Below are 288,358 nucleotides of genomic sequence, written 5' to 3' on the forward strand. Positions count from 1 at the left end.
TAAAGTTTATTTTGGTTGTATATTTTTCTTAGGAGGCCCATTTTAGACCTCAAAATTCTCCTAATGTATATTGTAAAATGAAAAAAAAAATATTATTTTTATTTTTGTAGCATGGGTTTCATGCTCAAGGTCATTTTATTTTAGGTCAAAGCACCCATTGAGGGATTCTAGGTTTTTGTTATTGAGTCAAGAAATCAAAGAGTCATTGTCACATGTAGAAGATCCCATTAGGCATTTTGTTACATTTCAAAAGAATGATTTTTGAGTCAAAGTGTCAAAAATGCCCCTCCAAAACCAAGTCAGCTTGACATAGTAGAAGTCGACCTAATTAGGGCATGTCGTCCTCCTTGGAAGCCTATATATAAGAGAGCATTCGACCTCCTATGGACTCACTCACTCATTCACTCATCATTCAAGCGAAGGACAAGAAGAAGGCAAGCGAAGGAAGAAGGAAGAAGGAAGACAAAGTTTTTGGGTTTTTGCACTCTCTCTCACACGTGCGAAGGTAAGCTAGGGTTTCTGCAACATCAAGGCCGAAGTTCTCAAGGAGCAAGGAAAGGGTCGAAGTTGGAAGAAGATTAGACAATTTGATCTCTCATAAGGCATAAAAGAAGAAGCAGTCCAAGCGAAGGAAGGAGGAAGCTCTAGAAGCCCTAATTCTCCCACATGTGCAAAGCTGTAGCTGGTTGCAGGGGGGCGAAAATTTCAGACCTGCAATGGGGGCCGAAAATCTGAAGCTAGGGGTCGAAGTTGTGTTGCTGGAAGAGATTTGACTTGGTTTGACTTGGATAGAAGAAGCACATCATCAAGAAGGTCTGACTTGGTCTTGGAAGGGTATTAGTCTTGACTTAGAGGTCTTGGAATTCGTCATTTGAAGAATCTATAAGAAGAGGAAATTTGTGGATTTTCCTTTTAAGAGGAGAGGTTTTGGCCTTGGCTAGCAACCTACATCTTGTGTCCTTGTGTACTATTGATCTTCATGTTTTGGTAGCTGTTTGATGATAAGAACAACATAATAATAAGAAAAGAAGAAGCTAATAATCAAGAAAAGTAAAAGAACATCACAAGTAGTTATCAAGTCTAAGAGAAATCACCTCTTTTGTAGCCCTATTGATTTCTCAACACCGGGCACCCTAATATTAACCCTAGGGCTCTACGAATGCTATGTAATTAATGGTAATGTTAAATGACATTCTCCTTTATCTTTCATTTTCATATTTTTACTTAAATTTTTAACATTACCATTAATTGTGAATTTTTGAGTGGTTCCAACCTCACTTGAATTCATATGGAGAAAGTATAATTTTAGATCTCCCTCGAATTCCAATAGATTTAACAATTTTTAGGATTTAAGAATTGGGGGCTTTGTAACATTTCCATTAGATCTTGTCATGTATGAGGATCTAGAACTAGCATTTAATCAAAAGCACCAAGACCTCTATGTACCTTGATGTTAGTGACATTGATTGTTAAACTCCTATATCGTGACCCTAGTAAAAATGCACCATCTCTCAAACAAAATGTCAATTTGACATGTTAAAATTTTTCTATCTTATTTTAATGCTTAGATGATGACATTGATGATGAGGATCCCAATATAGGCGACGATTTTGATGATATGTAGGGTTTTTTTTATAGCATTTTTTATTTATTTTTATGCTAGAGGCCATCTAGAGCCTCTTTATTGATGTATTTTTGGTTCAAAGATACATTGTATTTAGTGCTATTTTGGTTATATGCACTCTTGCTTGCTATATAAATGAGAATTTTTGCATATTTGTGTATATATGGTTTGGATTCAGATGGATGCACATGAATATATATGTTTTTCTTTAAAATTAGAATATTTTATGTATTTTTTGGTCGATCATTTTTTTGGTCTAGTTATTTTCTGATTCAGGTCTGGTTCTAACTGGTCCCTATTTCGGTTGGAGGAAGGGGGAGGACGGGTTGAATAGTTTAGTCATCAGTTCAGCTCTAATAACATTGATCCACTGTCATGAATGACACTCTTTCCTTTTGTCTAATAGTGAACCAATCAAGTGCAATCCACAAATACCTTCAAGTTTGACTCACTGGGAATAGATGAGCTAAAGATAATCTCCATATGAATTTCTCATTATAAGTTGATAACTGCATTTAAATGCCTCGAAAATTTCTCCAAAATTATTATATGAAATGACCTTCTAAATAGTCTGGTAGACTAGCTCAACTAGTTGAAAGCTTTTAGCTTCATGCAAGAGGTCTTGGGGTTAATCCCCTGGGCTAGCTGCCTCTGTTGTGTACCTCACTCGTTATCCCTACCAGGTCAAGGGTCATAATTAGAACCAATGCATTTACACTGCGTATAATCCATAAAATGTGGAAAAGTGCCCAAAGTTTACCATGAAGTTTTCCTTGGAAGAGAAAATGAAATGGCCTTCTAAAATGGTTCAATATTTTCTACCACATTTACAAGATATGAGAGGTACAAGGACCAAAAACGTAGTAAAAAGTATACCCCACATTTTGAGTAAGAGAAATTTAAGAAAGTAAACCTAAATAGGTTTTAAATGAAGAACATACAAAGAAAAAATTAATTCCAAAACCATCATAGGTTCTCAAGTGGACGGAGTACAAGACAAAATGAAATGTAAAATATGCTTTTAAACATCTATTTGAGTCTTGTCATTTAGATAAAAGTAAATTTTATATGGTACGCTGTCAACGGCTTGAGTGGCTTTACAAAATTTGGGCATTTTAATCTGCTTTTCTACCTGGACGATGTGCAAATATTCACAAAATACCTTTTAAAAAGTCTACCTCTGGTCACTAACCTTGAAGCAAATTTAGCAGTTGTAATCCCACTGTTTACGTCTCAAACACTAATTCCACTCAAATATTTAGTATGAAAAGATACATATCATTGTCAATCTCAATGAAAAAAAAGATATTGCTGAAGCCGGGTTCACTGTTGACAGAGATAAGTAGCACAAATTATGATTCATAATGCTAGCAAAATGGTACAACCACTAAAATAAAGTATAGTTTGACCATTAATTGCTGAGAATCTTTGGGGTTCCGCTTTCACATTTTTTGAAGATCAGTGCTCATATAAATTGAAGGCCCAATGATGCTGGGTGATTATATTCTTGCTGATTAAAAAATATCAAATGGCACACATATTTCTCTCTTGAATCAGAATCAGGGCACTAGAAGTTACTTCAATCCATTGAAAATATTACAATTTTTTGTGTGTAAATGAGACCACAAACAAGATGGATTCTCAGGCAATCTTGTGGTCCAAGACTACTGATTGTACTACCAAATATATTCCAGCAGAAGCAGCAAACGGACTATGCAGAATCTGTTGCAAGAAAGTATTCTTCTGCGAGTATGATCTCCCTTGGAGCCTGTTCCATAAGCATGCATCTCCTAGAATAAACTCAAGCAAGAGAAATTCTCTTGATGAGTTACTGTTCAACTTTCAGAGGTGGTGCTACTGCCTGTTCTGATGATGAAGTTGCCCTTTCCTCAAGAACTGTACTTCCTATTCTAGTTAGAGGCCAGTAACGCAGTACAGATCTCCCTAATATGTTCTGGGCAGGCAGTGGTCCCCTGGAAAAGAAAAGAAAAAAGAAAAATTTCAGGTAGTTGCAGCAAGGCGTTGCGAAATGAGACAAAGGCAATGCGAACAAACTTAATTGGAAAAGTGAAAATATCACTTTTGTTTTTAGCGATGAACTAGAGATCAAGACCAATAGACGTTACTTGTTCTGCTTTTCAGCCACGTCTTTTATAAAGAGGAGTTTCAGAGATGACAATTCAAAAATAGAAAAAAAGGCCCAAATACAAAATTTTGTCCTGTTTTATACTGGAATAGATAAAGATAGATAATTATATCAAAACGAGAAAATTATCTATGCATTAAGGAATCTGCAGAAATAATTTTTGAAATTCCATCAGGCAAGGTAGAAAAATGGTTCTTTTAATGTTTCTACAGTATCCTACTTTGAAATTAGAGTGACCGTGGACCAAAGGCACTATTACCGAGTGTACAGATCCTAAACATTCATGTCAATATGCAGAGGAGGATGCAGTGTTGAGAGGGTTTCACATAATGAAAAATTGCAATCAGGCTTTACTTCAGACAGCTCTTGGACTTGCACATTCTATATGCTTCACAGAATGATCCTAAAATTTTATATGAGTGGTCAGACCTCAACCAATACAGCAGAAGAGAGACATGGAACAACTATAATGTAACCAAATCACGTTAGTTTTAGAATATTCTAAATGTAAAACAGAAGATCAATTTATTTATGATGAATATGGCAAATGGCTGATACATAACAAGATATTTTAACAGTAAAGACAGTTTTCAGACCAAACTAAAAATGCCGATGGCTACTAATATATCTGATCTCCAATAAATCAGTCTGCAGTGCCACATTTCAATCATTGAATAAGCATGGGACAAAATCGTGTGGAAACATTCTAACTAGAAATTGCTTCTTTCCGAAGCATAAATGCAAGATAAAAAAATACAGGACCTCAAGTCTCTAGGTGGCTCCTAAAAGATTAGATGGAAACATGAAATTGGGATTGAAATCAATGTTTGAAAGAAATGGTTCTTAAAAGGTCATAATACAAGCCAAAACATAATGCTAACAACAATAGAAAATAATTTCGCTTAAACGAAAATCAAGTCACTTTCTGCCCCCAAGGTCGATCTGCCAAGCAACAGATATTTGTCAACATGATTCTCATTGTTGTCCACGGACAAGGCTACCATCAATAAGAGACTAGAAAAGCTATATCCAGATTTAGAATATTTGAGCTGTAACTCTTACAAATGGGTTTGTCTTAAAAACAGCACCATTTGTTCTTTCTCTGTCCAGATGGGGGGTGAGTTAAGGATTGGATTTTAGAGAAGCATACCAAATGTGAGAATCATAACTGTTGTTGCGATTGTCTCCCATTACGAATACATAGTTTTCGGGCACATACTGCACACATGAACACAGGAACCTTGTTAACATAGAAACTTTAATCATTGCTACACATGATATTGGCTAGTGCTATTTAGTATTAACAAGCTGTTCAAAATTTTTAATTTATTAGATTACTGCATGGAAAGAATCTGAGGAAATCTGGGAAGGATCAAGATTGCATAGCCTCTAACTGGCCCATGACCTTGTGCCAAGTCTCTCTCTCTCTCTCTCTCTCTCTCTCTATATATATATATATATATATTATTAACAAAAAAATTATTAAAGATTTTGATTTCGAGCTGGAGAAGCTTAGGGATCAAGCAACTATGTGCTTATTAGGTACCCACATTGTCACTCTGACTTGGGAAGTCTGCACTGTTGAAGTTGAGCTAGAAGTTTTGGGAGGTCTGCACTGCTGAAGTTGAGCTAGAAGTTAAGCATTGTGACAAGAACATATCTACCCCCTTTCAAGCATACAGGAATCGGCCAGAAGTTCAACAGAATTGCATTAGTCCATTCACTTATCATTTCACACTACTAATGGTTGTCTATGTGATTGTAAACTAGTCATTCTGTTGGATTTCAGTCATAGGAATGTTCAACAGGGTTGCATTAGTGCATTTACTTACCATGTTCTCTAATAATGGTTATCTACGTCATTTACATTACGTTGGATTTCAATCATAAGAGTGACAGCTAAGCACCAACCATTCGACTGGGAGTCAATGAACTGAAGGAAAGACAATATTTATAAATTCCACAATAGGATTAACTTGGGGAAAGCTCCTTGGCAATTTATTGGATATTGATCCAAACATATACTCTAGTAATAGATTAGGTTGGGCATGCTTTTTTTTAATCCATATGTTTGTTGAGATCACAGGAGAGAGAGAAAGATTGAATGGAACCACCTATAAAGTCTAAATCAACATCCATAAGCACATCATAAAGAGGAGAAGACGTGTGAAAATTTTAATCTATTGCAGTAACTGGAAATTATTCTTCTAACTGATTAAAAATTAAGTGCAATTTATTTGCTACAACAAATAATGAATAAAATCACAACTACAATTTTCACCATAAAAATGTTGGGGAAAATAAAACGCAGGAAATTGAGAAAATGCTAGCGCACAATAAAATTGACAAAATGATTTTTGGACAATTGTCCTTGGAAAAACCCAATGCGGGAAAACCGGTGCAGCAGATGAGGGATTTATTATTATGTAGCGGTGGATAATCTGAGTAGAATCTATGGATGCCCCACTGGCTATCCAATCAAGAAATATGTGGCAAAAATATTAGAGAGAAAATTCTCTCTTTCCAAAAGCAATCTCGACACTGCTTGCCTAAGAGAATCTGGCCGTCCAAACCCTTGTGCAGGCCCTTTGCAGAGTCATTGTGCTGCCCCTTGCACGTGTGGCTTATCTCAGCCTCTGATCAAGCCATCCTACCTATCTCTGCTGTTGGAAGTGACTCTTCGACCCTCTAGAAAATTATCTCGGCCTTTGGAAGCTGAATTGACCTCCCTCTTAGCTAAATCAAACTGTTAGACTGAAGCCCCTATGCAATCCTTGCGCAGATTCTCTGTGGAATAGTTCTACATCTTGTTGTTGCCTCTCCGGAACTGGAAAACTTCCTCCAGATTCACTTTTGTTGCTCCCTCTCAGCCTCTGCATCCCTTCTAGCTCAAACTTCTCTCCCTGCTAAATCACTACAATTGGGTAGCTTGATTTGCCAAGGAAACAAGCTCACTAAGTGTGTGTGTCTCCAACCCCATCAACCTCCTCTTATAATCTCTCGTTGGCGAAATAACAACAATGATTAGATCCCCATCAACGACTAAGATCATCTCTGGGTTGATCCATGTGAGTTTCTAGAGAAATCTCACCTTTCTCAATTAATTCCTGTTAATTAATCACTTTTCCTAAGTTAGACTTGGGAAATATTTAATTACTGATTAATTAACTTAACTAAGCCATCTCTAGGTGTTTTCTCCTACAAAATTTTCTAGGTTTTGGAGATCTTGTGTTTCTTAGCCTCTCTAACCAAAGTCTAGACTAGAGCACCTGTCCAATGCTACAAAAACTAACACGCCCTCTTAGCGAGGAAGGTGTTCTCTCACTCTCTCTCCATAACATCCTCCATACACGTTGTTAATGTCTGACCATTGTGACAATCCATCACTACCCACCAAGCCACTGTGTAACTCCGATTCATTTGCCACACTGTAGCTGAACCATCCTGCATCTTCAATGTTGTTGACATTGCACTGTACTACCTTCTACTGCTGCCAACACTGCTCTGTGTTGCAACTAATCCCATGCTACTGCAACTGAGAACAAAATTCTGAATCAACTGTGTACCTGTACTGGCTTTGCAACTGTCTCTTAAGTCTTTGACTGCAACTAGCCTCTGCATTGTCTACTGAGTATCTGTCTACGCTGCAACTGCTTTGTGCCTCTCAACATTTGATTGTAACTAGCACTACAACTGCCCCTCAAGATCTGTCTGCGTCATCTTGAACATTGATCCATCTGCCACTGAATACTATGAGGCCCTGTAGCAAGGGTAATGATCTAAGAAGAAACACTTGTCTGATGTAGTCTTCCTTGGACCTTGCCCAAATCTCTACAACTCTGGGAACTAAAGCTCGATGTCTCCCCACCTTTCTCCTGGAGGTATAGTTGCATATAGAGCGAATTCATCCTCCAACCTGGTGTTGATTTTGGGTAGCATCGGATGTGCTCTAGCCTTGAAAATTGGTGGAGAGGCTAAGGCACATGAGATCTCCAAGACTCATAAATCGTTTGGAGAAATTCCACTAGGATGAGGAGTTATTAAAATAATTAATATTTTTAATGGGTTCCTAAGTCTAAACTTAGGAAAATAAAAATATTAATGTGTATTCATAAAATATGGGTGAGAAAGTTCTAAGTGGCGAGGATCAAGTTAGTTTTAATCTTAGTCGTTGATTAGGGACTTAATCTTGACTGTTGATTCATCAGAAAAAGTATAAGAGGAGGCTTGAGGGTCAGTTGGAGATACACCAAGTGATCAAAGAATTCGATTTTCTGGGGCAAGGTTTGCTGAGGAAATCGAGTTAGTGATTAGAGTTGCAGTGAGGGGCAGTTCAGCAAGGGATTTTCATCCGAGGTTGAAGAATACATAGCAGAGAGGCAACACAGTGCCAGGAGAGACAACACAGGTCCTAGAAGGGCTGACGCAGAGGCTATAAAGTTGACGCAGAGGACGCAGAGGGTCGCTGTAGTGAGACGTAGAAGCCGCAAAGGTTGACGCTGGGCCTCAGAGGCAGCGCTAGGGAGATTCTGTGGGGCAGACTAGGAGCAGATCAACAGATTCTGAGCCGGGAGAGGGTGACGCAGCTCCTGGAGGAGTGACGCAGTTCCAGAGCAGTGCTTGGAGCAGCGTTCGCTATCCAGCATAGGGAACAACTAGAGTCGCTGTGGGGTTTGATCATCTAGTTACTGATTTGCCGGAATATTTTTCTTCGGATATAGGTACTACTGCCGAGGATATTCTTTGTTGGGTGAGCCATTTTTGGCTAGTTGTATTCATGAAATCTGCTTAATAATACAAACCCTCTATATGCTGCACCAATTGTCCTGAATTGGGTTTCTCTAGGGACGATTGTCCAAAAATAATGGTGTCCCTTGTGTTAATGTCTCTGTTTATTTCAGTGCATGATCTGTATATTTGTGAAGGTTGCAATAGTGTTTACTTCGATGTTTATGCAATTAAATAACTTGTTAATGTAAAGAACAAGTAGGAGATTGTAAACCAATAATTGTAGTAGGGGTTTCTGATGTGTTAGATTCAGGAATTTTCACATGGTATCAGAGCGATTGCAGATCATAGATGACTGAAGACACCAGCTGAGAAATCTGAGAATTTGCAGCAGAGAAGCAGTTGTCCCAAGAGACAATGCTGTTCCAGAGCCGAAGAGGCAGAAGGAGGAGTGACGCAGTGCATAAGAGGTGACGCAAAGGCTCATGCAGTGCCTGCGTCAGCATTCTGAGCCGGGAGAGGAAGACACAATAGCTGGGAGGATCCCACGCAGTAGTTGCATCAGCCATCAGGGTCAACGTAGAGGCAGAGGAGGGCAGATCAGGGTCACGTAGAGCCACGTCATCCTTCTGAGCCAAGAAGGATTGACGTAGTTGGCCGAGAGGAGCAGATTTAGCCCACGCAGAGATTGCGCAGAGCTTGAAGGTCTCAGATTCTTCGAGTTGCCGGGGCTAAGGGAGCTGTGCAGATTTTGATTTGAGGAGCTAGTGGGACACTGTTTCTGTTGGTGCAGAACAGTGTCTAAGGAGACTAAACGAAGGTAGAGGGAAGCACTAACTCGACAGATTTCTAGCCAAGAAATCTAAATCTAGGTTGCAGCGGCGAAGGAGGCTTGAAGAGAAGTGATTCGACAGTTGGCCGGAGGATTTTTGAGAGGGAAATCAGGACTCAAAAGGAGTCTAGAGAAGAGTAGCAAAGATGGCAGTGAATAGATTGAGGGATCAGGAAAAATTGGACAGGGCTTCCAATTTTGTCATCTGGAAGGCCAGGATCCTGGCAATCTTGGATAAACATTGCATCAAGGACTATGCCTTAAGAGTAGTAGCTGTCCCGGTTGACGCTGATGCAGCCAAGAAGTATGAGGAGGCCTCGGCAATGGCAAAATGCATGATCTTAGACGGGGTCAAGGATCATGTAATGCCACATATTGCTGAGAATAACATAGCAAGGGAGATGTGGCAGATGCTGACCAACTTATACCAGGGCTCTTCTGTGTAGCGAAAGATGTTATTGGAGAATTAGCTGAGGCAATATCAGATGCAGAAAGGAGAGGAGATAGATCCATTCCTTCTCAAGTTGCAAGGGATTCGCGACCAGCTTACTTCTGTGGGGTCTACACAGGATCCAGAGTTCATGGTTAGGATTGCCCTGAATGTAGTCACCGAGGACTGGGAGATGTTTTTCCAAAGCATTTTGGGCAGAGCAACTCTCCCCAGTTGGGAGGAGGTGTGGGCAACTCTTCGACAAGAAGAGATCAAGAGATTGACCAAGGCAAGGAGTAGCAGTAAGGGAGCCCGAATCAAGAAGGAGGAGGAGGGTGCAACTCTCGTATCAGTGGGGCAGCAAAGGCTACAAAAGAGGAAGAAGAAAGACATCTCCAAGGTCAAGTGCTTCAACTGTGGGGAGCTGGGACATTATGCCTCTCAGTGCCCCAGGAAGAAAGGTAAGGGAGAAGCTTCCGACTCAAAGGTTGCTCCAGCAAAGGCGGAGAAGGATGTTGAGACTAATGACGATTGTGCCATGAGTGCTCACGCGCCTCTAGAGAAGAGGTGGGGAGACATGGAGCTGTAGTCAAGAGGACTACAGAATGGGGCAGGATCCTTGAGGTGCCCAAACTCTTGGTTCACATACAGCTACGTGAGCCCTTAACGACAGTAGCATGATGATAGGTGTTGGGTGGAGCAAGGTGTGATGGAGCAATAGTGGCAGAGCTAGAGTGCCGAAATCTGAGGTAGCACAATGGAGGTTGCAGCAGTGCGAGAGGCACAGAGGTGTTTGCAGCAACATAGTGGCAACAAAGGGAGCACAGGATAGCAACTGAGGTAGCTTCAACATCATGAGGCTTCCAGACTGACCAGGTTGTCAGTGATTGGGTGAATTCAGTTACTTACTTCTCGGTAACTGAGTTGCAGTGCAGTAGTTAGCAGTGCAAGTGCTATGGGCAGCATGATGCAACATGTTGAGAGGGAGTTGCAGTATAGATGTAGCAGTGGCAGTGGTAGTGTCATGGGCAGCAGTACAGGAAGCAACAGTGCAATGGATGTGGGGCAGCAGGCCAAGCATCAACACAGAGGACCGATGCAGAGGATCAATGTGATGCTTCTATGGTGAAGCATTGCTAGAGCACATTCCTCACTAAGAGGGAGTGTTGATTTTGGGTAGCATCGGATATGCTCTAGCCTTGAAAATTGGTGGAGAGACTAATTCATATGAGATCTCCAAGACCCAAAAATCGTTTGGAGAAATTCCACCCAGATGAGGAGTTATTAAAATAATTAATATTTTTAATGGGTTCCTAAGTCTAAACTTAGGGAAATAAAAATATTAATGTGTATTAATAAAATATGGGTGAGAAAGTTTTAAGTGACAAGGATCAAGCCAGTTCTAATCTTAGTCGTTGATTAGGGACTTAATCTCGACCATTGATTCACCAACATGAAAAGTATAAGAGGAGGCTTGAGGGTCAATTGGAGATACACCAAGTGATCAAAGAATTCGATTTTCTGGGGCAAGGTTTGTTGAGGAAATCGAGTTAGTGATCAAAGTTACAGTGGGGTAGTTCAGCAAGGGATTTTCATCCGATGTTGAAGAATACATAGTAGAGAGGCAGCGCAGTGCCGACAGAGACAACGTAGGTCCTAGAAGGGCTGACGTAGAGGTCATAAAGTTGATGCAGTGAGACGCAAAAGCTGCAGAGGCTGACGCTGGGCCTCAGAGGCAGCGCTGTGGAGATTCAGTGGGGCAGACTAGGAGCAGATTCTAAGCCAGGAGAGGGTGACGCAGCTCCTGGAGGAATGACGCAGTTCCAGAGCAGTGCTTGGAGTAGCTTTCACTGTCCAGCATAGGGAACAACCGGAGTCGCTGTGGGGTTTGATCATTCGGTTGCTGATTTGCCGGAATATTTGTCTCCGGATAGAGGTACTACTGTTGAGGATATTCTCTGTTGGGTGAGCCATTTCTGGCACCCTAGTTGTATTCATGAAATCTGCTTAATAATACAAACCCTCTATATGTTGCACCGATTTTCCTGAATTGGGTTTTTCTGGGGATGATTGTCCAAAAATAACGGTGTCCCTTGTGTTATTGTCTGTTTATTTCAGTGCATGATTTGTATATTGTGAAGGCTGCAATAGTGTTTACTTCGATGTTTATGCAATTAAATAACTTGTTAATGTAAAGAACAAGTAGGAGATTGTAAACCAGTAATCGCAGTAGGGTTTTCTGATGTGTTAGATTCAGGAATTTTCACACCTGGAAGATAAATTGTATATCTCCTTCGAAGTTGTTGCTTGCTCCTGCTTCTCCTTCTTGTCCTTCTTTCTCTTCAGACACTGGGTACTGTAGTGACCAAATTCACCACACCTGAAGCACTTGATCTTTGACAAATCCTTCTTCTTCTTTTCTCCTCCCTGTGAGCCTTGTCCCTGATTGGGACCTTTCTTTGCCTTCCCCTTTGATGCAAGGGCAACGCTCTCCTCTTCTTGCACACACTTCAGTCCTTTGCTGTTGCTGCCACTAATATTTCTCTTAACTAGAGTGAGCCTCATTTCCTCTTGCATAAAATCTGCCCACAATCGATCCCAACCAGGTAGCTGATCTTGTCCAGTGATACCTTGGATGAAAGTGGCCTACTCCGGTGTGAAACCATTGAGAGTTGTACACACCAACTCACTCTCTTGAGGTGCTTCTCCTACTGCGGAAAACTCATCATGGACATCCTGAATCCTGGTGAGATAAGGAGTAACTCCTTCACCCTTATTCATCCTGGTCAACCTCAATTTCTCCTTCAAGAACATCTTCCGATTCTCGGAAGGATTCTGGAAAAGCGTAGCAATTGCATCCCACATTTATTTGGCCGTATTCTTGGCTGCTAAGTGTGAGACTATATGATCCCGAACGCCATCAAGGATCAACCGCTTTGCCTTGGCCATCTCCTTATTGTAGTTCTCTAGTTGTTGCGGGTCTGTTGGTATGGCTACAACTCTCTGTGCATACATCTTCAGACCATGCTCATTTAGTAGGGAAGACATTCTGGATTTCCAGATACAATAATTTGAGGCTCCATCTAGCCAATCCTGATCTCGAAGTCCTGCTGAGGCCATTTTCTGCAAAACTCACAGCTTGGAAATAAACAGGAATCACCTTCTTTTCCTGTTTGGCTGCTTGCTTTGCTACTCGTACTCCCTCCTGGAATGCATAGTTCTAGTAGCTGCTACTGCCACCTGCAACTGGAAATCATGTATTTCCTCCAGAAAATTGAATTTGGAAACGCTCAAAGAAAAATCCCCCAGTGTGTGATATTTCTCTTCCACCTGGTGCTGATTCTGCTACTGCAAAACTGCTGCCCAGATCTGCTCACCGAAATTGCTTCCTGACTTCACTAATGCTTGCCGGAACCGCTACTAGACAATTTCGAACTTTTTTGCCAGTTGCAACTGAAAATCGAACTCTCTACCTAGCAATTCGAATTGTCTGGCTAGCCCTCTGCGCAAACCTAGAAATTTTGCTCAAAGAATCCCTCTGAAGTTGCAAAATTTCTTCTCATCACTGAGCCACCAATCTGTCTCAAACCTGGCTTTGATACCATGTGAAATTTTTAATCTATTGCAGTAACTGTAAATTATTCTTCTGATTGATTAAAAATTAAGTGCAGTTTATTTGCTACGACAAACAACGAATAAAATCACAACTGTGATTTTCACCTTAAAAATGTTGTGGACAATAAAATGCTGGAAACTGAGAAAATGCTAGCACACAATAAAATTGACACCGTTATTTTTGGACAATTGTCCCCGGGAAAACCCAAGTAGGAAAACTGGTGCAACAGATGAGGGTTTGACGCCCAATTAGCAAACATCTGGCAAAAATATTAGATAGAAAATTATCTCCCCACAAGCAATCTCGACGTTGCTTGCCTCAAAAAATGTGGCCGCCCAAACCCTTGCGCAGGCCCTCTGCACAGTCACTGTGCTGCCCCTCGCACGTGTGGCTTATCTCAGCCTCTGATCAAGCCGTCTTGCCTGTCTCGACTACTGGAAGTGACTCTCAGGCCCTTTGAAAACTTATCCCAGCCTCCAGAAGTGGAATTGACCTCCCTCTCAGCTAAATCAAATTGCTAGACCAAAGCCCCTGTGCAACTTCTCTATGGAAAAGTTTTGCATCTTGTTGCTGCCTCTCTGGATTTGGAAAATTTCCTTTGGATTCACTTATGTTGCTCCCTCTCAGCCTCTATGTCCCTTTTGGCTTGAACTTCTCTCCCTACTGAATCACTACAACTGGTAGCTCGATCTACCAAGGAAACTCGCTCACCAAGTGTGTGTTTCTCCAACCCCATTGACCTCCTCTTATAACCTCTCGTTGGTGAACTAACGACCATGATTAGATGCACATCAATGACTAAGATCATCTCTGAGTTGATCCATGTGAGTTTCTAGAGAAATCTCACATTTCTCAATTAATTCCTGTTAATTAATCACTTTTCCTAAGTTAGACGTAGGAAATATTTAATTATTGATTAATTAACTTAACTGAGCCATCTCTAGGTGTTTTCTATTGAAACTTTTTCTCGGTTCTAGAGATCTTGTGTTTCTTAGCCTCTCTGACCAAAGTCGAGATTAGAACACCTGTCCAATGCTACAAAAACTAACAAGATGAACCCGTGAACAAGAGAAACACAAGATATGGTGCTCATTGGCTAAACAATCAATCACTTAAATCAAGATGATGAAATGATACAAATGAGGGCTTGAGTTGTGTACTTATACACAACTCAAAGCTCCATCAGGGTCAGGATGTTCATAGAGAGTTCCTTTTACTTTGATAGGCGTGATATGCATAGATACTCATAGGGACGAGCAACTATATAAGAAGGGGTAGAGCTCAAGCTATAATTTGACCTTTCTTGCTTTACATCCCTTGTCATTCTTTTGCATTTTGATATTTGGTTCATGTTCTTTCTTTTTTACAGTTGCATCAACCTTAGCTATATACAACCCCTTCTTCTCATAGGACAAGGTCAATAGTGAACTAGCACGAGTGACAGACAACAACCAATCAAAAGATGGGACAACAGAGCAAGGGAACGATGACAAATGTTAAGTATCGATAACATGTAATGCTACCATCATCACAACATCCTATTTGTGCCCCTCCTCAATAGTGGAAGAAAGGCCCTAAGGAAGGTCACATTAGACTAGGGGGAAGTGATAACCACCAAGGTGAAGCAAGGGAACAAGTATACAACCAATAGCAGTGCATCATCAAATTCAACGTATGATCCATACTAGAATGCCTTTGAACATGAATACAAAAATGGTTAATATACCCAACAATCATTTATGATAAGATAAGACAATTTTATTAATATCCAACAAATAACCACAAAAGTAAGTCAAGGGGATTAAAAAATACAACCAGTAGGAATACAATGTCAGAGTGCCAATGCAAATCCTACAAAATGCCAACAATAATGCGAAGAAAGAAACCTACATATATGTATAAAATTGTGATGAAGGTACAGTGATACAAAACACTAAGTGAGTTTGTCAAAGACTAGAAAGGTGGACAACCCAACACAAGAAACTATCAAGAGCGAGAGAGAGAGAGGGATATTAGATGATGGGGTTGATGATGTTAAGGTCTCGTGCGTCTGATGGTTGAGGTTGAGGGGACTGTTACCCATCACCTGTGGGTAGTGTATATGGGAAATTTTTTTTCCTAGATGGTCCTCAACTGGTAGCCAGCAACCCCTTGCAGCCCCCAGATAGCTCGATGTGCCATTTTCTCCGCCACTTGAGCCAGCCATTGGCCCCTCGCCCATTTGTTATAAATATATGTTTGAAGGTGGGCCTCCCAAGCCCAAAGGTATGAATTTTCATTGGTATAGTTGAGTAATTTCCTTACTTGTCATGGGCACTTTGAAGCATTAATTGGTGGGGGGATTTGGCGGAAAGAGTGGGTTAGGTTTGTATTCTTGTCTCCATTGCTTGATTTTGTGGTTACCCTCGTATTGTAGTCCTGTGGGATCTCCTTTACTGGCCATTAGCTTTAGGGTTGGCACTACATGGGGAATCCCAATTTTGGTTGCGTGGTCTTGCTTCCTGATACCACCTACATTATTCCTTTACTACTCATTTGAGCCTCGTCCATCTCTTTTCCCATCCAGGTCCACATGTGTTCACTATGTCCACATAGGATTAGCCTCCCCCTCCCCTTGTCCACACCTTGGGTCGGGCCTGGAACGATGCCTCGGGGGTTGATGTAGCTAAAAAGGAAGTTAAAAAGCATAATTTGGCCACTCTTAATAGGAAATGTACCATAAAATGAAAAAGATGGCCGAGATATACAAATTTAGCACGTGGGCAACAACCAAACATGAGCTCTACCCCTTATGCATGGCCATCACCCTGTTTCCTATGGGCCCAAGATGAGCCCCTCCATCATTAAGGAACCCATGATTGTCCCAACCCCTAGTGGGCGATGAACTGCCCTACCTCAAGGGGGTATCCACTGTCACATATTACACATCATGTTCTCTTTCCCTTGAGCCCCGAGCAGTTAACCAAAGAGAAATCCTAAAAGGCAAAAGGCATATGAAGAAGGGTGGAAAAATCAAGGCCAGGGTAACGCATGTACCACGATTGCTCCCTCCTACACATTCATATACCCAGGTGTGGGCTTCCCTTGTTACAGCTACCCAATGTACCTTGACATGTGGTCTGGATGTTACCCCTCACCCCCATTCCATTTCATCATTATATCATTTGCCACCTATCTCTTAAAGGATGTACTATGGACATGCTATCCCCTTTAGAGATTGAAACCACCAAATAGGGTCCTCGGTTAACCCCCTTTTGAGCTTGGAGACTTGTACTTGCCAAAGTCCACTATGGAAGGGCATGCCACTATGAAGTGCTCCATTGATCCCATAACTTAACTTGCAAGCATTATTACTTGATTATTCTAATGTTTGTTGTATTGGAGGGCAAGGGGACGCGTTGGATCTTATGCAGGATTGCAGGTGGGTCTTCATTTAGGGCTTGGTTTCCCTATATGGGTTTCTAGCTCTCTAGAGTGCCACATTGGCACTTGTAGGGTGAGAGTTGAGAGCCATGGGTCTCCACCATAACAGATATTACTTCATGGATCCCCAACAATGTTCATTGATTGCTCATGTTCCACCTTTTGGATGAGGATGATGCACCTGGTCCACCATGCCCAGCCGGCTCCATAGTTGCACCATACACTTGGCAGATGTTCCAGGATGCCTCCCACTGCAAATGGAGGGTTTATGTCATCACTCTGACCCTTACATATGGTTTACAGGCATATTTGATCCATTTGGAGACCCATGAGGTTGTCCTTGTGCCCCCACACCCACTTGGGAGCACCACAGGTTATTGATTAGATAACAAGGGGCCAACCCCTTGTCCACTATGTTTGGAGTCCTTTTCTTCATCATGGCACCCCTTGGACTTCATCAAGCCTCCTCAAAGGCCCAACGACATCACTTTGTTGATCATTTGACCCTCTTAAGAGGCTTACCTTTACATTATTGAGCTAATTGGTGGGTTTGTCACCAAAAGTATTGTTATTATGCACATTATTTTATTTTAGGTGCTAAATTAGGCCTAATTAGCTAAATCAAATTCATTAGGAAGTGTATAAATAGATGAGAGGTGATTCATTTCTCTCATCATCACTTGGATGGATCATACTCTCTTGTGAGATTTTTGCTATTCTCTTTGGAGGACGAAATTGGATGGATGGATGAATTTTGATGTTTGGATATCTTCATTTTTGTCTTGGAGCTTCTATATTGGCATATGATGATAACTGGATATAGTTTTTCTCACATGTAAGTGCTCTTTTAATGATACTTTGTCATTCTTTTCTATGTCAGATAAATGATGCTGGGATTTTCGCTATACTAGGCTGAAATTTTGCTACTTTTCTTGGGTAAATGGGTATAAATTTGTCTTTTATTAGCATTGCATCATGTTATGGGCCATGTTTGAATAAGTGAATGTTCCTAGAGATATTTCATTGAAATTTATCTTGACAATTCATCACATATTGCACATTGAAGTATAAATACCTTGAAGCAGTTTTTCTCATGCCCTAATTGACATGCAAAATTGTTCTAGAGGCCTCCTTGACTGAATGAAACCATCCTAAGCATTGGAATCATCTTGACTCCATTTCTCCCAAAGGATTAGGCACTAGTCCTCCATAGATGATCACTTAAAAACATATTTTTCTCACCTTTAGGTCTAGCCTACATAGGTCACCTAGGGCATCGATTATCTCACAATCCAGCATCCAAATACTTCAATTTTTGGTCCACAATTGAACTGGATTTTGCTCTAGAGGCCCTCCAAATTTGAAGCAATTATGACGGTGGGATCTCCAGATATTGCAAGCCTTAGCTTAGGGACCGTTTCTTGCCTTAGGTTTCCCTTGGCTAGTGACCTCATCTGGATCATTGCATTCCATTCCAAGAAGATTTGTCCATTGATCCTCTTCTCTTCCACAATTAGGTCAAGCCCCTCCTTGAGTGATCAATTCCTCTTACTTGACTTAATTTTGGGTCCACTTGGTCCCGGGTGGTCCCACAACCTTTTGAAGATAATCTCACAAAGACCATTTTGGAACCAAGTTTTCACAAAGGTTTCTAGGACTAGGTCCCTCCTTCATAAGTCTTATTTGCAAACCCTAGCCCTTGAAATCCCCTTGGCCCTTCTTAGAGAGCCTTACACCTTGCTTCTCAAGCAAGTAAACCATACATTTGAGTCTCTCTTGTGAATAGGCCTAAGGAATCACTCCTTACCTCTTCATTGACCCATTCATCTAGTGATTCCCTTCATACCAGGTCTCCTCCCATCAATGAAAGTCCGTAAAGAGTAGGGAGCTTTAGTTGAGGTGACAGTGGGCTATTGCTCCATTGTTGCCCTTGACTTAGCAATTGCCATCCTAGGATCCCCTTCTAGGACCCCTGCTAGTTTGAATGGTAACAAGGACCAAATTGGGCACTAGCTCACGATCAGAGTCTTCTAGAAAAATAGATGATCCACCTTCATTGGATGAGCAAACTAGATGAATGAATGCACTGATCGGAGAGTGGATGAGGTTCATTTGAAGCTAGCTATCTATGAATCATGGTAGGGTTGTTAGTAATCAAGTTGTATCATAGGATAAGAATTTTCTCCTAGCATTACCCATACATGTGGTTAGGTAATAGTGCCAAGTCATCTTCCATGTAAATTAAATTTGACCCAACGTTTTGTTTAAAAACAGAAAAGGCTTCGATCAAAATATACAGAACTTTTTGCAATACCTTTGATTGCCTATTTGAAATGAAGCTCAAATATAAATGAGCACCTCTTCAGTTAACATTGGTATATTTTAATTAAATATGGTTACTCGTATAAATCAAGATGAACCATATCTATGGTTATCAACTTATCTCTACATACAAAATAACACTAATTATGTTTCTGTATAAATCAAGAATAAACAAAACTATAATTCCCCATACAAACAAGGATCAACCATGCTGCTAATAAATATATATGGTTATTTGTATAAACCATCAATGACGGCACTATGAATAGTGAAGCATGGGTACATAATTGACTAAGGTCAACATGCTTACTAAAGTGAATGCATATTTGATCATAATAATAATGATCTAATTTTAAGGTCATGACCAACATAGACACCAAGTTGGTGTATGAGACCCTCTTGATTGTCAGACAAGGGACTTGACTCTAGGCAATGATTTAATTGCTAGAGTCTATAGAGGTGTACATACTCATCCCCTTCTGGATTTGAACCTATGACCTATTAGGAGGAAACACATGTTCTTCACCATTAGGCTTGTTACCCACCAAAAGTGGGTGACCCATAGTAGAAAATTTTCTCCCATTCTGCACATCTAGCCAACCAATCAGCAGCCCCTGATAGCCACCACTAGCTAATGACAATATGCCATTTTATCTTTGCCACCTGCATCAGTCATATTATCTTCTCACCCATCTGGCAAGAGCACATGGAAGAAGGTGGGCTTCCTATCAAAAAAGTACTTTATTCATTTTGCAATCAGGTGCTTATGCTTGTTTGTATTCAGGATTTTGATATGGATTATGGGGTGACTAGGAAGGAGGGGTTTTGAACATGATCTTGTTCCCTCACCTTAAATCGTAAATGTGGTGAAAGAAATGTAACTAGGTTCGATCTTCATAAATTTACTTTTGATATTTGTATTTATTCAAGAAAAGAAATATTATTTTTATTATATTTGTCAATAAGTTTCTTGCTCATTGAAATAGGTCTAACACATGTTAAAGTGCTATAGGTGAGTCAAAGAGTCAAAAGAAATTATGGAAGACCTTAAGGGCATGTTACACTATGTATACTTATGTATTAGAGTCAAAGAATACACCTCCAAGCAAAGTCAAGTCTCCTCCAAGCAATGGCACCATCAAAAGAAGCCATCTGAAGCAAAGAAGTCAAGTCGGCCTAAAGGAGGGACAATCCTCTATATATAGAGGTTGTCCACTCCCTCATAACATCATGAACTCATCTCTGAAATCAGTGAAGTAAAGGAAGCCGAGAAAAGGGTGAACGAAGGACGAAGAAGGAGCCTCTAGTGCAACAAAGAAGGAGAGACACAAACTGAAGTAAACAAGGACTGTTTCTAGGGCAAGCTGCAGTCACACGTGCGAGAAAAAGGAGGGCTGCCTGCGGTCATAACAGCAGAATCTCACAGTTAACACATCTCAACAATTGGGCTAGTAAACTAGGCCTATAAGGCCTCCTACTCAAGCGAAGAAGAAGGGCACTCAAGCGAAGGACAAAAGAGCCTATAACATCAAGTAAACCTCCCACACGTGTGAGAATTTAGGGCTGCGGGACAATAATATCAAGTCTGCACCTACACCTCGAAGAAGGAGCTCATTTGGTCAAGAAGAAGGAGGGGATCATCACAAGGAAAGGAACTCATCAAAAGGTGTCTTTTCTAGAGAAAGTGCAACAAGGTCTATCAACAGTTGAAAGGAGGACGAAGTGTCGGGTAACGAAGTGCTAGAAGGAGAAGGACAAAGTGTCGGGAAGACAGCGTAGAAAGGAGGAAGGACTTGACTTGTGCTTGGAGGATACTCTGGTCAAGGGTCTAGGGTTTGGCATTGATCAATAGAAACTTCAATAAGAGAAATTCACGAAAGGGTTTTCCTCTCTAAGTGAGAGAGGTTTTTCCCTGGCAGAGAGCCAACATCTTGTGTTCTTGTTTCTTGTGTTTTGGTAGCAGTTTGATGAAGTAAACACACACACTAATAATAAGAGGAAGAAGATCAAGCTAACAAAGATAAATTGTAAAAGTGCTTCACAAATTGTTATAAAGTCTAGAAGAATCCTACTATACATCATTCCCCTTGATTTTTCAACATGGTATCAGAGCTAAGGTGACTCATCAAGAAAGGACATCTACAAAAGTTGAAGCATCAAGCCAAGAAGTCTCAATCTCATCAAGACAAGAAAGGACTACAAGAAGACTACAAAGCAAAAGGAGAAGCCTTTTGTATAAAGGCACCTACAAGAAGAGAAAATTAAGGAGGGACCTACATCAAGCAACACCATCTTCAAAAGGAAAACACTACAAGCACAAGTCATCAATCAAGACCATTTGAAGAAAGCAACTTGAAGAACATCAAGATCCAAGGAAGGCAAGCCATCAAGTCTTCAAGAAGAAAGCAAGTCCACTACACCTCAAACGTTAACAAGTATATGTCCCCTTCTGATTATACATCAATGTCTTTTTGCAAAGAAAGTAATAAATTGGATGGGACCACTAACTTCCTTGCATGGAAGAAGAGGACCGATTTACTTCTCAAGGAGAATGAGCTTCTAGAACACATCAAAGGGAATATCACTATCCCTGCTAAGGAACAAACTCAAGCCTTAGCCAAGTACAATAAGGATGAGACAAGAGCTCAAAGGATTCTAATAGAATCCATCAAAGACTCTCTCATTCCTTATGTCTCCAAACTTGAAACATCAAAAGAAATCTATGACAAGCTAATAGAGCTATTCTCGGTAAGCACAACTGGAGAAGTGATATCTCTTCGAAATGATTTGTATAAGATGAAGATATCAAAGGAAGGAATAGCTCCATACTTCATGAAGATCTCTGAGATGAGGGATCAACTTCAAGAGCTAGGAGAAGTCATGTCTGACAGAGAAATGACAATCGTAGTACTCAATGCTCTACCTGAGGATTGGGGCAACTTCACATCAAGCATATATGCAAAGAAGGAAGCTACCCCACTAAGTGAATTATGGTCTCTATGCAAGATAGAGGAAACTAGACTCAAAGCAAAAGAGGATGTGGGATCAAAGGAGCAAGCATTTGCAACCATGGCCAAGAAAAAGGGAAAATTTGGCAAATTTGGTCCACGAAGAACAAACAATAGAGATATGTCCAAAATCCAATGCTTTGGATGCCAAGAATATGGACACTACAAAAGGAATTGTCCAAAACTTAAGAAGGACAACAACAACAAAAGAAAAAGGGAAGAAGCTCACATGACTCAAGAGGTGAAAGAAGAAGAAAAGAAGCAAAAGAAGGAATATCCTCCGGATCTCTACTATGACTAAGTCTACTTCTTTACTTAAAGTCTTCTTTCAAAGTTTTGAGTAATATAGGAGCATGTAGGAATAGAATAAAAATGCATGGCTAGAAACATCTTCTAGAATCTAGAAGCATGATGTACATAGAGTTCAAATTACTCGTGTAGAAGGAACATTTAGAAATAGAACAAAATGCATGGTTAGAAATATCTTCTAGAATATAGGAGCATAGTGTACATATAGCTCAAGATATTCACATAGAAGGAGCATTCCCATTATAAGACCTCATCCATGATAAAAGAATAAGTGATCATGATTGTAAATCCTAGAAGGCCACCATCATCAAAAGAAAGAAACATTTGCAGGATGAGGATCTACAAGATCCTATGACAAGAATCTTCAAAAGAAGGTTCATAAATAAGAGCAGATGTGTCAACAAGAATTCCATTCATGGAATACAAGGAAGAATGATGTGCAGGCAAGAATGGATGAAGCAAAGAAGGGCTACATCAATCAAGAAGGACCATCAAATGAAGCCGAGATGATCAAAGCAGAATCAAGATGAGGTATGTATGCACTAAAAGGTAAAGTCATGTCATCTTATATATTATTAAAGTCATGGGAATAGATCTAAGACATGATCTAGTACAAAAAGATCTCTTTCACCAAAGACATACTCAAGAACATGTACAAGTCAACAAGAGAAGTGCTCACAAAAGGATCATAAGGTTGTTGACTACTCCATGAAGCAAGTGAAGAAGAAAATACTCTCCTAAGGAGTCTAAGATTGCTAACTAAAAGACATGTGAAGAGGAACTGCTGACTAGTTCAAGTAAGCAGGAAAAAGAAGAAATTGCTCTCATGGGAAAGTATAAGGTTGTTATCTAAACAACTCAAGAAGAAGTAAATGAAGAAAGAGATCAAGCATGTGAAGAACACCATGGTCATAAGGAATCACTATCCGACAAGATCCATTAAAGGCATCCCCCAAAAGAAGGCATGACAACTATGACAAAGGAAGAAAAAGATTGAAGGACCCTTGACACTTATGAAGGCCTAGAAGATAGTAAGGTATAGATATATGATTCAACTCTACAAAGATGTCATGATGAAGAGGCCATCCGACAAAAGCGCTATCTAATGTTGAAGCAAGTCAGGATGAAGTCATGAAGGGCTACCAAATCGAAGCATGGAAACAAGCAAGAACAACTAAAGCGTCTATATGATAAGTATGCTAAAACATAGACAAATGACAAAGGAGTAGCCAAATGATGAAAGAACCTGGCACATATCTAGAAGGACACTTTCCATGAAGAAGCAATGACATGACAAAACAAGAAGGAAAGTGATCAATGGCCGGTGCCCTACCAAGAAGAAGTTAGAACAAAGAATTCATGACATCAAAGAAGGAGATCAAGCAGCTAAAGGACCCACGAAGAAGAAGTTGCTAATGAATGGACAAGTCCCTAGCTAAGAGGGAGTTATAACAAGTTCCCACTTACAAAGAAACTTGGACAAGTACCTTGTCAGAGGATACTTGGGCATGTCATCCTCAATTGAGAGGAAGAGATAGACACAACATTCTTGTCTTCACTTGGGAAAAAATAATGGAAGGATTGGGTAATCATTTGGCATCCGATACTCTTTGAGGATGTGTAGGGCATCCAAGACGAGTAGGCAAGAGGATCAATATTCTTTGAGCGATGGGAACCCAAGATAAGAATAGTCCTAGAAGGTCATACTCAATGAACACCCGGGTGGGTATGTACCTTGAAAGACAATGACTAAGGTGTGTATAAGTCATTGGTATCGCCAACATTGTGCTCTGATCTATTGAGATATAGAGTTGTCAGTCAAGGCCTTGCTGTGGAAATAATGTTGGTTACTATGATGCTATAATAGAGGGATTGCCAATTCGGTTTCTCTTATGTGAATTCTTCAAGATTGAAAAATAGCCAAACACCTTGTAATGTTGTATGAATACCTCCCTAGTTAAGAGGGAATGTTGAAGGAAATGTAACTAGGCTCAGTCTTCATAAATGTACTTTTGATATTTGTATTTATTCAAGAAAAGAAATATTATTTTTATTATATTTGTCAATGAGTTTCTTGCTCATTGAAATAGGTCTAGCATATGTTAAAATGCTATAGGTGAGTCAAAGAGTCAAAAGAAATTATGGAAGACCTTAAGAGCATGTTACACTATGTATACTTATGTATTAGAGTCAAAGAATACACCTCCAAGCAAAGTCAAGTCTCCTCCAAGCAATGGCACCATCAAAAGAAGCCATCCGAAGCAAAGAAGTCAAGTCGGCCTAAAGGAGGGAAAATCCTCTATATATAGAGGCTGTCCACTCCCTCATCTCTGAAATCAGCGAAGTAAAGGAAGTCGAGGAAAGGGTGAACGAAGGACGAAGAAGGAGCCTCTAGTGCAGCAAAGAAGGAGAGACACAAACCAAAGTAAACAAGGATTGTTTCTAGGGCAAGCTGCAGTCACACGTGCGAGAAAAAGGAGGGCTACCTGCGGTCATAACAATAGAAACTCACAGTTAACATATCTCACCATTTGGGCTAGTAAACTAGGCCTATAAGGCCTCCTACTCAAGCGAAGAAGAAGGGCACTCAAGCGAAGGAGAAAAGAGCCTATAACATCAAGTAAACCTCCCACACGTGCGAGAATTTAGGGCTGCAGGACAGTCATATCAAGTTTGCACCTACACCTTGAAGAAGGAGCTCATTTGGTCAAGAAGAAGGAAGGGATCATCACAAGGAAAGGAACTCATCAAAAGGTGTCTCTTCTAGAGCAAGTGCAACAAGGTCTATCAATAGTTGAAAGAAGGACGAAGTGCTAGGTAATGAAGTGCTGGAAGGAGAAGGACAAAGTGTTGGGAAGACAAAGCGCAGAAAGGAGGAAGGGCTTGACTTGTGCTTGGAGGATACTCTGGTCAAGGGTCTAGGGTTTGGCATTGATCAATAGAAGCTTCAATAAGAGAAATTCACGAAAGGGTTTTCCTCTCTAAGAGAGAGAGGTTTTGCCCTGACAGAGAGCCAACATCTTGTGTTCTTGTTTCTTGTGTTTTGGTAGCAGTTTGATGAAGTAAACACACACACTAATAATAAGAAGAAGAAGATCAAGCTAACAAAGATAAATTGTAAAAGTGCTTCACAAATTGTTATCAAGTCTAGAAGAATCCTACTATACATCATTGCCCTTGATTCTTCAACAAAATGGGGGGCTAATCTTCGATCCTAGTCCAATGGGACCTCCCCTATTGGCCCAATGGGTATAGGAAGGGCACTACTTGGGAAGCCTTGATTGAGATAGTGTGTTCCATCTATCCCTATTCCATACATACCACTTCCCATCTTACATTAAAAGCCCACGTTCCACATCCATTCCTCGGGTTCATCTGACCATTGGTTCTCTGGGATTTGGTACCCATACATCCACATACCTGTGTAGGGCTCGAAACATTGCCCTAGGAGGTTGATGTAGCTAAAAGAAAAAGAAAGAGCATATAATGGCTACAAGCAAAATAAAAGAAAGAACATCAAAATTCAAACGATGGTGGGGACATACACATTAGCATGTGGGTAAAAGCCTAGCATGAGCTCTACCTTACTCATTATGGCCATTTAGTTGCTCCTATACATCATGAAAGGAACACTTGCATGTCCCAAACCTGATGGGCAATGAGCTGCCTCATCATTAAGGGGTTATACAACTGCTATACATCATACAAAGCAAGCTCTATCCCTTTGAGCTACAAGCAGTAATACAAAGAAAAATTAGGCAAAAGCAAAAGGCACACAAGAGGGGTGGAAAAATGAAAGCCGAGTTTGTAACTCATGCATCTACAAATGCTTCCTCCTCACATCTATATACTCAAGATGTGGTTCCTGTCATGTTGGTCTCTTTGAGCATGGCACTTGGCCATAAAGTCTTCTCCCCTCTATACCATCATTATTCACTAACACCTATCTATTGAAGAGTGGACTAAAGAAATGTTACTTCCCCTTATGGGCTGAAAACATCTAATAGGGTTGCCCTTTAACCACTCCTACCTAGGGAGGAAACACCATTGCAAGTTCATGGTCCTAATTTTGGAAGGGAAGTCTCATTTCAAGTGTTAAATAGCCCTTTACATTCAAGATTGGTTCACTTAGATGAAAAAATGATTATTGTACCTAATGACTGGTTATTTTCACTAGAATTTATGTTGTAATTGTCAGGTGGTTCAACAACCCAGACTTTGGGCACCTTACCCACAGGTACCTAAACCATTTGAGAAGTATATTGGCACCCACAAGTGAAGTGTTCAAATCCTTGGGGCTCCAAGTAGTAGCGACACATCACATCTTCTGCACCCAAAACGTTCTGCCACTTTGCACTATATTTGATGATTCTTCAGAATGATGCACCTGGACCAGCATGCCCCCAGGCTGACCTTTGGTGCCCCAAACTGGATTTTTAGGTCTATAGAGGGATTTTGATAGAGATTTGAGGGACAACCCTCACATCATGCTTTTTAGAGGCTTCCACATCACTCAAGACACCTTAGAGCCTCAACGCATGCCACATGGAGCTCTATGCATGGATGACGTTAGCCTTTCTAGGCCTTATGGCGCACACGTGTGGGCTAGTCACTTGATTTATGTCTAAGCTAGTGGGTTGGATTGTAACCCAATGCATCATTATGATTTTACTGGTTTTCCTAGGGGATTTTAGGCTAATTAAAATCTATTCCTCATATAAATAAAGGAGACAACTATTATGTTTCTCATCATCAGTACTTGTGAATTGTACCTTCTCTTCTTGAGCATTTTGATCTCTTTTCCTATTGGAGAAATGTGATCTATGGAGCAAAATTTGTCTTGGAAATATTGTCTTGCCTTTGGAGAAGTTAACTTGGATTGAAGATCAGATTGTTCATGCTTATTATCTTGTAAGTGCTCTTTTGTTGAAATTTTCTGATTTCATGTCTAATGTATGGAATAAATTGATGATCTAGGTTAAATTTTGACCCCTTATTTCATTGAAGATCAATTTTATGGAAGCTAGGTCATATTATTGCATGCATCATTCATAGTATGTGAATGGAAATCCCCTTGGTGATCTTACATTAGCTTTCCCAAGCGAATTTCAATCCCTCATGTTGCACACATTTTGTCAAAGTTCCAAGGAAGTAGTTGTACCATATCTTTCAAAGGATTAAGATAATCAACCATCAACTTCTTGAGTCATTGTAAACCCATTCTACAAAATTTGTAATCTAAATGATGCTAGTAAGACCATGTATGTATGTAACAACCTAGGTAAGCCTATTATTTTGGCGACGAATTTCATCCTAGGAGGTTTTTCGTCTCACTGATTTATTTGTGTTTCTAAACACGGATGATCGGCAAAGTTTTTCCCTTCAACCTCACCCCAAAGCTAGGGTGAAATTTATCATCAAAATCTTAGGTGAGTCCTAGTGTTCTGGTCGAGACTTTTGTAAAAGTGATTTGGGAATAATTTAAGCTAATTGGCTAAATTATTTTATTACAAGTTACTTGGTCTACTAGATCATATTGTGTCGCAAAATTTGGTAAGTTATTTGAGGGTCTATAACGAACAGGTATTCCACCTTTGAGGGTTGAATTTGTAAAATCTTATGTAAAAAAAAATATTTTAGTGCATGGTCCCTCATACTTGGACACCATGGTTAAAATATTTGAGGGTTGAAAAATAATTAATCCCCTCACGTGTCAATTAATTATTTTTTCTGGAAAAAATAAAATTAAATCCTAAACTAAAAAATTAATTAATTAAAGTCAAAAATTTAAATGTTAGAGAAATTAAATTCTCCAAGTAGTAAAATTCGTGGGTCTTAAAAAGAATAATTTTTGGAGGTCCCCCACCCAGTGTTTTAAAAAACAACTGAGCCGGCTTGGATTTGGCTGAGTTGACCGAGCCATACCCCTAGCCGGTCCAGCTCAACAGAAAAACCGGTCCCATGGCCAGTTTGTTATCGAATCGGCTGAGCCGGTCACTGACTCAGCCAGACCCGAGTTAAACCGGCCAGCGATGCCCATCAATGTCTTTTGAAGGGAAAAACGGACCACAAACTTAATTCTAATTTGGTTTTAGGTTATCTTTAACTCCCAAGCCTATAAAAGCTACCCAACCACCTCACATTTCCTCACAGCTATCTCATTGCATTTGTGTGAGAAACTGTGAGGAGTTTGTGAAGAGTTGCGGAGTTTGTTTTTGGAGCAGCAGTGAGGAGTCTTGGGCAATCATTGGAGCAGCAGTGAGAAGCTTCTTGGGTAGCCATTGGAGCAACATTGAGGAGTTCGTTTGTTGGAGCAACATTGAGGAGGCGGTTTGTGCCTAGAGGTATTTTTTTTCACTTCTAAAATCTGTTTTTGCTTGTTTTTTTGTGCAAATCTAGAAATTGAAAACAATAATTTTTCTAAAAGAAATGAACATTGAAGCATTATTTTTATGTTTTGTTTTCAATTTCAGATTTTTTCCTTTCATTTCCAAGTCCAAATATCAGAAAATGGCTCCTAGAATGAAAGATGTTGCTTGGGCATATGCTGAAATGATTGATAATCAAATGCATTGCAAATTTTGTCATAGAAAAATTAAGGGCAGTGGAGAGGGCATTCATAGGCTGAAGCAACACTTGGTTGGTGTTAGAGGGCAAATTACTCCATGTGAAGCACTATCAACACAAACTGGGGAGATTAGGAAGGAGTTGCTAGATAAATTTGAGAAGTCTGAGCAAGAAAATGCTAGGCAAAAAGAAATAGATGATAAAATTGGGAGGAAGAGGAGTATAAAACAAATGATGGCTGCCAACCCCAATTTTGATTATGAGGGCTCTTCATCTATCCCTTGCACTGATGCATCCAACCCCTTTCGCTATGTTCCTCCCTCTTTGGAGTCTATTCAAGAAAAGGGTAAGGGTAAAATGAAAAAGAAGGGTGATATCAAAAGTTATTTCACACCCTCCTCTCCCTCTGATAGTGCACATGGTCCTCAAGCTAATAGAGGTCATATGCAACCCACTTTAGATGACCATTGGAAGAAAGAATTGAGAGAGACTGCCTGTGATTACATAGCTAGATGGTGGTATGATGTTGATATCCCCTTCAATGCTTCTCGTTCACCATATTATGAACCTATGTTTGATGCCATATTTGTTGCTGGAAAGGGCTTCAAAGGCCCTACTATGCATGAGTTAATGGGATCCCTTTTGCAAAAAGAATCTTCCACCATTGATGAATATTTGAAAGATTTCAAAAGCTCATAGTCAAAAAGAAGGTGTACCATCATGTCAGATGGATGGACTGATCAAAGAAACTGTACCATCATAAACTTTCTTATCTTTTGCCCACAAGGAACCATGTTTCTAAAATCAGTTGATGCATATGATAGGGTGAAAGATGCACAATTGTTGTTTTAGCTTTTATATGAAGTTGTTGAAGAGATGGGGGTGGCTAATGTTGTTCAAATTGTGAAAATTCCTGAATCTAACACACCAGAAACCCCTACTGCAATTACTGGTTTACAATTTCTTACTTGTTCTTTACATTAACAAGTTATTTAATTGCATAAACGTCGAAGTAAACACTATTGCAGCCTTCACAAATATACAGATCATGCATTGAAATAAACAGAGACAATAACATAAGGGACACCATTATTTTTGGACAATCGTCCCCGGGAAAACCCAATTCGGGAAAACCGGTGCAACATATAGAGGGTTTGTATTATTAAGCAGATTTTGTGAATACAACTAGGGTGCCAAAAATGGCTCACCCAACAAATAATATCCTTGGCAATAGTACCTCTATCTGGAGACAGATATTTTGGCAAATCAGCAAACGGATGATCAAACCCCATAGTGACTCCAACTGTTCCCTATGCTGGACAGCGAAAGCTGCTCCAAGCACTGCTCTGGAACTGCATCACTCCTCCAGGAGCTACGTCACCCTCTCCCGGCTCAGAATCTGCTGATCTGCTCCCAATCTGCCCCACAAAATCTCCCCAGTGCTGCCTCTGAGGCCCAGCGTCAGCCTCTACGTCCTCTGTGTCAGCCCTCTGCGTTCTCTGCGTCAGCCCTTCTAGGGCCTGCGCTGTCTCTCTTGGCACTACACTACTATGTATTCTTCAACCTCAGATGAAAATCCCTTGCTGAACTACCCCTCGCCGCTACTCTGATCACTAACTCGATTTCCTCAGCAAACCTTGCCCAGAAAATCAAATTCTTTGATCACTTGGTGTATCTCCAATTGACCCTCAGGCCTCTTCTTATACTTCTCCTGTTGACGAATCAACGACCGAGAATAAGTCCCTAATCAACGACTAAGATTAGAACTAGCTTGATCCTCGTCACTTAGAACTTTCTCACCCATATTTTATTAATACACATTAATATTTTTAGTTTCCTAAGTTTAGACTTAAGAACTCATTAAAAATATTAATTATTTTAATAACTCCTCATCTGGGTGGAATTTGTCCAAATGATTTCTGGGTCTTGGAGATCTCATGTGCCTTAGCGTTTCCACTAAATTTCATGGCTAGAGCAGATCCAATGCTACCCAAAATCAACACTCCCTCTTAGCGAGGAATGTGCTCTAGCAATGCTTCACCATAGAAGCATCACATCGATCCTCTGCATCGGTCCTCTGCGCTGATGCTTGGCCTGCTGCCCTACATCCATAGCACTGCTACCCATGACACTGCCACTGCCACTGCTACATCTATACTGCACCTCCCTCTCAACATGTTGCCCATAGCATTGCCACTGCTAACTGCTGCATTGCAACTCAATTACCGAGAAGTAAGTAACTGAATTCACCCAATTGCTGACAACCTAGTCAGTCTGGAAGCCTCGTGATGATGAAGCTACCTCTGCTGCTATCCTGTGCTCCCTTTGCTGCCACTGCGCTACTACAAAATTCTACACTCTAGCACTGCCTTGTCGCTCCATCACACCTTTCTCCACCCGATCCCTGTCATTGTGCTACTGTCTTTAAGGGCTCCCGTAGCCGTATGTGATCCAAGAGTTTGGGCACCTCAAGGATCCTGTCCCATTTTTGTAGTCCTTTCGACTACAGCTCCATGTCTCCCCACCTCTTCTTTAGAGGCGCATGAGCACTCATGGCACAATTGTCATCAATCTCGAAATCCTTCTTCGGCTTTGCTGGAGCAGCCTTTCAGTCAGAAGCTTCTCCCTTGCCTTTCTTCCTGGGGCATTGAGAGGCATAATTTCCCAGCTCCCCACAGCTAAAGCACTTGACCTTGGAGATGTCTTTCTTCTTCCTCTGCTGTAGTCCCTATTGTCCCGCTGATGCGAGAGCTACATCCTCCTCCTCCTCCTCCTTCTTGATTCGAACTCCCTTATCGCTACTCCCTGCCTTGGTCAATCTCCTAAGCTCTTCCTGTCGAAGAGCTGCTCACATCTCCTCCCAACTGGGGAGAGTTGCTCTACCCAAAATACTTTGGACAAACGTCTCCTAGTGTTAGGGTCCCACCCTAACCCCCTTATTTATGTAATGGGATCACGTCATAGTCAAGAGTCAATGAAGCCCATATTAATAATTGTAAGTGGTTAACCCGCAATCAATGACGGGACCATAGTTAGTTGCAAATGGGCCGTAGTATTAGATAGATGGTATTAATAAAATCCACGGTATTGATCCGTGGTATTGCATGTATGAGTCATATATAAAGGATAGAGACTCCCTGCGAGGAGCATCGTGTCTTATTTGGTAATCGAGCTCTGCTCTATCGGAGGTTGCCCCCTCAAAGAGGCAAGTGAACATTACTCTCTGAATAATAAAATCATTGCTGTTCTGTGTTCCGGGTATCTTCTCTTCGCATATTCTGTATTTGGGTATCGTTTTGCAGGTTAAGAGCATAACACCTAGTCCTTGGTGACTGCATTTAGGGCAGTCCTGACCATGAACTCTAGATTCGGTGTAGACCCCATGGAAGTAAGCTGGTCACAAATCCCTTGCAACCTGAGAAGGAATGGATCTATCTCCTCTCCTTTCTACATCTGATATTGCCTCAGCTGATTCTCCAATAACATCTTCCACTGCACGGAAGAGCCCTGGTATAAGGTGGCCAGCGTCTGCCACATCTCCCTTGCTGTGTTTTTATCAGCAATATGTGGTATTACATGATCCTTGACCCCGTCTAGGATCATGCATTTTGCATTGCCTGGGCCTCCTCATACTTCTTGGTTGCTTCAGCGTCAGTCGGGACAGCTACTACTCTCAAGGCATAGTCGTTGATGCAACGATTATCCAGGATTGCCAAGATCCTGGCCTTCCAGATGACAAAATTGGAAGCCTTGTACAATCTATCCTGATCCCTCAATCCGTTCACTGCCATCTCTGCTCCTCTTCTCTTGACTCCCTCTGAATCCTGATTTCCCTCTCAGAAATCCTCTGGCCAACCATCAAATCACTCCTCTCCAATCCTCCAATGCCGCTGCAACCCAATCTAGATTTCTGCTTCCCTCTACCTTGGTTCAATCTCCTTAGACACTGTTCTGCGCCGACAGAAACAATGTCCCACCATATCCTCAAATCAAAATCTGCACAACTCCCTTAGCCCCGGCAACTCGAAGAATCTGAGCCCTTCAGGCTCTGCGCAATCTTTGTGTGGGCTGAATCTGCTCCTCCCGGCCAACTGCGTCAATCCTTCCTAGCTTAGAAAGATGACATGGCTTTGCGTGAGTCTGATTTACCCTCCTCTGCCTCTGCACTAGCCCTGATGGCTAACGCAGCTACTGCGTGGGTTCCTCCCAGTTACTACGTCTTCCTCTCCCGGCTTAGAATGTTGACGCAGGCACTGCATGAGCCTCTACGTCACTCCTCCTTCTGCCTCTCTAGCTCTGGAACAACGCTCTCTCGGGACAGTTGCTTCTCTACTGCAAACTCTCAGATTCTCAGTTGGTGTCTTCAGTCACCTATGATCTGCAATCACTCCGTTACCCTGTGAAAATTCTTGAATCTATCAGATCAGAAACCCCTACTGCAATTACCGGTTTACAATCTCCTACTTGTTCTTTACATTAACAAGTTATTTAATTGCATAAACATTGAAGTAAACACTACTGAAGCCTTCACAAATATACAGATCATGCACTGAAATAAATAGAGACAATAACACAAGGGACACCGTTATTTTTGGACAATCGTCCCAAAAAACCCAATTTGGTAAAACCGGTGCAGCATATAGAGGGTTTGTATTATTAAGCAGATTTTGTGAATACAAATAGGGTGCCAGAAATGGCTCACCCAACAGAGAATATCCTTGGCAGTAGTACCTCTATTCGAAGACAGATATTCCGGCAAATTAGCAAATGGATGATCAAACCCCACAGCGACTCTAGTTGTTCCCTATGCTGGACAACGAAAGTTGCTCCAAGCACTGCTCTGGAACTGCGTCACTCCTCCAGGAGCTACGTCACCCTCTCCCGGCTCAGAATCTGCTGATCTGCTCCCATTTTGCCCCACAAAATCTCCCCAGTTTTGCCTCTAAGGCCTAGAGTCAGCCTTTGCGGCTTCTGCGTCTCACTGTGTCAGCCCTCTGCATCCTCTGTGTCAACTTTACGACCTCTGTGTCAGCCATTCTAAGGCCTGCACTGTCTCTTCCGACACTGCGTTGCCTTTCTACTATGTATTCTTCAGCCTCTGATGAAAATCCCTTGTTGAACTACCCCTCGCTGCAACTTTGATCACTAACTCGATTTCCTTAGCAAACCTCGCCCCAAAAAATCGAATTCTTTGATCACTTGGTGTATCTCCAACTGACCCTCAAGCCTCCTCTTATACTTGTTGATTTTTGGTAGCATCGGATGTGCTCTAGCCTTGAAATTTGAAGGAGAGGCTAAGGCACATGAGATCTCCAAGACCAAGAAATCGTTTTCAGAAATTCCATCCGGATGAGGAGTTATTAAAATAATTAATATTTTTTAATGGGTTCCTAAATCTAAACTTGGAAAAATAAAAATATTAATGGGTATTAATAAAGATAAGGGTGAGAAACTTCTACGAGACGAGGATCAATTCTGTTTTAATCTTAGCTGTTGATTAGGGACTTAATCTCGGCTGTTGATTCATCAACCAGAAAAGTATAAGAGAAGACTTAAGTGTCATTTGGAGATACACCGGGAGATACTCAGTATCTCAAGGAAATTCAATTCTCAAGGAAGAGGAGATAGATTTCAGAGGGAGTTGCAGGGTGGAGGAAGAGGAGGCCTTCAGTAACAGGCCGTGATCAAGGAGGAGGTGACGCAGCGGCAGTGGAAGACAGCGCAAAAAGAGAGACGCAGTCTAGAGGAGAGATGCACGCTGACGCAGAGGGACGTAGAGCCACTCAGAGCCACGCTGGTTCAATCAGAGTGACGTAGAAGTGGGAGCAGGGTCTCCAAAGTGTCAGATGGTCTGATAGGGAAAGTCTCAGGTGTTTTCTTTCAGTTTCACTGTAAAATCATTCCTTGTAAAAGCAATTGCCGTTGAAGATTAATAAAGCCCTCATCTGCTGCACCAGTTTTCCTGCATTGGGTTTTTCCGGAGACAGTTGTCCAAAAATAACTGTGTTGATGTGATTGATTCTTGTGCATGTATTTTTCTCTGGGTAATTGTGTGATAACTGCAGTAGAATTTATTTTAATATTTGCTGAAGGAATTTCGTAAATAATTTATTGAGAATAATAAGGAGGTGAAATAAATCAGTCCCTGTAGTGATAGAATTTCAGTTTAGAAATTTTCACATGGTATCAGAGGAGAGATCTGACAACAGGAACGGAAAATCGATTATGGGTCAAGAGCATTGTGCAGAGTCATCCACTCAAGGGGACTCGCGTAGATTTCCAGAAAAATGCACAAGGGACGAATATTCTTGCAAGCTCTGCCTCCTCGGAGGTTTGGTATATAGACAGTGGAGCTTCTTGGCATATGACAGGAATCCGAGAATGTTTTTCAGATTATCAGGAAGAAAGAATGAATTTTTAGATCACCATGGGGAATAAGGCAAACTGTACTCCAGTAGGAAGAGGTACCATAGTTTTTCAAACCGAAGCAAAAGAGCGACTTCGGGCAACCAATGTGTTGCATGTGCCGGGATTGGAGATGAACTTACTTTCCGTATCTCAACTTCAAAACAAGGGCTATAACGTTTTCTTCATTAAGGAGAAAGCATATGTCAAACACCCAAGTTGGAAAAAGAAGGCTCAGATTGGAATAAGAAGTAACAAGTTGTACAGGTTACAACTAGAATCACCAATGGCATTGATAGGCAGTAATGGAGACAAAGACTTGAATGAGCTATGGCATAGGAAGATGGGACACTTACACCATGGGGCTATGAGAATTCTCAAGAAAACAGTATCAGGAGTTCTAGAACTAAGTATTGAACAGGATGATGTATGCAGAGGGTGCGCTCTGGGCAAGTATGCCAAAACTGCGTTTTCCAGAAGTAACAATAGGGCGAAGAGTGTGCTAGGATTGATACACTCAGACATCTGCGGACCGATGTCCACAAAAGCTCTTAGTGGTGCCGAATACTTCGTCACCTTCATCGATGACCATTCCAAGAAGACTTGGATCTACTTTCTGAAAACCAAGGATGAGGTTTTCGGTCGATTCAAAGAGTTCAAGGCTCTAGTGGAGAATCTGACAGGAAAGAAGATAAAAGTGTTGCGCTCGAACAATGGTGGAGAGCATGTTGATAAGGACTTCACTGATTTTTGCGCTAAAGAAGGCATCAGAAGAGAGTGGACAACTCCCTACAATCCGAAGCAGAATGGAGTAGCAGAAAGGAAAAACAAGACTATTGTGGAAGCAACTAGGGCAATGCTGTATGATCAGGATATGCCTAAATTCCTGTGGGCAGAAGCATGCAGCACAATAGTTTATGTCCAGAACAGGACTCCTCACAGGGCATTGGGCAAAATCACTCCGGAGAAGGTCTTCACTGGGAAGACACCTGAAGTCCGTCATTTCAGGATATTTGGGAGTTTAGCTTATTGCCATATACCCAAAGAGAAAAGAAAGAAATTAGGTCAAACCGCTGAGAAAGGATATCTTGTCGGATATAGCGAGAATGCTAAGGCATATAGAATCTATCTTCTAGGGAGTAGGAAAGTAGTAGTTCAGTGGGATGTAAAGTTAATGGAGGATAGAGCTTTCAGAAAATCCCGAGAAATGTCTTCCGAGGAGTAGTTGAAAGACGAGTCATTGGTCAGACCACTTCAACCAGTGGAAATTGGTATCAAAAATCCTCCTGAAGACAAAGCTTCAGAACAAGAGGAATCTCAGGAAGAAGAGGAGTTGATAGATGTACCTACTACCAGTGGAAGAACGAGCCGGGAACTCCGACAGATTCTACGGGATGCAGAAGACTTCATTGGTGCACCCAGGAAAGGGAGCGAAGACAGCCAGACAGATACCAGGGCTTAGTACCTCAGGTTGGGGAACCTTCTAGTTTTCAGGAGGTCGTTCAGCATGAAGTATGGGTGGACGCTATGGTGGAGGAATACAACTCTATAATGGTCAATGATGTCTGGGAAGTGGTACCTAGGCCTTATACATATCAGTGGTAGGTTCGAGATGGGTCTACAAGGTCAAATACGCTGCAAACGGCAATGTGGAGAAATACAAAGCTAGGTTCGTGGCTAAGGGGTATGCTCAGAAGGAAGGAATAGACTATGGAGAAACCTTTGCCCCAGTAGCCATGTATACTTCTATTAGGACCGTGATATCTCTTGCAGCGTAGATGGGGTGGGAAATTCATCAGATGGATCTCAAGATGACATTCTTGAACGGGGTAATAGAAGAGGAAGTATACATTGAACAACCAAAAGGTTATGAGACACATGAGAAGAAATATCATGTACGTAGATTAAAGAAAGCCTTGTATGGGTTGAAACAGGCACCTAGGGCATGGTACAGTCGAATTGATGGCTACTTGCAGAAGATGGGGTTCGTCAAAAGTGATGTAGACCCTAATCTCTACTATCTGGTTGTAGAGAATGAACCTCTAATCCTAGTGTTATATGTGGATGATTTCTTCCTAACAGGATCATCCAGGCTCATCAAAGACTGCAAGAAGAACCTAGCCACAGAATTCAACATGAAGGATTTGGGACAGATGCATTATTTTCTGGGGTTGGAAGTTTGGCAGCAGAAGGGTGTGATCATCCTAGGACAAGGGAGATATGCTACAAAAATCTTGAAGAGATTCAGGATGCAGGACTGTAGACCTATGGCTACTCCAATGATCACCAACTAGAAGAAGATTGATGCATTAGAAGATAAAGATGTTGATCCCACCTTGTACAAGCAACTTATAGGGCCCATGATGTATCTGGTCAATACCAGGCCAAACATTTGTTACGATGTCAACACCCTCAGTCAGTTCATGGTAGAACCTAAAAGGGCGCACTAAGTAGCAGTCAAACATGTTCTCAGGTATATACAAGGAACAATCGAACATGGACTATTGTACACCAGAGGCAATGACATCAGGCCAAGTGGGTTCACCGACGCAGATTGGGCTGGAAGTTCAGTAGATCGGAAAAGTACAACTGGGTACTGCTTCAACGTTGGATCAGGAATGACCTCCCGATGCAGTAGGAAACAAAAATCTGTGGCTCTGAGCTCAGTTGAAGAAGAATATATGGCAGCTAGCACAGCTTCGTGCAAAGCCATATGGCTTAGGAAATTGCTTGTGAATCTATTTAGGAGAAGGATGGAAGTGATTATGATCGTGTGTGATAATCAGAGTTGCATCAAGCTCTTTGAGAATCCAGTATTTCATGATCGGTCGAAGCACAATGATATCAGGTGTCACTTTGTCAAGACTGTGTCCAGCGAGGGGCAGTACAGTTGAGGTACACTCCTACAGGAGAACATGTGGCAAACATCCTCACCAAGGCTATAGGAAGAACAACATTTGTTCATTTCAAGGAGAAGATGTGGATGGTAAAGAATCCATTTCAATAATGGATAAGTATCAGAAGTTGCAGTGCAGTAGTTAGCAGTGGCAGTGCTATGGGTAGCATGATGCAGCAGGTTGAGAGGGAGCTGCAATACAGGAGCAGCAGTGGCAGTGGCAGTGTCATGGGCAGTGGTACAGGAAGCAACAATGCAAGGGATGTGAGGTAGCAAGCCAAGCATCAGCACAAGTATCGATGCAGAAGATCAATGTGATGTTTCTATAGTGAAACATTACTAGAGCACATTTCTCGCTAAGAGGGAGTGTGATTTTTGGTAGCATCGGATGTGCTCTAACCTTGAAATTTGGACGAGAGGCTAAGGCACATGAGATCTCCAAGACCCAAAAATCGTTTTGAGAAATTCCATCTAGATGAAGAGTTATTAAAATAATTAATATATTTTAATGGGTTCCTAAGTCTAAACTTAGGAAATAAAAATATTAATGGGTATTAATAAAGATAAGGATGAGAAGCTTCTAAGAGACGAGTATCAAGTCTGTTTTAATCTTAGCCGTTGATTAGGGACTTAATCTTAGTCGTTGATTCATCATCAAGAAAAGTATAAGAGAAGACTTGAGGGTCATTTGGAGATACACCGACAGATACTCAATATCTCAAAGAAATTCAATTCTCAAGGAAGAGGGGATCGATTTCAGAGGGAGTTGTAGGGTGGAGGAAGAGGAGGGCTTCAGCAACAGGTAGTGATCAAGGAGGAGGTGACACAGGGGCAGTGGAAGATAGCACAAAAAGAGAGATGCAATCCAGAGGGGAGACACAGAGCCTATGCAGTCTAACCCAGAGGGACACAAAGCCACTCAGAGCCACGTTGGGTCAATCAGAGTGACACAGAAGTGGGCACAGGGTCTCCAAAGTGTCAGATGGTCTCAGAGGGAAAGTCTCAAGTGCTTTCTTTCAGTTTCTCTGTAAAATCATTCCTTGTAAAAGCAATTGCTGCTAAAGATTAATAAAGCCCTCATTTGCTGCACCGATTTTCCCGCATTGGGTTTTTCCGGGGACAATTGTCCAAAAATAACTGTGTCGATGTGATTGATTCTTGTGCATGTATTTTTCTCTGGGTAATTGTGTGATAACTGCAGTGGAATTTATTTTAATATTTGCTGAAGGAATTTCGTAAATAACTTATTGAGAATAATAAGTAGGCGAAATAAATCAATTATTACAGTGATAAAATTTCAGTTTATAATTTCTCACAATACTTTTCCTGTTGACGAATCAACGGCTAAGATTAAGTCCCTAATTGTTAAAATTGGAAACTAGGGCCAAACTCCATGGGGGTCTACTTATTCATGGCAACTGATATTTTTCTTGGATTCCTCTCGTCGAGAGGTGTAGGATTGATCTAAACATCATCCGATTCCGACATGTATTCATGGAGATATAAATTTATTTGTGTTATGGGACAATTCGTCATGGTTGGCCAGCAACTAAATTGCCCCCACTTATACTCAACGTTTTAGTATAAAAAGAGGTGGCTTGTTAGTCATTTGGACACTCACACTCTTGTGATCTCTCTTCATTCTATTTTGGGTTTGATGAAGATGAGATCTAGAGAGAGTGCCCTAGGTGATACGCTGCCCTATGGAGAAGCCCTAACAACCTAATGGAGAAGTCTAATACGCAGCAAGAAGAGGCACTAAGGAAAAGCCTTAACGCTGATATAGTAGAAGCCTAACGTTGTCATGGAGGACAGCTCTTATGGCGGAATCTACACAAGGTTCCACGCTGTCCTAAATGGGACCTTTTTACACAGCAATAAGAAGCCTAAGTATGCTACCCTAAATGCTGTCATGGAGCAAGGGTTCTAACACTGTCATGCTCTAAATGTAGAGATCCTAAGAAGCTGCCTAAACTCTGTCCTAGAAGTATCATGGCTGCGGATCAATAAAGGTCTAACGTTTCTAAATGCTGGCCTTATTCCACGGTAAAAGAAGGGCTCCAACCGCAGCCCTCCTAGGAGATATAATCCACAGTCATTGAGGGTCTCTAAGCAGTAAGAGATGGATTCATGTATGCTGGAAATACCACAGCTATATGATGCCTCTAGACTGCTGTTCTAAGCTTGGATGAGGTTTAGTTGGGAGCAGCTGTCATTAGATTAGAGGGCTAAGAAGCTAACTATAGCCTAGCTGCTTTGCTAGGCTGAAAGCCATAGCAAGCAGCTAAGGCTTGTATGCATTTGCAGCAAGAGCATAAGTATTACAACAGCATGATGTATTGCAATTTGCAGCATATGTGACAGTGAGGATGGGTGCAACATTGGTACAACATGGTGATGATGAGCATGGATGTATAGCAGCAGCACGATGCATTGCAGCAGCTTGTTGATGATGGGTACAACATGATGATGAGGTACTACTCAATAATGGGAGCAACATAGTGATGAGAGCAGCTCAGTGATTGGGTTCAGCGCTGTGTCAAGTGAAGCATGATGATGAGGTGCAACCAATGTTACCAGACACGGAATCGGCAATAAATTGGCGAGCCAAAAGAGCGAAAGTTTTAATCGGATCGGGAAAAAATCGGGAAAAAATCGGCAAATTCATTAAATAAAAATATACACATATATTGAATTAAAAAAACCATTTTTCATTAATATTGGGTAAAGGTATGTCCAAACAATGCATAATATCAATAGATGTCCAAAATATCATGAATAAATAAGTATCTCATATATGTTATGAGTCCACACATGATCCAAAGCACTGAGTCTTGAGTCCTTAGAAGCATATGCTTCTAAAAGTTTACAAAAAAGTTAAAAACTGCATACTAATCAGAAAAAAATCAGCAACTAAGAGTCTAAGACTCTTAAGAGTGAGAACTAGAAGCAATTCCTCCCGCTCCTTCGCTTGCTTGACTCTCAAAGTTCTCCAAGTCATGAAGGCTGAAAAGAGGAGGCTCATCTAATTGAACCCATTCTGCCGCATTTGTAGCTTGCAAATCTAACTCTTCAAGGTCAATTGGTGAATGATCAATACCTGTCATTATCATGAGACATTGAAATGTGAATTAAAATTTCACTTTGAAGTTTGAACTTTAAACTTTTAAACTTAAAGTACGAACTAGATTATGAAACCTTCAAATTCAAGCTCTCGAATCTCACCTTGTATTTGTTTGTTGCGAAGTCGTAGATTGTAATGGACAAATACAAGGTCATTCAAGCGCTTTTGTGTCAATCGGTTGCGCTTCTTAGAATGTATTTTCTCAAACATGCTCCAGTTGCGTTCACAACCTGAAGCACTGCATGCTTGGTTTAAGATTCGAATGGCAAATCTCTTCAAATCTGGCGTATCACTACCAAAGTTTTGCCACCAAAGACCTAGCAAGTGGTAAGGGTTTGTGAGTAGAAGACTAGAAGTACCAAATTAGTAAATAGTAAAAACTTAAAAAGAAAAGAAAATTTAATAAAACATTTAACATACAAAATAAAGTTTAAACAAATTTAATGAATTGATGAAGCCTTCAAGCTGGGTACCTGGCGACATCTTTGACCTTTGTCTTATAGCACTGGTATAGGCAAACAATTTAGATGGTGTCCTATAATCTTGTAGTTGGGAAAAGACACGACTTTGTTGTTCTGGATCAGGGAAGCACCTTTCCAAGCATGTCATAAGTCCTCTGCCAACCTCCCCATCCTCATTAAATTTGCTCTTATCATAAAAATATTGTGGGTTTAAGAAGTACCCAGCAGCATGTAAGGGGGAATGCAATTGCCTATCCCAACGTGCATCTATAATGTCCCAAAGAGGCATATACTTTGTCTCATCATCCCCATATCTTCTTTTGATGGCCTCCTTTGCGAGATCCATCGCCTCATAAATGTAACCCATAGCGGGTTTGTCACCATCAACCATCCTGAAAGTTCAAGCATTCAAATTTAAAGAAATATGAAACATTGTAAATAAAAAGAAGCTTGAAATGAAATTTAAAAAATGAAAAAGTTAAAAGACTAAAAGTACCTGAGAACTCTAACAAGGGACTCCGTCACAGCAATAATCTCTTCAGCATCTTTCCAGAAGCCATCATTAAACACAAGTGCAACAATTTCGATGCCTTCAGGGGTCTTGGAATGTTTAGATCCCATCCACTCAGGTCCCAAGAACATCCTCTTCAGATTTATCTTTTGCTCAACCATAGATTGCAAAGATATGAAATTTGTTGCAAATCTAGTCACTGCAGGTCGAACAATTTCTTTACCTTCAGTGTATATTCTCATAGTGTTTAGGACAATAGTGTGGTTGTATAGGTATTTGGTTATGGATTTTGCCTTCTCCACAACCTCATGTATCCAATGAAGCTTACCAATGTCCTCAAGCATTAAATCTATGCAATGGGCAGCACAAGAGGTCCAAAAAATAGTGGGGTGCCTCATCTCAAAAAGTCTACCAGCAGCCATATAATTCGCTGCATTATCGGTGACAATTTGTACAACATTTTCTTCTCCCACTTCTTGAACAACTTCCTCCATCATTTCACAGATAAGTTGGGCAGTCTTAACCTTATCTGAAGCATCCACTGACTTGAGAAACATTGTGCCTGCGGGACAAGATACAAGGAAATTTATTAAAGTTTTATTCCTCTGATCTGTCCATCCATCACTCATGATGGTGCACCCTGTTTCTACCCATGATGAACGAAACTCAGCTAGCACAAGCATGACATCTTCAACACTCTCTAACAACATATCTGTCCTAAGGCTCTCTGATGTAGGGGCTTTGAACCCTGGACCTGCATTAGCAATTGCATCAATCATAGCTTGCCAATAAGGACTTCTGGCACAGTGGAAAGGTATGTCAGAATAGTACCAAAAGTTAGCAATGGCCTTCCTTGCCTGACTATGGATATTTTTTTTCCAACCAGTGCCATCCAAGGTAGGTTGGGAACTGGGTTTTGTGCGGGGAGCAAAAAAGGCGTTTATGTTTCCACCTCCAGTGTTCAAGGAAGGAGTTGAAGGACTGGCATGGCTTTGAGTTTGACTTGGCCTTGGAGGCATGTGTGGAAAACTTGGGAACGGCATTGAGGATTCAACAGATTGAGGTGACATGGGGCTAGTGACAGAAAAATTATCAACTCCAACATTTCCTATTTCAGCAGTTTGCTTTGCTTTCTTGGCTTTATGCTGCTCTAACATTTCAAGGGCCAAGGCTGCTTGGTATTGGACATTCTCGTCAACCTTGGTGCAAATACCTATATCATGGCCAGGTATTTTTGCAAGGTGGAACTTGAATCTATAAATGCCTCCACTGCATTCCTTTTTGCAAAATTTACAAAGGAGCAAGGCTTTTCCAGGAATCTTGTCACAATAAGCCCAAGCAAAGTCCTTCTCTCTCGGCATTGTTGTTGCTTTGAACTTGTGTTTAATTTGTGGCTTCTGTTAAGATTTGGAGTCCGGCTTCTATTTAATTTGTGGCTCCTGTGAAAGACAACAAAAAATCAAATTTAAAAATCATCCAAAAATTTAAAATATGCTAGAAATTTAAAAAAGTAAATGAAGACAGATGGACAAAACACTCATATCTGTAACTCTGACTGGGTAGTATGGGTAGAGCATTGGTCATCTGTATATGGATCAAATTCTCATACATTTCACTCCTCTGGTGTGAACCAAGATAGTCATGAAAGAAGCCTTGTAGGCTTGTACAGTATTCAGGTTTTGCTGGTAGAAATATGGTCTCTGTTGAAACTTGAATCAGCAGTGTATGGAATCATGGATCTGGTGTTAGGGAGTGTATTTCAATGACAGAGCATTCCTCTCAACTTACATACCTCGGACCTGTTTTGTGAAAGCATCCTATTGCAGATTCCAGAGTGGACAGTCATCAAACTTTGGAGATACGAGATAGCTCATAGCTCGGAATTACCTGTGATCATTGTTGCAGACTTAATTAAATTACATTCACCTGTAGCTGCTTCAAGCTCAGACTTGGTGCTACTTGGAACAGTCACCTAGGAACAGAATTGTGGCTCAGATTTGTTGGAGGGCTCAGTCCTTGAGGCACAGTTACTGTTACAGTGTTATGAATACAGTGCAGACCAACATTGTGAATTTCATTTTCTCGTTTAATAACCAACAATGAATCACTGAATAACTGAGGCTGCTTGAATCATTTTATGCATATCAAGTTTTAATAGGGTCCCTAAAACCATCATCTCTGCAAGGTTATTGGTACCCCTTCTCCAGCCAGCTTTAAATTTAAAGTAATTAGTATCTGAAAAAAATAATACTGGCCTAGGGGGATCTTGATTCCATGCATCTAGTGCTGGCATGTAAGGGGGCTATCTTTGAGCATCAGGAAGTTCTCTGCATAAAAGGTTGGATCCAAAACCTTGAAGGGGGCGATCCTAGTGACCTGGATATAATATATATTCCGTGTAAATATTCTTCATGATAATCTCATTCATCTCCTGTTTATGAGGCAAGGGACTCGGAACATCCAAAGAGGTACTTGAACAGGGGTAGGTGGTCTACTTGATATATTGACTTGATCCCTCTTAACTTGCTGTAAATATCAAATTTAATCTGATATCGGTGGTCTATTTGATACCAAAGCCAACTGTCACAGTCATATAACGTATATCAAATGCGATATGGAATCTGGCAATCTGCAATAGGATGCTTTCACAAAACAGGTCCGAGGTATGCGGGTCACACCAAGTATACATATTACAAAGTATATCAAATGTACAGTCGAATAGATGCAAGCTATCGGTGAAGCAATGTACAGTCGAAGAGAAGCAATGTACAGTCGAATAGATGCAATGCTTCTTATTATTGATGCATACCTCACACTAATGAAGTTGCAAACTGTGACGGTGACCTGAGTTTCACAAGACTCGACAGGGACTGTGCTTCGAATGCGGCTTCGTCGTTCGAATGCGCTTCGACAGGCTTCGTCGTTCGACAGGGAATGTGCTTCGTCGTTCGAATGCGGCAATGACAAATGTTATAAACGCAAACGCGGCAATGTTATCACCGTTAAACTGTTAAACAATTCACCGATGCGGGAACGCAAACGCGGCAAACCGGAACCGGCGAAAACCCTATTGAATTTGGCGGGACTCGTTAAAATCGGCAGAAATCGCAGAAATCGCATAAATCGCGAGTCGAACTCGCGTTGACCACGAGTTAAACTCGGTCAACGCGAGTTGACACGCCCAGATTCGAAACGGAACTTTTTGCCACCGATCCGACTTGCACTCGCGATTAATCGCCGGAATCGGCGATTCCTGTTTCACTGGGTGCAACACAGTGATGATGGACATGGTGTGATGGTGCAGCATGGTGCAACACAGTGATGATGGACATGGTGTGATGGTGCAGCATGGTGTAGCACAGTGATAGGTACAGTATGGTGATGGAATCACCTGAGTTCAGATCTGCTACCTCATGTGTCATCTTCTTAGAGAAGATCTCTACTCTTATTTTGACAAGTCAAAGTGTTGACTTTTGATGTATATGTACTATCTCTCTCTCTGCTAAACTATTGAAGAACATAAGAAGAATTGATCAAGGGTTTCCCCACATTGGGGTTTGTCCCTGGCTAGCGCCACATCTTGTGTCCTCTTGTCTTGGCTTGTTTTTTGCGATTTATGTTTATGTTCTATCTGCATTTTACTATCATGCTAAATGTGATTGCTAATCTGGAATTGATATTGAGCTAATATGGAAAATTGAAGTAAATTTGCTCTCAGCATAGAACATACCTAAAATTAACATGGTATCAGAGGTGAGGTGAAGACAAAGCCCAAGCAAGAGTGAAAGAGCAATCACCGAAAGGCTCAATGGGTTCCTCATCCCACTTCAAATTCACCAAGGGTGAAGTCGAAGCAGAGAATATTATCTGAGTGGTGCAGCGGAAGCATCTGATGGCCTACCTAAAGATCACTTCAATGGGAAGTCCGGATCTAAGGGTGGAAGGAAAGGCAGATGCCTTGCTTGCAATAAGTTTGGCCATTATGCGAGGGAGTGTCCGAATAGAAGGGACACATCACTTGATGATGATAACAATCATTCCAGGGGCATCTTCAATGATCGAAGGAATGACAGGTACCATGGCAAAGGAAAAAGGAATGCAGGTCATCAAGGAAATGGCCGACTCTTCAAAGAAAGCAAGGAACTCCAGGTATGAAGAATCAAATGTTGTTTCTGATAAGCTAAAGGAGTATTATCTTATATTGGCCCTCTCCACTACTTCTCCTCCAGACTCTTTGGGAATCTGGCTTATTGATTGTAGTGCTTCAAGGCACTTCATCGGATAGAAGGAAGCTCTCTCTAATTTGGTAGAGATGGAAACAATCGTGGGGATTATACTTGGAGTCAATGCCACCTATCCCGGAAAGGGTGTAGGGAATGTTACCCCTCAATTGAATGAGGGTAACACGATTCATTTACAAGAAGTTCTTTATGTACCTAATCTCAAGAAGAACCTGGTGTCCATTTCGGCAATGGAAGTCAAAGGTTTCAAGGTGGCATTCATCGATGGAAAGGTACGTGTTTGAAAATGGAATTTTCAAAGATGCTTTTACTCATGGGTTCAGGGTTGGCAATTTGTATCAAGTTGCAGGAAGTCCATTGGGGACCATGTCGTGCGACACATGTCTTCAATGGCACCGGAGGTTTGCCCATCTTCATTATAAGGCCATACCCAATGTGAGTCAAATGGTGAAAGGGATGCTTGAATTCAAGAAGTGCATGAAGGTACATGTCCGAGATGTACCTGTTGACCACTACCGGTCAACTACCCATGCAGTACACCCCCTTTTTTCTTTGCAAAAAGGGGTAGCACCTGATCGACATGTCCGTGCCATCCTGCAGTCATCAGCAGCTTGATCATTTTAATTGTAAACCCAGTCTGCATGTATCAATTGTAAATAATCTTAGCAGATATGAGTCGTTTATGTAAAATTGCCTAGGTGGACCTAACTTTCTAATGATAATCTACGTCCCGGAAGGTTTTTCGTCTCACCGATCTATGATCGGCAGAGTTTTCCTTCAGCCTGACCCCAAAGCCGGGATGGATTTTGTTATTAGAACTTTAGGAGAATCCTAGTGTATTAATCTGCTAGATTATAGTTGTGTCGCAACACTGGATGGTTTATGAGGGTCTATGATAAAGGGGATTTCCCCCTTAAGATGTAAATTGTAAAAGTCATGATGTAATGTGTCTTGAGGGTTGGAAAATGTTTTAAATCCCCTCATGAGTCCTATGTCCTAGGTCCTAGGTGATGTTTCCAAAGGCTTAGTTCGATGATCCATTTAAGAAAATAAATAAAATAATAAAATAAATAAAAATTAAAAAATTAAAAAATAATAAAAAATTATAAAATAAAGCAAAAAACCTAAATAATAAAATAATAATATTTTGAGTAAATGCATGCAAAATATTATTTTTAATAATAAGTTAACAATTTCGACGGATGAGATTAAGAGATGTCTTGATCCTCATCGACGGTCGAGATCATTTCGACATGGATCACTCGAACTAGCCGTTGGAATTATTTCCTTTAAATAGGGTGCTAGGGGTCATTTCAGAAAATTGGATCTGTGAGTCTGGTACTGAAGAAGCTCTCTTGTAATCTGTTTTCTGGTTAATAAAAGAAGACTTTGGGGTCCAAATCTAGCTGGTGTTACTCTCTGGAAATGCTGTGAGATTGTTTAATTTTCTGCATATTTTATTTTTCAGCCATTAATAATAGCTTATTGTAGAGTATTGTGAGCACAGGTATCTTGTTCACTTGCTAGGGTTTGAGTGGTGTTACAGTTTCTGAAGTAATGGCAGGTATCTCCATTACTTTTTGAGATCTAGCAGCATTTTTGCCCTCTTTACTGATGGTTGAAGTGAGCTGTGCAGGAAAACTCTTACTGAAGAAGATTGCTGGGCGTTAGGGGAAGTTCTCGGCTGAACCAGCCAACTCCCGCAAGCATTTTTTGCTTAGCCCAGTTGGATTTGATCCTGGGTCTATCATTCAGTTTATTTTTTTAATTTGCATGAGAGATTTTCTGAAGTTCTTCACAGTGAAAACCTGAAATTTTTATTCTTTAAAATATTTCTGTGCTTATTGCTGAATCTGGCTGTTAAGGGGCCAAAATCTGTAAATTAGTCAAGTTGATCTAGGGTTTCAAATTTTTTATACAGTTTTCATTAGGGTTTTGTTTTCGTGTACAAGGTTTTCATCAAGATCAGATTTTCAGGAGTTCGCGGCTGCCCAGATTATAGCAATCCTCTGCGTAAAATCGTGGCCATCTTTCACTGCTTTTCTCCCCACCATCGTATCTGCATTTTCACCACTTCCATACCGCGGCTTCAACGTGGGCAAAATCCATCGATTCACACACTGCATCGAGTTTTACGTTTTTTCATCGATTCACATTCACGCACGGCCTCAGATTTCCAGTCCATCAATCAGACGGTGTAACTGCATGCGATCGACGGATAGCAAACGCGTGGTGAACGAATCATTTTTTTTTGGACGGAGAACGAGATATATGCAGGCTCATACACGCCGGAGCATTCCGAAATAAACCTCAAATCGTCTCTGCTCATTCACCATTGACTGCGTAAGCTCAGGTACGCGTTTATCCTTTCACCTTTTGCTTGAAAATTTGGTCACGATTTAGGCTTGTGCATCTACGTTTATCATATCCGTGGCTCAACTCCTCATCGATTTTCCTCTCAGGGCTATGATTCTATCGTTGTAAGCATATCGTCTAACGCTCCTTCGATTTATGCCATTGAAGCATCCTGTTAGTGCCATTACGCTCAGCGAATAGTCATTTTCGTTTTAGTTCCTTAGATTAGGGTTTTGATTTATAACTATAGTTTCGATTTTATTTCCTTTAGATTTTTTAAATTGTATTTTAAATAAAATAAAATAAAAAAAAGGGTTAAGCGTAGGTTAGCGTTAGTTTTTAGTTAGAAGTTCGATTTTGTTTTTTTTTTTTTTTGTTTTAATTAGATTTTGATTTGTTTTTTATTAGATTTGTTTTATAAATTTTTTATTTTGTTTTAAAATATGATATAAAAAATAAAAAGTCGATTTTCATTTAGTTGTTTTATGTTTAGATTCAAAGTTAGAATTTAGCTTTTATTTCTTTTGTTTATTTTAATAGTTATGTTATAGTTTTGGAGTTAAATTTTATTTTAGCTTAGTTTAATAAATTTAAATTTTAGTTTGTTTTAGTTTAATTTTTAAATTAAATTTTGGTTTTGTTTTTTTTTTTTTTTAAATAAATTATTTTCCGGAAATTATCATGTGGAATAAATGTTTATCATGAATATTTGTTGCATTTGCGTGGTTGTTTAAAGCTTTGATCAAAATTTTCCTAATTACTGGATATTGTTATTGAGCTTTGCCCATTTTAAGAGCGTCGTTGTTTCAATTGATATCTTGCGTCGTTCTAGCTTTCATGATAAATGCTTGCTCTACATGGTTATTGTTGCAGCATCTGACAATTAAGCGATTAAATATTTACTCCACAAGGCACTGGTCTTTTAAATTTCTAAATCCATCTAGTGCTTATCATATCGTGTTTCGTGTCTCCCAGCCCAACTGTTTGGCAGTTGGTCTTCATCTTCTCATAGGGTCTACCCCCCTTAGCCGCGGGAGACAGGCTTAAACGGAGGGATCGGGGATCAGAGTGACAGCCCCCGGTCTGAGCGTTGTCGTGTCAATCTGCGCGACAACAGTACCGAAGGAAAATCTTACAAGGGGACCATCCCCTCATGTAGCAAGTCCACAGGTTTGGAACAACTCGAGGGGTTTGAGATTCATGATCATGAATCTCATGTATGCAGGTTGAAGAAATCTCTCTATGATTTAGAGCTAACACCCTGAGCTTAGTATGAGAGGATTTACAGCTATCTAATGAAGCTAAGATTCACTAGGAGTGAAGCCGATCCAAACCATTGCTTTAAGGCTGTGGATGATAGACCTCTCATACTGGTACCTTATGAGGACGACCTCTTTCTGACAGGTGAAAACCCTCTCATTTGCAAAAGTAAGAGGGAGTTGGATTCCGGATTTGGAATGGTGAACTGCAAGCCCGTGACTACCTCGATGAAGCCTAACTTTAAGAAGTTATGCGGTAGTGATGCCGGACCTGATTTGGGAAATGCCTCTGAGTTTCATAAACTCATACTAGCATTGATGTTCTTGGTGAACTCCCATCCGGATATATGTTTTGCAGTTAGCATGCTGAGCTCATATATGGTTGAGCCTCACTGGATTGGTGCCAAGAATCATTTGAGATATCTTCAGGGCACAATCTCTCATGGATTGAGATACACTGCCGGAAATGTGAAGCTGCATGATTATTCTGATGTTGATTAGGCAGGCAGTGTGGAGGATCGCAAGAGCACTTCTGGGTGCTGGTTCTCTTTGGGTTCTGCTTCGATATCCTAGATGAGCAGGAAGCAGAAGTCGGTTGCTTTGAGCACTGATGAGGCCAGATACATAGCAATGAGTATGGCCTCCTGTGAAGCTGTTTGGTTGTGGAAGCTCTTCAGTGAGCTGTTTGGACACATGCTGGATGCCATCGCGATCTTCTGTGACAACCAGAGGGGGATTCAATTGTTTAGGAATCCCGTGTTCTATGATTGCTCCAAGCATATAGACATCAGGTACCACTTTATCTGGGATATGGTACATCGAGGAGCAAGAAGGCTCCAATGCATTGGGACTGATGTGCAGGCGCCGATATTCTGTCAAAGCCCCTGGGAAAGGTCAAATTTTTAACCTTTCGAGAACAACTAGGAGTCGTGGAGAGACTCTCTCCTAAGGGTCCTGTATGATATGGAGATTAAGCTCTGAGAGCTCCGGGGGGGCTTGGGGGTACATCATGGAGCGATGAGCAACCATAGGGTGAGTGGTTCAACCTTCCCCTAGTGGTCTCCTATGTAGGCAGGATGAGTGGTTCATCCTTCTCCCGCTGAGACACAATCATAGGGTGAGTGGTTCAGCCTTCCCCTGGGATACCCGTGGCAACATGTAGGCAAGATGAGTGATTCATCCCTCTCCTGCTGAGACATCCTACCCATGCAGTCTGAGACTCATGGGAAGTACCTCTCATCTGGCCAATGAGTAGGGAAATGAGGATAGGGACCATTGTAGTACCGATGGACGCATCGTGTATCTACCATACTCCCTATGTTAGGATGATATTGATCTGGGATCAATTGGAACTGACTTCGGGTCAGTAAGAGTGATATAACTCACTCTCTTTTGGAACTGATTTCAGATCAGTAAGAGTGGTATGACACACTCTCTTTATTGGAACTGACTTCAGGTCAGTAAGAGTGGTATGAGACATTCTCTTTTATATGGGACTAACTTCGGGTCAGTAGAGGATGGTATGATACATTCTCGATCACTTCTTGTTCTTCATAGTTCAGCATAGCAGAGCAGAGCAGGGCACTGATGGCAGAGATAGTACAGTGTGGCAGATGGATTAGCAAATGGAGTTCTCCCTAGTTGAGAGGGAGTGTTAAAATTGGCAACTACGGCCAAACTCCATGTGGGTCTACTTATTCATGGCAGCTGATATTTTTCTTGGATTCCTCTCGTCGAGAGGTGTAGGATTGATCTAAAGATCATCTGATTCCGACATGTATTCATGGAGATATGAAATTATTTGTGTTATGGGACAATTCATCATGGTCGGCCAACAACCAAATTGCCCCCACTTGTGCTCAACGTTTTAGTATAAAAAGAGGTGGTTTGTTAGTCATTTGGACATTCACACTCTTGTGATCTCTCTTCATTCTATTTTGGGTTTGATGAAGATGAGATCTAGAGAGAGTGTCCTAGGTGATATGTTGCCCTATGGAGAAGCCCTAACAGCGTAATGGAGAAGTCTAATACGCAGCAAGAAGAGGCACTAAGGAAAAGCCTTAATGCTGATATAGTAGAAGCCTAACACTGTCATGGAGGACAACTCTTATGGTGGAGTCTACACAAGGTTCCATGGTGTCCTGAATGGGACCTTTCTACACAGCAATAAGAAGCCTAAGTACGCTGCCCTAAATGCTATCATGGAGCAAGGGTTCTTCTGTCATGCTCTAAACATAGAGATCCTAAGATGCTGCCTAAACTCTGTCCTAGAGGTATCATGGTTGCGGATCAATAAAGGTCTAACGTTTCTAAATGCTGGCTTTATTCCACGGTAAAAGAAGGGCTCCAACCGCAACCCTCCTAGGAGATATAATTTGTAGTCATTAAGGGTTTCTAAGCAATAAGAGATAGATTCATGTACGTTGGAAATACCACAGCTATATGATGCCTCTAGACTATTGTTCTAAGCTTGGATGAGGTTTAGTTGGGAGCAGTTGTCATTAGATTAGAGGGCTAAGCAGCTAACTATAGCCTAGTTGCTTTGCTAGGCTGAAAGCCATAACAAGCAGCTAAGGCTGGTATGCATTTGCAGCAAGAGGATAAGTATTACAACAACATGATGTATTGCAGTTTGCAACATATGTGACAGTGAGGATGGGTGCAACATGGTGCAGTATGGTGCAACACTATGGTACAACATGGTGATGATGGGCATGGATGTATAGCAGCAACACGATGCATTGCAGTAACTTGTTGATGATGGGTACAACATGATGATGAGGTACTGCTCAATAATGGGAGCAACATAGTGATGAGAGCAACTCAGTGATTGGGTTCAACACTATGTTAAGTGCAGCATGATGATGAGGTGCAAGACAACGATGGTGCAGCATGGTGCAACATAGTGATGATGGACATGTTGTGATGGTGCAACATAGTGGTGATGGTGCAACATGGTTCAACATAGTGGTGATGGTGCAACATGGTTCAACATAGTGGTGATGGACATGGTGTGATGGTGCAGCACAGTGATAGGTACAGTATGGTGATGGAATCACCTGAGTTCAAATCTGCTACCTCGTGTGTCATCTTCTTAGAGAAGATCTCTACTCTTATTTTGACAAGTCAAAGTGTTGACTTCTAATGTATATGTACTATCTCTCTCTCTGCTGAACTATTGAAGAACATAAGAAGAATTGATCAAGGGTTTCCCCACATTGGGGTTTGTCCCTGGCTAGCGCTACATCTTGTGTCCTCTTGTCTTGGCTTGTTTTCTGCGATTTATGTTTGTGTTCTATCTGCATCTTACTATTATGCTAAATGTGATTGCTAATCTGGAATTGATATTGAGCTAATATGGAAAATTGAAGTAAATTTAATCTTGGCATAGAACATACCTAAAATTAACACTAATCAACGACTAAGATTAGAACTAGTTTGATCCTCGTCACTTAGAACTTTCTCACCCATATTTTATTAATACACATTAATATTTTTATTTTCCCAAATTTAGACTTAGGAACTCGTTAAAAATATTAATTATTTTAATAGCTCCTCATCCGGGTGGAATTTGTCCAAATGATTTCTGGGTCTTGGAGATCTCATGTGCCTTAGCCTCTCCACCAAATTTCATGGCCAGAGCACATCCGATGCTACCCAAAATCAACACTCCCTCTTAGCGAGGAATGTGCTCTAGCAATACTTCACCATAGAAGCATCACACTGATCCTCCGCATCGGTCCTCTACGCTGATGCTTGGCTTGCTGCCCTACATCCATTGCACTGCTGCTTCCCGTACTGCAGCCCATGACACTACCACTGCCACTGCTACATCTGCACTCCAGCCCATGACACTACCACTGCCACTGCTACATCTGTACTGCAGCTCCCTGTCAACATGCTGCATCATGCTGCCCATAGGACTACCACTGCTAACTGTTGCATTGCAACTCAGTTACCGATAAGTAAGTAACTGAATTCAACCAATCACTGACAACTTGGTAAGTCTATAAGCCTCGTGATGCTGAAGCTACCGCTGCTGCTACCCTGTGCTCCCTCTGCTACAAACTTCTACACTCTAGCACTGGCTTGTCGCTCCATCACACCTTGCTCCACCCGATACCTGTCATCATGCTACTGTCTTTAAGGGCTCTCGTAGCCGCATGTGATCCAAGAGTTTGGGCACCTCAAGGATCCTGCACCATTTCTGTAGTCCTTTCGACTACAGCTCCATGTCTCCCCACCTCTTCTCTAGAGCCGCATGAGCACTCATGGCACAATCATCATCAATCTTGACATCCTTCTCCGCCTTTGCTGGAGCAGCCTTTGAGTCAGAAGCTTCTCCCTTGCCTTTCTTCCTGGGGCACCGAGAGGCATAATGTCCCAGCTTCCCACAGTTGAAGCACTTGACCTTGGAGATGTCTTTCTTCTTCCTCTTTTGTAGCTCCTATTGTCCCGTTGATGCGAGAGCTACATCCTCCTCCTCCTTCTTGATTCGAACTCCCTTACCACTACTCCTCGCCTTGGTCAATCTCTTAAGATCTTCTGATCGAAGAGCTGCCCACATCTCCTCCCAATTGGTGAGAGTCGCTCTGCCCAAAATGCTTTGGACAAACGTCTCCCAGTGCTTGGTGACTGCATTCAGGGCAGTCTTGACCATTAACTCTGGATCCTATGTAGACCCCACGGAAGTAAGCTGGTCGCGAATCCCTTGCAACCTGAGAAGGAATGGATCTATCTCCTCTCCTTTCTACATCTGATATTGCCTCAGCTGATTCTCCAATAACATCTTCCACTGCACGGAAGAGCCCTGGTATAAGGTGGCCAGCGTCTACCACATCTCCCTTGCTGTGTTTTTATCAGCAATATGTGGTATTACATGATCCTTGACCCCGTCTAGGATCATGCATTTTGCATTGCTTGGGCCTCCTCATACTTCTTGGCTGCTTCAGCGTCAACCGAGACAACTACTACTCTCAAGGCATAGTCCTTGATGCAATGTTTATCCAGGATTGCCAGGATCCTGGCCTTCTAGGTGACAAAATTGGAAGCCCCGTCCAATCTATCCTGATCCCTCAATCCGTTATCTTCCATCTCTACTCCTCTTCTCTAGACTCTCTCTGAGTCCTAATTTCCCTCTCGGAAATCCTCCGACCAACCGTCAAATCACTCCTCTCCAATCCTCCTTTGCCGCTGCAACTCGGATCTAGATTTCTTGGCTAGAAATCTGTCGAGGTAGTGCTTCCCTCTACCTTGGTTCAGTCTCCTTAGACACTATTCTGCATCGACAGAAACAACGTCCCACCAGCTCCTCAAATCAAAATCTGCATAGCTCCCTTAGCCCCGGCAACTCGAAGAATCTGAGCCCTTCAGGCTCTGCACAATCTCTGCGTGGGCTGAATCTGCTCCTCCCGGCCAACTGCATCAATCCTTCCTAGCTCAGAAAGATGACGTGGCTCTGCGTGAGCCTGATCTGCCCTCCTTTGCCTCTGCGCTGGCCCTGATGGCTGACGCAGCTACTGCGTGGGCTCCTCCCAACTACTGCGTCTTCCTCTCCCGACTCAGAATGCTGATGCAGGCATTGCGTGAGCCTCTGCGTCACTCCTCCTTCTGCCTCTGGAACAACGCTGTCTCTCGGGACAACTGCTTCTCTGCTGCAAACTCTCAGATTTCTTGGTTGGTGTCTTCAATCGCTTATGATCTGCAATCCTTCCGATACCATGTGAAAATTCCTGAATCTAACACATTAGAAAACCCCACTGCAATTACTGGTTTACAATCTCCTACTTGTTCTTTACATTAACAAGTTATTTAATTGCATAAACATCGAAGTAAACACTATTGAATCCTTCAGAAATATACAGATCATGCACTGAAATAAACAGAGACAATAACACAAGGGACACCGTTATTTTTGGACAATCGTCCCCGAAAAAACCCAATTCGGGAAAACCGATGCAACATATAGAGGGTTTGTATTATTAAGTAGATTTCGTGAATACAACTAAGGTGCCAGAAATGGCTCACCCAACAGAGAATATCCTTGGCAGTAGTACCTTTATCCGAAGATAGATATTCCGACAAATCGGCTTGTTGACCTCTACTGGTCAACTACCCATGCAGTGCACCCCGTTTTTCTTGACAGAAAGAAGCAGCACCTGATCAGCATGTCCGTGCCATCCTGCCATCATCAGCAGCTTGATCATTTCAGTTGTAAACCCAGTCTGCATGTATGAATTGTAAATAAACTAAGCAGATCAGAGTCATGTATGTAAAATTGCCTAGGTTGACCTAACTTTCTGATGGTAATCAACGTCCCGAAAGGTTTTTCGTCTCACCGATCCATGGATCGACAGAGTTTTCCTTCAAACCTGACCCCAAAGCCGGGATGGATTTTGTCATTAGAACTTTAGGAGAATCCTAGTGTGTTAATCTGCTAGATTATCGTTGTGTCGCAGAGCTGGGTGTTTTGTGAGGGTCTGTATTAAGTGGGTTTGTCCCCTTGAGATGTAAATTGTAAAAGTCATGATGTAATGCGTCCTGAGGGTCGAAAAATGTTTTAAATCCCCTCATGAGTCCTAAGTCCTAGGTCCTAGGGGATGTTTCTGAAGGCTTAGTTCGATGATCCATTTTAAAATGAATTAAAAAATTAAAAAATGAATAAAAATAATAAAATAATAATAAAATGAATAAAAATTTAAAAATGAAAAAAAAATAAAATAAATAATAATAATAATAATAATAAAAATTAAAAAATAATAAAACCCTAACTAATAAAATAATAATATTTTAAGTGAATAAATCGACGGATGAGATCAAGAGATGTCTTGATCCTCATCAACGGTCGAGATCATTTCTACATGGATCACTCGAACTAGCCGTTAGGATCATTTCCTTTATATAGGGTCTTAGGGGGTCATTTCAAATCATCTGATCTGTGAGTCTGTACTGAAAAAGCTCTCTTGTAATCTGATTTTCTGGTTAATAAAGAAGACTTTGGGGTCCAAATCTGGCCGGTGTTACTCTCTGGAATTGCTGTGAGATGTTTATTTTTCTGCATATTTCAGTTTTCAGCCGTTAATAATAGCTTGTTTTCAGAGTATTGTGAGTACAGGTATCTTGCTCACTTGCTAGGGTTTGAATGTTGTAGGGTTTCTGGAAATAATGGCAGGTATCTCCATTATTTCCTGAGATCTAGCAGCATTCTCTCTCTCTTTGCTGATGGTTGCTTGAGATGTGCAGGAAAACCTTTCTGAAGGAAATTGTGGGCGTTTGGGGAAGTTCTAGGCTGAACCAGCCGACTCCCACAGGCTTTTCTTTGCAGAGCCCAGCTGATTTTGGCCCTGGGTTAATCATTTAAAATTTATTTCCTGTTTTGCATGAGAGATTTTCTTTCTGTTCACAGCAGAATTCAAGTTTTCTAATATTTCGAAAGTATTACTGCTGTTATTGCTAAATCTGGCATTTCAGGGGCCACAAATCTGTAAATTTATTAGCTGTCTTAGAGTTTCAATTTTTTTTTTTATTTAGGGTTTTAGATTTTGCTTTATGCAGTTTTTATTAGGGTTTCATTTATTTTTATTGTTTCTAGGTCCTGGTTGCCTGTTTCATTGTTTTCAGGTCACAGTTCGAATTACCCATGGTCTACTTGCCCTTTAAAAAAAAAAAAAAACTGCAAATTGATTCTGCCGTAACCAAAGCCATCTTAAATCTGAGCTGCCAGAAGACAAGAAAACTCGAAAGTCTGCGCAGTTGTTACAACTCGGATGAACCCGCACTTGCAAGCTTTTGTCCATCGAAGTTATCCGACTCATTCAACGCAGAACTGGCTAAGCAATATCTGATCGATGTCATCGTGCGTGTGAGGGATCAAAGCTGTAAGCTGCCGACAGTCACAATACGAAGATCAGATCTCAAAATCGTTTCGATTTCTTCATACAAGCCAGGTTATGCTTTAGTCATTGACGCACCCTCAATCACGCCATTGAAGCATCCTGATCCACGCATCTCAGTCATTCAGGATTCAGGTAAACGTATCGCCCAGGTATCGTTTTCGAAACCGCATATTAACCTGCAAGAGAAAACACGCAAACCCTCAGGTAAGAAATTTTAATGACCCGTGCTTTATTTCTGCTATCACATCGATGCTCTACGCGTTCAATCTCTGGGTTACGAAATACGTTTTCTCTTCCCGATAGTTCAGATATCACCGTATAGCTTAGACGCACTTTCGATTTTGATTTTATGGTATGAATATTTGCGGTGGTTTAACCTTTCAGCGGTTTGGGCCTACGTTATGAGCATGTGCAGGTAAATCGAATTCGTATTGAAGTTCTGTGGTTATACGCGTAGCTTTAGGGTTTGGTCATTTCGAATATCATTTTTTTTGTTAGATGTTATAAGGATCATCAGCGTAGGTTAGTGTTGGTTCTTTTTTCTTTAGGATTAGATTTAATGTATTTAAAAGGTTTTGTATAGTTTTGTTTTTTTTATATATATAGATTTTATGTTTTAGATTTAACTTTAGATTTTAAATCTTGTTTATTTTGGTTTTAAAATAAAAAATAAAAAATAGTAAAACGTTTTTATTTTTATTTTTGTATAGTTTAGTTTTGATATAATTTAGTTTTAGAATAGATTTTAATTTTTTAGGATTTTTAATTTTCATTTTTATAATGTTGAAAAATAAAAATCGAAAAAAGATTTAAATTTTTTTTTTTTTGAAAAATATTAAAATTTTGTGGAAAATTGGTTTTGCCAGTTTCAGTGGTTTTTCATGTTATATCTTTCATGCTGAGATCTGAATTTTTTCGAGTCGAGATGCGAAATTGATATCTGGTTAATGGTTATGATTCATGGTGGTTTAAAGCATTCATTTTTTTTTAAAAAAATTTCAATTGCTGGATATCGTTTTGGTCATTTTAAGAGCTTTGTGATTTGGCTGATGATAGATGATTGTTGTTCATGGTCCGTATTTTTTCAAGTAATCGTTTTAACCGCAATCTCCTAAGGCACTGGTCTGCTCATTTAATTAAATCATTTTAGTGCTTATCTTGATCGTGTCTCGTGTCTCCCAACCAACTGGTCGACAGTTGGTCTCATCATCTCACAGGGACTACCCCCCTTATCCGCGGGAGACAGGCTTAAACGGAGGGATCGGGGATCAGAGTGACAGCCCCCGGTCGGAGCGTTGTCGTGCCAATCCGCGCGACAACACGGCTAACGGATGATCAAACCCCACAGCGACTCCAGCTGTTCCCTATGCTGGATAGTGAAAGCTGCTCCAAGCACTGCTCTGGAACTGCGTCACTCCTAGGAGCTACGTCACCCTCTCCCGGCTCAAAATCTGTTGATCTGCTCCCAGTCTGTCCCACAGAATCTCCCCAACGCTGCCTCTGAGGCCCAGCGTCAGCCTTTGCGGCTTCTGCATCTCACTGCGTCAGCCCTCTGCGTCCTCTACGTCAGCCCTTCTAGGGCCTGTGATGTCTCTCCCGGCACTGCACTGCTTCTTTGCTATGTATTCTTCAGCCTCAGATGAAAATCCCTTGTTGAACTGCCCCTCGTTGCAACTCTGATCGCTAACTCGATTTCCTCAGCAAACCTCGCCCCAGAAAATCGAATTCTTTGATCATTTGGTGTATCTCCATCTGACCCTCAAGCCTCCTCTTATACTTTTCCTGTTGACGACTCAACAACCGAAATTAAGTCCCTAATCAATGACAAATATTAGAACTAGCTTGATCCTCGTCACTTAGAACTTTCTCACCCATATTTTATTAATACACATTAATATTTTTATTTTCCTAAGTTTAGACTTAGGAACTCATTAAAAATATTAATTATGTTAATAACTCCTCATCCGGGTGGAATTTCTCCAAACGATTTCTGGGTCTTGGAGATCTCATGTGCTTTAGTCTCTCCACCAAATTTCATGGCTAGAGCACATCCCATGCTACCCAAAATCAACAAAAATCATCATTGATAATGCCTCTAACTATGTTCTTGCTGGTAAAACGTTAGAAGAAATACACAAAACCATCTTTTGGACCCCATGTGATGGACATTGCATAGACTCTTTTGGACCCCATGTGATGCACATTGCATAGACCTCATGCTTGAGGATATTGTCAAAATAGATTGGGTCAAGAACACTGTAGAGCATGCCAAAAGCATAACAAAATATATCTACAATCACTCATGGATTTTGAGCCGATGAGAAAACACACAAGGGGCAGGGATATTATTATGCCTGCCATCACTAGATTTGCAACTCATTTTTTGACATTGCAATCTATGCTTTCCCAACATAGAAACTTGCAAAAGAATAGAGTGGCTAAGTATAAAAGGAGCAAATAAAGGTAGTATACAAGGATAGAGTGGCTAAGTATGGGCCCATTTGGGGAATCATTGATCAAAGATGGAACAATCAACTCCATCGCCCTATACATGCAGCTAGGTTTTTTTTGAACCCAAGGTATCATTATAAAACCCTGGAGGCAAAAGCTTTGACTGGGGAGGCTAGAGATGGATTGATTGACTGCATTGACCGCATGGTCCCTAAGGAGAGTGATCAACTGGAGATACACCGACAAATCACTTGTTTTAGCAGAGCCATAGGTACCTTTGGCAAGAACTTAGCAAGGATTGCAAGGGAAGCAGATGAGCCAGGTAAACAAACAATTTCAATTTTCAAATTTTTATTTTGTTAAATTATTTATAATTTGAAAGTTGGATATAATTTGTTGAGCTAACTCATTATACAACTATGTTTTTTGCAGCACAATGGTGGGAGGCATTTGGTAGCCATTGTCCTCAGTTGTAGAAGTTTGCAATCCGTATTTTGAGTCAAACTTGCAGTGTTATTGGGTGTGAGTGCAATTGGTCTGTCTTTGAGAGGATTCACACGAAGAAGAGAAACCATTTGGAACAAAAACAGTTAAATGATCTAGTCTATGTCCAATACAATCTTCGGCTAAGATGCAACCAATTGTTGCACAAAATACCTGATACAAATCCCATTGTGTTGGAAGATATTGATCCAACATCAGATTAGGTAGTGGAGAGTCATCCAACAAAGTTTGATTTTGACGAGGATATTGGTATTGATTTGGATTTACAGACAGAGGCATTAGTTGAACATAATGTTCAATTGAATGCAGATCCACTTGTACCAGGCCCAACCCCAAGTCCTCTAGTTGTAGGCACTTCCTCTACTCAGCCACGATGGAAGCGCATATCTCGTCTATCTCAGCGTGTCGTTGTTGCGCCTTCTAGTGCTACTACTTCTACAGTTGCAGTTGGAGATGGTGATGAGGAGGAGGAACCATGGGTTTCCCTGTCTGACTCTAATTCAGAGTCTGAGCCAGATGATGTTGGCTTCTCTTGCAGTAGTCAGTAGTACTAGTGACTAGTGATGTTTTACAATTTACTTTGGTTGTAGAGGCCACTTAGAGCTTTCTTGTTTATGTGTTTTTGTTTTGATCTGTATATCATGTATGTATTGGACAGTGCACTGGGTGCCATTTTGATATAATGGATATATTCATGAGCCTACTTTGATCATATGTTGTCTTCCCTCTATATTCTAACACTTTGTGTTTGGAAACATGAATGAAAAATTTTAAAATTATGTTTTTCATAAAAAAAAATATTTAATGTATTTTTTACAACGACTGAGTCATTGAAATCAAACCGGCCAAGTCGATACCGAGTCAGAGTCGGAGTCTGAGCCGACCCTCAGCCGGTTCCGAACTCGAGTTAGAGTTTTAAAACATTGTCCCCACCAAGGGAATATTGAAGATTTCAAGAAAAAATGGACCCTTGGGCCTTGGTGGTCAAGTCAAAGTCAAATTTTTGAGGAAATTAGCTCAAAATAATTATTTTTAAGCTAATAAACAATGGTTTTAATGAAAAATTCGAAAATTCCTAAAAAATAACTATATAAGTGGCAGAGATTAAAAGATCATCAAAGATTTATCAACGAATGAGATTATTTTGACGGGGATCGAGCCAAGTAGCCGTTATTTTCCACTTGGAGGATTTATTGATAAATTAGAGGGCATTTGTGTCTAAAAAAATAATCTTTGGCTAATGTAACTTTGTAAAAGATGATGTAAAGCCACTGTCCCACTGGGAACATTTTGATAATCATAATAAAAGACTTTGGGGTGTAATTCATGGTGTCTTTGTCTCGCTGATCTGTGGTATGTGCTGGGTACGGACATTCCTATATTGTGCTTTAAAATTTAATTGAATAGTTACTTCATTGTAGATGATAAGAACATTCTATTTGTAAGTTATGGGCTTATCTTAGGTGATCTGATTCATTGTATGTCCTAACGGTTTATTCTTTAGAAAATATATAGTGTTTACAGGTTCCCCAACCCTTGGGCTCCAAGTTCACAAACTGTGGGCACAGGCTAACTATGTTTGAATTCTAGATATTTTATATGATTTTTTAACTTCACTAAATTTGTGGTTTGGCATTTATTTTTCAAAATACATTTAGCCATTGTCAAAATTCACAAAAAAAAATTATTCTAAAAAATTCTTCTAAGCATTGTACACTTGCATATTTTGTATATAATAATTTTGTAAATTATTTTATTTTCTAACCTTTGTTTTGCAGCTGGGGTTTTGGGATTTTGAATTTTTGTATATATTGGGGTTTTGGGCTATTATAAATTTATTTGTGTAGGTGAGATCAAAGGAAAATTGTTGGATTAGTACTAGATCTAGGGCCTTGAGGGTAAGATCTAGCCCCTACAACTTTTTGCAGAGCTAGCAATCGAAGAATTTTGCAGGAGTTGAAGATATGAAGCAAAATAATTTTTTTGACGAGGGTTTCAATGTTTTTCAGGGCCCCTTCTAGCCCCCTGCATCAACCCTCTAACCCCTACATCAACTTTTTTTTGGCCTTCTTAGGACTGGACATGAGGCCGAAAGGCCTCAACCCCCTCTTGAGGCTATACGGAAGCCCTTTCGAGCTTGTTGTGGACCAATTAAGGCCTTTAAAGCCTGGCCGCATGCCATTTCAGGCCTCCTCTTACCTTCAGCCCCCCTCCTATCCCCCCGCTCGGCCTCCCAGCCCTTCGCTCTCCCTCTCGGCCTCCTCCTTAGCCCCTCTCCTTGCCTCAGCCTCCCTTCCCTTGCTCCTCGGTCCTCGTCTCTTCCCTTCTACCCCTGCGTCCTCCTCTTGGGCCTCCAGACCCTAGCCGCAGGCCTTTTAGGCTTCTTTCCCTTGCCTTTAGCCCTCTTCTTAGCCCTAGTTTTCCCTCATTCATCTTCTAGTTGGTCGTTTGATTTCTGGACTGAATATTGGTGGGTTTTGCTAGAGAAATGGACTCAAATTTTGATTTTTGGAGGTGTTCCAGCCCTTGGAAAATTTTGAGCAAGTTTGGCAAGCTCTTTCTAGGCTGAAGGCCTTTGGTTTGACCTCTAACCCTTATCCTCTCATCTCTGTTTTGCTACAGCAGTCATAATTACTTCATAACAGTGGCAAAATCTCAATTTATTAAGCCTAAATAGGTTCATAAATTGCCTAGCATACTAGGGAGTTAATTGCTTGAGTTGGGAATTTATCATTAGGCTTGTTTCATGTTTTATTGTTGACTGTAATAAGAGTAATCAGATCTGATATAGATCAAGAGGCATAAAATTGATTGGTAGGATATCTATCATATTGTTACATCATCTAAGCAACTTGGGCATTAATCTTTTGGCATAAATCTTCAAGTTTCCATGACTGATATCTCTGCATAACAAGTGTGATTAGATCTGATATAATACTGAAGCTACATCATAAGAAGACTTGTTAATTCATAATTTCATATTGGCAAGTTTGGTTTGACATCTAGAAGCATTTTGGCATATTTTGACATACTAGTAGCTCACTGTTTTCATAAGTTATCTACTGCTATCATACATAATCTTACTGCTGTCCTAAAATGTTAATGATTGCTCATAGATTGGAATGCAAGTTATAAATGCTATTGTGAAGAAGGATTGCTGAACATTGGGATCTAACATTTGCTTGTCTTGTGTAAGTTCTAAAGATCTTTGCACTAGATTCACTCATAAAGCACTTACACATCTCATAATTTTGTTGAATGGTTTAAGTTACTTTGGGCAGTGAAATCTAATTGACATTGAAGTATATGGCTCTCTTAAGTATTTTGGCATCTGATTAGCATTATTGTGTTGAGCATCTAATTGTCTAAGGAACATTGCTAATCTTAAAGGGAATTATTGGTCTATTGTTATTGTGAATCTTTGGCTTATTGACATATCTTAAGAAGCTTTGATAATTTTATTGTCTATCTTAAGCATTGGCATCTTGGGAATTACTGGTTATGAAATATCTATAGTGATGAATCATCTTAAGGAGCATCTCTTGATTATTGGCATTTGCTTTGTTGAAATATCTTGATTTCAAATTGTCTCAAGTAATTGTCAGCATTGAATCATTGAAGTGGTCAAGTGCTCTAACTTGCTACCATTTACATTGGCTAAGCATTTCGTGGAAGATAATTTTATCCTTGGGTTGGAAGAAATCTATTGTTTAGTATTGGCACCTGATAATTTGGCACATTCTTGGTGATAAGATTGTCTTTCCATTTATTGTTAAGTACTCTTGCCATAAAAGCTAATCATAAGTACCTAAACATTAAGCAATCTAAGCCTAAGAAATCACTCATATACCTTGCACAAACATTCTAAGTCTAGTTGCATTAATAACGTACCTCCAAGCATAAGCTTGGTTGATAAACATCTAGGGCCACCCTTTCTCAATTTAGCTTGAGGGATACAACTCCTTTTTAGTGGTTAACACGGTGACCTTGTAGTCGTCAGAGCCACAGTCTCTGCAGCGCCAGAGGCATCGGGTGGTTGGAACACAGGGGGAGGTATCGTTAATCAAGCCTTTGCTTGCTTCCCGTTGGCTTCCATCCCACAACCTACTCTAAAGATTGGTTCCAAAACAGTTAAGAGAGAGGTCATACTTAGAATAGGCATATAACTTAAAATCAACCAAGATTTTGCATTTCAGCTAGCTTATAGGATTTGCACTTCATCTAGGATAGTCAAGCATCCAAGCAGCGATTGTTCATTCGGTTACTTGGGATCAAATTGATAATAAGCAAGAAGTTGACTCCATAAGGCACTGGTGTCACATTCAAATCTAATCTAATCTTTAAGTGTTGCTAAATTTAGCCAAGTAGATAGGCCATTCAATCGTGTCTCCCATACTTGTTGGTTGCCAACTTGTCCTTCATCTTCACATTTCCATAGGGACTAACCCCCAGAGCCTGCTGTTGGGAGACATCTAGAACGGAGAGGTTGGGATCAAAGTGACAGCGCCTGACCTGAGTCGTCGTCGCAATGCTTGTACAATTTGAGTGACAACATTTTTTGGCACCGTTGTTGGGGACCCTTTGTTCTCGACGCTTCAACGACATCTCATCCTTCTTATCATCTCATTTTATCTTCCTTATCCTGCCAATGCCATAACATTTTCTGGCACCTTTCTTTCATCATTCTTCATCTTTTCATCACCTTATCTTTTTTCCTCTCACTAATCCTTTCATCTTTTCTATCCACACCTTTAGCACCTGGACATTTCGTTGGGTTTCCTATTTGGGTGGCAACTCCACTTATTCATCCTATCACAAGAGCTTATTCTAGAAGGAATCCTAGTAGCTTGGTTAACCCCGCTCCTGATCCTGAAATGGTTCTAAGAGCTCGGTTAAACAAAATACATTCTAAAGAGCATTCAATATTTCTCGGACAAAAACCCTCCCTCATATCCATTTGCTTTTCGTTAATCCTATAAATCAAGACTTCATGGATGATTATTATAGGCCTTGCAACTTCACCAACATCCAGGGATATCCACATGATCTTCCAAATGACTCTACTATGAACAAGCTTCCGATCTTTCAAGGAAATAATGCCATCAATGTCAAAGCTCATATAAAGAAGTTCAACACTTTTGTTCAGAGATATGCTCATGCCGCTGCTTACAACCATGAGGATGTTAGAATGAGACTGTTTGTTCTTTCATTAGAAGATAATGCACTTGACTAGTTTCATGACAAAGAAGATCATGCTTTTGGTTCTTTAAGAGCCCTCACTGATGCATTCAAGGATAAATTTGGGGATAAAAGAGAAGGAAAGTACTTGGTCAAAGAGATTAATACTATTAAGAAAAGGGAAAATGAAATAGTTGAGGAATTCAATCAAAGATTTAATGGTCTTCTAAAGGATATGACTCAAGACTACAAGCCTCCTGATAAGACAGTGTTAGAACAGTATCTTGAAGCCTTCAATGTTGATACTCAATATGAGATTAGACGTGCCAAGCCTGTTACTTTAGCTGTTGCCTAGAGTACAACTGAAGAATTAGAAAAGGATAAGAAAGCTTCAGGTAACTTAGAGATCCCAGGTTTTGAAAGAGGTCCAGTCAAGTCTAAAGGGAAAGAAATTAAGGAAGAAGAGCATGAATCAGTTAAAGAATTAACTCGAATAATTAAGGAAATGAAAATTGAGCATGCTAGATCGATAAGTGATATGCAAAATAAGCTAGTTCAGATGGAAAGAAATCAAATGAAGAATATGCAGTCCAAAAATAACAATAATAACAGGGGAAACAATAATCCATGTCCAAGAAGGAACCCTCCTAATGATTAGAGACCTCCTGCTCCGCTTGAGTCTGCCAATGTTGTTGATTAGCCAATCCCATTTTGTAGACCATGTGAGAGTTTTCATGAAGAAAGTGCATGTGCCTTAGCTAGAAAAATCTTGGATGAAGCAGCAAATGAAAAGATAAACAATCTTGGTCAAATCTCTTCCAAGGATAGCCGTTGCACAAACATGATTTCTTCAGCCTTCACCATCAATAACTTCAGTGATGAAAAAGATTCTATCACTCAGATGTATGGTGAAAAGCCATCCCAGGAGCAGATTTTGGAAATTGCAAAAAGTAAAGGTTATACTTATAAAAGGAAGGGTAAAGAACAAAGTCAGAGTAAACAAGTTGCATCCGAAAGATTTAAGTCAGGATTAAAGGTAGATTGGGCCACTTGGATTAATAGTATTAAGATGTTTGTCCCTATGCTTGAGATTCTAAAAATTCCATCTCAACGGGCATCATTCTTCAAGGCTTTGGGCATGTTTCTACAAGGTAATATCGATAACGATCCTAAGGATAAAGAAATACAGTTGAAGGACTTAAACTGTTACATGACCAATGAAGATCATCAACCTTTCTTGTTAACATTGGATATTAATGATCGTCTGCTTCATAATTGTATGCTTGATTCCCATGCCTCAACGAATGTTATGATAAAAAGGTTATGGACCTGTTGACCACTACGTGTCAACGACCCATAGCAGTACACCCCCTTTTTTCGCAAAAGGGATAGCGCCTGATCGACGTGTTCCTGCCATCCAGCTATCATCGTCAGCCTGAGGATCATCTTATAATGTAAACCCAGTCTGCATGTGTATAATGTAAATAATCTCAGCAGATCCGTGTCGTGTATGTAATCACCTAAGTAAACCTAGTTTTCTGGTAACGATCTACATTCCAGGAGGTTTTTTGTCTCACCAATCCATTCTCGGATGGTCGACAGAGTTTTCCTTCAGCCTACCCCAAAGCCGGAATGGATTTTGTCACTGGAATCTTAGGGGAGTCCTAGTGTTCTAGATCGAGTCTATGTAAAAGTGATTTGGGAATATTCCCAACTATTTGGTTAGGTTATTTTATTACAAATTGCTTGATCTGCTAGATTATATTTGTGTCGCAGAACTGGGTAGTCTGTGAGGGTATTTTGCAAATGGGTTTTCCCCTTGAGATGTAAAAATGTAAAAGATCATGATGTGAAGTGCCTGGAGGGTGAGAAAAATAATTTATCCCCTCATAGGTCCTAAGTCCTAGGTAAATTTAAGTTTTCCAAAGGTAAAATTCGTGGATCCTTTAAAAAATTAAGTCTTAACAGGTCCAGGGACTAAGGTTAATTGATTATTTTGCTAAATTTTATGCCTTGGGTCCCTGGGGTTAAGTCAAAGTCAAAATTTTGAGGAAATAAATGCAAAATTTTAATTTTTGGATTTATTAAAATGCATTTAATTGAAAAATTCGAAATTTCCTCAACATTTAAAATTTCGACGAATAAAATTAAAAGAAATTTCGATCCTCATCAACAGTCGAGATCACTTTGACAAGGATCACTCGAACTAGTCGTTGGAGGATTTATCTTTAAATAGGAGGTCATTTTGTCAGTAAGATTCATCCGATCTTTTGATCGTGTACTAAGCGAAAAGCTCTCTCTTGTAATCTTTTTTATGAGCAATAAAGAAAGACTTTGGGGTTAATTTCTACTGGTGTTACTCTTCATGGAAATGTTGTAAGATGTATTATTGTCGTGCGTAATTTCTTTTTTGGCATTAATAATAGCTTCTGAAGAGCGATCTGAGTACAGGTATCTTGCTCAGTCGCTGGGGTTTGAATGATAATTTAAGTTTTGAATATAATAGCAAGTATCTCTATTAGATCTTAATTTTCTTATTGTTCTCTCGCTCTATGATTGACAGTTGAATTGAGTTTTGCAAGAAAATCCTTGATTATTAGATCATCGGACGATCGGAGAAGTTCTCGGCTGAACCAGCCAACTCTCGATCTGTGTTTTCTGAAGAGCCCAGTTTGAATTTGATCCCGAGCTTATCATAAGATATTATTTTTATGGGTGATGCATGAAGAGTTTTGAGCTTAGTACCTCCTCTAAAATTCAAAAAATTTTAAGTTTTCTGTGCTAAATCGTTACATCTGGCTATTGAGAGCATCAGATCATCAGATCTGGGAGCGGAGTCGGACTCACACTCCCTAGATCTAATAGATCTACCATTTTTGTACATAGATCTGTAATTAATTTTGGTTTTTTTATTTTGGTTTTCAGGGTTTGTCTTTTTTGGGTCTTTGTGTATATCATTTGGGTGTTTTTTGTTGCATTGCAGCTATAGATCTGAAGCTGAAAGTCATGCAGAGTCCAGACCTAGGCCCTGGAGGGTAAGATCTGGATCTCTGGAGGTCCATCGACATCATTTCTACAGGGAATTAATTTAGTTTTCAGATCTGGAATTTCAGTGAGGGTTTCAGGGTCAAATTTGAAGCAAGCTTATTCAAAATTTTAATTTAGATTTATGGAAAATTCTTAAAGGAGTTCTGGTAAATTTTAAGAGGTTTTTCAGCTACTAGTTTGTTGATTGGTTTCTGGGATGTGTTGCCTAGTTTTTTGGGTTTCACTGTGCATTTCGAATTTTTTTTAGAAAGGCCCCAGCCTTGCTACCTGCTTTCTCTTCACGCTACTGGCTGCCATTCCAAACCTGGAAAAAAAAAAAAAAAAAAACGTTGTTATCATGCCCATCGCCCAGCATTCGGCCCTCTATCCCTCACACAGTCCCTCCATCTCCCGCGTCCTCATCACCTATACGCTGCCACCTGCTAAAAAAAAAAACATTGTCATCGTTCTTGTCATCGCTCCTCCTTCCTCCATAGAGCCACTCCTTCCCTCGAGCTCCCTGCTCTCCCTCTTGCAGTCTCTCATTCCTGAGCTCTCTCCATCCATCAAACCCACGCAAACCTGCCATATATTTGTTGCTAACTTCGTGGATCTCATCCCCGCTGCCCTCTATATGCAGCTTTCACCTTCGCGTGAGCTCCGTCCAGCCTTTCTTCCTCAACACGCATATCTGCTCCACCCATCTGCTATCCATCTCACCTTCACGCCCTCCATTCCACTGCCAAAAAACCTGCAAAAAATATAAAAAACAAAAATAAAAATAAAAACTGAAGCCCTCACGCAGCCTCTAGCGTTTAGCCTTCAATCTTCTTGGTGTCCAGATCTGATCCTTTGCTTCCCCTCTTCTCATCTCGTTGCAGCCTGAGCCTCTCCACGCCATTAGATCTACACTGCCAAATCCTTTGCATATGTTCCGCGGACCTGCAGATACAAAGCAACAAAATGTATTCGATGGTTTTTTATTTTTATTTTGATTTGTTTTGTTATATTTTGATTTTACTTGTTTTCATTCTTTTTTATGTATGACTTTTGTTTTAAAAAATAAAAAAAGATCTAAAAATTAAAAAATCAAAAAATTTTATGAATGTGTTTTTATTTTTTGAATTAATTAAAAAATTTAAAATTAAAAAATAAAAATAAAAATTAGATTTTGGTTTCATTTGGATTTTGACTTTGATGAAAAATTCTAAAATTAAAAAAATTAAAAAAACCTTTAAAAAATCCTAAAAATAATTTTCAAAATATAAAAATGAAAAAACTTTTAAAATTCTAAACATTTAAAAAATTTAAAAAAATTCTAAAAATTTAAATTTGTGATTAAGGATTTACATTAAGGTGTTTTTTTTTTACTTAAACGTTAAAAATTTTAATGTGGCCTATGGCCCACTATAATTTCGATTTTTGACCCGTTGATTAATTTTAAATTCCTTGGTGTCTCTGATGTTAAACGCTAAATCTTAAATTCTCATGATTCTTCTATAGTCCAGTGCGATAAATGTTAAAAGAAAATTAATTAATTCTAGATCTTGGTCATTAATGATAATCGTCTTAAATCTGGAATATCTTGCGTGATACAGTGTTGGGCATTTATATGGATTATCGTCACTTTTCGTCACATATTGAGAATCGTTCTGGATAACTTGTTTTATTGATGGTTAATTCAAATATCGAAGGCACTGGTCTATATTTCTTTCTATCTTGTGGTCGTCTCTTGTTTACGTTGGCGGTTAATCTATTCATCTGAATTAATCAAGATTCGTTTACTGTCGTCAAGTTGTCCATCATTTAAATCTCCTAGAGCCCGTGATCCACAGGCTTACTCATCCATTTACCTTAGGGACTACCCCCCTTGACTTGTCTAAGAGAGAATCTAAACGGAGTGAGTAAAGATTTAAGAGTGACAGCCCTTACTCTGAGCATTGTCGCACTGCCTAGACACATTGCGCGACAACATTTTTGGCGTCGTTGCCGGGGAACGATTTATTGGGCCTGGGCTTTACGACATTCATTTCCTCATCGTTTTTAATCATTTCATCTTTTCCGCCATTCATTAGCATGTCAAGCGACACAGCATTTCCTGGCATCATTTGATCTTTTCATCGCCCTATCTTTCATCATCTCGTTAATCGTTTCATCTACACCTTTAGCACCTGGAGATCTCAGTTCGTTTCTTGTTTGGGTGGTGACTCCATTTCTTTTCATTTATTTTTTCTCAGACAAGAAGCCCCCCTTATATCTGGTTGTTTATTGCTTTTTGGGTCCTAGAGTTAGATTCATGTTCAAGTGGCGACTCCACTTCTTTCATCTCTTGATTTTTTTGAGCAGAGGTCTCTCTCTATCATCCATTTGCTCCCTCATTATTCATCATGGATCATTCGTTTACCCCGTGTCATTTTACTGATCTTCTCCATGATATTCTGAAAGTGGCCATTCATAAATTGTCTTTGTTCTCGGGTGGTGATTCAGACGCTGTTAGAAATCATTTATGCAGGTTTACTCGTATAATGCTCATATATTGTAGTTCTCTCCAGTATGATCATGAAGATGTCAAAATGCGTCTATTTGTCTTTTCTTTAGAGGGTGATGCTTTGAATTGGTTTAATAATTGTCCTGAAGATTCTTTCGCTTCTTTACAAGACATCGTCAATGCTTTTAAAGATAGATATGGTGCCCCTAAAATTATGCAACAGAATGAAAGTGATTTTGTGAAGGATTCAACTGTCGATGAAAGATTTCAAGACAATTCTCCATATCAGAATGTGCCATCCACTTGTGCTGTTGCAAAGTGAAAAAACAGGGACAAGTTGTCAAATCAGTGTCGACAATGAAAGGGAAAATAATAAGCAAATTATGAAAGAGCTAATGCGGCTGATAAAAAATATGGAGCTTAATCAAGAAAATTTTGTAATTGATTACGTCAAGGATATGAGAACTTTATACACCCACTTGGAAAAGCGAGATAAGGAGATGGAAACCATGAAAGCTAATCATGACAGGGAAATTAATTCTATGCAAAACAAGTTATTAACTATGGATGAAGAAATGACCATCATGACATTCGATTATAATAATCAAGTGGCTACCATGCAAACAAATCATAAGAAAGAGATAAACTCAGATGGATGCCAAAACAAAACAGGTACAAAAATTTCAACATCGGTCAGAGGATGAAAGAAACAAAGAGACGTCAATAGATCAGAAGCCTCCTTATCTGCTGCAGCAAGCTCCATCTTATTATGAGGTCATTTGCTCCATTGAAAAGTGGCTAATTGAAGGTGACCCGGATAAAACAGAAATTGATAAGAATCAAATGCAAAATGAAGAAAGACATGTCACGCATATCTTACATACTTCATCTGAGAGTTTTGAAGCAGAATGTTCCACGTCATCAATGATACAGCCCGCCACAAAGAAAAGACACAAGAAAAAGAGAATGAGAAAGCGATTTGATGCATCAGATGGCCGTAAGCAGCTTGATTTTCGAATAGGAAAAAGTCCTGTATGCAGGATTGGACATGGCACATCCAAAAAATAGCCGACAGATTTGCCTGAAAGCAGGCAAATATTCAATATACACTATATTGAACGCATCTGATGCCATGGGGCATCTTTGTATTGTATTTCTAACCTTATGCCCTGTTATTTCAGTATTTCATTTTGTAGTTAGATTTGGTTTTTCATGTTGTTAGACTAGTTAATAAATGAAGAGCTTATATCTTTCTTGTGCTTAACGTTATATGATGATTTTTGGATGGACGCTACTTATGTTTTGTTGTGTGTTGCTTGGATGCAGATTCTGGATTCTCACATTCCTCCAGTGCAGCAACGTGTCCCCAAGTAGAGCCAGATGTTGACCACTACGTGTCAACGACCCATAGCAGTACACCCCCTTTTTTCGCAAAAGGGATAGCGCCTAATCGACGTGTTCCTGCCATCCAGCTATCATCGTCAGCCTGAGGATCATCTTATAATGTAAACCCAGTCTACATGTGTATAATGTAAATAATCTCAGCAGATCCGTGTCGTGTATGTAATCACCTAGGTAAACCTAGTTTTCTAGTAACGATCTACATTCCGGGAGGTTTTTTGTCTCACCGATCCATTCTCGGATGGTCGGCAGAGTTTTCCTTTAGCCTACCCCAAAGCCGGAATGGATTTTGTCACTGGAATCTTAGGGGAGTCCTAGTGTTCTAGATCGAGTCTATGTAAAAGTGATTTGGGAATATTCCTAACTATTTGGTTAGGTTATTTTATTACAAATTGCTTGATCTGCTAGATTATATTTGTGTCGCAGAACTGGGTAGTCTGTGAGGGTCTTTTGCAAATGGGTTTTCCCCTTGAGATGTAAAAATGTAAAAAATCATGATGTGAAGTTCCTTGAGGGTTAGAAAAATAATTTATCCCCTCATAGGTCCTAAGTCCTGGGTAAATTTAAGTTTTCCAGAGGTAAAATTCGTGGATCCTTTAAAAAATCAAGTCTTAACAGGTCCAGGGACTAAGGTTAATTGATTATTTTGCTACATTTTATGCCTTAGGTCCCTGGGGTTAAGTCAAAATCAAAATTTTGAGGAAATAAATGCAAAATTTTAATTTTTGGATTTATTGAAATGCATTTAATTGAAAAATTCGAAATTTCCTTAACATTTAAAATTTCAACGGATGAGATTAAAAGAAATTTCGATCCTCATCAATGGTCGAGATCACTTTGACAAGGATCACTCGAACTAGCCGTTGGAGGATTTATCTTTAAATAGGAGGTCATTTTGTCAGGCAGATTCATCCGATCCTTTGATCGTGTACTAAGCGAAAAGCTCTCTCTTATAATCTTTTTTATGAGCAATAAAGAAAGACTTTGGGGTTAATTTTCGCTGGTGTTACTCTTCATGGAAATGTTGTAAGATGTATTATTTTCGTGCGTAATTTCTTTTTTGCCATTAATAATAGCTTCTGAAGAGCGATCTGAGTACAGGTATCTTGCTCAGTCGCTGGGGTTTGAATGATAATTTAAGTTTTGAATATAATAGTAGGTATCTCTATTAGATCTGAATTTTATTATTGTTCTCTCGCTTTATGATTGACAGCTGAATTGAGTTTTGCAAGAAAATCCTTGATTATTAGATCATCAAGCATTCGGGGAAGTTCTCGGCTGAACCAACCAACTCCCGATCTGTGTTTTCTGAAGAGCCCAGTTTGAATTTGATCCCGGGCTTATCATAAGATATTATTTTTATGGGTGATGCATGAAGGGTTTTGAGCTTAGTACCTCCTCTAAAATTCAAAATTTTTTAATTTTTTCTGTGCTAAATCGTTAGATCTGGCTATTGAGAGCCTCAAATCATCAGATCTGGGAGCGGAGTCGGACTCACACTCCCTAGATCTGATAGATCTGCCATTTTTGTACATAGATCTGTAATTAATTTTGGTTTTTTGACTTTGGTTTTCGGGGTTTTAGTGTTTTTTGGGTCTTTGTGTATATCATTTGGGTGTTTTTGGTTGCATTGCAGCTACAGATCTGAAGCTGAAAGTTGTGCAGAGTCCAGATCTAGGCACTGGAGGGTAAGATCTGGATCTCTGGAGGTCCATCAACATCATTTCTACAAGGACTTAATTTAGTTTTCAAATCCGGAATTTCAGTGATGGTTTCAGGGTCAAATCTGAAGCAAGCTGATTCAAAATTTTAAATTTAGATTTCTGCAAAATTCTTAAAGGAGTTCTGGTAAATTTTAAGAGGTTTTTCGGCCACCAGTTTGCTGATTGGTTTCTGGGATGTGTTGCTTGGTTTTTTGGGTCTCATTGTGCGTTTCGAATTTTTTTTTTAAAAAGGCCCCAGCCTTGCTACCTTCTTTCTCTTCGCGCTGCTAGCCGCCATTCCAAACCTGCAAAAAAAAACGTTGTCATCGTGCCATCGCCCAGCATTCGACCCTCTATCCTTCACACAGTCCCTCCATATCCCGCATCCTCATCACCTGTACGCTGCCACCTGCAAAAAAAAAAAAAAAAATGTCATCGTTCTTGTCATCGCTCCTCCTTCCTCCATAGAGCCGCGTCCTTCCCTCGAGCTCCCTGCTCTCCCTCTCGCAATCTCTCATTCCTGAGCTCTCTCCATGCATCAAACCCACGCAAACCTGCCATATATTTGTTGCTAACTCCGTGGATCTCATCCCCGCTACCCTCCATATGCAGCTTTCACCTTCGCGTGAGCTCCGTCCATCCTTTCTTCCTCAACACGCATCTCTGCTCCACCCATCCGTTGTCCATCTCATCTTCACGCCCTCCATTCCGCTGCCAAAAAACCTGCAAAAAATATAAAAAAACAAAAATAAAAATAAAAAATTGAAGCCCTCACAAAGCCTCCAGTGTTTATCCTTCAATCGGTGTCCAAATCTGATCCTTTGCTTCCCCTCTTCTCATCTCGTTGCAGCTTGACCCTCTCCACGCCATTAGATCTACACTGCCAAATCCTTTGCATATGTTCCGCGGACCTACAGATACAAAGCAACAAAACGTATTCGATGGTTGTTTTTTTTCCTTTTTTTTGTACTTGTTTTCATTCTTTTTTATGTATGACTTTTGTTTTAAAAAATAAAAAAAAATTAAAAAATAAAAAAAAAATTATGAATGTGTTTTTATTTTTTTAATTAATTAAAAAATTAAAAAATAAAAATAAAAATTGGATTTTGGTTTCATTTAGATTTTGACTTTGATGAAAAATTCTAAAATTTTAAAAATTTTAAAAACTTTCAAAAATCCTAAAAATAATTTTCAAAATATAAAAATGCAAAAACTTTTAAAATTCTAAACATTTAAAAAAATTCTAAAAATTTAAATTTGTGATTAAGGATTTACATTAAGGGGTTTTTTACTTAAACGTTAAAAATTTTAATGTGGCCTATGGCCCATTAAAATTTCGATTTTTGACCCGTTGATTAATTTTAAATTCCTTGGTGTCTCTGATGTTAAATGTTAAATCTTAAATTCTCATGATTCTTCTATAGTCTAGTGTGATAAATGTTAAAAGAAAATTAATTATTTCTAGATCTTGGTCATTAACGATAATCGTTTTAAATCTGGAATATCTTGCGTGATACAGTCTTGGGCATTTATATGGATTATCATCACTTTTCGTCACATATTGAGAATCGTTCTGGATAACTTGTTTTATTGATGGTTAATTCAAATATCGAAGGCACTGGTCTATATTTCTTTCTATCTTGTGGTCGTGTCTTGTTTACATCGGCGGTTAATCTATTCATCTGAATTAATCAAGATTCGTTTAATGTCGTCAAGTTGTCCATTATTTAAATCTCCTAGAGCCCGTGATCCACAGGCTTTCTCATCCATTTACCTTAGGGACTACCCCCCTTGACTTGTCTAGGAGAGAGTCTAAATGGAGTGAGTAAGGATCAAGAGTGACAGCCCTTACTTTGAGCGTTGTTGCGGTGCCTAGACACTTGGTGCGGCAACAGGACCAATCGAACTTAAGAATTTCTAGGCCTTATAATAACATTTGCTCAATGGATTCCAAAAAGGTGGTGGGGTCAAGGACTTACAAGTATCCTTAGCTAATTATCCGCACAAGATCATCACAATGGACATAGCTATCATTGATGTCCCTAATGTATGGGGTTTGCTCCTCTCATGAAGTTTGCAGCCGATCTAGGGGGATGTATTCAGATGGATTTATCCTATGCCACTATTCTCACAGCAGCAGGTGGTATGGTTAGATTATACAGGGAAGTAGAAAGAAGATACCATGTCGAAGTTCCAAAGAAACTAGAAAATGGTGAAGAAGTTGTACCACAGGATCATCCACTGTTATACGAGGCATAATTCATTCAATCAGTGTATCACTTTTCCTCATCCCCTCTACTGTCCCATCTCCTGAGCAGGAAAAGGAGAAGGTTTCAGATTGATAGAGACATGAAAATTCCAAAACTGGAACCCAATTGCAACAACTGGTATTATTTCTCCTAATTGTTGATTAATTTAACAATTTATCTACTACGGAAAATATCGAAATAAACACATTGCAACCTTCACAAATAAAATACTACGGAAAAATAATGCGATGGAAATTGAGAAATGGTAGCACACACATAAAATATGAGACAATTATTTTTGGACAAATGTCCCCAGAAAAACCCAACTTGGGAAAATCGGTGCAATAGTGAGGGTTTTTATTATTATGCAGTAGTGAAAATCTGAGTACAATCCGGATGCCTGAAACTAGCAATCCACAGCAAGAAATTCCGGGCAAAATTACTGAAGGGGATTTACCCTTCACCAACAATCCCAGCACAACCTACCTTCAGAAACTCGACTCTATGACCCTCTGCGTCAGCGTCTGTGCTGCTCTGAGCAATCAGCTTGAAGGATCAAAGGATGTGAAGGAGGAATAGAATGTGGCCCTCGCATCTAAGGGTCCTAGCATAGGCAAGGGGAGCAGAAGAAGAAGAAAAACTTGTCAAAGGTCAAGTGCTTCAGGTGTGGTGAGTTTGGTCACTATAGCACGCAGTGTCCTCTCAAGAAGAAGGACAAGCAGGAGAAGCAGGCAGCATCCGTGGAAATAGACAAGCTTTCCTCTAGGACAGAGGAAGAGTTTGCTATGTTCGCAGATATACCTCCAGGAGTGAGGTGGGGTGATTCGGTGTTGTAGCCCCAAAGAGCTACAGAGATGGGTAGGGTCCTTGAGGATTCCACCTCTTGGATCATTACTTGGCTAAGGAGGCCCACAGTATCCAATAGCAGGATGGATCAGTGGAAGTTCATGCAGTCAATACCAGAGCAACAGTTGCAGTCTAGTAGCTGTCAGATGCTGAGAAGCGCAGAGCAGTGTTGAGTCATTGACAACAGAGCAAGTGGCTCGGTGCAGAGTTAGCAACATCGTCGATACTTCAGTAGACAGTGTAACTAGTAGCAATCAGGACTCGGGAGACAAATGCATCATACTGAAGATAGATGATTCAGTATTTTGGATGCTTTTCAGTTATCGTTGTTGCAGTTGCAACAACAAATGAGAGGGAGTTGCAGTGCAGATGTAGAGTTGGCAGCTGTATGGCAGTGTCAGCAGCAACAAAGATGCAACATCAAAGTTGCGTAGTAATTGGTGGGCAGCAGCAACCAGACATCAGCAACGTGATAGAGGATGATACAAAGACAGAGTGTTGTGGCAAGATGTGCAGCACTAGAACACAATCCTCGCTAAGAGGGAGTGTTAGTTTTTGTAGCATCAGATGTGTTCTAGCCACGAAATTTGGTGGAGAGGCTAGAATGCATGAGATCTCCAAAACCCATAAATCGTTTATGGAAATTCCACCTAGAGATGACTTAATTAGATTATTAACCTATTTTTTAATGTTTCCTAAGTCTAAACTTAGGAAAATTGGTTAATTAATCAGAATTAATTAAGTCAAGGTGAGAATAGTCTAGAAACTCACACAGATCGACTTCAAGATGATCCTAGCCCTTGATTAAGTTTTAATCTTGGTTGTTGGTGCTCCAACAGAGGATTATAAGAAGAAGTCAAATGGGCACTTGGAGAAGACGACAGAGACACTTGGAGAATTTGATTTTCCAAAGTAGCAGTAGTTAGTTGTCGGAGAGTTCGAGCTTCAGTGAGGAAGTAGAGACAGTGAGGGATAGGGGCAGTGATTCAAAGGAAGTTTTCTAGATCTGGAGATACAACAATAAGTGACAAAAGTGATCCACACAGAAGCAGCGCAGGGACTACGCAGTAGCTAAAGCAAAGCAGTTCGATTTAGCTGGGGAGGAAGTCGATTCAGTTTCTAGATGCCGGGAAAGTCTTCTAGAGGGCCGAAGAGTCACTTCCAGTAGCAAAGACAGGCTAGATGACTTGCTTAGAAGAAGATTCGAGCCACAGCTGTGAGAGGCAGCGCAAGGATTGCATAGAGGGCCTAAGCTAGGGTTTGGACAACCAATTTTTCTGAAGGAGCTAGTGTCGAGATTGCTTGTGGGGTGAGAGAATTTTCTCTCTAATTATTTTTATCATATACTTGCTATTTGGATTGCTAGTTGGGCATCCATAGATTGTACTTAGATTTCACTGTTGCATAATAATATAAAACCCTCAGCTGCTACACCAGTTTTCCCAAGTTGGGTTTATCCGAGGACAATTGTCCAAAAATAATGGTGTCATTTTTATGTGTGCTAGATTTTCTCAATTTCCTGCGCTATTCCTTCCGTAATTTTAATTTGTGAAAATCACAGTGTGAATTATTTGGTATTTGCCATAGCAAACTGCAAATAAATTGTTAAATTAATTAACAATTAGGAAAATAATTTCCAGTTGCTGTGATAGATGAAATTTTCACAAGGTATCAGAGAGTGAGTGATCAACCAGGAAGCTTAGAAGCGAAGGAAAGAATTTCGCTGTTCAGAGGGAGCAATAGGTCGAAGTTCTTAGAGGCTGCGCAGTACCCAGATTGGCAGGTCAAATTGCTGGGGAAGAATTTTGATTTTCAGTTGCAGGTTTGTAGAAAAGTCAAGTTGCCCAGGATATTGATTTCAGCAGTCAGAGCGAGCAACAACAACTTAGATTTTCGCTGAGCAGATTTCTGGTTGGAGGGTTTTGCAGTAGCAAAACCAGCGTTGGGTGGAAGAGAAAAACACACATGAGGGAAAATTTCTCTCAGGGGACTTCAAGTTTCAGAAGTTCGATTTTTCTAGGTAGATTGGCAGTCCTTGGGTGTAGATTTCCTCACTCTAGAAGGGAGTGCGTATAGCAGATCCAACAGCCAAGCAGAGGGAAAGAGGGAGTTTTCGACAAATTTAGAGATGGCCGCAACAGGGCTTAGAGATTAGGATAGGTTGGAGGGTTCCTCTAACTATGTCATCTGGAAGGCTAGGATGTCCTTCCTGTTAGATGAATATGGCCTGAAGCTCTACATAAACAACGTTGTGGCAGTTCCCTAGGATGTGGATCAGCTAAAGGAATACCAAGGGGAAATGGCGAAGGCGAAACAGTTGATCCTGGATGGCGTCCAGGACCATACAGTCTCGCATATATCTGGAAAGGATACTGCCAAACCAATGTGGGATGCTCTTGCCCAGCTATATCAGGGTACTTCCAAGCAACGAAAGATGTTTCTAGAAGAAAAGCTGAAATGCATCAGGATGCAGAAAGGGGAAGGCATTGATCCCTTCCTCACCAAGATTCAGGAGGTCTGGGATCAACTTGCAGTTGTTGGGGCAGTGCCTCAACCAACAGAGCTAGTGTGGTTGGCAAGGAACAGTGTCTTGAAGGATTGGAAAGTATTTGTCCCATGTATATTGGGCCGAGAAAGGTTACCAAAATGGGACAGTATGTGGTCCGACTTGCAACAAAAGGAGTTGAGGCGAGCTCTTCTAAAGAGCTCCATTAGTGGCAACAGTAGTAGTGGATCGAAGAATGTGAAGGAGGAAGAGAATGTGGCCCTCACATCTAAGGGTCCCAGTCAGGGGCAAGGGGAGCAAAAGAAGAAGAAAAACCTATCAAAGGTCAAGTGCTTCAGGTGTGGTGAGTTCGGTCACTATAGCACGCAGTGTCCTCTCAAGAAGAAGGACAAGTAGGAGAAGCAGGACTAGTAGGCAACATTCGCGGAAATAAACAAGATTTCCTCTAGGATAGAGGAAGAGTTTGCTATGTTTGCAAATATACCTCCAGGAGTGAGGTGGGGTGTGTTGTCGCACAGAATGTTTAGGCACCACGACAACGACTCAGATCGAGGGCTGTCACCCTGATCCCCAATCTCTCTATTTAAGCTGTCTCCCTACAACAGGTTAAGGGGGGTAGAACCTATGGAAAAATAGAATGAAGAAGAACTAGTTGAGAACCAACCAGTTTGGGAGACACAGTGAAGCGATCAAGTACTTGATTAAGATTTAACAAGACTTGAACGATTTGATTAGAATTTAAATGATTGATACCAGTGTCTGATGGAGTCAACGATCTTGCTAGGGAAATGAAGACCAAGTAATCGATTAGCAATTGCTGCTTAGATGAATGACTATCTTATATGAAATGCAGGCCCTAAAACTAATGTGAGATGCAAGAATCTTGGTTAATTTTAGTTAAATGTCTATTTAAATGTGAATCCTTCAATCCTTTCTATGTTGAGCCTGATTTCGTAGTAATTGGCAAAGAGAAGATAAAGAGAAGCACACTAAAGTGTGATTAACGATACCTCTCCTGAAATTCTAACATCCCTGGTGCCTCCGGTGCTGCAGAGAGCTATGGCTCTGACGACTGCAAGGTCACTGTTTTAAGTACTATTAAAACAAGCTTCTCAAGCAAAGATTGATGGATACCTATCTCTCTATCGACCAAGATTATGCTTGGAAGTAAATTTTATTTATGCAAAACTAACTTATATGCAAATGCACCAGATGATGAGAAAATGAGATGAAGTTAAATTCAAGGATGGAAAGATGCTTATGTCACAAAAACTTCCAATACCCAAATGAAATGTTCACTTTATTAAATAAAGACTCAAAATTAAACCCCTGAAGATATTACAATTAAAACACAAGCTTATTTCAAATCTTTCTGATACAGTTATAGCTCAAAGAGAACAAAAGCTTCTTTGCAATTAATATCAACAGATGCTCAAAAAATACTCAGTTTTATGAAACAAAGGATATGCATTTTATCACAATTCCATGACAGAGTCTTAATTTTCAAAAGGACAGTAGTAAGAAAAACTTTATGACAACAGCAATATGACAATGAAAACAGTAAGCTATCAATGATATTTTTATGCCAAAAATTTACCGAAATTTTTCCAAACTTGCCCACATGAATTATCAAAAATTTTCAGCTTGTTATGATGTGATTTCTGGAATTATATCAGATCTGATATACTTATTACAGCGAACAATTAAAACATGAAATAAGCTTAATGATGAATGTCCAACTCAAGAAATTAATTCCTTAATGTATTAGACAACTTAGGAACTGATTTTAGGCTAACCCACATGAAATTTTTCCACTGTTATATTTCAGACTTTAGAAACAAAATTATTCAGAGATAACAGTGACCCAAAATGTAGATCTAGGCCAAATTCTTGATACACATCAAACATAAATGACTTATTAATGTATTTAGCAATTTTTTAGTTAATTTCAAACCACTTAGATTTTTTTTTCACCACTATTAGAAAGGTATATCACTGCTGTAGCAAACAGTGAGGAAAAAGATGGTTTAAAGATCAAACCCTTAGGCCCTAGACCTTGAAGATCACTTGCCCAAGTTGCCAAAAAAAAAAATTCAATATCTGAAACGCAAATTTTTACCAAATTTTCTGCAAAAACCCACCAATGATTAGCTTCAGAAAATCAAATATTCAAATCAGAAATGGAGCAAGGGAATCTAGGGCCAATGAGAGCTAGCACTAGGCCCAATAGAACTAGCATTGGGCTAGGAGAAGGAAGATATGGGCTTAGGAGCCCCAAAACTTGAAACTCTTGTTTTGAAAAAATTTATTTTTCTTCAGATCTTCATATTTATTGCAAAATCTTTAATGACTGGCCTTGTAAAAAGATTTGGGATAAGATATTCCCTTCAAGGCCTATATCTGTCTCAAAACTCCCAGATCTGCTTGAAAAATCTCAGAACTGAAGATTTACTTGGCTGATTTCTCAGATCTATTCCTGCAAACAATCTTTGAGCCCAGATCTTGCCCTCCAGGGTCTAAATCTAGCTCAGATCTGAAGATTTACTTGGCTGATTTCTCAGATCTATTCCTACAAACAATCTTTGAGCCTAGATCTTGCCCTCCAGGGTCTAGATCTAGCTCAAATCTGAAGATTTTCTTGGCTGATTTCTCAGATCTATTTCTGCACAAGTGAAAAGAGAAAAACCCAATACCCAATATGTACAAAAATAGAGAAAATCCCAAAAAACCCAAGTGTTAAAAATTCAAAATTATCTTACAAAATTACAGATCTACACAAGTAAATCACAGATCTATACAAATAATTTACAGATCTATCAGATCTGAGAAGTATGAGTTCAACTCCGCTTCCAGATATGATAATCTAAGGCTCTTAATAGCCAGATCTATCAAAATTTCCACAAAATATTTAAAAGATATTGAAATTTTAGAGAGGTACTAGCCCAAAAACACTCTGCAGGAAAAATATTATCGTTAGATAAATCCTAAGGTTTATATGAAGTAGGCTCTTCAGAAAATATGTGTTGAGAGTTGGCTGGTCCAACCGAGAACTATCCCCAAACGCTCAATGAGAACCTGAGAGATCTTCTGCAAACACTAGATCAACCATCAAATGAAGTAGAGAAATAGAACAACAATAAAATTCTGAAGAAATAGAGATACCTGATACTTCAATCAAAATTAAAAAATGTTACCCTAGATCCAACAAACTAAATAAGATACCTGTATTTGGATTATTCTAAGAGAGCTATTGATTGATAGTTTTCACATAATATTAAGCAGAAATTAAAACAATGCTACCATAAATTCATAAAGAAGAACACTACAGCACGTTGAAACCCCAAAGACTTTTTCATTAATTCAAAAAAGTATACAAGAGAGCTTGAGAGCTTAGTATATGATCCAGAGATCGGATGAACTGACTGACAAATGACCTCCTATTTAAAGATAAATCCTCCAACGGCTAGTTCGAGTGATCCTTGTCAAAGCAATCTCGACTGTTGATAAGGATTAAAATTTCGTTTAATCTCATCCGTCGAAATTTTAAATTATTCAAGAAATTCGAAATTTTCAATTAAATGAATTTTAATTAATTCAAAAATTAAATTTTTGAATTAATTTCCTCAAAATTTTGACTTTGACTTAACCCCAGGGACGAAAGGCTTAAAATTTAGCAAAATAATTAATTAACCTTAGTCCTTGGACCTCTTAAAATTTAATTTTTTAAGGACCAACGAATTTTTCCTTCGGAGAATTTAAATTTACCTAAGACCTAGAATTAATTAAATTTCTGGCTTAGGATTTTAATTAATTTTGGCCAGAAAATTTAATTAATTAACTTATGAGGGGATAAATTATTTTTCCAACCATCAAGACACTTTACATCATGAATTTTACATTTTTTACATCTCAAGGGGGAAAACCCATTTGCAAAAGACCTTCACAGACTACCCAATTCTACGACGTAAATATAATCCAGCAGACCAAGCAATTTGTAATAAAATAACTTAACCAAATGGTTAGGATTATTCCCAAATCACTTTTACATATACTCGATTTAGAACACTAGGACTCCCCTAAGATCCCAGTGACAAAATCCATTCCGGCTTTGGGGTAAGGTTGAAGGAAAACTCTGCCGACCATCCGAGAATGGATCGGTGAGACAAAAAACCTCCCGGAATGTAAATTGTCACCAGAAAAGTAGGTTTACCTAGGTAATTACATACACAACACGGATCTGCTAAGATTATTTACATTATACACATGAAGAATGGGTTTATATTATAACATGATCCTCAGGCTGACGATGATAGTTGGATGGAAGGAACACATCGATCAGGCACTATCCCTTTTGCGAAAAAGGGGGTGTACTACTATGGGTTGTTGACACGTAGTGGTCAACAAGGTGATTTGGTGTTGTAGCCCCAAAAAGCTACAGAGATGGGCAAGGTTCTTGAGGATTCCACCTCTTGGATCATTGCTTGGCTAAGGGAGCCCACAATGTTCAGTCGCAGGATGGATCAATGGAAGTTCATGCAGTCAATACCAGAGTGACAATTGCAGACTAGTAGTTGTCAGATGTTGAGGAGCGCAGAGCAGTGTTGAGTCGTTGACAACAAAGCAAGTGGCTCAGTGCAGAGTTAGTAGCAACGTCGATAGTTCAGTAGACAGTGCAATAGCTAGTAGCAGTCAGGACTTGGGAGACAGATGCATCATACTGAACACAAATGATTCAATATTTTGGATGCTTCTCAATTACAGTTGTTGCAATTGCAGCAACAACAAATGAGAGGGAGTTGCAATGCAGATGTAGAGTTGGCAACAATATGACAGTGTCAGCAGTAAAAAAGATGTAGCATCAGAGTTGCACAGTAGTTCATAGGCAGCAGCAGCATGACAAAGGATGATACAAACACAGTGTTGTGGCAGAATGTGCAACACTAGAACACAATCCTCACTTAGAGGGAGTGTTAGTTTTTGTAGCATCAAATGTGTTCTAGCCACGAAATTTGATGGAGAGGCTAGAATGCATGAGATCTCCAAAACCCATAAATTGTTTCTGGAAATTCCACCTAGAAATGACTTAATTAGATTATTAACCTATTTTTTAATGTTTCCTAAGTCTAAACTTCAAAAAACTAGTTAATTAATCATAATTAATTAAGTCAAGGTGAGAATAGTCTAGAAACTCACACAGATCGACTTCAAGATGATACTAATCATTGATTAAGTTTTAATCTTGGTCGTTAGTGCTCCAACAGAGGATTATAAGAAAAAGTCGAATGGGCACTTGGAGAAGACACCAGATACACTTGGAGAATTCGATTTTCCAAAGTAGCAGCAATCAATTGTCGTAGAGTTCGAGCTTCAGTGAGGAAGCCGAGACAGTGAGGGGCAAGGAAAGTGATCCGGAGGAAGTTTTCTAGACCCGGAGATGCAACAACAAGTGACAGAAGTGATCCACGCAGAAGCATAGTAGTTCGATTTAGCTGGGGAGGAAGTCGATTCAGTTTGCAGAGGCTGGGAAAGTCTTCCAGAGGGTTGGAGAGTCACTTCTAGCAACAGAAACAAGCTAGACGGTTTGCTTAGAGGCAGATTCGATCCACACATGTGAGAGGCAGTGCAAGGACTGCACAGTGGGCCTACGCTGGGGTTTGGACAAACAGTTTTTCTGAAGGAGTCAATGTGGGGATTGCTTGTGGGGTGAGAGAATTTTCTCTCTAATTATTTATGTCAGATACTTACTGTTTGGATTGTCAGTTGGGCATCCATAGATTGTACTCAGATTTCACTGCTGCATAATAATATAAAACCCCCAGCTGCTACACCGATTTTCCCAAGTTAGGTTTTTTCGGGGACAATTGTCAAAAAATAACAGTGTCATTTTTATGTGTGTGTGTGCTAGATTTTCTCAGTTTCTAGTGCTATTCTTCCGCAGTTTTTATTTGTGAAAATCACAATGTGAATTATTTGGTATTTGTCATAGCAAACTGCAAATAAATTGTTAAATAGATTAACAATTAGGAAAATAATTTCCAGTTGTTGCGATATATGAAATTTTCAAAACCTTGGCAGTAAGGGTATCCCTAGCATTGCGTATGTTGTTGTACTCTTCTTAAGAACATTTTAAATTGAGGTCAACCTTATACCTCTTGAACAATTATGAATACCTCCCTAGTTAAGAGGGAGTGTTGAGAAATGCAACTAATATCGGTCTTCATAATTGTATTTGAGTCATGATGTAATGTATTTGTCAAAAGAAAAGAAAAAGAAAATTATTTGTAAAAAAAAACTATTTATAAGCATGGGTTTCATGCTTTATTTATTTTGTTTCTAGGTCTAAGCACACATTATGTGCTTCTAAAGTTTGTGTCATGTGTCATTGTCCTTGTCATTTTGTAATAGACCCTTCTTGGGCTCATTGTATCAAAGAAGAAAAATATTTTTATGTAAAAAGTGTCATTTGTCACTCCTCCACCAAGTCGGCCTCAAGAGAAGACAAGTTGGCCTCATTAAGGGAATTCGACCACATAGAAAGCTATATATAGAAGTGCAATTCGACCTATTTGAGCAATCATCCAAGCAAGAAGTTTGATCTGCAATTTGAAGTGAAGAAGAAGGTGTGAAGAGGCTAGAAAAGAAGAAGAATCACAAGCGAAGGAGGAAGGATCATTTGTCAAGCAAAAGGAAGCTGAAATCCTCTCAATTCAATCACACATGTGAGTTTTTGGGTTGTAGAAAGGGGCCGAAATTGCAGGTTTGCAGTAGAGGTCGAAATCCTGTTGCAGTAGGGCCAAAATTCTAGGTTGATGCAATATTGATGCAGTATTGAAGAAATTAATTGGAAGGACTATCTTGGGAGGCTGAATTGGTGGATTGGAGAAGGTCTTTGTTTTGGTCAAAAGGTCTTGGTTATCTCATTTGAATTGGTTCTAAAGGAAGAGAAGATAATTTTTGGGTTTTCCCCTAAAAGAGGGATTTTTCCCTTGGCTGAGAGCCTACATAATGTGCCACTTGCTGTTTTTGATCTTCGTGCATTTGGTTTTGATAGTTGCTTGATGATAAGAAGATAAAAGAAGACATAAGGGAAAGCTAATAAGAATTCAAATATATCACAAGTAATTGAGTAGATAAGAAAATATTTCTGCCTTTATGATTTTCTAACATGGCCAAATTCACTACATACAATTTAGTATTGGCAGTAAATGTTTTCAAGATGGTAACTATAGAGCGTCCATTCATGCAAAGCAATCAGTTCCAACTTTTTATTTCAGATACGCTATTGCAATTCTAATCACCAGGTGCTTTTGAATATAAGGTAATAAATAATATTGCGAGTGGCTTGGTATCAATTTGAGTTATAATAGTTCTCACATGATGGTGGAAGTAGAGGTATGCCATGAGCCATTCATTACAAATGCAACATTTGAACAACTCAACAATATCCTCTCATAACCAATACATATATATTCTTTTTTATTTATTTAAAAAGGTAGTTGTCAGAATTTTCCTGATTATTTTTAACCTTTAGTTTCTTTCTCTCTAATGAAACAAAGTGGAAGTGAACAGTGATGAGGAGATACCACAGGGCTCATATCATACGAAGGTGGTCCCAGGATAAAATCTTCATTCTGCATAACTCCATTGACTATTAGCTTGCCATTGTGAACCTACCGAGACGTACAAATAAATATCAGCAATTAACATTAAAAAAAATGTCAAAGGATCCTACCATCCAAGTCTAAAACGAAAATTATGACAATGACAAGCAAAGATGAATGTTCATTGTGCACCAATCAGACAAACTCTACCAAGCTGGCAACCAGCCTAAAAAATGTTCAAATGCAATTCAATGACATTGTAAAATAGTTCATAAGCATCATACAATAACACATACAAAGCTTCTATATTATGAGGAACAAGCTAGCTAAAAGAAACCATAGATAAAAGTGCATATAAAGTGTTTGAAAAGTTAAGTGTACAAATAGAAAGAAATCATCAAAAGGGAAAGCCAGAGACCGGTAAAAGAAATTTGAAAACATACTTTTTTGCTTTTGAAAAAACACAAATCTTATAATATGTTAGAGAACAATAGGATTACATTAAAAACCACAGATTGGCCAGGTAATTAACATATAGGCTCCCTCTCCACCATAGGAGAGAAGGGCCAACATGTCCGCCTTCATACCAAAATCAAGAGCCCACATCTTCCTCATAGATGTCCATCCTATTTGTGACTTGTGCAACTGGGTTAGCTTTAAATGCTATCAACTATTAACTCTCTAAGGAGAAGGTTCGCATGGTCATCATTAATAGTTGCGTTGAACCTTCACCTCCAAAGAAAAGTGATCCTTGCCAGGCAGATAATACTCCATATCATTCTGCAATGTTTTTTTGACCATCTGCAATTCACCCCTAATTGCTCCCTTCTAGTTGAGAGATCCAAAAAGAGGGGTCTGATAAGGCTCATCCCCCTGAAGACTGTGGACCCCTACAGCTCTAGTAAATATGGTTGCTTGTTTACTCTTTTTAGAATACTAAACAAATTCCATTTATGCAGCCTAGATTTATGTTTAATAGATATGGAAGATGCATGAAACAACAGTTGTGGACGTGTTACGTATTTGATGCTAAATTGCAGGAAATCTCTTCCCCCCTGACGTGAGTTTTACATACAAACGTGGACAGGAACACATATAAGAATGTGTGGATTTATTCATTCACCATTAGCTGACCCAACATCTCATTACATACCAGGAGAAGAAGAGTACGTTACATAACTCCCAAATCCCTAATCATTTAACTATCATGTTAAATAAATAATTCTTACACAGTTTATTATCAAGACTTTGTTATATGCCTAATTCTTAATTAATATGTCTAAGTTATGAGGTAAGCATCAGATTGCCTGTAGATTAGACAGATTTATTGTATCTGAATCACACCTCGAAAATGATATTTCTGTGGAAGAATCAATTTTATCAAGTACAGGCTCAGACCACTGGCCCATATGTTTGGAATTAAACCTTAAAGCTGCTCCCATAACCGTCGTTTCTGCTTCGAAAATTTCTAGCTGCAAGATCCATCCTTCTTAACTAAGGCTGAAGAATGGTGGATGGAAATAAATAGTAATGGGCGAAACATGCATACTTTCCAACTGAAATTAAAGGCTTTTAAAGTCAAGCTAAAAGACAGGAATAAGTCTGAGTTTGGCAATATATTCACAGAGAAGCATGCTCTAGAATCCTAAATGCAGCAATTTCAACAGAAAATAATCACAGAGGGCCGCACAGAAGATCTGGTCAAGGAAGGACAGCTACTCACCAAAATAGAGGAGTGTCATAAGCAAGCAGTGCTATGGAAGCAAAAGTCTAGAATAAGGTGGTTAGGAGAAGGGGAAAGAACACCAAATTCTTCCATAAGGCAATGATCAAACACAAACACAACAGAATTTTCTCTTTAACAACTATGGCTGGGAGCAGACTCGTCACCCATGCAGATCTAGAACAGGAATTGGTAGCATATTACCACTGTCTTCTCTTGGAAACATCTCCCAATCATAGAGCCACAATCCAGAAGATAACTTCAAATATTCCGACCATAATACAGCCAGCCCAACATGATGCTCTGATGAGGGAAATTTCATTTACAGAAGTTGAAGAAGCCATAATGTCTGTGACTAAGAATAAGGCTCCTGGGCCAGACAGATTTACAACAGACTTCTTTCAAGCATGTTAGTCATTTTTAGGCCCAGAAATTCACTCACTTGTTGAAGGATCCCAGCACTCCTGTTCTGTAAGGCCAGGCCTTAATGCTACCCTCCTCACTTTGATCCCCGAAGTTGACAAAGTCAATGCAGCTAGTGGCTTCTGACCAATTTCCCTTTGCAACATCATCTATAAAGTCATCTCTACAGTCATAGCTAACCATCTTAAACCCCTATTGAGTTCTATTATATCTCCCAAACAAATAGGATTTATGGAAGGCCATTAGATCTTGGACGGTATCATAGTAGCCCATGAGACAATACACTCTCTGACAAAAGCAAAGAAGGCAGGGATGATGATTAAGCTTGATCTGTCAAAGGCTTACCACAGATTAAAATGGGATTACCTACTTCAGGTACTCTAGGCCTTTGGCTTTGTTGCCTCAAAATCTAGTAGGCCTTGTGAGAGGCCTCACAAGGCAAGTAGACCATGGGACACTCTGAGGTGGAGGCCCACTGTCACCACGACACGCCACCTCCTGCTCTTTAGTGGACTTTCACCAAAAGGGAGGCTTCTTGGTATTAGTCACCTAATGGGTATTCTAAGTCAAGGGTTCAAAGGTGACATATGGGATAAGCTCAAGAAGGGTACTTAGACTAAGGACAAGGCATAATCCAATGAGACAAGGAATAGCATGCTCTTCAAGAGACCTATGAAAGGTACTTATGGCCTAGAGTTCAAGGAATAAGCAATGATGATGGCTTACAAAGACACATAAGACTAAGAAAAGGCTTATGAGAAATTGGTATGATCAACAAAAGGAGCCAAAAGGCTTCAACAAGGCCTAAGTTGTAGCCTTGGTTTTAGGTTAGGGTTTCCCTAGGGCAAAATTACTTAGGGCTTGTGACGTCGACCCTAAGGAGGCAAATTTAACAGTGGAAAAGACTAGATTTTGATGCAATGAGACTCAATCCACGTGAAACACCTCACATCAAGCCAACGTCTTGCCCCTAGTTGAATTCGGCCCTATGCCCTAGACTAACAACTTGCCTTAAAGGGCTGAAAATGAGAGAGGAGAGATAACTAAAATTTGAAAGGGTGTATAATGAAGTTTGATCACCTATGCGGAAGCCAGTCCCTGATTCTTGGGTGATGGAGTCTAAGGGAAACCCACTATGGAGATGGCAAACCCTAGAAGGAAGTAAGGGGAAGAAAAACCCTAGCTTTCAAAACCCTAGTTACCACTTTATGAGGGGATAAAATCAAGAGGAAAGCTCACTTGGAGGTCCTCAAAGGATGCCATACATTCTCTAGTGAAAATTGTTGAAATTGTAACTAGAGTCAGTCTTCATAATATAAAATTATCATTGATGTATTTATTATATTTATTTATATTTTGTTAAAGCATGTTCTTCATGCTTAGAGTCAAAAGAGTCAAAAAGAATTTATTTTGAGTCAAAATAATATTTATTTGAGTCATGTCCCATTTGGACATTTGAAAGAAAAAGAAATCAAATTTTATTTTTGTGTCATAAGCCCACAAGATCTTCAAGTCAGCCCTCCTTGGACAAGTCGGCCTAGTGGCACCTATTCGACCCTCCTGGACAACTATATATAAGAGTCAACTTCGACCTCTTGGAGACATCATTCATTATCACATCATCTATCTATTTCTGCACCTAAACAAGAAGAAGAGAAACTGAAGTCAAAGGAGAAGAAGAAATCGAAGTTTCTACCCTACTGTAGCTCGCACGTGTGACGTTTTTTAGGCAAAAGGGCCGAATTTCTTAGGCGATTACAAGGCCGAATTTTGGCCTCTACTATAAGGCCAAAAATCTTTGATTTTGATCAGATTTGTAGAAGGTTGACCAACATTGATTTTGACTATTGGAGGAGACTTGGAGGAGGGTTTGACTTGGAATATTTGTGGTAGAATTGATCTTGGTCTTGGTCTTGGATATTAGATATCTCATTTTGATCTAATTCTATAAGAGAAGGATTGTTGGGTTTTCCCCTCATGGGTTTTTCCCTGGCTAGTAGCCTAATTTTGGTGTCTCTTGTCTCATTGTGATCTTTATGTTTTGTACATTTGTATAATTGCTTGATGAAGAAGACATAACTAGTAATAAGAAGACAACTAACACTCACAAGTAATTATCAAGAAGAGAAGTCAAGAATTAATCTACACTACACTTGGTTTCTCAACAAAAACATATAATATTTCACCAAAATTCCATAGAAAGATATGCAATTTAACAAGAACGTAGAAACCTTAGCTAAATTTATTGCATGCAATAACCATTAAAAGATAATCAACAATAAAGATACTCAAAAGATATGCATGAAAAATCCTTCATTATCCCTAAATTATCTAGAGCTAGTCTCCACAACAAGAGCTAGTCTCCAATAGCAAAATTATCCACAAAGATCACATCTCCACAAGAATACAAGGCTACAACAACTAGGTTGAAATCCTCTAAGGAGGCCAAAATAGTCCACAAGTGATGATGAGAATGAGATATGAGTTGGCCTCTATTTATATGAGGTCGACCTCACCTAATATTAGCTTAAGAAGCCCCTAAAACAAGTTTGAGAATATGTAAACCTTGGGTTACAAGCCAACCCACTAGCTCAATGCAAACTTTTGCCATAAATGACCCACACGGCTGAGCCACTAGCCTCTAAGTGATGACATCATACCCTTTTTGGGCTCTAGATGCCATGTGATGGTGAGTATAAGGCTGAAAATGTGTCTATGTGTCATGATCATCCATCATTTGAGGAAAATACCTCAAATCAACTTCAAAGCAACTCCAAGGGTCCCAAATCCAGTTGGGGTGTCACCACATCATGTCCATGGGTCTCCAATAGTCAACACAAGGCCTCCTCTCTCTAGCGTTAGGGCTCATTAGGTGCAACAAACCCTCCCTAGTCATCTCATGGAAGACAATCCCCATCTGGGCTCTGAATCATGGTCTACCCATCAGGCGGTGTCAAGGCCAGCTTGCATATTGGATCTAGTGGTGCAATCATCAGGAATCCTTTGAGCTAGGTCAAAGAAGATCAACATCCTGGGTCCCAGGGATGCTCTTGGACATGCATCATCTACTCAAGTCATCATAATGCCCAATGCTCTGATGTAAGTGGACAACGCTGCATCTGCTAAGTCATCAATCCCTCTGGAAGGCTTAGGTACATGTGGAGTGGGTGCCCTCAAGGACTGGGTTACTGCGGACTAACTGATAAGACAAACATGAACTGAAGTGAAAGCAACCATCCATTAGAGACTAAGGTCATATGAGGATCTAAGTGGACCAAACTTGTATGTTAAGGGCATATTAATACTTCAATCTTGGATCACCTTCTAATATCTAACTAGACCAAGTCTCATAAAGGTGTTCCCTACTTCGATAGAGGTGGCTAATGTAAAGTCTATTAGGTGCTTCCAGCCCCCAAGGGGAGGTGGCATTTCCAAGGTCAACCCCTTAATCAATAGGTGATAGTGTAAATGAATGGTAATGGAGGGAAAAGGCTTCACAACCAAGTTCCACCGTCAAGGGGCCCAACTGATGGGGAGTCCACATCCTGAGTGTATAGATGTAAATGGAGGGAGCAATTGTGGAGGCATGAGTTACCCTGCTTAACCTATTTTTTCCAGCCCTCTAGTGCGCCTTTTACTTACTTTTAATAAGGCTTTTATTTTGGGTGCATAGCTCAATGGTTAGAGCTTGCTCTTTATTATATAGCATTTAATTTTACCCCTTAAGATGAGACAGTTTATCGCTCATTAGTGTTGGGACATGCAAGGGTTCCTTTTGATGAAATGGAGCACCATGTGCTCAAGAACCGGGTGATGGCCAAATGAGGAGGGTAGAGCTCATGCTAGGCTTTTTCCCACACACTATCTTTGTTAGTTTTTGATGATTTGGTAGCATCAGACAGATGTTCTAGTCTAAGATGATCATAGCTGGATGAAGATCTAATCATGGTTATTGAAGCTCCAATGAGAGATTATAAGAACAAGTCAATGGGATGGAGAAAGACACAAGAGGGGAGCGAGTTCCCTTGGCAGATCGAGCTATCCAGTTGCAATGATTCAACAAGGAAGTGAGTTTGAGCCAAAGAAGGAGAGCATCAATGATTGAGGGAGCAGTAGAGGAGATTTATAGAGAGTTTACCAGCAATTTTCTAGTGCCGAAGAGGCAAGAAAAGGGAGGCTGGAATTATACGGTAGAGAGGCCAAATAGCTAGTGCGAGCAGCCATAAACCCTAGTGCGAGTTGTTAGAGAGAGGAGGTCATTTCAGTTGCCGGAGGCCGGAAAGATCATCCGGAAGGCAAAGCAAATTTTTTAACAAAGGTAGAGGGAGGCAGGACGACTCACCAGGAACCAACTAGCAAGCTATACGAATTTTCCAAGTCAGGTAGTGCGAACTCCAAGTAAGCCGAGTTGCGTAAGAGAGAGTTCGAGCAAGCCAAACAGAGGCCAAATTGTTGTAGAAGAGAGAAAAATTCTCCCATAAATTTTGCCAGATTATTTCCGAAGGATTGTCAGTGAGGCATCCAAATTATTGTACTCCATATTTTGTTGCATAATAAAATAAACTCTCATTTGCTGCACCGGTTTTCCCTTTGGGGTTTTTCCAGGGACGTTGTCCAAAAATTATTGTGTCGATTTTTATGTGTGTGCATATCTATTTCTCAATTCCTGATTTCATTTTCCGCAGCATATTTTATGGTGGAGATTGCAATTGTGAATTATTCGGTAACTACTGTAAACAATTAAACTGCAAACAATTAGGAGAATAACATCTAGTAATTGCAATCAAGGAATTTTCACATGGTATCAAAGGATTGAAGATCATATCAAAGGCTCAAAGGCAAAAGATAAGGAGATCGTGCAATTTCAAAAGGAGATTTGAAGCACAGAGTTCAGATATGTGCAAGCCAGATAGGCCCACTAGTGTTAAACCTTCCCCCATTCCGCCTTCCCCGATCATCCATCACATCAATCCGACGGCCCACGATAGATTTCAGACCCCCCCCCCGAAGTGATAACGTTTAACGGTGGGGGGGGTCCGCAAAGTGGTTTACCGCCCCCCTACGTGTCGCCACCATGAGATTTCAGACCCCCCCCTCCACTTACCGGATACTGCCTGGCCCCCTCACTTACCAGATGTCGCCTGCTCCCCTCCGAAAGTGGTTTCGCCATCCCGCCTCAACCCGCCTTCGCGCCAAAGTGTCGCCTCCACATCCCGTCTCTGCCACCATTCCCATCACACCACCTGTCCATACTCCCGTCACTCCCGCCAACGATCCCGCGCCACTCGCCCACCAATCTCCAGCTGCCACGTATGCGACCATTACACCCTCCACAAATTTTCTTTCCGTTATTGCGCTCCCATTACAGAAATGAATGCCCTAAAAAAACTGTTAATCCAACAGTTAAGGCCAATTCGCAGCTAAATAAATATGGAATTTGCCTCCGCGATTACACCTTTTCTTCCTCGCTCATTGCATATTGCTCCTGCTCCTCTGTGCTCTAATCTTGCAACATCATTTCCGTTGCCTATCATTCATAAATTCACAGAGGTCGGCCACTCTAAATTCCCGCCAATTATTGAACACACAGCAATTTCATGTTGTTACAATCTTCCATTCTCCATTCTGCAACCACAATGGCACCCAAAGTCACCCTTGTAGTAAATCCGAAGCTCGCTCCCCCTGTCGACTTAGAAAATATTCCACTCGCAGGCAAAGATTACAAAATTGCCGAAACACAGTGTGAATTCGACCTCTTCAAATTACGCTGCTGGTTTCGAGATAATTTCCTTGATCAATCCGATGAGATACACCTCTGGCAATCCAGACTTCCTCTGTTTGTTGTCCCTCAGTCCTATCATTTTCCAAAATTCTTTCTAAGATGCCAAGCCTCTTACCTTGCAAGCAAGAGGGCAATTATCTCCCCAAATGGTGAAATTCTCTTCACCATCACAACTAACAGCATAAATCAAATGTTGCAGGTTCCCCACAGTGATTCCCTCTCCCCTTTCTCCCTTGAAGCTCTTAGAGAAATTTACCAGAAATTAACCTTCCCCTAGAGAGCTGCCATTTTTGAAATTTTCCTCCCTGAAGACTCTCAACTCCCTAAGAAAAATCCCCCATATCCCTCTTCTATGTTCCCTCAAAGGACAAGACAAATTATCTTTTTCTTGTCATCCATTCTTGGTTACTATTCAGATGAGTGGGTAGATGAGCCTATTCTAGGCTTTCTATCCACCCTTTCTTCAGAAGAAGGACCATCAGTCACCTTTGACTATGGTCACTTCTTAGCAAATGTAATTCATGAACTATTCCTTCAGTTTTCTTAGCAAATGTAATTCATGAGCTATTCCTTCACTTTTTAACTGAAGGAATGTTCAGATATTCTTCAATTCTCATGTACATGTTTATGTTTTTTCAAACATATAAGTTTCCATTCTCAGTGCAGAAACTTGATCAACAAGGAGAGCCTCAGTCTGTTGTCTTTTGGACTTCCTTAGTCAGAAGACAATCACAAGAATTCAGCTTCTCAGAGTTCATAGACCAGTTTGTGTATCCAGCAACTTGTTTGCTAAGTGGCCAGTAGGTTCCAAGGATTAGTGAAGACATTCAAAAGGTCTTGCAGCTCAGTGAACAGGTCGAAACAGGGGACTAGTACCATTACCAGCCATTCACAGAAATTAGAGTGTATGGTTTAAAGCTGCCACCATACAAACTACCTAAGTATTTTCCATTGAGAATATTTGCCTTGGAGTACATCAGGAAAATAATTCATTCTGATAAATATCCATTTCGTGGCAGCCAAGAAGAAATCTTAGTTCCGGATCAAAACACAGATAGGACCTTTTATCTGCAACGGTAGAGCAGCAAGAGAGAAAGCAGACCTCCTGCTGAAACAAATGAACTTCCCTCTCAGTTTCACTTGGTCTTATGACCCCTTTGGGGTAATTTCCAAGTTAAGAGTGGAACAAAAAGCTACACCCTATGTGCATACTCAAAGGCCAGAAATAGAGAAATATATCAACCAACACACTTGGGTAGAAAATACATTGCGGGAGGCCGAGGAACAGGTACTTTCCAGGACAGTTTCAAAGACTCCCATACCCAGAGAGAAGACAAATAAGAGACCAAGAGAGGATGATTCTCCATCAATCACAAAAGTCTCAGCCAAAGAATTCAAAATATATACTAAGAAGATTAAAACAGGCTCTAAAATAGACTTCCCATCACTAGAGGACACACAAGGCACTATTGTGCTCTCAGGTTTGAAGACTTTTAAACTGGACAGTGGTACCACAGAGTCCCCATCATCCTCGGTTACTAAAGAGATTCCAGCTATTGTCCCTAAGACAACAGAAACATCCACAAAGCAGAGGCAGTTGGACATTTTTCAGAGATACAAGGAGATTAAGCAAAGAAATGAAGCCATTCATGATAACATATTTGCTCAATTCAGGAAGCAATCTTCCTCCATCTAGCACAGACTCATCTCAGCATATGATACAAAGAAGGGAAGGATGCATATGGCATTCTTGTAGGCCCAGGTCCCTCAACCAAAGTCAGCAGCAGATTTCAAACAAACCACTTTTGAATTTGAGGCAAAGGATGTCCATCCTTTAGATCAAATAGATATGCACAAGTAGGCAGGAGAGATGGTATATTCTACTTTTACACATACTACTATTACTGCCTCTAAACTACAACTTACTTTAAATAATGTGCAGTCTCAACTCAAATTGGAGAAAGTGTCCTCACTTGCCAAAGATACCAGAATCAAATACTTGGAGGAAATGGTGATCAAAGCAGGCTTTGATCCAGACAATTCGAAATCCATGGAGGAGATAATCAGAAAGAAGAATGTTGACATTGCAGCCTTAAAGAAACAATTGAAGCTGCCAGCAACAGAAGACCCCCAGGCCAAGGAACTTGGAGAGACAGAGCTACAAAAGGAAGAGATGTTGAAGCTTCTAGTGGAACAAGGTGCACAAATCAAAGCAATGGAAGCAAAAATGGACAAGTTAATAAAGGAAAAGGAACAGAGTTCACAACTTGCAGTTGTTCCTCTTGATGCAGTTCCCATTGCATCTCTACTACAAACAAGTGTCCCTACAGCAACCACGACAGCAGGAACATCATCTTCTACTGTGCTTCCCACATCAGTTGTAGATGACTCAGTTAAGTTAGCTCAATCTATGGAAAACATGTCTATACAGGAAGAAGAGCTAAAGAAGCTGAAGCTGGAGGTAAAGATTTTACAGGAGCAGAGTACAAGGTTTGAAAATGCCTACATGACAGAAACACAGAAGTCCCAGACATTGTCCCAAAGATTGCAGAAAATGGAAAAAGATTGTGCCATGGGAAATACATTGGCACAGGTAAAGGAAAATATCTGGAAAAGGATCAATGAAGACATGGAGGACATTTGGCCTTCAATCCAAATCATTTTTGAACAACAGGAGCTGATTGAACGGTCAAATGAAGCCATCGAGCAGGTCAGAAAGCAACTAGGAGATAAACCCAATGAGGCCATTGAGCTCATCAAATTTCTAAACTCCAAGAACAGTCAGGAATTGGAAGAGTTAGAAATTGAAGATAGGACTGAAACGATTTTGGAAGTCAGGAAAGTGTTGACTAAAAGAAATCTTATGAGACAACTTGAAGAGAAGGGCCGAATTATGAACGCAGGTATACAAAAATTCTTTGCCAAGTTGGAGCCTCTCTACAAGAAAGGACTTCCAAACTTGTTAGTGATTAACGACAAGCTCAACACGTGGTCATATTACAGTGAGCAGATTATGACCAAGGAAAGAGATAGTTCAAAGGTTACAACTGGAAGACTCAGTATGACAGGAAAGGCATTCCTGGAAGCATTGTCATACGATCTCGACATTCAATATGCAATTCCAAATCTATTCATCACCCGGCCGACATTTGCCAAGTATACTGAAGTCGATGAAGTGTACAGAAAGTTGATGAAGATGAATATCCCGAGTGAACAATGCTGGGATAAACTCTGTGAGTTACTAGAGTAAAAGGTAGTTTTGGTGACACAGCTCAACATTACAGCACATGCAGAATTTCAGTGCTAAACAACCAACTATTCCACCATTTCAGTGCCACCACTTCAGACAATTTGAATTTCCCTGATATCATTGTAATAAGTTAGCTTGATTCAGTTCTATTATTTTGTAGATACATCCTAGTCATTCTGACAGGATATTTTTGTAAATTAGTTATAAATACTTCATCTTCAGAAGTATCAAGGGTTGGTTTTTGTACGAAGAACACTATTGTATATTGTTGAAGCATCAACAGATTACCAATAATACAAAAGCTCTTTCACAGGATTCTTGTGTCAAGTTGTTGGTGAAGTGCATCTATCTGTCTTATGTGTTTATATTTCTCTGTTTATAGCACATATTTGTTTTCCAAATCTGAATTATTCAATAGATAAATAAAGGGCAGAATTTGTTTAAATCTACACTCTACACCCGGCTACGAATAATTTCTATGTTTTCTTCTGATCTTTAAATATAGAATTCAGGTAACAATGCTCTATATTTGAAGTGAACCTTAAATCTGTTCTTCTTCTCCATTTCACAAACCTTAAAGAATCCATTCGATTTGGCTACCCTGCCCTGTGAGATCTATCTATAGATACTGTTGTCAATCTGTATTTTATGTAACAGACTCCATAGCCCAATGGTAATCTAGTTATCAACCAACCATTCAAATACAAATCAAACCTTAAACTTCATAGCTAGCCTAATATTCAATCCAACAAAGTTAAATCTTACATAAAGAGCCCTCTCTGAAGCTAGCAAGGCTAGATCCCAGCTTCCAAAGTTGGTTTGTGGTCACCCAAGGGATTTTCTTTTGCAACCTCAAAAAATTACTGAGTTCTAACAGAAGATAAATTGTTAAATAGATTAACAATTAGGAAAATAATTCCCAGTTGTTGTGATACATGAAATTTTCACATGGTATCAGAGCGTGAGTGATCAGTCGAGAAGCTCAAAAGCAGAGAAGAGAAATCCATTGTTCAGAGGAGTAGCAGGCCGAAATTCTCAAAGGTTGCGCAGTACCTTGACAGGAAGATCGAATTGTTGGGCAAGGACTCGATTTTCAGTAGCAGGTTGGCAGAAAAATCAATTTGCCACAATAGTGATTCCAGCAGTCAAAGGGAGCAGCAACAGCTCAGATTTTCGCTGAGCAGATTCCTAGTTGAACGCAGAGGGTTTTGCAGCAATAGAATCAGCTTCGAGTGGAAGAGAAAAACACACACGAGGGAAAATTTCTGTCAGGGAACTTCGAGTTTCAGAAGTTCAATTTTTCCAAGCAGATTGGCAGTAGCTGAGTGCAGATGTCCTCACTCCAGAAGGGAGTGCGTGTAGCAGATCCAACACCCGAGTAGAAGGAAAGAGTGAGATTTTCGACCAGATTTAGAGATGGCCACAACTGGGCTTAGAGATCAATATAGGCTGGAGGAAGCCTCCAACTATGTCATCTAGAAGGCTAGGATGTCCTTTCTTCTGGATGAACATGGCCTGAAGAGCTATGCAGAAAATGTGGTAGTAGTTCCCCAAGACCCCAATTAGTAGAAGCAGTACAAGAAAGATATGGCTAAGAAAAAGAGGATGATTTTCGATGGTGTCCGAGATCATTTGGTCTCACATGTGGCAAACAAGGGAACGACCAAGGAAATGTGGGATGCTCTTTTTGAGCATTTTTAGAGTTTTTCCGAGCAGCGGAAGATGTTTCTCCAAGAAAAGCTAAGGAGCACCACAATGCAAAAAGGCGAGAGCATATATGCCTTTCTCACTCATATTCAGCAGGTTCGATATCAACTTTCAGTTGTTCGGGAGCCACCCCAACCCGCGGAGCTTGTATGATTAGCACTGAATAATGTCTTAGAGGATTGGCAGGTATTTGTCCAGAGTATCTTGGGCAGATATACCTTGTTGAAGTGGGACAAGATGTGGTCCAATCTACAAAATCTACAACAGGAGGAGTTGAAGAGGGCTTTGTTGAAGAGAACCATCAGTGGCAACAACAACAAGGGACCGAAGAATGAGGAGGAGAATGTGGCCCTAACATCTAAGGGTCCTACTCAGGGGTAGGGGGAGCAGAAGAAGAAGAAGAAGAAGGACCTGTCAAAGGTCAAGTGCTTCAGGTGTGGTGAGTTCGGTCACTACAGCACGCAGTGTCCTCTCAAGAAGAAGGACAAGCCGAAGAAGCAAGACTAGGCAATTGTTAGTTTTTGTAGCATAGGATGTGTTCTAGCCTTGAAATTTTGTGGACAGGAAAGAATACATGAGATCTCCAAAACCCAGAAATCGTTTCTGGAAATTCCGCCTAGAAATGACTTAATTAGATTATTAACCAATTTTTAGCTATTTCCTAAGTCTAAACTTAGGGAATATGGTTAATTAATCAGTATTAATTAATTCAAGGCGTGAATCATCTAGAAACTCACACGGATCGACTTCAAGATGATCCTATCCATCAATTAAGATTTAATCTTAGTTGTTGGAGTCCCAACAGAGGATTATAAAAAGAAGTTGATGGGCAATTGGAGAAGACACTTGAGCAGTTCGATTTCATGAGCAGATCGATTTCCTGAGTATTAGCAGTCAGTTTCCAGAGAGAGAGCTAGTGAGATCAAAGCAGTGAGAGAGGGGCAGAGACAGTGAAGCCGAAGGAAAGATTCCAGATCCACTCAGTGCATTTGCAGAGAGGCAGAAGAGCCACAAAGAGGCTGACGTTGGGGCAGTGTAGTAGCCTCTAAAGGCAGTTTTGATTCGCTAGGGAAAGACGAGTTTCAGTGCCAGAAGCTGGACAAAGGTTCCGAAGGCCAGGAGAGACATTTTGCTAGACAACAGCAGACCAAACGAATTGGGGAGAAGTTGGTTTGAACTGAGTGCAGAAGGGACTATGCTAGTGTGATGCAGTAGCTACACAGAGCCAATTTGTATGGCTTAGTTGGAGCTGAGGTCAGAGCCTGGATTTGCCTATGGAGTGGGGAAATTTCCTCACTAGATTTTTCTTGCCAGTATTTCTCTGTAGGATTTCCAGTTTCGGTATCCAGTTGTACTCAGATTATTTCACTGCTGCTTAATATTAAAACTCTCAGCTGCTGCACCGGTTTTCCCATGTTGGGTTTTTCCGGGGACTTCAGTCGAAAAATAACTGTGTTATTTTTATGTGTGTGTGCTAGCATTTCTTCCAGCGTTTATTCTTCCGCAATTTTATTTGTGTAGGTTGCAGTGTGGGCAATAGATCGAAATTACTAGGGGCAGCGCAGTCACTCTGCCAAGAGGCCGAGTTACTTGAGGAGATTCGATTTTTTTGAGTGGGGTAGAAAATTGCAATACTGAGTTGCTCCCTCTATTAAAGAGCTCCATCAATGGAAGCAGTAGCGGATCGAAGCAGGTGAAGGAGGAGGAGAATGTGGCCCTCACATCCAAGGGTCCCAGTAAGGGATAGGGGGAGCACAGAAAGAAGAAGGACCTATCGAAGGTCAAGTGCTTTAGGTGTGGTGAGCTTGGTCACTACAGTACCCAATGTCCTCTCAGGAAGAAGGGCAAGGAGGAGAAGCAGGACCAGCAAGCAACTTCAGCAGAGATAGATACGCTATCCTCCAGGCTGGACGAAGACTTTGCCATGTTTGCTGATATACCTCCAAGAGTGAGGTGGAGAAATTTGGTACTGTAGTCCCAAAGAACTACAGATGGACAGGATCCTTAAGGATTCTACCTCATGGATCATTACCTAGCTACGGGTGCCCACTTCCCACAATATTCAGTAGCAGGATGGATCAATCGTAGTTGTTGCAGTCAGAGACTGAGTGACAGTTGCAAAGACTAGTAGCAGTCAGATGTTGGGGAGCGCAGTGTAGAGTTGGCAGCAGTGCAGTTGGCACAGTACAGATTCAAAAGCAGCACAGATTCTTCAATGACAGTGCAGATGCTAGTAGTAGTCAAAGACTCGAGAGACGGATGCGTCATACTGATCACAGTTGATTCAGTTTAGGATGCTTTCAGTTGCAGAGGTTGCAATTGCAGCAACAATAGATGAGAGGGAGTTGCAATGCAGAAGCAGTGTTGGCAGCAGTTCAGCAGGGTCAATAGCAGCACAGATGCAACGTATATCAGAGTTGCACAGTGGTTGGTGGGCAGTAGCAGCCAGACATCAGCGGCGTGACAGGAGATGATGTAGAAACAGGGTGCTACCACAGGGTGTGTAGTAGCACTAGAACACATTCCTCGCTAAGAGGGAGTGTTAGTTTTTGTAGCACTGGATGTATTCTAGCCTTGAAATTTTGTGGAGAGGCTAGAATACATGAGATCTCCAAAACCCAGAAATCGTCTCTGGAAATTCTGCCTAAAAATGAATTATTTAGATTATTAACAAGCTTTTAAATATTTCCTAAGTCTAAACTTAGGGAATATGGTTAATTAATCAGTATTAATTAAGTCCAGGCGTGAATCATCTAGAAACTCACACGGATCGACTTCAAGATGATCATAGCCATCGATTAAGATTTAATCTTGGTCGTTGGAGTCCCAACAGAGGATTATAAGAAGTCGATGAGCACTTGGAGAAGACACTTGAGCAGTTCAATTTCATGAGAAGATTGATTTCCTGAGTAGCAGCAGTCAGTTGCCGTAGAGAGAGCTAGTGAGATCGAAGCAGTGAGAAAGGGGCAGAGACAGTGAAGCCAAAGGAAGGATTCGAGATCTAGTGAGTGCATTTGCAAAGAGGCAAAAGAGCCACAGAGAGGTTGACGTTGGGGCAGCGCAATAGCCTCTAGAGGCAGTTTCAATTCTACTGGGGAAAGACGAGTTTCAATGCCAGAAGCTGGACAGAGGTTCCGTTAGCCAGCAGAGACATTTTCCCAGACAACAGTAGACCAGACAGCTTGAGGAGAAACTGGTTTGAACTGAGTGCAGAAGGGACTGCGCTAGTGTGATGCAGTAGCTGCGCAGAGCTAGTTTGGACGGCTCACCTAGAGCTGAGGTCAGAGCCCGATTTGCCTGTGGAGTGAGGAAATTTCCTCACTAGATTTTTCTTGCCAATATTTCTCTGTAGGATTTCCAGTTTCGGCATCCAGTTGTACTCAGACTATTTCACTGCTACTTAATATTAAAACCTTGAGCTGCTACACCGATTTTCCTAAGTTGATTTTTTCCGGGGACTTTTGTCCAAAAATAGTTGTGTTATTTTTATGTGTGTGTGCTAACATTTCTTCCAACGTTTATTATTCCACACTTTTATTTGTGTAGGTTGCAGTGTGAGTTATTAAGTATTTGTTGTAGGAAATAGTGAATAAATTGTTATATTTAATTAACAATTAGGAGAATAATTTCCAGTTGCTGCAATAGGAATTCCTGTTATGGAATTTTCATAGCAGCAACATCCGCTGAGATTGACAAGTTGTCCTCCAGACTGGAGGAAGAGTTTGCCATGTTTGTAGCCATACCTCCAAGAGAGAGGTGGGGCGACTTGGAGTTGTAGTCCCAGAGATTGCAAGATAGGGTAGGGTCCATTGAGGAGTCCACCTCATGGATCATCACCTAGCTATGGGGGCCACAGTATTCAGTAGCAGGATGGATCAGTGTCAAAGATGCAATCAGATTCCAAAGTGACTGTTGCAGACTAGTAGCAGTCAGGTGCTGGGGAGTGCAATGTAGAGTTGGTAGCAATGCAGAGTGGCACAATGCAGAGTCAACAACAACGCAAATTCCTTGGTGGACAGTGTCGTGGCTAATAGCAGTCAGATGCTCTAGAGACAGATGCATCATACTGAATACAGTTGATTCAGTATTTTGGATGCTTCTCAGTTGCAATTGTTGCAAATGCAACAACAACAATTGAGAGGGAGTTGCAGTGCAGATGCAGGGTTAGCAGCAGTATGATAGTGTCAGCAGCAACATCAAAGTTGAGCAATGGTTGGTGGGTAGTGCCCAGACATCAACAGCATGACAAAGGGGTGATACAGACACACGGTGTTGTAGCAACAATGGTGCAGCACTAGAACACCTTCCTCGCTAAGAGGGAGTGTTAGTTTTTGTAGCATCAAAGGTATTCTAGTCTTGAAACTTTGTGGAGAGGATAAAACACATGAGATCTCCAAAACCCAGAAATCGTTTCTAGAAATTCCACCTAGAGATGGCTCAATTAGATTATTAGCCAATTTTCAAATATTTCCTAAGTCTAAACTTAGGGAATATGGTTAATTAATAAGTATTAATTGAGATGAGGTGAGAATCATCTAGAAACTCACATGGATCGACTTCAATATGATCTAGGCCCTTGATTAAGTTCTAATCTTGGTTGTTGGTGCTCCAACAGAGGATTATAAGAAGTTGATGGGTAGATGGAGAAAACACTTGTGGGGTTCGACTTCTTTGGTAGTTCGATTTCCAGAGAGCAACAATAGTTGCTGGAAAGCCAAAGAAGGACGCAAAAAAGTGAGGGGCGGAGACAGTGAGGCTGGAGGAAGTTTTCTAGATCCAGCGAGTGCATTTGAAAAGAGGCCGGAATTTCTCCAAGAAGTTGTGCAGAGGCAGCGCAGAAGCTTCACTGGGCAATTCGATTTGTTGAGGAAGGAAGACGTTTTCAGTTCCAGAGGCTAGGCAGAGGTTCCAGAGTGATGGAGAAGCATTTTCCCAGCCAATAGCATGCAAGACAGCGTGATTAGCAGATGATTTGGGCAGCATGTGTGGCAGACAACGTCAGCTTGACGCAGAGCCTGCGCAGGCCCAGTTGGACGACTTTATTTTCAATAGTTGTTGAGTGTCAGAATTGCCCGGAGTGAGGGTAATTTCCCTCAGATTATTTTTGCCACTATTTTCTCTATAGGATTTCCAGTTCTCGACATCCATATTGTACTCAGAATTTCTCACTGCTGCATAATAATAAAACCCTCAACTGTTGCATCAGTTTTCCCAAGTTGGGTTTTTCCGGTGACATTTGTCCAAAAATAACTGTCATATTTTTATGTGTGTGTGCTAGATTTTCTCAGTTTCTAGCGCTATTTTTCTTCCGCAATTTATTTGTGAAGATCACAATGTGAATTATTTGACATTTGCAATTTGATTTTTCCTTTGAGAAATTATTCAATTCAATAGAGATACTATTGATTTGGGGTAGAATCGGATGTGCTCTAGCCATGAAAATTGGTGGAGAGGCTAAATCACATGAGATCTCCAAGACCCAGAAATGGTTTGGGCAGATTCTAACCGGTTTGAGAGATATTAAAATAATTAATATTTTTTATGGAGTTCCTAAGTCTAAACTTAGGAAAAATAAAATATTAATGGGTATTAATATAAAATTGGCTTAGAAGGTTCCAAAAGGCATGGATCAAGCCAAATCTAATCTTAGCCGTTGATTAGAGATGGAATCTCGACCGTTGAAGGACAAACAAGAAAAGTATAAAAAGGGGCTTGAGGGTCAGTTGGAGAATACACCAGAGTGATCAGTCATTCGATTTACTAGAGCGGGGTTGCTAAGTAAAGTCGAATCAGTGATCAGTAGCGAGGGGCAGTCAGTACTGGACAAAGAGGTAGAGATAGTGCCGAGAGACCAGCGTAGACGCAGAGAGGCAGACGGAGAAGCCGGAGCAGGCCATGCAGATCCCAGTAGAGACAACGCAGAGGCCAGAGGGCCTACGTCATCCACATAAAAGGCAGTAGGAGTGATGCAGAGGGTCCCAGAGGCTGCGCAGTGCCTCAGAGGGGTAACACAGAGGGTTCTAAGGCTGACGCAGAGGCCAGGATGGTTGCCGCAGTGCTTCAGGGTTGCTGGAGAGGGTTTCATGGGGCAAGTTTTCTAAGTACCTACTTCCAAATAGAGAGGTATTACTACCAGTTATTTTTCTCTGTCGGGTGAGCCAGTTTGGCACCTAGTTGTACTCAATGATATACTGCATAATAATATAACCCTGAGAATTACTACACTGGTTTCCCGCATTGGGTTTTTCCGGGGACGAGTTGTCCAAAAATAACATGTCACTTGTGTGTTTGCTATTCTTTCAGTTGTTGATCTGTAGATGGTTGAGACTGTATTGTGTTTATTTCGATGTTTATATGTTTAAATAACTTGTTCGTAATTAACAAGTAGGAGAAATAAACCAGAAGAATACAGATAAAATTTCTAACGGATAGACTTAGAATTTCAACATGGTATCAGAGTGTGGTTGCAGATCCTAGGAAAGCTGAAGGCATCAGCTAAAGCAGAGCATTTGCAATAGAAACAGCTGTCCCGAGAGACAAAACTTGTTCCTTACAGAAAGCAACAGAAGAAGGTTTGATGCAGAGGGACTGCGTCATCAATCTGGGCCAGAGAGAGGTCAGTGCAAAGGCTGAGGAGGGCAGAAAAGGGCTCACGTAGAAACCAGGAGGGTTGACGCAGTTGACTGAGGGAGCATTTTAGCCAGTGTTGGGATTGCGCAGAGCCTAGAGGCTCAGTCCTTCAGTGGTTGGGGCACAAGAAGCTAGTGGGGTGTTGTGGGCAGAACAGTACCTAACAAGGCAAAACCAAAGTAGAGGGAGTCGCTACCGAGGCGAATTTCTAGCCGAGGAATCTGGATCAATGTTGCAGGTGCACAGAAGATCGGAGAGGTGCGACTTGACGATTAGCAAGAGGATTTCCAAAAGGGAAATCGAGACTCAGAGGGAGTCTAGCAGAGAACTTCTAGGCAGGAAGTAGAGAGACTCAGCAGGAGTCGAAAAGATAACTTCCAGAGGGAAGTAGAAAGACTCAGAGGAGTCAACAAGACGAGCAGAGAGATAGCCATGAATGGGTTGAGGGATCAAGATAGGTTGGACGGGGCGTCCAACTTTGTGGTCTGAAGGCTAGGATCCTGTCCATTCTAGATAGACATTGCATCAAGGCCTTCGCCTTGAGAATAGTGGTGATCCCAGTTGACCTGGCTGATAATGAGAAATACGAGGAGGCAATGGCCAAGGCGAAATGTATCATCCTTGATGGGGCCAAGGATCATGTGGTCCAACATATTGCCGAGAAGGAGACAGCAAAGGAAATGTGGGACGCCTTGAAGACATTGAACTAGCATACTTACGTGCAGAGGAAGATGTTACTTGAGAATCAATTGCAGTCATACCAGATGCCGAAGGGGGAGCAGATAGATCACTTCCTCGGTAGATTGAAGGAGATTCGGGACCAACTGACTTCCATAAGGGCCACACCGGATTAGGAGTTGATGGTGAAGACCGCTCTAAACGCAATCTCCAAGGAGTGGGAGACATCTGTCCAGAGGATGTTGGGCAGGGAGGCCTAGCGTCATCACAGGTACTGGTGCCATATAATCAAAATAATGTTGAGTGTGGAGTATTACTAGAGCACAGTACTCGCTAAGAGGGAGTGTTGATTGGGGTAGCATCGGATGTGCTTTAGCCATGAAAATTGGTGGAGAGGCTAAAGCACATGAGATCTCCAAGACAGAAATGGTTTGGGCAGATTCTAACTGGTTTGGGAGATATTAAAATAATTACTATTTTTAATGGAGTTCCTAAATCTAAACTTAGGAAAAATAAAATATTAATGGGTATAAATATAAAACTAGGTTAGAAGGTTCCAAAAGGTATGGATCAAGCCAAATCTAATCTTAGCCGTTGATTAGAGATGTAATCTCGGTCGTTGAAGGACCAACAGGAAAAGTATAAGAAGAGGCTTGAGGGTCAGTTGGAGAATACACCAGAGTGATCAGTCATTCGATTTACTAGAGCGGGGTTGCTAAGTAAAGTCGAATCAGTGATCAGCAGTGAGGGGCAGTGAGTACTGGACAGAGAGGCAGAGATAGTGCCGAGAGACCAGTGTAGAGGCAGAGAGGCAGACGCAGAAGCCAGAGTAGGCCACGCAGAGCCTAGCAGAGACAGCGTAGAGGCCAGAGGGCCTGCATCATCCACACAAAGGGCAGCAGGAGTGATGCAGAGGGTCCCAGAGGTTGCGCAGTGCCTCAGAGGGCTGATGCAGAGTGTTCTAAGGCTGACGTAGAGGCCAGGAGGGCTGAGACAGTGCTTCAGGGTTGCTGGAGAGGGTTTCGTGGGGCAGGTTTTCTGAATACCTGCTTCCAAATAGAGAGGTATTACTGTCGGTTATTTTTCTCTGTCGGGTGAGCCAATTTGGCACCCAGTTGTACTCAAGGATATACTACATGATAATATAACCCTCAGAATTGCTACACCAGTTTTCCTGCATTGGGTTTTTCCAGGGACGAGTTGTCCAAAAATAATGGTGTCACTTGTGTGTTTGTTATTCTTTTAGTTGTTGATATGTAGATGGTTGAGACTATATTGTGTTTATTTCGATGTTTATATGTTTAAATAACGTGTTCGTAGTTAACAAGTAGGAGAAATAAACTAGAAGAATATAGATAAAATTTCTAACGGATAGACTTAGAAATTTCAACATATACATCTAATTCTTCAAGTCAAAGATAAAGTCAAAATGACTAGTAACACAACCCCGGTCACACCTGGTCAAACTATCCTCTAGACAAGTCAATCTGCTGCCCAAACAATTCGGCCTGGTTTGCTCAGAACTCAGCCTTCTGCCTGCTTCAGAATTTGGCCTGCCCAGATGTTCTTAATCTTCTTTGAATGACTTTGATCTGCCCTAGAGAAATCTCATTTCACTGCTTCTCATGTGTGAACAAAAGGAATATAACCAATCCGAATTGCTTTCCAAGTGATGAAGTCTAATGGGTATATATAGTGATTGGATGAACCGAAACTTTGAAGTGGTGCATCTGAAAGGTCAGGCCGACTTGCTATTTGGAGGGACATAAAAATTGAAATTCTCTTTATTGAAGCCAAAATGAAGAACATGTCTTATCTTTAGTATTACACATATTTGAAAGGCTAAAATATTAATTCTGAAAATCGACCATAGCTACAAAATTCAACAAAAAGAGCGCATTGGTTGAAAATTGCTTTATTTTATGAAGTATACATTATATGGTTCACTGAAAAAGTACAAAGGAAGGTTAGTTGCAAAAGATTTCACACATTGGGAAGAGGTGGATTAGGAAGAAACTTTTTCCCCCACAACAAAGTTGGTAACTACCCGGTTGGTTCTTGCTGTGCCAGCACAAGAAGTTTATATGAATCAGCTGCAAATGATTTCGGTAACAGGGAAGGACCACCTTGTGAGCAGGTTGTCTAAGCCTATTTAAGGTCTAAAGCATGCTTCATGGGCCGAGACGTAAAAGTTGATGAAGATCTCACTTCAAGAGATCTTCAACTGGATTCAGATGAAGGCCCTTTGATCCAAATCTGTATGTCGAATGCACAAGTAATGATATTGGGAATTGTGATACCAGAGGTGTATTCAGATGATCTTATAATCGTAAGTAACAAGGCCAATGCTATTGGGAAGGTAAAATCTGATTTTTGCATTGTGTTTGATACGACTGACTCAGGCCTTCTTAGTACTTACATTACTGCTTAAATGTAGAATTTTGGGAAAGTAATATTATGTTATCATCTATCAATCAAAGTATGCCAAAAGCTTCATGGTAAAGTTCTGCATGGTAGATTTTCAAATCAACTTGTGCACCTAGGAAAGTTGGGCTGAAATTATCAGCAATATTGATTCCAAACTAGCAAATGAGTCAATACACAGACAACTGGGTGTAGTCTGGTTTTTCTCACATCAACCATGCCATATATTTGTATGCAGTCAACTATGTTTATCTTTTAATGACAACACCTAAAGCTGACTGTTGGAGTGTAACCAAGAGAATCTTGTAGTACATATAGGGAACACTGGATCTTGTGATTATGTGCAACCAAACTACTTTCCAGTTAATAGGATTCACAGACTCTAATTGGGCAGGGTCTATCGATGACATAAAGTCAGCAATTAGATGCATTTTCAATCTTGGTGCAGGTGCAATATCTTGGCTCAGCAAGAAACAACCTACTGTAGCACTTTCATTCTTTCAAGCAGAATATAAAGCAGCATTAAGTACAGCATGTGAAGGAGTGTGGTTACAAATGATATTCGTCAGTTTATGAGTGAAGCAGTTTCAACAAGAAGTACATTATTGTGATAATCAAAGCATGTTAACACTGGCAAAGAATCAAATGTTTCACACATGGGGAAAGCACGTGAAGGTTCACCACCATTGCATTCAACAGCTGGTTGAAAGTGGAGAAATCGAGCTGCAATATTGTGCAACATGAGCAGACTGCAGATATCTTCACCAAAGCTTTTGGTCTAGATATTAGTAAAATTTATAGACAAACTTGGTGCTGTACCCAATATGACCATTGAGGGAGGGTATTAGAATATAATATTTAATCATAATGGTTATATTGTAATTGTAGTGATTGATGTTAGAGTTAGTATTAACATTGAATGTTCATAACATGGGATATAAATAAAAACTCAATGATAACATGTAATAAAAAGGACATAAATAATGTCTAAAATAATGAATGATGTTTACTGGTGGTTTGTCTTTGTCTTTCATGGATACGGTACATGAATCACTTTTCATGAAAATAACATTGGACACAGTTCCCTCTTCTTTACAATTGTGTGCACTGACAATTTTATACCATCAGGCATATGGAGGAAAACATTAATATTTTAGAGCTGGCAACATCACTGTAACTTGGGAAAATCCAATAATGACTGGCAAAGACAAAATACTAGGAGTGAGGTGAAAGTAAACGAAGCAGAGAAAGAGGTGATAGGCACTAGGGTGACCATAGCCTGCTCACCTTTGTATTTTTCTGTGTATGTTCTTTTCTCTGCTGCCATTTTAGGCATTTCTGATTTTTTTGATTCGTTCAAATTGAAGAGATGATCGGCCACCTGGCCTAGAGTAAACGTTTCTATGTAAAGCTGAACTTGAAACCGTTTTGTTGAAAAGTCTAGTCCAGAAGAAAAAAATGGTTATCATTAATAACCATATTCTTTATCAAGCTATTATCCAAATGGAAACTATGGCCTCCTATATTTTGCACATTATATGTATACTACTAGACATGCATATCAAGTGAAAATTAAAAGGAACAAACAACTCAGATTACTGCAATTTATAGCCTTCAATATTTGCTTCGAAGTGAGAAAATACATTCAACTCCCTGCGAAGTATGAGTAGTTCAATCATAGCATAATATTTATGCGCAAATTGCAAGCAATCTAACTATAAGTTGTTCGCCAACTTACTTCCACAGTGTCACCAGCCTTTGCTACAATTCTTTTGATAAATACATCTGCTGCACTGTACCCCATTTCCTGTACAAAATAATTATATTTTCAGAATAAATATAGTTAAATGTCAAACGGGAAGATTTTCCCAAAATAGTTGCCTACCAATTTGTACCTCCGGCACGCTCCAAATAAAGAAATATCATTACCTGCAAAATAGGAGGAGTCTTGAAGATCACAACATCATTCACATTTGGTTTACGAAAGTAGTAAGATACCTGCACCAGAAAAACAGAGTAACAGGATAAAAATGTGCGTCGATATGATACATCCTAATAAACATCTTACACGATCATTCAAATTCAGCTTCATTCTAAAACTAATCATACTCATAGCTAGAAAAGTACCAACTCTAAACAAAATTAATTATGTTCCTCTAGAAAACATCTGGATAAAAGTGGAAAATCTCAGTTTTAGTACTGTTGCTTATGCAAATTGCACACCCAAGACTTGGGAAAATTCCTCAACCCCACAAGGTGTGTTCTTTGTGGCAGCGCTCAGAGAAGGTGCTGTCACCTAATCCCAACTCTCTCCGTCTAGGCTCCCTCCTAGCTAAGCCAAGGGCAGTGACCCTAAGGATGACGTCTAAGGAAAACTTGTTAAAGATAACAAGTTCTAGGAGATTATGATGATAATTTAAGCATTTGCCATCCAATAACTTAAAATATAACTTGAAATGAAATTGATTAGCAAGTACAAATAACAATGGGCATATAAAAATCAATAATGTAGATAGATCAACTAGATTCAACAAGATAGATCTTGCAAGGAAAGTATTTATGAGAACACCAGTGCCAATAATAATATAGTTGCAAAAAATATATGCTCAAAATGAGATCACAATACTTGCAATGAAATATAACTTTCAAGTTACAACAAGTTGCAAAATGGGAAGCTGCAAAAAACCAGTGTTAACGAATCAAGACAAAACCACAATTAAAAAAAAAAAGATTATATACAACTTTGAAAGATGAGCAATTAAATGGAATAGCGTTTGCAAGTGAATTAAACTTGAACTTTAAAGTGAGATTGCTCATATATGATATAATGACATCAAAGAAAACTTTAATATGAGCATATAAATGAAATGGACAAGTACAAGATCATAAAGTAAAATGCTTGCAAATAAATGTAAATGCTCACAATTCAACTTGTATGTATTTGAGAAAGAGCTTAAATGATAACCACTTACATGCAAGATGAACCAAAGTTGTAGGTGAGTGTGTGAAATAAAGAGGTCTTGGTTAATTTTATTAATGCCTATTCTAGGGTGTTGCTTCCTTTAAATTCCTTTAACTTAGTAAAGAGTCTAGGTGGTTGCAAGAAGGCTAGGATGGAGAAGCATAAGACTTCATTAACGATATCTACCTAGTTCTTCAAAAAAACCTGTATGCCTTTGTTCCTACAAGGGACTAGGCCACGCAAGAGAATTGCGAGGTCATGTGTTTTACCTTTCCTCCAAACTCAAATCTTGGGAAATTGAATGACAATTGAGTAAGTTTTTCTAAAAGTTTATCAACTGAGCTTATGCTTGGAGGTAAATTTTAGAGAAACAAAATGCAAAATGTAAATGAGATGTAAATTTAGAACAAGTACTTTAATGACAAGATCGCTTATGAATTGATAGTGTCAATTATAGCTCAATTAAATGTCACACTTGCATAAAATTGCAAGATGTTGAAATGCAAACTAATTAAACAATGAAATGAACAATGAAATAAGCGATATACCAGCAATGGAATGAGTTATATCATTAGTAAATAAATCAGATCTAAGCTAGTAAATCAGCTATGATCTATCTCTTCCTCCTCCTCTGTCGTGAGATTCATCCTTGCCTCTTCCTTTCAATTGACTAGGACTCCTTCCTCCATCTCTCAAAGGAGATGCATTTCCTTGTGAATCTGCTGATTTCTATTTTGATTTTGATTATGATATTGACCACTGCTCCTTCCTCTTCCTCTATGCTTTGCAGAAAAAGCATGTTCCACTTGCTCAGATGGTTGATTTTCTTCAACAAATAACAATAATCCACTCAATTCATCAATTTTCATTGTATTTAAATCTTTGGAGACTATAATATTGGTAGTGACCGTCTGAAACTTAGGCAGAACACTTCTTAAAATCTTCTCAATTAGCCTTCTTTCTAGAACATCTTCACCTAATGGCCTTGTTGACCACTAGAGTGGCACCTGAGGATTATCTGAAGACTCCATGCCCAAGGATGTATCAAAGGATGCTTGTACCATCAGAGATCATCATTTTACCAGAGTTTTTCAACTCTACTTCTTCTTATCATTTTTTGTTGTACCCAAATTCCACAAGCCTTACAGGGATGATGTAAAGTGATGCTAGTATGAGGAGTTTGAGTCATGTAACAGGCCTAGGTAGCTTAAGACCTTGTCATCAAGTGAGTATTACTCTAAGAGGTTTTTTTATTTGGTTAATTATCATTTCTTTACGAGAACTTAATAATTAATTGAGTTTTTTCCTCCAAGCATAACCCCAAAGTCGGAGTACGGCTTGATGGTGAGTCCTATTAACTAGAGTCATTGTATATTACCACAATAGATCACTTGTAAAGTATCGTGGAATTTGGTTAAGTCATGGAATAAAATTGTATTTGAAATATAACAAGTGATGTCTAGAGAAGTTGTGTGGGGCATGAGTAATAAAAATTGCACCTCTCACCGTCAAATTTCTACCTACACACACTTTGAAGGGTTAAAAACCTGTTTTAGACCCTCAAAACCCACTTTTCCCAAGTTTAGTGGAAAAAGTGGCAATAAATTAAGCCAACAATTAAATAAATGGAGAAAAATAAATATCCACACATGCCAAATGATGTGGAAATGAGGTGGAAAATCATGGAGGAGTTAAAGTGAAGTCCCAAGGTGATGTGGACTCCTAAAATCAAGGAAAAAATATGTGCTCCAAGAAAATCGAATTTTTGGAGGGGACCACAAGATTCCCAAGGAAAAACGCATTTATTAAGGAAGGGAATTCGAATTGCTTGGATGAGTCAACTTTTTGGTGGGCTTTGACTTGGAGTTTTACTGGAGATGAGTGGAGAGTGGTCTCCTACCACTCCACTCCCATCTACACTTGTCCCTCTTCAACAACGAGTTAGCTCCTCTCATGGACTGCGTGGGCCTCTCTAGGGAATTCGAATTCCTTGATTGAGCTTTGGGATTGTCATCATCACACCTGGCATTTGGTTCTTCATTGGGATCTCCACCCATTCTCCTATATAATTGAGCCTGTTGGAATTTCTAAGTCTAACCCGTTAGAAACCCTTCATGTACCTTTTTGATTTATTTCTGCCTACTTGTTCTGATTAATTAACAAGTTATTTACCATGTAAAAACTGAAAATAAATACAAGTACACACTCAACACATTACAGAGCATCAGCTGAAGGAAACAGAAACAAGCACACAAATGACACTGTTATTTTTGGACTAATGTTCCCGGAAAAACCCAATGCGGGAAAACCGGTGCAGCTATCTGAGGGTTTTATTATTAAGCAGTTCTTTTGTGAGTACACTGAGTGCCAAACTGGCTAACCCAACAGAGATAAAAAAAAATATGGCAGCAATACCTCTCTTCGAAAACAGGTATTCGGAAAGCCTCCTCCACGAAATCCCTCTCCAGCACAATCTGAAGCTTAGCGTCAGCCTAAAACCCTCTGCGTCAGCCTACTGAGGCTTAGCGCATCCTCTCTGGCTCTCTGCGTCACTCCTGCAACCTCTGCATGGATGATGCAGGCCCTTCTGGCTCTGTGCAGTCTCTGCTGCCTCTGCGTGGCTCCCTCTGGCTCTGTGTCTGCCTCTCTTTGCTTCTACGCTGGTCTCTCGGCACTGTCCCTGCCTCTCTGCCTCGTACTCACTGCCCCTCGCTGCAACTGATTACTAATTCTATCTCTCTTAGCAAACCCCACTCTAGAGAATAGAATGAATGATCACTCTGGAGTGTTCTCCAAGTGACCCTCAAGCCTCCTCTTATACTTTTCTCATTGACAAATCAACGGCCGAGACTAAGTCCCTAATCGACGGCTAAGATTATATCTGGCTTGAACCATGTCTTTTGGACCATTCTAACGCAGTTTTATATGAATTCACATTAATATTTTAATTTCCCTAAGTTTAGACTTAGAGACTCCATTAAAAATATTAATTATTTTAATATCTCCCAAACTGTTTAGAATCTGCCCAAACCCTTTGTGGGTATTCGAGATCTCATGTGCCCTAACCTCTCCACCAAATGTCGTCGCTAGAGCATATCCGATGCTACCCCAAATCAACACTCCCTCTTAGCGAGGACTGTGCTCTAGCAATACTCCTCACTGAGTATTACCCTAATCATCTGGCATCGGTCCCTGTGTTGATGTTAGGTCAGTTGCCCAACATCCTCTACACTGTTGCATCTTGTACTGTTGCCCATAGCTCTGCCACTGCCATTGTTGCATCTGTACGACAGTTCCCTCTGCATCTATGCTGCTGCCCATGGCCCTGCCACTGCCACTGCTGCGTTTGCACTTCATCTCCTCTCATCATGTTGCATCGTGCTGCCCATAGCACTACCACTACTAACTGCTACACTGCAACTCAGTTACTGAGAAGTAACTAATCTCCCAACTCTGACCTCTCTGTCAGGCTAGAGTACTCCTGATGCTGAAGCTCCCTCTGTAGCTGACAACTGCTCCCTCTCTGACCTCTGCATTGATGCAACAACTCTCTGCATCTCGCATCGTTGCACACCTCTCTGTGCCATCCTGCACTAGTGTAACACTCCTGTGCCTCTCGCACCGTTGCAACCTGCTAGCCTCGCGTTGTCCTGGGAATTCTGCACTGTAGCTCTCTCTGCTGCTTCATCTGCATCCGTCTCTACCCACATCTGCCAATCCTGCTACTCCTCTTCGGGGCTCCCGTAGCATGGTCTAATCCAAGAGGCTGGGTACCTCGAGGATCCTGCCCCTCATCGCCTATAGTCCGTCTAACTACAACTCGATGTCTCCCCACTTCCGCTCAAGTGGCGTGTGTGCACTCATGGCATAGTCATCGTCTATCTCCACTTCCTTCTCTACCCTTGTTGGCGCTGCCTTGGTCTCGGAGGCCTCTCCCTTGTTCTTCTTCCTTGGACACTAGGTCGCATAATGACCCAGCTCCCCACAGTGGAAGCATTTGATCTTGGAGAGGTCCTTCTTCTTCTGTTTCTCTTGCTTTCCCTCAGATGCTAGGGCAACATCCTCCTCCTCCTCCTTGACTCTGATCCCCTTGTTGTTGCTTCCCGCCTTGCTTAGCCTTCTGATCTCTTCTTGGCGAAGAGTCGCCCACATTTCCTCCCAATGTGGAAGGGTCGCTCTGCCCAGTATACTCTGGACAAATACCTCCCAGTCTTCTGAGACTGCGTTCAAGGTTGTTCTCACCATCAATTCCTGATCTAGCGTGGCCCCTATGGAAGTCAGCTGATCCCGAATCTCCTTCAGTCGACCGAGGAAGGTGTTGATCGGTTCTCCATTCTTCATCTGGTATGATCGCAACTAATTTTCTAGTAACATCCTTATCTGCACAAAAGTATGTTAATACAATTTCTTTAGGGCCTCCCACATCTCATTTGTCGTTTCCTTCTCGGCAATGTGTGGTACTACATGGTCCTTGACCCCGTCAAGGATGATGCTCTTGGCCCTCGCCATTGCCTCCTCGTACTTGTCGTTATCAGCTGGGTCAACTGGGATCGTTATCGTCCTCAAGGCGAAGTGCTTGACACGATTTTTGTCAAGTACGGATAAGATTCTGGCCTTCCAGACTGCGAAGTTTGAGGCTCCGTCCAGTCTGTCCTGGTCTCTTACTCTGTGTAGTGCCATGCTGCTCTTCTACTTCCCTCCTGGAAGTTCTCGATGTGACTCCCTCTGAGCCTTGATTTCCCTCCTGGAAACCCTTCTGCCGATGTCGAGATGCCCCTTACTCTGATCGTCTATGCAACTGCACCACTGATCCGGATTTCTCGGCTAGAAACCCTCGGTAGCAACTCCCTCCTCCTTGGCCTTGCCCTGTTAGGTATTGTTCTGACTACAGTACCCCACCAGCTCCACTCTGCAACTTACCCACAACCTCCTAAACCCCAACAACCTGAAGGTGAGAGCTCTTAGGCTCTACGCAGTCCCGGCACTAGCAAACTAGCTCCCTCAGCCAACTGCATCAGCCCTCCTAGCCTCTACGTGAGCCTGTCTTTGCCTCCTTCAGCCTCTGCACAGCCTCTTCTTGGCTTGAACTTGATGACACAAGCACTGTGTCACCCCTTCCTTGCTGCTTTGCTGCTAGGAACAACTTCTGTCACTCAGGACGGCGGTTTTCTGCTGCAGCTGCTCTGCACTGCTAATGTCCTCAGTTCTCCTGTGATCTGCAACCACCCTCTGATACCATGTTGGAATTTCTAAGTCTAACCCATTAGAAACCCTTCATGTACTTTTCTGATTTATTTCTGCCTACTTGTTCTGATTAATTAACAAGTTATTTACCATGTAAATACTGAAAATAAATACAAGTACATGCTCAACACATTACAAATCATCAACTGAAGGAAACAGCAACAAGCACACAAATGAAATCGTTATTTTTGTACTAATGTCCCCGGAAAAACCCAATGCGGGAAAACCGGTGCAGCTATCTAAGGGTTTTATTATTAAGTAGTTCTTTTTTGAGTACACTGGGTGCCAAACTGGCTAACCCAACAGAGATAAAAAAATCTGGCAGCAATACCTCTCTTCAAAAATAGGTATTCGGAAAGCCTGCTCCACGAAATCCCTCTCCAGCACAATCTGAAGCTCAGTGTCAGCCCTACTGGCCTCTGCGTCAGCTTGAAACCCTCTGTGTCAGCCTACTAAGGCTCTGCGCAGCCTCTCTGGCTCTCTGCGTCACTCCTGCAACCTCTGCGTGGATGACAGGCCCTTTTGGCTCTGTGCAGTCTCTGCTGCCTTTGCGTGGCTCCCTCTGGCTCTGCGTCTGCCTCTCTCTGCTTCTGCACTGGTCTCTCAGCACTGTCCCTGCCTCTCTGCCTCGTACTCACTGCCCCTCACTGCAACTGATCACTAATTCTATCTCTCTTAGCAAACCTCGCTCTAGAGAATAGAATGACTGATCACTCTGGTGTGTTCTCCAAGTGACCCTCAAGCCTCCTCTTATACTTTTCTCGTTGACAAATCAACGGCCGAGATTAAGTCCCTAATCAATGATTAAGATTAGATCTGGCTTGATCCATGTCTTTTGGACCATTCTAACACATTTTTATATTAATTCACATTAATATTTTAATTTCCCTAAGTTTAGACTTAGGGACTCCATTAAAAATATTAATTATTTTAATATCTCCCAAATTGTTTAGAATCTGCCCAAACCCTTTCTGGGTATTGGAGATCTCATGTGCCCTAACCTCTCCACCAAATTTCGTGGCTAGAGCACATCCGATGCTACCCCAAATCAATAAAGCCTTGGGCTGTCATATTGTATCTTTTACAACGAGCTATTATGCTTGGGGAAACTCTGCTTTTATGTACTCTTGTTCTTCATATTGTGAAAATTCCTAATCCTCAAGGAACCCCCACTGCAGCAAATCTAAATCTATTTCACCTACTTGATTTTGATATACATTATCAAGTTATTCTCTAAATATTGAAGCAAATTACTTCTGCAGCATACACTACTTAAAATTTGATTACATGAAACAAAAAACTGAGCAAAGAACAAAATACATAGGACACACTTATTTTTGGACAAAATAGTCCCCCGAAAAACCTAATGCGGGAAAACCAGTGCAGCAACTCTGAGGGTTTATTATTATGCGGGAGAAAATTCTAAGTACAAATCTAGGATGCCCAACTAGCAATCCTTTACAGAGAAAATACTGGACAAAAGACTGGTGAAATAATCTTACCTTGTCACTGGAGACTCAGTGACTGATCCTTCATCTTTGGAGGCTTTACATCAGCTTCTGCATGGCCTCTGTGTAGAACTGTGTCACCCTGGGTAGCTTTTGCGTCACCCCTCCTTGGTATTACATTGCCTCTCTGCTCTGGATCCTCTGCTGGCTGAGAAATTGACTTTCCTGCCTCCCAGTCTCACACCCTGGCTTCTGGCAACTGAACTTCGAAATCCCTCGGCGTAAATTTGACTTCTCCTCATTGACTGTGTTACCTCTGCGTCAACACTGTGTAGGCCAGTGTTAGCCCTCCTCTGGACATCTTTTTGTCTTCTCTCTGCCTTGTACTCTCCAAAAATTCCTTCTCCCAGATTCTCACTGCCCCTCTGTTGCAAGATCTCCCCAATCGATTTCCCTCTTGAGAACTTGTCACCTCAGAAAATCGAATTCCTCAATCACTCTGTGTGTTTTTCTAAATGAACCCCAAGCCTCCTTCTTATACTTTCTCGTTGAAACTTCAACGGCCAAGATTAAGTCTCTAATCAATAGCTAAGATTAAAACTTGACTTGATCCGCCTTCTAGATCATTCTCACCCATATTTTGATTAATACCCATTAATACTTTAATTTTTCTAGGTTTAGACTTAGGAACCCCATTAAAAGTATCAATTATTTTAATAAAGTACAATCTGGGTGGAATTTCACCAAACGATTTATGGGTTCTTTAGAACTCATGTGCCTTAGCCTTTCCACCAATTTTCATGGTTAAAGCACATCTAATGCTATAAAAAACTAACACTCCCTCTTAGCAAGGAATGTGCTCTAGCAACAATGTCCAACTGCATGATGCTCTGCTTCTGAAGCATCTCCTTCCGCACTGTTGTTGCCACCAACACTGTGTTGCTGTTGCTACTGTACTGCTGCCCATGACACTGCCACTGCTGCATCTGTACTACAGCTCCCTCTGCATCTGCTGCTAACACTGCCACTGCTAGCTCTGCACTGCGTCATTTTCCAATTGTTGTTGCTCAACAACGGAAAAGCATCCAAAATTTCTGAACTAACTATGTTCAACATAATACCATGTGAATGTTGGAATCTGACTGCTACTAGTCTCTGACCCTCTGAATCTTCTGCGTTGTTGTTGACTTCTGCACTGCTGCCAACCTTGCTCTGCGCTGATCAATCTCTGGTCTCAGGCTACTGCATTTGTCTCTCCAACCAACCCACTGCATCATCTGACACTAAGTCCATCTTGCTACTGCTAAATCTTGGGCTCCCATAGCAAGGAATTGATCCAAGAGGTGGACTCCTCAAGGATCCTGCCCACATGTAGTCCTCCCAACTACAGCTCAATATCGCCCCATTTCCCTCCTAGAGATGCGTGGGCACTCATGGCAAACTCCTCTTCGTCAATCTTTGTTGGAGCAGCCTTAGGATCATGTTTCTCATCCTTATCCTTTTGCTTCAAAGGACATTGGGATGCAAAGTGGCCCATCTCGCCACATCTGAAACATTTCACCTTCAAAATGTCATTCTTCCACTTCTGCTTCTGTTGTCCCTTTGATGCTATAGCTATGTTTTCCTCTTCTTCCTTGGCCTTCGTGCCACTCCCACTGCTGCCATTAAGGTTGACCTTTACCACGTCCCTCCTTAATTCCTCTTGTTGAAGGGTTGCTCACATTTCCTCCCATGAAGGTAGTTTTTCCCTGCCCAATATACTTTGGACGAAGACTTGCCATTCATCCGAGACTCCATTCAAGGTCGTCCTTACCATCGTGGTAGACTGAGGAGTAGACCCCACTATAGCAAGCTAGTCTCTGGTGTCGTAAAGACGTTGAAGATAGGAGTTAACTCCTCCTCCCTTCTGCATCAATGTCCGCTGCAACTTTTGTTCTAGGTACATCTTCCGCTGTTCGGAAGAACCTTCATACAATGAAGACAAAGCTTCCCACATTTCTTGGGTTGTATCTTTGCCCTGCAAATGTGAAACAACACGATCTCAAACTCCATCAAGTATGAACCTCTTCGCCTTCCCCTGCTTGGCCTTGTACTTCTTCTTCTTATCATTGTCCGCGGGAACAGCGACAACACTCTTGACGTAGGCTTCGAGATCGTACTCCTCTAGAACAGCTAAGATTTTGGTCTTCCATATGACATAGTTGGAAGCTCCTTCCAACCTGTCCTGATCTCTGAGCCCATGCGATGCCATCTCACCCAACTGTCGAACTGACTCCTCTAGTCACTGCTCAACACTGCTCAGCTGCCCAACAAGTGAGAAATTCGAACTTTTTGGCAAAAAGTTCTCTGAGGAGAAAATTCCCCTTCTATGTGTCTTCGCTCTTTTCCGACGAATTTCTGCCCTGGCAAAAACTGTGCCCTTCAAGCATTGCGCTGAGGCTCTATGTCACTCCCTCAGCCTCTACAAACTCACGAACTGAAAATTGTACCTCTGTCGACTCTCTCGGAGAGAGATTTCCTCAGAATTTGTGCTTCCCGGCAAGGACTACGCAATCCCTTCAAGGGGATTCGAATTGCTGCCAAGTGCAACTTTTGGCCTCTCTGTTCATCGTTGGATCTGCTCTTCCTGTTTCAAAAGCAATGCTCTAATACCATGTGAAAATTCCTAATCCTCAAGGAACCCCTACTGCAGTAAATCTGAATCTACTACACCTACTTGATTTTAATATACATTATCAAGTTATTCTCTAAATACTGAAGCAAATTACTTCTGCAGCCTACACTACTTAAAATTTGATTACATGAAACATAAATCTGAGCAAAGAACAAGATACATAGGACACACTTATTTTTGGACAAAATAGTCCCCGAAAAAACCCAATGCAAGAAAACCGGTGTAGCATCTCTCAGGGTTTATTATTATGTAGGAGAAAAGTCTAAGTACAAATCTAGGATGCCCAACTAGCAATCCTTTATAGAGAAAATACTGGACAAAAGACTAGGGAAATAATCTCACCCTATCACTAGAGACTCAGTGATTGATCCTTCAGCTCTAGAGGCTCTGCGTCAGCCTCTGCATGGCCTCTGAGTGGCCTCTGCGCAAAACTGCATCACCCCTCCTGGGTATTATGCTGCCTCTCTGCTCTGGATCCTCTGCTGGTTGAGAAATCGACTTTCCTGCCTCCCAGTCTCACACCTTGGCTTCCAGCAACTGAACTTCGAATTCCCTCAGCAGAAACTCGACTTCTCCTCACTAACTACGCTACCTCTGCGTCAACAATGCATAGGCCAACGTCAGCCCTCCTCTGGACATCTTTTTGTCCTCTCTCTGCCTTGTACTCTCCAAAAATTCCTTCTCCCAGATTCTCAATGCCCCTCTGCTGCAAGATCTCCCTAATCGATTTCCCTCCTGAGAACTTCTCACCTCAGAAAATCGATTTTCTCAATCTCTCTGTGTGTTTTTCTAAATGAACCCCAAGCCTCTTTCTTATACTTTTCTCGTTGAGACTTCAACGGCCGAGATTAAGTCTCTAATCAACAACTAAGATTAAAACTTTACTTCATCCGCCTTCTAGATTATTCTCACCCATATTTTGATTAATACCATTAATACTTTAATTTTCTTAAGTTTAAACTTAGGAACCCCATTAAAAATATTAATTATTTGAATAAAATACAATCCAGGTGGAATTTCACCAAACGGTTTCTGGGTTTTTTAGAAATCATGTGTCTTACCTCACCACCAATTTTTATGGCTAGAGCACATCCAATGCTACAAAAAACTAACACATATGAATAAAAAACTTTGGGGTTTATTCATAGGTGTTTCTCTCTTGGAGTTTGTGCTTGGCTCAATGATGGTATAATTCTCTACTTGTGTTTAATTTGATTTCATTTTCTCATATGTTTTTATAGAGTTGTGAATGTATAGTTATCTTACATTTGCAATTGGTTATTTGATATGCTCTAGGCTAGACAACTCTATCTATTTTCATACAAATTCTAGAGTTCTTTTGTCATTGTTTATTGATTTAATCCATATGAGCTAATGTGCATTTGAAGTTTTGTAGAGACCATCTTTTGGATCAACTAGCAAGCATGAGGGGAAGTCTTCAAGAGACCAACCCACTCTTGGCATAGCTTTCAAGGAGCTCCTATCGTTATTTGAATCTTAATAGCTTATCTTTCGAGAGTGTTGGTTTTGCAAGGGTCCTTTTGACATAGTTTGTGCTTAAGTCGATTATTTCAAGCAAATCTACATCTTATACTCTTGTGCTTTCATCTCTTTATCTAGCTAATCAAGAGCTTCTTATAAGCTAGACAAGTGATGGGGTCTTTTCCCATCACTTGATTTAGTTTTTGTATATTATTTTGTAGCATTATCATACACTTACATGCTCTCTTTTCACACTAACTTTGGTTTTAGTTTTGCAGCCCTAACATTCCCTCTTGTAGGTTCTCTCAAGCTCCAAGTTGTAGTCCAAGAAGGTCGTGGGCATTTGGAGAGTTTGTGAAGGAGGCTAGGTTGTGCATCATTTTGGAGCTTGTATTCTCGAATTGTAGAATCATTTCATCCCTCTTGAGGCTCCCAAAGTTTGAAGGGATTATCTTCTTGTTTCAAGATCTCACATTGTATCTTTCCATTACTCCTTAGGTAACCCTCAAAGAGGCTCTAACTTCATTGTAACACCATAATAATAAATTTATGTTTTTGTTGTGGGAGCGTGGGCCTACCCATTGGCATCCCTATCTCTCCATTTTAGGGAGAGAATCTTGGGTGGATTGACTTGTTGATTTTAACTTTTCCATTTTCTTTCACATCACATATGCATGCTCTAATTGGGAAGTAACACAAATCGCATTTTTCTTCAAGTTTGCTACATGCTTTAAGCTTGCATTACTTATTATTATTGCTACAAGTTTCAAGTCTACATTTCCATTTGCAAAGCAATCTACTCTTACTTTATGCAAGCACCTTTATTGTTCTTAGCAAACTTGGATACATTTAGCTTGACACTTGTCTAAATAATTCATGCTCTATTGTTATGCAATATTTCCATTTTGAGTATATTTTGAAGCATTGTGTATTGGACAAGTTTACCTTTCAAAGCAACCATTTACTTTCATGTCAAGCTAGTCATCTTTTATTTTCTCAAGTTAAATTTTTTTTTTTTGCAAAGCTATTGTGGGCACAAATCTCAAGTTTATCTTTCAAAGCATTGCAATTTACTTTTGGGAAACTTTACATGTGATCTAGTTGTTCATCTTGCGAGAACATACATTTCAAGCTTCATTTGTTTTAGTTTGTTATTGGTTCATCATTTATCTTTAGCAACTCACAATTTTAATTGTTCATGAAACTTTTGTTTACTTGAGCAACTATACAAGTGATCTTGTGGAGCATATTTAATTGAAGCAAATTCCATCTTCTACATAGCACTTGCAAACTCACTTGCATATCATATTAGGCATTCTAATTTAGTTGCATTTATATAAATTAACCTCTAAGCATAATCTTGGTTGATAGAAATCATAGGAAAAATATTTTCTTGGAAAGTTCTTCCAATTGGTACGAAGTAAGGTAAAGGCATGTGACCCTGCAGTTATGAAGGTGGCTTATCCCCTTGTAGGAACAAAGGCACACGCTAGCTAGTAAAACTTAGGGGACGAGTATCGTTAATGACACCATTATGTCCTCACAACCTCTTTCTTACAGTCACCCCAATTTTTACCCTTTGGTAAGAGCTCAAAAGGAGGATCTCTCACCTAGATTAGGCATTTAGATTAAAAGTAACCAAGATAATTGCATCCAATTTTAGTTTAGGTGCATTTCATATTAACACATCTTATTGTTTTACTTGCAAATAACCATTACACTTGTCATTTGTAAATGTGTTGAATACTTTGTTTTGGCAAGTATCATCTCATTCTATATTTTGCAAGTAGAATTCTAATTGGTTTCCTTTGCAAGATATTCTTTCCTTGTATGCTTTGGATTAACAAGTGATCATATATCTTGAAAGCATCTTTATATCTTGTATTGATTATTTTATTGTGCTAACATCTTTTGTTTCATTTTCAGGATTGCTTGTGCTTCCATTTGAAAGCATTTCATTTATTTTGAGCAAGTATCTTTCATTTTTTAGCAATATTTGAAAGCACTGGTTTTACATATGCTTATTACTATCTCATGTGTTGATGGTTATTAAAGTTGATTTTGGTTCACATTGCTCATATTATATTTGCTTGTAATCTCAAAAGTAATCCATTTCACTTTAACATCTCCTAGAAACCTCACATCTTTTAACTTAGTTTTCCATTTAGGGACCACCCCCCTTAGCTAACCTAGGAGATAGCTTAAACAGAGAGAGTTGGGAATAAGTGACAACACCTTCTCTTTTTTCCACCAAGCACACCTTGTGGGGTTAAAGGATTTTCTCACTCACTGGTAGGTGTGTGTGATGCATGAAAATATTCTTTTTGGCGCCATTGTCGAGGACAAGCCTTCCTGTACCTGGAAAATCAACTAACTTTTGGTTTTGGCAAATTGAAATTTAGGATTAGATTCTTCAAGTCGCAACTCCATTGAATTCAAGTTTTACAAGAGTTTCTACTAGGAGGAATCCAAGTGGTCTAGTTAGCCCCACTCCTAAGCCTGAAAAGGTTTTAGAGAGAGGTTAAATAGACTTTTTCATAGTAGATCCCTTGCTAATCTTGGGCAATGGGCTATTTTTTATATTCATTTGCTTTTTCAAGAACAAGTAGAGCCAAACATCATGAATGATCTTCTTGCTCCTTGTAATTTTACTGAGATAAATGACCATCCTCACAATATCCCTAATAAGGCTTTTGAAAAGTTACCTTTTGTTCAAGGTAACAATGTCATTAGTGTTGCATCACATGTGAAGAACTTCAATGTTTGCACCTTTAAGTGGTGTAACACTGCTAACTATGAGGATGTGAAAATAAGACTTTTTGTTCTCTCTCACTAGGAGGATGCTCTTGATTGGTTCACTGAGCAACCTACTAACTCTTATGACTCCTTGCGAGCAATCATTAATGCTTTCATAGAAAAATTTGGAGAGAAGAAAGAAAATAGTCACTTCATCAACGCCATTAGAAACGTGAAGAAAAATGATAATGAAACCAAGGAGTTTAACAAGAGATTTAATGAATTGGTGAAAAGCATGCCAACTACTGTTAAATCCCCTGATGAATTTTTTTTGTGTTCATATTTGGATGCTTTTGGTGTTGATATTGCTTATGAGTTGAGGAGGAAAGAGCTTGCGAATTTGGGTGTATTCCAAACTAAAGCATTGAAGATGGAAAAGTCTAGAAAGCAATCAGGAAAATCTGAAATTCCTAGTTTTAATAGAAGGCCATCAAAATCTCATGATTCTAAGGGGAAGGCAAAAGAAGAAAGTTTGCATGATCCTATTAAGGAGTTAACTCAACTTATTAAGACTATGGGAGCTAATCACACTAATCAAATGAATGCCATCCAAAATAGATTGGTGGCCATGGAGAGGAATCAAGCTGGGAGATTCCAAAATCGAGGCAATGATAGATGGCAAAAGAAGGGACCTCCTAATGAGCATAGGCCACCAAATCCACTTGAGTCTACCAATTTAGTTGATGATCCAATCCCATATTGTAGACCTTGTGATGAAATGCATGATGAAGACACTTGTCCTTATGCCATGAGGATTTTAGGAGGAATGGCTGGGACAAGTGAGCAAATCAATGTGGTTGGCAAAGAGCATCATTTGTCCATGGAGAATTGGATGGGAGTTGTGGAGAATAGCCAAAAGATAAGTAAGAAGTCTCCATCCTCCCATAGTGTGAATAACTTTGAAGAGGTTGATAGGATCATTGAATTATATGGAGAAAAGCCTTCATCAAAGCAAATGTTAGAAATGGCCAAAGAGAGAGAAAGGGCAAGAAATAGGGAAAGAAATCAAAATGCCCATAAAACTTTCACTCCACCTACATCTGGTTTAAATATTGACTTGGGAGGATGGATAAGTAATGCAAATATTTTAGTACCTGTGACTGAAATCATGAAGATTCCCTCCCAAAGGTATAAGTTGTTGAAAGCTATTGATGCACCTCATGGGAAAGAAATGTCAAATTTTTCTAAGGATAGATATGAGGATGCCCCTATCACTTTGCAAAGTAGTGATATGTGTAGAGATAACAGAGACCATCAACCATTTTTCATCACTATGTTGGTCAATGGTTTTCTTTTGCACAATTATATGTTTGACTCTAGGGCATCATCTTGCGTCATGACTAAGAAGGTTATGAATCAGTTGAACTCGAGGATTTCTAGACCTTATCACAACATTTGTGCAATGGATTCAAAACTTATTGAAGTTTGTGGTTTGATAAACGATCTTCAAGTCCACTTGGCAGTACATCTTGATATTACGATCACCATGGATATTGTGGTGATTGATGTGCCTAATGCTTGGGGGATGTTATGTTCTAGAAAGTGGGGAGCTGATATAGGGGGTAGTTTACAAATGGATCTAAGTTATGCTACCATCCCTAATAGTGAGGGCATCATGGTTAGGTTAGAAAGGGAGTTGGAGAGAAAGTATCATGTGGAGAACCCCAAGAAGCCTTATAATGAAATTGTATGTGAATCTGACAACTTGGGGAACTATGCTATCTTGGCTGAATTCTATTGCTCCTTTGGAGAAGGAGGTGGAAAATAAGAAGGATTGGATTTGGCATATGAATTTTGATGGTGCCCATTCAAAGTTTGGTAAGGGTGTTGGAATTGTCCTTACCTCCCCCCTTGGTCATGCATTCAAGTTTGCCTATAGATTGGAATTTGATGCAACTAACAATGTAGCGGAATATAAAGCTTTATTGTTAGGTCTAGAGTTGGCAAAGGACTTGAAAATTAAAATGCTTAGTATCAAGGGGGATTCTGATTTAGTCATTCTTCAAATAAAGAGTCAATTTGCGTGCAAGAATGATAGATTAAAGAAGTATCATAATGTTGTTTGGGATAACATGGAGTATTTTGATGCATTAGATCTTCAAACAATTCCAAGAGAAGGAAATAAACAAGCTGATGAGTTGGTTGTTGCTGCATCTACCTTACATCTTGGAGAGAACTTGATGGATGATAAGATCAAGATGGAAATTATTTTTAGACCATCAGTTCATGATAATGTTGAGCATTGGCAAGTCTTTAATGATGAAAGCCAAGTGATTCAATTTTTAAATAATATGGAGGAATTTTCTGATTTTAAGGTTGGCTACAAAGAAGAAGGTTGTAAGTATGAAGAGTGTAATGTTGTGTCAAATCCCACTCCTAGGGATCGTGTAGCCATGGAGCAAATGTTTGATAGACATGATGTTGTGAAGAGAAAAGAAGAAAGGAAAATTGACCCAGGGGAATTCATTGAAGTAAACATTGGTACCCCTCATGATCCAAAGATTATTAAAATAGGGAAAGGTACCAATGAGGAGGAAAGGAAAAAGTTGATAAATTTACTTCAAGAATATAGGGATGTTTTGGCCTTTTCATATGAGGAGTTAAAAGGATATAGGGAGAATGTTATGGAACATATTATCCCTCTTAAAGATGAGAATGCCACAAACCCTTTAGGCAAATAAATCCTAAGTTTGCCCCTTTGGTGCAAAAGGGGCTGCAAAAGATGCTCCAAGTTGGAATCATAGCTCACAATAGGCATTCCACATGGTGTTCAAACTTGGTTATTGCAAGAAAAAAGAATGGATCAATCAGGCTATGTGTGGATTTCCGAAATCATAATTTGGCTCGTAAAAAGAATAATTACCCTTTACCTAACATCGAGACTTGATTACAAAGGGTAATAGGATCTGGAATGATGTCTTTATTAGATGGGTTTTCAAGTTATAACCAAGTCATGGTGAAGAAGGAAGATAGACATAAGACAACATTCACCACACCATGGGGTACTTTAGAATATTTGAGGATGCCTTTGTTGATTTCTGTAGCATTTGATGTGCTCTTGCTTCGAGATTTTGCAAAGAGGCTACGACGCATTCTCCAATACCCAAAAATCATTTGGCAAAATTCCACCTAGAGATGATTTAATTAAAATAATTAACTTTTTTAAATGCTTCCCTAAGTCTAAACTTAGGAGATCTCGATAATTAAAGGGTATTAATTAAATCTGGTGCGAATCTTCTAGAGGAAGATGAGGATCAACTCCTAGTTAATCTTAGCCCTTGATTATGTTTTAATCTTGGCCGTTGGTGCTCCAATGAGAGACTATAAGGAGTTCGATGGGCACTTGGAGAACACACTTGTGCAATTCGATTTTGCTGGGAAGTTGATTTCCCGAGTAGCAGTTGTGAGTTGTCGGAAGTGACTTAGTAAAGTCAAAGCAATGAGAGAGGGGCAGGGATAATAGACCGAAGGAGAGTTTTCCAGACCGGGGAGTGCAAAGCAGAGAAGACAGAGAGAGGTTCAAAGAGGCAGCGCAATGCCACGCAGAGACAACACAGAGCTTCAAAGGGAGTCCGAGATTAAGTTGGGAAAGTCGAATTCCAAAGCCAGAAGCCTGGGTGTGAGACTGGAGAGCCAGAGGATCGAAGTTCCAGCCAACAAAAGATCAAAGGAGGAAGTGACGTAAAGCCCAGAGACTGTGACGCAGATCTGGGTAGGCTGACGTACAGGCTGCACAGAGGCAACGTGGGGCCAGCCATCTAAAGCCTGGATCAGATTCCGATCGCCAGTAACAGTGTGAGATTTTTCTCACTATCTCCTTGTCAGTATTTTTCTGTATTAGGTTGCCAGTTTGGGCATCTAACGATTTGTACTCAGATTACTACTGCATAATAAATAAAACCCTCAGTTGCTGCATCGGTTTTCCCATATTGGGTTTTTCAAGGGACATTTGTCCAAAAACAACAGTGTATATGTGTATGTTTATTTCTCTCCAGTGCAGTATTTAGTTTCCACAGTATTTTATTTTGTGTAGGTTGCAGTGTATGTATTTCAATATTTGTCGTAGAAAGTGTGAGTAATTTGTTCAAGTAATTTAAAAAATAGGAGAAATATCATTATTTTTAGGAATCAGGTCATCAATTTTTCACATGGTATCAGAGCACAGATCGTAAGCCAGAGAACTCAGTGCAGAAGGAAGGAGGCAGTTCGAATTTCTGCGTAGGCAGCAAATAGAAATCCTCAGGGGCAGCGTATTTCCTTGGCCGGAAGGGTCAGTTTTTCGTGGGAATTTTTTCTCTAAGTGAGACAACAAAGACTAAAATTTCTAAAATTGAAGAGTGCCAGAGGCAGAGGGAGTAGCAATAGTTTCCTTGTAGAGCAGATCTTCAGCTGGGACACAGTTATTTTGCAGCAGTTGCTGGCAGAATAGCGTCAGAAGGAGAGAAGGGCACATACTGAGGGAATTCCTTCTTCATAGGACTTCTAAGCAAGAAGTTCGAATTTTCTTAGCAGAGCAGCAGTGGCTGTGTGCGAGATTTCTCACTTCAAAACGGAGTGCGAATAGCCGGATAGTAGCTGTGCAGAGGAGAAGAGTAAGCAGTTCAACTTTTTCAAGAGAGATGGCATCAGCGGGGTTGAGAGATCAAGATCAGTCGGACAGAACCTCCAACTATGTGATCTGGAAGGCCAGGATCTCCTGCCTTCTAGATGAGCATGATCTCAAAACTTATGTTGATAGTGTGGTAGTTGTACCCGTCGATGCAGATCCGCTCAAGAAGTACAAGGCTGAGATGGCGAGAGCTAAGAGGATCATTCTCGATAGAGTTCGAGATCATGTGATATCCCATATAGTTGGCAAGGATACTACCCGGCAGATGTGGGAAGCATTAGCTACGTTGTACGAAGGATCTTCTGAGCAACAGAAGATGTACTTAGAGGAGAAGTTGAGATGCACAAGGATGCAAAAAGGGGAGCGTGTAGACCCCTTCCTTGTGAGGCTTCAGGATGTCCGAGACCAGCAGGCTTCAGTAGGGTCAACGCCCCAGCCCTCAAATTTTGTACGATTAGCATTGAATAGCGTTTTTTTAGATTGGCAAGTTTTCGTCCAGAGCATCTTGGGCAGAGAAAAGCTACCAAATTGGGAACATGTGGGTTGATTTGCAACATGAGGAAATGAGGCGTGATCTGGTGAAGGCCACCATCAGTGGCACTAGCAGCAGTGGGATGACGCAAGTGAAAGAAGAGGAGGACATGACCCTTGCATCAAATGGGAAACAGAAGCAGCACAAAAGAAAGAAAGACATTTCGAAGATCAAGTGCTTCAGGTGTGGTGAGTTGGGCCACTACAGCACTCAGTGTCCTCTCAGAAAGAAGGACAAAGAGGAGAAGCAGGATCAGCAAGCTGCATCCGCTGAGATCGACAGGTTGTCCTCCAGACTGGAGGAAGAGTTTGCCATGATTGTCGAGATGCCTCCAGGGTGAGGTGGGGCAATCTGGAATTGTAGCCCCAGAGAGCTACAGGATGGGCAGGATCCTTGAGGAGTCCACCTCTTGGATCAAGACCTTGCTACGGGAGCCCATAGTCAATAGTAGCAGGATGGACCAGTGGCAATTGGTGCAATCAGGTGCCAGAGTGACAAATGCAGTAGCTAGTAGCGGTCTAAGACTGAGCAGCATAGAGCAGAGTTGGCAGCAGTGCAGTTGGCACAGAGCTGAGTCAGCATCAATGCAAAGGCTTCAATGACAACGCAGAGGCTAGCAACTGTCAGAACTCGAATGACAGATGCATCAAACTGACCACAGTTGGTTTAGTATTTTGGATTATTTTCTGTTGCAGTTGCAGCAACAGTAGATTGGATGGGTTTCAGTGCAGATGTAGTGTTGGCAACAGTTTAGCAAGGCCGGCAGCAGCACAGATGCAGCTCATATTAGAGTTGCGCAGTAGTTGGTGGGCAGTAGAGCCATACATCAGCAGTGCAGCAGGAGACAGTACAAAGACAAAGTGATGCTTCAGTGGGTTGCAGCACTAGAGCACATTCCTCGCTAAGAGGGGGTGTTGATTTTTGTAGCATCGAATGTGCTCTTGCCTCGAGATTTTGCAGAGAGGCTAAGACACATGCATTCTCCAATACCCAGAAATCATTTGGGAAAATTCCACCTAAAGATGATTTAATTAAAATAATTAACTTTTTAAAATGCTTCCCTAAGTCTAAACTCAAGAAATCTGGATAATTAAAGGGTATTAATTAAATCTGGTGCGAAACTTCTAGAAGAAGATGAGGATCAACTCCCAGTTAATCTTAGCCCTTGATTATGTTTTAATCTTGGTCGTTGGTCCTCCAACGAGAGATGATAAGAAGGAATTCGATGGGCACTTGGAGAACACACATGCAGTTTGATTTTGCTAGGAATTCGATTTCCTAAGTAGCAGTTGTGAGTTGTTGGAAGTGACTTAGTAAAGTCGAAGCAGTGAGACAGGGGCAAGGATAGTAGACTGGAGGAGAGTTTTCCAGATCCAGGGAGTGCAAGGCAGAGAAGACAGAGAGAGGTTCAGAGAGGTAGCGCAGTGCCACGCAGAGGCAGCGCAGAGCTTCAGAGGGAGTCCAAGATTCAGCTGGGAAAGTCGAATTCCAGAGCCAGAAGTCGGGGTGTGAGACCGAAGGGCTAGAGGATCGAAGTTCCAGCCAGCAGGAGATCAGAGGAGGAGGTGACGCAAAGCCCAGAGACTGTGACGCGGATCTGCGTAGGCTGATGCAGAGGCTGTGCAGAGGCAACATGGGGCTAGCCATCTAGAGCCTGGATCAGATTCTGATTGTCGGTAACAGTGTGAGATTTTTCTCACTATCTCCTTGTCAGTATTTCTCTGTATCAGATTTCCAGTTTGGGCATCTAACGATTTGTACTCAGATTACTATTGCATAATAAATAAAACCCTCAACTGCTGCACCAGTTTTCCCACATTGGGTTTTTCCAGGGATATTTGTCCAAAAACAACAGTGTATATGTGTGTGTTTATTTCTCTCCAGTGTAGTATTTAGTTTCCGCAGTATTTTATTTTGTGTAGGCTACAGTGTATGTATTTCAATATTTGTCGTAGAAAACTACAAGTAATTTGTTCAACTAATTTAACAAATAGGAGAAATATCATCAGTTTGCTGCAGTAGGAAACGGGTCACCGATTTTTCACAGCCTTTTGGATTAACAAATGTTGGAGCAACTTTTCAAAGGGCTATGGAATATGCCTTCAAGGGTCTTATTGGGAAATTCATTGAGATTTATCAAGATGACTTAACTGTTTTTTCTAAACATAGAATTTCTCATGTGGGCCACCTAAGGAAAAAATTTGATAGGTGTAGAGAGTGGAATATCCTTAAATCCTACTAAATCTATTTTTGGAATAACTGAGGGGAAGTTGCTTGGTCACATCATTTCAAAGGATGGGATCAAGATTGACCCTGAAAGAGTTGAGGAAATTCAAAAAATTCCTTTGCCTCACAATATTAAATATCTTCAATCCTTCCTAGGAAATATCAACATTCTTAGAAGGTTCATTCCAAATTATGTTGAAATTGCTATACCCATTCAAACCATTTTAAAGAAAGATGTTGCGTTTGTTTGGGGAAATGAAGGAAGAAAAGGTTTTCAGGAAATTAAGGATTCTATTGTTAAAGCACCTGTTCTTGTTAACCCTGATTATTCAAAGGAATTTTTCATTTTCTCTTTTGCATTTGAATATACTATTTTTGGAGTGTTGCTTCAAAAGAATAATGAAGGGTATGAGCAACCTATTGCTTTTATGAGTAGATCACTTCAAGGGTCTGAGTTGAAGTATAGCACCATGGAGAAGCAGGGTTATGCCTTAGTCAAGTCTCTTAAGCAATTTAGAGTTTATGTGGGATATTCTAGAATAATTGCATTTGTCCCCCACTCTGTTGTGAAAGACATTTTAACTCAAACTGATTGCTTAGGAACTAGAGCTAGGTGGGTCTCAAAGATTCAAGAATATGATTTAGATATTAGACCTACCAAGCTAGTGAAGGGCCAAGGATTGGCCAAAATCTTGAATGAGGGGAATGAGAAAGCATTAGGAATGATTTGTCAAAATGACTTGGAATCAACTTCATTAGAACTTCAAAGGTTAAGCCAACTTGAATGGTATAAAGACATTGTTTATTACTTGCAAAATTTATCATGTCCTAACCATTTAGTTGGACATAAAAGAAGAGTGTTAAAGATTACAGCAACTAGGTATTGCATTATGAAGAATGGTCTGGGTTGGAGAAATCCAGAGGGGGCGATACTTAGGTGTGTTGATGAAGTTGAAGCCAAGAAGCTTCTCACTGAGTTTCATTCAGGATTTTGTGGAGGACATTATGTTGCTAAGACTACTACCCACAAAATCTTGAGAGTTGGTTATTTTTGGCCTTCCATTTTTGCTGATGTGCACAATTATGTTAGAGGTTTCCAAGCTTGTCAACTTTTCACTGAAAAGCAGAAGTTAGCTTCTTTGCCTCTTCAACCTGTTATCGCTCAAACTAGTAGGGGACCTAAAGGGAAAATGCTAGACCAAGGGCAACAAATGGAGACTTAGCCCACTGTCACCTCAACTAAGGCTCCCTACTATTTACGGACTTTCACCAATGGGAGGAGACCTAGTATATTATGGAGTCGCCAATGAAGGATAAATCAATGAGTGAATGTGGAGTGACCCAAAAAATCCCTTTCCAGAAGAGGTTGAAGGATAGAGCTTACTTGCTTTCTAAGCAAAGGTACAATGTCTTCTAAGAGAAGGATGGGAAGGTTTGAAAGTTAAGTTTATGGAATATAACTTGTGAAAGAGTTTCCCAATCCCTAAAATCCTTATTGAAATTGGTATCTCAGATGGTTCTTGAAGAATTGTCTTTTCAAAGGAACAAGACCACACGGGACCAAGTGGACCCAGCCTACGTTAGGAGGTGAGAGTTTAACAACCAATGATTTTCTTAACCCGGACAAGTAGGGGGAAAGGATCAAACAAAGAATATTCACTTGAAGGTGTTGAATTGATCCTATGAGGCACTAGCCTTGGGGATACCAGGGCAAAGTTTGATCTCGGAGCTAGGGCTTGGCTTTTCTCACAACTCCACCGTCTTGGAATGGCTTCAAAATTGGAGGAGGCCTTGGGGAGACACCAACGTAGGAGAGGCTAGGAGATCGAACTTTTTGGAGGGCTATCTTGTCGAGAAAATGATGCCCTAGATGACCCAACTTGGCTAGACCTAGAAAAAGATGAAAAAGAATTGATTTTAAGTGACCACCTCTTGGTAGATCAGTGCCTTAGTCTTGGGAGAATGGAGTCTATGATAAATATGAATGAGGACCTTTGGTTCTTAGTCAAGGAGGTCTCAAGACTACTTCGCTAGCCTTCTAGGTCAAAGAGAAGCAATCTCACAGCTTTTATAATTCGATGTGCAAAAGGTGATGGCTTATCAAGATGAATTCGTTGATAGAATTACCCCTAGGAGATTTCATTCAAATTACATGGACCATGCATTGAGAGACGATATATAGAGACAAAATTCCACAATTGAAGCAGTAAATGCATGCAGCAATTAGCCCTAAAAATAGCCAAAATCTCAGTCCAATGTATATGACAGTAAAACAATAATAGCATTAAAAGCATGTACTTACATGTAATAGAACATATCCAACAATCCACAATTTGACAATAGAGAAGCTCCAAGATAAGATAAACCAAATCCATACATCAAAATTCATCCATAAAGTTCCAACTCATCTCACTTGTATTTATACACTAATGAGGAGTTCAAATTAGTCTCCTTCGCCTACATAAGCCCCAAAAATAAAATAGTGTGTCAATAATCTAACTTTTGGTGACAAGCCCACCAAACTAGCCCACAAATGAAATAATAAGCTTCTTAAGAGGTCAAATGATGAATAATACATGTCGTAGGGCCCTCCAAGAGGTCTGATGAGTTCCATAGGTGCCATAATGAAGAATAGGACCCTCAAAAGTGATGGACAAGGGATTGGCCCCTTGTTCTCCAAACAATAAACCTGTGGTGCTCCCAGTGGGTGTGGGGCCACAATAATAACCTCATGGGTCTCCAAATGAGTCGAAGATGCATGTAGATCATCTACAAGGGCTCTGATGATGGTGTAGGGGATGCCACATCATCCTACAAGTCCTAGGTCAACTGCCAAGTGCATGGTACATCTGTGGGGCTGGTTGGGCAAAGGTGAACCAGGTGCATCTTCCTCGTCCAATAGGAGTATCCCGAGCATCTATGAACATCCTCGGGGATACATGGAGTGTTATCTACTGCTATGGAGGCTCATGGCTCTCAACACACACCCCACATATGCCAATGTACCCCCCTCTGGAGGATTAGGACCCTGTATAGGGAGACGAAACCCAAGATGGAGACCATCTACAATCCTGCATAAGATCCAATATGTCCCCTAACCTTCCAGTACAACAAGTCATTAGAGAAATCGAGTAAATGAACTTACCAACCATGAACCACAGGGGGACTTCATAATGGTCTACCCCTCCATAATGCGCTTCGGGATGTGCCAATGTCTCCTAAACTCCAAATGGGGTTAACCAAGTATCCTATTAGGAGGTTTCTACTTCCAAAGGGGATAATACATTCAAGGTACATCCTTTAAAAGGTAGTGGATTGTGACAGATAGGTGAATGAATTAGGGGATGAGAAAGGAAAGCCCTGAGCCACATGCTGGAGTACAAGGGTGGCTAATAAAAGGGAAGCCCGCACTTGGGTTTATAATGTATAGGAGAGAGCAATCGTGATACATGGGGTGCCTCGACCTTGATTTTTCCACCCTTCTTTATATGTCTTTTGCCTTTCTATGATTTTCTTTGATTAACTGCTCGGGGCTCAAGGAGTAAGAGCATGATGCGTAAGATATAGCTGTGAATACCCCCTTTTAAGGTAGGGCGGTTCATTGCCCACTAAGGGTTGGGACAATCATGGGTTCCTATATGATGAAAGAGGCTCATAAAACGTGTAGAAACCACAGTGATGGCCATGATGATGGGGTAGAGCTCATGTATTGGCTTTTGGCCACGTGCTAAATGTGTTTGTCCCAACCATCTTTTGAATTTTGTGGTACATTTTCTTGTTGAATGTGGCCAAATATGATTTTATCTTTTTTTTTAGCTGCATCAACCTCTGAGGCATCATTCCACCCCTGACCCAAGGTGCGGGCAAGGGGAAGGGTTGAGCCAGCCCTATGTGGACCCAGTGGAGGAATGTGGACCCAGGTGGGAGAAATGATGAATGGGGTCTTAATGAGTGGAAAGGGGGTAATACCGTAATATATGTTGAAGAATGTAACTAGGTTCGGTCTTCATAAATGTATTTGAGTCATTATGTAATGTACTTATGAAAAAGAATGAAAAGAAAATTTTATTATTATTATTATTATGACTTATTAAAGCATGGGTTTCATGCTTGGGTCATCATGTTTTAGGTCAAAGTCCCCATTGAGGACTTCTAGGATTTATGTTGATTCATTAGAGTCATTGTACATTTAATAAGACCCTTCTTGGGCTTTTGAATCATGTAAAAAGAATTATTTTTTAGTCAAAAATGAATTTTGTCACCTCCACACCAAGTCGGCCTCAAGAAGGGTAATTTGACCTCACCAGAAACCTATATATTGAAGCAGTTCGATTCATTTGGAGGACAATCACTCACACAAGTTCGATCTCCTAGAAGAAACCGTGAAAAAGTGTGAAGTTGTAGTGGAAGGAGAATTGCAAGATCAAAGGTTTTGGGTTTTATCTCTCTCTCAAACATGTGATTTTCTTGGCTAGGGCATCAAGAAGTTTTGTTACAGCATCAAGAAGTTCTATTACGGCATCAAGGTTGAAGTACGACATCAAGATCGAAGTACAGCATCAAGGTCGAAGTACAACATCAAGATCGAAGTACGACATCAAGGTCGAAATACGACATCAAGGTCAAAGTATGGCATCAAGGTTGAAGTGTTGCTTCAAGGTAGAAGTGTTGCTTCAAGGTCGAAGAGCTAAGTGCTTCAAGGTCGAAGTTGTTGCATTAAGATCGAAGTTGCTAGGTCAAAGATACTACTGCATCGAAGTGTTGTTGTTGCTACTACTGCATCTAGGTCGAAGACAGTACTGGAAAGTGATCATCTGCTGAAAAAGGAAAGGGTTGACTTGGTGTGGAGGAAGTCTATGTCTAAGTCAAGAGTCTTGGATTATCTCAGGAAAACTATTGAAGGAAGAGTTGTTGACTAGGTTTTCCCCAAGATTGGGGTTTTGCCCTGGCTGTCTGCCTACATCTGGTGTCCTTGATCTTCATGCTATTGTTTTGGTAATTGCTTGATGAACTAAGATAAAAGAAGAACATAAGAAAGTTAATAAGAACACAAGAATCTCACAAGTAATTATCAAGTATAAGAAAATCTTTCTGCCTTTCCGATTTTCTAACATGGTATCAAAGCTAAGGTGAAGAAGAAAGAAAAAGGCAAGTTGAAGATCTATTGAAAGAAGACTAAGGAATCTCAAGAAGTTGAGCAAGGGATCATATAAGGAGACCTTACAAGGAAAGAAGTTTACTACCTTCAAGGACAAGTAAAGAACATATTAGAAGGAGAATCAAAGTACTGGTCATGGAAAAAGAGGATAGATCTAATCCTTGAAAAGAATAAAGTTTTGGATCTAGTCAAAGGAAAATTAAAGAAGCCTACAGATGAATCAAGTGAAGCAAAGAAAGCAAAGTTTAGAGAAACAAAGATTTTGGCCATGAGCCTAATAGTGGATGGAATGCATGCAGTCTTTAGCAATCAACAAGTAGAGTGAAGAGAAGAAAAACTCGAATGACTGTTTTGCTCGTCACAAGAAGAAAGGAACCTTCAAGAAGTCCAGAGGGCCAATACTATAGTTGTCACAAGATGGGTCACTATAAAAGGGATTGTCTTGAGAATCTAGGGAATAAAAGGAGGAATAGGTATCAAGCAAACTTTGCTGAAGAAGTTTCACCAAAGAAGAACAAGATGGAAGGATCTAAAGTCAAAGACCTATTTGTTAGGGACTCTATCCCTTATGTATCCCTCAAGTTTGGATTAAGAGGGAGCCCTCACCACTTTCCAAAGATAAGTATCTTACTCCTTGTATTATCTTTTATATTTGGTTTCCCTTACTTATCTAAGTTTGTTTATATTAAATACTAATCACATTTCTATTCATATTTTCCTTGTTTAGGAAAGGCTTACTGAATACTCAAGGATTATGAAAGAAGGCCTCACAAGACAAAGCATTGGGATTACAAGGTTTGTTAAGAAACAAAGGTATGCCTTAGACCATAAGCTTTGTTCTCTTCATGATAAAGGTATATTCATTCTTTTTGGTAATCTATTCTACATTACTAACATTGTTGTGGTTAGCACTCTTGAATCATGAAGATTCTTGATTGGGTGATTCATCATTAGATAAATCTACCCTCCTCACATTTTTTATCATTCTTGTGAAACCCTAAAAAAGGTTCTCTGTAAAACCCTAACTTAAGGGTATGTCGATGATAATGTGTGAAACCCTAGCCTAATTAAGGTTATTAATGAAGTCTAAATAAAATGTTTGATGCTTTAATGATGTCATGTTTGGGGTTTTGGTATGGTAATGAAAACCCTAACTTGTTAGGGTTGAATGGTGATGTCTGAAATCCCAAACCTTTGAAGTATTGATAAATTAGGGTTTTCTATGTTTAGTATTGAAACCCTAGATCATTAGGGTTTGGTAAGGTGTATAAGCAAGACCCTTATAATGTCCTAGAAATGAAATCCTTGGTATATGTGTGTTTGTCCGATCAAACCCTAGTCTGATCAAGTTTGTTATATGTCTAACTTTAATATATTGATATTTGTGTCATTGGGTTTGACTAACACATGTTATGATATGCTTGTGCATGATGATGGAATCCTAGATATATGAGTTGACCTAATTATTGATGGTCATGAGTCCTAGGGTTTGGAACTAAGCCCTAGTCGAAGTTTGATTCTCTAGGATGATAGTATTTGTGAATTCTAGGGTTTTGTAACTAAACCTTAGTAGAAGCTCAATTCTCTAATATGTGATGACCAATGTGATAATTTGAGATTTATGAAAGATTGTTGAAATCTGAAATTGAGTTATGATTAGTTTTGATTGTTGAATCTTAATAACTCATGTTTGAAATCTAGGGTTTGCACAAAATCCTAGTAGGAAGTCTAACATATGAATTCTGAAAGTTGTTAGATGCTTTGTTGAAATTATACTTGTTTGAATTGATTCGAGGAGTTTGTCATATCTCTAAAAGAAATATTGAAGCCCTTGATATAATGAGATTGATAACTTGATTGAGTTGTTGATGTGATTTAGGGTTTGTAACAAAACTTGGGCAAGAAGTTGAAGTATAGAAGTAAAGTCTCTTGTTGATTATGTTTATAAAGTCTAATGCTTCCATTATTATATGATTTTGATATGGTTAACTTCATGCTTCTATAGATTTGGTTGTACTTGCTATCTAAGTTGTGCAGGTACATAATCTTCAAGATGGTGAAGATGTTCATTTGATAAGCATGATGAAGAAAGTTATATGGATGATGATGGTCATGATAACTCTGATGAGAAGGATGGAAGCCATGAAAGATTCTCCGATGTCGTAGAAAAGAAGTTGATCTTCCTAGGTTAAGAGGGAGTGATGGATATGGTTCTCTAATTCATGTGTCATGCACTAGACCAGGGATAACAGCCGTAAGTCTTAGAGAAGGACACATTACTCTTGTATTCATGAAAATAAGTCCTGAGTTGAGAGGGAGGGCATAGTGTAGTCTTGATGGACACCTTGAAAGAAGAAATTGGAGAATGCATTTTGAGGAGTTGTTGAGATAAGAAAAGCAGGATCTGTTTATAGAATAGGTTGTTGCATGTGATGTAGGAAAGGAATATGTATGATTAAGGAATCTTCTGTCAAGATTCATTTGGAAATCCTACTATGATAAACTGAGAAGCAACATTAGTTGTCTAAAAAACCCCGGAGGTTTGTTTTTACTTATGTACATGTGAAAGTTAGTTACTGATTGGGGTTGTGTTTGTACAAGTAAATCTCTCGGAGGTTTGATAGCATGTTTTACATGATGGTTACCGATCAGTTTGATCAGGGAGGATTTGCTACCAATTGAAATAATTGGGAGTGTGGAGGCTTTGTGTGTGAGACACATTGCCTGGGAGGAAATTTGGTCGACACTATGTGTTGATGTCTAGTTCCCGAAGTAGGGAGGGTGGCGTTGGTCATGGAGCTCTGACCTCGGATATGCACCTAAATCCCTGGGTTGATGGTTAGCAAGTAAACCTGATGGTACCTAGAGAGTCTGAAAGTTTTAGTCCATCTTAGTCCCACTCGGATAGATTGCCCTGGTCCGTGGCATTGCGGTGCCTAAACTATTGAGAGACCTTGGATAGATTGCCCTGGTCAGGAATCTAGTCCATGGCATTGTGGTGCCTAAACTCTTCATAGTTCATATAGTTTGAGATCTTCCTTGTACTTGTTATGAATACCTCCCTAGTTAAGAGGGAGTGTTGAAAAATGTAACTAGGTTCAGTCTTCATAAATGTATTTGAGTCATTATGTAATGTACTTATGAAAAAGAATGAAAAGAAAATTTTATTATTATTATTATGACTTATTAAAGCATGGGTTTCATGCTTAGGTCATCATGTTTTAAGTCAAAGTCCCCATTGAGGACTTCTAATATTTGTGCTAAGTCATTAGAGTCATTTTACATTTAATAAGCCCCTTCTTGGGCTTTTGAATCATGTAAAAAGAATTCCTTTTGAGTCAAAAATGAATTTTGTCACCTCCACACCAAGTCGGCCTCAAGAAGGGTAATTTGACCTCACCAGAAGCCTATATATTGAAGCAATTCGATTCATTTCGAGGACAATCACTCACACAAGTTTGATCTCCTAGAAGAAGTTGTGAAAAAGTGTGAAGTTGCACGAAGGAGAATTGCATGATCAAAGGTTTTGGGTTATCTCTCTCTCTCTCAAACATGTGATTTTATGGGCTACGACATCAAGAAGTTTTGTTACGACATCAAGAAGTTCTATTACGACATCAAGGTCAAAGTACGACATCAAGATCAAAGTACGACATCAAGGTCGAAGTATGACATCAAGATCGAAGTACGAAATCAAGGTCAAAGTACGACATCAAGGTCGAAGTATGACATCAAGGTCGAAGTCAAAAGTACGGCATCAAGGTCAAAGTGTTGCTTCAAGGTAGAAGTGTTGCTTCAAGGTCGAAGAGATAAGTGCTTCAAGGTCGAAGTTGTTGCATTAAGATCGAAGTTGCTAGGTCAAAGATACTACTACATTGAAGCGTTGTTGTTGCTACTATTGCATCTAGACCGAAGACAGTACAAGAAAGTGATCATCTGCTGAAAAAGGAAAGGGCTGACTTGGTGTGGAGGAAGTTTGTGTCTAAGTCAAGAGTCCTGGATTATCTCAGGAAAACTATTGAAGGAAGAGTTGTTGACAAGGTTTTCCCCAAGATTGGGGCTTTGCCCTGGTTGTCCGCCTACATCTGGTGTCCTTAATCTTTGTGCTATTGTTTTGGTAATTGCTTGATGAACTAAGATAAAAGAAGAACATAAGAAAGTTAATAAGAACACAAGAATCTCACAAGTAATTATCAAGTATAAGAAAAATCTTTTTGCCTTTCCGATTTTCTAACAATATATGTGGATAAGGGAGCAGGACCATGCAACCAAAATCAGGGTTTCCTGTGAAATACCATCCCTAAAGACAAATGGTCATTAAAAGAGATCCCACGGGACTAGAATCCAAGGTTAACACCAAAAGGGATCTAGGGACAAGAGCAAAGACCTAGCCCATTCTTTCCATCGAATCCCTCCATTAATCCACGCCTAGAAGTGTCCATGATAAGCAAACTACAATACTCAATTACTAAATGACAAGGCATACATTTAGGTTCAGGGAGCCCACCTTCAAACATACGATCATGGCAGATGGGTGAGGGACCACATGGCTGGCTCAAGTGGCAGAGAAATGGCACAATGTGCTAGTCGCTGGTTGCAAGGGGCTGTTGGTTGTCAACTGATGACCATCTTGGAGAAAAAAATCTCTAGGGATATCACCCACAAAATGGTGCGTAACACAGCTTGTGGTCGTGGAAGCTCCCTTTCAACATTGGGGGCTTGATTTTATAGGGAAACTTAATGAAAATTCAAGTAATGGCTACTCATGGATCTTGACTGCTACTGATTATTTTACTAAATGGGTAGAAGTCATCCCTACAAGACATGCCACCAACAAAGTAGTGATGGATTTTCTTGAAGATAAGATTATCACTCGTTTTGGTGTCCCTGCCAAGATTACAATTGACAATGCCAAGGCTTTTAGCTCTACTGAATTGTCATCATTTTGCTTTAAGTATGGTATTGTCTTATCCCATTCTTCAAACTACTATCCTCAGGGTAATGGCCTAGTTGAATCTAGCAATAAAAATTTGATCACCATCATCAAGAAGATAGTAGGGGGATAACAAATGAGCATGAGATAGTAAAATTAAATATGCTTTGTGGGTTGATAGGATTACAAAGAAGAGTTCAATAAGAAAAAGTCCCTTTGAGTTAGCTTATGGCTTGGATGTCACCCTTCCCGTGCACTTGAGGCTACCAGCTTACCAACTTCTACAAAGTTTTACATCTAAAAAAGATGTTGTGCAAAATAGAATTGACCAAATTGTAGAATTGGATGAAACTAGGAGAAAAGCCTTTGAAAATTGTTGTAAAAATCCATCCAAGGTTAAAAGGAATTTTGACAAATCATCTAGGAATAGATTTTTTTCTAACAGTGATATGGTTTTGTTATGGGAGGATCACAAGAATGAAAAGCCAAGTAACATGGTAAGTTTGACAATTTGTGGCTTGGACCATACATCATCATAGAAGCAACTAGATAAAATTCCTACCATTTGAGCACCTTGGACGGAGAATCACTTGAGCTACCTGTCAATGGCCAACAGCTCAAATTGTTCTACAAAGATGATATCTAATGCCATGGGGCATATTTTTGTATCATATTTCTTGTTGATCTAAAGATGATCTGAGGTTGTCATTGATGTCAACCCAAGCAGCACCAGGGGCTACCCTGATCTTGCAAGGGAATTTTGACTTGACAACTTACTCTATTTTGAGTCAAGGATCTTCTAGATAGATTCTACTCGTTGAGATGTTTCCATTGATATATGGCACGCCAAGTAATTCTTCACGGTTTGAGAGATATTCATGTTTGAAGTTAGTAACCCCAGTTAGTGGGCTAAAACCCTATGGGGTTGTGGCATGGCACTCATAATTGGTTTTGATCATTGAATAGTCATTAATTAATCATTTTTTAAGCTCCTAAAATCCCTCCAACATTCTCTATAGAAGCCCCTCTCAACTTTATAAAAAGAAATCTCATATATCCTCCAAATGTAGTGATCATGGCATTTTCACTATAACTTCATTTCTGCGAAGTCTTAGATTCTGAAATTAAAACCCATTTGATTTGCAATCCTGATGAACGTCGTGACCGAATTTCAGATCTTGGTTCGCTATATTTTCGAAGATATGATCTATGGAAGTTAGGGTTTTTGCAGGCTGCCGAATTTCATCTCAAAGAAGTGACCTTGGGAAAATCGTCATAACTCTCTCTCTGAGAAGAGGATTGGAATTCTGTAAAAAGTGGCGGATAGTGCACGGACTGTAGTTTTTTGTGTATCAATTTCAGAGTCAAAGGAGGAAACAGTGACACGTGGCACGTCATACAAGTTTGCTCTACTGAACTAGTCCATAATTAGGTCATTGTGAGAGATTGGGCATAACTTTGCCTTGAAGAGTCCAAATCGGGTCAGACCTGTGGCATTGGAAAGAAGACTCAGAGGGCTTCTACAGGACCGAAGATCACATGTTGGGGATCTGAAATCACAGAGATACATCAGATTAAATATCGTGCTCCTAGAAGGCAAGAAAAACTAGATCAAGTGTTGTCAAGGGGTGCAAAGGACCAAACTTTCTAGGGCAGCAAAGAGCAAGGTGCAACAAAATGATGTAGTAGAGGTAAGCTACAGGTAAGTATATTCTGTATATGCATGTTCATCTCTTAATTTCATTAGGTTCTTTGTATTCTAATTTGTTGTTTTTGTTTAGCACTGACATATGCTCTGCAGGATGAGGTAAGTTTTGCTATTATCATGTCATGGGTATTTCCTTGAAGACTTTTTGCAGGTATTATATATTCATCAAGAGAAGACTTGATGCATAATCTAATGTTCTGAAGAATGAGAAAGGATAGCATGACAAGAGCAGCAATAAAGGTGCAGAACAGCAGCAAGAAGTTCACCACATCAAGTCTTCAAGTGGGCAACACTGCGCACAGACATTGTAAAAGTATCATTGTACAGAGTCATTGTAAAAGCATCTTTGTAAAAGTTGTACAAGTGTCTATCTGCCAAGAGTTGAAGAGGCAGTGTCAGGAGGTCTAAGATCATCATTAGGTAGTTGTGTCATAGTTGGGTTATGGTCTAGTGTGTCTTCTTCTTCTACATCATTCTATATCATTGTAAAGTGGACCATTTTCCCTGGTACGGGAGTCCATTCTTCTTTTATTCTTCTATAGGGTGGTAGGGTGGTGCTAGGTTGGTGCATGAAGTCACCAACAGGTTCAAGCCTGTGAAAACTTCAAGGTGGTAGGGTGGTGCTAGGGTGAGTTGTAGCTCATTGGGTGTTGGGGCATCTGTTCAGTTGACTACTAAAGAATCTCGAGCGTTGGAGTGTCCATCCAGTGGGAGCTGGAGAAGAATGCTTTTCTAGATTCTAGGAAGTTGGAGCTTTCTTTTCAATTGGAGTTGAAGATTAAAGAATTATTAGAAAAGCGTTCGGTGGAATTATTAGAAAAGCGTTATGGTATGAGTTAGGTTTAGGTTCATTTCATAATAAAATTCGATTTCATTTTGTTTTTTTTTTACTTTGATTTCTTTTATTTTGATTTAGTTTTAATTTATTTATTTTTTACATTTTTATTGATTTTGATTATTTTTTTATTTTGATTTCCCTTTTTTATTTTTATTTTTATTTTTATCTTTGGTCACATTAAATTTTTTTTTTCCTGCCACATTAAATTTGCTTCATAAGCTTAGCACATTAAAAATTTACCTAAGGGATAATTAAATTATAATCTAAAGTTCCTTGGCGTCTTTTTGTGTTAAGTATAAAATTTTAAAGAGAGAATTTTGTGGTATTGATTTCTCTATTGTCAAACGCAATTAAAGTTTCAGAATCATATCTAAAGATTGACTATTGTAGAAAGATAATTTTTTCTAGATCTAGGTTATTGAAGAAAATCATTTTAAATCTAGAATCATTGCTTAGCAGTTAAATTTCATAGCTCTTCATGGTATTTAATTGCTAGAATATCTTGCATGATAAAGTTTTGAGCATTTACATTTAATCATTCATGATCATCACTTTCATCACATTTACAAATTTCTCTGGATAACTTGTTTTCATTTAGTTTATGGTTAATTGAATATTAAGGCACTGGTCTAAAATCATTCCTATCTTGTATTGTATTTGTCTTAATTGTTTGATCTATCCATCTCGGTTAACCAGGACTTGTTCTATATTCTACAAGTTGTTCATCCTTAAGTCTCCTAGAGCCTGTGTTCCACAGGCTATCCTCATTCATTCACCCTAGGGACTACCCCCCTTGACTTGTCTAGGAGAGAGTCTAAACAGAGTGAGTAAGGATTAGAGTGAGCCCTTACTCTGAGCGTTGTCGTAGTGTCTAGACACTTTGTGCGACAACAGGTATTAATCTAACTGTGGGTGTAACTTCTAGAAGAAGACGAGGATCAAGCAGAAATGATCTTAGCCATTGATTAGCTTTTAATCTGGGTCGTTGAATGTCAACAAGAAGATTATTTAAGGAGGCTTGAGGGTCATTTGGAAGACACACAAAGAGTTGATCAGTCAGATCAAATTGTTGAAGCTAGAGCAGCACAGTGATTTCGTAGTGATCACGCAAAGAGGGGCAGAGAGAGTTTTGGCTGGAGGATCTTCTCCGGAGCCAAGAATACCCAGCAGAGAGGCAGAGAAACACGTAGAGGAGGCATCATAGTGCCCAGAGAGTGTGACGCAAAGCCGAGAAAGGCTCACGTAGAGCAGCGCAGAGCCTTCACGCAGAAGTTCGAGATTTGTTGGGGGTTTGATGTTCTGAGCCGGGTGGGCTGGAGTCAGCGCCTGAGAGCAGATCAATTCAGCGAAGTGGTGATGCAGGGCCTTAGAGTCTATGGTGCAGGCCCACGCAGTGACTGCATAGGGGCAACGCAAAAGTAGTCGGGGACTCGTTGGTTCAGCTACCGAATCAGCCAAGACTTGTAGTGTAGTGTGAGGTAATCTCACTAATTTCTTTTGCCGAGTGATATTCTCTGTACTAGATTGCCAACTAGGCATCCAGAAGTTGTATTCAGAAATAACTTATGTTTAATAATAAAACCCCTCAGATCTGCTGCACTGGTTTTCCCGCATTGGGTTTTTCTAGGAACTTTTGTCCAAAAACAATTGTGTCATTTGTGTTGTATCTCTCTATTGTTCAGTTTCTTGTTTCAGCGTATTATTTTTAAATGGTGTAAGTTGCAGTGTATGTATTTCAATGTTTGTTGTAGAAAACTGCAAATAACTTATTCATGTAAATCTAACAAGTAGGAGAAATATCATCAATTGCTGCAGTAGGGATTTCGGTTGAGGAATTTTCATAATTGTAATCACTGTCATGATGAATCCAATTGTGCCATAGCAAGAAGAATCCTCGATAGTGGAAAGGCATGAACTAGTAGCCAAATTAATCATTTTGACGATAGAAAAGAAAATGATAAGAATCTTATTGAGGAATTAAATTTAGATGATCAAATACATGTAGTCTAGTCAAGAAAAATTAATAGCAGATCATGCCAGAGACATGACTTCCATGGGAAACAGGTTACATGCAATGGAAGCTGCTCAATATAATCAAAGGATCAACTTTCAAAACATGGTGGATAACATAGAAGAGGAACATGTTGAGGAGCTAAGTTCCATAAAAGCAAATCTTAAAGAAATGAATTCTATTCAAGAAGATCATAATAGAATGATAAAGGACATGGAAGCTAATCAAATATCTCTTCAGAACAGGTTATTAGCTAGAGAAGAAAAGCATACTGAGGAGCTGAAAATCGAGGAAACTAATCATTCTAATCAGATGACCACCATGCAAGGCCATTTGATCACCATGGAGAAAAATCATGCTAAGGAAATCAGTGTTATTAAGGATAAGCATTCCAATCAAATGAAAGCCATTGAGGATAGGCTACAGAGCGTGATTAAGACCATGGAGGTTGATCGCATACAACAAATGAAAATTATGGAATCAATACATGCTGATGAAATAAATGCCATAAGAATTGAACAAGTCACTCTTCAAAGTAAAATACAAATGTTGGAAAATCACAACTCCAACCAAGACCGAAGGATCCAGTACATGAACCTCCCAGCCCACCCAAACAACCTTCATCTTATTATGAAGAAGTCATTGATTCCATTGAGAAATGGTTAAACGAGGATGATCCAGGCAGGAAGGAAATTGAAGGAAATCAGATCGATGATTGCAACACCGATCCAACGGCTTTGACAGAATAAGGTCACAAAAATAAGGAAGAGCAGGTCACAAAAATCAGTGGCATTCCAAATTTTCTAGATGAACGTTATCTGAATCAGATAGAAAGTTGCATGTCGATCGCGTCAACATCAACATCGCATCCTACCGAGAGCAAGCGTAAAAGGTGAAAGAGAAGAAGGAAGAAGTTTGATGCATCTGATGCTCGGGAGCAACTCGATATTCGAATAAGACAGAGTCCTAGCATTGTCAAAATTCAGCATGGCACATCTGAGAAGCAGCCCACAGACTTGCCGAAAAGTCGGCAGATGCTCAGTATGCACTATGTTGAGGGCATCTGATGCCATGGGCATCGTTTTGTATAGTATCTCTAACCCTATTCCCTTTTTATTTCATGTCGTTAGATAGTTTATTTCACGCATTTATATTATGTTTTTTATATTTCAGTTCATTAGAATAGTTTTTCTATTCCAACGGTATTTTCTATATATGCATGATGATTTCCATGTTGAATGGATATCTATTTAATGGACTTTTGTTTCCTTAGATGCAAGATTCTGGGATTCTCACGTTACTTCTTGAAAGCAACATGTCCCCATATGGACCCAGATGTTGTACTCAAATTGTCAAAGTTCCGAGAAAGCAAAAGTACCAACATTTTCAACAAGGATTGGATCACATATCAGTAGTTCATGTGTCATGGTCATCCCATTCTGCAAGTTATATATTGTAAATGATCTTAGTAAACCTTGAGTGTATGTAACAACCTAGGTAAGCCTATAATCTGATGACGAATTCCATCCTAGGAGGTTTTTTAACCTCACTGATCACCTGTGTTTTTCGACGCGGCTAAATAGAAGAGTTTTTTCCCTGCAGCTTAAACCCCCAAAGCTAGGGTGAAATTTATTGTCGAATTATTAGGTGAGTCATAGTGTTTTAGTCAAGTTTGATGTAAAAATGGTTTGGGAATAATTTAAGCTAATTGGCTAAATTATTTTATTATAAATTACTTGGTTTACTAGATCATATTGTGTTGCAGATCGGTTATGTGTCTTGGGGTCTAAGACGAATGTGTATTCCTTCTTTGAGTTTTGTAAATGAAAAATCATATGTATTAGAGGGTTGGGAAAATGATTAATCCTCTCATGTGTAAATTAATTATTTTTCTGGCAAAATAATATTAAATCCTAGGCCAGAAAATTAATTAATTACAGTCAAGTTCAATTGTCTTAGGAAAATAAATTCTCCAAATGGAAAAATTCGTGGGTCTCAAAAGAGTCAATTTTTAAAGGTCCTCCACCAAAGGAATATTGTATTTTTCAAAAATATTCAGACCCTTGGACCTTGGTGATTAAGTCAAAGTCAATTTTTTTAGGAAATTAGCTCAAAATAATTAATTTTGAGCTAATTAAAATAGAATTAAATGATAAATTCCAAAATTCTTCAAAAATATAAAATCAAGGGCCGTGATTAAAAGAGCTTGAAGTGTTTATCAATGGCCAACATTATTTTGACAAGGATCAAAGAAACTAGTCGTTAATTTTCCAGTTGGAGGATTCATCTATAAATTAGAGAGTTAGTTGAGTCTCTAGTCATCGTGACCTCTGGCTAGAATTGTTGCTGAAGCATTTTGTAAATTATTGTCCTGCTAGGAACTATTTTTTCTACTATAATAAAAGACTTTGGGGTGCAACCCGAGGTGTTCGTGTTCGTTTATCTGTGGTATGTATTGACTACGAGCTTCCTATGTGGTGCTTTACCTGATATATTTTGAGATAATACATAGCATTTGTTGAAGAATCTAGGGCGGTGAGTTAATGAGATTCTTCTTTCACGATAAATATTTGTGAGCCATTTTGTCTTTAGATTATTAGCACAGTCTTTTGCTTATTATCATTAGTGTGTGTATTTCTTACTTCAATAAATAGCTATCAAGGTAAAGAGACAAGAGCACACGATATGGCATTCTGCCAGGGCAAAAAACGTCTCCCTCTTGGAGAGGAAAACCTGCACAAAATTCTTCTTATAGAGATTCCAATTGACGAACACCAAAACCATGACCCTTGACCTTCTGAGCCATTCCAAGACCAAGACACCAATCCTCTTCATTGTTGTGATCATCATCATCACTTCTGTTATACTAGGGTCAATACTATTGTATCACTAAATACATGATAGCAGCATCATCACCGAAACAATGACTGTACATTCACTGAGATCTGCTACATCCTTCACTGAGATCATTGCTGCATTCTTGAGATCATCTTTTGTGTCTTCACTGAAATCACCATCATACCAATGAGATCTATATGTATATAGATCCATGAGAATTGTATCAATAACCTTTTCATGATCAAGACTGCATGACTATGTTATTATCAAGCTCATGACAGAGATCGAGATCATGACAAGTCTCGACGTGTTGTTGTGGGATCATATCAAAACATGTCACTGCAATGATATGCCAAGAGTGTAGTTTTCCATTCACGAGTATGTGACTGCATTCCTTTTAGTACCGAGGTCATCATCATGAGAGTGTCATCACTGCAACGCTGCTTCAGAGTAAGATTATCATGTTATCTTTCCATCCATGAGCATGCCGAGATTATATCACAGTGACTGTGATTTGTATAGGTCATGAAAACGTTGAGTATGCCAAAATTGTAAGGCCGAGACACAGAGATATTTGCCACTGAAATGTCACCAAAGTTGCAGAGGTATCCTTACTCCAGACTTCCGAAAATCTCAGACAAATCCGAGACTATTCTCCTGCACTTCTTGTACCCATCCAAAGCTCTGAAACACTGTGATCTCATCCGAAAATCTCAAATGAATTCGAGATATGTCTTTGTGATTTGTGGATACCCTAGTTGGGTATTTATAGTTGTTTCGTCCCCATATTTAGCCGACCTGTCAGTGTGAACAGATGTGTCTCTATTTGCAAACCGACATGACCTTTATTTAATTCATTTGTTGGCCGACTTCATCCAGATGATTGTGCTTGTCTTGGAGGGTTATTCTAGACATTCAGTTTGACCCATATACAATACACATAGGCTCAAGAAGAGCTCTTCAATTTTCTTTTGACTCTTTGACTTTCCTAGACCTATGGAATGAGCAAGAAACTCATTCATATAATTTACAAAAATAATATTTCTTTTTCTTGACAAGTACAAAGATCAAAATTACATTGACAAATACCAAACCTAGTTACGCTTTTCTTCACTAGTGTTTGCAGGTACTCAATCCTTGGTCTCCAAGTTCGCAGACTATGAGCAAAGATCATTTTGCTTGGATTTCTAGTTTTTATATGGTAGGTTAAATCTCGGCTAGGGCTATAGTGAGCAATAATTCTTTCAAGAAAAAATATTATAAGAATTATTTTCTCAAAATTTATTTTAAAACCCATGTACAATTTGTAAAATGATTTTGTGATATTAAGTCTAAATTATTTTTCTAACTTGGGTTGGGGTTTCAGATCTATTTCGTATATATTTGGGGTTTGGGTGTTTTATTTTCATTTTTGCAGGTTGGATCAAGAGATCAAGTGAGAGAAGAGCTAGATCTAGGCCCTTGAGAGTAAGATCTAGTCTCTAGACAATTTTGTAAGGACATTTACTGAAGATTTGATGGCAAAATTCAGATCCGGAAGAGAAAAAGAATTTCGACACAAGTTTTCAGTTTTTGGCCTCCTCTTGCCATTTTAGGCCCCGATCTATCATTTCAGCCCATTTATCCCCGCAAATTTGCTTCCCTTAGCCTTGTTCTCCAATTATTGGCCTTTTTTGCCCCAAAATTGACCTGAAACCTTAGGCTGAAGTTTTAAATCTAAATACATGGCAGTTTTGCAGAGTTAAGGTCTCGAAATTTTGCAAGAGACAACGTAATCCTAAAGTTTCAATGATTTTCAACAATGGGATCTTCAGGACCTTGGACCTAGGGTTTGACCTCTAAGCCATTTTTTTCTGAAATTTTATTACAGCAAGCAAATTACTAATAATTAGGCCCTAAAATCACAAACTAAATGCTCAAAATCACTTAAAATTGCAAAATCTTCATTTTCACAGATTTTAGCCTCTTGGGTGTTTGAGTTTTGGCTTAGATCTAACATTTAAGCTTGTTGGATTTTTCTGCATAACTGAAATATTTTGTAGATCTGAAATTTCTGAATCAAATACTTAATGAGAGCCAAAAACTGAAATTTTCAATTTTCGAAAAAAAATCTTATTTTTGGAAATATTCGGCATCTATTTTTGGCTTTATTAGTTTGTTGGTTTGTGGTTAACTCACTTATGTAATAAACATATCAGTTCTGAAAATTGTTGAGTCAAACTCTCTAAAAGCCCTAAAATTGAAATTTTCAAGTTGTAGTGCATTTTGCTATTTTTTGTCATAAAGACCATCTATTTTTGGCAGCTTTATCTTGCTGAACTGTTTTTACTTACTACAGTAAATCAAGAAATCAGATCTAAAATTTTACTAAATGCATCATCTTAAAGTGATCTAAACAAACTCAATTACATTTGTTGGTCATTAGAATTTTAGTGTTTTATGTGTTGGGCAAGTTCATCATTTTAAGTGGTTTATGCACTGTTGTTACAATATTGATAAGATCTGAATTTTCTGTAGTATTGTTGGTATAAAATGTCATAAATCTGTGATCAGCATCTTGATTGACTATTTTAACCATTTGGCATCTTGAGTTACTTGGTATCTTGTGGAATATTGTTGAGATTTACACTTGTATCTCTAAGCATTTTCTTTTGTCTAAGATTGCAATCATTATTGTCAAGTACTCTTAAAAAGGATTCTAAATAAGTACTTAAACAACTTAAGAAAATCTTAACTCAAGATAAATCTCACTCATAATTTCTTGCATAAGCATACTAGATCAAGATTTGCATTAATAATTTACCTCCTACCATAAGCTAAGTTGATAGAGATATAGGACAACTTTCATTATCTAGCTTGAGAGGCCTTGGCAACTCTTCGGTGGTTAACACAGTGACCTTGCAGTCATTAGAGCCATAGTGTTTGCAGCGTCGGAGGCATCGAGTGATAGAAGCCTAACAGAAGGTATCGTTAATCACGCCCTAGTTTGCTTCCTGTTAGCCTCCTTTCCACAACCTACCTTAGAGCCCAGCTTCAAAATAGTTAAAAGAAGGTTACACATAGACTAGGCATTTAATTAAAATTTACCAAGATCACTGCATCTCACATAGGTCCTAGGATTTGCATATAATATAGGTTAGTCAATCATTCAAGCAGCGAGTGTCCATCCAGTCATTTGCTTCTAGTTCATAAGAAGCAAGAATTTGTAACTCCATTAAGGCATTGGTCTCATAATAGAAAATCTAATTTAATCGATAATCTTGCTTAATTTCAACCAAGTGGCTAGGCCACTCATCCGTGTCTCCCAAGTAGATTTCTTCTCAACTTGTTTCCCTTCACTTCATTCCATAGGGACTACCCCCCATAGCTTGTTGTTGGGAGATAGCTAAAACAGAGTGGGCGGGGATCAGAGTGACAGCCCCCATCCTAAGCATTGTCATGGTGCCTATACAATCCGGGCAACAGCAAAGCCAACTATTCGTTATTTTCCACTTGGAGGGGTTTTCTTCTCTCATTTTCTATATAAGGAATCTATGAAGGTCATCATTTCATCTTTGGGTGATGTAACGATTATCTGATGTACTGAGCAAGGCTTTGCTGAAATTTTTTGCACTTAATAAAAAGTCTTTGGAGTTCAATTCAAGGTGTCTCTCATTTGTTGATATGTGGTATGTGCTGGATGTTTATTTGATATGCTTTGAGCTTTTATATTTTTTATTATTATTTCAATTGCCGACAGTAGGAACATCTATTGGTACAGGTATCTTGCCTTAGGTATTGGGTGAGAGTAAATACTCTAGATCTAGCAAAGTCTGGCAGGTATCTCCAGGCTTATAGATCTATTGTACGAATCAAACCCTCTTGTTTAATAATCTATTGTTTGAAGTGCATTGAGTTACAGATTGCTCCAGCCCTTGGCCTCCAAGTTCACAGACTGTGAAGGGATCACACTCTTGTTTGGCTTCAAGTCTTAATCTAAAGAATATCTTATGCCGGAAAGCTTTGCAAAATTTAAAAAAAAAAATTATTCTCTCATTATTTCCAAAATTATTTTTCTTGTGCCATAAAGTTTAATATGCTAATGAGAGCAAATTTTATTTTGTAAATATTGCAAATATTTGTAAATTGTTTTCCACTAACTTTTGTATTTTAAATACTAACATTTTTATTGTTGTTTAGTATTGGGGTTTGGGGTTTCATTTAATTTTTGTATATATTGGGTTCTTAGGTCTTCTTTATTTTTCATTTGTACAGGTGATATCTCAAGGGTTTGAAGCAGCGATTAATTTATGGGTTATTCATTCAAGAGGACGTTGATCTAGACCCTAGAGGGTAAGATCTAGCCTTCCTAGCTCCCCGTAACTCAACGCCCAACGAGAAGAGGAGGCCGCTAGCCTTTGGAGGTGTTTTCTTGAGGTAAATTTGAGTTTGCAGGGGTTTCATGGGCAATTGGAGGCCATTTAGGCCTAGCCACAGCCCCTAAGGGCTTTATCGAGTTGGATGTAGGCCTTCTAGGGCCTTAATACCCTAGTGACAGCCTTTAAGGCCTAGCCGCAGGCCTTCTTGACCTCTCTTGGGTAAGCCACAACCCCCTTGGGGCTTGTTTGTGGTAGTCGCAACCCTCTTAGGGCTTGAGACCCCTAGCGGCAGCCCTTTGGGGCTTAGCCGCAAACCTTAGAGGCCTTTCGAGGGCAAACAGAGCCCTTTTGGGCTTAGCCGCAGGCCCTTGTGGGATTGTACAGGTTTTCTCACCCTAGCCACTAGTCTTATTAGGCCTTTACCCCTTCCTGCAGTCAATTTTGGGCTATTTTCTGAGTTTGGCATTTAAATTTGGCACTGATATTTGTGATTGCAAGCCTATGGTAAATTTGGCAAGCGTTTGAATTGGTTTCCATAATTATTTTGCCGCTGATCTATTATTTGTCAAGGCTAATAATTGTGTTGCAGGTGTTTGGAAGAATTCTAGTACACTTTGGGAAGTCAACTAGGCATCTAGCAAGGCCTTAGGGCCAAGGGTTTGCTCTCTAACCTCATCTCTTTCCTCATTGTTTTATGATCAGATCTGAAATCATCTTATAACAGTGGTAAAATCTCTGAATACACACCTTAAAAGAGCCCTAAAATACTTTAAAGTAAGTCAATAACCATCATACATTTAATTTCAAGTGATAGGAAAGATTTGGGTTATTGCATTTTTTATGTTCTAAGTGAATTTAGAGGATTGTCATATGATTTCTAAGGTCTGATATATGCATTTACAGTTCTGATATAAATCATAACAGTAATAAAAGGAACACCTAAATTCACAAGGAACTCATTTTGAGGCTTTTAAGGATCATTTCTCTCATTGGCAAAGTGATTTAAGTGGTTTTGCTCTAAGTGGTTGGACTAATCATTGTGGAATAGCAATTGTTGTCTTGTTGGTCACTCTTTCCATCATTGCATTTGCATGATTGGTACAGTTTTGTCTCCATTTGCATCTGAAGATTGCATAATAAGCGCTCTTTGATATCTAAGGAAATTGTGCTCTAAAGATGTGAATCTAATTTGCTAAAGTGATATAATATTGTTCTTGTTCCTTATTGTTATCATTTAAAGAACATTGATATTTCTAATTGATAAGATCACTTTATATATCTTTGGAGCATTGTTCATTGTCTCATTTGATTTTGAATTTGCATATTGAGTCCATTGATAAGTTGGTGCTCCTTGCTTTTCACTATCATTGTATTAGAGCACTTGTCTTATTGGGATTAAATTGAATAATCTATTGGAATTTGCTTGTCTCGTTGATTCATTGGATAAGTTGGTTTTGAAGCACTTAAATTAGCAAAACAAGTGGTCTATTTACACATTGCTTTAGTTGAGATTGTTCTTGTAATTGCTCTCTAAGTACTTCATTTACACTCTTGTGTTGAACACCATATGCATTGAATCTTAAGTAATTAAACTTGAACTACTTAAAAGTCATTTAATAATCTCACTTAAAACTATCAGTCATATCTTGCATATCGTTCTAGGATTAGAAGTGCATATTTAAAAGTAAACTCCAAGCATAAGCTTGGTTGATAGAAAGATAGGACCCCCCCTCTCTTGGCTTGCGACGCTTGATCCTTGCACTAAGGTTAAAACAGGTGACCTTGCAGTTCTATTGTGGACATCCCTTGTAGAAATGAAGGCACCTAGGTCGTCATCACCTCATGGGAGGTATCGTTAACGAGGCCATAGCCTCCTTGTGTGCTTCTTTCTACAACCTTCTTGCGAGACTTACTTCAAGACAGCTAAATTGAGGGTTCTCATCTAGAATAGGCATTCTAACTAAAATTAACGAAGAGCTTGCATCTCACTTAGTTTTAGGTGTTGCATCTCATATAGGATAATTTATCAACCTAGCAGCAACTGTTCATTCGGTAACTTGGAATTTAATCTATATTGTGCAAGTAATTTGACTCTTAAAGCACTGGGCTCACACTTACGAAATTCTTAAATTTAATCAAGTGGTGCTTAAATATCTTAACTTGCCAACCATCCTTAACCAAGTTGCTAGGCCATTTAGTTGTGTCTCCTGAATTCATCATCTCATCCATAGGGACTACCCCCCTTACCCTGTTGTAGGGAGATAGCTTAAACGAAGAGGGTCGGGATCAGAGTGACAACCCCTGCCCTGAGGGTTGTCGCATTCCCGTATACAATTTAAGCAGCCACAAGCCCTAAACAACATGGGGTAGCTTCGATTCCTATATGGAGGCTTGTGGTTGGCTCAAGGACACTTGGATTGCAACAGTGTCCATATAGGGGGACTAGCCCAGTGGAGTACATGACTTAGGAGGATTGGTGAAGCCTCTAGAAACTTATAGGAGGAGTATTGAACACACCTCATGGAACACCCTTCTATTTGGCACCTTGCTTGTGGACAACATCACCTTGGAGCTTGACATGTGTACCTTTGGAGTGTACCACTTTACATGTGTGAGCCTACATGTGATTACTATAGGTTGCTTGTAAGCCATAGAATGTCATATGTATTGTTGGCCTCCCTTATTTCTCATATATATAGAAGGAGAGAATATTTTCATTTATCATCATCATTGTACTTTTTAATTTGTACTTGTCTTCTTGGAGTAAATCACTAGGGTTCATGAGGAAACCTTAAGAGTATAAAGTCTAGAGAGGATTTCTTTGTTGGGAGCTTGATCATTGTGAGATACTAAGGTTTACTGTTGTGAAGAGGACATTGGTGATGATCATTCACATCATTGTTGCGAAAATCGCGATTTTTCCGCTGAAACGATTAAATCGGCCGATTAATTCCATGATTTTTTCATTTTGACGTATAAAATCTTGATTTTTTTATTTTTTTAAATCAACCGAATCCATTCAGCACCGTCAAATGGAAGGTGACCGCATCATTTCATCATCATGTCATATTATCTACCTGTAATATGAAAAGCCAGGTCTTTCAATAGCATGACAACCCAGTGAGTTGTTCATCAACGTTGAATGATAAGCTGTTGATCGATAATCTAACTTATTTATTCCCCGCCCCTAACTTATTTATTCCCGGCCCCTAACTTATTTATTCCCGGCCCCCCTTGCCGATTTTTGGCCAATTTTTACCGATTTTATCCCAATTTTTACAATTTTTTCCAATTTCAGACCCTCGCCGATTTAATCCCGATTGCGATTTTCCCTAAGTTCATGTACATTTCATAGCCTTATCACAAGGCTAGTACAATCCACTAGCTTTCCAAAAATGCTAGCTAGGGAAAATCATGAAAACCCTAACTCAACCAAGGTATGCAACAATCACGAATCACTCAAGCATGTCCTCCAAGGCAAGATGTCTCATTTTCTTCTTCTCTTCAAAAACTACAACCTAGGGTTTCATCTCAAAACCCTTCAAGATTTGGATATTAGGGTTTTGCGATGAAACCCTAGGTTGTAGTTTCTGAAGAGAAGAAGAAAATGAGACATCTTGCCTTGGAGGACATGCTTGAGTGATTCGTGATTGTTGGATACCATGGTTGAGTTAGGGTTTTCTTGATTTTCCCTAGCTAGCATTTTTGGAAAGCTAGTGGATTGTACTAGCCTTGTGATAAGGCTATGAAATGTACATGAACTTCATCTTATACATATTAATGAAGTTTTCAACTGTCAAATAATCATGTAAATTGCAGGTTTGATTTTCAGCCATATATGTTCTCAATGGTTTGTAGTTTCCAGGTATATATGTCTTTGCTGATTTGACATAAGCAAAGGGTGATTGTGCTAAGTGATTAACATTGTAATTAAAAAAGATAATAGTTGTTCTACAGTTGTAAGTAAGTGTTTTGAGACCTGGTTTATCCATAATAAGATTGCCTTGGAGGACTGAAGCTTACCAAACCAACATGGTACCTTTTCTCTTGGATTACATCGATGTTTGGGGTTGTTAAGGATTGAAATATTGTCTGCTGCTGCGGGTGTTTTGTTTGTACTTCATAACAGCCCTAAGGATGAAAATTCACAAGGTTAAGGTATGGGACAACTCTTTGTTAAGAGGTGCAAATTTATGTTTTGCATTAACACACTAGATAGCAGATATTTCAGCAAAAGTCAGTGTTACAAAAATTGTGTACGATCATAACTCAGCAAGTGTCTGAAACATAAAAAAAGGGGAATAACTCAGGAAAAAATATCAGCAAAAAAATGGCAAACTGCTCTCACTTGCTCATACAAAATCAGAAATGACAAAATAAGAAAAAGAGAGCAACCCACTTTTTGAATAACTTGCATTTCTTTAATAGACCAGTTATTGGGCAACTTTTTCCTGCAATATCTTGGCTTGGAAATGACTCACTGATTAATCTGTGAAGCTCTATGATTTTCATGAAAAGGATCTGAATTCAATGACAATAAGAGGATGATACTGATGTCAAGTGCTATACTCCATGATATTTGAAGATGGCCAGATGACAAATATCAGCCATTCAAATTAACTACAAGCCTTATCGAAGTCTAGCCTACATCATTTCGATTCACCTTGTTGAGAAATGTAGGGGCAGCTAGATTATGTGATTTCTCTTTGATAAATGCTTGTGATATATTTTTGCTTATCTTGATTGTTGATTTGGGGTAGCATCGGATGTGCTCTAGCCACGAAAATTGGTGGAGAGGCTAAGGCACATGAGATCTCCAATGCCCAGAAAGGGTTTGGACAGATTCCAAACAGTTTGGGAGATATTAAAATAATTAACATTTTTAATGGAGTCCCTAAGTTTAAACTTAGGGAAAATAAAATATTAATGTGAATTAATATAAAAATGTGTTAGAATGGTCCAAAAGATATGGATCAAGCCAGATCTAATCTTGGCCGTTGATTAGGGACTTAATCTCAGCCATTGATTTGTCAACGAGAAAAGTATAAGAGGAGGCTTGAGAGTCACTTGGAGAACACACCAAGAGATCAAGATTTCGACTTTCTGGGACTGAGTTTGCTAAGAAAGTTGAGAGAGTGATCAAAGTTGCAGCTAAAGGGCAGTGAATACAGAAGCAGAGAGGCAGAGATAGCACCGGGAGGATCAACGCAGTAGCCAGAGAGAGGGACGCAGAAGCAGCCAAGGGTTCACGCAGAGCCAACCAGGGCTCACGCAGAGGCAGCCAGGAGCTGCACAGTGCCTCAGAGGGCCAGCGTGGGTGATGCAGAGGGCCAGAGGGCTGATGCAGTGCCTCCAGAGGCTGACGCGGGCCAAACCAGAGTGACATTGGGCTAACATTGGGCCAAATAGAGGCTGACGCAATCCCTAGAAGCTGACGTTGGGGTTTCGTGGGGCAGATTGGAGCTATGGAGTTGTCGGAGTGTTTATCCAGGGTTTCAGCTAAAATATCTGCTTCCAAGTAGAGAGGTACTACTGCCGAGATTTTTCTCTATTGGGTGAGCCGGATTTGGCACCCGGATTGTATTTTGAAATTTCTTTAATAAATCAAACCCTTAGATAGTTGCACTGGTTTTCCCGCATTGGATTTTTCCGGGGACATTAGTCCAAAAACAACGGTGTCACTTGTGTGCTTGTTTCTATTTCCTTCAGTTGATGATCTGTAATGTGTTGAGCATGCATTTGTATTTATTTCCAATATTTACATGGTAAATAACTTGTTAATTAACAAAACAAGTAGGTAGAAATAAATCAGTAAAGTCCATGAAGGGTTTCTAACATGTCAGACTTAGAAATTCCAACATTGATTAGATTCTTTTTCACCTTAATTATTATTGTGTTATTTTCATCAAACAGCTACAACCATAAAGAACAGTGAGACAGAAGGACACAAGATATAGACGATCAACCAGAGCCAAAACCTCTGCACTTGAGAGGAAAACCCACAAGCATTATTCTCTTCTTATAGAATCTTCAATTAACGAATTCCAAAACCTGTGACCCTTGACCAAGACCCTCCAAGACCAAGTTCCTTGGCGAGCTTTCCTTCTAGCAGTTCCTTAGCAACTACTGCAATTTCGACCTCCAACGAATTCTTCTGAAACTTCAACCAGCAGATTCTACCGCAACTTCGACCTCTCCCGTAGATTCAAAGTTTTGACCTTTTACAACTTTGACCTAGCTGCAACTTCACAGCTTCGATGCAGCTTCATAGCTTCGATGCAGCTTCACAGCTTCGATACAGCTTCAGAATTTCGTCTTGCCCAGTAACTGTAGAAACCCTAACAAAAGAGAGAGAGAGAGAGGGGGCCCAAAAACTTTGATCTTGTTCTTCTTCTTCTTCTTCGTCCTTTTTCCAGCTTCTATCTTGGAGAGATCAAACTTGCTTGAGCGTATGCCCAAATGAGGTCGAGTTCCTTCTTATTTATAAGCTTTTGAGGGGTACGAATTGTTATCTTTAGGCCAACTTGTCCCTTCATGTAGGCCAACTTGATCTTTGCACCATGACGAGGTCTTGGAGGGTCTTTTGACTCAAATAAAAAAAAATTACAATATGTAACATGCCCAAAAGGGTCTTTCATACATGACAATGACTCAATTGACTTGTAGACTCAATGACAAGCCCTAGAAGCACTCAATGGGTGCTTGACCTAAAAATAAATTTCCCTTGAGCATGAAACCCATGCCTCAAGAATAACAATAATAAATTTATTTTTCTCTTTTCATTAAATACATAAAATCATGATTACATATGTCATTATGAAGACCAAACCTAGTTACATATTTCAACACTCCCTCTTAACTAGGGAGGTATTCATAATCCATACAAGGTACTTGGACATTCTCAATCTGAAGAATTCTCATAAGAAGAGTCGAATTGGTAACCCATCTGTTTAGCATCATATCATCCAACATTGTCACATAGCAAGGCCTTGACTAACAGCTCTATCTCTCCACAAGATCAGAGCACAATGCTGGCAAGACCAATGACTTACAGACACCATCATCATTGTCTCTCAAGGTACATACCCCACCCAGGTGTTCACAGAATATGTCCTTCCAGGACTATTCTTATCTTGGATTCTCAGTCCTCAAAGAATATCGGTCCTCTTCGACTACTCTTATCTTGGATGCCCTACCTCATCCTCAAAGAGTATCGGATGTCAGATGCTTACCCAATCCTCCATTCTTTCTTCCTGTTGTCGCCCGGATTGTATAGGCACCGTGACAACGCTCAGGATGGGGGTTGTCACTCTGATCCCCGCCCACTCCATTCTAGTTGTCTCCCAATAGCAGGCTATGGGGGGTAGTCCCTATGGAATGAGATGAAGGAAAACAAGTTGGAAACCAACTTGTTTGGGAGACACGGATGAGTGGCCTAGCCAATTGGTTAAATTCGAGCAAGATTATCGATTAGATTAGATTTTAAAATATGAGACCAGTGCCTTAATGGAGACAAAATCTTTCTTATAATAAAATGGAACCAAATGATCAGATGGACACCCACTGCTTAAGATGATTGACTAACCTGAATGATATGCAAATCTATGACCTATGCGTGATGCAGAGATCTTGGTTATTTTTAATTAAATTTCTAATCTAGATGTAACTTTCCTTAAAACTATTTTGAAGTTGGGCTCCAAGGTAGGTTGTAGGAAGGAGACCAACAAGAAGCAGGCTAGGGCTTGATTAACGATACCTTTTGTTGTGCTCCTATCACCTGATTCCTCCGGTGCTGCAAAGACTGTGGCTCTGATGACTGCAAGGTCACTGTCTTAACCACCATAGAGTTGTCGAGGCCCCTCAAGTTAAGTGAGAAGGGTTTCCCTATATCTCTATCAACCTAGTTGATGCTAGGAGGTAAATTATTAATGCAATATCGATCTACTATGCTTATGCACGAGATTATGGGTGAGATTATCTTGAATTAAGATTGTTTAAGTTACTTAAATACTTATGTAAGATTTATCTTAATGCAAGAGTACTTAACAATGTTGTGATGCAATCTTAAACAAGATAAGTGCTAAGAGATACAAGTGTAAATTTCAAGTAACCAACTTTATCTACCAATGATTATTAACACAAGATATTATGCCAATCAACAAAATCAATATTAGATTCTGAGTGCAGAGATGAGATAAGCCAATTCCAAATATATGACAATTTATATCAGCAGTAAATATTCAAAAATTCAGACTTGATCAATGTTATAACAGCAGTTAGGAAACCACTTAAAATCATAAAATTTGCCTTAAGACATAAGATACAAAAATTCTCAATGACCAGCAAATATAAATTAACTTATTTAGCCCACTTTATAATTATGTATTCAGTGAAATTTCAGGTCTGATTTGTTAATTTACAACAGTAAACAACCATAGATCAGCAAGCTAAAGATGCCAAAAATAGATGGTCAATATGCCCAAAAATAGTAAAAATGCACTAGAACTCAAAATTTTCAATTTTTAGGGCTTTTAGGATGTGTGATTCAGAAATTTCAGAACTGATAAATTTATTACAACAGTAAATTAGTCACAAATCAGCAAGCTAAAAATACTGAATATGCTGCCCAAAATGTCTAAAAATAGTAAGTTTTGCCGGAAACTGAAAATTCAAATTTTTTGATCCTTATCAAGTATATGCTTCAAAAATATTTCAGACTTGAATTTCACAGTTATGCAGTAAATTCCAGCAAGCTAAAATGTTAGATCTAGGTCAAATTAGAGATGCCCAAGTGGCCAAAACTTGTGAAAATTTAGATTTTGCAATTTTAATCGATTTTGACCAATTAAAATGTGATTTTAGGGCTTAGATATTAGTGATTTGATTGTTGTAATAAAACTGAAGCAAAACAAGGGTTTAGAGATCAAACCCTAGGCCCAAGCATTGTTTTAAAAACCGGTCGTTTCGACTCCGATTTGGCCTATTTGGTCCGAGTCATAGCCCAACCAAGTCGACTCGACCTTTGAACCGGACCGGCCAGCCAGGGTGTTACCGAGTCGGCCGAGTTCGCTAACGACTCGGCCGGCTCCGTAACAACCCTGTCGGCTCGGCCGAGTCCGAGCCAACTCGGCCGGCTCGGTAACAGCGGCCGGTCAAGTCACTTCAGCGGCATTTTTTTTTTTTTATTTCATTTTTGGGGACTCCCTGGGCTTCCCTGTCTAACTCTAATCCCTAGTATTGATATGTTATTCATGGTAATGTTAAATTCTTAAAGTAAAAGTGACATTATCCTTAATCTTCATTTTCATCCTTTTACTTAAATTTTTAACATTACCATGAAATGACTCAGGATCTTTGAGAGTGGTTCCAGCCTCATTGGATTTCATATGGAGAAAGTAGAATTTTAGATTTCATTCAAAATCCAGCAGACTTATCAATTTTTCAGGATTTCAGGATTGGGGGATTGCAATGTTTCCATTTATGTTTTGTCATGTATTAGGGTATGGAACTTGTATTTAATCAAGAGCACCAATCCCTCTATGTACCTTGATGTTAGTGACATTGGTTGTCGAACTCCTCCGAGATTCGCTCCCAAACCGGGAGCTTCTGAAAATGTTGCTCCCACTCCCCGCTTTCGCTCCCCCTCCCAAGTAACACTGAGCCAGATGATGTTGGCAACTCTAGCAGTAGCCAGTAGTACTGGTCACAGAATTTTGTTGTAGAGGCCATTTCTAGCCTCCTTGGTTATGTGTTTTTGTTTTGATCTCTATATCATCATCGTGTATGTATTGGACAATGCACTAGGTGCCATTTTGATATAATGGATATATTCATGAGCCGACTTTGATCATATGTTGTCTTCTATCTATATTCTGATGCTGTGTGTTTGGAAACATTAATGAAAATCTTTAACATTATGTGTTTTTATAAAAAATAAATATTTAATGTATTTTTTACAACGACTGAGTCATTGAAATCAAGTCGGCCGAGTCGATACCGAGTCGGAGTCGGAGTCGGAGTCGACCCTCAACCGAGTCGGAGTCGGAGTCGGAGTCGGAGTTTTAAAACATTAGGCCCAAGGCCTTGAAGATCCCATGGTTGAAATTCATTGAAATTTTGGGATCTTGTTGCCGCTTGAAAAAATATGAATTTTGAGACCTTCACCCTGCAAAACTACCAAATATTTAGCCTTAAGACTTCAAATTAGGGTTTTAGGTCAATTTAGGGCAAAAGAGGCCAAGAAAATGGAGAACAAGGCTAAGGGAGGCGAATTTGCGGGGATAAAAGGGCTAGGATGATAGATCGGGGCCCAAGGATGAAGAATAAGGCCTCAAAGAGGCAACGCTATGCCTAATGAGGCTAGCGTTAGGGGTATGGAGGGTTTAGGGGCTTAGGAAGGGCCCTAAAGGCCAAGGAAAGGGAGCCGCAAGCCCTTAGAGGGTTGCGGCCTAGGGAGAGAGGGAGAAGAGGATCAAGGAGGAAGGTCGAGGGAGACGGCGGAAGGAGGAAGGCCAAGGGAGGAGGGTCGAGAGGGAAGAGACCAAGAAATGGGAGGCCAAGAGGAAAAGAGGAGGTTGCAAGGCCTTTTGGGCCTGCGACTAGGGTAAAGAAGGGAAGCCGCAACCCCTAAGGGTCACGGCTAGCCCTGGGAGGGCTAGAAACCAAGACACTAGAGGGAGAAAAGCTGACGCTAAGGCTTAGAAAGGAAAAACTAGGGCTAGAAGCCCTGAAAAGCTTGAAACCCTTGCTCCAAAAATTTTTATGCTTCAGCTCTTTGATTTTTTGAAAATTCTTCCGTGGAAACCCTGCAAAAAATTCCAAGAGACTAGATCTTACCCTCAAGGGCCTAGATCTAGCTCTTTTTCCACTTGACTCCTTGATCTAACCTGCAAAAATAAAATTTACAACACCCAAACCCCAAATATATACAAAATGAATCTAAAAATCCCAACCCAAGTTAGAAAAATATTTTACAAAATATACATAGATTTTAAGAAAATATTTTTTGTGATATTATTTCCTTGAAAGAATGACTAAAACGCTTTAGAAAAATTAATGTTCACTATAGCCCAAGCAAAGATTCAATCCACCATATAAAAACTAGAGATCCAAGCAAAGTAACCCTTGCCCACAGTCTGTGAACTTGGAGACCAAGGATTGAGTACCTGCACACACTATGTATTATCTCAAAATAACAATATAAAGCACCACATAGGAAGCTCATAGTCAATACATAACACAAATCAACGACAAGAACACCTCAAGTTGCACCCAAAAGTCTTTTATTATAATAGAAAAAATAGTTCCCAACGGGATTGTTGGAATTTCTAAGTCTAACTGTTAGAAACCCTTCATGTTCTTCTCTGATTTATTTCTGCCTACTTGTTCTGATTAATTAACAAGTTATTTACCATGTAAAAACTGAAAATAAATACAAGTACATGCTCAACACATTACAAATCATCAACTGAAGGAAACAAAAAAAGCACACAAGTGACACCGTTGTTTTTGGACCAATGTCCCCGAAAAAACCCAATGCGGGAAAACCAGTGCAGCTATCTGAGGGTTTTATTATTATGCAGTTTTTTAATACAATCTGGGTACCAAAACTGGCTCACCCAATAGAGAATAATCTTGGCAGTAGTACCTGTCTACTCGGAAGCAGATATTCCAGTTGAAACCCCGGAAAACACTCTGACAGCTCCCAGCTCCAATCTGCCCCACGAACACCCATCATCAACATCTAGGGACTGCGTCAGCCCTTTCTGGCCCGGCGTCATCCTGGCTTGCCCTGTGTCAACCTCTGGAGGCACTGTGTCAGCCCTTAGAGCTCTGTGTCACCCACAATGGCTCTCTGGGGCACTGCGCAGCTCCTGGTTGACTCTGCGTAAGCCCTAGCTGGCTCTGCGTGAACCTCTGGCTGGCTCTGCATCCCTCTCTCTCGGCTTCTACGTTGATCCCCCTGGTACTATCTCTGCCTCTCTACTTCTGTATTCACTGCCCCTCAGCTGCAACTCTAATCACTCTTTCGACTTCCTCAACAAACCCTGCCCCAGAGAATCGAAATCTTGATCAACTCGGTGTGTTCTCCAAGTGACCCTCAAGCCTTCTCTTATACTTTTCTCGTTGACAAATCAACAGCCGAGATTAAGTCCCTAATCAATAGCTAAGATTAACTCTGGCTTGATCCATGACTTTTGGACCCTTCTAACACAATTTTGTATTAATTCACATTAATATTTTATTTTCCCTAAGTTTAGACTTAGGGACTCCAATAAAAATATTATTTATTTTAATATCTCTCAAACTGTTTAGAATCTGCCCAAACCATTTCTGGGTAATGGAAATCTCATGTGCTTTAGCCTCTCCACCAATTTTCGTGGCTAGAGCACATCCGATGCTACCCCAAATCAACAAGGACAATAGTTTACAAAATGTTTCAGCAGCGATTCTAGCCAGAGATCAAGATGACTAGAGATTCAATTAACTCTAATTTATAGATAAATCCTCCAAATGGAAAACTAACGGCTAGTTTCTTTGATCCTTGTCAAAATAATCTTGGTTGTTGATAAACACTTCAAGATCTTTTAATCTTGGCACTTGATTTTTTATTTTTTGAGGAATTTTCGAATTTATCATTTAATTCCATTTTAATTAGCTCAAAATTAATTATTTTGAGCTAATTTCCCCAAAATTTTGACTTTGACTTAACAACCAAGGTCTAAGGGTCCAAATTTTCTTGAAATATACAATATTCCCTTGGTGGACGACCTTTAAAAATTGATTCTTTTAAGACCCACGAATTTTTCCATTTGGAGAATTTATTTTCCTGATAATTTAATTTGACTCTAATTAATTGATTTTCTAGCTTAAGATTTAATTTTATTTTGCCAAAGAAATTAAATAATTTACACATGAGGGAATTAATTATTTTTCCAACCCTCTAATACAAATGATTTTTCATTTACAAGACTCAAAGAGGGAATACACATTCGTCTTAGACCCTCAAGACACATAACCCATCTGCGACACAATATGATCTAGTAAACCAAGTGATTTGTAATAAAAAAAATTAAGTCAATTAGCTTAAATTATTCCCAAACCACTTTTACATCAAACTTGACTAAAACAATAGGAATCACCTAATAATTCGACAATAAATTTCACTCTAGCTTTGTGGTTTAAGCTGGAGGGAAAAAAACTCTTTCGATTAGTCGTGTTGAAAAACACTAGTAATCACTCAGGTTAAAAAACCTCCTAGGATGGAATTCGTCATCAAATTATAGGCTTACCTAGGTTGTTACACGGACTCAAGTTTTTACTAAAATCATTTACAATATATAACTTACAGAATGGGATGACCATGACACATGGACTGTTGATATGTGATCTGATCTTTGTTGAAAAAGTTGGTACTTCCGCTTTCCTGGAACTTTGACAATTTGAGTGCAACACTTCCCAAAGTGAAGACAAGAATAATGTGTCTATCTCTCCCTCTCAACTAGGGAGGATATACCCATTCCTATAAAGGAATGTACCCAAGCTCCCTCTTATTCAGGTTCTTGACCAAGCTCCCTCTTAACCACGACCTTGCTTCCAACAGCTTTCTGCTCTAGGTGTAGATCATGGGACTATCAGCTGCTTGAGGGGCTCCTTCTTTCGATGTCATGAAGTTCATCATTTTCATAATGGAGCCTTCATCAATCGTAGGGCATCAGCCATCCATCACTTTCCTTCACGAGCTACATCAGTCATGTCATTCTTCTCTTCATTGGAAAGTGATCTTTTAGTCCACATCTGGCTTTTCTCCATACTAATACCTCTTCTAAGTCTCGCTTCCTTTAGGATCTTTCATTAAACCACATGAGTGCTAGTTGTAGGTGATATCTACAACCCTCTTTTGGTAGCCCTGTATCAACCCATCTAGATGTTGTTCAAAATAAAAATAAAAATGAACATCAAATCACAGTTACCTTCTATGATGGCCTTTTATCATGACATCTTGCTTGCCTGCAACATCCTGCACATTCATAAACACATCTCCAAGACTTCATATGTCAAGGGTCTCCTTTCTTTACAAACCTTATCAGGACCTTCTTCTCTATGGAGATGTCATGATCAATTCCTCTAGTCGTCGAATGTTAACTTCCTGTGACCAAAGTTGCTTCTTTCACAATCTCTCCTTTATTTCTTCACATATTGCTTCCCAGGAACTTTCCATACATAGTTCCTTCATCTTTGTCAACTACCTCATATTCCATATGAGGACATATTATGTTGATTTCATCTTATCAATATGTGAACCATGCCTTCATGCATCTTTTCAAAAGAAGAGATCCTTGATCATCCTCACGAGGTAGAGCATTTATCCATGCTATATGGCATCTGCAACTATATGATGACATGACTTAATCTATCAAATATATACATACCTCTTTTCTCCTTTTGGTCATCTAGACGTCCTTTAGCAACTACCTTTCCTTGATTGAGAGTACTTTAATCATCTTGACCTGCTACACTCCTTTGTCACCATACCAACATCCTTCTAAATAATGTATCCCACACAAGGTGGAATGATCAGCGAGACACTTGCTTCTTCCAAGTAGAAGTGAACCTTCTAGTGAGGATTCCAACGAAGGATCTTGATTATCCTCATCTGGCAAATGCTCCTTTCTCATGATGACGATGTACGTTGAATTCCTTCTATCATGCTAGATGAATTTCTTTCAATCATATGTACTGTTAGCCTCCTGCTGCAGCAGGTTAATCATCTTTCATGATCGACAATTTTACATGCCAAATATGTCGTACTATGCATGTTGCAATGCTCCATATTTGCTACAGATGACCAGAGAAGTATCCATGAAGGTGTGCCAGTTTTAATGCTACTGCTTTGTTCTAGTTTTGATAAGTAATCCATTTTGATCAGTTTTCAGTTAAGGGTAGGCCAAACAGCTTAATCTTGGCCTCCCTAGGTTTCAATTTCTTGTTGTAGAATATAGAGAATAAATATCTGTCCAAACAGCTTAATCTTGGCAGATTTGTAGATAGGTAGAGAAACAAGGGTGCTCAACAGTGTAATCTGAGCCCCTAGCTGAAATAAGTGTAGAAGTAGATAGGAGCACAGCAAGAAGAAAGAGTGAAAAGCTGGGTATGCTAGTTCAAGTGCACCCAAACCAAAAAGAAGAGAAAATGTTAGGTGAGTAGGTCGAGTAGGTAGCTTTGTGGTTGCAGAATCATGGCTTGTGATCCATTTCATATTGTCAAGTGTTATATCTATCATATCACAAGTTGAAGGCGGTTTTTCAGTTGGAGGACTTCAAGAAATGTATGTCTAACTTCCCCCTTCCTCCTCTCCCCCAAATCACTCACTAACTTCCCTAAAAGAGGTCAAGATCTGCTTGGTACCTCTTAGTTTCATCATTCTCCATATCATTTACCTTGGTGAAGATCTGCTTCACTCAAGTAATGTCCATGACTCCATACTGCTTCTATGAATCATTTTCCCCCTTAATAGCCTAAGATCTGCATACTTAGCGCTCTCTGATCATTTGTCATGTTAACTATTAACTTTACTATGTAGCTCCCTATCTATTTCCCCTTCCCCTACTAAAACTATGTATATAACTCCCCTATATATTTATCCCTCCCCCTAGTTGAAAAATAACCATATACATCCTTGGAAATTGCTAAGTTTATCTGAAACTCAGCAAGAATCCTCATTTCTCCCCCTAACTATCTTCCAAGTGCATAAGGACTCATTCCTTTGCACAATTCTCCTTCACATGTTTGAAAAATCACCCCTTTGACCTTGGTTTGCCTTTAGAAGGCATGAAACCCTCTTTGGCCACTAAGCCCTCCTAATACCTCATCACTTTCCTCCTAAGTGACTTTGGACTCCTTCCGAGGCATAAGAGTACCCAAACCATGCAAAAACCATGTTAAAACCTTCAACGCATGAGAATTCCTCATTTTGGGCCATCAGACCCCTTCCGATGGCTTATAAACCATTCAAAAGCATAAAGAATACCCCTCCGAATTCATTTGCCTTGCATTTTTGTGCAAATAATGGCTCCGACAGCGAAAGTGCCGACCAAATCTAAGCCGTCCATCTTTCCGCCCAAATCAAACGGCCCTCGGCGTTTCGGCGATCGCAATGTGTAAAGGCTGTGCCCTCCACCCCGCCGATTGCCGAAGTCCCGAAATAATCACAGCCATCCATTTTTGGGCCCCAGATCAACGGCCCATATGTAATTGCATCGCTCCCATATGGCTCCGACCAGCGGAGCCGAAAAGTAATAAAGCGCGGCATAAATATATTTCGGGTCCGATGGGTTTTCGGCGTTTCTATGTGGCAGCCCCCATGTCCCCGCCGATAGCGAACTTCCGACTTAGCGCCGGCCGTCGGATCGCCCTCCCAAATCAACGGCCCATGTTTGATCGGCGGCCACCCCTTATGTTTGGCTCCGACCAGCGGAGCCGAAATTTTATCAGGGCGGGTTTGTAAAAGTTTTCAGGTCCGAAAGGAGCCCGTTGCACAGCGAAAAGGAAGGCTCCCGATATGGCGGAGCCGAAATAACAATAAAGCATGGTATATTAGCATTTCGGGTCCGCAAACCAAATTTTTGTAAATCCGCCGATATGACATCGCCGATGGGCCGGACGCGATTCCAAATAAAAGGAAGGGCCTATAGCATATCGGGTCCGCGCAGTTTCAGCGATTGTTTATGTGCCACCCCCCGATCCGCCCGACGCCGATATTGCGATAAGATCTGGGCCGTTGGATCGGCCCACGCCGGATCCAACGGCCACGATTTAATTCAATGAACAGTGTCGCTATTTGGCCGTTTTTCAATGAAAATTCATGTTTTTATGGCATTCCGCCTGTTTATAATAAAAGGGCCATTTAAATGTTTTTTGTGCGGCGCCCGTGCCCGCCCAGGTATAAAGGAAATGATGGTTTCCTTAACCATTTTGAGATCGCTCCAAACCCTGTTTTTGCTCCAGGGGGCCAGTATCGGCCTCGGCACAGTCGGCAACACTTTTTCCTCCTGTTTGCACCATTTTTCAAAGTTTAAAGCTAGTTTTGATCGACCAAAGCGCCGATAGCATTCCAAAGGCCACGGGAACCTTTGCAGCAGTTAATTTTGCATTAAAGGGCAGAAAAGGGGCGATTTGACAGCGTAAAGTGTATCAGAGGAAAGAGAAGGCTCAAGTGCATGTCAAAGGGTATCGGGAAAGCGACAAACAGTATCAGTATTGCGGTTCAAAGTAGATGAAGGTAGAAAGGCCCCAGTAGTTATAGCAAAGCGTCATTGAGCTGTAATGGCTCACCAACTTGCAGTTTTTGCCGTTTAAGGCAACAGGACCACTTGAAAGCAGATTAAAGGATTTCAATGCAGATTTATGAGAAGTGCAATGGTCCCAATCACATTTTGGAGCAGCGCTGCTTCCTTAATTGCGCAGTTATCACGCAGAGGACAGCACGTGGCTCAAGGCACTCTTTCAGTCCATTTTTGAAGCTGCAGGACCATGTGCAGCCCTAAAGAACCATTTTGATAAGGCTGCTCCCTCATGCGCAGCCGTTTTAAGTTATTTCATGCATTTATTTCCAGCATAGATTAGGATCAATGACATTGACTACACAGATCTCTTTTGATCTGTTTTCAGAGATATTTTTGAGATATTTTTTCCCCTTGACAGCTGTTCAAGGGAAGTCTGTAGCTATTTTTCTTTATATACCACCCTCTGCACAGTTTTAAGGGTTGGTTGGTTAAGATACTCCAAGAGAGACTCGCACTGTATATCTAATATTTTCTATAATCAAAGACTGCTTACAAGCTTGGAGAATGAACTGTTTGATGTGTTGTTAATGGTTCCAAAGAGTGAATGATGGAATTCCTGTGCTGCTATATGAATCAATAAGTGTTCCTAACCTCTGTTATTTCAATTTCATATATGCTCAAGTCACAGAACAAAGGATTGGTTTAGAATTTTCTTAATTGCACTCTATGCTCAGTTTCTGTGGCTTCTTAATGTTTTCCTCTTGATTTAGGCATAAATATGAATTCTTTTATGGCTCATGTTTGATCTATTTCACATATGAATGATTGTTATCTAAGAATTCTTAGCTGCTCCTAGATAGAGCTCATTCATCTTCCCTCTGCTAACCTGATTGAGAGATTCTTTGTTGCCTCTCATTCCTTAGCCTTCATTCCATCTCCATTCAGCTTGAGTATTGTTTCATGAGCAGCTACCTTGCTCCTCATTCCTCTTGTGACCAAGAAAACGCACCAACAGTCTTACTCCATGACTCCATGCCCAATGGTTTGAAACTTACCACACTATGCTTTGCCTCTCTACTTGAAAGCATCATCCTTCCCACCAAAACTTAAACAAAACCCCTGAACTCAATAACTAGCCTAAAATCATCATCAACAAAGCTAAATCAGAAAGAGAGAGCCCTCTCTGATTGCAGGTAGGCTAGGACCTGCAATCCAAAGATTGGTTTGTGGTTACCTCGGCCGTATCCTTTAAAGGAGCTTAAGGACAACCTGAGTGATAACATAATGGCGACTCCACTGGGGACATCCTCAGATAATTTCACAAATCAAGGTGGAAAGCTCCAATGGGATAAAATCAGACCTGCAAAGGTTTCATTTAGCCCAAATTTTGCTTAAGAAAATTCCCCTGAAATATTATTAGAACTGGCTCCAAAGACAAAGAAACGTTGTACAAGGTCAAATCCAGACCCAAATCCCACAGCTGCTTTTGAAAATCCGAATTTGATCCAAAGAAACCGCAGGAAATTAGAGCTAAAAGAGGATTTTGCTGATTCTACTCCTGTAATAGTTCAGCCAAGCTGTGGCCCAACCCCCGTCAAAGTTCTATTTCGTTCAACCCCTAGTTCCCCTTGTTCATCATCCACGTCTCAAAGCACTCCTTCCACACCTCCATTCACTGCACATACTACCACTACTACTCCTGTAATCCCTGTTATCCCTGTTGTTCCACTTATCCCTGCCAACATGGCTAATAGATATGCACCCCTGCAGCTACCTGCTAATGCTGCGGCTTTGCCTCAAGATTACCAATCTAAAATCACATTTTTTGACAGTACTGGTTCTTCTACAGCCATCCAGCATACCAAGAAGATGCAAGACTATTTTGAGAGCTACGAAATAGACGATGATAGCATAAGAATGAGAATTTTTGTTCAAAGTTTAACAGGTGATGTAAGAACCTGGTTCAGATCACTTGGTGCAAATTCCATAACCACTCCTGATGAGCTTTACCTAGCCTTCACCAATAGATGGGAGAAAAAGAAGGACCCATTGCACATACTAGGAGAATATGATTCAATTAAAAGAGGCCCTCAAGAGACTGTTTTGGAGTACTGTGCAAGGTTCAATAATGTATATAATGCCATACCACAGAACTTGAGGCCTCCCCCTGATCTTGCCTTGTACAAATTTCCTGATGGTTTCGACCCTGATATGGCATATCAGTTAAAAGAAAGGGCTCCACGAACCCTTGCAGAGGCACAAAATGTTGCTGTGACCGTAGAAGCCAATTTAATTGCCAAGAGAAACAGAGCTAGAGCCGAAAGAAGAACTACCTTTAAGGAAGAACCTTCACCCTTTGATCAAAAGCTTGATGCTATTATCAGTAGCATGAAAAGGTTGGGAGAAAGAGTAGAAAGTGTTGAGAGGAAATCATCATGGGGAGGACAACAGTCCAACACCGTAAGACACCCAAACTTCAGAAGGAATCAAAGCCCAAACGCTGGAAGAACGAGCCCAGACCGTGAAATAAGACCTCCTTTTCAAGAAATTTACAGAGGCTTCCACTTCAAATGATCCTTTGGAAGACTCTCACATAAATCTTATGGGATTAAAGAATGATCAGCATGTCTTCTTATCCAAAGAAGACCAAGGCGGTGATGATTTTCATCAGATGCAAGTCCGAACGCAAGAGTCTTTCGAGTCTCAACAAGCCTATGACCCAGCTGTCTATGAGCTAAACAAGCAATATAAACTCAGAACCAGAACCGTTGATGTGCCCGTGCCCATCAAACCAAAAGAAAAACAACAACCTAACAGAATTAAAGGTAAGGCTCCCATCGAAGAAAATGCTGATAAAACTGTCCCCAACACGCAGCAAATAGCCGTAGGGGACATAACACAAAAACAACCTTCTATTGACCAGCCCTCGCCACATTCTCCTTCAAAGGAAAATGCGCCTAGTATTCCAAAAAGCCTTCCCATCACTGAAAAAACGCAAGCAATCACTCTCCCAAACGATGGCAAAGAAGAGCAAAACACTGAAATTTCAATTGAAAAAGAGAAATCTGCCATTTTTAACGCAAAGACTCCATTGGATAAGCCATTTAATTTAGAGGCAGAAATAGGAAAATTAAAGGTATCCATCCCCCTCTCTGAACTTGCCAAGCATGATGTTTATAGGCAGCAAATTCAAAAATCGCTGCAAATACCAGAGGTTAAGGATGATGTTAATATTCTAGATGATGCCCCGGAACTGTTGTTTGGTCCAGAAGTTAATGAAAAATCAACATATGGATCTGTTCTACCATTTTATGTCAGCCTACATATACATGACAAGATCTTGCACAATGCAATGTTTGACTCAGGGGCATCGCACAATCTTATGCCCAAAGCAGTTATGGAAAAACTGAATCTTGATGTTACAAGACCTTACAAAGATTTATACTCATTTGACTCAAGTCAAGTGAAATGTCTAGGCCTCATCAAAGACTTGTGTGTCTCCTTAGTCCAATATCCCAACAAGACCATCCTCATGGATGTTGTAGTTGCTGACATCCCTCCAAAGTATGGGATGCTCCTATCAAGATCTTGGGGAGCAAAGCTCCAAGGATCCCTTCAATTAGACCTCTCTTACGCCACTATATCAGTCTTTGGGCAACCAAAAAGACTATATAGAGAAACTCTCATGAAATACATGGTAAGTAGTAAGGACAAGCCCCAAAATTTCCCCATCTACTCAGTCCATACTGATATGGATTCTTTTATTTTGTTTAATGATGATAGCTGCCCTCTAATTGGTGACAAGCCTTTGGCTTTAGAACAGCAAGCACATATCAATCAAGAATCAGTAGCACATACTCAACAAATTGTCACAACAGCCAAGGCAACCAGCACATTACAAGAGCCTCCCCAAACAGAATTTTCAAATCTGCCCAATCCTAAAATAACTCAAACTCTTGAGACTAGCCACAAGCAAGAAATCACATGGTATTTAGAGTTTGATGGATCTGTTAATAAGTTAGGGGCAGGGGCAGGTGTATGGATTCATGATTCTCATAACAATCATGCACAAGGTCATGCATATAGACTGAATTTCAAATGCACCAACAACATGGCAGAGTATGAGGCTCTCCTTTTAGGCCTTAAATTGCTAAAAGCTTTGGGAGCTGCAAAAGTGTCTATTCTAGGTGACTCCGACCTAGTAATCCAACAAATGAAAGGTAACTTTGTTACCAATGACAATAGAATGAGGGCCTATAGGACAGCTGCCACTAATATACTCAATGCATTCTCTGAATCCAAGCTTGCCAAGATTTCAAGGAATCATAACATTCATGCTCACAGCCTAGCCACTTTCGCTAGTACATGCAAGCTTCCCTTTGAGCCAAATCACCATTTCACTGCTGAAGTAAAACATAGGCCTGCTGTCCCGAATAACATTAAAGACTGGCAAGTGTTCGAGGATGATGCTCAAATAAACAATTTTCTTACCTTACAACATGAATTTGCAGGCCTAAACATTGATGAGGATACCATGGAGGACCCACAACAACAAGCATTAAATGAAAATCGGTAGGCTGTAACAACCAAACAGATCCTGAGACCAACTGTTTTTGACAATGCTAACATTGAAGAGCTGAAACAAATGCACTTGGAGGAAATAGATAAAACAGAGGCCGAAGTCATGGATCTGAAAGATAATTTTCTGCCTGCTGGCCTCACCCCGCTAGAAGACATGTTTGACGCCAATGATGTCCCCAGAAAACCAAAATTGCAACCCATAAACACTGAGATAGAAGAACATAACATTGGGACAGCAGAGAACCCGAAAATGATCAAACTGTCCAAAAATTTACCAGCTGATCAAAAGCCCAAGTACGTGGATTTGTTCAAAGAATTCCAAGATGTCTTTGCTTGGAGCTATGAGGATTTAAAATCCTATGATACCTCTGTAATACAACACACAATTCCCTTGAAACCGAATCAGAAACCATTTAAACAAAAGATGAGAAGAATAAACCCTGTCCTTCTCCCACTGATTGAGAAAGAAGTAAAGAGGATGTATGAAGCAGGCATCATAGCACCTATCAGATTTTCTGAGTGGGTGTCCAACCTGGTTCCTACAAGAAAAAAGACAGGTGAAATCAGACTTTGTGTAGATCTCAGAAATTTAAACCAAGTCTCCTTGAAAGACCACTATCCTTTGCCCAAAATGGACCACATATTGCAGAGAGTAGTGGGAGCTTCTAGAATCTCTTTGCTAGATGGATTTTCAGGTTTCAACCAAATACTTCTTCACCCAGACGACCAAGACAAAACGGCTTTTACCACACCGTGGGGAACATTTAAATATGTAAAGATGCCATTTGGACTTAAAAACGCTGGTGCTACATTTCAACGGGCAATGGATATCGCATTTGCAAAAGAAATACATGACTTCCTAGTTGTTTACTTGGATGACTTAACCCCATTTTCCAAATCTGATGAAGAACACCTCGAACATCTTAGGCAAATTTTCATGACATGCAGGAAATATGGCATTTCCTTGAATCCAAAGAAATCCTTATTTGGCCTTGAAGAAGGCAAATTACTTGGCCACATCATATCAAAGGATGGGATCAGAATTGATCCTGAAAGAATACAGGCCATCCTCCAAATTCCATACCCCAGAAACATAAAAGAGCTACAAGCATTCCTTGGGAAAATCAACTTTTTGAGAAGATTTATTCCAAATCTAGCCGAATTAATAAGAATGCTAAGCAACATGCTCAAGAAGGATGCCAAGGTAAAGTGGTCTCTAGAGGCCAAGCAAGCATTTAACAGTATCAAAACAGCCTTAACCCAAACCCCTGTTCTAACAAGCCCACAGTTTGACAAAGATTTTATCATTTTCTCATTTGCATCTGATCACACAATAGCCGTTGTCCTGTTGCAAAAGGATGAGCAGGGAGCTGAAAAGCCAATCGCCTTTTTCAGCCGAGCCTTAAGAGATGCCCCTTTAAAGTACCCAATAATGGAAAAACAGGCCTACGCACTTGTCAAGGCCATCAAGGATTTTAGAGTGTACATACTGTATTCACACGTGACTGCCTATGTCCCACATGCTACTGTTAAAGACATACTGACTCAAGACGGATTAGAAGGCAAAAGAGGCAAGTGGATTGCAAGCATTCTCGAATATGACATTGAAATAAAACCAACCAAACTGATAAAGGGACAAGGTTTAGCTAAACTGATGTCCGAAACAAACTTTCAGGCCTTAAACATTAATCAGCTGGACAATGAACCGGAGCTGGCGACTCCACAGATCAGTGACACCTTTTTGCAATCCCCATGGTATGCTGATATTTGCTTTGTATTGTTAAACCTGTGTGCTCCCCCAGGATTGTCCAGAACCAAGAAGAGATTTTTAAAAATGAAGGCTTCAAAATTTTGTGTCCTAGATGGTGCATTATTTTGGAAAAATCATGAAGGTATATTGCTGAACTGCTTGATTGAGGATGAAACCAACAATGTCATGAAAGAATTCCATGCAGGGGACTGTGGAGGACATCTATATTGGAAGTCCACTGCTGATAAAATTTTAAGGGCTGGTTTCTATTGGCCCACTTTGTTTGCAGATATAAAGAAGTTTGCCACCTCATGCCACAATTGCCAAATCTTTGAAGGCAAGAGAAAGCTGCTCCCCTTGCCTCTGAAACCCATCTCAACCGAGAAGCCTTTTCAACAATGGGGTCTTGACTTCATTGGAGAAATCCATCCCTCTTCCTCAGGCCAGCATAAGTGGATCTTAACAACCACCGATTATTTCACTAAGTGGATTGAGGCCATCCCATGTAGGCAAGCCAATGACACCATCATTATCCAATTCCTCGAGTGCAATATCCTTTCTAGATTTGGCTGCCCTGAGAAGATCATCACTGACAATGCCGCTGCTTTCAAATCCAAAAAGATGATCAATTTTTGCCATAAATTTCATATCACCTTGGGCCATTCCACAGCATATTACCCTCAAGGTAATGGCTTAGCCGAGTCATCTAACAAGAGCCTGATCAGTATTATCAAGAAGACCTTAGAAGAAAACAAGAAGAACTGGCACAAAAAGCTCACCAATGCCCTATGGGCAGACAGACTTTCAACAAAGAGATCCATTGGGATGAGCCCTTATGAGCTAGTATATGGCATGGAGGCTAGATTTCCATCTTCTTTAGGCATTCCTGTTATCAAGCTGTTGCAGGAGGTTCAAGCTGAACCAAATGATATTCAACGAAGGATCAATCAGACCATTCATCTTCAGCAAACCAGAGAGCAGGTGTATGACAGAGCTCAAATGTTACAAGAAAGGCTGAAGAAGGCGTTTGACAAGAGGACTAAGGCTGAGGATTTCTTTATTGGCGATAAAGTGTTAAGGTGGGACTCACGACGAGAAGACAAGGGAAAGCATGCCAAGTTTGACTTTCTATGGAAAGGCCCATTTGTCATCAGCGCTATTCAAGGCAATAATACATATTTTCTCAAGCCTCTAGATGCCTGTGCAGCTGAAGAGGGCCCTGTGAATGGCCACATGCTGAAGCATTACCTTGATCCAGTGGTCTAAGGGATACAGGATTCTGATGTATATATTTGTATATTAATGCATGTACATATAAGCGTTTTTCTTTTATGTTTTTATAAGCAATCCGATTGCTTGGAACCAAGCAGCGAAGTTATGGAGGCAGAGCAGCGCAAGTCCCCCATTTCAAAGCTCTCTCTTTGCATTGATTTTGGGAAAAGAGCGCAGTCCCGAAGAAAAGACCCAAAGGAACGTGACATTCGAAGCCTCTGTTCTTTTGAAGTGAAGTTCGAAGAGAAGCACATCAATTTTTGCCCCCGGCTATGAACTTACTTCAAAGGGTGCACAAGGCAGGTTTTGATATACTTTAAATGCTCTCAATGGTAAAAGGGGCAGCGCTGTTATTTATAACAGCGGGTTCAAATAAAAATGCTGCATTCATGCTTCCAGCTCTTCAGTCAGTAGTATCAAAACAGAGGAACGTTTGCTTTTAGTGTTACATCTACAGCCTGTTCAAAGACAAAATTAAGAGGAGTTGCTCCAGTTGGTTCCCTTTTTGTGTTTACTTCAAAAATGCAGTTCTCAAACAAAAGTGGATGCAATATCAAGCACGCAGAAGAAAGCAGGCGATGCTTTATTTTTCACAATATTTCAGTTGAAGGAGAGTGTTGTTCAGATCTCAACGTTCCAGTCATTTAGCAGTTAGCACAGAAGAAGTTTTCAATGCGCAGCAACTACAGAAGATCAAGGCAGTCTGACCTGCTGTTCTTGGCTTTTCACAAGGAAAAGCCATCCCCAAGTGGAGCCACTGTTAGCCTCCTGCTGCAGCAGGTTAATCATCTTTCATGATCGACATTTTTACATGCCAAATATGTCGTACTATGCATGCTGCAATGCTCCATATTTGCTACAGATGACCAGAGAAGTATCCATGAAGGTGTGCCAATTTTAATGCCACTGCTTTGTTCCAGTTTTGATAAGTAATCCATTTTGATCAGTTTTCAGTTAAGGGTAGGCCAAACAGCTTAATCTTGGCCTCCCTAGGTTTCAATTTCTTGTTATAGAATATAGAAAATAAATATCTGTCCAAACAGCTTAATCTTAGCAGATTTGTAGATAGGTAGAGAAACAAGGGTGCTCAACAGTTTAATCTGAGCCCCTGGCTGAAATAAGTGTAGAAGTAGATAGGAGCACAGCAAAAAGAAAGAGTGAAAAGCTGGGTATGCTAGTTCAAGTGCACCCAAACCAAAAAGAAGAGAAAATGTTAGGTGAGTAGGTCGGGTAGGTAGCTTTGTGGTTGCAGAATCATGGCTTGTGATCCATTTCATATTGTCAAGTGTTATATCTATCATATCACAAGTTGAAGGCGGTTTTTCAGTTGGAGGACTTCAAGAAATGCATGTCTAACTTCCCCCTTCCTCCTCTCCCCCAAATCACTCACTAACTTCCCTAAAAGAGGTCAAGATCTGCTTGGTACCTCTTAGTTTCATCATTCTCCATATCATTTACCTTGGTGAAGATCTGCTTCACTCAAGTAATGTCCATACTGCTTCTATGAATCATTTTCCCCCTTAATAGCCTAAGATCTGCATACTTAGCGCTCTCTGATCATTTGTCATGTTAACTATTAACTTTACTATGTAGCTCCCTATCTATTTCCCCTTCCCCTACTAAAACTATGTATATAACTCCCCTATATATTTATCCCTCCCCCTGGTTGAAAAATAACCATATACATCCTTGGAAATTGCTAAGTTTATCTGAAACTCAGCAAGAATCCTCATTTCTCCCCCTAACTATCTTCCAAGTGCATAAGGACTCATTCCTTTGCACAATTCTCCTTCACATGTTTGAAAAATCACCCCTTTGACCTTGGTTTTCCTTTAGAAGGCATGAAACCCTCTTTGGCCACTAAGCCCTCCCAATACCTCATCACTTTCCTCCTAAGTGCCTTTGGACTCCTTCCGAGGCATAAGAGTACCCAAACCATGCAAAAACCATGTTAAAACCTTCAACGCATGAGAATTCCTCCTTTTGGGCCATCAGACCCCTTCCGATGGCTTATAAACCATTCAAAAGCATAAAGAATACCCCTCCGAATTCATTTGCCTTGCATTTTTGTGCAAATAATGGCTCCGACAGCGAAAGTGCCGACCAAATCTAAGCCGTCCATCTTTCCGCCCAAATCAAACGGCCCTCGGCGTTTCGGCGATCGCAATGTGTAAAGGCTGTGCCCTCCACCCCGCCGATTGCCGAAGTCCCGAAATAATCACAGCCATCCATTTTTGGGCCCCAGATCAACGGCCCATATGTAATCGCATCGCTCCCATATGGCTCCGACCAGCGGAGCCGAAAAGTAATAAAGCGCGGCATAAATATATTTCGGGTCCGATGGGTTTTCGGCGTTTCTATGTGGCAGCCCCCATGTCCCCGCCGATAGCGAACTTCCGACTTAGCGCCAGCCGTCGGATCGCCCTCCCAAATCAACGGCCCATGTTTGATCGGCGGCCACCCCTTATGTTTGGCTCCGACCAGCGGAGCCGAAATTTTATCAGGGCGGGTTTGTAAAAGTTTTCGGGTCCGAAAGGAGCCCGTTGCACAGCGAAAGGGAAGGCTCCCGATATGGCGGAGCCGAAATAACAATAAAGCATGGTATATTAGCATTTCGGGTCCGCAAACCAAATTTTTGTAAATCCGTCGATATGACATCGCCGATGGGCCGGACGCGATTCCAAATAAAAGGAAGGGCCTATAGCATATCGGGTCCGCGCAGTTTCGGCGATTGTTTATGTGCCACCCCCCGGTCCGCCCGACGCCAATATTGCAATAAGATCTGGGCCGTTGGATCGGCCCACGCCGGATCCAACGGCCACGATTTAATTCAATGAACAGTGTCGCTATTTGGCCGTTTTTCAATGAAAATTCATGTTTTTATGGCATTCCGCCTGTTTATAATAAAAGGGCCATTTAAATGTTTTCTGTGCGGCGCCCGTGCCCGCCCAGGTATAAAGGAAATGATGGTTTCCTTAACCATTTTGAGATCGCTCCAAACCCTGTTTTTGCTCCAGGGGGCCAGTATCGGCCTCGGCACAGTCGACAACACTTTTTCCTCCTGTTTGCACCATTTTTCAAAGTTTAAAGCTAGTTTTGATCGGCCAGAGCGCCGATAGCATTCCAAAGGCCACGAGAACCTTTACAGCAGTTAATTTTGCATTAAAGGGCAGAAAAGGGGCGATTTGACAGCGTAAAGTGTATCAGAGGAAAGAGAAGGCTCAAGTGCATGTCAAAGGGTATCGGGAAAGCGACAGACAGTATCAGTATTGCGGTTCAAAGTAGATGAAGGCAGAAAGGCCCTAGTAGTTATAGCAAAGCGTCATTGAGCTGTAATGGCTCACCAACTTGCAGTTTTTGCCGTTTAAGGCAACAGGACCACTTGAAAGCAGATTAAAGGATTTCAATGCAGATTTATGAGAAGTGCAATGGTCCCAGTCACATTTTGGAGCAGCGCTGCTTCCTTAATTGCGCAGTTATCACGCAGAGGACAGCACGTGGCTCAAGGCACTCTTTCAGTCCATTTTTGAAGCTGCAGGACCATGTGCAGCCCTAAAGAACCATTTTGATAAGGCTACTCCCTCATGCGCAGCCGTTTTAAGTTATTTCATGCATTTATTTCCAGCATAGATTAGGATCAATGACATTGACTACACAGATCTCTTTTGATCTGTTTTCAGAGATATTTTTGAGATATTTTTTCCCCTTGACAGCTGTTCAAGGGAAGTCTGTAGCTATTTTTCTTTATATACCACCCTCTGCACAGTTTTAAGGGTTGGTTGGTTAAGATACTCCAAGAGAGACTCACACTGTATATCTAATATTTTCTATAATCAAAGACTGCTTACAAGCTTGGAGAATGGACTGTTTGATGTGTTGTTAATGGTTCCAAAGAGTGAATGATGGAATTCCTGTGCTGCTATATGAATCAATAAGTGTTCCTAACCTCTGTTATTTCAATTTCATATATGCTCAAGTCACAGAACAAAGGATTGGTTTAGAATTTGCTTAGCTGCACTCTATGCTCAGTTTTTGTGGCTTCTTAATGTTTTCCTCTTGATTTAGGCATAAATATGAATTCTTTTATGGCTCATGTTTGATCTATTTCACATATGAATGACTGTTATCTAAGAATTCTTAGCTGCTCCTAGATAGAGCTCATTCATCTTCCCTCTGCTAACCTGATTGAGAGATTCTTTGTTGCCTCTCATTCCTTAGCCTTCAATCCATCTCCATTCAGCTTGAGTATTGTTTCATGAACAGCTACCTTGCTCCTCATTCCTCTTGTGACCAAGAAAACGCACCAGCAGTCTTACTCCATGACTCCATGCCCAATAGTTTGAAACTTACCACACTATGCTTTGCCTCTCTACTTGAAAGCATCATCCTTCCCACCAAAACTTAAACAAAACCCCTGAACTCAATAACTAGCCTAAAATCATCAGAAAGAGAGAGCGCTCTCTGATTGCAGGTAGGCTAGGACCTGCAATCCAAAGATTGGTTTGTGGTTACCTTGGCCGTATCCTTTAAAGGAGCTTAAGGACAACCTGAGTGATAACATGTACTCTATATGATTTCAATGAGGTTGCCAAGAGCTACTTCCTTTATATGATAACTGCTACATCTTTGTAGACTTCTACTTCAACTATTCTTTCAAGCTTCTCTAATGATGTCATGAGCTCTTGCTTTAACAGTATGCTTCTAGTATGATGCCATCTTCTACTAAGATGCATCTCGTCACAATATTTTTCATTTTCACTACCATGGTGGAGATCTTTTCACCTCTTACTTCTCCTTGCTATGCATTGGAGAAACCCTAATAGTGAAGATCTATCCCTTTGGATTTCTTCTCATTAGGTTCTTCCACTTCTTCGGTGATATGAGCTTCATTTCTTTCTTTCCTCTTGTTGTCCTTTTTGAACTTTGGACAATCTCTCTTGTAGTGCCCATATTCCTGACAGCCATAGCATTGGACTTTTGACATATTCTTCTTATTTTTATGAGAACCAGATTTCCCAAACTTTCCTTTTCTCTTAGCCATGGCAGCAAATGCTTGAACTTGTTCACCTGGTCCCACATTGCTCTTTGCTTTCAACCTGGTTTCTTCAATTTTACACAATGACCAAAGTTCACTAAATGGGGTGGCTTCCTTCTTTCCAAAGATGTTAGATGTGAAGTTGCCCCATTCCTCTGGAAGTGCATTGAGCACTATGGTGGTCATTTCTTTATCGAACATTATTTCTCCCAACTCTTGTAGTTGGTCTCTTATTTCTGATACCTTCATAAAATATGGGGCTATTCCACCACCTTTTCAAATCTTCATTTTGTACAGCTCGTTCCTCAAAGATATCACTTCTCCTGCAGTACTTATGGAGAACAATTCTATTAACTTGTCATATATTTCTTTTGATGTCTCCAACTTTGATACATAAGGTATGAGGGGATCCTTGATGGATTCAATGAGAATCCTTTGAGCCCTTACTTCCCCTTTCATATACTTTGCTAGAGCTTGAGCTTCTTCCTTTGGAGGCTTAGTAATTGATCCCTTAACATGTTCAACGACTTCATTTTCTATGAGGATCAAATCTGTCATCTTCTTCCATGCAAGAAAGTTTGATGACCCAACCAATTTGTTGCTTTCCTTGCAAAATGAAGTCATTTTGATAGTAAATTCAGTCATAAATATAAAGGTACTTACTTGTCAAGTGAAGATGCTCCTTGATGACAATATCTTCAACTTGATGCCTTCTTGATTTTGATGATGATGTTGATAATAGAAGATGTCTTCTTGATGAAGATGTCTTCCTTCAAAGAGAGGGAGATCACCTTGATTCCTTGATGATGATGACAACGCCTCTTCTTCCTTCCCTTGAATGTAGAGACTTCAAGATGCTTCAATATGTAGTCCTTCTAGGTAGGGTCCTTGAGATCTTCTTTGATGATGATGTGCAAGCTTCCCAACAATGCTTCAGGTGAGAAACCCTTATTTTGATAAGCTAGGGTTTTTAGGTCTTCTTTCGCTTGTACTTGATCCTTGTGAATGTCTTCTTGACGGTACGATGTCAATGTTTTGATCTTTCTTGATAGTCCTTCTAGTGCTTCAGCCTTTGAGTGTCCTTATTTTAGCTGCCTTTCCTTGTCTTGTCACCTTAGCTCTAACACCATGTTGAGAAATTTAGGGTGGCTAGATTATGTGATTTCTCTCACTTTGATAACTACTTGTGATGTATTTTTGCTTATCTTGATTAGATTCTTTTTCACCATAATTATTATTGTGTTCTTTTCATCAAACAGCTACCAAACCATAAAGAACAATAAGACAAAAGGACACAAACTATAGGCGATCAACCAGGGCCAAAACCTCTCCACTTGAGAGGAAAACCCACAAGAATTTTTCTCTTTTTATAGAATCTTCTATTGAAGAATTCCAAGACCTAAGACCCTTGACGAAGACCCTCCAAGACCAAGTCCCTTGGCGAGTTTTCCTTCTAGCAGTTCCTTATCAACTACTGCAATTTTGACCTCCACCAAATTCTTCTGCAACTTCGACCAGCAGATTCTACCGCAACTTCGACCTCTCCAAAAGATTCACAGTTTTGACCTTTCACGACTTTGACCTAACTGCAACTTCACGCTTCGATGCAGCTTCATAATTTCGTCTTGCCCAGTAACTGTAGAAACCCTAACAAAAGAGAGAGAGGGGCCCAAAACTTCGATTTTGTTCTTCTTCTTCTTCGTCATCCTTTTTCCAACTTATATCTTGAGGATACCGAACTTGCTTGAGTGTATATCCAAATTAGATCAAGTTCCTTCTTATTTATAAGTTTTTGAGGGCTACGAATTGCTATATTTAGACCGACTTGTCCCTTCATGTAGACCAACTTGATCTTTGCACCATGACGAGGTCTTGGAGGGTCTTTTGACTTTCTTTTGACTCGAATAAATTTTCTTTACGATATGTAACATGTCCAAAAGGGTCTTTCATACATGACAGTGACTCAATTGACTTGTGGACTCAATGACAAGCCCTAGAAGCATTCAATGGATGCTTGACCTAAAAATAAATTTTCTTTGAACATGAAACCCATGCCTCAAGAATAACAATAATAAATTTATTTTTCTCTTTTCACTAAATACATAAAATTGTGATTACATATGTCATTATGAAGACCGAACCTAGTTACATATTTCAACACACCAAACATGTAAGAAAACAATTCTGGATATTATTATTCTATTTAAACTCCCATAATAGAAATGTAAAAAATCTAATAACCATACCTTGTGATTACCCCATGTTCAGTTGGCAAAAACTTTGGTATGCAAAGGGAGAGTTCCAAAGTTCAAATATCAATTCATCCAACATGTAAACAAACAATAATAGACATTATTATTCTATTAAAGTGGATTATTGTGCCGCGTAAGTTCAGGTTCATAACTCACCACAGATTAAACAAAAGCAGATACCTATAAAGAAAAATTTAAAAAAAAACATACCTTCTCTGCAACAATCCGATCCCCAACATTAAATGTGGGATACATGGAGAGCGAGGGAATGAATCTGGGTTCTGCAATAAATGTTCTGAAAGCAATTGATATGATAAAAGCCATTGCCACTGTTTTTGCATCATCCGAAGTCAAGTTGATCCATTCCGGCAACCAACTTATTCTCTGATTATTATCATCTAATCCTGCATTACCTGTTTCCCTCTTATCGAGGTTCTCGAGGGGGAGAGAAGGAATAGAATCATCTCCTTCGAGGGGGAGAGAAGGAATAGAATCATCTCCTCCTCCTCCATCTCCGCCCCCTCCTACTCTATCCCGCTCTGGGGTTGTTACCGGTGGTTCGGAGCCTTTGCTCAGTCTACATCGTATTGCTGGTAAGCAATTCTGAGATGAAATTTGAGAAACATTGTACCGTGCGTTTGAAGATAAATTTTGCAGATTTTTTGTCAGCGGTGTAAAACGGGCTGTCCTGAAACGATGTGTCTTTCTTGGATAAAATTGCCATTGTTTGCCTGTGGTAAGTGGCAGTTGGTATGTTACGGCTGTGACTACAGCCATTCTAAATTTGCCTGAGAACAGAGCGAGGTGGAAAGCATAAATGAAATGTGGATCATATTATCCGTATGCACTTTTATTCGATGGATCCTTTCTCGAATTTCGCAACAGTCCGTGGTTGTTAAACACACAAGTGTGCGGATTTAAGCCTTTTGAGTTCTAATGTTAAAATTTTATTAATGTGTAGGTCTATTTATTCATTTTTTATTGGTTTAGATTATTGTAATGTGATTTAATTGCTTTGATGTTGGTGGTTTTTTCATTATTTGTCCGTTAGTAAATAACTTTTAAAAATAAAATTAGCAATGGACAGTTTGGAGGCTATTGTAGCCAAAACTTTGACATAGGCTACTATTAGACTTTAACATTGACATCTACTACAATAACATTGAAATGTAGAAAACTGACATCATTGTGTTGCATTGATAAATTATTTTTCTAATAATTAATATTATTTTTGCGGGTAGTTTAAAGATGTTGTAAATTTGTTTAAAAATTAATGGAAATTTTGGCAAGATTTTACTAAAATTTGGTATTTTTTTTTAAATCCCAAGTACAGTTGTTAAGTTTCAAGATTTTGGGTTCCCCTAAGGTTTTTTATGGTGTTGAATCCATTTCCACCATCAAAAACAAGATTCAAGCACTGCTGCCATCAGATTTTTTAGGAAAAAATATGACTAGATTCCAGCAGGTTTTGGCTCTTCGGGTAAATTTACTCCCTCGGTAGACAACTTCTTATTTTTTCCATCTTGGCTCGACCCCTTTGCCTCCTCGAAGTTCACAACATCTCATCAGTAATTACATGAGAACTTATCCTCTACCTAATGCCACTATCTAACATCATGTTAAATTTGATAATGTCTTTCAAATTAATCACTTTGTTATGTGATTAATTCGAAAGATATTATCAAAATCAGTATGGATCACAAAAGTCTAAAATCAAGCATTGTGTTAAATGCCACAATTTAACACCATGCAACCCTCTAATAGTAGAACCACATTTCTTTGCAAACCACCCGCTCTTCTTGCATTGGTAGTTACTTCTTATTTCTAAATTTAAAATTCCCACATTAGCAACAATTGTTTCTTTTTTTCTGAATTTGAAATTATGGATTTGACTAGAACCTCTACATCCACCAAGACAACCTCGTGGGACAAACAACTTTAGTAGCACGATGGAATCCTAGTCAATCAGTGTTGCTTGAACCAACCCCCCTTTTGATGCCTCATTGAAGAATTTCTACATGGTTAAATTCTTAGGCAAGACTAGGGTTAGTGGCAATGCTCACAGAAACCCCTGCTTTGAAGAGTCGATTGTTATGACAACCTAGAAGACAGTTTATGGACATTGAGAATAGAGCTATCCATATAAATGTCCCAATTCTCAATTTCGATCATGTGGATGATGTGGATATGATTAATGCCAGGGCGCTTGAGACCTTGAATGACACCATTGCACTTCGTTGTCCTGTAGTGAACCCCCTCAACTACCCCTTACAAGGTGCACTACCTAGAAAAAAGTTTTTGTTTGACAAGATCATGTCCCAACCTAAAAAGAGACAAAAAAGACCCGTGTTGAGGTCAAGCTTAACATCCTATTAGTGAGTGTGCCTTGCTTCACTGCTAAGAAGAAATTGATAGCTATGGTCGAGTTGGATTGTATACCCTTAGGGCTAGACAATATACCCTGATATGCACACATCTTGAGGGAAGTCCAATTGATCCTAGCAGCATATACATTAATGTAAAGATTCTTGAATAAGAGTTAGGAAATGGATTATACAACCGAAACATAACTAAACAAGGCTTACTATATTCTGAAGGCTACAAGGATAGTAAATGTCTTTCCTCACATGTGTATTGGTTACTGGTCCATAGTCCTTATTTTTCATGTGTATTAATTATTGGCAATTGCTCCATAGTCGATATTTTCTATGGCTAGTAGAGACTATATGAGTTCTTAAACTTGAGTGAGTGTAATGATCATGTAAATTCATTTCCTATAAATACACAACAGTTATTCATTTCCATGTGTATTAATTATTGGCAATTGCTCCATAGTCGATATTTTCTATGGCTAGTAGAGATTGTATGAGTTCTTAAGTGAGTGTAATGATCATGTAAATTCATTTCCTATAAATACACAACAATTTTTCAAATGAATAGGCTTATACAACACATGTCCCTAGTAAAGTGGAAAAGAACCAACTAAACTCATTTAATTAATTATTAAATAATAAAGGCATAATTCTATTTAAACAGGGGAGCTTTACAAGTTGTAGATGTTGGAATTTCTAAGTCTAACTGTTAGAAATCCTTCATGTACTTTCTGATTTATTTTTGCCTACTTGTTCTGTTTAATTAACAAGTTATTTACCATGTAAATACTGAAAATAAATACAAGTACATGCTCAACACATTATAGATCATCAACTGAAGGAAAAACAAGCACACAAGTGACACCGTTGTTTTTGGACTAATGTCCTCGGAAAAACCCAATGTGGGAAAACCGGTGCAGCTATCTGAGGGTTTTATTATTAAGCAGTTTCAGAATACAATCTGGGTGCCAAACCAGCTCACCCAACAGAGAATGATCTCGGCAGTAGTACCTCTTAGTCGGAGACAGATATTCTGGCTAAAACCCTGGATGAACAATCCCACAACTCTCAGCTCCAATCTGCCCCACGAAATCTCCAGCATCTGCCTCTAGGGACTGCGTCAGCCTCTCTGGCCCAACATCACCCCAACTCGCCCTGCGTTAGCCTCTAGAGCCTCTACGTCACCCACGTTGGCTCTCTCTGGCACTGCGCAACTCCTGGATGCCTCTGCGTGGGCCATGACTCGCTCTGCGTGGCCTCTAGTTGGCTCTGCGTTCCTCTCTCCTGGCTTCTGTGTTGATGCTCCCGGTACCCTCCCTGCCTCTCTGATTCTTTATTCACTGCCCCTCAGCTGCAACTTTGATCACTCCTTCGATTTCCTTAGCACGCCCTGCCCTAGAAAATCGAATTCTTGATCAACTCGGTGTGTTCTCCAAGCGACCCTCAAGCCTCCTCTTAATATTTTATTTTCCCTAAGTTTAGACTTAGGGATTCCATTAAAAATATTAATTATTTTAATATCTCCCAAATTGTTTAGAACTGCCCAAACCATTTCTGGGTATTGGAGATCTCATGTGCTTTAGCCTCTCCACCAATGTTCGTGGCTAGAGCACATCCAATGCTACCCCAAATCAGCACTCCCTCTTAGCGAGGATTGTGCTCTAGTAATACTCTTCACTAAGCATCACCCTTATCATCCGACATCGGTCCTGGTGCTGATGCTAGGCTTGCTGCCCAACATCCTCTGTATTGTTGCATCATGTACTGGTACCTATGGCCCTACCACTGCCACCGTTGCATCCATACGGCAACCCCTCTCATCATGTTGCATCGTGCTACCCATAACATTGCCACTGCTAACTGTTGCACTGCAACTCAGTTACTGAGAAGTAAGTAACTGATCTCCCAACTCTGACATCTCTGTCAGGCTAGAGACACCCTCAATGCTGAAACTCCCTCTGTCGCTGACAAGTGCCCCTTCTCTGACCTCTGCGTTGCTGCAACAACTCCATGCATCTCACACTGCTGCCTCACATTGTCCTAGGAATCCTACACTATAGCTCCCTCTATCGCTCCATCCGCATTTGTCTCTACTGACATCTGCCAGTACTGCTACTCCTCTTCGGGGCTCCCGTAGCAAGGTATAATCCAAGAGGTTGGGTACCTCAAGGATCCTTCCCCTCATTGCCTATAGTCCATCTGACTACAGCTCGATGTCTCCCCACTTCCTCTCAAGTGGCGTGTGAGCACTCATGGCACAGTCATCATCTGTCTCCACTTCTTTCTCCACCCTTGTTGGCGCGGCCTTGGTCTCAGAAGCCTCTCCCTTGCTCTTCTTCCTCAGACACTGGCTCACATAGTGACCCAGTTCCCCATAGTGGAAGCATTTCACCTTGGAGAGGTCCTTCTTCTTTCGTTTCTCCTACTTTCCCTCAGATGCTAGGGAAGCATCCTCCTCTTCCTCCTTCTTGATTTTGAACCCCTTGTCGCTACTTCCTTCCTTGGTCAGCCTTCTGATCTCTTCTTAGCGAAGAGCCGCCCACAATTCCTCCCAATCTGGAAGGGTCGACCTGCCTAGTATGCTTTGGACAAACACCTCCTAGTCTTCTGAGACTGTGTTCGGGGCTGTCCTCACCATCAATTCTTGATCTGGCGTGGCCCCTATGGAAGTCAGTTGATCCCGGATCTCCTTCAGTTGACTGATGAAGGTGTCGATCTATTCTCCCTTCTGCATCTGGTATGACCACAACTAATTTTCTAGTTGCATCTTCCTCTACACGGAAGTATGCTGATACAATTTCGTCAGGGCCTCCCACATCGCATTTGTCGTTTCCTTTTCGGCAATATGTGGTACTACATGGTCCTTGAACACATCAAGGATGATGCTCTTGGCCCTCGCCATTGCCTCCTCGTATTTGTCGTTCTCAACCAGGTCAACTAGGATCGCTATTTTCTTCAAGGCGAAGTGCTTGAGACGATTCCTATCTAGAACAAACAAGATTCTGACCTTCCAGACTATGAAGTTTGAGGCTCTGTCCAGTCTGTCCTAGTCTCTTACCCCGTTCACTGCCATTTCACTGCTCCTCTACTTCCCTTCTGGAAGTTCTCGGTGTGACTCCCTCTGAGCCTCGATTTCCCTCCTAGAAACCCCTCTGCCAATGTCGAGATGCCCCCACTCTGATCGTTAATGCAGTTGCACCACTGCTCCGGATTTCTTGGCTAGAAATCCTCGGCAACAACTCTCTCCTCCTTGGTCTTGCCCTGTTAGGTACTTTTCTGACCACATTACTCCACCAGCTTCACTCCACAACTTACCCATAGCCTACTATGCCTCAACAAACTGAAGGTTAGAGCTTCTAGGCTTTGCGCAATCCCGGCACCAGCAGAATCCGCACCTCTTGACCATGGGCATCAACCCTTCCTGATTGAGAAAGATGACCAGGCACTACATAGGTCAGGTCTTCTCCCTTCTGCCACTACGTTGATCCTCCTCTCGGCTCAAACTTGATGACACAAGCACTACATCACCCCTCCCTTGCTGCTTCTCCGCTAGGAACAACTTCTGTCACTCGGGACAGTTTTTTCTGTTGCTGCTGCTTTGCTCGGCTGATGCCCTCAGTTCTCCTGTGATCTGCAACCATGCTCTGATACCATGTTGGAATTTCTAAGTCTAACTGTTAGAAATCCTTCATGTACTTTCTGATTTATTTCTGCCTACTTGTTCTGTTTAATTAACAAGTTATTTACTATGTAAATACTAAAAATAAATACAAGTACATGCTCAACGCATTAGAGATCATCAACTGAAGGAAAAACAAGCACACAAGTGACACCGTTGTTTTTGGACTAATGTCCCCGGAAAAACACAATGCGGGAAAACCGATGCAGCTATCTGAGGGTTTTATTAGTAAGCAGTTTCAAAATACAATCTGGGTGCCAAACCATCTCACCTACAGAGAATGATCTTGGCAGTAGTACCTCTCAGCTAGAGACAAATATTTCAGCTAAAACCCCGGATGAACAATCCCATAGCTCTTAGCTCCAATTTTCCCCACGAAATCTTCAGCATCTGCCTCTAGGGACTGCGTCAGCCTCTCTGGCCCAGCGTCATCCCAACTCGCCTTGTGTCATCCTCTAAAGGCACCGCATCAGCCTCTAAAGCCTTTGTGTCACCCACGCTGGCTCTCTCAGGCACTGCGCAGCTCTTGGCTACCTCTGTGTGGGCCCTGACTGCCTCTGCATGGCCTTTAGCTGGCTCTGCGTCCCTCTCTCCCGGCTTCTACGCTGATGCTCCCGGTACCCTCTCTGCCTCTCTACTTCTGTATTCAGTACCCCTTAGTTGCAACTCTGATCACTCCTTTGATTTCCCCAGCACGCCCTGCTCCAGAAAATCGAATTCTTGATCAACTCGGTGTGTTCTCCAAGTGACCCTCAAAACTCCTCTTATACTTTTCTCGTTGACAATTCAATGACCGAGATTAAGTCCCTAATCAACGGCTAAGATTAAATCTGGCTTTATCCATGATTTTTGGACCCTTCTAACACAGTTTTATATTAATTCACATTAATATTTTATTTTCCCTAAGTTTAGACTTAGGGACTCCATAAAAAATATTAATTATTTTAATATCTCCCAAACTGTTTAGAATCTGTCCAAACCATTTATGGGTATTGGAGATCTCATGTGCTTTAGTCTCTCCACCAATTTTCGTGGCTAGAGCACATCTGATGCTACCCCAAATTAGCAATAAATACATATACACCCCAGGTTTTTGTAAATGGCTAGATTCCTTTACAAGTTATAGATACATATACATCCCAAGTTGTTTGTAAATGACTAGATTCCTTTACAAGTTATAAATACATATACTTCCCAGGTTGTTTGTAAATGGCTAGATTCCTTATACCTAATACATTTTCAAAATTTAATGTATTGTTGTACAATAATTCGCAAAATTTAATGCATTGTTATATAATAAGTCACATTGTATAGTCACAAAACACTTAAGTTCTATTGTTATTTGTTATATGAATTTATTGTTTTTGGATTAAAAGCTTGAAAATATATATATACCAAACGCTTCAAGTAATGAATATTAGGAAAATATTTTTTTTATTATTTGTTTATTATGTTTTATAAATTTAATATGTTTTAAATTAAAACCTTTTACCATTTTTTCACCAAAAATCTCGGCAATAATTTTTGACCAAAAACTTTAATGAATTTTGCACCAAAACTTAACAAATAAATATATATATATATTTAATACACTCTATTGGTAAATATAAATATAAAGATGTTTTATAAATTTAATATGTTTCTAAATTAAAACTTTTTACCATTTTTCCACTACGAATCGAGGCAGTGATTCTTAATTAAAAACTTTAATAAATTTGGTCCCCAAAACTTAACAAATAAATATATATTTTTCTTAATACAAGATATTAGTACACACAAATATCTTTAAAATACAATAAACTAGAGGAATTTAAAAATATTCCAAAAATAATGAAAGCACGAAATATCATTATATACAAATACCTTTGAAAATAAGATAAAATTTCAGGGATACTCTACCCTCAACCTTTAAATGAAATATCAATTCTGCATCTTGTTTTATCCCTACACTATTAAAGGACTTTAGACCCAGATTTAGATTCTGAATTTGTTGAATATCATAGAAGTGAGCCACTAGTTTGGTTGACTTAAGATGTAAGAGATATTCCCTATGGCCTTAACTTAGTAAGGGAATGTATCATGATATTTATGTGTCGCATCAAGGTAGTGAGTGACTAATGGATAAGTGGCTTTAAATTGACTCCATTATGATACTGACTTAGAAGGCTAAGTCATTATAAGGATGGAAAGACAAGCTATTAAAATGACTAGGGTTTGAGTCAAGATAATTTTTAAAGTAAATGGTTGATGGGGAACTCATAGCCTCCCCAGATATATGCAACAACCCACAAGCCACATATATCATAAACTCATAGTTCAACCTAGGAATGAGACGTCCAGAGACCACCGAAAACTAGAGCCAGGATCCCAGACTCCAACATGATGCCTATCCTTCCAACCTTACTATGACACGACATGGTGTCCCCTCATAAGATTTGAAACTAAGTGGAAGGGATAACATCCCAGTGAAACAACCACCCCGTCATCCCAAAATATTACTAGATAAAAGACACAATGTGTTAAGGTCAAATTCCTCCATAGTTTACAACAAAAACCTAATCTATACTTAACATTTTCCTCGCTCAATATACCTCATGAAAATGGTCATAATTATGAGCCTATTGTAAATGCAAGCCAAATGTAAATACAAAAAGTGATGAAGTAAATGTAAATAAAAAAAATGATAGAAGTGCCAAATGTAAATACAAAAAAATACAAAAAGTGATGAAGTAAATGTAAATACAAAAAAATGATAGAAGTGGCAACAACCTAGAGCTAGAAGGCTCTCTTCAACTTACAATATTATCAATGTTACAATATAATCAGATCAATATGCCTTTTTTTTATTGGGTTGGGAGCTTTCCATAGTGCAAATTTATAACTTTTTATATTTGTAACTTTTATGATGTTGGTTTAAATTATAAATAATAAAAAAAAATATTTGCATTTACTTAACAAAGCTTTTAAAACTTAAAAACATGAATATGAAAAATTAAAACAAAATTATGAAATTTCTTTTAGTTGGTGTACATGGATAAGAAGGAAGCGAAGGGTTTGGGTTGTATGGGAAAGGACCACAACACCAACCACATTAAAATCCCTTTTAATAATTTAAATTTAATTTTTTTTGGAATAAAATGAATAAATGTGATGGAATCCGTTATAAAATCCTTTAAAAAAAAAATCTTAAGAATAAAAAAGCAAATGTGATGGAATCTTTTTTAAGTAATTTTAGTTTTCGATGTCCTTTACAAATCCATCCCGAACAACGAATTTTAGAATGGTTATCAAAATATTAATTATAATTGGTTGATCTCTTGAAATCAATGAATTTTAAAATGGTTATCAAAATTTAGTTGTTGATTTCTAATTTATAATGTAGGAATGTTATAGCCATGTAGAAATTTTTCCACCAAAATAATTTAGTTAGTTAGAAAATTTTCCATGAGGCATCAAAAGAATTTAGCTATGTAGAAATTTTTTCACGAGGCATTAAGTTTGATAGAGTGTTGTCGTTTGAAAACTAGATTAGTGGAAAAATCCTAAAATTTTTAGATAATGATACACGTAATTTTTAAAATAAAGTAAAAAATATAAAATGTTGATGCAAAGATAAGCATTGTCAAACTTATTAGCTAACTTATGCAAATAAACAAAAAATCTATAGGTAGAATCAAAAAATAATACCAAGTCTTGTTGATTGAGACGAGTCCATGGGGATCACTTCCATGGTTTCTTTGTCATTGTCTGGCTTTGGAGTGAGGCTAGGTTGATCTTTAATTCTTTGGAGGTGTCAATTCAAGGATTTCATGGACAATTGAATCTCATCCAACACAAGAAGAATTTCCCAATCTTTTGCATTGTTGGGATCCAGTAAAACAATTTTGCCCAGCAAAATTTTTCATTTGTCAGTAGAGGTGTGTACTAGTTATGTTTGTCTCAAGTGTGGCAAGTATCAAGGCACGTCAACAACTTCCCTTGCAATTTCTATATAAGAAAAGCAAACTCCTCCCCATCAATGTCTCTTTCCACTTTAATAATCTCAACTTGAAAAATAAACAACATTTGAAAAAATAACATGTATTAATATAAACAAAATTATCTATACATAATTAATTAATAATAAAATCCAATTCAGAACTTTATTCTACATAATTATCATATATCATTATTAAGAAATATTTAATAATAGTTTATGTATATTATTACCTAATAAATTATAACATCCTTAAATTATTATAATAAAATTTAATTGAAAACTTTATTATTTACTATGAAGTTGACTACATAATTATCGTAAATCATTGTTAAAATATTTTAATAGCATTTTATGCCCTTTTTTTGTTGATTAAAAAACTTCTGTTCAATCACAAACATTAACTTACAAAAATCAAATTCTTGTCATCTCATTATCGTGGTATGCCGTATGGGAAACCAAACCGATGGTGGTGAGTGTTATTGACATATAGACCCAACATCAAATTTTTCTAAATCAAAATGTTGATCTAACTAGTTGCCTAATAAAAACATTGTCTAAGACTGTTGACAAAATAACAACATAGTAATTGTCAGTTAGCCTATCCATACGTCTAACTAGTAAAATAAAATTTGTTAATAAAAAATTCAACCAAGATTTCTAAGCAATCATCATTTGTTGAAAGACATCACTAGGGTCAAGTCTTGAGCATTGGAACCTGCTAAAGGTTTAACACAATGCTAGAGGTGGCCCTCCATATGCACCAGGTGAGCATCAAGGTTAACGAAGCAGAAGTGCTGGTGGTGTTGGATTCTCTCATTGTGATCCTCATATTTCTCTTTGAGCACACGACCCATGAGTGTCTTCATTTTCTCATGGAGGGTAATATAATTAAAATATTGACTCCTTCCCTTGGTGTGACAAGGATCGGGCACCTAGCTAGAAACTTCAATTTGTATTTTTGAGTCACAGTAGGCTTGACAATCATTGGTGGTCAAGGATTCCAATTGATGAACCTCGGCTTGGATTTCAAGGGGGGTGGAGGAGTGGAAGATGGTGGCAGAAGATTGGGCCTATGTTTGGTCGCAGGGCTTGCTTGAAGGTCTGTGACCTCCAGACCCCTATCGAGATCTCATCCTTTGACGCGACATGATGATGATGAGAAGGTCAATTGCAAAAGTAAACATCCCCCAGATGAGGCAAAATCCAATAACACAAACAATATGTATCCAAAGGAAATCTGCGAAGATGGATGAGGATTGGACCCAAATAAGTGGAAGAATGGGTTGAGTTGTCAAACATAAAGAAGTCAGATTTAGGGTAGGCGTCAGGCATGTATAAAAGACCCAGTAAACCAAAGCAGTCGCAGAGATTTTAATGCCACCAAGTCTCCCTGTAGACCAAGCACCAAATGCCACCATGCAGAGTGAAACGAAAGAGTCTGAAAAAGGTTGGACATAGGAAGTGTTACCCATTTCCTGGCAGCCCACCGAGCTCGGATAATTGTCGTTAAAGTCCCTTATTTCTCCTGTAAAACATGAATTCCTCATCGAGTTCCCTTCTCAACCTCTTCCTTGCACCTGATGCCAATTACTAGAAAGTTGTAGCTACTGATGGAATTTGCCCTTAGGGGACTAGGGCCTTCAATTCCTAATACACCAAAAATGTTGGCACCGCAATAAAATTGTCCCACCTATGATGGGGATTCTATATTTACAATGCATAAAAACTCGGGTCATGTTTGTTGGCATGTTTGGTTGCATGAGGCAGGATGGCCATGCCACCCACCCTCTTTAATGCAAGGAGAGGCGGTGAGGTGGCGAGCCTCCACCCACCATATTGTTGGCTCTTTGTCCAACACCCTGATCAGGGAATAACATTCTTAAATTACTATTTTTTCTTTATGTTAAATATAATTTTAAGCTCATTCTATTTTGACAAATGTACAATCATTTTAAACAAAAATTTTATATGATTTCTCATTTTAATAAAAATATAAGAATTTCGAGAATAATTTCTTCCTGTGAATTTAAAAAATAATTTCTCCTAAATTTTCCATTGGTATTTAAAATTTATCCATAATAATTTATAAGTATAATTTCCACTATAAGTACATTTCTCATTAAGGTTTCCTAATTTCATATAAACATAATATATAAAATATAATGTTTGAAAAAAAAATGTTAAATAGGTTCAAGCAATAGAACTTATTTCGATGAGTAATTTATCAATGATATTTCTTATTGGTATTTTAAATTGAGTTTAAAATGTTACTTTAACTAACTAAGATTGATTATAGTGACTTTGCTTGTGTTGATTATGTTTGACTATAGTTGAATTTGGTTGATTATCATTGACAAATATGTTTTGTTGTGATTGAGTATGATTTACCATGTTTAACAAAGATTAATCTTATAAGTGAATATAGATTTTCACATTTACTCATGTTGTCAAGATTTTTTTGAACTAAAAATGTGTTAAATAATTAACATGTCCTATGTTTTGGGTGGATACTCCACCCATCATTAAGCTTTCTAATCCCTGATGAACGGTGGAGTTTCCACCCGAAATGTTGGACAGGTTAAATATTTAACAACTTTTCTTCCGAAAAATCTTGACAAATGATTGAACTTAGTTACCCATGGTTAACAATTAATGGTGTTGTTTAGCTATGATTGTCTATAATTGACAATGTTTTAACATGATTTAATATAGTTAAACATGTTTGACCATGGTTTTTTATGGTTCAACATGGTTAACATTGTTTGTGATTCAAGTGGATACTGGTGGCCACCCACCTCTTCCACTGACTCAATGGTTCTCAATCTTATTTGTAGTTTTTCTATGGGCTTTTGTGTCCCAAACTTCTAGGGTCGTTTTGAGGCCATAAAGGATATTTTTTGGTCATTTATGGGGCCAAAGATTGCCATTGCATGACTTGGCCACAACCAAAAGTTGTGATCTTTGGATAGTTCTTTCCAATGAGCTAATGTGTGCCCCAAAGGGACACTGTACGCAAAATTTGTGCCCCTCGGAAGTTGATGTGCCAACTAACAACATCAAGGTCCACTAAAATTTCGGCACTTCATCTTTTAGGGTTAAGGCTCTTTCTTTAAGTTAAAAGGCTATTCTTTTGGATTCTTGTAATAGCTTTTTGGCAAACGTGTGTAGTTGCCATCTCTCTCCCTTCAAATATAGCTACCATCATTCTAACTAGTTTGTGTTCTACAATATTTAGTATTTTATTTATCAATAGAAGTTGTTTTTTCATTATATTACTTTGTTATATATTTCTATATGTGTGTGTGTGCTCCATTTCCTTTCCTTCCTTCCATTTTGTTCCTTGGACAACCTATATTAGTGGTATTAAAGCAATCTACTCCTTGATGTTTTAATAGTGTAAGTCCCCAACAACGTTAAGATACAACCAATTGTGTCCTGAGCTAGTTTCACTTGGGAATGATCACTCTCACCAAACCAATTGACCTCCCATGGTGGAAGAAAAGAGAGATGATGGAGCGAGAGATCATATCATCATGTTGCTGAAGGAAGCACTCGCATGACATAGGAATGAGACAATTAACAATTTTTCCTAGATCCTTCGACGACTCCCAACAATGGCTAAGGCACCTTTAACTAGTGGCAATTTTGGAGGTGTGTCACCCTTCAAAGTACATGTTAAATAGGAGATCCACTTATTCAAAGGCTAAATAGACGGAGATGTTTTAGAGAAATGGTTGAATTTGTTATAGGGATATTACTCTATCCATTTTTTATTTCTTTTACAATGAGAAGATCACCTTCCCACTCCTAGAAGCCCTTCCCCATGTTAAAGATTGGTGGGAAGGTTATTCGCAGAGTCACATTGAAGACGATTCTATGATATTCAATGCAACACCCACTTGGGCTGCTTTTGTTGATGCCTCCAAGGAGGAATTCTACCCTGAATGAAACTATGATGACTAGTCCACAAGATGGACAACTTTCTGATAGGAGAGAGACTATATAGTGCCACGGTTCACTAATAATTTCCATACCTTGCACTCAAATTTGGGTATCAAAGACTCATATAAACACTTAGTTTTAAAGTACCATAGTAGCCTCCATAGGTACATCCAAACATAGATGGGTTTTCAAGACATCTCCTCACTATGAGCCGCTTACCAATATGTTGCCAAACTTGAGTAGAAATTGAATTAGAGGAATACACAAGAGTTTGGGTTTGCAAATTTGTTGCAACAAAAGCCCGAAAAAGGAAGCCCTAACTCACATAACAAGGCACAAATAAAGGAGAGCCAACTTTAGGACAACCAACCCAAGTTTCAGGCAAAGAAGGGTAATGGAAAGTCATGCGAGGACGCTAGAAAGTGGTGTGGATTCCACAAAATCCCCTGGAACAACATGGATAAATGTCACTCAAAATAATCATTATTATCTAAGCTTAAAGAAAAATAAGCAGAATTTGGCTCATATTCTGAATCAGGACATGATAAAGGAAAGTGGATCATTGATGCAGAACCCAATGCTACCATCACGACCACAAAGATCCAATGAGAAGAGTCAGAGGAACTTGCGAAGGGGGATCACCTCTTCCATTCATAGATGTGGGTGAAGGGGGACCCGATTACCTTTCATTATTGATAGTGGGAGCTAGAAGAGCTTGAGCTTAGCCAAGGTCATTAATAGATAGATGTTATCGACAGTGACACACCCCAAACATACGCCATTCATTGGTTAATCCATGAATGATACATTTGTATTAGCCATCAATGTCGCCTATCATATGGTATCAAGCCCCTCACAAGTGAGGTATTGTGTGATGTTTCCCCACTCGAATTCTGTGATGTTCTTTCAGAAAAAACTTACATGTGGAAAGGCCATGCTATTTATGAGTCTCGTCTACATAATGACATTATGATTCTAGGGGGTCAAATATACAAGGTACCAAAGGTAGTTCCAACTACCACAATTTCATTGATCTTAGGAAAATAATGTCAAAAAGTAATCTCTCAGAATTCAGAGTTTGTCGTCTTCATGGTTTGGTTAAAAGGTGAAAGGAACCTCACTATGACCACCACAATATCAACATAGGGGCTCTCTACATAACATAAACAAGTGGACAAGATTGTACAAGAAATAGAGATATATTTGCTTCACCTATGGGGGTGCCTTTTCACTGCTAGGTAAAAAACTTAGTTGAATTGATAAGTGATGCTCATTTACCTAATGATCCAATATATAGAACATCTCTATTAAAGAATGAGGAAATACAATGTCATATTCATGGGATCATCCAAAAGGATCACATTCAATCGAGCTCCTCACCTTGTGGGAGCCCAATTTGTTGTTGTAGAAGAAGCATGGGACATGGAGAATCTGTATTAATTATAGAGCCTTGAACAAAATCACTAGTAATAAGATATACCCAGACCCCTAGATTGATTATTTTGTTGATCAACTTAATGATTCCAAATTATTTATTAAGATTGATATGAATTTAGACTACCACCAAGTTACAATTGAGCAAACCAATGTATGGAAGATAGCCTTGAAATCTAAAGAAGGCCTTTTTGAGTGGTTGGCCATGCCCTTTAGCTTGACTAATTTTCCAACAATTCTCACAATGATGATGGATGGTATCTTACTATTGTTCACAAAATCTTTTGTGGTTGCATATTTGGATGACATCCTCATCTTTAGTAGAACTTGGGAAGAAAATTTACATCATATTCAACAGATCCTAAACACCTTATGACAACACAAGTTTTATGGAAATATGGAGAAATGGTCATTTGGCATATAGAAAATTTAGTATTTTGAATACATCATGGATGAACATGGGTTGCATGTGGACCCAGCCAAGATTCAAGTCATCCAAGATTGACTAGCCCCGATGACCCTGGCAGATCTCTGCAACTTCCTGGGCCTTGCTAACTTCTATCGAAGGTTTGTGTTAGGCTTCTCTCATGTTGTTTGGTCCTTAATTCAAGTGACCAAGGGTGGAGCTAAAGTAAATTTTTCTTGGTCTAAATCACAATGGAAATCATTTGAAGATCTAAAATTTTACCTCTGCTCTGCACTGGTCTTCACCCTGATAGACTTGCAACAACCATTTGAGATTTATATTGGTGTTGTCATAACTCAGCAAGGAAATCCAGTGGCCTATCATAGTGAAAATCTCTTCGACACTATTTGGAGATACCCCACCTATGACAAGGAGATATACTCCATAAAGTAGGCATGCCATTAATGGAAGCATTATATTTTTAGGGATGAGATGATCATCCACAATAATCATGGGCCTATGCAATTCATGTAGACACAAGGAAAGTTACAAAATGTCTGCCATCATATATGGTCCAAATACCTAAAACAATTCCACTTGAACTTTAATAACAAGAAGGATATTGCCAACCATGTTGCAAATTTCCTTTGTTGGCCCCTGATTGTTGCACTAACCATAATTTTTAACTCTAGTGGGAATGAGACCTTTGGGTGTACACAATTATACAATAGTGAGTCTAACTTTCCTGCTACATACCAGATGATCATTACAAGTAAAAAAATTCCAACTTCCACCTATGGGACGTGTTCTTGTGCTACTTGGGCCACCTTTTTGTTCGTTCAAGGGAGCATGCCAAGTTAATTTTGGAGGAACATTACAGTTGAGTGGAATGGCACTTTTGTGTGGAGAAGACAATAGCAACACTTTAGAAGTATTGATACTAGCCAAAGCTTTGATAGGATGTCCACTGTTATATTAGATTGTGCATTGCCTATGCCATTTCTAAGCCAACCATTAAGAAGAATAGGTCGTACACTCTTCTACCTGCCCTAAACAAGCCCTAAGGGTTAGTCTCCATGGATTACATGTTAGGTTTACCCTCTACCAGACAAGGTAATGTTTATTTGTTTATGGTTGTTGATTAGTTCTCTAAGATGGCCATTTTGGCAATGTGTAAGAAGAGTATCATAGTCGAAGCCACTACTAAAATACTTTTTGAGCATGTTTCGGTTCATTTTGGGCGACATAGGACCATTGTTTCAGACAAGGATAGTAGGTTCCTAATTACCATTTGGTCCAACCTATGGTATATACTAGATAGAAAGCTTACCAAATTGACCATCTTTTATCCCCAAATAGATGGAAAAACATACGTGATCAACAAGATGAGTGTGCATATATTATGCATTTACACCTCCAAACATCCACACGCATGGGATGAAATCCTTCCATATGTTCAACATAGCTATAACGGATCCCTCCATAGCTCTATTTGCTATAGTCCTTTTCAGGTGTGCTTGGGGTTCCAACAATTGGCTCTAATTTATTTAAGACTTCCCATTCCATCTTCACTGGAAGAGTCCTTCCATACTCAAGCATAGTCAAATAGAGCAGTTAAATTTGTGGAATGGATCCAACACCTGCAACAATATTTTCATGATATCTTATAGAAATCCGATGCCACGTACAACAGCAACATGACCAACACTGGGTTCCACATAAGTTTAATTTGGTGAAGGCGTGGTTGCATTTACATTAAGAGCACCTCACATGTGCCCATAGGAAGCTCTGACCACTTTGACATGGGCCTTACACTATCATAAAGGTTGTGGGTGAAAATTATTTTGAAGTGAGTGTCCCCCCTTTCCTTGCTTACACCTAGTACTAAATGTAGAGCTACTTCGACCATATTTTCCACCTCTATTGGACACCTTGATAAATTTGAGTAATTGGCCACCATAGAAATCAATCATGATTGCATTGAATAATATATAATGGATCATATCATGGACACCAAAATGAAGGATACCCAACAACAAAACATAAAACTCTATCAGGTCGTCAATGCAAGGCAACTTCTTCACCCAAGAAAGTGGCTCACCAGGAGCCAAATTCAATGAAAATTTTCCCATTTTTTGAGGGAACTTGACGCAATGGATAACATTGCTTCCTAAGGGGGGAGAAATAATCCAGGTGGACATTAGTGGCCAACTACCTCTTCCACTAACTCAATTATTCTTTATCTTCTTGGTAGTTTTTGTATGGTTTTTTGAGTCCCAAACTCCTTGGGTTGTTTGAAGCCCTAAACCATGTTTTTTTTTTTTTTTTTTTTCCATTCATGGGGCTAGGGGTTGTCATGGCCCCAATAAAATTTGTAATCCTTGGTTAGTTCTTTTCAATGGGCTACGTTTTTCCCCAAACAGACTTTATATGCAAAAGTTATGCCCACGAGAAGTTGATGTCCCAACTAATCACCTTAACAGTTGCAAAATTTTGGTGCTTCATCTTCTAGGGTCGGGGTTTCGAAGCTCTAGGGTTATTTATTTATGTTAAAAGGAAATTCTTTTGGACTATTGTAATAACTTTTTGGTGAATGTGTGTAGTCACCATCTCTCTCCCTTTAGAGATAGCTATCACAATTCTAGCCAGTTTGTGTTCTACAATATTATGTTGTTTTATTTATCAATGGATGTTGGGTTTCATTATATTATTTGGTTGTCTATTATATTGTTTTGTGTGTGTTCCATTTTCTTTCATTTCTTTCATTTTTTTCCTTGTACAACTTGGATTAGTTTTACTATGATTAACCATGGTTAACAATAGTTGATTATGTTTGAACATGTTTTACCATAGTTAACTATGGTTGACTACATTGGAACATGTTTGAGCATAGTTGGCTATGGTTGGACATGGTAGAACAATGTTGACCATGGTTAACCATGTTTAGCAATGGCTAAGCATTGTTGATGATGATTGGTTATGTTTGATTATGTTTAATCATGATTGACTATAGTTGACCATGTTTGGAAATGGTTGACAAAGGTTCACCATGTTTAAATATTGTTAGAAATGGTTTGACAATGGTTGAATATTTTTTATGATTGTTAACCATGAATATATATATATATCTGACTATAAATGGTTGTATTCGACCATATTTGAGCATGGTTGACTATGGTTGATTAAGGATGAATATGCTTGACTATTGTTGAGCATGTCTGGTAATGGTTAACCATATTCCATCATGGTTGACAATGGGTGACTTTGGTAAATGATTTTTTACTATGTTTAACTTTGGTTGACCATGGTGTTTTTTGTTTAACCATGTTTGACTATGATTAATTATGATTGACCACTATCAACTATGGTTGAACATGTTTGAAGGCCAACTTAACTTGATTATGAGTTTGTTTCATAAAATGTGTAAGAATCAAAGTCCATGGTTGATTTTTGTCACCTTGCTATGTTTGTCAATGGATATGCATCACATTGTGATGTTCCTTAAGGGTTATGCTTGATTGTGACATTCCTCCATGGTTATGTCACATTGCAATATCCATGAAGGGTTATGTTACATTGCAATAAACATTCCTCCTTCATTATGTCACATTATAACACTCATTAAGGGTTATGTTGAATCATCATATTCCACAAGGGTTATATTGGATTAATACATTCGTCAATGTTTATGTCACATTTCGACATTCATTTTGGCTAATTTATGTTGAATTACTATATTTGTAGATGGTTATATTGCATTTTGGCATTCATCAAGGTTTATGTTGTATTTTCACATTAAGAAGTCACCCATATTTTTTTACATTAAGAGGTTATATACATTACGGTCTTTACCATTGACTTATGCTCACTTGATATGTTTTTCATTGGTTATGTTGCATATGACATTTATAAAGAGTCAAGTCACAATATGCCATTTTTGAATGACTATTTTGGATTATGAATTTACTCAATAAATATGTTTAACATAGTTGAATATAATTAACATGTTTTACTATGATTTAGAATGGTTTGACATATTTGATTATGGTTGGCTTCAGTTGTCTGTTGTTGAATTAGATTACCCATGATTAATCATGGTTGAATTTACTTAGACATGGTTGCATATAGTTTACTATGGTTGAGCATGGTTGGAGATCATTGAACATGCCATACCATGTTTTCCTATGAGTAACCATGGTTGACTATGTCTAAATTAAGGTTATGTTGCAATATGACATGTTTTAAAGTTTATGTTGCATTGAGTTTGTTTGACTATGGTTGATTATGATGTACATGGTTGATCACAGTTTATTATGGATGACCATGTAGACTATGAATGAACATGATTAACTATATGTCACATGAGACATTCATCATTTTATTCAATGTTGATTGGAATGTTTTTCAATGATTATGTTACAGTATGACATTCATTTTGGTTGACTTAAGTCAAATTTCTATGTTCCTCAATTGTTATGTTGGATTGATCATATTGATGGTTGAACATGATTAATTTTATGCAACATTCATCTTAGTTAAATTATGTTGATTGTAATTTTCCTTAATCATTATGTGACATTACAACACTCTTCTTAGTTGAATACTATAGAATTTCTATTTTCCTCAATGGTTATGTCACATTTTGACATTCATCAAGTGTTATGTAAGATTTAGTTTGTCGATTGTGGTTGATTACGGTTGACCAAGTTTAGTATGGTTGAGTATGATTAGATTTATGTCATGCTGTAATAATCTTCTTGGCTAGTTTGTCTTGACTATGATGTTCTTCAATGGTTATGTTATAGATATTATGATGTATATTTGCAACTTCTCATGAAGTTTTAATCAAAATCACAAGACATAAACCTACTCTACTGCTCTGCAAACATTAATTCACAATTTACAACATAAATCTCAAACATGCAATAAGAAATCACACACATGCAAATAATATTTTTCCAAGGGAATGCAAAATACTAAAAAACCCAATGCATGCTTGCATTAATCTGATGAATAGAGATGTATTACAATTGCTTTGCTCAACTGAGCACAACCTGCAAGTGCATAACCTATCTCTCTACTCACTGAGAAGCTCTGACCCAGAATTAGTCAAATTTTGCCTCTACTTGAGCCCCTATTTCCTTGCGCAATTCCTGAGAAATTAGGCCCCTATTATTTAGGAATTTCTCCAAAATGGATTGCGCAATTCCCAAAGTTGATCATTTGACTGCATGCAACACCTATACACTTAAGACTAGTCCACAATTGATGTTACATTGCCTTGGAATCTCCACCACAACTAGGGAACTCAAATTCTCTGAATGAAATATCTATTTTGGGTTGATTGATCAGTTAACTAGATGATCACTAAGTTTGAATAAAGTCCCATTGCACAATTGACCTTCCACTAGTTCCTTCAACATTTGGAACTAGTTTAACTGAAAACAACCTGAGATAAATGACTTTGATTGCTACAAATTAGCAATCACACATGCTTAACTGAACTCTAACTCCTCCAACTCAAATTTACTGAGTAAACTAGGTGACACAAGCTATGTCACACAAGTTAACTACATCCAAGTTGTTTGTTGATGTGAAAATTCGAAATTTCTCAATTTAATCAAGGAAAAATCAAATTGAGAATTTAATGCTAAATTTTTCAACACTTCCTATCAGTAAGAAAGGGATTATCAACCATCCCTATCATGCACCTATGGAACTCGAACTTCCCTCTTAACAAGGCCTTGGTCAAAATGTCAACATCTTTTTCCTCTATCGGAATGTAGTGCAACAACATTATACGCCTCTACACACAGTCCTGTAAATGGTGATACCAGATATTTATATGCTTGGATTGATCGTGAAAAATAGGATTCTCAGAGAGCTTGATGCAACTCTGATTATCACAATAGATCACAATTGGATCCATCATCTGACCAAACAATCCAACAAGTATCTTTCTCATCTAGATCGCCTCACATGTTGCTTGACTTACAACCATGTATTATCCTTCTGTCGAGATGAGTGCCACGGATCTTTAATTCCTGTTGTACTAGGGAACAATTACAGACACAACACTGAACATTCCATTTGATGTACTCTTTCGGTCTAATGAAATCCTCGCCCAATCTGAATTTGTGAAGCCACACAACTTCACTCCCTTTGTTCGCTTGTAACATAGTCCAAACTGGGTAGTGCCTCTGAGGTACCGTAGAACATGCTTAGCTGCCTTCCAAAATAATTTGGTTGGCCTAACCATAGCTTGGCTCAGCTGGTTTATTGCATAACACATATCTGGTCATGTGTTCACAAGATACATCAATGAACCCACTAGTTGCCGATAAATGGTAGCATCCACTTCCTCACTTGAAGTGGCATCCTCCTTCCTCCAGTTGGTCGCTAGATGCGTCTCCATGGGTTTACAAGTCTCCATGAAAACCTTTGTAGTATCTCATTTGCATAATTGCCTTGAGAGACAAACAATTCCCCATTGCCTTGCCATACTTCCAATCTAATGAGACCCATATCCTTCATTTCAAACTCCCTTGCAAGGTGATCCTTGCAAGATCTGATCAGTGGTTCATCACCAATTAAAATTAAATCATCAACAAATAAGACAATAATGAGAAATTTACCTTCTACCAAGATATGATTGCATCTGCCTCACTTTTGGTGAAGCCCAAACCAGTGAGATAGCTATCGATCCTAGTGTACTGATGAGCCCCAAATTTGGTAACATTTTGGGCTCATTTGGCCTAATTATCCTTGTTCAATCCTTCATTTTTCATAACTTATGCATTATTTTTTAGTATGTTTATGTCATTTGTACGAATAAGGGTAGTCACTCTTCCTAGGTGGCTAACACGTGCTCATTTCAGGTTTTTTGACACATGTTGGAGCAAAACCGAGCAGTCATGGGCTAGGAGACAGCCAAGCTTGGGTTGAGGATTCGTAGGGGGGTTGTCTATGGCATTAAATAGCCTCCCTCGGGATCTTCACCCCCAACTCCGAGCTCCAAAGGCCACCAAAACCGGATCTAGAAGGCAGCCAAACAGATTTTTGGAAGGAATTGTTCACTCACAGTTTGGACAGCCAAGTCCCATAGATTTAGGAGGCCAGCTAGGGCCTCGTGGTGTATAAATGTTAAGGCCTCAGCCTTCGTGAGGGACTTTTTGGAAAACTCTTGCATACTTTGCACTACAGTGCTGCTAGCTCTATTTTTTTCTCTTGTAGCCATTGTTGGCATAACTCTTGACTTATGATTATTTTTTGATAATGAGAAGCAGTTAGATTTGATATCAGCTCTGAGTTTTCTATAGGAGCCATAGCTCTCGGGGTTGGGCCCAACCTGAGAGCCTAGGGCCTCCTTCTTTGTATTGTTATCTTTTCTTTATGCATTGTGATTTTCCTTTTATGCATTTGAAACATGGTTCTGTTGAGCAAGATTTAGTTGTGTTGGTTAAATAGGTCACTGTTGAGGAATAGAATTGCTTCAGATGTGTAGAATAGATTGGTAGGATAATAATCGATAAAGCTCCAGGAAAAGGGGTTGTCCACACTCTCAGTTTCACCTCTCCCTTATTGGATCAGGGGCTGGAATTGCAGAAATAGTGTTGCCCAACAAAAACACTAGTTTGCTTGACCATGCAATCTTTGGTGTAATGTCTTCATTTGTCGAAGTTAGTCATGCGTTCAGACCTTTTGAGATGTTTCTTTACTTAAGTGTTGTACATGGTTCTCTTTATAAATAAAGCTGTTGTTCATTTTCTTCGTTGACAGTTAGGGTAGATTAGCTAAGATTTTGATTGTGTGCAGGACTTGGTTGATTCGGTTAAGTGTGCACCGTGCAGGGCATCTCCATCACTCTCTCATCCACCTAAGCTTCATCCAGGCCAACTGCTCCATCTCCTAGTTAGGTTCCTCGTCTCACAACTATTCTTCTGCCCATGTAACCCTACCTTCTTGCTCTTCCATTGTCTTAGCCTTATTTAAGCCAAGTCAACTTTCCACACCCTCTCATCACTTCATCCATCAGTCACTGGGTCATTTCAGGCCCCTACCCTACCTCCCTATCCTTTCATGCATCTTCTCTCACTCACCCATCCTCTAAAATCCAATTTTAGAACATCCTGTAGAAATTTCTGAACATCCTGTAGAAATCCCTGAAACATCCTGTAGAACCCCTGCAGACTTCCTGTAGAAGCTCACAAATGAGGTTGTTGGATAGCCAAACTTTGTGAAACTCTCTGGAAGGGTGTTAGGGACTCCTTAGACCCTCTCTGAACCTTCCCAACCTTTTCCAAGCATTTCTCTTCCTTGATCCACCCCTGCACAGTAAAAAGCCAGTTAAAACACATGCATGATAATTCTGATAACTTATTTGAAAACACAAAAAAGATGTTTCCTTCAGATAGAGGTAGCCTAGACATGTGCATTTTACCTTCATAGAAGTAATGGCATCTCTTTTAATAGTTTGCATTCTCTCCTCTGCATCAGTAGGACTAGCTGGTAGAATTAGGGTTTGCTAGGGTTTATGTTACTTTTTGGCTTTCAGTTTCTTTCTGCAAGTAGATCAGCTTCCTTTGAGTTAGCTTCCATCCATCAGTTAAAAAGCTTCTTCTAAGAGCTCATAGAAGTTGGCTTAAGCCCCTAGCGGACTTGTGCCAGCTGACCAAGTGACAGTTGCGGCAAGAGCTAGTACTTGTGCATATAGCACCGTCGCTTCCAAGTTTGTTATGAACTACCGGGTTGATAAAAGTAAAGAAGGTAGTCCCAGGAGTTGCAGCATTATTGCTGCAATACTGGAGCCCACCATGTACCAAGCATGAGGTACTTGTTTGAGACTGTAGGCCGCTCGCTTGAGTTTGCACACATGAGACTCCCGATCAAAGGTATCAAAGCCTTCTAGATGCTCGATGTACACGTCATCCTCATTAACTCCATTGAGGAATGTTTTTTTTGCATCCATCTGGCGGATCTTCCACCCCATCTGCGTAGCCAAAGAAACAATTGATGGATGAGTACATTTCTACAGGAGAAAAGGTCTCCACATAGTCAATCCCCTCAACTTGAGAGTACCCCTTGGCCACAAATCTGTCCTTATACTTATCTATGCTTCCATCTGTTGTATGATTCACCTTGAAGATCCATCTCGAACCCACAACTGATTTATTTGTTGGTCTTGGTACCACTTCCCAAACAATCTTCTTTACAATGGATTTGTATTCCTCCACCATTGAATCAACCCATATAGGTTTCTCTACTACTTCCTTGAAAGAGGATGGACCGGTCTCTACAAGCTCAAGCATTAGAGCCATGTAGCCAGTGTACCGATCAGGTGACCTTCTCCGTTTGCGCTGATTTGAAGGAGCACGCACATTCTCCCTCACATCCTGCACAAGTCTCTTAGCTTCCCTGGTTCTTTTCCTGCCTTCTCTAGATGTTTTCTCTTGAGTGGTTGTCTCCACTCTCTGCTCCTCAATTTGTGGCTACTCCACAACTTCTTGAGGTTACTCCTTTGGAGCTAAAATCTCTTCTTCTAGTGGGATCTGAAGCTTCCTCTCAGGAGAGCGCCAGATTGCTTTCTCCTCATCAAAATTTACATGCCTTCGCACAACTGCTATTATAAGGGATGTCCAGTACACACGGTAATTGTGGGGAGTTTTTGTGTAACCCACAAATACCTCCAATTTTGTTGTCGACTTTAGATTTTTCCTGGATTCTTTGGAGACATGGCAGTAAACAGAGGCTCCAAAAATACCGAACTGCGACACATCCGACTTTCTCCCTGAGAAAGCCTCCTTCGATGCAATCATTCTCAAAATACGATGAGGACTTTGGTTTTGCAAATAGACTGTTGTGTTGCATGCATCAACCCACAAACGTGGAGGTAGGCCTTGGTCATGCAATATTTCCCTCGTTTCTCCCACAATGATATAGTTCTTTCTCTCAGCCATCTCATTCTGCTGTGGGTTGTGGGGTGTTGTCAACTCTCATCAAATGTGTTCTTTTGCACATAAATTTTTAAATTCATTCGACAAGTACTCACCTCCATTATTTCTCATGAGAGCATTCACCTTGTTGCCTCTCCCAGAGACATCCTTGGATTTCTTACAAGACCAGTGCTCGGGCACAACTAAATTCTATGTATCTCATATGATCCTCAAGAAACCGAAGGCATCATATGCATCTTCTACACATAATAATTACAAATATACAAATATACACATAATAGCATGGGTTGGTTCCTTCATCTAAGGATATAAGCCATGTATTTCTGGTATCCTTTCACATATACAACTCACAAGAATAAGGCAAAAACAAGTGGAGGCCGAGTAATCAAGGACTTACAGTTTAATCAGATTTTGCAGAATAATGAAATAAGATAAAGAGAATAATAACTCATCACATAGAGCTTGAAACATAAAGAGTTCTATACTTATCTGAACTAAAGATAGACAGGTGGATGTAAGAAGAGTGAATGATATGATTTCAGGAAGTGCACATTTAAAGATATAATCTCAGACTTGCATACAGGCATATGTATTAACTAGTTAACACCAATGAATCTGTAAGAATATAAGAGATATTTCTGGCAGCTATAATTGCTTGAAATAAGAGAGAAAGTGTGGACATAATGGAAGTTTAACAGAGAAACAACATACTATAATACTCGAACATGGGAATCACCATTGTTTCATTCATATTAAGAAATATGTAGATCTGGAATCCATACAACTTTAGAAGCACATACAATTTTTTCCTAGAATTCAGAACCTTTCTTCAATGTTTCTTCCTCCCTTTTATAATGAGAGGGAGGGCAAGAAAATCAGTTACGGAAAATATCTTTCAGGCTGAAGTTACAACTGTCTGTATGGATGGGTGTCTCAGCGTGAATCCTCTAACTATTACAACAGGGAGATTCCTTTCTTGAAAGAAAAACAAAATAACAATACAGTGATCAAAACAACAAAACATAATTAATCCATCGAAACTAAAATGATGGTTTCTGGAAATATCTTCATGCCACTCTTCTTTGCTGGCCTTTGGTCTTGGTGTGTTCCTGCTAAGTCATGGTTAATCCTCTCTTGGCTGGTTCCTGGTCACTATCTGTCTTAACTGCCAACCCATCACACTCTTTTTCCCTCTGTCCTACACTATTGGTGCCTTGCTGAAGTGTGACAACCAAATCTTTCAGCCACGGGCCTTTAAACACTAAAAATGGATGAAACAGGCAGGCGCTTTTAATTTTCCCCTTATCCCTTATGATTTCATCCCCTTTTGTAACTTTCTACATATGACCAGGGGCTGGAACCAAGGGCTTAGTCCTCTGAGCTCTAAGGTTCTCAACAGTTGCGCGGGGCCTTATTCCTTTGTTATCGCAATCACAACCACAGAGAGGGAGACCCCTTTACCTTTTTCCTTAGTGTGGGCCGATAGTCCAGATGTGAGATATTTATGGAATATAGCCTATGAAACATCGCATCTGAGGGGCCTTTTTCTTATTACAATCGCAGCTGGGAAGGAGATTCAACGGAAGAGAAATATTTACATTGCGTGATTGCCAATTGCGATGGGTGAGGCCATTGCTGACATCATCACTGCCACATGTCACCCTACGAGTGGTGCCATGTGGCACCTGGAGAAAACCCCATTGGACCCCCGAAAATGCTAAAAATGAGTGACACATGTCCACCGCCACATCATCATCCATACTTGCCACATCATCGCTGATGTCAACTGCCATGTCAGCTCGTTGGACCAATTAGAGGCCGCCACGTAGCCCCCTACAGGAGAGAGAAAGAGGCCTGTCGAGCCCTGTTTTTTCATGCTTTCCTTTGTATTCGGTTTTCTCACCCCCCGACGATGCACCTCTTTTTCGCAATATCGGTGATTTGCAGGTCTTTTTAAGTTGAAACCCGTTGATCCGCTAATCGTTGATGCCACGTGGAGGAGAGAGAAAGGGCGTCAACCGCCTTGGTTTTGTTGAGCATTTCCTTTGATAAAAATTTCAACCCTTCCCCATAACTTTAAAACTGCATCGCATTATCGCCCCTTGCGGAGTTTTGGGACTTAAAACCCCACCGATCACCGATGAATACTGAGCCCTGATCCGCCGACTGCCAATATGTGATATCGGCGATCGACGGATCACTATTTCTACTTCTGCCAGTGCTCCTTACCCACTAGCAAGCCCAATTTGCGATTGCGATCAACCTCAGACCTCCGATTGCGATTTGTCTTCTACACTTAGTCATTTTTCTCTATCAGCTGGGCTTTTCCAAGGTAATCTTCAAAATGCTTTATCTTCTGCTCTAGGAGTCCATTTTTGGACTTTCATATACCATTGGAAAGATTTTTCTGAGAACTTGGCAATGGGCAGGGTCTGGTTAAGCTCTGATGGCTTCTGTGGCCTGAAATATGGCTTTAACTTCACTGCTCTCAGGCAACCTTGACCAATTGAAACCTACAATGCAGTGAGTGAAAACACACCTTAGTTTCGGTTTCTTTCTCAACCAGCGCCTTGAATTCTAAGAACTTAAAGAATTTATCGTCTTTCTTCCACATGAAGAAGATCCAACACTTCCGTGAGAAATCATCAATAAAAATGATAAAATATTTGTGTCTGACAGTGGAGGCTGTCGAGAAAGGTCCACAAACATCAAAGTGGATCCTTTCAAGGATTACATGTGCTTCGTCGTCCTGATCATGTAATGTGGATTTTGTGTACTTCCCCAAAGTACATCCTTTGCATACATCTTTCTTCTCAAGTGCTCCTTTGGGTAGGCTTGTGGTTATCTACTGCATAATCTTAAAGGCGTCATGATGCAAATGGCCAAGTATTTATGTGCCAAAGTTCATCGACATTGCGGCTCTGCACCTTCTCCGCCTTTGTGCTTAATGCAACACAATATTCCACATCTAGCTTATACATGTTCTTCACATGCTCAACCATGCTCAACCATGTTGAGTATGGTTGAGCATGATTGAATTTATGTCAAAAATTGAATTGATATGTGCATTAATGGTTATATTTCATTGCAACATTCTTCATTACTTTGGTTACATATGGTTTATTATGTTTGACCATGGTTGATGTAAATGGTTGACCATAGTTTATTATGGGTGACTATGGTTGAGTATATTTAACTTTATGTCACACTACAATATTCATCTTGGTTGACTTATCTTGATTGCAATGTTCTTGAATGGTTATATCTCATTGTGACATTATTCTTCGTTGACTTATGATCAATTGTTATATTCCTCAATGTGTTAAATATACACTTACAAAGACATTAATATTATCAATGTGATTGTTGCTACTACAATATCCATTATTATAAATTATTATTATATTTTTTTTATCGACAATGTATTAATTATATTAAGAGATGAGATTATGGTTGTGTTCAATATTTTAGTATAATAATATTTGATCTGATATTTTTTCTTTGTAATGGAAATGGTTATGGCTTTTCTATTGACTCAATCTGGTTTGAAGGCCAAAACCTTTTTATTTGTCCTATAAGTTCAGAAGTGTCCAAAAAAGGTTGATGCTTTTTATTTTCTGATGGCATATAACTATTTTAATTTGGCATGACTTATATATCCCCCAAAATACTCCTAATATAACTATATATTTGCATAACATAAGATAAAACTGAAAGATAAACTATCTATCAATATTCACCCTAGGAGCAGGGTTTCCCTTGATCTCATCATTTTTAGGCCTTGTCTGTGGATGGGAAGAAGATAATTCCTCATTTACTTCCCCCACTGTAATCTCTTGTTGAATTGGTGATGCACCTTTCTTCACTCACTTCCATGTTTTATCTAGTTGTCGCTATCCAAATGAGGGTGATGTTTTTTCCAACTTGAATTTAATATTTCAAAAGAAACTTGAAATATATCCACCTTCGACTACATCATGCTAATTCTCTGATTCAATAGCGTATAATGTGCCCGAGATTTTGCCAACACCATTTCCCCTTGCCTGGAAAGCAAAGACATAATGAAATCCACAAATGTTTTCAGCTGAGCCAATTAAACGATGATTTCATCTTTCTCAATAGTAGAATGTTGCTCCAGGAAAATCTCCACACCCCTAACCTTCTATGCTTTAGGAAATATAGTAAACTAAACCAATATTCTTGGAGAAGTAGTTCCACATAACATTTTATTGTAAACATGCAAGCCAAACTCCTGAGCCCATCGTTTGTTGCGACGTTTTCCCATACAATAATCATTCCCCTGCAGTCAACGAACAAGGCATTACATCATTGAGTTAATTACTTTGTAACTTGCAATAAATTCCATTAAGGTCGAGCAAAACAAGCATGTATGCTGCATCTTAAGAATGAGAGAGCGGTCACTCTAAGTCCATCTAGAATTAATAATAGGTTGAGTTGATATCCACCTATCCTATGTTGTGATACCTATTGCAAGGAGAGACCAAGTGGATGCATGAATCTAACCTTCGATTAAATGGAGGGGTCACCAGAGTGTAAAAAATAATAAGCATGTTCGACATTCCTTGGTGGAATTTGACATATGGACGTCAGACCACCCACCTTTCCAATCCACCATTAATAATATTTAATACCCTTAAGATCTATATTGAAATTGGAAATATCATGGAATAGGTTTAATAACTATGTTGTTGTCATTTTTAACCATTACTCCTTGTTCGAGGGAGACACCTTGGTTTTCTAGTGAGTCTACCTTTGAATTTAAATGCCTCTTTATGTCAAAGAATTCGAAATTTTCAAACTTCAAAATTTGCAAGCTAATTCTATGAAAAATGAATGATTTAATTTGTACAAAATCCTCTTTGATATTACAAACTTGTTGAATGACAACCATTGAATCTCCAAACACCATTAATTGTTGAATGTTACATGATATTTCGAAATCTAGTCCTTGCCACAAGGCTAAGAATTCGGCCTAGTTGTTAGATGAGATTTCCAAACCCCAAGCATATTGTATCTCTTTTTCTTCATTGAGGCAGAAAATAATCCCTCCCATTCCTACCTCTCTGGGGTTATCTTTTGAAGCTCCATAAAAAATGGGGAATAATGTTCCTTGTTTCTCCTCCAATTATGAAATTCATCATATTACATTCTTATTATGTGCAATTTGATAATAGGAGTCTTGTAATTGAAGTTGCCAACCTGATTTAAGGTTTGACTAAGATTGAGCCAATCCCTTTCACTCAATGACAAATCATTAAGTTTCTCCATATTGTAACCTCGAGCAAAGATTGTCTCAAAAAGCAATTGTGACACTTTGGAGGTTGAGATAACCAGATTAGGTCATCTATCATTGAATATTGCTTGATTACGGGTGATTCAAATCACCCAACATAGACACTTTGGGTAATCCATCCAACTTCTCATGATGACTGAGTCTGATTTTTGCTGCCAAGGAATTTTTTGTTTCCATTGCTCAAACATTTGTTTCCAATTCTCAGGGATGTTTGAGATTTCTTTGACCTTTTCCAGGACTATTTTATAGACCTCCATAGTGCAAGGAAACTATCTAAAGACATGTGTATTATCTTCTTCTGCCTTCTCACATAGGAAACAACAAGAGGGCCCTAGTATGTTTCTTTTTCTAAGATTTTCTACTATTAAAACTTTCCATGAAACATCCCTTAGAAAAAAGATTAATTTTAGGCATTCCATATTTATTCCATATTATTCCCTAGAGCTAGTTTGAAGGAGGATGCAAAGAATTTTGAATAAATATTTCATATCTCACCTTTATTGAGTAGGTGTTATTCTTACTGCCCATCCATGTTCATCGATCCAACCTAGAGGTTATGATTGGAGCAAATCCCTTTAAAGATTTGATTAAAGATAACCAATGGGGTTGAAGATTTGTGGGAATATCAGGACAACACCAACCAATCCAATGACCATTGTGATCCCACTGTGAAATGTCAACGATCTTAACATATCCCTTTGCTTCCATTAAATTGGCTAGTTCCTTAACTCCTACATTTTTTCCACTATATCTACTGTTGGAATTCATTCCTTCCATAAATTGATGCACACTCCATTTTTGGTTTTCCATCCCAATTTATCAATGATGATAGGGGCTACCGCTTTACATAATTTCCATAACTGAGATCCCTGGTCTGGCTAAATTTCTCTTTCTGGTCTAAGAAGCCTATTCTCATGGAAGTATTTGCAGAGAAAGGTCGTCTTCCACCATTCCTTAGAGTCTGAGAGAAGACCCCATACTATATTTGCACCCAAAACCAATTTCATTAGCTCAAGATCTTTAATTGCTAATCCCCCAAATATTTTGAGTAAGAAAATTGTTTTCTAGTTAACTAGATGAAATCTATTTTCATTATTCTTCCCTCCTTTCCAAAGGAGCTTCTTCAAGATACCACCAATTTGGGGGATCATTCCCTTAGGTGAAACCAATCCTAAACCAATATACACTAGAAGGGAGGACACCACTGATTTTATTAGTACTACATTTCTTGCCACATTTAACCATTGCGCGCCCAAGGGTTGGATTCTTTTCCTTAATTTATGCAAACTTCCTCCCAATAATCTGCTTTGGATGCATCCAAATAGATTTGTATTCATAGATATTTAAAGGACCTCCATTTTAGTTCAGTAGGGAATTCTAAAATCTGTGACATCCTAATCAACGTAGATTCAGAACAATTCCACCTGTATACTTGACATTTCTTTTCATTGACCATTCCACGAGATAGATCTAGATAAGAATTCAAAATCTTTTTGAAATGGACCATTATTATTTTATAAGCTCCTCCAATCAAGAGAGTATCATCAGCGTACTGAGAATGGTGCACCCCCTTAATATTCCACGCTATACTTAGCCACCAACTTACCTTCCTTCTTAAATTTCTCCAATTTTGTGCTTAAACTTTCATCCATAATGATGTAAATAAGAGGAGATAGAGTGAACCCTTGTCTTAGACCTCTAGATGCAACAAAAAAAAGGGTAGGCCGACCATTAACCAATGACTTTATCCATGGAGAATGAATACATGCTTTGATCCATCGCATAAAGCCATTACAAAATCCCAATTTTTCAAGCATTAAGAAAATAAAATAATGTCTTACCTGATCAATAGCATTTTCCATATCCAATTTAATCATCATTCTTGACTTTCCAACTTCCTTACTTGAATGAATTACTGCATGAACGATAATAATATTATCCAAAATTTGTCTTTGTTGCATAAATCCACCGTGGTTCTATGAGATAAAATCTAGAAACAAATTTTTCAGTCTTGACGTAATGACCTTTGTTAGAATTTTATAGGCAAGTTGCATAAATATATGGGTTAGAATCAAGTGAAATTCACCAGATTCAATTATTTGGGAATAAGAGCGAGAAAGGAGGAATTGGTGTTGCCTCCTATATTCTCTTTTCTTCTCATGTTGTTTAGCATCTACAACAAATCCTTCTTGGTCATAATCCAAAAATCCCTATAGAAGCTTATGGTGAAACCATCTAGACCTAGGCCTTATCTGGATCCAAGTTCCATACTACATCAAGAACTTCTGACTCTATTTCTTTAGTAAGAGACAGATTAGTAGAGTCCAATACAATAGAGGGGATGCATTGAACAAATTCCTGAGCTTGCGACATGTCAACCTCTTTATTCTCATGATAGAGGGTCTGGAAATGACGAAAAGATTCTTGTTTAATGTCCTCAAAGGTGATTAACTTCGGCCTTGATTCAAGGACTATCTCTTTAATTGTATCCCTTAATTCATGATCTTTTGCTTGCTTATGAAAGAAGGAGGTGTTTAGATATCCTGCTTGAAGCCAAAAACTTCGGGATTTTAATCGCCAAAGTTCTTCCTCTTTTCTGCTTACTGTGAACATTTTATTTTTTAACTCTCTTTCTTTTTCAAGATTCCATGGCTCTAAATTACTTTCCTCTATCAAGATTTGATGTAGTTCTAATTGTTTCATCAAATACTTATGCTTCTATCCAAGGGGCTGGCAATTTTCCTTGAGCCATTTCCTTACCGCATGTTTTACAAATTTCAATTTAGACTCCCACACATAGTTCTCCACGCTTGTATAATTATATCTATGATTCCTTCTTCTTTCATCCAGGCAAGATTATATTTGAATGAAAATTGACCTAAGTCCTCCATGCATTCCAATGTCAAATAAATCATGAGATCGTCTTATTCTCCTTGTGCGTTAATTGAAGAAATACATTCTAATCACCTAAAAACCTAACTATTGTGAACTAGAAACCTATCCCAATGAGCTATTATATGGTTGTCTCCACTTCTACGATTCATCCAAGTGAATTTACCAACTTTGGGGGGATGTCCACCAAACACCATTCACTTATGATATCTTCCATATGCTCTCTAAAGGGATCTTGAACAAGGCATCCTACGTGCTTCTCTAAAGATCTTAATATTGTATTGAAATCTCCCCACAATTATGCATTTGGTATGCCACGAATTCTTTTTGATAATTTTTTACGAATCTAAAAATTTGGATTTATCACCATATTGCTACATAAAACATATAAATGCATATTCTCTTATTATTTTACACACTACCTACGGAAATTGATCAATTTCAGAGTATCTCATCAAGTGGAAGAACTTACCAGCTAAAGATTCCACATGGGAGGATGATAATTTTATAAAGAAGCATCCAAAACTACTCAAGCATCGAGGACAACACTTTTGAAGGAGAGGGGCATGTTAGGTCCCTATAATTCTAGCTTAGCCCCTTTATTGTTATTGTTAGTGTATCCCCCTTATTGTTATTATTATTGTACCCCCTATTGTTATTGTTGTGCCCATGTAGCCCCCATATTGTTATTGTTGTTCCCAATAGAAAATCAATATTGTTATTATTGTGCCCTTACATTATTATTGTTATGTAGGCTCTAATTATATTGTGACCCATTAGGCTCCTATATATACCAAGGAGGTCTTTTCATTTGTATCATCCAAGCATTGTTCATTTATGTGATGTAAAGGAGGTTTCCCCCTCGAAAAGGCTAATTTTTAGGTCGTTGATCTATCTTTTCTTCTGTTTTGTGATCTGGTTGCATAATACAAAGAGGTTTTCAAGACATACTACTAATTTTGAAATGATATTTTCTTGTTCATTATCATTTGAAGAATTTGTATTAAATAGTAGAACATGTTAATTCTCATCAATAATGGACCCTTGAAAAGTATACTCAAGTGTGAAGAAATCAATGATTTGGGCATCATCATCAAAGAACCTAAGGTTTGTGACATTATCCAACATTGATGGGCGAAAGAGTATCTTCATAGGGAATTTTTTTGGCGAAAAAGTTTCTATAGGGAGTAATTTTGACACCACATTTGCCAGCAAATCAACATCTACATTTTGTGAGAAGGGTACATAATTTATTTCAAAGTACTCAAAATTCTGAATTAGATCCAAAACCAATTGTCGATAATTTTGTAAGTGGTTGGAAACACAATGAATTGCTTTATTCACTTATTTAACAATGATTTCAGAATCGCCAATGACTATTAATTTCTTGATTATCATATCAATTTATTTTTTGAATAACTGAATTAAAGCTTCGTACTCTGCTATATTATTGGTGTAATCAAAATCTAATATACATGCGAAAGATAATTTAATACCTTGAGAGTTTTGTTGAATACATCCAACGTATACACCCTCAATTGACTTAGAATGATAAAAATATAATAGCCAACAATATGTATTTACATCACTATTTACAAAAATAGAGACCTCAATTATGGAATCAGAATCCGTACTAATTACAAAATTCAAAGCATTAATATGTGGTTCATCAACATGAGTTATTTTAGAGGTATAATTACCCAAATAGGAATCACAAGAATAATTTCCAAGTAGAGATCTATTGAACATGATAGGCTCATTTGGATCATCGAGATTAGTAACATTGTACTTCATGTGCTATACACATTCAATTTTAATCATATTAGGCTTTCCTTTCCATGGTAACCAGAGATGTGACTAGTCAGTTGAGAAATAACCATTTTGTTTTTATGACAAGTCTCTACTTAACAATAAACCATATGATTAAGAGATGTCTACAATTATCACATCAATCACTTGAAATTTTTTCGGATTCAAGATTAGATTGATTAGACATTCCTTAACATTTCCTCATACTTTTACTATATATCTATCCGATTGAACAATTTGAGTGGATGATTTCTAGGGTTCCAAATTTAATTCCTTAGCCACAGAAGATGGCATGACATTAGATGAAGCACTAGAATCAACCTTACAATTATGAACATTTCGATTACAAATATCAAAAGTCAATAGAAAGGAGGAGTGCGTGAAGCATAATTATCTCCAATTAGAGGTACCTCGATGTGAGCTACTTTATTTGAAGAATAATTTTCAGTATTTTCTATACAAGTATCAATTGTTTTGGCTTCTAAAGCTTTAAACAATTCATTTTTATGTTGAGTTAGTTTAGATATTTCATACAAATAAATACTAGCCCTGGTTTTTGTAACCACCTCCTCCCACATTTACCCAAGCTAACTGGTCCACCGGGGTAAACATGTGATGAAGAGTTCCTATGATATGATTCAAATCCCCATGTACGGTTAAGGAAGTGGAACTGACAAGACAAGACCAATTTGACCTTCCTCAGGAACTACAAAACCTTTAGGAGACAACCAACCCTGCCAGGTGCCTAACCCCTGAGACAAATTGGCGTTTTGTTGATCTAAAACCCTAATTTCTCCCATGACAAGACATACATGTGAATGAGACCCTCTAGTCACTCCCACATCAAGGCATGCATGTGACTATGACCTTTTCAGGCAGTTATGTGCCAGCGACTCCGAATTTTGTGCCACTTTTTTAGGGTCAGGGCTCAAGCCACTGCCCAGAACTTCATGAAACTTTCAAAAAAAATAATTAACACTGATACAAGGTTACTAATGCAAACAATTGACCAAGGAATTGATCTGACACCTACTAGCCATGACATACATTTTGTCAAACATATCGTAAACATGAAATCTACAGGTCATAACAACGGATCTGAACATAGGGATCTCATAATTATCTGAGAATCATCAAGGTGGATTGATATATGCTCCCAGTAGTTTCATTGTTATCATTAGGTCATTCATTCATTACTATTTCAATCATCTACCAGATTATGTGCCACTTTTTTAGGGTCAGGACTCAAGCCACTGCAGAGAACTTCTTGAAACTTTCAAAAAAGGTAATTAACATTGATATAAGGTTATATATGCAAACAATTAACCAAGGAATTGATCTAACACCTACTATCCATGACATACATTTCGTCAAATATATCGTAAACATGAAATCTACAGGTCATAACAACAGATCTGAACATAGGGATCTCATACTTATATGAGAATCGTCAAGGAGGATTGATATCTCCTCCCAGTAGTTGAATTTTTATCTATTAGGTCATTCATTCATTACTATTTCATCTACTAACCAAAACATGATGAGACATACATCAAGATTCTCATAACCAGCAAATAATCGGAGATACATCAATGATGAAACAACTATTAATGCCACATAATGACAAGCACATTTGCTCATGAAAATACCAAAGGAAAAGACTCTCTTATTAACATATGAAAATCTGACCAAGTCATGGACTTCCACATACAACCTGAACATAGATTGGGCTGAATTGAATCTCTCTTTCAGCCAATCACCCTTGTGCCATATTCCAAGCATGAATGTGGGATCTCATGGAACAAATCAAACAAAACTAAAACATGGCTTCTAGAGGCCAAACCAACTCAAACCTTAACCAGTGATTCTACCTCATGGTCGAATATCACTAACCATCACCAGATTGGTCTCTACCCAAGTTTTCCAGGGCTCTAGAGCATTTGTTCCAACCAAGGCTTTCAGGACTAGTAACTCAATCCACTGTTGTTGACGGGCTCTACAGCGTTTGTCCAACCAGGGCTTCCAGGACTAGTAAATCAACCCATCAAGGGATCCAGATCATTTTTCCAACCAAGTTTTATATGACTAATAATTCAACCCAAGCTGTTCCAGGGCTTCCAGAGCGTTTGTCCAACTAAGGCTCTAGGAACTAGTAACTCAACCCATAGCCATAAGGAACATGAGAACCAACCAGAAAAAAGGAAAGAAACCCATAACAACATGCTTATCTAGGAAATGGAAAGACTAGGAACAACTACTGTCATTCCAAACAATTCTCCATCCCAATGACAAATCGTGACCAAGAAACCACATGCATGTGCCATGTATGCCAAAACTAGCAAGCAAATCATACATGCAACTCGATACCTGCAAGAAAAAATCGTTATAGCTACTTATCCCGATGACCTCTTGTGCTTTTCTACTTTTCCTTTGCTTCCTTGCTCCAAATCCAAATTATTCCACACTCCTCTAAGAGTGTTCCAAGAAAACTCCAAGTGTCCAAGAGTATGAGAGAGAGAATAGAAGAGAGAGAGATCTGAGCTAAAACTAACCAAAAGCTATGACCTGATCCTCATAATCCTTTTTATCAATGAGGCCTCTATTTTCTTCATTTTTCCATTATTTTCCTTCAATTTCCTCCTCATATGCAACCTGTGACCTTTCACCTTCTTTTCTCTTATTTTCCATTATTTTCATAAATGCAATGCCAATTAATGCCTTATGCCTTTCCAAATCCTTTGCCATTGCCTTTTCCAATTTCCTTAGCCTTTAATTAATCACAAATGATCCCCGCACTATGTTTTTTTCCCAACATCCAGATTAGAATACGTGTCCCATGACCTTGGTTATTATTTTGCATTTATTAACTTTATTACATGGATTTTTTACCAGGGTTGTTACAGAACCCTCCCTCTTGGGGGAACACTGTCCTCGGTGTTCAATGACACCTACAACCAACAAGAATGTTGAAAACAAAAATGTACTAGCCATGGAGCTTTATGAATTAGCTCGTAGCAGTATTTACAATGACCAACCTACTGAGAAGCAAACCAACATAACCAACATGAAAATCATAACGACAGCACAACCATACCGTTTTTTGGAGCTTTATGACATAGATCATGGCGGTATTTACATCCATATACATATATACATATACCAAAACATATACCAAAAGACATCCGTTTAACTAGTGAATAGAGAAGGATAAATAGCTGCCATCTGATCAACCATCTCCATGTAGCTTCATTGGGCCCAAAGTGCTTCCATTGCACTTTAACCTACTCGATTGCTCGGTTCCAGAGCATGAGCATCTTTCTGCAAAATGCACTGAGGTTCTGGCTGGAATTCTCCTTTTGGATCCACCTGCAATATAGACAAGTCAATCACATGATCAACATCTTTAACATACTTCTTAAGCAATCACACATGGAAAATATCATGGAATTTCACTGTTGGAGGCTATGAAAGTCGATAGGCTACTAGTCTAATCCTCTTAAGAATCTTGAAAGGTCCATAAAATCGAGGTGCCAACTTGGCACCTGATCCAATCCTCAAAGAGCTCTTCTTGGGCTTGATGTTCAAGTACACATGTTCCCCAACGTGAAACTCCTTAAACATACTATTCTGATACGCATAACTCTTATGTATGTCTTGTGTTGCCTTTAGATTCTTCTTAATTACCTGCATTTCGTGTTCCATCTATGCCAACATGTCCGGTTCTATCAACACCCTGTTCACTGGATCACTCCAACTGATGGGAGTATTACAACTCCTCCCATAGAGTGCCTCAAATAGACTCATCCCCAGAGACTCATGATACCCATTGTTGTAAGCAAACTCAACCAGAGGTAGATATTATTCCCACTTTCACTATTTATGCATAACATACATTCTCAACATGTCCTCCAAAATCATGTTGATCTTCTTTATCTGTTTATATGTTTGCGAATGATATGTTGTACTAAAGGCCAACTATGTACCCAAACCTGCAAACAACTCTTTCCAGAACCTAGAAGTGAACTTGGCATCCATGTCTGACACAATCTTCTTTGGAACACCATGAAACCTCACTACATCTTTGATGAAGACCTGTGCTACATCATTAGCTGAGTAAGCAGACTTCACTGGTTGAAGTGTGCTACCTTTGTTAACTTGTCCACCACAACCATGATAGAATCATGATGTCTAGATGTCCACGATAAACATGTAATGAAATACATGGAAATGACCTCCCATTTCCACTTTAGAATCAGAATTGGTTGTAGTAATCCACCTGGGTTCTTACATTCTGCTTTTACCCATTGAAAATCCAAGCATCTAACAAACTTTGCCATTTGCTTCTTCAAATTCAGCCAACAATAGAACTTCTTCACTGCTGCCAATTTCTTATGATATCCTGGGTGACCTAAATATGACTTAGGATAATATTCCCTCAATATAAGCTTCTTGAGCTCAATGTTGTCCAACACACATATCATGTCCCTAAATCTGACCAAAGCATCTGATGTGAGATGATAGTCCACATCCCGATCACTTGCACCCTGCTATAACTTGTGCATAAGCTCCCTAACCTATCATCCCGCTAACCTACCTGTAAGATCCATCCTATAAATTTGTCCCATAAGAACTCATAGTTGCAATGTGATTTACATGTATATGCCTACTAAGAGCATTTGAAACCTTGTTCTCTTTACCTTTAATATACCTGATCTCAAATTCGAACTCACTAATTGTGGCCAACCATCTAGCTTGTTTGGAATTCAAGTTTGGTTGGTTAAATAGATATCTCAATCCACTGTGATCACTCATCAAAACAAACCTGATGCCAAGAAGACAGTGCATCCACATCTTCAATGCATGGACGTTCGCTACCAACTCATGATCATGTGTCACATAATTCTGCTCATGCTCATTTAGTTTCCTTGATTCATAACATACCACCTGTCCCTCCCGCATCAAGACTCCACCAAGTTTTCTCTTGTAGGCATCTGTACACACTACAAACTCTTTATTTGGATCTACAATCTTTAGAATTGGAGCATTTGTCAACAATTTTTTCAACTACTCAAAACTAGTTGCACATTCTTCTATCCATTTAGATTTCTTACCTTTCCTCTGCAATGATGTAATAGGATAGGAAATATGAGAGAAGTTCCTGATGAACCTCATATAATAATTCTAAACCCATGAATGATCTTACCTCATCCACATTTCTAGGAGTTACCCATTCCATGATAGCTCTTACTTTTTCCAGATCCACTACTATGCCTTCCCTGTAAACAACATGTCCCAAGTAATGTACCTCTGTATGAAAGAAACCAAATTTAATGAGCTTCACATACAACTGATGCTCCCTCAAGAATCTCAACACTCTTGCTAAGTGTTCGACATTATCTTTCTCATTCTTAGAGTATATCAATATATCATCAATGAATACAATGACAAACTTGTCCAGATAAGGACACAACGCACTATTCATAAAGCACATAAAAGTAGCTGGAACTACAACAAACTCATAATGCCCATACCTGGTCCAGAAAGCAGTCTTGTAGATGTCCTCTTCTTTAATGCATACCTGATGGTATCCTGATCTCATATAAATCTTTGAGAACACTGCTTCTCCCTTCAACTGGTCAAACAAATCATCAATCCTCAGTAATGGATACCTATTCTTGATGGTCACTTTGTTGAATTCCTTGTTATCAATGCATAACCTGAGAGTACCATCCTTCTTCTTCACAAACAACACTGGTTCACCCCAAGGCAACACACTTGGCCTAATGTATCCTTTGTCAAGCATTTCCTTCAACTACAACTTCAACTCTACTAACTCTGGTGTGCTCATCTTGTATGGTGCCTTTGATGTTGGTGCTTCCCCTGGTACCAACTCAATAAAAAAGTACACTTCCACGTGACGCAAAAACTCTGAAATCTCTATCGGGAACACATCCTGAAACTGCTATAAAAATGGGTACCTTCTCAATACCTCCACATCCTCAACATCCTTACCTTTATCACTATAAATATGCATTGCAAATAATACACACCCTTTCCTATGACTAAGCCTTTCCTACATAGTTGTCACCATTCTAATTGATGTTGCCTTCTTCTTACCTTGTAAGATTCTTTGTTCCCCATTTTCATCCAAGCACTCAATAGCCTTGTCATAACAATCCACCTTAGTCTTGTGAAAATATAGTCAATCCATACCCAAAAGCATACTATATGATCCCAATAGAAGTACATTCATATTTGCTGATGTAGGCATACCATTCAACTCAAACACATAAGATCTTACCCAATGATGAACTCTCTTCTTTGTACCTATAGCCAGCTACACTAACCAAGACTCTGGATGCACTTCTTTATTCAAAACACACTTATATGTTGAAAATTGCAATAAGAAATGTTGAAAATAGCATCAATAAATATTGTTATTTAATTTTGTCCTTGAATTAAATTGGGTATAAAATTGTAATTCCACATCTCATGACAACTTGGAATAGTTAAATAAGTTAATTTGACTTAGTTTGCTCAGTTAATTTGATTTGCTGGTCTAACTAGAGTCATGTAGAGTGTCTCCTATAACTAGGAGCACTAGTTGAGTTTATTTTGAGTTGTAATTATTTAATTTAGTCCAACTGAGTTATATTCAGTTAAACTAGTTCCAATTGATGGAGGAATTAGTGGGAGGTCTAGCGTGTGGTCTTGCCTAAAGTACAATGTGGTGGAGCTTGAAGTGCATTGTGATGTTGTCTGTAGTGATCAACCAGTAAACTGAAGGTTCACTCGTAAATAACTCATGCATGTCATATCAGAGAAAGACACAATTGAGATTGAAGTTTAGGGACAGTGTACTATCAGTTGTATAATCATCTGAATTGTACAGATGGTGTATGCAGTCCGAGAAAGAGCCTAAAGGAACTGCGCAATCCAACGGAGGAAAATTCCCTTTAAATAGGGGCCTAATTCCTCATTGAACAACGCAAGGAAATAGGAGTTTGGAGGCTTGTAAGTTTGGCTAAATATTGGCCAAATGCAGTCAGTCAAGCACAGGCTAGAATTTGAGCTCAAGGTTGAGCATAGCATATTGTATTCATGCAAGGCTTGCCTAGGAAGTAGTGAGACAGATAGATATAGTGTAGAGGTTGCTCGGACTTGAGAAAAGCATTGTAATCTTCTCATATTTTATGACTAATGCAATATACATATAGCAGGGGTTTTTAGCAATGAATTTCCCCAAGAAATCATTGTTTAAAGTGTTGATTGAATTCTTTCTCTTGTATGCTTCGTGTTTTCATGATCATTTAATTGTTTTTGCTGATCAGTAGAGTAGATTCAAGTCTTTTGTTTTAGAAAATCATATAAGGATTTTGAATCTACAAGGAATTTATACATGACATTAGAGCTAGATTTGTAATTTTTTTTACATGGTATCAGAGCTAGATTTGTAGAAATTTCTACATGGTATTTGAGCTATATTTATAGAAATTTATACATCATATCAGAGAAGAAATCACGATAGAAGAGAAGAATTTGAAGTTGTCCTTATAGACACAGGCAATGCGAATTTCCTAGTTGCAGTGTGCAGGTGCAATTCAAGCCAGGAGATTCCTAGCATAGATCTTTGTAGTCCAGTTTCCAATGCAGGAGGTCGATGCAAGTTGCTAGGAGGGAGCATAGAGATTTCCTATAGGGAGATTGAGGCTCGGAGGGAGTCTAATTTCATAGGGAGATGCCCTATGGAAGCTAGTACTTCAAGATATGGGGAGGTCAGACTCATTATTGTAGTAGTTGCAGTAGTAGTGCGGAAGCAACAATAAAGCAGTAGCAACATCAGTATGAGTAGATCAAATTTAGCTCATGCACACAAAACCTTAAGGAGCAAGGCAAAGGTTAAAGATTTGGTGGTTGAGAGGGAGCATGAATTACTTCTCAACATGTAGCCTCATAAGAAGCCTCAGAAATTTGTGGAACAACCAAAAATTGGAGAAGCAGAGAGAAAACAAGGTGGAACAATCCACTCAAGCAGAGACCTCCACTAGGGGGAAATTTCGATCCGAGTGGGCAGAGGTAGCACATGCAAACATACCTCCAGGTGAGAGGTGGGGCGATGTGAGGCAATAGTCCCAAGGGTGAAAAAATTTGGGTAGGATCCATTGAGGTGGTTTTTGTCTCATGGATCGTTACCTTGATACAGGGGCCCATAGTATTCAATATTAGGAGGATCAGTGTCAATCAGATACTGAGCAGTGTATATTAGAGTTGACAATAGGTCAGGAGGCTCAGTAGCAGAGTTAACAACAACACAATTTTTCCTAATAGACAGTTGCAGACATAGTTGATTATGTTTATTTTGTTTAGATTCTTTTTGGTTGCAGATGTTGCAGTAGCAACAACAACTGTGACAAGATTTTCATGTAGAACATTCCAAAGGTAATGGATTAGGATATATGTGAATCCCTTTCTTGTTGAGAGGGAGGGTTGAAAATTGCAACATGAAATTTTGAAAATAACATCAAGAAAGATATTAATTTAATTTTGTCCTTGAATTAAATTGGGGATAAAATTGTAATTCCACATCACATGACAACTTGTAATAGTTAACTAAGTTAATTTGACTTAGTTGGCTTAGTTAATTTGATTTGAGGGTCTAATTAGAGTCATGTAGAGTGTCTCCTACAATTAGGAGCACTAGTTGAGTTTATTTTGAGTTGTAATTATTTAATTCAGTCTAACTGAGTTAAAGTTAGTTACACTAGTTCCAACTGAAGGAGGAATTAGTGGGAGGTCTAGCAGTGTGGTGCTGCCTGAAGTGTAGTGTGGTGCTGCATGAAGTACAATGTGGTGCTACCTGAAGTACAATGTGGTGCTGCCTGAAGTGCGGTGTGGTGCTACCTGAAGTGCAGTGTGGTGCTTCCTGAAGTGCAGTGTGGTGTTGCTTGAAGTGATCAACCAGTAAACTGATGATTCACTCATAATTAACTCATGCATGTTAGATTAGAGAAAGACCCAGTTGAGATTGGTGTTCAAGGACAATGTACTATCAGCTGTATAATAATTTGAATTGTACAAATGGTGCATGCAGTCAGAGGAAGATCCTAAAGGAATTGCGCAATCCAATGGATAGAAATTCCCATTAAATAAGGGCCTAATTCCTCAGTGAAAAACACAAGGAAATAGGAGCTTTGAGGCTTGGGAATTTGGCTAAGTATTTTCCAAAGGCAGTCAGTTAGGTAGAGGGTGGAAAATAAATTTGCAAGTTGAGCTCAAGATTGAGCAGAGCATATTTTCTTGATCCAAGGCTTACCTAGGAAGCAGTGAGACATATAAAGATAGTGAAAACATTTCTCGGGCTTGAGAAAAGCATTGTAATCTTCTCATATTTTCTTACTAATGCAATATACAAATAGCATGGGTTTTTAGCTATGGATTTCCCCAGGAAATCATTGTGTAATGTGTTGATTGAATTCTTTCTCTTGTATGCTTCATGATTTCGCGATCGTTTAATTGTTTCTGCTGCTAAGTAGAGTATATTCAAGTCTTTTGTTTTAGAAAATCACATAAGTAGTTTGAATCTATAAGGAATTTATACATTATCCACCAAGTTAGGACTTACATAACTATAATTAGATCCAAGGTCTATCAAAATAGAAACAAATTGATCATAAAGCTTACCATCCATCTCAATAATAGATGCCTAGTGATTTGCCTACCTATTCTCCAGTGCCACATAAATATGAAGAATACTCTATCCAACATCCCCCACTGTCTGCGTCTTGTGCACTGTAAATAAGAGGCCTACTACCCTGATTCTGTGGATAATCTCTTCTGTGATGCTCTCCTCCACAAGTCCAACACTACAAGGTCTTCCTGTCATCACCCTTGTTTTGCTCCTCAGACTGAAATCACTGTCCTCTGTCAGATGCATTGAACTTCTTAAGCGGTGTTGCATTCTCTTTATTACCTGTCTCCTAAGTTCTTTTTCGCTTCTTATCCCATTTTCCTTTATTCTTCTCATTATCTTTCCAAACCTGCTTAGTCTCAGATCTGCACTTTGATTGCTCATAACAATGCTTTAGCTTCCTAATGGATTCCTCCAATGATCTAGGCTCATCAAACTCAATCATGTCTTTCAATGGTACCGACAACCCACTGATGAATCTCTGAATCTTGGCCTCCTCCTCCTTAAGATAAGGCACATACCTATATAACTCAAAGAATCCTCTAGTGTTCTCATCATTGGTTATAGATCCCATCTTCAGTTCATAGAATTCCTTTGCCCTGTCATCATAGTATCTCTCTGATAGGTGCTTCTTCCTAAAAAGTCTCTCGAACTCACTCCAAGTCAAATCCTCTTCATGAATACCTCTGACATTCTTTATATCTTCCCACGAGATGTCTGATTTACTTTAAGACTGAATGTAGCTATTCTAGCCTTCATGTTCCTTGAGTAATCTTGCAATATGAAGAGTGGCTTTTTTATTTCCCCATAAAATGTAGGTGGCTTTGCTTTCTTGAACTCACCCAGAAAATATCCCCTATCACTCCTCGTATAAGGATGATAATGATGATGACTATGATACCTGTCTGAACCAGAACTAGAGTAAAGCCCATGTTCACTGCCTTGTTTATCAGATGTATCCAAGAATATTCCATCTCTAACTGTGTCATCTCTATCCAACCTATTCCCACCATGTGACCTGCTACCATATGCTCCATTAGTCCTATTCTCCTACCCACGACTAATTCTAAGCGGTCCTCGTCTTTGCAAGTCTAACAAGCTCTGAAGAATAACTGCGTTGACCTCTGATTTTTCTCTTGTGCTCTAGCAAGTCTATTTTGTGATTGAATGATTCAATCATTATCTTCTTTGCAACTCCTCATTTCTGACTTCAAACTTCTCAAAGTGTCTGCTATGTTAGGAGAATATCCCTCACCATGCTTCTCATATGATTTATTGGGAGAATCTCGTGAGTTGTAGTCTACCATCTTTCTAGTCATCTTTGATCTTCTCTTCCTACAAGGCATATCATGTTAGTTATACCAAATTATAAACAAACCAACGTACCTCAGTGTAGTTCAGGGGAGGATATCTCGTCTGCAAGATCGACCAGATTAGCACAATATATGTATAACCATAATCATTATAGTATATAGACATCATCTTAATCATCATTCCAATTACCATGCATAATGCCACAACCACAACACCAACCAGGTGTTATGCATAAAAAACATATGTACGACATGCATGCATAAAGGATACATGTAAACACTGACATGCATTCATGATAAACACATCGCAACAAAAAAACCATCAAATTCTAGATGAAATGACAACAACAACCATGACCAATACCATGCATACATGACAATCACATATACCATAAACATAAGGACACATATGCAACCAACATGTACACATGACAACACATTCATCCAAGGAGAACAAAAACCAGACATCACCCAAGTTGAAAAAAACCATCCTCTAATACCACTTTGTAACCACATCCTCCCACATTTACCCAAGCTAACCAGTCCACAGGGGTAAACATGATTAAGAGTTACTATGATATGATTCAAATCCCCATGTACAATTAAGGAAGTGGAAACGACAATACAAGACCAATCCGACCTTCCTTAGGAGCTATAAAACATTCAAGAGACAACCAACCCTTCCAGGTGCCCAACCCCTGAGACAACTTGATGTTTTTCTTATCTAAAACCCCATTAGCTCCCATGACAAGCCATGCATGCGACTGAGACCCTCAATTTTATCCCACAATAAGGCGTGCATGTGACTGTGGCCTTTTTCAGGCATTTTTGTGCCAGCAACCCCAGATTTTGTGCCACTTTTCAGGGCCAGGGCTCAGGACACTACCCAAAATCATGAAACTTCCAGAAAAGGTAATTAAAACTAAGATAAGATTACTAATGAAAACTCTTTACCAAGGACTTGATCTTATCCCTACTAGCCATGGCATGCGTTTCGTCAAACATATTGTAAACATGAAATCTACATGTTATAACAACAGATTTGAACACAGGGATCTCATACTTATCTGAGAATCATCAAGGAGGATTGATATCTCCTCCCAGTAGCTATATTTTTATCTATTAAGTCATTCATTCATTACTATTTCATCTACTAACCAAAACATGATGAGAGCCATACATCAATATTATCATAAAACATGCCCATAACTAGAAAATAACCAGAGATATATCAATGATGAAACAACTATTAAAATCACATATTGAAAAGCACATTTGCTCATGAAAATATCAAAGGAAAATGATCTCTTATTAACATATGAAAATCCAACCAATTCAGGGAATTGCACGTACCACTTGACCATAGATTGGGCTCAACCAAATCTTTCTTTCAGCCAATCACTCCTGCGTCATATTCCAAGCATGAATGTGGGATCTCATGGAACAAATCAAAGAAAACCAAACAAGGGCTTCCAGAGGCCAAACCACCTCAATCCTCAACAAGTGATTCCACCTCATGGTCGGACATCACTAACCATCATCAGATTGGTCTCTACCCAGGTTGTCTAGGGTTCGAGAGTGTTTGTCCAACCAAGGCTTCCAAGACTAGTAACTCAACCTAATTTGTTACACCAGGGCTTCTAGAGCATTTGTCCAACCAGGGCTTCTAGGACTAGTAACTCAAACCACCAAGGAATCTAGAGTGTTTGTCCAACCAAGGCTTCCAAGACTAGTAACTCAACCCAAGTTGTTACACCAGGGCTTCTAGATCGTTTGTCCAATCAAGGCTCTGAGAACTAGTAACTCAGCCCACAACTATAAGGAACATGAGAACCAACTAGAAAAAAAAGGAAATAAACCCACAACACCATGGTTATCCAAGAAATGTCAAGTCTAGGAAAAAACATCATCAATCCATGCAATCCTCCATGCCAATGACAAATCATGACCAAGAAACCACATGCATGTGCCATGCATGCCAAAATTAGCAAGGAAATCATACATGCAACTTAGTACCTACAAGAAAAACTAGTTGTAGCTGCTAATCCCGATGTCCTCTTATGCTTTCCTGCTTTTCCTTTTCCTCCTTGCTCCAAATCCCTAGTATGCCACACTCCTCCAAGGGTCTTCCAAGAAAACTCTAAGTGTCCAAGATTATGAGAGAGAGAATAGAAGAGAGAGAGCTCCAAGCTAAAATTGACCAAAATCTAACACTGAAAAAATATATAAGCTAATCCTCAGAGGAGTTTCTATCAATGAGGCCTCCATTTTCTTCATTTTTCCATTATTTTCCTTCAATTTCCTCCTCACATGCAACCTGTGAGCTTTCACATTCATTTTCTCCTATTTTCCATTATTTTCATAAATAAAATGCCAATTAATGCCTCATGCCTTTCCAAAGCCTTTGCCATTGGCTTTACCAATTTCCTTAGGCATTAATTAATCACAAGTGATCCCCATCACTGTATTTTTTCCTAGCATTTAGCTTGGAATACGTGTCCCATGACCTTGGTTATTATTTTTCCTTTATTAACTTTATTACATGGATTTTTGAAGAGGGTTGTTACAATTCTCTTCATGTCTTCAACTAAATCGTATTAATAAGTTTCAATATGAATATTATTTTTGAGTTAGATGATGCCTTTTTTATTGATGTTGTTTTCCTTATGGGAGTTTGAGTATTGGTATTGGAAGAAGATGATGCAAGACCCTTACTTCTAGTTTGCGTTATATTAATTTCCTCAATTTCATCATCTACGTGTTCATTATTAGTTTGTCTTAAGACATCCCACAATACATTAAATGAAGGCTCTTATTATGTTGATTATTCTTCATCTAATTGAGCAACTTCTTCTTCTTCATTACCCATAAACACTTTAAACATATTTATGAAAATTAGATAGGTTTTTTTTTCTTCAGAATGTTTAACGTTATGAGCTCTACAAAAATTGTCCTAAGCAACATCTTCAAATTTGATTTCTTGAGTGAGGGGTTGATTTTGAGGAGTCATAGGATTCCTTTTAAAAGGCCTCCAGGGTCTCCTATTTGACTGACCTTCTGTTGAAGTACTTTTAAGATAAGTAATCTCATTTGACATTTTCTAGATCATTCTTTGAAGATATTTCACATCAAAAGGATCTTTATCTTTTTTTCTCTTCAATATGTTTTGTAATCACTTGTTTCTTAACATGAGTTATAATTCTTTCATGTTCTTTTTTCCCACTACAAATAAGACCTCCTTTTTTATTTTCAATGTTTCATCTTGAGTTTCAATGAGAGTTTGTTTACCTATTATTTTAACAAACATAACAATAGTCGATGGTAGAGTTGTAATGTAACATTCAATCAACACATCATCAACCATTTTAGTACCATATAAAATTATATTTAAGTGGTCCATAAAGTGTTTATTAAAATATTTAAATTTTTCTTTGGGTTCCATTTCAACTTTGGAAAATTTGAGTGCTAATAAAGCTAGAATCTCGTCTTTCCAAAATTTCTTCAAAAAATTGGTTTGAAACGAATCCCAATCTATGATTGATCTGGATGCCAAATGTTATTGTAAAGTTCTAGGTAGAGGCATTTACATAAAATGTGTATGGAAAGAGGTCGCATACCACATATTCATGTCCAACACCCATCAAGTTAACAAGAAGCATAAATTTATTGATATGATCTTCAATAGTTTCCCCAACACCTGGATTAAATTTTGGAAGAAACCTTTATGGGTGTTTTGGCAGGTCATGTTGTGGTCGAGGAATATTAATTTCTCCCAACATTTTCCAAGGCCTTGGTGGCATGATTATATGTGTATTGGGATTCGATGACGAAGAGTGAGAAGTAAAATAATGGGTAGATGGACTACCAAGAGAGACAAAGGCTAAAACTTCTTCAGGATTGAGTTCCTATAGCTCAATAGATGTGTGGTGAATTTGAGCTTCTGAATGCCTATGTCAAGTATGAATAAGGTATTCGTTAGGTGAGTTCCAAAACTTCTTACTTTAACCTCTGCGTAAAACTCCATAATATTGTCTTTCTAGATGAACAAAGGAATATCATTCAAGAGCAATAGATTCTAATGATTGTTGAATAGGGACATGTTTTGATGTAGGTTTCTAAAGAAACTCTTTAAGGGACTATTGGATTCTCAACCCAAGAGTAAATGTAGATGAATCTTGGATTTTTTTGGAAGTAGGTGCTTCTTGGTGAGCAGGTTGGGCCACTTCTTCAGAATGGCCAGGGGAGTCTGAATATGATGATTCTATTTCAGATACATGGGTGCTTGAGGGAGTACTTGGAGTTGGGGGTGTTGGAGATCTATATGAACGTTTTTTGATTTTATGCTAGGCCCTATGTGTCATTCACCATCAAAATTCCCTCCTTCAAATGCCAATTATTTGTAGGAAAGAGAGCTCTAGCCTGCAATGTGGAGTTACCACCTGATCGAGGCCCCAATTGGAACCTTACTCGTTTGGTGTGATGGCACTTACTGGTATATCGCTTGGTTGCTATATCCTAAACTAACCTATAATATCCTACTAATACTAATATTACTAATTAAATCTAATTATCCTAAATATCTAATAGTAAATCTATCTAAGCTTAACTCCTACTTTGTTAGTGTTCGTAGGACTTGTTGTTACCAACAAAGATGAGGGAGAGAACTACCCAAATGAAAGTTCTTCGAGAAACTGTAAATGTTGTAAAAATATTCCTTTGTTACTGATACGTGGGATCAATTCAGCCGCCCGATGAAATATAATCTAATAAAGAGAATCAAATAAATATAAGTTTTGCTAATTTTTTTTGTTTTATTTCAAAAAAAAATCTAAATCCTAAATTCTATTCCAAATAAAATAAAACTAATCTATATCAACAATGATAATATAATTCTATTTTAAGCATGAACATTAGATATAATGATAATCAATTTAAGGAATAAAGTTAATTTGACCTCAAACTAATTAATAAGCACTAATAATTATTTAAATTGTAAAATTAAAATGAGTATACTGACATTCATGAAAAGGAAACAAATCATCAAATCTAAATTTTGCAGTCAACTGAAATCATAGATGCATATAATAATATATCACATACAGGATTTTGTTGAACAAAATAGAATTTTTGAAAAGTTCCGTAGGTCTTCAAAATTGATCAAAATAGCTGATGGATAATACCAATTTATATTCAAAACAAATTCGTTCGACCAACCACTCCCTCATTAGAGACAGTTGTATATATAGATACAAGTTTGTAACAGATATCCCATTATTCTAATCAAATTATTTACTAAAAGTTAAAACATCATATCACTTTGTATAGAAAATCTATTAAATAGATGCAATCGAGCTCCTAAATTAAAAATTGCATTGTTAAAGTCTTTGCTGAAGATGTCTTAATTGGCCATCCATTATAATTTGTTCAATGGGATCAAGTCTACTCCAAATTTCAAGGAATCTGTCTCCATCTCTCTTTCTTTGTTTTCCCAATTCGTCTATACAAATAGATTTAGCAATTATGAGGATTAAGGAATAAAAATCTTACTTCAAACTGAATCAACTTACCAAGGCACCATAGTTAGACTTTGCATGTTAACCTAATTTTGTTTAAATGATATGATCTGAGCATCTAGGTTTTGTGGATGCAATGAGAAATAATGACGTATAGAGGCCATATGTCAATTGTATCATTAATCACTTCTTTAACATGTTTAACCTCGTTAATTAATCTAATCCATTGTTTAAGTGAGCTTAAGATTTAAGATATGGTCCTCTAGGGTGCATAGCATGCAAAATACTTTTTGTTCGATCCAAAGCCTAGATGGGTGAATTTTCATTATTAGTTTATTAATCATAATTAAGTATTTAAATTAATGATTGAATGGTTTTGATAAGTCATTGATTTATTTGGGGAATGATGGGTAAAGCTTGTTTGTCACTGCATGGGCCCAAAGGGGCTGATATCTGGGCATCTAGGAAGTGGAGTGGTTAAAACATCCTCAACTTAAGGCTGGATCAGATGGGAAGATACACAGAACAAACTTAAATAAAATGTAATAAAATTGGAATTTGACGATAGGTCCAATTCGTTAAAAAAAGCAAAGGGATAAAGGTTATCTGCCCATCTGAGCATTTAGAGAGGAAAAATGATGTCACCTCGATGTACAAGGTGGACGCAGTGGGAAAATATATGGGTAGTAAAATCAAATTTCCAAATTTGAACACAAAAAATTATGATATCAAATAAAATTGGTAGTTTTCAAACATAAATAAAAGAAAACATACTATTAATGCTTTACATACGAAAATAAGCAAGTCAAAATCAAAAAGTTCTAATAAGGTCCCTTTTTATTTTGAAACAAATGGGGGGTTGGTGCATACAAGACAACATACCACTACGTCCATGACGACCCCATCGAATCTGACTAACTCCAATACAAGGCATGGTAGGTGGAAGAAAAACCACAAGAGTGAAGAGACAGTGTTAATTGGGGGGAAGGAACTGAAGAGGATTAAGAGAGTGCAGAGTTTGAAGGAGAATGGTTCAAAGTGAACATGTGAAGCCAATGAATAATTTCAGCTCTCTAAATGTGTTGGAGGGAAGAGATCAAGAAGGTGGGCTAATGATCTAGAGGGGAAGAAGCGACATAAGTTAAATAACAGACTAAAATTAATCCAAACTAAATATGAAGTAGATGTAAGGAACTAGCCAAGATAGATAATCTACTTTTAGAATGGTAGGAAAGAGACCAAGATGGGAAGTTGACTCTCCCAACCTAAAGATAGATAGATCACAAAGAAAACTAAAACAATAAAATTGAATAGAAAGGGCCAGTGAAATCTACTTATCCAACACTGTGGGAGCTGTGGTTGGAGCGTTGATAATTGTAGAATGAAAGTCTCAATTTGACTTTGCCTCGGTCAAATTGAGAAAAAATCGAATTTCCACATTAGCAGACAACTTGGAGGTATTTAACTGAGGTGACACGACTCTTGTCACTCAGTTAGCTCAAAAAATTAGAGTTAGAGGGCATGGAGTTCAGTTAAGCATGTGTGATTGCTAATTTGTAGCAATTCAGTTTAGTTATTTCCAGTTATATTCAATTAAAATAGTTCTAATTATTGATAGAACTAGTTGGAGGTCATTTATGGAGTGGAACAACAATCTAACTTAGTGATCATCTAGATAACTGATCAATCAACCAAAAATAGCTAGTGCATGCAGAGAATTCGAGTTCCCTAGTTGTGGTGAAGATTCCAAGACAATGTAACATCAATTGTAGACTAGTCTTGAGTATACAAGTGTTGCATGCAGTCAGAGGATCAACCTTGGGAATTGCACAATCAATTGGAGGAAAACTCCTAAAAAGTAGGGGCCTAATTCCTCAAGATTTTCACAAGGAAATAGGGGCTCAAGTTGAGGCATAAATTGACTAAGTTTGGGTCAGGATTTCTCATTTGAGTAGAGAGATAAGTTATTCACTTGTAGGTTGTGCTTAGAGTGGGAAATAAATTGGAATACATTATCTATTCATCTGATTAATGCAAGCATGATTGAGGGGTTTTTACCAGTTGGTTTCCCCTAGATAAATCTGTGCACTTGTGTATGTGATTGATGTATGTTTGCGAAAGTTATTATAAATTGTGAATTAATTTCCACAGAGTAGTAGAGCATAATTTTGTCTCTTGATTTAGATGAAATTTCTTGAGAAATTGTAATTCTATCACCATATTTCTACCTGGTATCGAAGCAGGATTCACATTAGAACAGGGATTTCGAAGTTGTTCCTCAGGAGGTTCGAACTTACAGCTTCCATGTAGCAGGATCTCTTTAGAGTTGGGAGAATGACCTTCAACAGATTGAGATTAGATCATGCCTTGGAAGGCAGCTCAAATTTCATTGCATGGAAGGATCACATGGAGGCTATGATTGATGACAACGAATTGCTAGAATATGTCAAGATAAACATTCCAAAACCAGGATCAACTGATGCCCAAAGCCTAGCCGAGTAGAATAAAGATGTAACTAAGGAAATGAGAATAAACTTGGAGGGAGTGCAAGGCCACATTGTCTCAATTATCCATGGGAAATAAACTCCTTTCAAATTGTGCAAGGAATTGATAGATTTATTCTAGAATAATAGTGACCATAGAAAAATGGCCCTCAAAGAGAAACTTTGAAATATTAAGATGTAGAAGAATGATACTATTCTGCAGTATCTCGCCAGATTTACACAAGTTCAGGACAAGCTTGGAGGGGTTGGTGTGAATGTTACAAAAGATGACCTGGTGAGCCTAACCCTTCTAGGCCTTACCAAAAGTTGGCATAACTACCAGGACTGAGATAACAGGAGGAAGAAATTACTGAATTGGGAATTCTTATGGTCCAATTTTGTACAAGAAGAGATCAGGTGGAATACCAGAGCTGGAAGTTCATTCAAGGGAGAGGATGAAGAAGATTTTGCATTGGTTGGAAAGGGAAAGAAGGGAAAAGGGAAGAAGTATCAAACGAAACATGAATCCAACCAAGGGGGAGAGAAGAAAGACTTGTCCAAAATAAAATGCTTCAATTGTCATGAATTCAGGCACTATGCAACAAAGTGTCCACATAAAAAGTCTAGCAAGAAGAACTTAGGAGGAGCAACAGATGAAGCTTTGGCTTCACATTTTGAGCTAGACTTCACCCTTATCGCATGCATGGCCAACACTATGATGTGGAGTGTGTGGTACTTGGACTCAGGTTCCTGATTCCACATGACAAGGGGTAGATAGTTTTTCAGTGACTTGGAGGAGAGAGATCTCCATATGTATATTGAGCTTAGGGATGATGGAAGGTATAGTGCTACTAGGATTGGTACGGTAACCTTTAAGAGGAAGTTGAGATCTCCTCTTCGCCTCAAAGATGTCATGTTTTTTCCAGGCTTAAATAATAACCTCATCCTTGTATTAATTTTCGAAGACCGTGATTATGATTTGATCTTCAGTAAAGGTAAAGCCTTTTTGAAGCACATATCCATTGGACAAGTGAAGCAAATTAGGATGAAGAACATGTATAAACTTAATGTGGAATATTGTGTTGCATTGAGCAGTAAGGTAGAGAAAGTGCAGAGTCATGACGTCCGTGAACTCTCGCACAGGAGATTGGGCCATTTGAATCATGGCGCCCTGAAAATTATGCAACAAATAACTAGTGCCCTCCCTAAAGGATCCATTGAACAACAAGATGTTTGCACAGGTTGTATCTTGGGGAAGTATGTAGAATCCAAATTCCATGATCGAGATAGCAAAGCATATGTAGTCTTGGAAAGAGTCCACTCTGATGTTTGTGGATATTTCTTTACAACCTCCATTGCCAAACATAAATAATTTGTTATTTTTATTGATTATTTATCAAGAAAGTGTTAGATCTTCTTCATGCGGAAGAAGGATGAGCCATTCTCAAAGTTTGTATAATTCAAGGCACTATTTTAGAAAGATACCGACAAGAAGGTGAAGGCTCTCAGGAGCGAAAATGGAGCTGAATATGCTTCAAATGAATTCAAGAGCTGAAAACACCTTGTTATCCTCTACAATGTACTAGGTTGTGGAGGAGATTGAAAGAGGTAACCTCAAACCACTCACATTTTAACAGCTAGCCCTGCTAAACTAGAGAGGGATCTCTCTAAGGATTTGACAGTCAATGACTGGAAGAGAAATGGATTTTAGGCTAGATATAAAAAATTTAGATGAGATTTTGAAAATTTAGGGTTTTTAGGTTGCTGGATTAGGGATGAGAAAAAAATTAGGTCAAAGTCTTAAGGATTGTAGTAGCAGGCATAAAGAGGAGCAATATAGCAGTGTCTTGTGATGAATATGAGAGTTTGGTCAATGTAGTGTAGGATTTGAAAAGCTTATAAGATCATAATGAGCATGTGCACCATGAATTCATTAATCTAGAAGAAGAAATACACATAAATGATTTTCCACATAAACAGAGCTTTAACATAAAGAATTCTACCTATATAACTATAAGGAAAATCACTAAGGAAATAAAAACATGTTAATAAAGATGGATTCATTCATAAGAAACTGACATAGAAGGAAAACAACATCACAAACTCACTGCACATGAATTCTTGAAAAATAGTTGCAACTGCTCCTTTGATTAACTGAGTGAAAGTATAAGATACAAGTCCTCTCCTCTGAAGTCTAACCCTTCTTTCTGAATGAGAAATGATACATATAGACTCAAACAAATAGTTTCTCCACCTTCATGGGTCGAATCCCTAAGTGGTGGAATAGTTTCCAAGAATCTCTCAACCAACAAGTGAGAAGGTAAAAAACAAACTCTTCTCTTAGACTTTGATTTGAGTTTTGCTTCATTTATGAGGCCTAATTAATCATAAAAACAACCTATCATGCTAATTTATTTCATAATTATATCATCAAGACTTTAAAATACTGAAATTACATCATCAAACAAAGATTTGATGAAGACATGCTGAGAAAGACTGTTACAGGAAAAAGTGCAGCGCATTCACGCAAGATTTTTTGAACTGTTTCTAAGCTTTTTCTCCCAATATGTCCACCAAAAAACTTGCAAAAGTAGATAACTGATAAGTAGGGGTGATTATCTATCCATGCATATAGCTTTTTTGGCATTTGGATGTCTATAGAGAAAGCGTGCCATTATGTTTTTAAAACAGACCAAAAACCATCAAAATTTTTAAAATGACAAAAATTTCTCAAAATATTCTCAAAATTGCTGAGTGAAGCTATAATATGATATGTTATGCCATGAGGGAGGCCTCAACAAGTAGATCAAGCTTTTCCTTGTCCTTTTGGCTTGTTAGGGTTTCCTTGAGCTTCTTCTTCAAATGTTTGATTCTGACTTGGGATACCTTGTTTCTTGTGTAGTAATGCATAGCCATATGCCTTTGCAAGTTATTGTCCCTACTTGCCTTCTTGAGGAGCTTCTCCAAGTGTCCATTGACCTTATCAAGCCAATATACTCTGTCTTCATTGATTTCTCTAGTGATTAGGTCATCTACAGTGATCTGTTCTCTTGGTGGAGAAACTTCCCTTTGTAGCTCAAGGGCTCTCTTAGAGGCTCTTGTTCTTGGTCTCCCTAATGTACTTTGCTTTCCTTTTCCTTTTGACACTTTCAATTGAGCCATTGCTTTACCATTTATATCTTCTTTCTTTGAATAGGCTGCTTGTTGGTCTTGGATCATTTGGTTTACTTTCAATTGCATATTCTCTTGTTGCAAGCATGCTATTAAAGCATTTTCCTCTATCAACTTGTCTTCCAACCTTTTGATCTCAACCTCTTTATCCCTTATGATTTGATTTGCAACTCTGTCCTCATGTCCTTTCTCTACCTTTAACAAATTTGTACCTAGATGAGTGAATTCCTCATGCTGTGAGGATGCTCTTTGTACACCTGCTATAGGCTTGGCCCTTTCAACAATATTTGGAGCAAACACAAGCCTATCACCTCTGGAGTATGTCTGAACAACTTCTACCCTATCTTTCCTCTTGGTAGGTCTGCTTGAAGAAGCAACCCCTTACTGCACTGGTGAGTTTGGAGGTGTTGACTCATCACTAGACATGTTTGGAGAAGATGGAGGAAAAGCTGAACTTGAAAATTCATCCGAAGACAAATTTACTTGTGCTAATTGATGAAAAACTAGCACTTTCACCAAAACATGATGACATAGACTATTATGGTGATTTTATCCCAGCCTTTGTACCTTTTCTTTCATTTTAATCAGACTTTGGTACAGATAGTGAGACAAATTGAGTTTCTGAACACCATTGAAATGCATCAAAAGCTTCATGTGGTACTTATACAACCTTGAATACCTACCCTCACATGTGAAGTACTTCATGATCAATTTAATGAGAGGGGTATATCTTTCTAGCAAATGTTTGAATGGAAAAATATATTTGGAGCTGCCTTATATGGTGCTTTTAGGTACATCTTGTAATTCTGAATGTCAAGGTCTTCTTTCTTGAACCAAATTTCTCTAGTGTTTGGAATCCTTGTGGCTGTGGAGATAAGTTGCCTTGAAACAGTGAATTCAACTCCTGCTATGGTCACTTTATCCTTTCTTATTTTGGTGGCAAAAGCACTGGTAAGTTGATCATGAAACTTCAGTTGCTTAATTCTTTGGCAAAATGTAAGACAACCTGCATCTTCAAATGATTTTCTAATGAAGGGAGATGACAATATCTCATGGGTTGAGGTGGGTTCATATCTGATGATCTGTCCTCCTCTATGCCTCCTTTGTTCAAAGGTTTCAACTTCCATGTCAACACCTAGCTCTTATGATAGAAACAAGGGTTTTGCTTGTAGGAAAAACAAGGGATTTTTTATAGCTGTGAGGAAGTTTAGGGAAATGAGTGGGATAGGGGAATGGAAAAATTCTAGGAAAATTTGGAGGGATAGTGAAGGAGGTTAGGGAGCTAAGGAAATTGGAAATTTAGAGTTTGGGTGAGTGGAAGGGTTCCAAATAAGAAAAACACAGTTATGTGGTTTAGGAGGTGTGCTCTGTCTAGGGTTTAGGTGAAAATGATGAAATTTGAGAGTGGGTTTGATGGAGAGTATTTAGGAAGGTGTGGTTAGGATATATGAAGGTGTACAAATAGTTGGATACAAGTTTTAGCAACAATTCAAGCATGGAAATCATGAAATCTTTGAAGATTGTTTTCAAAACCCTAGGAGAGGGAAATGAAGCCTTACATTCACAATTGAGATAATTAAGAGTTTAATAGAGCTTTAAGATAAACCACCAACCTTTATTTGCAGCAGCACATTATGAAAATGGTGGAATAAACCACTCCAGGAAGCTTACAGCCTTGGTATGACGATGGAGCAGCTGCCTGGCATTTGCGTAGCACAAAAGATGAACTTGACTTAGACGTGTAGAAACCTATCCTTTCCTGACAATTTCGACCTGATTGGATGGGGTGGAGTGTTGGAAAGTGGAATGGGCAAATAGAGAGTGAGTGAAATCCTTTTATAACTTGAGAAAATCGATTTTTCTTTACAAGTGGTAGTGGACCCACCATAACAATTGTAACTTGAACTTGACACTTTGCAGCTTCATGACCTTTATGAGAGTATTTCATTTAAGAAAATGAAATAAAAGCATGATTTAAAACCTTGATTACCAACTTAACCTCTACTATTCCTTATAAAATGGATTTTAGTGGTAAAAATACCAATTTTCAGAAATTAACCTATTGACCTAGTGATGACCTAACATAGGCTTATTAGGTGAATTATGAACATAATGAATATGGGACTCTTGTAAAAATGATTTGACTAGACTAAGATGATTTTATTTGAACATCAGACTGAAAGGAATAGTAGAGACAGACCTTCCTAACTGGTGACTAATTTTTTTATTGAAAAGCTCTTTGAAACTATAAATATTTGATCTGAAACCCTAATAAAAAAGCTATGTAAGAGCACATTTGATCGCTGGTGACTGACATGACTGACAAGCACTAACATTGGCTCCAGCTAGGGATGGCATCTCCTTGGAGGTGTCAAGAACGTCGTAGACCAGGTAGCCTTATTCACTGCGAAATGGATAAAAAATGCCAAAGACTAGACTCAAACTAAAAATTGACTAACTATATGATATGACATGACCCTAAAAGAAAAATAAAACTAGCAGCTGACCAAAGAATCCTTATGGCCTTCTCCTCGAGCTTCAAACTCCTATGATAGCCACTGGACACTTGAACATGAAAAGTAAACTGGTATATACAATGGTAGTGAAAATTTACAGAAATTTCTTCAGGTATAGTAGTTCTTGAGAAGCCTACCATTAATCGCTCCTCCTGAATAATCTTCCCCATTCATTTCCTCCAATAGAAAAGCATTCTTTCTTCTGAAAGCTAAGATTCTGTATGGTCCTTTCCATAAATTTTCAAACTTGCCATGTTTTCCCTTTTCTTCATTTTTTGCATCCCAACGAAGAACCACATCTCCTAGATTGAAACTGTCTTCCTTTGTCTTGCGATCATAAATCTTTTTTATTTTTTCCTGAAGTTTAGAAGTATTTTGAAAATCTTCCTCCCTAGTTTGCTGCAAATGTATCATCTGACTTATTCTTCATTGCATATCATTTGTTTCGCTGTCTAATTCCTGCAGAATTTTCATGACCGGGACAGTAAGAGATGAAGGAAAAATAGTATCAACTCCGTACAACAACTGAAAAGGAGACATACCTATGGATTTTTTAGTGCTGACTATGTCTGCCCATAAAGCATTAATGAGCTTTTTGTGCCAGTTTTTCTTATTGACTTCTAAAACTTTCTTGATGATGTTGATCAGAGATTTGTTGGAAGATTCAACCAGACCATTCCCTTGTGGGTGATAAGCAGTAGAATGCCCCAATACAATATGATATTTTGCACAAAACTCCACCATCTTCTCGGACTCGAAAGCAGCAACATTATCATGATTCTTTTTTGTGGGCAGCCAAATCTAAACAAGATATTAGATTCAATAAACTGAATGATAACAAAATCAGTAGCTTTCCTGGTTGGGATTGCCTCAATCCATTTTGTAAAATAATCCGTGGCTATTAGGATCCATTTGTGTTGTGCAGACAATGAAGGATGGATTTTGCTAATAAAATCAAGACCCCATTGCTGGAAGGGAGCTATCACTGAAATGGGGTGCAAGGGTAATGGTAAAAGTTTTCTTTTTCCCTGGAAAATCTGACATTCGTGACAGCTCATCATTGTTTTATCTACATAAGAAAAAAGAGTAGGCCAGTAAAAAATAGCTCTTAAAATTTTGTTTGTCGTGGTTTTCTAGAAAAGGTGGCCACCACAATCTCCTTTGTGGAAATCTCTCATTACATCCTTTGCTTCATTTTCAACTAGATATTTCAGCAACACACCACCCGAATCCTTCCAAAACAAAACACCATCAAGAATAAAATATTTTGAAGCTTTGAACTTTAAGGATCTACTTTTACCTTTGGGCACTTCTAGTGGAGGTTTTAAATGCTGCAATACATAAACTATGTCGGAGTACCATGGAGATGAAGTGAACATGTCAGACACCTGTAACTGTGAATCTTCTTCTTCCTCTTCAGAAATCGCAACAATCAGATTGATGTCTAACGCATGCAAATTAGATTCAACCATGAGCTTGGCCAAATATTGTCCCTTGATGAGATTTGTGGGCTTTATCTCCAAATCATATTCTAACATGGCTACAATCCATTTTCCTCGCCTGCCTTTTGGATATGTCTGCATAAGAACTTCTTTTACAACTGCTGTTGGAACATAAGAATGCAGAATGTAAAGTCAGAAATATTTGAGAGCTTTCACCAAAGCCAAAGCCTTCTTCTCAATTATATTGTATTTCAGCGCTGCATCCCTTATTATTCGACTGAAAAATGCTATAGGTTGTTCATTTTTCTGATCTTTCTTTTACATTAGGACGACTGCTAAGGTATGCTTAGAGGCGAATGAAAATATGATGAAATCTGAAGTATAATCAGGACTGATCAAAGTAGGAGCAGTAGATAATGCAAATTTGATTGCATTGAAAGATTTCTTGGCATCTATAGACCATCTTACCTCGCTGTACTTTTTCAGCATGTCTGTCATCTTTCTCAAATTTTTAGCGAGGTTGGGAATGAATCTCCTCAAAAAGTTGATTTTCCCATTAAATGACTAAATTTATTTTTTATTCCTTGGGAAATCTAATTGCTGAATGGCTTCAACTATTTTAGGGTCAATGCGTATGCCATCCTTGGAGATAATGTGCCCTGACAGCTTGCCTTCTTCCATGGCAAATAAACTCTTTTTTGGATTAAGTGATATAGCAAATTTTTTTCATTTCTGAAAGACAATTCTTAAATGATGCAAATGGTCTTCATCATATTTAGAAAAAACTGTGAGATCATCTAAATAAATAACCAGAAATACATCCTTTTCATTGGCAAAAGCTATGTCCATAGCCTGCTGAAAAGTCGCTCCTGCATTCTTTAATCCAAATGGCATCTTGGCGTACATGAATGTACCCCATGGTGTTGTGAAGGTTGTTTTTAACTGATCATCCTTATGTACCAAAATCTGATTGTACCCGGAATATCCATCAAGCAATGACATCCTGGAAGACCCAACTACCCTCTGAAGAATATGATCCATCTTCAGCAGAGGATAATTGTCCTTCAAGGATACTTTGTTTAAATTTCTAAAATCAATACAAAGACGAATCTCCTCGATCTTCTTTCTCACCGGCACAAGATTGGACATCCATTTAGAAAATCAAATAGGAACTATAATACCATATTTATAAAGCCTATTTACCTCTTTTTCGATGGATGGCAGCAGTTTAGGATTAATCCTCCTTAGCTTCTAGCGGAATGGATTTTGATCAGGCTTAACTGGTATAGTGTGCTAAATGATGTTCTTATCATACACCTTTAAATTTGAATAGTCCCAATAAAATACATCAGAAAATTCTACCATCAAAGCAATGTACTTACTTTTCATATCAGGAGATAGAGACTTTGACAATTTGACCATCTTAGGCTTGTCTGATGTACCAATGTTTTCATCCTCAACACCTTTATCTGTAGGAACCATGGTGGGCCTTTTTGCAACATCATCATGATCAAATAACTCTTCCAAAGGTACGAGACCTATTGGAATGTTATTGTATTTCAGCTGCAATATTTCAATCTCGGTTGCTTCAATTTCTGGATCATTGTCATTAGATGCATCATCAATATGGGAATTCAGGAATTCATCTTCCATCCGCAGAAAATTATTGATCTATTTGTCATCCCAAACACCTGCCAAAATCTCATATTATCGGGGACAACTAGGCGGTGTTTAACATGAATTGAATACTTCTCATTGGAGTGAATGGGAATCTTCATCATACTAGCTGCAGTAGCAAGAGAATCATCTATTATATTCTGAGTTCTAGGAATCAAAGACAAAGTATATTTTGAAAAAAGTTTTAAGAATTTCAAGGAAAACATTGCGATAAGCTCTCATTCTTGGATGTTTGGCATGGTATTCCCCTTTTACTTGTTTAATTACCAACTCGGAGTCGCCATAAATTGAAATTTTCTTTGCTTCCAACTTTTCAGAATTTTAAGGCCAACAATCAGTGCTTCATATTCTGCCTCATTGTTTGAGCAATCAAAGGCCAACTTATAAGAACTCATTCTTACATTGCGTGGAATTTTACATGAATGATGCAATGGACCATGAATCCACACCCCAATCCCATCTCCTTCTTCCCCCAACACACCATCAAACTCCATGGTCCAAATACGATCTTCTTCATCTGGAAACAGAACTTCGGAAAGATGAAATATTTGATTTTTTGGAGGATGACTCGTTGTCTCAATAATCTTTGTTTTCTCCACTAACTCAGTAATCTTTTCAAGAGAATTTTCTGGTTGCAAACACTCTTCATTCTTTTCCTTTTCTTCAGCAATCAAAACTTTCTGTACACTATTTATAACATTCGAAACTTTTGAAATTTCTACAAGCTAACTATCATCATCTACTGAATTCATATCACTATACAAAATGAAAGAGTCAAGATTGGTATGTACAACATGGATGGGGTGATTAATTGGTTTTTCTTTGCTACTAATCATGAATTTCATCTTCTTCTCCTGATAGAGTTTTCTAAGCTGCCCAAATACTGGTATAGTAGCATATGAAAAATCAAGTTGCAAGGTTCCTTTCAGCTTTGCCCCCAAGACCGTGAGAGAAACATACCAAACCGAGGAGGAATATCAGCAACCACTACGTCCATCAACACATTCTTGGGCAGAATTTGGTCCAGGGACACTACTAAGTCTTTGATAAGGCCAAGACATTTCAATATTCCCTAATCAAATGAGTAGAGGTCATGATTAGGTCAGGTGATACTCAATCCTAGTTTTTCCATAATAACTTTTGGCATAAGGTTATGTGAGGCACCGAAATCGAGCATGGCATTATGGAGGATGAAATAATGAAGTTTGAGACTAAGATAGAAAGGTGGGATTTCACTATCTTCAGGACTTCCCTCTAAGGCTAGACCAAACATAATTGTAGGTTCATCATCGACAACATTTACTGTGTCTGACATATGGTCTACCTTCAACATTTTAGTAATCTAAAACTTGTACTTATCATTCTTTACTAATTCAGTTAGAGGAATTGAAACTTTCAATTTGGAAATTTCATTCTCTAAACTAAATAGATTAGACTGCTTATCTACCTCTTTTGATGTCCTTCTTTTCAGTCTGCCCTTTAGCTTGAGAATCCTTCTTATGACTTTCATTTTGAACCTCCTTATCCTTCCTCAAATTGCTAGTAGAAGCTTCATTGGTTTTATCCCGACTCAGTATGACAATCTCCTTTTCTTTATTTTGATCTACAGGGGCTGCTTCTTTGCTTTGTGTATCTTTTTGTGCATTCTTCCTTTTCAGATTCAATGTGACAGGTACATTTCTGTTTCTTAAATTGTACTGCTTTTGCAAATGACTGAGCGCATTTTGATATCCTCTTTGGTATTCTTCGGTTTGCACTGCCCATAGATCATCACTTGCAAGTACAAGCTGCTGATCACTTGGTATAAAAGACTCCTGAGAAAATTGATCTTCCTCAGTCAGAAAAGTAGGTAGCTCATCTTCCTCAAAGAAATGATTTGCTTCAACAATTTCTTCTTCATCTTCTTCCTGCCCTTCGGTGTAATTTTGCTGAAATGGAGTTCTTATTTGTCCCTGAGGATCCTGATTTCGTTGCTCTTTCTGCTTATTTCTGAACTATTGTTGCTGTTGTCCTCGATAATTTGGATTCCTTACTGAAGGCTTTGCTTGTCGATCTGCTATAGACATTTTGTCCATCATTATTTCCATAGTTTTTATCAAAGTATCAAGTTTTACATCAGAAGATGAAGAGGGCTCTTCTTTAAAGACAAATTTCTTCTCAGGTTTCTCAGGTTTTGTTTTAGATTTCTTGATGAGCATATTAGCTTCGACACTTACTGCATTTCGTTGCATTTCTTATAGAGTTGCAGGATCTCTCTCCCTAAGCTGATATGCCATGTCTGGGTCGAAGGCATCAGGATAGTGGAGAAGTGCTAAACTAGGAGGAGGCTTCATATCGTCAGGAATGGAATTATACACCATATTGAACCTTGTTGTGAATTCCTGCACTGTCTCGTTTGGGTTTCTTTTCATGGAATTGTACTCAGCCAAAATCTGCAGTGGATTTTTATTTTCTTTCCATTGTGCTAAGAACAACTCTATCAACTGCTGAGAGCTATTGATAGAATTAATAGTCAAACTGCGAAACCATTTCTTGACATCTCTGGAAAAACTCTGAGCTATGATTCTCATCTTAGCATCTTCTTCATCAATCTCTTCAATATCGATAAAATCTACCAATTTATCAACATGCTGCTCGGCTGTGATTTCTGAACTTCCATCAAACAGAGGGGGTCTTTGGCCATAGTTTTGAGGTAGAGCAACAAGTTGAGTAGGTAAGATTAGAGGGGAAAACCCTTCCATGAATGCTGGAATATGTAGTAGATGTACTAAAATGGGTTGTGTAGATAAAGATGATGACACTAATGGAGGTGATGTAAAAAGAGATGAAGTAGCTGATGTATTTGGAGGTGCAATAGAGGATGAAGCAACAGTTAGGTTTTCAAGCTGATATTGGATGTAAGCTTTTTCAGTGGTGATTTGAAGTTGGTCAGCTAGACTCTGGAGTTTATCAAAGTTTAACCACAGTTCATGATCAACTTTAGAAAAGAGGGATTTAGAAGAAAGGAGGTGAGAATCAAATTGAAAATGTTTAAGTACCACTTCAGAAAGGAAAGACTTAGATTTTTACCTAAAAAGAGATAGCTCAAACTAAATATCAAAAGAAAGATGCTCAACAGTGAATAAATTTTCAGGAAAAGAAGTAGTCCTTTCTAATTTTTGAGTTGTACTTTCAGAAATAGGTGACTTGAGTTTCCTAAGTAGTTTTTCTGGGTCATCAACAATAGAAGGTGGATTTGGTTCAGGATTTGACCTTGTATGTCTTTTAGGAGCCATAGTTTCTAGACCTTAAACTTGATATAATTTCTTAAATTAGCCTATATTTAGATACTGAAAGCTGTCACCTACAGAACCAATCTTCTTGAATGCTATAATAGAAAAAATCCTAGGAATGATATATCAGTCATTTCCCCGGTAATGACGCAAAACTGTTATCCTCTGCAATGTCCCAGGTTGAGGAGGAGATCGAAAGAGGTAACCTCAAACCCCTTGCAGTTCAGCAATTAGCCCTGCTAAACCAAGGAGGGATCTCCCTAAGGATTTGACAGTCAATGACTAAAAGAGAAATGGATTTTAGGCTAGATGTAATAGTTTTAGATGAGATTTTGAAAATTTAGGGGTTTTAGGTTGCTAGACTAGGGATGAGAAAAAGAAATTAGGTCAAAGTCTTAAGGATTGCAGTAGCAGGCATAAAGAGGAGCAAGATAGCAGTGTCTTGTGATGAATATGAGAGTTTGGTCAAAGTACTGCAGGGTTTGAAAATATTAGAAGATCATAATGAGCATGTGTACCATGAATTCATTAATCTAGAAGAAGAAATACACAAAAATGATTTTCCACATAAACAAAGCTTTAACATAAAGAATTCTGCCTATATAACTGTAAGGAAAATCACCGAGGAAATAAAAACGTGTTAATAAATATGTATTCATTCATAAGAAACTGACATAGAAGGAAAAAAACATCACAAACTCACTTCACATGAATTCCTAAAAAATAGATGCAACTGCTCCTTTGATTAACTGAGTGAAAGTATAAGATACAAGTCCTCTCCTCTGAAGTCCAACCCTTCTCTTTGAATGAGAAATGATACATATAGACTCAAACAAATAGTTTCTCCACCTTCAGGGGTCGAATCCCTAAGTGGTGGAATAGTTTCCAAGAATCTCTCAACCAACAAGTGAGAGTGAGAAGGTCAAAAACAAACTCTTCTCTTAGACTTTGATTTGAGTTTTGCTTCATTTATGAGGCCTAATTAATCATAAAAACAACCTATCATGCTAATTTATTTCATAATTACATCATCAAGACTTCAAAATACTGAAATTACATCATCAAACAAAGATCTGGCGAAGACATGCTGAGAAAGACTGTTACAAGAAAAAGCGTAGCGCATTCAGGCAAAAACACAACGCACTCAGGAAAAATCACAACGCCATCTTGCAGGAGGATTTTGGAGGCCTTCTCGTGCTCCAAATTGAGAAATTTATAGCTCATTGGAAATATGTGAGTGTCTAGTTGTCATTTGACTACTCAAGAAAGTGATTTGGACACTCCAGCTAGGAGAAAAATTGATTTTCCCAAGGTCACTCCAAAAACGCAGCGCTTGCTTCAAAATAGTGGCAGAAAGTGATTTTTTGACCTGTTTTTGAGCTTTTTCTCCCAATTTGTCCACCAACAAACTTGAAAAAGTGGATAATTATAAGTAGGGATGATTATCTATCCAGGCATATATCTTTTTTGGCATTTGGATGTCTGTAGAGAAATTGCCACTGTGTTTTTAAAACAGACCAAAAACCATCAAAATTTTCAAAATGACAAAAATTTCTCAAAATATTCTCAAATTGCTGAGTGAAGCTATAATATGATATGTTATGCCATGAGGGAGGCCTCAGCGAGTAGATAAAGCTTTTCCTTATCCTTTTGGCTTGTTAGGGTTTCCTTGAGCTTCTTCTTCAAATGTTTGATTCTGACTTGGATACCTTGTTTCTTGTGTAGTAATGTATAGCCATATGCCTTTGCAAGTTAATGTCCCTACTTGCCTTCTTGAGGAGCTTCTACAAGTGTCCATTGACCTTATCAATCCAATATACTTTGTCTTCATTGATTTCTCTAGTGATTAGGTCATCTACAGTGATCTGTTCTCTTGGTGGAGAAACTTCCCTTTGTAGCTCAAGGGCTCTCTTGGAGGCTCTTGTTCTTGGTCTCCCTGATGTACTTTTCTTTCCTTTGCCTTTTGACACTTTCAATTGAGCCACTGCTTTTCCATTTACATCTTCTTTCTTTGAATAGGCTGCTTGTTGGTCTTGGATCATTTGATTTACTTTCAATTGCATATTCTCTTGTTGCAAGCATTCTATTAAAGAATTTGCCTCTCAACTTGTCTTCCAACCTTTTGATATCAGCCTATTTATCCCTTATGATTTGATTTGCAACTCTGTCCTCATGTCCTTTCTCCACCTCTGACACTTTTGTACCTGGATGAGTGAATTCCTCATGTTGTGAGGATGCTCTTTGTTCACTTGTTGTAGGCTTGGCCCTTTCAACAATCTTTGGAGCAAACACAAGCCTATCATCTCTGGAGTAGGTCTGAACCACTTCTACCTTGTCTTTCCTCTTGGTAGGTCTGCTTGAAGAAGCAACCTCTTACTGCACTAGTGAGTCTGGAGGTGTTGATTCATCACTAGACATGGCTGGAGAAGATGGAGGAAAAGTTGAACTTGAAAAGTCATCCCAAGGCAAATTTACTTGTGCTAATTGATGACAAACTAACGCTTTCACCAAACCATGATGAAATAGAATATTATGGTGATTTTCTCCCAATCTTTGTACCTTTTCTGTCATTTTAATCAGACTTTTGTACAGATAGTGAGACAAATTGAGTTTCTGAACACTGGTGAAATGCATCAAAAGATTCATGTGGTACTTATACAGCCTTGAATACTTGCCCTCACATGTGAAGTACTTCATGATCAATTTCATGAGAGGGGTATATCTTTCTAGCAAATGTCTGAATGGAAAAATATATTTTGGAGCTGCCTTATATGGTGCTTTTAGGTACATCTTGTAATTCTGAATGTCAAGGTCTTCTTTCTTGAACCAAATTTCTCCAGTGTTTGGAATCCTTGTGGCTGCAGAGATAAGCTGCCTTGAAACAATGAATTCAACTCTTGCTATGGTCACTTTATCCTTTCTTAGTTTGGTGGCAAAAGCACTGGTCAGTTGATCATGAAACTTCAGTTGCTCAATTCTCTGGCAAAATGTAAGACAACCTGCATCTTCAAATGATTTTCTAATGAAGGGAGACGATAATATCTCAGGGGTTGAGGTGGGTTCATATCTGATGATCTGTCCTCATATATGCCTCCTTTAGGTTTCAGATTCCATGTCAACACCTAGCTCTTAGGATAGAAACTAGGGTTGTGCTTGTAGGAAAAATAAGGGATTTTTTTATAGCTGTGAGGAAGTTTAGGGAAATGAGGGGGATAGGGAAATGGAAAAATTCTAGGAAAATTTGGAGGGATAGAGAGGGAGGTTAGGGAGCTAAGGAAAGTGGAAATTTAGAATTTGTGTGAGTGGAAGGGTTCCAAACAAGAAAAACATAGTCTTGTGGTTTAGCAGGTGTGCCCTATCTAGGGTTGAGATGAAAATGATGAAATTTGAGAGTGGGTTTGATGGAGAGTATTTAGGAAGGTGTGGTTATGACATATGAAGGTGTAAAAATAGTTGGATACAATTTTTAGCAACAATTCAAGCATGGAAATCATGAAATATTTGAAGACTATTTTCAAAACCCTAGGAGAGGGAAATGAAGCCTAGCATTCAAAATTAAGAGAATTAAGAGTTTAATTGAGCTTTATGATAAACCACCAATATTTATTTACAGCAACACACTATGAAAATGGTGGAAGAAACCACTGCAGGAAGCTTAAAGCCTTGGTATGATGATGGACCAGCTGCCTGGCATTTACATAGCACATCAAAGTTATTTGTGCAGCACAAAAGATGAACTTGACTTAGACATGCAAAAACCTATCCTTGCTTGACAATTTTGACTTGATTGGATGGAGTGGAGTGTTGGAAAGTGGAATGGGCAAATAGAGAGTGAGTGAAAGCCTTTTATAACTTGAGAAAATCGATTTTTCTTTACAAGTGGTAGTGGACCCACCATAACAATTGTAACTTGAACTTGACACTTTGTAGCTTCATGACCTTTATGAGAGTATTTCAATTAAGAAAATGAAATAAAAGCATGATTTAAAACCTTGATTACCAAGTTAACCTCTAATATTCCTTATAAAATGGTTTTTCGTGGTAAAAAGACCAATTTTAAGAAATTAACCTATTGACCTAATGATGACCTAACATAGGCTTATTAGGTGAATTATGAACATAATTACTATGGGACTCTTCTAACAATGATTTGACTTGACTAAGATGATTTTCTTTGACCATGGGACTGAAAGGAATAGTAGAGACTGACCTTCCTAAACAGTGACTAATTTTTTTTATTGAAAATCTATTTGAAACTATAAAAATTTGACCTGAAACCCTGATAAAAAAACTATGTAAGAGCACATTTGATCGTCGGTGACTGACATGAATGATAGGCACTAAACACCCCACAACCTGTAGTAGAATGTGGTAGTTGAGAGAAAGAACCAAAGCATTGTTGGAGCTGATAGAGATATGCTACATTACTAAGGCCTATCACTGCATTTGTGGGCAGAGGCATGTAGCACAACAGTCTACTTGCAGAACTAGAGTCCTCATCGGATTCTTGGTATGATTACACTGGAGGAGGATTTCTTGGGGAGAAAGGCAGATGTGTCTCATTTTAGAATTTTTGGATCCTCTGTTTACTTACATGTCTCCAATGATTTGAGGAATAAACTTGAGTTGACAATAGAGTTGGGGTTTTTTTTGGGTTACACCGAAAATACACACAATTACCAGGTGTACTTACCTTCCCTAAAAATTACAGTCGTGGGAAGGGATGAAAATTTTGATGAGGAGAAAGTGATGCGGTGCTCTCTTGAGAGGAAGATTCAGATCCCACTAGAAGAGGAGATTTTAGATCCAAGCATGAGCCTCAGGAGGTTGTGGAGCAACCACAAATGGAGGAACAAAGAAGAGGCAATGTGGATACATCCACTCATGTATAAACATCCAGAGAAGGTATAAAAAGAACCAGTGATGCTGATAGATTAGTGCAGGATGCGAGGGAGAATGTGGGAGCTCCTTCAAATTTGCACAGGAAAAGGAGGTCACTTGAGAGGTACATTGGCTACATAGCTCTAATGACTGAGCTTGTAGAGATTGAACCAACGTCTCTTGAGGAAGCATTTGAGAAACTTGTTTGGGTTGATGCCATGGTGGAAGAATACTGATCCATCATGAAGAAAAATGTTTGGGAAGTGGTTCCAAGACCAACATATAAATAAGTTATGAGTTCGAGATGGATATTCAAGGTTACGCATGCAATAGATGGAAGCATAGATAAGTATAAGGCCAGATTTGTGGCCAAAGGAATCTCTCAAGTTGAGGGACTTAACTATGAGGAAACCTTTGCTCCCGTATCAAGGTAGTCATCTATTAGATCAATTCTTGCACTGGCTGTGCAAATGGGGTGGAAGATCCGCTAGATGGATGTAAAAACAACATTTATCAATGGTGTTATTGAGGAGGAAGTGTACATCGAGCAACCAGAAGGTTTTTAGACATTTGATTAGGAGTCTCATGTGTGCAGACTCAAGTGAGCATTGTATGGTCTCAAATAGACACCCCAAGCTTGGTACACTTGGATCGATAATTATCTCATGGGATTGGGCTTCACCAAAAGTGAAGCGGATGCGAATATCTATCATATTTTGGTAGAAGGTAAATTGCTTATCATTGTTTTATATGTTGATGATTTAATATTGACAGGTGATGAGAAACTGATCAACTCTTACAAGGAGGACCTTGCAAGGGAATTTGAGATGAAAGACATGGGGAATTGTTTGTGTCTCAAGGAAAGTATGCCACCGAGATATTGCAGATATTTCACATGGAGAGTTGTAAGCCCATGGAGACATCTCTAGCGACCAATTGAAGGAAGGAGAATGCCACTTCAGGTGAATAGGTTGATGCTACCATTTATTGACAGCTAGTGGGTTCATTAATGTATCTTGTGAATACACAACTAGATATGTGATATGCAGTTAACTAGTTGAGCCAAGTTATGGTTAGGCCGACCAAATTGTATTAGAAGGAAACTAAGCATGTTTTATGGTACCTCATAGGAACTACCCAGTATGGATTATGACACAGACAGACAAAGGGAGTGAAGTTGTGTCGCTTTACAGATGCAGATTGGGTAGAGAGTCCATCCGATCGAAATATTAAATCAGGTGGACTTTTCAGTGTTGGGTCTACAACAATTTCCTGGTACAACAGGAAGCAAAGGTCTGTGGCACTCAACTTGACAGAAGAAGAATACATGGTTGCAAGTCAAGCAGCATGTGAGGTGATCTAGATGAGAAAGATACTTGTGGGATTGTTTTGTCAAGAGATGGATCCAACTATTATCTATTTTGATAATCATAGTTGCGTTAAGCTCTCTGAAAATCTAGTATTTCATGATCGTTCCAAGCATATAGATATTTGATATCATCATTTACGGGTCTATGTGCAGAGGTGGATAATATTGCTACAATACATTCCAACAGAGGAACAAGATGATGCCATCTTCATAAAGGACTTTTTAGGAGGGAAGTTCAAATTCCACAGGTGCATGATAGGGGTGGTTGAAAATCCATTTCTTGCTAAGAGCGAGTGTTGAGAAGTGTAGCATGAAAGTCTCAATTTGACTTTTCCTTGGTTAAATTGAGAAAAAAACAAATTTCCACATCAGAAGACAACTTGGAGGTAGTTAATTGAGGTGACATGGCTCTTGTCACTCAGTTAGCTTAGTAAATTCGAGTTAGAGGGATTGGATTTTAGTTAAGCATGTGTGATTGATAATTTGTAGCAATCCAGTTAAGTTATTTCCAGTTATATTTAGTTAAACTAGTTCTAACTGTTCATAGAACTAGTTGGAGGTCAGTTGTGTAGTGGGACAACAATCTAACTCAGTGATAATCAATTAACTGATCAATCAACCAAAAATAGCTACTGCATGTAAATAATTCGAGTTCCCCAACTGTGGTGGAGATTCAAAGGAATTGTAACATCAATTGTAGACTAGTCTTGAGTGTACATGTGTTGCATGCAGTTAGAGGATCAACCTTGGAAATTGCACAATCAATTGGAGGAAAATTCCTAAAAAACAGGGGCCTAATTCCTCAGGATTTGTGCAAGGAAATAGGGGCTCAAGCTAAGGCGAAAATTGACCAAGTCTTGGTTAGAGCTTCTCATTTGAGCAGAGAGATATGTTATTCACTTGCACATTGTGCTCCGAGCAGGAAAGCAATTGTAATACATTCTCTATTCATCTGATCAATACAAGTACGATTAAGGGGTTTTTACCAGTTGGTTTCCCTAGATAAATTTGGGTTCTTGTGTATGTGATTGATGCATGTTTGCGAAATTTGTTTTAAATTATGAATTAATTTCCACAGAGCAGTAAAGTAGAATTGTGTCTCTTGATTTAGATCAAATTTCTTGAGTAGTTGCAATTTTATCACCCTATTTCTACATGGAGTGCCAAAGTAATGCAATCCTTTATGCATACATAGACAACAACTTTATCTTGTACCATTTGTGGAGATAAGGGTGGCTTGTTATAGTGAAACAACCAGGGAAAAAAAAACTAGCTACAAGGCATTAAACCCTGTATAACCCCCATTAAAATCAGCGTGTATCACATGTAGAATGGAGTGTGTTATGATGTCATCTATTTAGGAGTCAGAGAGTGTAGTGGGGTTGATGATGGCTCGATATCGTGTATGTGTGAGGGTAGCTAGGTGGAACCCCATATAGGGAAAGTTAACTTGTCGATTCTTAATGATATTCGACATTATAGAAGGTTGAAATTATGAAACAACTTAGAGTTTATTAAGATGTTTTTGAGGATTTACATGAGATTATGAAAGAATAAAACAAATGTGAAATGATAAGGAGAAGAAGCCAAAGGAATGGATGGTTTGATGAAGTTTTGAATTAATGAAAATAACCAAGTATATTTAATACTAACAATTTAGATATATATGACAATAAGTTCTATGGTGTTAGCACTTTGTGATTTCCCTAGGCTGAGAAAGGAATCCCAGAGGTAACCACAAACCACTTCTAGGTCAGAATCTAGCCCTTTTGACCTAGAGAGGGCTCTCTCACTTAGGTCACTCAACAAATAGGATATTAGGCTAGGTAATAGGCTCAAAAAAGTTTGATTTTTTAAAGGTTTGTTGATGAGAAAAGTGGTAGATCCATTGGGCATGGAGTCATCACAAATATGATTTTGTCCAGTGAGATGATGGAAAAGAGAGGGTTCCTTCACAGGGGAAAGGTAGGCAGCTTTGGTGGTGGGTTTAGATCGAATTGCTGAAGGAGGTGAATGTAGAAAAAGGTGAAAAACTAACACATTAGAGCATCAAATCATGGATGAATTCTAAAGTGTTGTTTTAGCTGAAAACATTGATAACTTAGAAAACTAAAATAGAGCATTCATTTAAGATGAATTCTGAATTAATCATTTGGTTTTCCAAGCAAGAATATGTACATAAAAGATATGTAGACACATAAAGAAACTTACAAGACTAAAAGAGCACAAAACCACCAAATTTCTGACTCATGAATCCCTGCAATTTTCTCTTCTGCATTTCGTTCATTCACTAGAAAAAGTCTTCAAAAATACAGTGCACAAAGTCTTATCCTCTAATCCCAAACAAAAAAATTCTTACAATATTTTTTGATATCTTTATACATCATCAAATATTCGATCTCCTATCCTAGGAGGTTGAATTCACTGACCAAAACCAAATTTCAACTACATACATTCAAAAACTAGTGCATATACTAAAAAATAGGAACAATTTTCCTAATAACCAATACAAGCCTAAAACATCATTAACTTGAAATATTGTCCAATAATCATTAAACACACCCCCTAAGATAATTTTTCCACTTATTTACATAATCTAAACCACTACTAGAGATCAAAAATTCGAAATTTGAACTGAGAAGAGTTGACTGTCCAGATTCACAGCGTATTAGGCAGACTTGCAGCGCATTGAGGTGGCTTCCATGCTTTGTACGGTTGCGGCCCCTGTCTATCAAAAAGAAGAAAATGGGTATGCTCCAAATATCCCTGTGATGGTGCTGGTCCTCTTGAACCAGATTCAAAATGCTTATAGACACCCCTTTGACCTGTACTCCATTTTCGCAGTGCGCTGGTATGTTTTCACAACACCTCCAAAACTGAAACATATGGTGACTTTCCCTTAATATGAAATGTTGGAAACACCAAAATGAGTGTTGGAATCTTCATAAAAATCCATTATGATAGAAAAGACCTTCAACTTCACTATCCCACACTTGTCAAAATTTGTATATGGAAAGCGCATCAAGCCCTTCTCTACGGTTTTGTAACTGTCATCAAAATTTTACCTTTTTGATCTCCTAAACCAAAAACAAGGTTTCAAAGTTGGGCTGAGGTTCCTTGTTGGAGATCCACCTTAGTATTAACCTCTGCAAGTAATTCCAACTTACCTCTCTTCCTCTTCCTTCCATCTTTTTTGACTTCAATGAGCTTGCTTTTCACCAACCTGAGTCTTCTTTTGAGCACCAAGTTTTGTAGATATAAATTATTTACTTGCCTATGCAGAGGCATGTTCCAGTTTAGTTTATACTTAGCTTTATCAAGTATTGGTAAAACAACCTCTACCTCTCTAAACAAGGCCCACTTGTCCCTATGATCTTTCTCTGCAAGTTGATCCACTTGATATTGTATCCCTTCAAGTTGTTCTAGTAGCTTCTCAAATTCCTTTTGTTCATCAAAACCACATGCTGAAATATCTCCTTTTCCTACATATGTATCTTAGCAATAGACCTAGTCCTAGGTCTTCTATAATTCTCAACTAGCTCCTTCAGCTCCTTGACATTAATAACCATTTTACCTTTGCCTTTGGAAACATGTGCCAATGTTTCCTTTGGTGGCTCTTCTCTTCTAGGCTGGATAGTCTCTTGAGACACTTTATGCCTAAGCTCCCTATTCTCCTGTTGCAAGTAAGATATTGTCACATGGGCCTTGTCCAACTGATATTGTAACTCCTAATTTTCTGGTGCTTCTCATCAATTTCCACTTCTCTTTGTGTGCTCTCTGATTCCATGACTTGAATTGGTGATGATGGAGGAGCCACAGGTACTCTCTTGGTTGCAACTCTAGTTCTCGACACCCTTACCACCCTTTCTACCTCACAGGATGTCACCTTCTTTACCTCAGGGGAAAATTGTATCTTCTTAGCACTTTTCTTACCAATCAATTTGCTTTTAGTCATAGGTTTCTTGATTGAGCTTTTTGTTGTAGGTGAAGCTTCTTTAATCACAACTGAGGGAGTGTCTTTCTTAGTCCTTTGACTATTTGAATATTGGGCTGCCCATCCTGAAGAAACCAAGAACTCCTACCATGACTGCTCTTTCTTCTCAAGCTCCTTCGTTACCATCAATTTAGTTAATGGGAAATGGAACAAATTGGCCTCAACTTGAATTCCTTTAGTTTGAACCCTGTCAACCATTTTACATAAACTCTTAAACAGATAATAGAGAAGATTTAAAGGTTTATTGCCAGTAAAACGCATTAGGATCCTAATGTGATAGTGATACACCCTGCTAAATCTACCCTCACATGTGAAGTATCTTTGGATGACCTCCAATAATTTTCCATGATGATCCTGTAAATATCTCCTTGGAACAGATGAACCATACCCTTTCCTATGAACCATACCCTTGAAATAAACCAAATCAAAATCCATCCCTTTGAACCATTCCTCTCCACTCAAAGGTATCTCAGTAGCCTCAGCTATTGATTGAGCTAAGACAAGAAAAGTCATGCTTCCCACTTTTTCTTGTACACCATCAAAACCCCTAGCAAATTCCTTTGTCAATTGCAAATGATATCCTTGAATTCTCTCACAGAATCTCATGCACCTTGCTTGTTCAAAAGCCACTCTAATGGTTGGATCTACATTAATAGTTGTGATGTCCTATGGTTCAAAATGCATAATGGCTCCCCCTTTGTGTTTTTTTATCTTTTGGTGTTTTCATGGTTTCACTTTTGCAACAGTGGATAATTTGAGTTTATGAACAAATTGCTTGGGCAATGATAGAGGCGTTATGGATTTTAAGTCTTATGACTATATTTAAAACACAATCCAACAAATTTACCAAGAAACTGAAAACCCATAATTCTTCAAGAAAACCCTATAGGACCCATAATTTCGTAGTTGTTGGCAAAAGATCAAACTAGGGACAGTCACAACGCACAAAACAGAAATGCAACGCTAGAACATTCTACCTCTAAACACCTTTTAGCATAACTTTTTAAGGGAAAAATCTTTGTTGGAGTCTTTAAACTAAGGCAACTATTTGGATGCAGAGGTTGTCACAGTGAAAAAACATATTAGCAACAAGAAATAAGGAAAATGTTTCACTGTGTGGATTCGCAGCATGTTTGGATGAAAGTGCAACACTGAGAAAGAAAAAACTTAGTGAAATGGAGAAAATCAACGACAACAATTTTGTTCTTTCTGCAAGCTCTAGATGGTTTTCACTGGCCTCTAAATGCAATCTTAGAGTTCTACCATGACTGAAAGACAAAAAGAAAACTGAATTTTCACTTGTGAGAGGATTTTGATCATCAAGCTATGAGAATTTGAACCCTGTGTGGATTTACAACGCCCCTGCCTCCCTTTCGCAGTGAAAGAATGAGACCTTTTGAGCTTTCTGATGCCGATAAGGAAAAGCTAAGTGCTATGAATAATGCAGGCTCAAATTATCACTTTGAATGGCTTGGAAGGAGGGTGATCGTACTAATTATGATTTAAGGAGAAACATCAAGAATGCGTAGCGCTTTTCCTGGATTCGCAGTGCATTAGGAATTTAAATCATTGTCCTATAACCATTATTTCTTTGCTGAGCTCAAATGTTGTCCTTTTGAAATGACATCCAATCCAATGTAAGGAAGCCTCAAAACTTTGGTCACAATCATTGCATTATTTCTTTTATGAAGGCATTATTACCAAACTAAGGTGGCCTTACTAACTTTGACTTAAGGTGGGACTAAACCACTCACACTAACTAAAGACTTGTGACATGATTTTTGTACCTTTTTACAAGTGACCAAAGACCTTTCACGATTTCCCTTTGTAAGGAGAAACATAATTTTAGACACTGGCCACTTAATCAAAATGGAAAGCCTTACATAATACCTAATCTAGACCTAGACCTTTTAAACAATAATGATCAGTTGATTCATGACTAATATTTACAATTTTAACCTTAGATACATTGCAAGACTAACAAGACTCATATTCCTAGACATATGGGAATACAAACTTTATAATAAAAAGCTTTAAATAATATTAAAAAAAATGGAACCCCAAATAAGAAAAGCAATAAGAAAATGAAAGAAAGGTTCAACAAATAAGATGGACATAGTACTTTAAAAATTATGCTTAGTTGGCATAAACATGCAATTTATATATTTCTTAGTTAGAGATTTTAAGACTCTATAGGTTTACATTGTGATTTTTTTAATTTGTGGACTCTCCACACATTGAGTTAAATTCTTGTCCACGGGAGTGAAATATTATATAAACGATCTCACATCAAAATTTGAAGGGAAATTCATATTTAAAATAATTCCCACAACAAAATTTGAAGTTAAATTCTTATTTAACTAATACAATTCATGAGTGGCTTGAAAAAATCCCAAGTTTTGAAAAATATGGGGATGCTTAAGTTAAATTCTTTATTTTCATGAGTGACCTGAAAAAATCCCAAGTTTGGACAAATATGGGATGCGTAAGTCAAATCCTTTATTTTTGTTTAGAACATACCATGATAAAGTTTCTAAAATGAAATTTTATAGATATCTATTGTTCATATTCTTGCTAAATTTTATATTATATATAATTATAGAGTCGATAAAATATAATTGTTTTGTGTATCTTATTGTTAATGTAACAACCCACCTCACTTTTACCCACTTTTACAGGCTCACCAGGGTAAACATGAGACAATATTTACTATACATGACAGAACATCCAAGTTCCAGTGATGGAAGTGGGGTCTACCATCCTAAAACTTACTGCAACTTCCCAGGGACACGTGATCACCTAGTTTCAAACAACATCTCCTAGTGATCTTTCCCTGAGCTGGAACTAACTTTTTACCAAGCTCGACAACCCAACCGAATGCATGTAGTCTAGTCCATGCGGCTAGGAGGCTCCAACCGCATGCACAAGCCATCCTTCGTGCGGCTAAAACCGAAAATCCCTAGTTCAATGCCTACAGTTGCAGATTCAATGCTTGCATTTCAGGGCTAGCCTACATGCCATTGCCTAGATCTTCCTAGAATTGAATCTAGGATGATCACAAGTCTACATAATCTACACTTAGGTTCAGTTCTTGCCCAAACTTGTCAAACACATGAAACAAATTTAGACAAAAATATTGCAAACATATTAACTAAAGGTCATGACTGCATATCTATGTCATTGTTCCCTTAGTTTCATGAGAGAATCATCAAGAAGGCTTACTACCCTCTCAAGATAGCTGCATCAAACACTAGTTAGATCATGCATTCATATAACCATTCAATAAATTATCAAACCAGGAACAATATCCATAACAATATCACATCATAGAATAAAAATGTACCATGCTTATAACCAACATTTAATCAGAATGAATCCATACAAACCAATCACAAAATCAACATAATAATCAATATATGTGCTCATTGATCTCAATAAGAAATAACAAATAATAACATATGCATAAAGCCAACCAAGTCAAGGACTTCCACGTACCACTCGACCATAGATTGGGCTGAACCAAATCTTTCTTTCAGCTAATCATCACCATGCCATATTTCAAGCATGAATGTGGGATCACATGGGATAAACAACAAAAACCAACTAGGGAATCTAGAGGCTAAACCACCACTACCCTCAACCACAATTATTTCACCTACATCGGTCTAGAAATCAACAAAACCAATACAAACTTGGATGCCTCAAAATTTCTTCACCATACCCAGATGAATTTTCCTATCTCCACCCACCTGTTAAGAGTTCTAGGAGAACACCATCTCCACCCTCAACCCTTCGGAATTTTCTTGAGACCACCTCAACCAGGATCCAAAATCTACCAGTAATCCAAAGCTTAACCAAAATAGGGAACCCACTACATAATGGCTATCCAGGAAATGACAAGGAAAGGTTGTACATCACTATCAATCCAGCAAAATCCCATGCCAAGGAAAACAGACATGACTAGTAAACCAATGCATATACCATGAATCAAATCCCAACATGCTAAATCACACATGGACACTATTATGTACAAATACACAACTATTTTCTGCCCTTAATTACTACTGTCTAATCTTCCTCTTGCGCTCCCTTGCTTCTTCCTTGCTTGCTTGAGTCCTCCTTGTGTCAAAGTGCTTGTTCTCTCTCTCTTTCTCTTCTCTTCTTTAAGTGAATGCTAAAATGTCCAAGAGTGTTTATGAATGTTCTCTCCCCTTTTCCTTTCCTTGGCCTTCATTTTCCGTTGCATGCATATTCGTGTCCCTTCATCTTCCTTTTCTCTTATTTTCCTTCATTTCTTGTATTAAATTGCCATTTATTTTCCTTTTCCTTTTCCAATGCCTATGCCAATATCCATAGCCAATAATAAACCACAGGTGATTCCCAATGTGACGTTTTCCCCTCCATTTAGCTTGGAATACATGTCACTTGACCTTGGTTTTATTTTATTTACATGGAAACGTAACCCGGGGTTGTTACAAACCCCCCCCCCCCCAAGGGGAACACTATCCTCGGTGTTCTATGACGCTTATGAGAAACTAAAACTGTTGAAAACAAAACATACTGCTTATTGGAGCTTTATAACACAACTCATTGTAGTAATTATAATGATAAACTACTAAAAACATGACAAACATATTTCTTATTGGAGATTTGTAACAAAACTTGATGCAGTATTTACAATGACGCACACACACACATACATACATATACCAAAAACTCATTTTCTTCATCCAACAAATAAATAAGAATATAATTCTCACATATGATCAACCATCTCTCATGTAGTTTCATCAAGCCCAAAGTGCTTCCACTGCACTTTAACTTGCTCTATTGCTCAGTTTCAGAGCATGAGCTTCTTCCGCTATAGGATGCATTGTGGCTATGGCCGAAACTCTCCTTCTAGTTCCACTTTCAATACATACCAATCAATCACATGATCAACAACCTATATATATCTTTTAAGCAATCAAACATGGAAAACATCATGGAATTTCACTGATGGAGGAAAAGAAAGTCTGTAGGCCATTGGTCCAATCCTCTTAAGTGTCTCAAAGGGCCCACAATACTGAGGTTCCAACTTGGTACATGACCCAATATTTAAGGAGCTCTTATTGTGATTGATGCACAAGTACACATACTCCCCAACCTAAAACTCCTTGAACACCGTATGCTGATCCACATAGCTCTTTTATCCATCCTGTGTTTCCTTCAAATTCTTTCTTATAACCTACATTTCCTGCTATATTTCTCTTAACATATCAATTCCAATCAACACCCTATTCACTGGATCACTCTAGCTGATAGGAGTATTACAACTCCTCCCGTAGAGAGCCTCAAATGGACTCATCTTTAAGGATTCATGATACCCATTATTATAAGCAAACTCCACCAGTGGAAGATACTCCCACTTCCTCTGCTGATGCATGAAATACATCCTCAACATATCCTTAGGAATCCTATTAACCCTCTTTGTCTGTCCATCTGTTTGTGGATGATAAGTTGTATTGAAGGCTAACTTTGTCCCCAAGCCTGCAAACAACTCCTTCCAAAACCTGGAAGTGAACTTGGCATCTCTATCTAATATAATCCTCTTGGGAACTCCATGCAACCTCACTATCTCCTTAATGAATACTTGAGCCACTTCACTAGCTAAATTAGTAGACTTCATTGCAATGAAGTGAGCTACCTTGCTCAACCTTTCAACCACAACCATGATGGAGTCATGTTGCCTTGATTTCCTAGGAAAACCTATAATGAAATCCATGGAAATGACCTCCCATTTCCATTCCAGAATTGGAATAGGCTGCAAAAAACCAATTGGATGCTTGCATTCAACTTTCACCCGCTGATAATCCAAGCACCTTGCAACAAACTCAGCCACCTCTTTCTTCAAATTTGGCCAATAGTAGAACTTCTTGATATTTTTCAAAGTCTTATGGTATCCTGGGTGGTCTGAATAGGATTTGACATGAAACTCTCTCAATATAAGATTCTTCAATTCATCGCTGTCAGGCACATATATCCTGCTCCTGAATCTAACCAAGCCATCTATTATGAGGTGATACTCCCCATCCCTATCACCTTCACCTTGCTGCTACAATATTTGCTTCAACTGCTGGTACTTCTCATCATGCTTCCCTTCATGTAAGATTCACTTTTGTAAATATGTTCCATAAGAGCTCACAATTGAAATATTATTCACCTGCACTCTCCTACTAAGAGCATTCATAACTTGATTCTCTTTACCTTTGATGTACATGATCTTAAAATCAAACTCATTGAGAGTATCCAACTATCTAACTTGCCTTGCATTCAGATTGGGTTGGTCAAACAAGCACCTCAGTTCACTATGATCACTCATCAAAACAAACCTCCTGCCAAGGATATAATGTCTCCACATCTTCAAAGCATGAATGGTTGTTGCCAACTCAAAATCACGAGTCACATAATTATGCTCATGCTCATTCAACTTTTGTGATTCATAGAAAACCACCTGGCCTTCCTTCCTCAGGACTCCACCAAGTTCTTCCTTACAAGCGTCTATACAAACCACAAAATCCTTATCAGGATCTGCAATCTTCAAAACTAGAGCACTGGTAAGTAACCGCTTCAGCCGATCAAAACTAGTTGCACACTCAATAGTCCATTCAAACTTCTTCCCTTTCCTCTACAAAGATGTAATAGGATAGCCAATCTTGGAGAAGTTCCTGATGAACCTCCTGTAATAACTTGCTAGTCCCATGAATGATCTAACCTCATCCACATTCTTCAGAGCTAGCCACTCCATGATAGCCTTAATATTTTTTGGATCCACTGTTATCCCCTCCTTGGAAACAACATGTCCCAAGTAATGAATCTGAGTCTGAAAGAAGCTACACTTATTGAGCTTGGCATACAACTTATGCTCTCTCAACAATCTCAATATCACTTCCAGGTGCTCTGCATGCTCCTCCTCATTCTTTGAATATACCAATATATCATCAAAAAAGACTATCACAAACTTATCCAAGTAAGGGCGCAACACACTATTTATCCTACACATGAAGTTGTCTGAAGCATTGGTGAGACCAAAAGGAACCACCAAAAACTCATAGTGCCCATACCTTGTATGAAATGTAGTCTTGTAGATGTCTTCTTCTTTGATGTGCACCTGATGATATCCTGATCTCAGATCAATCTTTGAAAATATTGTTGCTCCCTTCAGTTGATCAAATAAATCATCAATCCGAGGCAATGGATACTTGTTCTTGATAGTCACCTTGTTGAACTACCTATAATCAATGCACAATATGAGAGTATCATCCTTCTTCCTTAAAAACAACACTAGTGCACCCCAAGGATATACACTTGGCCTTATGTATTCCTTATTGAGCATCTCTTTAAGCTACAAATTTAATTCCACCAACTTAGGTGTGCCCATCCTATATGGTGTTTTAGATGATGGTGTTAATCCACACATCAACTCAATATAGAAATACACCTCTCTATGTGGAGGAAGCTCTGGAATATCGAGATGAAACACATCCTAAAATTGCTGTAAGATATGATACCTCCTTAGGAATTCATCATCCTCATCCTCCTTCCATTTGTCACTAGAAACATGTACTGGAAACAATAAACATCCTTTCTTGTGGGTGCGCTTAGCTTGCATAGATGTAAACATCCTCATTGAGGTATTCTTCTTCTTTCCCTTCAAGGCTTTCTTTTCTCCATCATCATCCAGACACTCAATGGCCTTGTCATAACAATCTACCTTAATCTTGTGAATAAACATCCAGTCCATGCCCAAAAGCATTCTATAGGAATCCAAAGGAATCAAATTCATATTTTTTGTTGTAGGCATGCCATTAAGCTCAAATTCAAAAGACTTTACCAATGATGAAGTCTTCTCTTGGTTCCTGTAGCTAACTGCACCAACCAAGATTCTGCATGAACTTCCTTCCATCTTGATAATGGATGCCTGATGATCTTCCTGCCTGTTATCAACTGTTGCATAGATCCAGGGAATGCTCTTACCTACATCCCCAACTGTCTTTGCCTCTTGAGCACTATATATATGAGGCCTGCCACCCTGATACAATGGAAAATCTCTCCTACGATGGTCTCCACCATAGGTCCAAAACTTCAAAGGTTTCTGCCATTGCATTTATTCTGCTTCTCCTTAGGTTAAGACCCATGTCCTCTCTCAATTGCATTGAAATTCTTATGAGGTGCCACACTTTCCTTGTCATCTGCATCCTAAGATCTTCCTCTCTTTTTAGGCCATTTTCCTTTACTCTTCTCATTTTGCTTCCAATCATGCTTGAAATCAAGCTTCCGCTTTAACTGCTCATAACAATTTTTCAACTTCCTAATGGCTTCCTTCAATGAATAAGGCTCATCAAACTCAATCTAGTCTTTGAATGATAATGAAAAGTCATTGATGAAACTTTGGATATTTTCTTTCTCATCCTTAAGATAGGGAACATATCTCAACAAATCTAGAAATTTGGTTGTATATTCTTCATATGACATGGAACCCATCTTGAGCTCATAGAATTCCTTAGCCCTTCCATGATAATACCTCTCAAATAGGTACTTCTTCCTGAAGAGTGTTTCAAAATTTTCCCAAGTTAGCTCCTCTTCCTTGATTCCTATGACATTCTTGACATCTTCCCACCAGATATCTGCTTTTCCCTTGAGACCGAAGGTAGTTATCTTGGTTTTCATGTTCTTAGAGTAATCACGAAGTTTGAAGAATTTACTCATACCAAGCATCCTTGCTTTTGCATTTGCTGACTTAGTCAACTCACCATCAAAAGTAGGAGGCTTAGATTTCTTGAACTCTTCTGGAAAGTATCCCTTCTCACTCTTCTTATAATGATGTTGGCGGCCATGATGATGTCTCCTAGAAGCAGAGCTAGAATACAATCCATGAGTACTATCCCTCCTCTCAAGTGTATCCAAGAGTCTGCCACTCTTCACTATATCATCCTTGTCCAACCTGTACCTTTTCTGAGACCTGCTTCCATGTGCACCATTAGTCGTTTCTTCCTATCTATCTCCATGACTAATTCCTTGCTGTCCCTGCTTCTGTAAATTTGAAAGGATTTGGAGGAAGACTGCATTAACCTCGACTTTCTTTTCTTGAGCTTTCACAAGCCTTTCATATGTTTTAATCAATATCTCATTATCTACCTTGCAACGTGTTAGCGCTTGAAATTTCACCTCAGGCTGAGAAAGGTAAACCTCAAGGCAACATCAAACCATTTAGCCTCGTAGCTAGCCCTACGGGGCAGGAGAAGGCTCTCTCCGGTCTATCTCGATGAGATCTTCAATGAATGAGATGACCAATAGGGTAACACTGATATTAGGCTAGTAAACTGATCAAAGAGTTTGATTTGGGGTTTTCTGGGTTTTTGGTGGCAAATTGAGGAGAGGGCAATTTTGGGTGCGGGAATTGGACACAGTTTCTGCAGGGGATTCTTTGGGGCGAGGTAGGAGACAGTATTGATGCCTTTAACTGAGGTGGATGGTCAAGAATGAAAGATGAAGAGCTAAAGAGAGCAAACAATAACTTTGAATTCTCTTTAGACAGTAGAAAACATTGAAATTAAACAAACTTAAAAGCAGAGCATGGCAGGCATGAATTCTTACTTTAACACTTCATTTGTTTAATGTGCAGAAGTAAAAGAAAGGAAATGAATCACATAACAAGCTTACAAGTACATTGAGAAACACACCATCAACACATGAGTCCACAAGAATCCCAAAGAGGACTGCAAAACTCTGGTCTTCCTTAGCCAAAAATTGCAGAGATACAGTGAATAATACAATGAAAGCTTATCCCTCAAAAGTCCAACCATGAAAATGAGCAAGAAAGTACATAATATAGATGATCTATCCTCTTTCCCTGCCTCCATGGGTCGAGCTCACTATCCTAGGAGCTGTTTCAACCACTTCTAAAATAAGCACTACAAACTAGGCAGTCAAAACAACTTGCCTCTATAAGCTAGGAAACCAATTCATTCATTTAATATTTACCCTTTTCATGAATGAATCTTCTAGAAATGTTACATAATAGTAAAAGTGTCTTAAAATTACAATAATTACATCAAAGAGAATCATAATTCACCCCAAAAAGTCAAACTGAGTCAAACTGCGCTTTTCTGAGCTGTACAGTGCATTTTGGAAAAATCTGCCTGACGGGTCGCGCGCCCCTGCCTGACGGGTCGCACGCCTTTGGAGCCACTTTTGGGGCACTTTCAGGTGGCCAAATTGAGCAAGAGTAGGCTTTTTGGAAAGGTCAGTGAGTCTACTTTCCAACCCAACTGGAATTTTTGAATTTGGAGTTCATTTGCCATGTCAAAAATCAAATCTCCCAAGACTGCTTTCTGCAGTTCAAAAAAGTGGCAGAAAGTCAATTTTTGCTAGTTTTTTGACTTTTTGGAGGCCCAAAACTTCACCAAATCTCAAGTCCATCCATGAGCATGTGTAACTTTTCCTGACAAATCTGGAAATGCTGATTTTTTGTCAAATGGAGTTGCCATGATGAAGGGTCGCGCGGGGGGTGAGACCCGTTAATGGGAAAAACCTGCAAATTGCCTGAAAATGCCAAAATTCACCCAAAATTCTCAAAATTTCTTGGGATTTGTGCTGTGGCTAGGCTATTTAGTGCCTTGATCCTTGAGTGAAGCCTCAGCCAAGATACGGAGGGGATTAGGCCTCTTTCTCCGTTTTAGTGCCTCGGTCAACCGCCTTTGAAACATCTTCATCTTTGCCTTGCACACATGCATTCTTGCCCAGTAATGGTTCTTCATGTTCCTCAGAAATTTCTTCTCTTGGTTGGCCTTAGCCAATAGCCTCTCCAAGTGTGCATTTACCCAGATGAGCATGGACTCTCGGTCAGCGGGCAATGGATCACCGGGTCTTCTTCGGTTCAAGATTCGGTCACTACGAATCCTCCACAACTCATCAAGTGCTTGCTCATCTTCCAACTGTTTGTTGCGCTGCTCGAGGTATGTGATGGTCCATTGTGCCCCCTCTAATCTCCTCTGCAAGGCATCATTTTCAGCTCTGAGATGCTGAATGATCTCCTTTGCCTCTCGGCTAGGAGAACTGGCCTCAAGATCAACAAGCTCAATATCTGGAACTCCTGATGGCCCCTCATCAATCATGGGCTGTTTGCCCCTCCCTGGTACCTGTGCTGGTGAAGAAAGCGAGGCCCCTTCCACCTGCTGTGGAGATAGTACTCGCCGAGCTGCTGCAAATAAGGCCCTCGGGCCTTTCTGATAGGTAACCAGAGGTGAGGAGCTGACATGTCTAGTGACAGGGATGTCATGCTACTGTGATGGTCCTCCCTCCTCATGAATAACCTCAGGATGTGGCGGTGATGGTGCTGTGAAAAGCTCACGAGAGATGAAATCCTCCCATGAGATGCCCTGCTGAGCCAACTGATGCAATACTACAAGCTGAATCAAACCATAATGGTACAGGCTCCTATACTGCTGTGTCGGGCTCTTCCTCTGCAACATGGGCACCATCCTCTGAATGTTCTGATAGAAGAAAACAGGGATGTTCATCATCCTCACTCGGGTGAAGTGCATCAAGAGGCGAATATGGTATGAATATACCTGTGAAAATCTGCCCTCACAGGTAAAATAGTGCATGATGAGCCTCATCATGGGAGCATACTTGCTCCTGAGAAACCTGAATGGAAACACACCTGCCAAATGTCTCATGAATGGTGGCCGGACAAAAGGCTCAAAGTGAACACTATCCAACACCTTGCGCTTATTCCACACCTCCCCAACATTAGGTATCCCTGTGGCATGTGAGATCACCTCGGGTGTCAATGTAAAGTCCACCCCTGCAAGGTTGACATGTCCATCATGCAAGTGTAAAACAAATAGGCGAGCCAACTCTCTGTGGCGCTGAATCCGAGAGATCCTCTCACAAAACTCATAACAAGACATATACTGGAAACATGTGACTGCCATAAGACAAGCCTGTAACTCTGCTAAAGAGGTGGGCTCCTCTCGCCTATGATGACCACCCTTTCCACCCTTATGAGGCCTCCTCTATACCTCAATCTCTGAAGCTGATGACTGGTCATCACTTTGCTCATAAGTTTCGGTTTCTGACATTGTTTAAGGAGCAAAGTGGACAAAATGTACTGCTGTTTCTGCCTTTAAAAGTGCTGATTTCTTTGCTGTTTCAAGGGGACAAGGAACATGAGGGAAATGTTAGGGGAGGGACAATTTTTACAAGGAAAATGGGAATACATGTATACAACAGGGATTTTAGGGAAAAACACTGCAAACATCACTGCATATGCATCATTTAATACATGTGTTTACATGGGTATTATGAGGGATAGGTTTAGGGCTTGATTTTTTTTATTTTTTAGGGAAAAGGGGTAGGGTTTATTTTCTTTACAAATTTAAAAGGGAAATTTACATGAACATACAGGGAAAATGAAATGGGAATGAGGAAAAATGATTACAAGGGAAAAAACCATTGAAACAGCAACAAACCCTAGCAAATTTTTACAAATTTAATATATAGCCATATGGAGCGTTTTCTCTTGCACAATTTGATCATTAAAAACACATTCATGATGTCCTTCAAACACAACCAGCAATCATTTCCAAGTTTGGAGAACCTACCTCAAGCAATTTGATGATTTGGCGGGTGCTTGAACAAATTTGCAAGAAGTTTGAATGGGAGGTCGCTGACGGTCGCGCGCCTCACCCAACGGGTCGCGCGCGCCTGATAGGTCGCGCCCGTTGAAAAACTGAACTTCGGGAACCCCTCTGACGGGTCGCGCGCCTGACCTGACAGGTCGCGCGCCTGTCAAATGCCCGAATTCGCTCAACTTTCACTCCTTTCACTCAATCACTCGCCCAAACTCTCTTGCAAGTGTCTTGTATGCACAATGAGAGTAAAAGGAGGGAGATTGGGTCTTTATAGGTTTCATTTGAATAAATTTCATGCTCAAACCCACTTTCTAATGTTTCTCTTTGACACTTTATAAAATTGACTTTTTGGTTTCCTTTGTCCTGAAATTGACTCATTTAGTGCTTTGGCTTGATTCTTTTTGCAGGTAGATCATCTGAGGGATCTTGGCAAGGGGACCAGGGTTACATGCTGTCCGCTAAAGTCTTTTGAAATTTCATCACTTTTTACAAACATTTGAAAAATGACCTTGGCTTTAAAAACAGAGTTTTTAAATCCAAGTTGAAAATTAACTGTACAAGATAAAAAATCTCGAAGAAACATCTTTACAATCATCCCTCTGGCTTGCTGAGCACTTATTGACCTTCAAAAACATGACCTTGTAAACATATTTGACCAAAACCCTAGACCTAGGAAATTGACCTCAAGACAAGACAAGACAAGCTTGAAAGAGCTTAATGACTGAAATGACCTGATCCAGCAATGCCAAGAGGGGTACAAATACACCAGCTCCTCCATCAGGGTTATGGCATGCCTAATGGGATGCAAAAATTGACACTGATGAGACACCTACCTATGCAAATGCAAAGAGTTTTGATCGTTGATGGAGGGCTCAAGACCGACTCTAACACAACGTACAATATTTGTCTTCAAACTTATCAATTTATCTGCTAGATCATGAGAGTCTCCCTATCCCTGTTGTTCAATTGACTTCATGTTGAGAAATCTAGGGGCAGCTAGATTAGGTGATTTTCTTTCTTTAATAATTGTTTGTGATGTATTTTTACTTAACTTGATTAACTTCTTCTTTCACTTGATTATTATGTTCTTATAATTAAACAACTACCAAACTATGAAAGATCAAATAGACCCGAGGACACAAAATGTAGGTTCTAAGCCAGGGCCAAAAGCTCTTCTCTTGAGAGGAAAACCCATGAGAATTATTCTCTTCTTATATAACTTCAAATTAATAATTTGAAGATCTAAGACCCTTGTCAAAGACCCCTCCAATACCAATTCAAACTTCTCCTTCTCTTTCCAGCTACTTTGACCTAGCAGCTTCCAACAATTTTGACCCAACAACTTCCAATAACTTCAACCTTCTAGCAACTTCCAACAAATTTGCCCTTCCAGCAAATACGACCTTCCAACAACTTCCAGCAATTTTGACCCAACAATTTCTTTAGCAACTTCAACTTCCCAACTGTTTGTTTTGCAACTTTAACTTCCCAAAAATTTCTTCTGGAACTTCAACTTCGTTGTAGTAAAGTTTTCCTAATATCACATGTGTAAGAAGAAGATAGAGAATAAACCCAAAATCTTTGTCCTTCTTCCTTCTATCCTTCTTCGCTTGCCTTTCTTTTGCCTCTTCTTCACTTGGATGATGAGAAATGAGTGAGTGTCCATAGGAGGTCGAGTTCTCTCCTATATATAGGCTTCTTAGGAGGTTTAATTTCTATCCATGAGGCTGAATTAATCCTTCATGTAGGCCGACTTGTTTGACAAGGTCTTGGAGGGTCTTTATGACAATTTTGACCATACAATTTTTTTCTTTACAAGATACAACATTCCCAAAGGGGTCTTACATGTATGACAATGACTCTTTTGACTTCATAATTCTATGACAAACCTATAAGCACTCAATGGGTGCTTGACCTATAAATAAATTTATCTGGAGCATGAAACCCATGCCTTAAGAATGAAAATAATAAATTTCCTTTTCTCTTTTCATAAAATACATAAAATCATGATTACATATGTCATTATGAAGACCAAACCTAGTTACATATTTTAATGCTCCCTCTTAACTAGGGAGGTATTCATAATCCATACAAGGTACTTGGACATTCTCAAACTGAATAATTATCATAATAAGAGTTTGACTGGCAAGCCATCTCATAAGTTATTATTTCAGCTTATTTCATTGCATCTCATCATACCAACCAACATTGTCACATAACAAGGCCTTGGCTAACAACTGTATCTCTCCACAAGATCAGAGCACAATGCTGGTGAGGCAATTACTGACAGACATCATCATCCTTGTCTCTTAAGGCACATACCCCACTAAAATGTTCACGAGGCATGTCCTTCTAGGATAATTCCTATATTGGAATTACACATCCTCAAGGAATATCCTCTTTGACTACTCTTACCTATTGGATTCCCTACCACATCCTCAAAGAGTATCAGAAACTAGATGCTTAACCAATCCTCCATTCTTTCTTCATAACATGAAGAAAATAATGATGTTTCTATATCTCCCTCTCAACTAGGGAGGATCTACTCATTCCTATAAAATGAATATACACAAGCTCCCTCTTACTTAGGAACTTACCCAAGCTACCTCTTAACTAGGGACTTGTTTTCAACATCTTCTATTTGCTCTTTAGTGGCGATAATGGTGTTATTATATGCTTGGACGACTCCTCTTTTTGCATCATGTCAAGAAATTCATATTCTTCATCATGGAGATTTATTCATCATTACTTTATCATAGGGAATCGACCATATTCTCCATGACTTTCCATTCAACGAACCATAATGTTTGAACCAATAGTGATGTCATCCTTCTCTTCATTGAAAAGTGATCTTCTAGTCCACATCTAACGTTTATTCATACAATTACCTTTTATAAGTCATGTTTAATTTAGGATCTTCCATCCAATCTCATGAGTATTAGTTGTAGGTGACATCTAAAACTCTCTTTCAGTCACCCTGTTTCAACCCAACTAGATGTTTTGAAAAATAGAAATGAACATAAAATAAAAGTTACCTTTTCATGGTGGCCTTTCACCATGAAATCAAGTTCTTGCAACATCAACATCCTCCACATGTATAAATCCATCTCCAAGACATTCACTACCAATATTCTTCTTTTGCAATATACATATCAGGGACTTCATGCCTTATTCTTTCATGGATATATCATAGCTAATTCTTCTAGTTATCATATGTTGATCACTTATCTTATATTACATAACTATAGTTGCATCTTTCACAAACTCTTCTTCCTTTCTTCACATATTGCTTCCCCTAAAACTTCTATACATAGTTCATTCATTATAGGAACCATAAATATCAACTTACCTCATCTTCCATATGAGGTTATTTTATGTTGATTTCATCTTATCAATATGTAGAAGAGTTCAAGGCACATTGTCTACATGAATTCATGCATCATTTTAATGGAAGAGATTCTTCTTCTTTGATAGAGCATTCAACCATGCTCTCTGCAACTATAATATATACATACCTTTTCCTTCTTTTGGTCATCTGGACTTCCTACTAGCAACTTCCTTTCCTTGCTTGAAGATGAAAGTACTTGAACGAACTAGTCATGCTGCACATATTTGTCATCATACCATCATCCTTTTAACCTATAGATCCCACATAAGGTGTAATGTAGACCATTTGCGAGACACTTGCTTCTTCTTAAGTAGAGGTGGATATTTTAACAAAGATTCCAATGCAGGATCTTAATGATCCCCATTTTGCAAATTCTCCTTTCTAATGATGATGATGTATGATGATTTATTATCTTGCTAGATGATTTTATTCCAACCATATATACTGCTTCTTTTGTTGTCCTTATATGCTTCCAATGGAGATTCCATGAGCTACTTCCTTTCTATCATGATGACTGCTACAACCATGCAAACTTTCTACTTCAACTATCCTTCAATGCTTCTATGATGATGTCATCACTATCTGGTTACAATGAATCATATCATACTTGTGATGCTTATATTCTCTTCTATAAATGAAAAGAACTAAGTGAAGGAGATTATCTCAGTCGTAGTAGAGATATTTCACTTCCTCCTTCTTTTATTTCTTCTTTTCTGATTCTTCCACTTCTTCGGTAACACGGGCTTCATTTCTTTCCTTTGTCTTCTTGTTGTCCTTCTTAAGTTTAGGACAATTCCTTTTGAATTTCCCATTCACATATTCATTACACTCATAGCATTGTATCTTTGACATATCAATCTTCTTCTTTTTCCGAGGATTAAACTTTCCTTTTCTCCTGGCCATAACATATGCTTGAACTTGTTCATTTGATCTAACATCATTTTTTCCTTCAACCTAGTTTCTTTAATCTTAAAAAATGACCAAAGTTCACTGAATGGAGTGGTTTCCTTCTTTCCATATATACTTGATACAAAGTTGCCCCATTCATTAGATAGTGCATTGAGCACAATGATGGTCATTTCTTTATCAAACATTATTTCTCCTCGTTCTTGCAGTTGATCTCTTACTTTTGACACACTCATAAGGTATGAGGCTATAAATTCTTCCTTTGATACCTTCATTTTGTATAATTTGGTTCTCAATGATATGACTTCTCTTGCAATGCTTACGAAAAACAATTCTACCAACTTTTCATAGATATCTTACAATTTATCCAACTTTTCTACATAAGGGATGAGGGAATCCTTGATTGATTTTACGAGGATTATTTGAGCCCTTATTTACCCTTTCATATATTTTGATCATGCTTGAGCTTGTTCTTGATATGGCTTGGAGATTGAACCCTTAACATATTCAATAACTTCATTCTTTATGAGGATCAAATCTATCCTCAAGCTTCCAAGCAAGGAAATTTGATGACCCAACCAGTTTGTTGCTTTCCTTGCAGGATGAAGTCATTTTTATAGTAGATTCATACATAAATCTAAAATACTTACTTGTCAAGTGAAGATGCTTCTAGATGATGATATCCTCAACTTGATGCCTTCTTGATGATGTTGCTTCCTTGATTATATTCTTTAAGGATGTTTGAGATGTGATATTTGCTTCAATGTGAGGAAGATCACCTTCATTTATTTGATGATGATGGTAATGCTTCTTATTTATTCCTTTGGATGTAGAAATGTAGAATATAGAGACTTCAGTATGCTTCAAACATGTAGTCCTTATTTATTTGACTGGAGATATGGTTCTTGAGGTCTTCTTCTCCTAGTGATGATGTGATCCTTGACATGAGTACTCCTCCTTGGTGCTTCTTGGTCCTCCTTAATAATTTCCTTGTGCTCAACCCTTATGTATCCTTATTCAATGATGTGATAATCAAGCTGCCTCTTCTTCGTGTTGTAGTCACCTTAGCTCTGATACCATGTTGAGAAATATAGGGGCAACTAGATTTGGTGATTTCTCTTTCTTTGATAACTGCTTGTGATGTATTTCTACTTAACTTGATTAGCTTCTTCTTTCACTTTATTATTATTATGTTCTTATCATAAAAAAGTACCAAACTATGAAGATTAAATAGATAAGAGGATACAAAATGTAGGCTCCAATCCAGGGCCAAGACCTCTCGAGGAAAACCCACAAGAATTCTTCTCTTCTTATAGAACTTCAAATGATGAATTTGAAGACCTAAAACGCTTGTCAAATACCCCTCCAAGACCAATTCAAAATTCTCCTTCATTTTCCAACTACTTTGACCCAATAGCTTCCAACAATTTTGACCCAACAACTTCTAACAAATTCGACCTTCCAACAACTTCAACCTTCCAAAAACTTTCAAAAACTTCAACAGCTTCCAACAAATTTTAGTAAAGTCTAGCAACTTCCAACTATTTCGATCCAATAGTTCCTTTTGCAACTTCAACTTCTCAACAATTTCTTCTGCAACTTCAACTTCTGAGTAGTTTCCTTTGCAACTTCGACTTCTCTGTAGTAAAGTTTCCCTGATCTTCACACTTGTGAGAAGAAGATAGAAAATAAACCCAAAAAGTTTGTCCTTCTTCCACCTATCCTTCTTTTCTTTCCTTTCGTTTGCCTCTTCTTCGCTTGGATGATGAGGAATGAGTGAGTGCCCATAGGAGGTCGAGTTCTCTCCTATATATAGGCTTCTTAGATGGTCAAATTATTTTCCATGAGGCCAACTTGATCCTTCATGTAGGCCAACTTGTTTGATAAGGCCTTGAAGGGTATTTATGACACTTTTGACTATACAAAATTTTTTCTTTACAAGATACAACATTCCCAAAGGGGTCTTACATGTATGAAAATGACTCTTTTGAGTTCATAATTCTATGAAAAACCTAGAAGCACTCAATGGGTGCTTGACCTATAAATAAATTTATATTGAGCATGAAACCCATGCCTCAAGAATGACAATAATACATTTTCTTTTCTCTTTTCATCAAATACATAAAATCATGGTTACATATGTCATTATGAAGATCAGACCTAGTTACATATTTCAACACTTCTCTCATCCCACCAATGGCTCTTCCAGCCTGTATGAGGAGTCATATGAAATGCACTCAAGTATCATGCTCTTCATCTCTTAGCCTTCTATTTCCTGCAATATGCCATTGTTAGTTAAATAAAATCATAATCAAAGCATACCTCAACTTATTGCTGGTGAGGCTATTGTATCTGCATAGGCCAATTCAGATTAGCATGATAAAACATATCATATGCATGACATAATAACAATATCGATAAGTAACTAACATGCATGCATGGAAAACATATAGACAACTGATATGCAAGCATAAAAATTTGCATTTAGCTCGAGGTCCAGTGGTACAACTTCACTCTGATACCACTCTGTAACACCCCACCCCACATTTACCTTCTTTTACAAACTCACTAGGTCAACATGAGATGAAATTTACTATACATGACCCAACATCCAAGTTCCAATTATGGAAGTGGGGTCTACCATCCTGAAACTTACAACAACCTCCTAGGACACATGATCACCTAGTTGTCAAACAACATCATTTGATGATATTTCCCTTAATTGGAACTAAATTTTTACCAAGCTTTACAACCCAACCACATGCGTGCAGTCTAGTACATACAGCCAGAAGGATCGAATCACATGCACAAGCCATCCACTGTGTGGCTACAATAAAAAATCCCCAGTTCTGTGCCCGCGATCGCAGATTCAGTGCCTAAATTTCAGGGCTAGCCTATAGGCCACTGCCCATAATCTAGTCTAGGATGATCACAAGTCTACATGATCTACACATAGGCTCATGTATTTCCCAAACTTTTCAAACACATGATAAACATTTAGACAAACACCTGGTAAACATATTAAATAAGGGTCATGAATGCATATCTTTTCACTCTTCCCTTAGTTTCGTCAAAGAATCATTAAGAAGGCTTACTTCCCTCTCAAGCTAGCTACATCAAACACTAGTTAGCTCATGCATTCATATAACCATTCAATAACTTATCAAACCATGAATAAGATCCATAACAAGAGCACATCATACAATAAGAATGTACCATGCCTATAACCAACATTTAATTAGAATGAATCCATGACAAACTAGTCATAAAATCAACACAATAACTAATACATGTGCTTATTGATCTCAATAAGAAATAATATATAAGTACGTATGCATAAATCCAACCAATTCAGGGACTTCCATGTACCACCTGGCCATAGATTGGGCTGAACCAAATATTTCTTTCAGCCAATCACCCCCGTGCCATATTCCAAGCATGAATGTGGGATCACATGGGATAAACCAAAACAAAACCAACCAGGGAATCCAGAGGCTAAACCACCTCTACCCTCAACCATAGTGATTTCACCTAAATTAGTACATAAATCACCAAAACCAATACAAGCTTGGATTCCTCAGACTTTCTTCACCACGCCCAGAGGAACTTTCTTGTCTCCACCCACCTGTTAAGAGTTCCAAGAGAAAACCATCTCCACGCTTAGCCCTTGGGAATTTTCCTGAGACAATCAACCACGATCTAAAATATACTGGAAATCCAAACCTTAACTAAACAGGGAACCCACTACATCATGACTATCCAGGAAATGGCAAAGCAAGGTTGTACATAATTGTCAATCTAGACAAATCCCATGCCAATGACAACAAACATGACTAATAAACCAATGTATAGACCATGCATCAAATCCCAACATGCTAAATCACACATGCACACTATTACCTGCAAATCCACAACTATTTTATGCCCTTCCTTACTATTGTCCAATATTCTTCTTGCACTCCCTTGCTTGCTGGTGTCCTTCTTGTTTCTAAGTGCTTGTTCTCTCTCTCTCGCTCTTCTCTTCTTTAAGTGAATGCTATAATGTCCAAGAGTGTGCCATAAAAGAGATCTAATTGATGGTGAAGTATTATTAACCCAATATGGTTGTTGGAAGATGGTACATTACCATTGGTAGGGTAAAGTTGCTCTCCATTTCCATCTAACAATTGTCTATGGTAACTTTCTCTTGATAAGAGCTTACATTTTTTTGGATTGGTGGAATATTTTATTCATATAAATTTAAACTTGAGTCGGGATCTTACTTATGCAAATGCATGTTGAGAGGCATCATAGATTCAATCAAATAATCAAAATATAAATAAAATTTAGACTTGTTGTAAATGGTAAGCAAGAAATTGATGAAATTGAATGATATGGAATGCCGATTGGAATTGGAAAAATTGACCATTTGATATTATCATTATTTTCCTATATTTGAGGGGAAGCCATAATCAATATGTAAGCTGCATCCTTTTTTTTTCACTTTCACTTTTTATTTTTTTATGGGAAGCATGTAACATTCTAACTGCAAATAGAGTTTTCAAGGTCTTTCTTAAGTATCCAATGCACCTAATTTAGATTTACTGTACCCATGTGTATATATATCCTAAATGCATTGGTGTGCTAAAATATGATATTTACTAATAATAAACATATATAATAAATTTCATAAAAGAAAACCTTTGTAATATTCTTTTTGCAAGGTTTTGCAGTTCTAATTTCATTGTACATTGTTTATTTGGTGTTAATGTTGGAAACATAATTCTTAGGGGATTATCTAAATGGATCATTCACTTGGGAGGAAAGAGAAAATTCACAAGTGAACTTGAAGAGTCATGAAGAGTCCAACATACTGCTTGGAATATGAAAACAAGGTCAAATAAATGTATTATTATGTGTATCATTTGAATAATAAAGCATCTAAGGCTTTATCATAAATCTATGAGTTGAATAGTGGTAACATAGCACAGTAGGTCCGGCTTAGAAACCTATCAAATTTGCCTCTCCTGAGCCCATCATACCTATCCTCCTATGGTTTGGCCTTCTCTCTACCTCATTCACGTATGTTTCTTTTTCTCTGTGGTTTGCAGAAAGACCTTTTCTCACAGTACTAATGAATTGGGTGTTACAATACCTTTCTATTTTTTGAGTTCTATGATGTAGTATGTGGGACCATTAGTTTTATGGTGAAGAAGGCATTGTTACTACTTTGATGCACCTGTACAAAGATGTGGAATGAAGAAAGGAGTCTAACTTTGTGCCCACAAAAGAGTCTAACTTTGTGCACACACCAGTTCCTCATGTGGTTCTTGAAATATCTAGCTTGATGAAAGAAAAGGAACCAAACCCAAGGAAGAATTAAAAAAAAGGATGTTGGAATGGAAAATTAAGATGAGTCTAATGATGCCTTTGGCTGTTCACCCTAAAGTTGGAATTAACCATTGTGGTGAAGATGTGAGAAGAGATAAGCATATTTGTCACTTAAGCTAGTAACATCCTCCATAGAAGGACTACACTTATTTAAAAGAAACATCATTGCAATCATTGGTCGTTGAAAAGAATTTGGAGTCTTC

General features: G+C 39.1%; 2 protein-coding genes across 2 annotated transcripts; both read right to left on the reverse strand.

Moving 5' to 3' along the window:
* Nucleotides 1-3,012: 3,012 nt before the first annotated feature.
* LOC149259688 (chloroplast processing peptidase-like) lies at nt 3,013-189,624 on the reverse strand. The gene is made up of 6 exons (XM_089418962.1): nt 188,926-189,624; nt 112,653-112,721; nt 112,462-112,530; nt 88,089-88,175; nt 4,921-4,988; nt 3,013-3,597 (listed from the first exon to the last, which is right to left on the reverse strand). The coding sequence occupies exons 1-6, from the start codon at nt 189,490-189,492 to the stop codon at nt 3,453-3,455; spliced, it is 1,005 nt and encodes a 334-aa protein (XP_089275088.1). The 5' UTR covers nt 189,493-189,624; the 3' UTR covers nt 3,013-3,452.
* On the reverse strand, nt 41,654-42,563 carry LOC149259689 (uncharacterized). The gene is made up of 3 exons (XM_089434011.1): nt 42,388-42,563; nt 41,921-42,283; nt 41,654-41,660 (listed from the first exon to the last, which is right to left on the reverse strand). Exons 1-3 carry the CDS (start codon nt 42,561-42,563, stop codon nt 41,654-41,656), a joined length of 546 nt encoding a protein of 181 aa, XP_089290137.1.
* Nucleotides 189,625-288,358: the final 98,734 nt, after the last annotated feature.

Source organism: Pinus tabuliformis, chromosome 6, assembly GCF_031772625.1.
Source record: "Pinus tabuliformis cultivar Carrire ecotype Pingquan chromosome 6, CPIR1, whole genome shotgun sequence".
Classification (NCBI taxonomy): Eukaryota; Viridiplantae; Streptophyta; class Pinopsida; order Pinales; family Pinaceae; genus Pinus; species Pinus tabuliformis.

Excerpts from the sequence above, each read along its gene's own strand:
- LOC149259689 (XM_089434011.1), bottom strand. The coding sequence starts at position 42,563 with ATGGTTGAGCAAAAGATAAATCTGAAGAGGATGTTCTTGGGACCTGAG. Across the intron at positions 42,284-42,387 it reads TCCCTTGTTAGAGTTCTCAG|GATGGTTGATGGTGACAAAC; the intron begins GTACTTTTAGTC and ends TTGAACTTTCAG.
- LOC149259688 (XM_089418962.1), bottom strand. The coding sequence starts at position 189,492 with ATGGCTGTAGTCACAGCCGTAACATACCAACTGCCACTTACCACAGGC. Across the intron at positions 112,531-112,652 it reads AGACTCCTCCTATTTTGCAG|GAAATGGGGTACAGTGCAGC; the intron begins GTAATGATATTT and ends TATTTTGTACAG. Across the intron at positions 88,176-112,461 it reads AGGCTGGTGACACTGTGGAA|GTTCACAATGGCAAGCTAAT; the intron begins GTAAGTTGGCGA and ends ACGTCTCGGTAG.